Here is a 265,685-nt window from a genome sequence, read left to right as displayed (position 1 = left end):
TAATAAAGGCATGTTGAGTGTGTGTGTGTACATTTAGGTGTGATGTGTGAAATTCCCATTTAGGTTTACAGGTCGGGCAGAATCCCTAAAAGGCAACCACAGATCAAGTTTTTGTTTCATCTTCCTAAATACAGACATTCAAGTACCACCATTTATTATTTATTTGACTATACATTTTATTTATTTATTTATTTCGACAGAGAGGAAGGGAGAGATAGGAAGCATCAGTTCTTCGTTGCAGCACCTTAATTATTCATTGATTGCTTTCTCTTATGTGCCTTGACCAGGTGGCTACAGCAGACAGATTGACCCCTTGTTCAAGCCAGCAACCTTGGGCTTAAGCTGGTGAGCCTTGCTCAAACCAGATAAGCCTGCGCTCAAGCTGGCGACCTCGGGGTCTTGAACATGGGTCCTCTGTGTCCCAGGCCAACGTTCTATCCACTGCGCCACCACCTGGTCAGGCTATATTTTTCTTTTTATTATTATTATTTATTGGATATTTTAAGATTACTTAAATTTGCCTGAATTGTGGTGGTGCAGAGGATAAGTAAGGTATCAACCTGAAATGCTGAAGTCACTGGTGCAAAAGCCCCGGGCTTGCCCGGTCAAGGCACATACTAGAAATTAATACTACTACAAGTTGATGCTTCTCGCTCCTCCCCCTCCATTCTTTCTCTCTCCTCTCTATAAAAAGTCAATAAATAAAATCGTTAAAAAAGAGCCTGACCAGGCGGTGGCACAGTGGATAGAGCGTCGGACTGGGATGCAGAGGACCCGGGTTCGAGACCCCGAGGTTTCCAGCTTGAGTGCGGGCTCATCTGATTTGAGGAAAAGCCCACCAGCTTGAACCCCAGGTAGCTGGCTCCAGCAAGGGGTTACTCGGTCTTCTGAAGGCCCGTGGTCAAGGCACTTATGAGAAAGCAATCAATGAACAACTAAGGTGTTGCAACGCGCAATGAAAAACTAATGGTTGATGCTTCTCATCTCTCTCCATTCCTGTCTGTCTGTCCCTGTCTATCCCTCTCAGATTCACTCTCTGTCTCTGTAAAAAAATAAAAAATAAATAAAAAAAAGATAATAGCCTGACCAGACGGTGGTGCAGTGGATAGAGCGTCAGAGTGGGATGCGGAGGACCCAGGTTCGAGACCGGGAGGTCACCATCTGGCTTGAGCAAAAGCTCACCAGCTTGGACTCAAGGTCACTGGCTCGAGCAAGGGGTTACTCGGTCTGCTGAAGGCCCGTGGTCAAGGCACATATGAGAAAGCAATCAGTGAACAACTAAGGTGTTGCAATGAAAAACTGATAATTGATGCTTCTTATCTCTCTGTTACTGTCTATCTGTCCCTATCTCTCTCTCTGTCCCTGTAAAAAAATTAAAATAAATAAATAAATAATAATAAAGCCTGACCAGGCAGTGGCACAGTGGATAGCATGTCAGACTGGGATGCAGAGGACCCAGGTTCAAAATCAAGTCGTGGCGCAGTGGACAGAACATCGGACTGGGACACAGAGGGCCCAGGTTCAAAACCAGGCACTGGCACAGTGGATAGAGCGGAGGACCCAGGTTTGAAACCTCGAGGTGAACAGCTTGAGAGCGGTGTCACCGGCTTGAGTGTCAGATCATAGACATGACCCCGTGGTTGCTGTCTTGAGCCCAAAGGTCGCTGGCTTGAGCAAGGGATCACTCTGTTGTAGCCCCCTGGTCAAGGCACATCTGAGAAAGTATTCAATGAACAACTAAGGTGCTGCAACGAAGAATTGATGCTTCTTGCCTGACCTGTGGTGGCGCAGTGGATAAAGCGTCAACCTGGAAATGCTGAGGTCGCCGGTTCGAAACCCTGGGCTTGCCTGGTCAAGGCACATATGGGAGTTGATGCTTCCAGCTCCTCCCCCTTCTCTCTTTCCTCTCTCTCCCTCTCTGTATCTCTCTCCTCTCTAAAAATGAATAAATAAAATAAATTAAAAAAAAAGAATTGATGCTTCTCATCTCTCTCCCTTCCTGTCTGTCCCTACCTGTCCCTCACTCTGTCTCTCTCTCTCTCTGTTACCAAAAATAATAATAATAAATAAAGTAAAAGGATTACTTACATTCTTGAGCTCTGGCCAGGTAGCACAGGTGGTTAGAGTATTGTCCTGACACACCAAGGTTGCAGGTTCAATTCCCAGTCAGAGCACATACAGGAATCCACCAGTGAATGCATAAATAAGTGGAACAACAAATTGGTAACTCTTTCTTTCCCTCCCTCTCTCTGTCAAATTAATAAAATTAGTTGCATTCTTAAATTTTGTTTTAAGTTTCTTTACAGCATTTCTTTTTTTTTTTAATTTATTTTTATTTTATTTATTCATTTTTAGAGAGGAGAGAGAGACAGACAGAGAGAGAGAAAGGGGAGGAGCTGGAAGCATCAACTCCCATATGTGCCTTGACCAGGCAAGCCCAGGGTTTCAAACCGGCGACCTCAGCATTTCCAGGTCGACGCTTTATCCACTGCGCCACCACAGGTCAGGCCGCATTCTTAAATTTTTTTTCTTTCTTCTTATTGGTTACCTTTTCTTTCCTTGATTTTTCAAAGGGTAGAGAATAAGGGAAGATGGGTGATTGATTGTCTAACATGTTTGTCTAGAAAGAGATTTTTGTTGTTTTTGTGATCCTTTGTTGCTTTTTCACCTGAAAGGTGGAGAAGATTCTTCAGGAAATTCGTAGTATGCAGAAGATACTAAGAAATGGGTGATAGATGCGCACGATCACTTTAGATAAAGATTCCAATTTACCTTATGGTCCCTATTCCTCTAACTGTGGAAACACAAACATGTTTTATCTGTTTCTCTACACACACATGTGCATGTATATATAAAGAAATTTTTTTTCTTTTTACAAGTGTGATGCTTCCTCATTGTGGAAATAAGAGTAAACAGAAAGAAAATATGCCTTCATTTGACCAACCCCAAAAAGTTATTTTTAAAGGGAAACTATGTCACGGCTGTAAATGTAAAATAGTATCAGTTGTCATGAGAGAGGTTTTTTGTTTGTTTTTTAGTAAATACAATGAAAACAAGCATACCATAAGTTCTAGCTGGATCCCTTTGCTGGGCAAAGACTGAGCTTAGCCCTGGAAACAGTAGTGAATAGAGCAGAGTCGGATTTCTTGGAGGTCATATTTAAATGGGGTAATTCCAACTATGAGCTCATAAAACATGTATCAAGTGGGCTTGTGCTAAGAAAAATTAAGCAGGATAGGAAACAGAGGCCTGACCTGTGGTGGCGCAGTGGATAAAGCGTCAACCTGGAAACACTGAGGTTGCCAGTTCAAAACCCTGGCTTGCCTTGTCAAGGCACATATGGGAGTTGATGCTTCCTGCTCCTCCCCCTTTTCCCTCTCTCTCTCTCTCTCTCTCTCTCTCTCTCTCTCTCCCCCCCCTTCCTCTCTAATATGAATAAATAAATAAATAATTTTTTTTAAGTAATAAAAGGAGCCTGACCAGGTGGTGGCGCAGTGGATAGAGCGTCGGACTGGGATGAGGAAGGACCCAGGTTCGAGATCCTGAGGTCGCCAGCTTGAGCGCGGGCTCATCTGGCTTGAGCAAAGAGCTCACCAGCTTGGACCCAAGGTCGCTGGCTCCAGCAAGGGGTTACTCGGTCTGCTGAAGGCCCGCGGTCAAGGCATATGTGAGAAGGCAATCAATGAACAACTAAGAAGTCGCAACGCGCAACGAGAAACTGATGATTGATGCTTCTCATCTCTCTCCGTTCCTGTCTGTCTGTCCCTGTCTATCTCTGCCTCTGTAAAAAAAAAAAAAAAAAAAAAAAGTAATAAAAGGAAACAGAGGTGGCGGCAGCAGAGGAAAGGACCCTCTGGGACAGGGTACACAGGAAAGGTCTCCTGGAAAAGGTAACATCCCTCAGAGGGTGTCCGAAGGAAGAGCCTTCTAGGCAGATAGAAGAGTAACTGCAAAGGCCCAAGGATCATTGTACGCTCCCACACTCCACCCCACAGTGTTGGGAACACTTCACAAATAGAAGCTTTTGGAGCCATTATTCACTCTGGTAATCAATGTAACTAACTTTGGCATATTTTTAAAGTAAAAAAAAAAATTTAATGCTTTTTAAAATTTGATTTTAGAGAGAGAAAGGGAGAGAGTGAGAGAAACAGGAACACCAATCTGCTCTTGTATGTGCCCTGACCAGGGATTGAACTGGCAACCTCTCTGCTTCAGAACGATGCTCTCACCAACCAAACTATTTGGCCAGGGTTAGCACATTTTTTTAAGCACATTTTAGTGAGTATTATCACCTGACCTGTGGTGGCACAGTGGATAAAGTGTCGACCTGGAATGCTGAGGTCGATAGTTCGAAACCCTGGGTTTGCCTGGTGAAGGCACATACAGGAAGCAACAACTATGAGTTGATGCTTCCAGCTTCTCCCCCTTTTTTCTCTCTCTCCCTCTCTTTCTCTCCTCTCTCTGAAAATCAATAAATAAAAATCTAAAAAAAAAAAGGTATTATCCAGCACACTATTAAGAAATGAGTAAGGAGAGGAGGGGGTAGGGAGATATGGACAAATATATAAGGGGGATAGATGGTGATGGATGGAGACGGGGTGATGAACACACAATACAGTGTAATGATGTGTTGTGGAACTGTGCACCTGAAACCTGTATAATTTTGTTAACCAGTGTCACCCTAATAAATTCAATAAAAAGGGGGGGGGGAGTAAAAATGATCATGTATCTACTACTGACCAGTAAGGGTCTGGATTCTTGGTTTGTCTAGGGACTGTTAAAATTATGAGGCCAGTTCAACTCATTAGAGTCTGGTGTATAAACAAGGTGTTTTATTGGCCTGTAATCTGAGATGTAACTGACAAGCTGAGAAGATATCCCTATGAAAGGAAGCTGCTTGAGAAATTGAAAATCAGAAGTTGATTGCTAAGAATACACCAAAAAAATAAAATAAAATACACCAGAGCCCTGGAGTCTCATGGTGCCAAGAGAGGTTTCTGTCAAACCATGGTCATTCCGAGGTTCCCTGTTGCATCAGTGAAGCAACTGCTGAGCAGATCCGTAGTAACACTAATGGGCATTTAGCCCTTAATACTCTTTAAAAAGCTTTTCATGTATTTAATCCTCACAGCACCACTGTGAAGTATAATTATCTCCATTTTACAGATGAGGAAATCTGAGGTTCACAGAAGGTAAGTGGTTTACCAAGGTCAGACACTGGTGTTAATTGTAAGGTAATTAGACTAAGATTAAGGAGGGTTAGTTTGATGTAAATGATATTTGACATAATATACGGATTTCAGCAATCTTGGCTCCAAACAACTCTGCCTGCCCAGGAAACAGAAAATGTTGCACCTGCTCAGAGGTTAACCCTGTTGCCTGCAGGGGGTGGGGCGGGAGGGGAGACAGCACTGGCTCCTGCCCATCCACCTGGACCTCCCCGCAAAAAAGGAAAAACTGCAATAATCAGAAGTTTAATACAACTATCAAGAGTCTATGAAATCAGCTATACAAATTGTGTTAGTTTTGCAATATTGTACAAATTGCAACATCAAAATAGAAAATTTTAATTCACTGCCTGTGAATGTCCCTTGGCAACTTTTTTTTTTTTTTTTTTTTTGTATTTTTCTGAAGTTGGAAAAATGGGGAGGCAGTCAGCATGCACCTGATCGGGATCCACCTGGCATGCCCACCAGGGGGCGATGCTCTGCCTATCTGGGGCGTTGCTCTATTGCAACCAGGGCCATTCTAGCACCTGGGGCAGAGGCCATGGAGCCATCCTCAGTGCCCGGGCCAACTTTGCTCCAATGGAGCCTTGGCTGCGGGAGGGGAAGAGAGAGACAGAGAGGAAAGAGAGGGGGAGGGGAGGAGAAGTACATGGGCGCTTCTCCTGTGTGCCCTGGCCGGGAATCGAACCTGGGACTCCCGCATGCCAGGCTGATGCTCTACCACTGAGCCAACTGGCCAGGGCCTACCCTTGGCAACTTTTACCTGGAGAGAATAAAGACACAGTTATTGAGTGAGTTTTGATAAGATTAGAGCAGAAAAACACTAATCTGCATTTCTTCTCTGAGGTCCCAAAAGGCAGTGAGGAGGGAGGTAAGACCTTCAGCTTCCAATGAATTTCAGGTGTTTGCCCTCAGAGTCAGCTTCTCCTTTAGGCACAGGGCATATTCCACATTGGGGCACAGTGCCTGAGGCTCGCAATTTCTTTAGAGGCTCTTGGAAATGTTTAAATTTGAATTTATTTTAAATCCAGAAGATAAATGAATATGATAATAATATGTGATAATGGAGACACCTAGATTGTTTTTATATGAACAAGATTGTAAAATATATAAAAAGAAAAAGTGAAAAGGATTGTAATGTATACATAATCTTAAAAATTACTTATTTTTAAATGTCAAGAGGAGAGATAGTAAGACAGACTCCCACATGAGCCTGGACCAGGGTCCACCTGGCACCCCACTAAGGCCATGCTGAGTGGCAACCAAGCTATTTTTAGCACATAAGGATGCCATGCTGGGACCACCTCAGCCTTTCTCAGTGCCTGGGGCCATGCTAGAACCAATCAAGCCACTGGCTGCAGGAGGGGAAGAGGAAGAGAACAGGAGAGGGAGGGGTGGAAAGCAAATGGTCACTTCTGTGTTCCTTGACCTGGAACGGAACCCGGGACGCCCATACGCCACCTGGTGGACACTTTATCCACTGAGACAGCTGGCGAGGGCCATATATACCTATTTTTTTAATGGAAGAAAGCATAAGTGCCCAGGACCTATGAAAGTCACAATATGGCTAGGCCCTCAGTGGACATCAGACTCCCAGATGGAGGGGCAAAGTTGATGGAGGTTGATGTGGAATGTAAAGCCAGGAGGCAGGGCTGCCACTATCAAAGCAGTCGCCTAGCCCATGCAGGTTCGCATTGGATTCGGGATAGTCAGTAAAGAAACAACAGAGCCAAAAACTGATGGGCCATCTTCTTTAATTCTAGCTTGCACACGGTGGGCAAGTAAAAATACACACTGGGCTCCAAAACCCACTCACATTCAGTGCTCACAAAGCTACTGACTTATCCGAGTTTCCTAGAATCAAAGGTTTCTAGCTCACCAGACTTATTCACCTCTGTTCCCCATCTCCTTCCTTCTCCTTGCACAAACTGCACAAATTGGCTTCTCACTCAACACTCCACCATCTTGGCTGCTTCTCCTGGCCTCCTCCACGTGGCCTTTCTCTGCTCTCCTCTCTGCTCTCTAATGCTAATCTCCAGAACCAAGAGAGCAAGCTCCTGTTCTGCCCCCATTTTATAGTGTAGAAATCAAAACCTCTAATCCAATATACAAAATAGGGAAGTTTCTAATACAAAGTCACTTATCTGGGGCATGATGGGATTGTACCACCCCACATCAAAACAGGTGGGAAAGGCTTAATCCCAAAACCAAGCCCCAGGCTACAAAGATTCTGCCTGCCCACAGCCCGCCCCCAACACACATTAATATCACCTGGGTGACAGCCTCCTCGTGGGCAGCACCATCTTTAACAAAGTGAGCATAATACATTTTATCTGCCCAACATGGATGAACGCTTCATTCCACCTCCCCCCTCTGCCCAAGTCACACTGTCTCATATGTGTGGGAAGAATTGCGTAAAGTCTTTAGCATTTCTTTTTTTTAATTTTTTTATTTTTCTGAAGCTGGAAACGGGGAGAGACAGACAGACTCCCGCATGCGCCCGACCGGAATCCACCCGGCACGCCCACCAGGGGCGACCCTCTGCCCACCAGGGGGTGATGCTCTGCCCCTCCAGGGCATCGCTCTGCCACGACCAGAGCCACTCTAGCGCCTGGGGCAGAGGCCAAGGAGCCATCCCCAGCGCCCGGGCCATCTTTGCTCCAATGGAGCCTTGGCTGCTGGAGGGGAAGAGAGAGACAGAGAAGAAGGAGGGGGGTGAGGGTGGAGAAGCAAATGGGCACTTCTCCTATGTGCCCTGGCCAGGAATCGAACCTGGGTCCCCCGCATGCCAGGCCGACGCTCTACCGCTGAGCCAACCGGCCAGGGCCAAGTCTTTAGCATTTCTGTATGCCTGTGGGTCAGTCTAAGTGGGAGAAAAATGAATAAGGAGTTTGGAATGGTGACTTGGGGCATCAAGGAATGAAATCCAGCCTTTTTACATTTATTCTTATAGAAATGATTTCTATTTTGTAAAGCCAGTAGCCAAGGCCACCATCACAGCAGCCTGGCCCATGCAGGTTCGCATTGGATTCGGATAGTCGGTAAAGAAACAACAGAGCCACGAACTGGTGGGCCATAGTCTTTAATTCTAGCTTGCACCCGGCGGGCAAGTAAAAACATACACTGGGCTCCAAAACCCACTCACATTCAGTGCTCACAAAGCTACTGACTTATCCGAGTTTCCTAGAATCAAAGGTTTCTAGCTCACCACTTATTCACCTCTGTTCCCCATCTCCTTCCTTCTCCAGCGTCAAACTGCACAAACTGGCCTCTCACTCAATACTCCGCCATCTTGGCTGCTTCTCCTGGCCACATGGCCTCTTTCTGCTCTCTGCTCTGCTCCCTCTGCTCTCTCATGCTAATCATCCCAGGAACCAAGAGAGCAAGCTCTCGTTCTGCCCCCATTTTATAGTGTAGAAATCAAAACCTTTAATCCAATATACAAAACAGGGAAGTCTCTAATACAAAGTCACTTCTCTGAGGCATGATTGGATTGTACCGCCCCACAGCAAAAAGGGTGGGAAAGGCTTAATCCCAAAACCAGCCCCAGGCTACAAGGATTCTGCCTGCCTTTAGCCCACCCCCAACACACATTAATATCACCTGGGCGACGGCCTCCTCATGGGCAGCGTCATCCTTAACAAAGTGAGCATAATATACTTTATCTGCCCAATATATTTACACATTTCTTGCTATTGTGTTTATATGGCCAGTAGCCGTGCCAACCATCACAGCCTCCTGGCCTGTGCAGGTTCACATTTGATTCGGACAGACGGTAATGAAACAACGGAGCCAAGGGCTGGTGGGCCATTAGCTTTAATCCTAGCTTGCACCCAGTGGGCAAGAAATACACACAGTGGGAAAACACTTCCCTTTCCATTCAGAGCTCCCAAAGCCACTGACTCATCTGAGTATTCCTAGAATCAAAGGTGTCTACCTCACCAGACTTATTCACCTCTGTTCCCAATCTCCTTCTCTCTGCACAAACTCTGCACAAACTGGCTTCTCTTTCAGCACTCTGCCATCTTGGCTGCCTCTGCTCTGCAATGCTGATGGCAGGATCTAAGAGACAGTGAGAGCCCCCGGTCTGCTTCATTTTATAGTGTAGAAAATTAAAGCCTTTAAGCCAATATACAAATAAGGAAGTCTCTGATACAAAGCCACTTCTATGAGGCATAAATGGGATTCCTCATAAGAGTGCACCACCCTACATCATGCAACAGTCAAGGGTGTGGGGAAAAGCTTAGTTTTGGAAAGATCTTAGTATTAAAAGGGTGGGAAAGGCTTAGTCTTAAAACTAAGCCTTAGGCTATGAGGACCTTGTCAGCTTATAGCCTGTCTCCCACACCCAATGCAAACTATAAGCGAGCAAACATATACATTATATTTACAAACTTATTTGACTAACAGTGTTTTTCTGGAGCACAAAAGAGCAGGACTTCTTGGGGAGCACAACAGGTAACCCTCCGGCAGGGTCTTGGAGGATGAAGGGTTTTTCCAGGTGGATGGGATGGGGGAACAGTTTCTGTCCAAAGGAATGGAATTTCACCTAAAACTGTGGTAAGGTACGGAAGAATTGCAAAAATTAATATTAGTATTTTAGGAGAGAAAGTCAAGTTTCTTTCCCTGTGCTTTCTCTTAGAGAATGGAGAGAAAAAAATATGGGAGTTTTCCTGACTTACAAGGACAACTGAGTCATTTAACTATAATTCTCTAAAAGAATTAAGGTTATTTGAAGAACTTCCTTTCCCTTTCAATAAGAGACAAAGTTTACATACCACCCTACACTGATTTTAACTCTCTCTCCCTTCCTGGAATCCTGAAAGTAACATATATCTCTAGGCAAAGGAGGGGAGATAGACACTAAAAGATTTATGAATGTCTTTGATATGTAAAATGACATCACTATTGTGTTACCTTGAAAGTTTTAACGTTTTTTATAGATCCTCTAGACCAGGGGTTGGGAAACTTTTTGGCTGAGAGAGTCATGAACGCCACATATTTTAAAATGTAATTCCGTGAGAGCCATACAATGACCCATGTAAGTTACGCATTATCCAATAAAAATTTGGTGTTGTCCCAGAGGACAGCTGTGATTGGCTCCAGCCACCTGCAACTATGAACATGAGTGGTATGAAATGAATGGATTGTAATACATGAGAATGTTTTATATTTTTAATGTTATTATTATTTATTTATTTATTTATTTATTTATTTTACAGAGACAGAGAGAGTCAGAGAGAGGGATAGACAGACAGGAATGGAGAGATGAGAAGCATCAATCAAAACCTTGGGTCCAAGCTGGTGATCTTTTGCTCAAACCAGATGAGCCTGCGCCTCGGCATCCCAGTTTGACGCTCTATCCACTGTGCCACCGCCTCGTCAGGCTGTTATTATTATTTTTATTAAAGATTAGTCTGCGAGCCAGATGAAGCCATCAAAAGAGCCACATCTGGCTCGCGAGCCATAGATTCCTGACCTCTGCTCTAGACAAATGTTATAAGCTTGTTAATGACTGTGTCATGCTGTCATGCCCCCCCCCCCACCTGTATGTAGTCAAGGGTATATAACCAGCCTCAGAGTTATATTTGACACTGCACAATTTGGATCAACTCTACCCCATGTTATTCATATGCAGCCAGATTAATCAATAAAACTCCACAAAAATTCATTTCGACTTGGTGTCTCTATGTAAACCTGCAGAAGTAAGATATGGTACTTTACAACAAAACCATTTAGAGGAAAGAGCAGCCAATGAACAGGACTGAGACTATTCCAGAAGCACTGTGTGTGGGGCAGTTCTCTGAGCATCTCATGAGAATTAGAATTGTCTTCCAATCTGTCCCTCCCAAATGCCTTGCTGAGGAGTTGGGGCTTTATCCTGTAGGCAGCAGAGGGCCAGTATAGAAACTGAAAGAGGACAACAGAAGCATTACATAGACATTCAAGTCACCTCTAACAGCAATTCAGACAGAGAATCGCAGGGGTTAGAGGAGGTGGGGTGTGTATGAGGGATGTATGTGCAGAGACCAGAGCAGGGAGGTCAAGGAGCAGAAGGTTCTATTAGTTGCAACAAGACAGGATGGACCAATGCTGTGGAAGTGAGGACACAAAGGTGAGAACAGGGTGGGCCACATTTAACCCACACAGTGGATGAGATTGGTGATGAGTATGAGGTGTGGGAGGCATGCTTTGAGAGCAACTAAGAATAACCTTGAAGTTTCTGGCTTTCACCATGGGGGAATGGTGATGGTGATGCCATGATAAGGGTTTCAATCAAGAGAAGGAGGAAGAGCTTTGAGGGTATTGAGGGTACAGAGGGAGCATGATGTGTCACGAGCAAGCACATCTTTTTTTATTTTTTTATTATTTTTTATTTTTCTGAAGTTGGAAAAGGGGAGGCAGACAGACTCCCGCATGCACCCGACCGGGATCCACCCAGCATGCCCACCAGGGGGCGATGCTCTGCCCATCTAAGGGGCTGCTCTGTTGCAACTAGAGACATTCTAGCACCCGAGGCAGAGGCCATAGAGCCAGCCTCAGCACCCGGACCAACTTTGCTCCAATGGAGCCTTGGCTGCGGGAGGGGAAGAGAGAGACAGAGAGGAAGGAGAGGGGGAGGGGTGGAGAAGCAGATGGGCGCTTCTCCTGTGTGCCCTGGCCGGGAATCGAACTCGGGACTCCCGCACGCCAGGCCGATGCTCTACCACTGAGCCAACCGGCCAGGGCAAGCACATCTTTTTATTGGTGGGTCCCCAATAGGCTACTTGCTGCTGAGAGGCCAGCACCCTGAAGACTGAGCAGACATGTGGAGACAGCATGGTGGGGGCAATCCTACTCCAACAACCACTCCTCCTTCTGGCCCTCCATTCTCAGAAAGAACCAGAGCAGCTCGTGGCAGCCATGTTTCTGCCCAGTGATCTGCTCTGTGACCACAGATGATTGGCTCACCAGCTGAGCCAACCAGAACCTTTCCCAGGACATGGCTGAGAGGGCAGCTATGACGGCCGAGGAACCGGCAGCCGTGGAGACCCCAGGTAGGAGCATAGCAGGCAGAGGCGAAAGACAGTGCAGCAGAGGCCGGGACGGGGAAAGCCTCAGCGTGCAGGGAGCTAACAGAGGCCAAGGTCGGGCCATCGGAAAGAATGGACCAGGGCCTCATAAGACCTCCTGTGTTGAGGAAGTTTTCTTATTACAATGAGAAGCTGTTGAAGGCTTTTAAGAGAGCGAGTGACCAACGTGGATGACGTTTTCAAAGATTAGTGCAGCTGGAAAATGTGCTGTGGGGGTGGGGCAAGGGCGCAGAGCAGCTTGGAGGCTCCTGTGGTCTCCAGGCAGTTGATGGCGGACTCAACGTCAGTGGTGGTAGTGACGATGGAGGGAGCAGAGCCCAGAGAGGACTCAGCGGTGGCGGGGCGCAGGGAACGGGGGCTGGAGAGGGAAGGGTGGAATCAGGACATGGTGGGTGATGCTTTTACAGAGTTACTGACATGGGGAAACAAGGGAGATATCAAGACTTGGGAGTGGACACGTTAAGTCTGAGTGGACATGTTAAGTCTGGGGTCAATGGCACGTCCCAGGGAGAGGTTGAGAAGAAGGCAGTGGGTTACTTCAGTCTGGAGTTGGGGAGGTAGGTCAGGGCTGCAGGGCCCTGGATGCTGGAAATGTGGGTGGCAGTACCTTGTATTGGTGTTAAAGCCAGAGTCTAGATGAGACCACCTGGGAACCCAAGAGGCATGGAGGCCCCAACATTCAGAGAACTTGTAGAGGAGAAGGAGCAAGAAAGGAAGGAGAAAACTGAGTGTGCAGTCACTCAGAGGCCCAGAGCACTTAGCCCTGCTTGAGTCCCTGCTGAGACCAGAGAAGGACCCTTTAGATTTGGTAATGAGGTTACTGTGACCTTGGACAATCTGAGTGGAGTGATGGATCTGAAAGTTAAATTGAGGTGGGCCTCATTTTTGACTGGAATCCAATTAAAAAATGCTGTAAAAGACATTTTGGGAGCAAATTGGGAAATCTGAAAGTGGAGTTTATATTAGATAATATTATATTAGCATTGATTTCTTGTGTGTGATAATGGTTTGTGTGTTATGTAAGAGGGAATCCTGGTTCTGTTCTTAGGAGACACATGTAGTATTTATTATATTTATGGATAAGGGAGCAGGATGCCTAATTCTTTCTAGTGGTTCAGTAATAACAAACTTAACATATATACATATATATCTGTTTATTATCTATTAATCTATATATAACTATTATTTATATATAAACTATTTATATTTATACATAAGTATATTATATATCAGAGAAAGAAAGCAAATGTGGCAAAATGCTAATTGGTAAATCTAGGTTGATGGTATTTTAATACTTTTTCAACTTCGCTTAAACTTTTTCAACTATAAACAAATTTGTCCTTTAAAAAATGAGGGAGCCAACCAAGTGGTGGCGCAGTGGATAGAGCTTCAGATTTAGACTGGGACACAGAGGATCCAGGTTTGAAACCCCAGGGTTGCTGGCTTGAGCATGGGATCATAGACATGACCCCATGGTTGCCAGCTTGAGCCCAAGGTCACTGGCTTAAGCAAGAGGTCATTCGCTCTGCTGGAGCCCCCGGTCAAGGCACATATGAGAAAGCAATCAATGAACAACTAAGGTGTCGCAACGAAGAACTGATGCTTCTTATCTCTCTCCCTTCCAGGCCTGTCTATCCCTATCTGTCCCTCTAGCTAAAAAAAAAAAAAAAAAAAAAAGAGGGGGTGGAGGGGAGGCCCTGGATGGATGGCTCAGTGGATAGAGCATCAACCCCCGTGCTGAGGTTGCAGTTTCGATCCCTGGTCAGGGCACATATGAGAAGCAACCAATGAGTAAACAAGTAAAATCGTAACAACTAAGTGGAACAACAAATTGATACTTCTCTCTCTCTTCCTTCCTTTCTCTCTCTCTCTCAAATCAATGGAAAATATTTTTTTTAAAGGGAAGATAAATAAAAATGAACAGCAGGTGATGAGGAAGTAGAAACAGCATAGTTTTCAAGGCAAGAAATGGCATAGTAAGAGGCTGGAGCCAGACCAGGCAGTGGCACAGTGGATAGAGCATCAGACTGGGATGTGGAGGACCCAGGTTCGAAAATCCAAGGTTGTTGGCTTGAGCCCAGAGGTTACTGGCTTGAGTTCAAGGTCACTGGCTTGAGCAAGGGGTCACTCACTCTGATGTAGCCCCCTCCCCCCAGTCAAGGCACATATGAGAAAGAAGTCACTGAACAACTAAGGAGCTGCAATGAAAAACTGATGCTTCTCATCTCCTTCCTGTCTGTCTGTCCCTCTGTCTGACTCTCTCTGTCTCAGAAAAAAAAAAAGGGGGCTGAAGGGAATGTGAAGTCAAGGGAGGGTTGTTATACAAAATTTTTTTAAATGGGAGCATATATATATGTTGACAGGAATGTTCCTGTACAAAAGAAGATATTGGTGATGTAAGAAAGGGGTGAGTGCCTGACCTGTGGTGGCGCAGTGGATAAAGCCTTGACCTGGAACATTGAGGTCGCTGGTTCAAAACCTCGGGCTTGCCTGGTCAAGGCACATGTGGGAGTTGATGCTTCCTGCTTCTCACGCCTTCTCTCTCTGTCTCTCTCTCTCCCCTCTCTAAAAATGAATGACTAAATAAATAATTTTAAAAAGGAGGGTTGAGAGGTGTAGGCCAAAGTTCTTGGGCAGGCCGGTAATGGCTCTGAGCACATGTAGGACAGTCTTTTGGCCTTGAAGGGACAATGCACTGAGATGCTATGCTGGGCCATGGGCTCATTGTGGTGAGTGGTCCTGTCTGATGACTTCCATTTTTTTCACAAAGTAGGATGTGAGGCTCTTGACTGATAGTGGCCAGGAGGGTAAGTATACAGCTCACAAAAATTAGGGGATAGTTTATAGCTTCATTGAAATATCCTCTAATTTTTGTGGTTTAGGGAAGGAGCCAACAGAGATTTAAATTCTTATATGTCTGGGCCTCAGTATTTCCATTTGTAACATAAGGGGGTTGAACTGGGAGCTCTCAAAAGACCCTCCAAACTCCTATATCTCAGAGTCCCTTTATGTATGTCCCTTATGCCACCTGATGGGGAGCTTTGACTGAGTAGCATGCATTGGGTTAAGAATTAATGATAGCTAGTAAAAAGCCTAAGAGGTTTCTAACTGAGGGTAAAAACCAGTATATACAGAGAGATACTTGAAAGGCAGGTTGCTTAAAACTTCAGGGCATCCCCGGGGAATGAGGGAGTGGCCCGGAGGCCACTGGGGCTCTGAGATGCCTTGACAAGGCGCACTTCGGGTAAACTCAGTATGAGGTCCCTTTGAGAGTAAATTCTGCTTTCTCCTGGCTCTTGCTGAAGTTAGCATTGCACAGCATGAAATTAAACAGCATATTAATGTGATTAACACTGAATAAACCTCCATGTGTGAGCAAATATAGCATGAAGTGGGTTCAGGAATTTTAAAATATCTATTATTAAAGACAGCCTGCAGGGCTGCAGTGGCATCTGATGACAAGCCATAGGTCTGCTACCAGAATCTAATATTCTCGTAATCCTTTCCTCAGGCAAGGTACATTTTCAGGCTTCTGTACTAATGCTCTTTCCAGATCCTCTTGGGGACTATCACCGCTACCCCATTTTATAGATGAAGAAACTAAGAACAGTGTCAACCTCAGGTTTCTAATATTGTTGAAGGCAGAGACCATTGGTGTCATTGGCTGCCAAGTGACTGGCAGGGTGCCAGGGGAAGGGAAGAAGCCTCTGAGCCGAGAGCTGGCCCAGTGAACCAAGGGCATTCTGATGGGATGTGCCCACTGAGTGCGGGCTCTGTGTCAAATGCTTTATACGGATGGTCTCATTTAGTCCTGAAGACAACCCTTGGTGGTTGGTATTATTAACTCCAAGAGGGAACTGAGGGCAGAAAGATTAAATAACTTGCCAAAAGGTCACCCAGCAGAATCAGATTCAAGTTCAGGTATGTCTGAATAGAAGCTTGTACTCTTAACTTCCTGGATGGACACTGTCTTCCAGGAGAGTATGGTATGGACTGTGGGAGTTCTTCAGCCCACCTGTGCTGAGCACAGGTAATAGGGCAGTCGATGAATATCAGTGAGTATTGACTGAGAGACTGACAGTTTGAATGGATGAATGAGTGGAAATTTGAATTCCTGTCTTGTGGGGTCTTTCTCTTTTTTGGGGGGTCTTTCTCTTCAAATTGAGTATTTTCCTATAGCTTATGAATGTTCAATCTAATTAAGGCCAAAAGGCACCAGAGAATTGCTGGGACTTGTCTTTATTAACTGTCAAGTGCAATCTATAGGCTGTTTACGTGCCAAGGTCAGAGATCAGTCTTCAGCTGCATTCCTTCATTCATCTGGCAACACTCGAAATATAAAGTTTATTGATGCAAAACTGATTGGCAGGCAGGGGTAATGAGGCTATGGGGACAGGGAGTATCAGAAGGTGTTCTAAGCTATTCTGGGGTCAGTCCTCTCCTTTGCTGTGTTAACTTCTGTGTCCTGACTTCTCTGCACTACAGTCTAAATGAGCAGCAAATTTCTGCACCTTGGGTGGTGTTCATAGAGCTCATTAAGATGGGAAGGGCCTGACCTGTGGTAGCGCAGTGGATAAAGCATCGACCTGGAATGCTGAGGTTGCCGGTTCGAAACCCCAACCTTGCCTGGTCAAGGCACATATGGGAGTTGATGCTTCCTGCTCTTCCCTCTGTTCTATCTCTTTCCTCTCTCTCTCTCTCTCTCTCTCTCTCTCTCTCTCTCTCTCTAATAAAAATGAATAAATAAACAAACAAACAAACAAAGAATTCCCTTTAAAACTAAAAATTCCCGCCTGACCAGGCAGTGGCGCAGTGGGTGGATAGAGCGTCGGACTGGGATGCCGAGGACCCAGGTTAAAGACCCCAAGGTCGCCAGCTTGAGCACGGGCTCATCTGGTTTGAGCAAAGCTCACTAGCTTGGACTCAAGGTCGCTGGCTTGAGCAAGGGGTTACTCGGTTTGCTGAAGGCCCTCGGTCAAGGCACATATGAGAAAGCAATTAACGAACAACTAAGGTGTCACAACGAAAAACTGATGATTGGTGCTTCTCATCTCTCTCCGTTCCTGTCTGTCTGTCCCTATTTATCCCTCTCTCTGACTCTCTCTCTGTCTCTGTAAAAAAAAAAAAAAAATTCCCTTCACCCCCCAAAAAATTAAAAAAAAAAAAAAAAGATGGAAAGGGAAGCCTGACCAGGCGGTGGTGCAGTGGATAGAGCGTTGGACTGGGATGCTGAGGACCCAGCTTTGAAACCCTGAGGTCGCCAGTTTGAGCGCAGTGTCGCCAACTTGAGCATGGGATCATAGACATGACCCCATGGTTGCTGGCTTGAGCCCAAAGGCCGCTGGCTTGAAGCACAGGGTCTCTGGCTCAAATCCAAGGTCACTGGCTTGAGCAACAGGTTACTTGATCTGCTGGTGCCCCTAGTGAAGGCACATATAAGAAAGCAATCAAGAATTGCAAACATTGCCCTGGCCGGGTTGGCTCAGCGGTAGAGCATCGGCCTAGCGTGCGGAGGACCCGGGTTCGATTCCCGGCCAGGGCACACAGGAGAAGCGCCCATTTGCTTCTCCACCCCTCCGCCGCGCTTTCCTCTCTGTCTCTCTCTTCCCCTCCCGCAGCCAAGGCTCCATTGGAGCAAAGATGGCCCGGGCGCTGGGGATGGCTCTGTGGCCTCTGCCCCAGGCGCTAGAGTGGCTCTGGTCGCAACATGGCGACGCCCAGGATGGGCAGAGCATCGCCCCCTGGTGGGCAGAGCGTCGCCCCTGGTGGGCGTGCCGGGTGGATCCCGGTCGGGCGCATGCGGGAGTCTGTCTGACTGTCTCTCCCTGTTTCCAGCTTCAGAAAAATGAAAAAAGAAAAAAAAAAAAAAAAAAAAAGAATTGCAAAGAAGAATTGATGCTTCTCATCTCTCTCCCCTCCCCCACCATCGCTAAGAAAGAAAGAAAAAAAAAAAAGATGGGAGTCCCTTCTCCTGGCTTTGTCTGTTATTTTGGAATGGAGAGAGGGAGGCATGGAAGGTTAGTTAGGTAGGAGTGGTCTTGAAACTTCATAGTTCAAAGGAATTCTTGTGTAAGCTTCCATCAGACAGACCTGGCAATCAGAAAGAGGAAGGTTATTGTTATTTGCAGCCAGCCCATGACTAAGTGGTCCCTGGTCTCAGCCAGCTCCTCCCAATACCTCCTCTGTGCCCACCAGCAAAGAGAGGTGGGTGGGAAGCATGAATGTGTCCACATGTGTCATTCCTTGGAGAGCATTCTTGGGAATAAAAACCAGGAGATAAGCAGTGAGTTCCAAAAACGGAGAGTGGACCCAGGAGTTGTGGCTTATGCCGCTCAAGATAGGGAAAGGATTCAGATATTATTTTTATCAGGACCAAACTTGATTCTGTCAGAAACAGTGGTTTTCTGCATCCAGTGGCTACCGGCATTTAAATCCCCACAATCACAGATCACAAAGTAAAATAGTTCATTTAGAAGCAAAAAGTAAGAAAATTAAACCAAACCCCAAACCACCCTCATTTTATTTTCTTAGGAAACAGTCCGATTCAATGTCTAGTCTGAGTCGAAATGTTTCCTCTCCTGGTCTGTTTCTGGACAGGCAGTGGGGAAAGTCCCTTTTCCTTTTCTCTGTGGCAGGGCTGGGCCCAGATTGCACAGAGCTCCAGAGAGAAATGTCTCCTGAGCAGGGCAGACCCCTCCCTGAGTTGAGTCAGTGATGAGCAATTGCTATCTTCAGGCACTAGGATAGGTAGGTGATGGAGGATCCTGGAGACCCACACACCAACCACTAACTACAACAGAACTACTAAATACTGGATTCACAGTGGGGATGAAAAGTTTTAGGTGCACAGAGAAGAAGAGGGGTGGGAAAGGCTTCAGTGGTTCTCAGAGTGGTTTTCTCACGTGGGAGTTGTCATAAACTCTGGGGGTGGGGCCCAGCAATATGTATTTGAAGAAGCCCCCCAGGTGATTCTGGTGCATGGTAAAGTTTGAGAATCATGCCGGGGCTGGCAAAGTCTCCTTCAGCCAGCAGCCTTTTTGGACAAATAAAGTTTTAATTAGAACATAGCTGTAGTCACTCATTTACATATCATCTGTGGCTACTTTCCTGCCACAACAGCGGAGTTGGGTACTTGTAAGAGACAATATGGCTTGCAAAACCTAAAATATTTACCATCTGGTCCTTTATAGAAAACATTTCTGTTTGCCAAAAAGTGGGAGCTGGGAAGAGGCTGACGCCTCACTCCCTTGAATCTCACCTCTGTGGCTGGAGGTGCTAGGGTCCCTGGCAGCTAAACTTCAGCTCTAGACTGGGGACTTCCTGAAAACTTTAAATATAGAAAATTTTATCCATAGTAAATACATATGAGTCAACACAATTAAAAAGGTGGGTTTTTAATATTTTTAGTATTTATTTTTTTTAATGTTCATTTTATTGATTTTAGAGAGAGAAAACGAGAGAGCAGGAGCAAGGCAGGAATCTGCTCCTGTGTGTGCCCTGATGGTGATCGTACCAGCAACCTCCATGCTTTGAGACGACCCTCTAACCAACTGAGCCATCTGTCCTCGGCTTTATTTTTATTTTTAAAATTTCTTTATTGATTTTAGAGAGAGAGGAAGGGGGGAGAGAGAGAGAAACATTGATTTGCTCTATTTATTTATGCATTCATTGGTTGATTCTTATGCCCTGACTGGGGATCGAACTCACAATCTTGGCATATCAGGATGACACTCTAACCAACTGAGTTACTCAGACAGAGCAGAAGGTGAGTTTTTAAATGAGAAAGAAGAGTTTTAATTCCAGGAAGCCCCCATTACTATATGTTCTGCTAAGCACTGTGCTTGATGCTATAGGTGGCCTAATCCGCCCTCCAAGATGGGTACTGTGTTTCCATTTTACCCATGAGGGAGTTGAGGCTGGGAAGATGAAGTCACAGCCCAAGTTCCAGAGCTCAGCAGAGTAGAGCTTGGGTTGCATCCTGGATCAGCCTTGCTCCCTGGTCAGGCTCTTTGCCCTACACCCACCGCGGCTCTTTTCTTAGTTGTCAGACAAAAACTTCTCTGCTGGACAACAGGGCACCTCACAGGAATCTGTTAATTCAACATGCACACTTTTCATACTATTTCCAGTGGAGGAGACAGGTCAGCAGGGGCTGGAGAACTCAACTCAGCCCTGCATCCTAGGAGTGGTCAATTCTGTGGGGAATGCAGTGAGGACAGGGCAAGAGGTAGAGGGCCCACACGGACACAGGACCAGCTTGCACAGGCACGAACCAAACACTGAATTGGCGCTACATACCAATATGATAGGCCACAAGTTATTCTGTCCAGCTCCTAGGTTGGCATTGTGGGGGTATGAGTGCCCCCGCCCAGGGAAGAAATACTTGGTGGTTCAGTGAGTCTTGTGTCTGTGTGAGAGAAGAACCTATTAGGATATTTCCTGCTCTGATACAGGAGTGGAACAGAATCAGGGGGGCAGCAAGATGCCAAGTTTGTAATCAGATTGGGGAAACTGTTACTATGTGATAGCCTGGCAACATTGAAGCTGGGGACTGGAAGTCAGAGCAAAAGTTAAGTCTTGCCCTAGTTACCACTTAAGAAACCTGGGTGCTAGACACCACTGTCTGGGTGGCTAAAACAGTGACCAAGAAAAGCCCCCGACCCAATTTTCTGTTTTGGCTTCCAAATATTTTGTTAGGATAAGAAGACAAAAAATAAGTCTTTTCAATTTTTCCATTGATTTGAGAGAGAGAGAAGCATCAACCCATTGTTCCACTTAGTTGTGTACTCACTGATTGCTTCTCATGTGTGCCTGATGCTTTATCTACAGAGGCACCTAGTCAGGGCCCCAAAAATATTCTTAGTGAACAAACAAAAAAAGAATGTGGTATGTCAGGCTAAAACCTCTGAAGAAAGCAAGCATTTGAAGACTAATAATAAACTACTTTTTCTCATCAGAGAAATCAGTGTCCATGATCTGGTATTTTTATTATTTCAGACAAGCTTCTTGGAGTGTCTTCTACATGCCAGACACTATGCTAATGTTAGCCTAGGCTCCCACAGCCCATCCTCACAGCACTCTGAGGGCAGGTCATGTATATGAGCAGCCCCATTCTACAGCCCATCCTCACAGCACTCTGAGGGCAGGTCATGTATATGAGCAGCCCCATTCTACAGCCCATCCTCACAGCACTCTGAGGGCAGGTCATGTATATGAGCAGCCCCATTCTACCATCGTTGGGGTGGCCAGGGCTCAGACAGGGGAATGGCACTTGGCTGCACCTCACCAAGAGTGCATGGCAGAGCTCAGTTTCCAACCCAGGATTTAGGACTCTGTGTCTTCTCTTCCTTTCACAGCTTCACATTTACTCTGAAACTGAGTCTGGACTTAGGAAAGAGCACAGGGACACCAGGGAAACATAATACTCAGTCTGTGGATGGCTTCACGTTGAGAGGAAAGTATTTTTAGGGCAGTGGTTCTTGGGCCAGATAGAACTCCACTCCTATCGATAACAGATAGGCAATCCAGGCTTCAAAGCCTGGCTGTAACATCAGCCTCTCTTTCCCTCTTGCAATTATTGTTTTAGGGAGACCTTGTCTTGAAAGAATAATTTCATCTTGCATTTACATACCTTTTTTTCTTTCAAATCTCAAAAGACTTTATTGTGTTAACTGGCTAAGTCCTTAGAGCAATCTTGGGAGGAGGACAGGTATTAGTTCTGCTTGATAGATGAGGAAACTGAAGTAACGTTCCTAAAATTTTATGCTAAAGAATGTTAAAGCAGTCTAAATCTGAGGCCTCACCAAGATACCAGCGAAACCCAAGAACAAATTTGGAAGACTCCACAGTGATAGAGGTGATCAGCCACCCATAAAGAAGCTGGGTTGGCTAAAAAATGGGTGATTGAAATTTCTAAGAAATGTAAGCTTTGGTTTAATTCCATGAGAGGGACAGAGCCCTATTTTCAGGAATTGGGAACATTAGCTGAATATAGCTTGACACAGTGGAGCCATAAGATTATCCTGCTCTTTTTTCTTGCTCCCTGAGGAATCTGCTGGTTGTGGTTTGCCTTCCTGAGTATCTTTCCCATGAGGAGAGTCTGCTCAAATGTTGCAATGTGGCAGTCATACTCTTCTTTTAGAACGAACAAATCGGTGTCCTGAGTTGTGTACCATTCTCTTGGTATTTGATTACATTCTTCCTGAGTTGGATTAACTCTGTGGAAAGGAGACCTGAAGAACTGAGAACCAAGTTCTGGGTGATGGTGAATTTGATAAGAGTCTTACCTAAGTAATGAACCAACTGCCCATGTCTAAACCTTCAGAGGAAGCAAAAACTGTCAGGAAGGGAAATTGTGGAACACAATAAATATGGGGTAATGAAGCAATAAACCAAAATGAGATATAGGAAAGTTAAGAGTTAACTGAACCATGCCTGACCAGGCGGTGTCGCAGTGGATAGAGCATTGAATTGGGATGCGGAGGACCCAGGTTCGAGACCCCGAGGTCTCCAGCTTGAGCGCGGGCTCATCTGGTTTGAGCAAAGGCTCACCAGCTTGGACCCGAGGTCGCTGGCTCAAGCAAGGGGTTACTCGGTCTGCTGAAGTCCCACGGTCAAGGCACATGAGAAAGCAATCAATGAACAACTAAGGTGTCACAATGAAAAACTGATGATTGATGCTTCTCATCTCTCTCCGTTCCTGTCTGTCTGTCCCTATCTATCCCTCTCTCTGACTCTCTCTCTGTCACTATAAAAAATAAAAAATAAAAAAGAAATTTAAAAAATACGTATGTGTTTGTTTAAAAAAAAAAAAGAGTTAAGAACCAAACTAAAGGAGCAGGTGGCACCGGGAGAAACCCTAAGAACTGAAGTCTACTCATGGGCAAAAGATAAAATAGCAGAAGAGGAAGTGGGGCTTGAACCGTGGGAGTTTATTGGAAGACTATTTACTGGGTTTTCGCATTTGGAAGGCCTAGAAAAAAATCTGAAACAAGCAAATGGGTAAAAATGTAGAATTCTATCATGGTTCCGCCACTCAGGCAAACTAAGACCTACTAGCTGTTCCTTAGAAATTATGAGATGGAATGAGGTTGGAAAGGGAGGAGCAGAATTGAGTACTCCATGCACATGATATAGCCTAAATTCCAGTGGAGCAGGGACTATAGCACCGGGGCTGGAACCAGAACATCTTTAAGAGAATTCCCTTTCAGGTTCTTGTAAACTGTGACTGGAAATTTCATTCCTCCTCTCTACTTCTTCCTCCTCATCTGTAAGGTGGGCCTCCCTCAAGGTTGAAAGGATTATATGTAATAATGAACATGCTGTTATTCCAGTGCCTGACCCATAAATGCTCTATAAATGCTTTTTGTTATAATCCCTATCCTTTGGGATTAGGCATTAAACACAGGCTCGACATTGAAACTCACTACAGTATAAACTACCTTGTTATGTCAGGACCCACTGAAACTGGTCTCCTTCTGAGTTGCACTTGGTAGCAGCAGCTTTCTCACTCTATCACACGAAGCCTGGAAAGCCTAGAAAGCTGCTGCAGCTTTGCCACACAAGTTGCCCAGGGCATTTTCACTCACTGTTCTCTTTGCCCGGAAAGCTCTTTCCCCAGACAGTGACAGGGTTTGCACCTTCATTTCATTTGGACACCTGTTCAGATATTACATTATCAAGGAACAGCTAGCTGTCTCTGACCTAACTCTTTGTATAAGGTAGCATCTGCACCACCACTGGGTTATAGCACTCTATCCACGTACCCTGCTTTCGGTCTCTATGGTACTCATTACCTCTGATGTGCAATTGTGTGTTTATTGTCCATTTCTCCCATTAGCATGCACTTGAGAGCAAGGATTTCATTTTGGACTCTACTCTTTAAATTGCTCTCCTAACTTCCTTCTACTCAAAAGACTCTCTTAAAAGAGACTGGAGCCCTGGCCGGTTGGCTCAGCGGTAGAGCGTCGGCCTAGCGTGCGGAGGACCCGGGTTCGATTCCCGGCCAGGGCACACAGGAGAAGCGCCCATTTGCTTCTCCACCCCTCCGCCGCACTTTCCTCTCTGTCTCTCTCTTCCCCTCCTGCAGCCAAGGCTCCATTGGAGCAGAGATGGCCCGGGCGCTGGGGATGGCTCTGTGGCCTCTGCCTCAGGCGCTAGAGTGGCTCTGGTCGCAACATGGCGACGCCCAGGATGGGCAGAGCATCGCCCCCTGGTGGGCAGAGCGTCGCCCCTGGTGGGCGTGCCGGGTGGATCCCGGTCGGGCGCATGCGGGAGTCTGTCTGACTGTCTCTCCCGGTTTCCAGCTTCAGAAAAAAGAAAAAAAAAAGAAAAAGAGAGACTGGAGGTTTTTCTCACTCTATCTAAAAAGTCAGCTCCTCGCCAGCTCCATAGCATTGTCACATGTACACAGGAGATAGGATGTACACCATGCAATGTAATAAGATGGCCATGCTAGCTAGATGTATGCTGTAGACAGTGCAGAGTGTTTAAGATAGAGGGATAGTAAGCACAAAGGCCCTGGGGTAGGAGCAGGTGATGAGACTAGTGTGGAGAAACTGGTGGTGGGAGTGAAGAGTGGGTTATTCCAGGGTTTTTGGTCTAAATAATGAAAGAATGGAACTGACATTTGCTAAAAGGTGTCAGCTGCGGGGAGGGAGCAGGACTTGCATGTGTTAAGTTCTGAGATGCTCTCAGGTTAGAGGCACCTGCCGAGAATTTGGTAGTATGCCAAGAACCTTACATCCATTATCTTCACTGCACAGATAAGGAAATAGAGGTACCAGAAATTATTCATCCCTAGGCCTCAGAACATGTACCCAGAAGACTGGGATTTGAACCCAGGCTACTTCTCCAAGGGTTTGTCACTGAGAAGGAAGAGCTGAGAGGGAACTTGCCGAAGTTGGAAAAAATCAAGAATAATTTGAGAAGGTGAACTCAGTCTTCCTTCTCAAATTCTGGAATACCAGGACAAAGAAGGTGCTTCTGTAGTTGGACTGGTAAGTTTAGGACAAATAACAGGAAGCACCACATCACAGGAGTGTTAGAGCTGCAACCCCTTCAGTTCAAGGAGATTGCTAGCAAGTCATTTCTATGTCCATTCAGGCTGTCACATGATGCCAAAGCAACACGAGAAATTCTTTTGAGGTTATTATCATGGGTTACACTCCAACTTTTCATATTTTCTAAGCTTTGTTTACTTAGGAATCCACAAAAAAACGCTCCTGATGTAACAGTAGGCCTTTCAGAGCCTTGCTACCCAGTATAGCCTGCAGACCAGCAGCAGCAGCACCTGGGAGATGATGCAAATGCAGAATCTCAGGCCCCACCTGACTAACTGAATCAGAACCTGAGTTTTAGCAAGATTGCAAGGGATATATATGCTTGGTACAATTTGAGAAGCCCTGGCCTCGAGCAGAGGTCAACAAACTTTTTCTGTAGAGAGCCAGATAGCAAATATTTTAGGCTTTGCCAGCCTGTCAGAACTACGCAGTTCTGCCGGTAGAGCACAAAAGCAGTCACTGACAATATGTAAGAGAATCAGGGAGGTTGTGTTCTAATGAAACTTTATGGACACCAACATTAGAATTTTATATAATTTTTAAAATTAATTAATTAATTAATTTTTTACAGAGACAGAGAGTGTGTCAGAGAGAGGGATAGACAGGGACAGACAGACAGGAACGGAGAGAGATGAGAAGCATCAATCATTAGTTTTTCATTGTGCGTTGCAACACCTTAGTTGTTCATTGATTGCTTTCTCTGGCCTGTGGTGGCGCAGTGGATAAAGCATTGACCTGATTGCTTTCTCATATGTGCCTTGACCACGGGTCTTCAGCAGACTGAGTAACCCCTTGCTGGAGCCAGCGACCTTGGGTTCAAGCTGGTGGGCTTTTGCTCAAACCAGATGAGCCCGCACTCAAGCTGGCGACCTCGGGGTCTCGAACCTGGGTCCTCTGCATCCCAGTCTGACGCTCTATCCACTGCGCCACTGCCTGGTCAGGCCAGAACTTACTTATTCTCTGATTGAGAGTACGTTTATTAAAGTTGGGTACAGTGAAACAAGGAAGGGTTTAGGATAGAAAAAGCAACAGGGGAGCCCAGGTGGGGCTGCCTTGGCTCAGTGAGAAGTCAGAGAAAGGGGGTGTTGGAGACCAGGTTCAGAGGGTGAGCCTGGGAGGTGCTGCAGCTGCCCATTGCTCCCCTGGCTGCAAGTCTCCTGGGGTCCCTTAGAGTTTAGGAGATGCCCGCCTATGGGGGAAGTTGAGGGGGGAGAAAAGAGGAAAGGGAAAGGTGTGGGCTTGCTCTGGGGAGAGCACATCCCACCCAGAACTTATAATGGAAGTATTGCCTTTGCGAAATTTCTTTTTCTTTTTTTTTTTCCCCAAGTACAGTAATGTCTTGTTTTCAAATTGAAACTTAATCCTTTTTCTTCATAGCATTAGAAACCTTCAGTTCTGAGGGGTGAAGAAAGGACAGAAATAGGTCAGGGGACTTACCTCTTTTTCTACTCCCCTCAACAAATGTCTTCATCAAAGAGACATCAAGTCCTTCCTCTGTTCTGAAGAAAATAGTAGTACCAATAAAAGCCACTGGCAGTCTGGTTTCTTTTTTTTTCCCCCAGGTTATCTTGTCATTTAGTTCTGTTGCATACCCATCACCCAAAGAGAGATCGTCCTCCGTCACCCTCTATCCAGTTTTCTTTGTACCCCCCCCCCCGTAACCACCACACTCCTGTCCATGTCTCTTAGTCTCGTTTTTATGTCCCACCAATGTATGGAATCCTGCAGTTCTTGTTTTTTTCTGATTCACTTATTTCACTCCGCATAATGTTATCAAGATTCCACCATTCTGCTGTAAGTGATCCGATGTCATCATTTCTTCTAGCTGAATAGTATACCATGGTGTATATGTGCCCCATCTTCTTTATCCAGTCTTCTATTTTTTTTATAGTGATTAAAAGCCTTTAAGCAAACTCTTGGCCAATACAGCAAGAATCCATAAAAGAGTAGTGTCCTTAACATGTTCACCAAGTTCAAGTTGGCCCCATCACCATGCCAAATCCCTGAAAAATGCAACCTAACCACAGTTCAGTCTGTTAGGAGCTGTCACAGGGAGCAGGAGTCCAGGAAAAGTCCGCATGGCACTGGAGTTGTCACCATTCTATACTTTGCAGCTCATGTCCAAGTCCCAATGACCGCTGCTTCTAGCTGGTAATGATTCAGGTAGACTGGAAAAGCCATTTGCAGCATGCGTGGATATGGAGCTTCTGTTCTCCTCTGCCTGGAGAGATGAGACCAGGTTGCTTTTCCCTGGAGCTCTGCGACAGTGGCATGGTAAAGAGAACCTTGGGCTACACTAAGCTGGGTGGCAAAGGTAGATTCATAATAGAAGTTGGCAAAAGGGGGAAAGAGAGCTCTAAATTTAGGAGTAGGTCCCAGCCTGAAATATGAGTGGGGCATTGAGGTAGGAGGGATAAAGGAAACACTATATATTAAGCAAAGCAGCAGAAAATAGGACTATCAACACCCACAACAGAGATCTTTGAGGGAAGAATAAAAAACATGACTATTCAGGCCCCATAGTTAAGTGGCCCCAGTCTGGTTTCTGAAGTTCAACTTTGTGCTGCCAAATCAGTCTAATGACAAATGTATAAATCTTTGGCAGAAATGTGAAGTTTGGGGACCATTTATCCAGGAATTACTATGTCAAGAAGATAGAAACTGAGACTTAGAGAAGTTAAATATCTTTTTTTTTTTTTTAATTTTTTATTTATTCATTTTTTTAGAGAGGAGAGAGAAGGAGAGAGAGAGAGGAGAGAGAGACAGGGGGGAGGAGCTAGAAGCATCAACTTCCATATGTGCCTTGACCAGGCAAGCCCAGGGTTTCGAACCGGCGACCTCAGCATTTCCAGGTCGACGCTTTATCCACTGCGCCACCACAGGTCAGGCGAGAAGTTAAATATCTTGATTAAGGCTCCACAGTTGGTAAGAGGCAAGGCCAATATTAAAACTAAGGACCTTGACTGGGAAGTTGATCCTCTTAGCTTTCCACCCTGTAGGGTCCTTTAGTAATACAGTTAAGATTTCTGAGTGCTGTCAATCTGCTCAGTAGCAAATGCCATGATTGTTTTGTTGGAAAATGGTGGATATTATGAAATAATCAAGAATATGTTCAACAATCATTAGTGTGGTATACATGAATGATCAAAAGGGGGTTAAACTACTCAAATTTCTCCCAAAGTCTTCCTCAGAATAACTCCCATGATTACCCTGAAACCAACCAACCAACCACCTAACAAAAAAAAAACAAAGGTAGTGGTTCCAAAATCAAATAGGGAAACACTGAATACCCCAGTACCACTCCTGAAGCTTGCCATATGCACATTACACTTTTAGGCTTCACTTAACTTTAACCCAGAGTTTCCCAAGGACCAGTGTAATAGGTACTCCCTTTAAAGCTTATTAACCCAGGCCCTGGCTGGCCATTTAGAGCATTGTCCTGAAAACCAAGGTTGCAGATTTGATTCCTTGGCCAGGGCACACATGGGAAGTGACCAGTGAATGTATAACTAAATGGAACAACAAATGACTGCTTCTCTCTCCCTTCCTTTGTCCCTCTGAAAAATTCAATAAAAACTTAATACATTATTTCGAAAGCATATTAACCCTGTTGAGACCTGCAGAGCACACCTTGGGGATCACCTGAACTAGTCTGAGGTGTAGCCAACAGCTTCATGGTTCTGTGAATATGAACACACCCCCGGAGGACTTGTCAAATGTACTTCTAAAGGCAGAAAGGACCAGATAACCAATGTGCACATCTATCTAGGTGGATTCAGGTTGAGCCTTCTGCGGCTGATGGGGATTGGGCATATCACCATTTGCCAGTCTATGACAAGTTGAGTCTCACAAAGTTGCCATGTGATCAAAAACACACTTTAAAAAAGTTGATTCACAAACACAAAACTTAAACTACATTGTAAGAGGAACTGCTTGACAACAATTTATTTTGAAATTATCCATCTTTCTCTGGGAAAGGGTGAACCCTACTGTGTCTTTTTCCTTACTGTTGATATGACATTTTCATTTACATGATTCCTAAAAGTAGAAGCATCAATTTTTTTATTTTAAATTTTTTTTATTTTTTACAGGGACAGAGAGAGAGTCAGAGAGAGGGATAGATAGGGACAGACAGACAGGAACGGAGAGAGATGAGAAGCATCAATCATCAGTTTCATTGCGACACCTTCGTTGTTCATTGATTGCTTTCTCATATGTGCCTTGACCGTGGGCCTTCAGCAGACTGAGTAACCCCTTGCTCAAGCTGGCAACCTCAGGGTCTCGAACCTGGGTCTTCTGCACCCCAGTCCAACGCTCTATCCACTGCGCCACCGCCTGGTCCCGGTCAGGCAGAAGCACCAATTTTTGTGGTAAGCAAATTCATTAAATTTCTACAAATAATTCCTACTGGAATGAGTTAAGAGTGAGGCTGTGAATATGACAATGTAAGTTCTTTAACATGCAGAGAAAAATACACTTGGAAAAGAAACTAAAAATCTCATCTTTCCCCCGTGTTTCAATAATTACTTTAAATAATTAATTTTAAAAATGGAATAATTACCTTTCAGACTTGGAAAGGACTTTGGAAACATCCTAGTCTAAACTTCTCTTCCACAGGTGAAGCTGTCAAAACTTGAAAAGGTTTGGTCAAAAATATCTTTTTTTTTTTTTTTGTATTTTTTATGAAGCTGGAAACGGGGAGAGACAGTCAGACAGACTCCCGCATGCGCCCGACTGGGATCCACCCGGCACACCCACCAGGGGGCGATGCTCTGCCCCTCCGGGAATATCTTTTTCTTTTTTTTAAAGTGAAAGGAAGGGCGTTAGTCTTTCACATGCACCCCAACAGGAATCCACCTGGCAACTCATCTGGGGCCGATGCTCAAATTAATCGAGCTATCCTGAGCACCTAAGGCCTATGCTTGACCCAATCGAGCCATTGGCTGGGAAGAGGAAGAGAAGGGGGAGAGGGAAGAGGAGAGAAGCAGAAGGTTGCTTCTTTTGGGTGCCTTAACTGGGAATTGAACCCAGGACATCTATACACCAGCATGATGCTCTATCCACTGAGCAAAACGGCCAGGACCAGGCTAAAAACAAACAAATAAGCAAACAAATAAATAAAAGGTTAGGTCACAGGTCCATACAGTTTATCTGTGGAAGACCTAGGCTGAAACTCAGCTGACTGTGCTTTTTCCTAAACTGTTACCTCCTCATTTAAGACATTCTAGTATGTCATTTTAAGAACTTTTTTTTTTTTTTTTTTTTTTAACAGAGGCAGAGATAGACAGGGACAGACAGACAGGAACAGAGAGATGAGAAGCATCAATCATCAGTTTCTCGTTGCGCGTTGCGACTTCTTAGTTGTTCATTGATTGCTTTCTCACATGTGCCTTGACCGTGGGCCTTCAGCAGACCGAGTAACCCCTTGCTGGAGCCAGCGACCTTGGGTCCAAGCTGGCGAGCTCTTTGCTCAAGCCAGATGAACCCGCGCGTGACCTCGGAGTCTCGAACCTGGGTACTTCCGCATCCCAGTCCGACGCTCTATCCACTGCGCCACCGCCTGGTCAGGCAAGAAGTTAACTTTCTTGATCAGTCACTATAATGAAAGAGCTGGGCTCATTTGTTTTTCCCTGTGTTGGAGTGGAAGGCAAATCATATGTACACTTATCAGCCTCTTGGTTCTCCTGCTCTCTTGATAGTTGTTCACCTTGCCATTTACCCTTATCCTCTGTCCCCAACTTTATTCCCCCCTCCCTTTTTTGTGAAAATCTCTGGATGTGTGTGCACTTCCCAACCTGGCTTGGATCCGGAGCAAGGTGACTCTTGGTTTAATGGAGTTTTCCCACAGTGCCTGAATTTGCCGAAGGGCTTGGATGATTGGACAACAGAAAGGAAAATGCCATCCTTTGCCCTTTCAGGTCTGTGCTCTAATAAAATACGTTAGAATTAGTAAGTAACAGAAAGAAAAAAGGCAGAAACTCTACTTGAAGTACTTGCCTACCCCTTGGAAAAGTTCAGTGTCTGAATTCTTCCTTTGTGATTCGCTTGTAGTCCTTAGGTCATTACCAGACATCTATCTGATCAATGAAGCATCAGAGGAAAATAAAAAGTTGGGTGTTTGCACTGAAGTCAGTATCCTGGCTCATAGGACTTGGTGGAGAACGAGCTTTTTTTCTTTGTTGCTGGGTGATCTGATTGGGAGCCTTTTCCTACGCAGGAGGCCCTCCTTGATGCAAGGTCTACTGTGCACAAGAGCTCATACCTTCATATTTATTCCTCAGTAGACATTTTGTGACGGGCAGTCCTGTTCTTTCCACTTTAGCACTGGCCCTTATAGCCCCTCCTAAATACCCAGCAGGGTTGTTTTTAACCAGAGGTTGAAACGGAATCCCCTTTCTCCGGGGGTCTCGGTGAGTGTCTCTTTGGGGCAGTGCCCCACTTTTGGAAGGCAACACCTGGTGGGGGTGGGGGCTCAGCTTTTATCCCAGGGCACCTTTTGCCCCTGGAGATGCCCTGCCAACCAGGTATGCAGAGGGAAAGTGCTGTCCACTTTCTTGGGCGGCAAGTGAGTTTCGAGACTGGTACGATCGCTTTGGAGAGTGGCGGGGAGTGGAAGCCAGCGAACACGGGTGCGCACAGCGAACTCACTGGGCATCTCGGGGGAAGTTCTGGCGGGGTCCGCCGGCTCATGAGCTTTCTTCCTCTAACATCCATCCAGAGCAAAGCCACCCCGCTTCTCACCCAAACTTGTGGAGACGAAGGATTGAGCGGGCGCGGGTTTGGCGAGGCAGATTCGGGAAGCGCCGGCCTAGGCGGCGAGGCCCTTCTAGTGCCGATCCGTGGTCCAGAGCTCTGGGCCAACAGCCTCAGCCGGGGATGATCTCGTGGGGCGGGACCAGTTATACAAAGGCAGCCGAGGTCCGAGACTCCGGCCGGGGCCGCTCTCTGGGCAGCCCGACCTGCCCTCGCGTCCCAGCCGGCCCACTGGCGCCGCCGCCCTCGCGCCCTCAGCCGCCTGGCGAGGCGGCGGCCTTCTCCGCCGGCGCGGGGTCCCCTGGTTAACCCCTGCCCGCCAGCCCGGCCGCTGATTGGAGGAGGCGGGGCGCCGGGGCAGCGGGGACCCCCCCTCTTCCTCGTCCCCTCCCCCTCCTCCCCCACTGTCTACTCTTCCCTCACCCCCTCAGGACCCCCCCTTCGCCTCCCAGCCGTGCAAATCTCGCGAGGAAACACGCAGTTTCACTAGTGTGTTTACACCGATCACTACTAATCCGGACCGAACCGATCCGGATTAAGGGGCCGGAGGCGGGTCCTGGGCATCAGCGGTTCCGACCCCCCCGCCCTCCGCGCCGCACCCGAGTGGCCCCCAGCCGAGCGGGCCCCCACCTCCCGGACCGGCCTGGGCCCTCCTGCGCCTCCCTTGGCCTTTGTCCGGCGCCAGGAGGCCGGTCCCGCAACCCCCGCTGCCGCCCGGGCCCGGGCCCGCGTCGGGCGCCTGGCTCTGTACGCGAGCCCGGGGATCTGCGGCCTCCGCGGCCCTCCTCCCCCGCCCGCCCTCTCGTGGAGCCCGGCGCCGGAGGCGACTGCCTGGGCGGGGGGTTGCGGCGCTCAGGAGAGGCCCCGGCTCCGCCCCGGGCCTGCCCAGGGTGAGAGCACAGCGATCTGCAGCCGGGTCGGGTCGGGGCCCCTCCCTGGAGGAGCGTGGAGCGGCGGCGGCGGGAGCAGCGGCAGGTGAGAACTGAGCCTGGTGCAAGGGGAGGGCGCCGGGCCCGGGGCACTAACCGTCCAAGGAACCCCCTCGGCTGGGGTGGCTGCGGCCCGAGCCCACCTGGGGGCCGGCGCCGTGCCGCAGCTTCTCGGCACTGAGGCGGGAGGGGCTCCCGGAGCGCTGCGGGTCGCCGAGGGGCCGGGCGGAAGATGGGGGAGGCCCAGGCGGTCCCAGCCTGGCAGTGGGGCTGGCGGCTGGCGAGGAGAGGGGGCACCTCAGCAGCTGGAGGTCCCGGCAGCCTCCCGGGCGCCCTCGAGAGCTGACCCGCCTTCCCTCCGTGACAGGTGGGCCTGGAGTTGGGGAAAGTTTGGAGCCTGCGGGAGGCGAGGGGCGCCGGAACCAGGCCCCATCAGTCGTGCTTCCCGGCTCTGGGTTACAGGGAGGATCCCAGTCCAAGGCCCCGCTGGTATGAGCTAGAGTGGATATTTCCTTAACATGAGTTGACATTAAATGGAATAACCGCTGAGGTGTCATTTTCTTGGCCGGGCCTGGGTATGGAGATTTAGGAAATGGTCTGGGAGTCTCTGGGGTTTGACGGAGGCTGCAACCTCTGCCATTCCGGCCTCGATTAGGGCAGGGCGACACGCGAGGAAGGCCACTTACGGGAAACTCTCATTCTCCTTGTGCTTTTTTTCTTTTCCTTTTAAAAGATGTCTTTCTACTCCTCCGAGAATTTCCTAATTCTCTCTGGAACCTGCACTTGTATATGTGAGTGAAACTTTGTCACCCCTTCATTCCCCTTTGCTTCGGGTTCTCAATCCAGGAAGGGAAATGAAACTGGAGGACTTGTAGGGGTTGTTACTGAAAATTGTGGAGTTGCTAGATTGCAGAAGACAATGTTTAATTCATGTTTTCAGTGAACTTTTAAATCATGACAGTCATTCCAATAACTATTTAATAATGTGTTCAAAGGGGTTCTATGTAATGGTCAATGCACCTTTTCCACAGAGAGGTTTCCAGTGGGTTCCGTAGGAGTTGCTGTCTTGCAAAGGATGGACATATTTGCTGAAAGTAGCCTGTGCATTAATTGGTCATGGAAGGAGTTTAAAAATGGTGTCCTCCTGCCCCTCCCTGCTTGGAAGGAGTGCTAAAAGCAGATGTCTAGAGAAACCTACTGCTCCAGGGAGTGGTCAGAAACAGATTTTGAAAAGGGATGGTTATGGAGCTGTACTAATTTCCTGAGTATGCAGGTTGATGGTTTTACCATAGGTTCTCTATTAAATTTAAAATAATTTCTTTTTTTGTGAGCTACTGTGAGCTCTTCAGAGAAAAGAGCTATGTAATAGCGTCATTTGAACTTATTTGTAGCTTCTGATTCATGCTATATTATTATGAAATTATTATTAATGATTCATATTTTTAGTTTAAGAATTAGTTCCTGTGTGTTTTGGAAAGCAATATCTGAAAGTACTTAGCTAAATTCAGAGGTTGATAGAAGGAATTTTTTTGTTATTGCAAGCTAGTCCTTACTCAATTTTTACAGAGATCATATGCAGGGTTTGAGGGGTTTTTTTGCTGTTAAAATCAAATCAAAACGAGACAGGAGACAGCCCTTAGAAGAGGACTTCAGAGCCACTTTATAACTTTAAATGTGTTACTATTTGAAACAGCACATTGTAGTTTATAACTTGTATGCTATATTACTTGGGGTTTACCTATATGTAACAATTCAATGAACTAATTGCTGTGGGTTTTGTTATGTTTAAAAATTGGCTCCTCACATTTTAGCTTTTATGTTCTCACAATCTGATTTTTGTTTTTCAGTAGAAATGATGGAAGAATTGCATAGCCTGGATCCACGACGGCAGGAATTACTAGAGGCCAGATTTACTGGAGTTGGGGTTAGTAAGGTGAGTAAAATGATGATAATGAACAGTGTTCATAGTCTAATTTAAACACATTTAAAAATCACTTGATTTTTAATCTAGTCATTAAAAATCATGGTCATTTGGATGGACCATACTGGTAGATTGTAGGTGAGAAGATTCAGCTGGTAGTTTCGATGAACTTTTAAATCCTGCCAGTTGTTTCAGCTGTTTAGCAGGGCATTTGAACATATTCTGTATGGTAGTATGTATTGCTTTTTCTGATATGGGAGAGGTTTCCCATGGGTCGTATTGCAAGGTTAGTAACTGGGTGTGTATTTTGTGCCATATCTTGTCAAAACTCCTCAGTCACTCAGAAGAAAACTGTTAATTAAAAGGTATTCAGCCCTGACCGGGTAGTGAGTTGGTTGGAGCGTCGTCCCTATTTGCCGAGGTTGTGGGTTTGATTCCCTGTCAGGGCACATGCAAGAAGCAACCAATGAATGCATAGCTAAGCTGATCAACAAATCGATGCTTCTCTCCTTCTCTCTCTCAGATCAATCAATTAAGAAAGAAAGCTTGGTGCAGCTTGAGTTTTGAAAAATCTGTTAAGCCTGTCAGTTCTCCAAATCTGCAGTTCAGCAGATTCCTCTCATTTGTACCCTAGAGACTGCTTTCTCTCTCTCTTTTTCCTTCTTGTTCACTCTTTTTATTTTTGTTCTTGCAGCTTAAAATAAGATCATGCCCCCATTAAAAGGGCAGGTGTTAAATTAAACAATGCTATGGCTTTCTGTGCATCCTTATGTGCCTGATACTTTACCTCTTTGCTTTCGTAGGATGGTTTTAATACAATATGTAAAATATGTTTATGATACTTTATTTAAAAGCTTCACCAATCCAAGATTGTTGAACTACTTGGGCTTGAGACTTGTAAATTTTGATCTCTGACTTCATGTGATACATTTCTTTCTGTGCTTTTCAGGAAACCTTATTTCTCATGGTGATCTAGATGTTAGTCTCATGCTTTGGTTAGTAGCTTCTTAAAGAAGTTATTTGTCATGGTTTAGTTGGAAAAAACCTGCTGCTTTGATGGGTCTCATAGTTTTGGTGAAAAGCTTGATAGTTTTTGTTCATTCAACAAATATTGAGTGCCTACTACATGCTAGGCATTATGCCGGGTGTCATGGATGACACCTCAGCATGGTGCCCCCAAACCCTGATGTGATACAGAGTGAGAGACAGACAGAGAGGTGATACAGGGATAAGAGCTATATTAGAGCTGTGATCTGGTGCTATGGGAAAAAATATTTTGTAGTTTTGGGGATTTGGGGCCACTTTAATAACTGACTTTTATGGCACTTTGTAGGGCTATATTTCTGATTGTTGTTATACTTTGAAGTTATATATATAAATAGTTTAGGTAAATTAGCTTCAACTAGAAGGGAACACTTAAGTATTGAATTGATCTCTGATTCAGTTGATTACTTAATAATGACCTTCGATGTGTCTTTTAACTTTGGAATTCAGCAGAAGGCTCATATCCAAATCTGTTCAAAAGGTCACCTACTGAGTAAAAATAAGTTTGTATTCAAATTATATGTGGTTTAAACTCATTGGGCTTTGTTGTTAGGATGCTTTTCTTTCCTTCTGTTTTTTGGTTCATGATAACTATATCCAAGTATACTTTTGTTGGGGTAAAGCATAAGTGATGGCAATGAGTAACACTGAGTTTTGTTACCCAGGCCCAACTTACTGTCATGTAACTAATGTGTCAGAAAACTTATTCTGATGATCTGCTTAATAGGAAATGCTACCTTTAATATACAGAGAAAAAAATTCATTTATATCCAAGTATTTTTATGGCATTTAATTATATGTTATTTTGATGTTTCCAGTCATGGTCAGTATATTGTTTATAATAAATATGTTATTTAAAGACAAGCAACAGAGTTTTTTTTTCCCTGTCGTAATGAAACTTGAAGAAAATAAAAAACCAAGTAAATTATTTCATACTTTGCAGAGTTAGAAAGAGGAAAAGAAAATCTTCATTTTGTACAACTTCTTTTGCCTGCAAGACATTGTATCTCTCAGACCACTGATTTGAAATAGGAATAGGGAGGAGGCCATGGCACTAGGCAAAAAGGTGCTCTTGGAAAAAACTCCTCCTAGCTTTGAATTCCTTTTTATGGGTCATGATTTCCCAGTGAGGATGTCACTGTGTTGATGACAGCCTTCAGTTTTGCAAAGATCAAGAGAGCTTTCAGTCCTTGCTCCAAATGGGAGAACACAGTGACTTTCCTATGATAGTGCCATCTAGTGGGACTGCTGCAACTTCATGGGCTGTCTCGGGTTTCTCCTAACTATTCATAACATTTTCAGTACTTTTTTGATGTCCATAGAAGGAAGAAATTCAGTGCCACTGTGGACTCTTCCCTAGTGGACAGGAGTGTTTTAAGTAGCTGCAGTCTTTGAACTTCCTGGTTACTATAGATCTTCTGTCACACTGCTTCAAGTTTTTACCACAAAAACCTACGTTAAAACGAAATGGCCATGCCACCTCATTTATTACTTATATTTAAGTTGCTATTTTTTTATATTAGGTTTTTTATTTTGAAATTAAAATTTTTATTGCATATTGCAATATAGGCATTGGTTTTGTTTCTCTAAGCATATTTAGTTTATAACTGGTAAACCAAAAGCATTTGTTTTGCATTTTGGGATATACTGTGTGTTTTTTGTTTAAAAGATTGATCTAGCAAGTTCATGGTAAATGAAAGTAGCTTACTGTGCACCAAGTCTTCCTCTAGCTTAGCTGACACTTTTTAGGAGGACCTGTAACCGTCCTGTTAGCTTTTTTGAGGTGATAAGGTGATATTGGGTTATAGACCTACAACTTTTTTATTTCTTGTTGACCTGATATGTGATAAGTTATCTTACTTCTTTTTAAAGCTCTCTTCCTTTAAGTACTGTGAAACTGACTATCCTGTATTCATGTTTTCAATGAGGACCATTGCAATTTATACAGTGTGTCCGTAAAGTCATGGTGCATATTTGACCTGTCACAGGAAAGCAACAAAAGACGATAGAAATGTGAAATCTGCACCAAATAAAAGCAAAACCCTCCCAGTTTCTGTAGGATGATGTGGCAGCCTGTGTGCATGTGCAGATGATGGCGTAACACTGTGTATACAGCGGAGCAGCCCACGGCCGTGCCAGTCGAGGTGTGTACGGTACAGAGGAAAGTTCAGTGTGTTCTGTGGCTCTCTAAATTCGAATCCGTGTCCAAAGTGCAACGTGAATATCGGCAAGTTTATAACGAAGCGCCATCACATAGGAATAACATTACTCGGTGGGATAAGCAGTTGAAGGAAACCGGCAGTTTGGTGGAGAAACTCTGTTCTGGTAGGCCATCAGTCAGTGACGAGTCTGTAGAGGCTATATGGGATAGCTACCTAAGGAGCCCTAAAAATCTGTGTGTGAGCCCACATCGAACTGCACTAAATAGGTATGAAACTGGGAGAGTTTTCCTTTTATTTAGTGCAGATTTCACCTTTCTATCGTCTTTTGTTGCTTTCTGTGACCGGTCAAAAGTGCACCATGACTTTATGAACACCCTGTATATTCCTTTTTCTGCTCTCTTTTGACAGTTTTTTTTTGTTGTTGTTGTTTTGTTTTGTTTTGTTTTACAGAGACAGAGAGAGAGTCAGAAAGAGGGATAGACAGGGATGGAGAGATGAGAAGCATCAATCATTAGTTTTTCGTAGCGCATTGCAACAACCTAGTTATTCACTGATTGCTTTCTCATATGTGCCTTAACTGTGGGCCTTCAGCAGACTGAATAACCCCTTGCTTGAGCCAGCGACCTTAGGTCCAAGCTGGTGAGCTTTTGCTCAAACCAGATAAGCCAGCACTCAAGCTGGTGACCTCAGGGTCTCAAACCTGGGTCCTTCTGCATCCCAGTCCGACGCTCTATCCACTGCACCACCGCCTGGTCAGGCCCTTTTTGACAGTTTAAGAAGAGGTAGTCTCTGATTCTGGAGGCTGTGTAAAGTAGGGTGGAATTTCACCCTGCATGTACTATGATCTATACCTAGTTGAATTTTAATGCTAACATAGTAGTAAATACTTAAATAGTACTTACTATGTGCCAGGTACTGTTTGATGTACAATAGGAGCAGTAAGTAGTGAATTTAGATCTTTCAGAACAATCAATAAGCCTTCATTCTCTTTTTATGGGACATACTGACTACTGATGCCCACTGCATTGCTTCCACCAGTTGAATTATGGACTTACCAAGGATCGCTTTATAACAACTTGCACTTCTATTATAATTATATAATTTAATACAAAATTATGTAACCCCTCCCAAAAAATTATGTAAACCAATGAGATGATTATAAAATGAGAGAATTGTTGATTCTAAGAAAACTAAATTAATTACCTTGGAAAGACTAAATATAAGGTGATATATAAAAAATATATAATTTTTTTAAATTTTGGGACCATTTTTCATTTAGATCCTTGACAAGTATCTTTTAAAGAAATTGAAATGGGAAATTGTATATGATGCATTAGGGGTGTGGTTTGTGTAAGACTGTAGAACTGCAGTCTGAATCTACAACTCAGAAGGCTTGTATCAAAAGACTGGCAATAGTATACATTTACATGTGTTAAGTTAAAAAAATGTTTAAAGTGTCTTTTTATTAAATTTCCCACTGTAACATACTTTTTTTTTTTTTTTTTTTCAGAGACAGAGGGAGAGTCAGAGAGAGGGGTAGAGAGGGAAAGACAGGAATGGAGAGATGAGAAGCATCAATCAGTTTTTTGTTGCGACACCTTAGTTGTTCATTGATTGCTTTCTCATATGTGCCTTGACCGTGGGCCTTCAGCAGACCGAGTAACCCCTTGCTTGAGCCAGTGACTTTGGGTCCAAGCTGGTGAGCTTTTGCTCAAACCAGATGAGCCTGCGCTCAAGCTGGCGACCTGGAGGTCTTGAACCTAGGTCCTCCGCATCCCAGTCCGATGCTCTATCCACTGCGCCACCGCCTGGTCAGGCTCACTGTAGCCTACTTTTTTTTTTTTTTTTTTTGTATTTTTCTGAAGCTGGAAACGGGGAGAGACAGTCAGATAGACTCCCGCATGCGCCCGACCGGGATCCACCCGGCACGCCCACTAGGGGCAACGCTCTGCCCACCAGGGGACGATGCTCTGCCCCTCCGGGGCTTCCCTCTGCCTAGACCAGAGCCACTCTAACGCCTGGGGCAAGGCCAAGGAGCCATCCTCAGCGCCCAGGCCATCCTTGCTCCAATGGAGCCTTGGCTGCGGGAGGGGAAGAGAGAGACAGAGAGGAAGGAAGGGGTGGGGGTGAAGAAGCAAATGGGCGCCTCTCCTATGTGCCTTGGCCAGGAATCGAACCCCGGTCCCCCGCACGCCAGGCTGACGCTCTACCGCTGAGCCAACCGGCCAGGGCCTGTAGCCTACTTTTGACTGATGCCATTGGTTTCGTTTGTGTCGAATGAAAAGGATTATGCAGTATGTAGATAATATTGAAGAATAAAATGAGAAGCCATGAAAAGTGGAACACAATAAGAAATTTCATTTCATAAAGCAAGACCATAAACTTTTAAGTAGTACCACAGAAGATTTTTGATGTTTTCTTAAAACTGATCTCTTTTGTAAATTTGTGAGTCTGGTACGTGATCATTTTATTTTATTTATTTATTTAGGTATTTTTCTGAAGTTAGAAACGGGGAGGCAGTCAGACAGACTCCCGCATGAGCCCAACCAGGATCCACCCGGCATACCCACCAGGAAGTGATGCTCTGCCCATCTGGAGTATTGCTCTGTTGCAACCAGAGCTATTCTAGCGCCTAAGGCAGAGGCCATAGAGCCATCCTCAGCGCCCGGGCCAACTTTGTTCCAGTGGAGCCTTGGCTGCAGGAGGGAAAGAGAGAGACAGAGAGGAAGGAGAGGGGGAGGAGTGGAGAAGCAGATGGGCGCTTCTCCTGTGTGCCCTGGCCGGGAATTGAACCCGGGACTCCTGCACGCCAGGCTGACGCTCTACCACTGAGCCAACCGGCCAAGGCTACGTGATCATTTTAAATGATCAAATTTCTTATTTGACGTCTGAAAAGATGTTTAATTAACTGATACTTTTCCTGTCGTTTAGTTAATTGTATCAATTAGAAGGTGTCAATTATGGAGATCTAGTGTTAGCTATTTCACATACCAGTGTCAATGATTTAGAAAACATATATAGCATAGGTATTTTGCAGTACATAGTTAGACAATGCTTAGTAAGTGTAAATGCCAAAAAATAGTCTGTATTTCTTCTAGTGAAGTTTAGGAATGTTGATAAATTTATTGTTATGTTTGCCTTTATGGTGTCTTCCTTTTATTTACTTAATTTACTTATTTTTAATTTTTATTTATTGATTTTAGAGAGGGAGGTGGAGAGAGAGAGAGAAAGAAAGAAACAAAAAAACATCAATTTGTTGTTCCACTTATTTATAAATTCAATGGTTGATTTTTGTATGTGCCCTGACTGTGGATCAAACCTTCAACCTTGGCTCAGAATGATTTCTTAGCTGGAACGCAAGTACTGAGATTGCTGAGCCAAGGTTCAGTCACTGGTGTCAAAAAAAAAAAAAAGAGAGAGAAAAAAAATAAGGAAAGAAATGAGTATTCACAAACCTAAGTATAAACCAAAAAAAAATACAAAAGAATCTACAGACCAGTGGAATTATTGGTATCCCTAGTAAGATTATCAGATTGATATGCAAAAGCACAAAACCAATATGCAAAAACTAATTATGTTACTACTTATAAGTAACAAACAAGTAGAAAACAAAGTCTTTAAAATGTCATCAATCACTATAGCATTTTATTTATTTATTTAAATCACTATAGTATTTTAAAAGCATCAGATACATAAGGATAAATTAGCAAAAGATGAGGATGAACTCTACTGAAGACTACACAGTGTTATTGAGATAAATTAAAGAAAAAAAGGAGAAATATACAAATTCATGATTTAGCAGTCTCATTATTATAAAGATACCCATTCTCCCCCACATTAATCTAATTAATACAGTAAAAATCAAAATTCTAGTAGGATTTTTTTTTACTTTTTTTGAATTTATTGGGGTAGGCCTGACCTGTGGTAGCGCTGTGGATAAAGCGCCGACCTGGAAATGCTGAGGTCGCTGGTTCGAAACCCTGGGCTTGCCTGGTCAAGGCACATATGGGAGTTGATGCTTCTAGCTCCTCCCCCCTTCTCTCTCTCTGTCTCTCCTCTCTTTCCCTCTCTCTCTCCTCTCTAAAAATGAATAAAAATTAAAAAAAATTAAGGGAGAGAAATTAAAAAAAAAGAATTTATTGGGGTTACATTAATTAATAGGATTATATAGGTTTTAGGTATACATTTCTATATATCTATATATTGTATTGTATGTTCACTACCCCATTCCTATCCTCAGTTTTCAACTTTGTAGCCACTTGTTTACTCCCCTGCTGCTGCGCTATATTACCTCAAACCATGAATGACTGATCTCTTAACCTGTAATGTTAGCAAGCAGACTCATGCCATCTCTCCCACTTTTCCTTTTTTGTTTGTTTGTTTCTTTTTACAGAGACAGAGTCAGAGAGAGGGATAGACAGACAGGAATGGAGAGAAGATGAGAAGCATCAATCATCAGTTTTTCGTTGCAACACCTTAGTTGTTCATTGATTGCTTTCTCATATGTGCCTTGACCGCGGGCCTTCAGCAGACCGAGTGACCCCTTGCTTGAGCCAGCAACCGTGGGTCCAAGCTGGTGAGCTTTGCTCAAACCAGATGAGCCCGCGCTCAAGCTGGCGACCTTGGGGTCTCGAACCTTGGTCCTCCGCATCCCAGTCCGATGCTCTATCCACTGTGCCACCGCCTGGTCAGGCCCACTTTTGCTTTTTTTATTTGCCTGAGGAAGCTTCTGTTTACTCTTCAAAGCATAATTCAGATATCTATTTTAATATAGCTTTTCCAGATACATCCACCAATCTAGTTGCATTTATCTTAGCACTGATAACCTCCTTTTATTATAACACATCATTTGTTTCCCCTACTAGTTTCCTTGAGAATTTGGATATCTTTATCTCTGATTATTCAAGTGTTCAGTACATTGTATATATGAATACACTTTTGTTGAGTTGAAATAGAGCAGGGGTCAGGAACCTATGGCTCGCGAGCCAGATGTGGCTCTTTTGATGGCTGCATCTGGCTCGCAGACAAATCTTTAATAAAAAAATAATAATGTTAAAAATATAAAACATTCTCATGTATTACAATCCTTCATTTCCTATCGCTCATGTTCATGGTTGCGGGTGGCTGGAGCCAATCACAGCTGTCCTCTGGAACAACACCAAATTTTTATTGGATAATGCGTAATGTACATGGGTCGTTGTATGGTTGTCACGGAATTACATTTTAAAATATGTGGCATTCATGGCTCTCTCAGCCAAAAAAGTTCTGGACCCCTGGAATAGAGTATTGAGAGGGAAGATGAGAGTAGTGTTTGTTGTTGCCCATATAGGCATGAATCACTGGAGCTATTTTTTTTAATCCAGTCTCAAAACTCTTGTCTTTTAATCAGAAGATTCAGTTGATTTACATTTAATGTAATAACATATATTGGGGCTTAAATCTTCCTTTTTTAAAAAATCTTTGTTATGTTTTTGCCTGACTTGTGGTGGTGCAGTGAATCAAGTGTCAACCTGGAATGTTGAGGTTGCCGGTTCAAAACCCTGGGCTTGCCCGGTTAAGGCACATATGGGAATTGATGCTTCCTGCTTCTCCCCCTCTTCTTTCTCTCTCTCTCTCTTTTCTAAAATGAAAAAATAAAAATAATTTAAAAATAAATAAAATCTTTGTTTTTTTTTTTTACCTTTTGAAATGATTTTTATGTTCTCTACTATGAAAGATTAATAAGCATTTTCATATTTTTCTTTTGGTCAGTTATTTATTTTTAGCATTCTATTTCCCCTTTTTTTAGTTTGAATGTTATGTACTCTTTAAAACATTTTTTAGAGCTTATTTATTGATTTTAGAGAGAGAGAAAGAGAGAGAGGGACAGGAACATCAATCTGTTCCTGCATGTACCTTCACTGGGGATTGAACCAGTAGCCTCTGTGCTTTGGGATGATGCTCTAACCAACTAAGCCAGGTGTCGGGAACCTATGGCCTGCAAGCCAGATGTGGCTCTTTTGATGGCTGCATCTGGCTCGCAGACAAATCTTTAATAAAAGAAATAATAACGTTAAAAATATAAAACATTCTCATGTATTACAATCCTTCATTTTCTACCGCTCATGTTCATGGTTGCAGGTGGCTGGAGCCAATCAGAGCTGTCCTCTGGGACACCATCAAATTTTTATTGGATAATGCGTAATGTACATGGGTTGTTGTATGGCTCTCACGGAATTACATTTTAAAATATGTGGTGTTCATTGCTCTCTCAGCCAAAAAGTTTCCCCTGAACTAAGCCATCTTGCCAGGGCAAAAGTTACATACTCTTTTATTTGTTACCACAGAAATCACATGTATCCTTTTAAAATTTTTCATATTGATTGACTGATTTTAGAGAGAGGTGGGGGGAGAGAAAAAGAGAGGTACATGGGTTTTGTTGTTTCATTTATTTATGCATTTATTGATTTATTCTTGTATGTAAACATCATAACCTTGGTGTTTTGGGATAGTGCTCTAATCACCTAAGCTACCTGGCCAGGGCAACATGTATCCTTAATTTATCAATGATTAGTGTTAATACCTTGTCCTCCTTTAGTCACTACAAGGGCCTTGAATATTAACTCCATTATTCCTCTCCCAACCTCACATGCTGGTCTAAAATTGTGTGTGTGCATGTATGTTAATATTCTTTATTTTTTTATTTTTTATTTTTTTCATTTTTCTGAAGCTGGAAACGGAGAGACAGTCAGACAGACTCCCGCATGCGCCCGACCGGGATCCACCCGGCACGCACACCAGGGGCGACGCTCTGCCCACCAGGGGGCGATGCTCTGCCCATCCTGGGCGTCGCCATATTGCGACCAGAGCCACTGTAGCGCCTGGGGCAGAGGCCACAGAGCCATCCCCAGCGCCCGGGCCATCTTTGCTCCAATGGAGCCTTGGCTGTGGGAGGGGAAGAGAGAGACAGAGAGGAAAGCGCGGCGGAGGGGTGGAGAAGCAAATGGGCGCTTCTCCTGTGTGCCCTGGCCGGGAATCGAACCTGGGTCCTCCGCACGCTAGGCCGACGCTCTACCGCTGAGCCAACCGGCCAGGGCAATATTCTTTATTTTTTAGAGCAGTTTTAGGTTTACAGAAAATTGAGCAGATTGCATAGGGTCCCCAAACTTTTTACACAGGGGGCCAGTTCACTGTCCCTCAGACTGTTGGAGGGCCGTCACATACAGTGCTCCTCTCACTGACCACCAATGAAAGAGGTGCCCCTTCCAGAAGTGCGGAGGGGGGCCAGATAAATGGCCTCAGGGGGCCGCATGCGGCCTGCGGGCCGTAGTTTGGGGACGCCTGGCAGAGTTCCTAAATAGTCCCCCTCTCTGCTACCAGTTTCCCTTATTAGTAACATCTTGCCTCAGTGTGGTAGATTTGTTACAATTGATTACCAACATTGATACATAATTATTAAGTAACAAACATAGTTTAACCTTAGGGTTTACTTTTTGTATTGTGCAGTTCTATTATTTTTCTTTTAAGTATTTATTTATTTATTTAAGCAAGAGAGACAGATAGAGAGAGGGATAGCTAGGGACAGACAGGAAGGGAGAGAGATGAGAAGCATCAATTCTTCGTTGTGGCACGTTAGTTCATTGATTGCTTTCTCATATGTGCCTTGACCGTGGTGGGGTGTGTGTGGCTACAGCAGTGCAAGTGACTCCTTGCTCAAGCCAGTGACCTTGGGCTCAAGCCAGCGACCTTGGGCTTCAAGCTAGTGACCATGGGTCATGTCTATGAATCCATGCTCAAGCCAGCGAGCCTGCACTCAAGCTGGATGAGCCCGCGTTCAAGCTGATGACCTTGGAGTTTCGAACTGGATCCTCTGCATCCCAGGGCGATGCTCTATCCACTGTGCCACTACTTGATCAGATTTAATTTTTATTTATTGATTTTAGAGAGGTTGGAGGGAGAGAGAGAGGGAACGAGAAGTACTTGTATGTCCTTTGACCAGACATGCTTAGGGTTTTGAACCAGCGACCTTAGCATTCCACGTCAGCACTCCATCCACTGTGTTACTACAGGTCAGGCATTTATTGGTTTTGATAAATGCGAAAAATGTTGTGTATGCTCTACTTGTATATATATTTTTATGAGTTCACAGATTTATTATTGAATCTGTTACATTTTATTTTATTTATTTATTTTTTACTTTTTTTTTTTTTTCTTTACAGAGAGGGATAGACAGGGACAGAGAGATGAGAAGCATCAATCATTAGTTTTTCGTTGCGTGTTGCAACAACTTAGTTGTTCATTGATTGCTTTCTCACATGTGCCTTGACCGCGGGCCTTCAGCAGACTGAGTAACCTCTTGCTTGAGCCAGCGACCTTGGGCTCAAGCTGGTGAGCTTTTGCTCAGACCAGATGAGCCCGCGCTCAAGCTGGCAACCTCGGGGTCTCGAACCTGGGTCTTCAGCATCCCAGTCCAGCGCTCTATCCACTGCGCCACCGCCTGGTTAGGCTATTATTATTTTTTAAGTGAGAGAAGGGGAGAGAGACAGAGAGAGAGAGAGAGACAAAGAGACAGACAGGAAGGGAGAGAGACCTTATTTACTGTATTTTCTCTCTCTCCTTATCCTGTCTTCTATATTGCTGGTCTTTATTTCCCAGGGTTAAATACTGGGTTGTTTCTTCTGACCTACTTTTCAACTTCTTTACTTTCTCTTTAAATTTGTAATCTGCATCAACCTACTTATTGAGTTTTCAAGAGGGCTGGTTTATTTCTGGGTCACTCTTACCCTGAGAGAGTAGCCCCTATGCTCCTTATTTGAAGTATGGGATGGGTTTCCCAGACTCCACTCATTGGGCAGGTCATGGGCTTTGACTTTCTTCTCTCTCCACAGCCCCAGATCTCCTAAAGTACAGCTCAGTTTCAAAGCTTGTTTTTTAGAGTAAAATCAGCAAATGCCCTCAAATAGAAGTAATTTTCTTTCTTAGTGCTGAGCTCACCTTTCTGAATTCTTGTTTTCTCATGGACTTCGGTGCAGTAATTTATTTTACTTTTTACAGTTAATAATATAAACACTTATAAAGTATGTGTGAATTCTTGTGTCACAGTTTGTAAGAATTCATATCTAGTTTTCTCCCCTGTGATTTTTCACTTCTCGTTTTTCCTTTCTTTTTATATGAAGTTGGCATTGTCATTGTCATCACTGTTAGTCATTTATTCTTTTTACTTTTAGTTAAATAAGATTAAACTGAAATAGTGTTTTATATATTGCTCACAAAAATTAGGGAATATTGGCCTGACCTGTGGTGGCGCAGTGGATAAAGCGTCGACCTGGAAATGGTGAGGTCGCCAGTTCGAAACCCTGGGCTTGCCTGGTCAAGGCACATATGGGAGTTGATGTCCAGCTCCTCCCCACCTTCTTTCTCTCTGTCTCTCTTTCCTCTCTCTCTCCCTCTCTGTCTCTCTCTTCTCTAAAATGAATAAATAAAATAAAATAATTTAAAAAATTAGGGAATATTTCAAAATGAATATGAAACTATAAAATCTTCCCTAATTTTTGTGAGCAGTATATTTAAGAAAGCCAAGGAGAGGCCCTGATCGGGTAGTCAGTTGATGAAAGCGTCATCCCAATGTGCCAAGGTTACAGGTTTGATCGCCAGTCAGGGCACATAAAAGAAAAAATAAATCACTGTGTTTCTCTTTCTCCCTTGCCCTCTCTCTTCTTCCCTCCCTCCTTCCTCTCTCTAAAATCAATGTACAAATAAATAATTTTTAAAAGCAAGGAGAAAGAAAACAGGTAAAGTATATTATCAATGATTTCTTATTTGAAACCTGAGTCTAGGGTTGATTTGGATTGGTCAGTCTTATTCTTCCCCTATACCTTGTCTGAGTCTCAAATTGCTAGGTCCCTCTTGGTGGTAGGTTTTACCTACTTCTAGATGTAATGGGATGAGTTAGTTTAGCATCTGCTTCCTAGTATGTTAACCATGTTTATTTTTTTTCTCTCAAGTTTATGTTAGCGATGTTTAACACTTTCTTATGCTATTCTCTTTGCCTTTTTTATAGTGCAATTGCCCTGGTTTTCTAATTTAGAAGGAGACTTGGCTTTTTCTAGTCCCAAATATTCCTTCCTTAGACTTTAGGTACATTAAAAACCAAAACAAAGCAAAATAAAATAAATTCCTGTAGTACCTGATGACTTTGGCCTACGTTCCTATCTTTCTATCTGTTCTTTGTTTCATTTGGGGCTAGCCTTTGGCTTAGTGTGGGGCACAGAGCCTCTAATGTAGGATCACTTGTCCTAACACCTGCCTGCACCCTGCTCAGCATTTTTGCTATTACTGAGCGTTCCATGGGAAATCTTGTTTCATAATTTGAACTGTTTTTGCTTTCTACTCAAGGAACACTCCTTTGCAGATTAGAGCAGTTTGAATGCTCTGGAGTGTCAGTGAAAGCTCTTTTCCATTTGGTTTATTAGTTTTGCCTATTCTCTAAGGTTCTCGTAACTAAGTCCAGCTCTTAGTTTTTTTCTCACTCCTGGTAGTTTAGTTTTCTAGAATCTTATCTTTACTGTTTATCAACAGAACATAGATTACATTAGTCATCAGATATAAGAGGTGTTATTCCCCTCACAGATATACCTTGTGTTGAGGAATGTTTACAAATGCTCACAGTAAGAGAATTTCGGTTGTTTTTGATAGTTTTAGAAACTTAATTGATAATTTTCTGTGTAATGTGACATATAAAACTAAGAACATTATTTTCATTATAGTCATATCTTACTCTTTTAGTATACTTTTTTAAACTGCATATATTGCAAAGTACTGTGCAGTACTGAGATAGGGATAGTCTTGGCTTTGGTCCTAGTAGCTTCTAAGAAGTTAACTAGCTGTAGGACTTGGAATTCAGTTCAACTCTGGCACTTCCAATTAAAAACAAAATATTTTTGATGAACTATACCAAAAAAAGGGACATGCCTGACCAGGTGGTGGCGCAGTGGATAGAGCGTCGGACTGGGATGCAGAGGACTCAGGTTCGAGACCCCGAGGTTGCCAGCTTGAGCGCAGGCTCATCTGGTTTGAACAAAATGCCCACCAGCTTGAACCCAAGGTAGCTGGCTCCAGCAAGGGGTTACTCGGTCTGCTGAAGGCCCGAGGTCAAGGCACATATGAGAAAGCAATCAAATGAACAACTAAGGTCTTGCAACGCGCAATGAAAAACTAATGATTGCTGCTTCTCATCTCTCTCCGTTCCTGTCTGTCCCTGTCTATCCCTCTCTCCGACTCACTCTGTCACTGTAAAAAAAAAAAAAAAAAAAAAAAAAGACAATATTTGAGATAGGGGAGAGTAAAACTCAAATCCCATTTAGGCATTAATATCATCAAGGATTTAGTAGTAGTGTTATATAGAAAACCCTCAGGAAAAAAGACTAGAAAAAATCTTGTCTAAAATTTTTCTTAATAAGCTCTCCCTATGTATGTATAGACTTTTGGGAATTTTGGTTGTAAATACCACAGAAATATCTTATTCTGTCCATTAAGTATACTTTAAAGATAGCAGCAAGGAAAATAGAGGTGGATCATTTTTCTAAAAATATTCTCAAACAAAAGGTGATGTCTGTTTTCTAATCCTAACTAGATGAGGGAGATAAAGAGGTTGGTCATTAAACTTTATTTTTAAATTGTGGTAAATATACATAAAATTTACCATTCTAACCATTTTTGAGTATATAGTGACATTAAATATGTTCACTATATTGTACGACCATTACCACCATCCCTCTCAAGAACTTTTTCATCTTGCAAAAATGGAACTCTATACTTATCTTTATTTTGCTTATCACAATAATTCTCCCATTTACCTTTTCCCTCAGCCCCTCATAACCACCATTCTACTTTCTGCTTCTATGAATTTGACTGCCCTAGAAACCTCATATAAGCAGACTCATATAGTATTTGTCCTTTTGGACTGGGTTATTTCACTTAGTTGAAAAGCCTCTGGGTTTATCTATGTTGTAGCATTTGTGGTATGTTTTTTAAAGTCTGGATAATATTCCATTATGTGTATCACATTTTATCCATTTATCTATCAGTAGGCCTTTTGGCTGCTGTGAACATGGGTGTTTGTGTTGCTACTTTCAGTTCTTTCGGGTATAGGTGCAGAAATGGAATGGCTGGATCATATTAAAACTTTACTCTTTGCCCGACCAGGTGGTGGCACAGTGGATAGAGCGTCAGACTGGGTGGGATGCGGAAGACCCAGGTTCGAGACCCCAAGGTTGCCAGCTTGAGTGCGGGCTCATCTGGTTTGAGCAAAGCTCACCAGCTTGGACCCAAGGTCGCTGGCTTGAGCAAGGGGTTACCCGGTCTGCTGAAGACCCGTGGTCAAGGCACATATGAGAAAGCAATCAATGAACAACTAAGGTGTCACAACGAAAAACTAATGATTGATGCTTCTCATTTCCCTCCGTTCCTGTCTGTCTGACTCTCTCTGTCTTTGTAAAAAAAAAACAAAACAAAAAAACCTTTATTCTTTTGTTGAAGCTTGACTTCCCCTTAACCCTTATCATCAATAAAGGGCAGCCAGCAAATGGTGATTTTTTTTTTTTTTTTTTAACAGAGGTAGAGATAGACAGGGACAGATAGACAGGAACGGAGAGAGATGAGAAGCAGCAATCATTAGTTTTTCGTTGCGCGTTGCGACTTCTTAGTTGTTCATTGATTGCTTTCTCATATGTGCCTTGACCGTGGGCCTTCAGCAGACCGAGTAACCCCTTGCTGGAGCCAGCGACCTTGGGTCCAAGCTGCTGAGTTTTTTGCTCAAGCCAGAGGAGCCCGCGCTCAAGCTGGTGACCTTGGGGTCTCGAACCTGGGTCCTTCTGCATCCCAGTCCGATGCTCTATCCACTGCGCCACCACCTGGTCAGGCTAAATGGTGATTCTTTATCTTTTCATTCTCTTTGGGCAAAAAGCCTTAGAAATCTTAGAAATTTTGTTAACATCTGCAGAAAACTAGTAATAAATAATACTCAAATTGCAATTATTTTTGCAGATAAAATTATTGGCCCAGAAAGTTGAAGAACTAAGCTATCGTGTAACTTGGTGAGTTACATAGGATAGCCTTTCATTTTAACCAAAACATTGGTTAATTTTAGAATGATAACAGCAAGTGATTACCCAAATTTGCTGTACCAGAATTGTATTTTAACCAGTATTGCCTCAAATATTAAGTCTTATGAAGACTGTCAATGTTATCCACATATAGATAACAAGGTGATAGTATCATTGTAATGGATGTGACCCATATGACTAATAGCTTTACTTCTACAAGGAGTAAATATGTGACTCTTATCACATAAACTGCTGCCAAAGTGGGTGTTGATTTAGTTCTTGTTTTGCCTGACTCCAGAGAAATACTAATGATTAATTGTGAAATTAAAATGTAATCTGAAGAGTCAGTTTGTCTCAGGAGATGGTGCCTCTAGTTCAGAGTATCTTTTGTTATATTAATTAACTTTGGTAGTCAGATTTAATCTTCAAATTTAGTAGAAGCTAGTAGCATCCAACCAAAACTGACTTATCCAGTCATCATTTTAACAATTGACCAGCTAGAACCAAAACAAAATGTTCCATCAACTTTATTTGACCCGCTTGTATGATAATCTGGATAAGATGAAGGACAGCCATATAGGATATTGAAATTTTAGCAGTTCAGTTCAACCAGCTCATATTTAGTCTGTGCTGTGTCTAGGTGTTACAGAGAATTAAAAAATCTTCCAGATGCACTTGATACTCTCAAGGCACTGAAAGTTAGGCAAATAAGGACCCAGCTGTCTGTGACACATGGCTGAGGGTAGATACGGAGATGTAAAGGTCTTATGAGGCTAAAAGAAAGGAGTATAGTTAATTTGCCAAGGGATTGGATTGTGTGGAGAAGGCTCAGATTTATTCTGTTGCTTAGAAAGGTCACTGATATCACTGTAGATAAACAACCTAAGAAAAATTCTGATAAACTATTATGAATAAGTTATAGAATGATAGCACAGAATAATTTGGTTTTGAAGCTTAGCAAAATTTAGGGGTTAGGGCAGAGGTTCTTTTTTTTTTTCTTTTGTGGCAGAGACAGAGTCAGAGAGAGAGGGACAGATAGGGACAGACAGACAGGAAGGGAGAGAGATGAGAAACATCAATTCTTTTTCTTTTTTTTACTGTATTTTTCTGAAGTTGGAAACGGGGAGGCAGTCAGATAGACTCCCGCATGCGCCCGACCGGGATCCGCCCAGCACACCCACCAGGGGGCGATGCTCTGCCCATCCGGGGCATCGCTCTGTCGTGACCAGAGCCACTCTAGCGCCTGGGGCAGAGGCCAAGGAGCCATCCCCAGCGCCCGGGCCATCTTTTGCTCCAATGGAGCCTTGGCTGCAGGAGGGGAAGAGAGAGACAGAGAGGAAGGAGAGGGGGAGGGGTGGAGAAGCAGATGGGCGCCTCTCCTGTGTACCCTGGCTGGGAATCGAACTCAGGACTTCTGCACGCCAGGCTGACGCTCTATCATTGAGCCAACCGGCCAGGGCCGAGAAACATCAATTCTTTGTTGTGGCTCTTTATTTTAGTTCATTGATTGATTTCTCATATTTGCCTTGATTGGGGGCTCCAGCAGACCGAGTGACCCCTTGCTCGAGCCAGCGACCTTGGGCTCAAGCTGGTGAGCCCTGCTCAAACCAAATAAGCCCGTGCTCAAGCTGGTGACCTCGGGGTCTCGAACCTGGGTCCTCCACATCCCAGTCCGACGCTCTATCCACTGCGCCACCGCGTGGTCAGGCCAGAGGTTCTTTTTTAACGAATTAATTTTGACTAGGTAATATAGTTATATAGAAAAATAAATAAAAAAGATTTCAAAGATACACAATGAAATATCTCTTTAATGCTTTTCCTGTATTCATTTGGTTTTCCTCCCTGGACACAAATGTTATTAGCAGCTTCTAATTTTATATACATATACATATACATATACATATACATATACATATACATATACATATACATATATATAATATACATATATATGTGCATTGCATATGTATATTTGCATAGCACATATGCACAATTATTAGCAGTTTTTTATATTTTAATATTGTATACCATATATGATATATATGTGCTATATCATAAATATTTGTTGTGTATATGTATACAAATACATGTATATTCATTCCCTTCATTTTTTAAAATATAAAGACAATCTTAAACACTTGTTTATTTTGCTTTTTGTGCATAAATAATTTGGAAGTTGTTTTATATCAGTATATATAGAACTTTCTTGTCTTTTATCAAGGCTGCTTAATACTCCATTGTACTGCTGAACCAAAATTTAACTTGTTCCTGTTGGTGGACACTTAGATGCACAACACTATTTTGTTCACATAAGCAGTGTTATAGTGAATAGCCTTGTACATAGTGTTATTTCACACATGTTCACATATATATTCAGGATAGGTCCCACGAGTGGAATTGCTGGGTCAAAAGATATGAGCATTTGTAATTTTGGTAGCTATAGGCACATTCTTCTCCACAAAAGGGAGGAATATAACCATATTCTTCCATTAGTGTATATTTGTCTCCCTATAGTCATGTGTGGCAAGGGAGTCCAAGGGATATATCAAGGTTGTTGTACCTTGTAAAAATCTTTGTATATTGAATATTTTCCTGGCCTAGTAGCTCAATTGGCATCGTCCCCATACACCAAGGCTGTGCATTTGATTCCTGGTCAGGGCACATACAAAAATCAACCAGTGATGCATAAATAAAGGGGAACAACAAATTGATTTTTCTCTTTCTAAAATCAATAAATAAACAATTTTGTATGTATATATATATATATGGATGCGTCATTTTCTGCGGGGGAAGGGTCCACAATTTTCATTACGTTCTTTTTTTTTAAAACTTTTTAAAGATTGTATTTATTCATTTAGAAGAGAGAGAGGGAGAGAGAGAAAATGAGAGAGAGAGAGAAGGTGAGGGAGGAGCAGGAAGCATCAACTCACATATGTGCCTTGGCAAGCCCAGGGTTTCGAACCAGCGACTTCAGTGTTCTAGGTCGACACTTTACCCACTGCACCATTGTAGGTCAGGCTCATTACATTCTTAGAAAGTTCTGTGGCTCAAAACATGGTTAAAAACTGGTTTCTGGCAGTTAGTTGCTTCAAAATAGAAAGTATTTCTTTGGAACTTCTTTTTTATAAGAAATGTGCAAAAGCATGTAAGTACATAATTATTAGAGGTGTTGTATGGTGAGTTATTGTGTAGGAGAGACTGGACTAAATCTAATTCCCAACCTTTCATTATTATTCCCTTCACTCCTTGCATAAGTTATGTTTTAAAAGGCCTTTTTTTCTATTAAACTGAGTTTATTAAGCAATAAGTTATTTTCCCAGTTTTATTAGTCAGCTCTTTAGAGCAGTATCACGTAATTAAAAAAAATTTTTTTTTTTACAGAGAGAGAGAGTCAGAGAGAGGGATAGACAGGGACAGACAGGAACGGAGAGATGAGAAGCATCAATCATTAGTTTTTTGTTGCACATTGCGACACCTTAGTTGTTCATTGATTGTTTCTCATATGTGCCTTGACCGCGGGCGTTCAGCAGACTAAGTAACCCCTTGCTCGAGCCAGCGCCCTTGGGTCCAAGCTGGTGAGCTTTTGCTCAAACCAGATGAGCCCGCGCTCAAGCTGGTGACCTCGGGGTCTCGAACCTGGGTCCTCTGCATCCCAATCTGACATTCTATCCACTGAGCCACCACCTAGTCAGGCAGTATCACGTAATTTTTATTGCATGAAATTGAAATCCTTTCTTTCTTTAATGGACTTGATAAAATTTTAGCTAAAGTCAAGTTAATTAACATTTTATTTATTTATTTTAATTTATTGATTGGGGGGAGAGAGAGAGAGAGAGAGAGAGAGAGAAAGAAAGGAGGCATTTATGTGTTTTTCTACTTATTGTGTGTTCATTGGTTGCTTCCTGTATGTACCCTGACTGGGGATCGAACCTGCAACCTTGGCATTTTGGAGACAGTTGACTGAGCTAGCTGGTCAGGGCCTATTAGCTTTTTTTTTTTAATGGAACACTTGAGTTTTAATAGACTTTATTTTTTTTTAAATTTTTAAGACTATTCATTTTAGAGAGGAGACAGAGAGAGAGAGAGAGAGAGAGAGAAGGAAGAAATAGGACGCATCAATTCCCATATGTGCCTTGATCAGGCAACCCCAGGGTTTTGAACCGGAGCATTCCAGGTTGATGCTTTATCTACTGCGCCACCACAGGACAGGCCCCTATTAGCTTTTTTTGTTTTGTTTTGTTGTTTTTTTTTTTTGTATTTTTCTGAAGCTGGAAACGGGGAGAGACAGCAGACAGACTCCTGCATGCGCCCGACTGGGATCCACCCGGCACGCCCACCAGGGGGTGACGCTCTGCCCACCAGGGGGCAATGCTCTGCCCCTCCGGGGTGTCGCTCTGTTGCCACCGGAGCCACTCTAGAGCCTGGGGCAGAGGCCAAGGAGCCATCCCCAGCGCCTGGGCCATCCTTGCTCCAATGGAGCCTTGGCTGCAGGAGGGGAAGAGAGAGACAGAGAGGAAGGAGAGGGGGAGGGGTGGAGAAGCAGATGGGTGCTTCTCCTGTGTGCCCTGGCCGGGAATCGAACCTGGGACTTCTGCACGCCAGGCTGACGCTCTACCACTGAGCCAACCAGCCAGGGCCCCTATTAGCTTTTTATTTATTTTTATTTTTTAAAATTTTTTTAAATTTATTTTAATTTATTTTTTTTGTATTTTTCCAAAGCTAGAAACGGGGAGAGACAGTCAGACAAACTCCCACATGCGCCTGACCGGGATCCACCCAGCACTCCCATCAGGGGGCGACGCTCTGCCCACCAGGGGGCGATGCTCTGCCCCTCCGGGGCGTCGCTCTGCTGCGACCAGAGCCACTGTAGCACCTGGGGCAGAGGCCAAGGAGCTATCCCCAGCGCCTGGGCCATCTTTGCTCCAGTGGAGCCTCGGCTGTGGGAGGGGAAGAGAGAGACAGAGAGGAAGGATAGGGGGAAGGGTGGAGAAACAGATGGGCGCTTCTCCTGTGTACCTGGGCCGGGAATCGAACCCGGGACTTCTGCATGCCAGGCCGACACTCTACCACTGAGCCAACCAGCCAGGGCCCTATTAACTTTTTAAATAGGCTGTGTAGATGAAAAATAGTTCAGAGATCCTCACTGTTATTTTTAGGACTTATTAGTAACCTAAGGAAGGAACCTCTAGAACAGGCATGGCCAACATACAGCCCGCGGGCCAGATCCGGCCCGTGTAATGATTTTATGCGGCCTGCGATTAAATTTTTAATATCCTTGGCTACTTTAAAATCTCAACTACTTAGAAATGGAAGCGTCTTTGATTATTGGAAATCAAGATATTTAAGAAGATAAGTGATACACGGAAAAGAATTCCGCTTGTGACTAATTTAGGGTTAACTTCCAATAATTGGTTGAATGGATTTGCGATACTTCGTTTTTTTTATTTTTATTTATTCATTTTAGAGAGGAGAGGGAGAGACAGAGAGAGAGAAAGAGAGACAGGAGAGACAGAGAGAGAGAAGGGGGAGAGGAGCTGGAAGCATCAACTCCCATATGTGCCTTGACCAGGCAAGCCCAGGGTTTCGAACCGGTGACCTCAGCATTTCCAGGTCGACGCTTTATCCACTGCGCCACCACAGGTCAGGCTTGTTATTTTTTTAACATTTTATTATAAAGGTTTATAACTTTTCTACTCATCTGTACTTGATATGAACTGTTTGACGTTTAGCCGCGATGTGAAACCCACATTCTTTTAGGTGGAGTTTGCCAGTGTACACCCAAGGTCAAACAGTTCGTTATTTTTGTGGTCAAGTGTGCTGAATCAAGTGGCATTGTAGCATAGCTGCAGTTAACTGAAAACGTGTCCAGGCTGTTTGTAAAATGAAATAATTGTTTTATTTGCAATATAACCCCTTCAAAATCATTCTATTAATTAAATATTGTTTCGATTGATTGCCATAGTTTGGATATTTATACAGTATGTAATTATATTTTTATTAAAAAATATTTTTATTAAAATAATATTGTATATTGAAAAAATTTTTTACTCACATTTATTCATAAACAAATTATATAATAAAATTTTGTTTACTTGAATCATTTTTTTGTTTATTACTTTTTAAATTTTATTTATTTTGTCACAGTGACAGAGAGAGTCAGAGAGAGGGACAGACAGGAAAGGAGAGAGATAAGAAGCATCAATTTTTGGTTGCGGCACCTTAGTTGTTCATTGATTGCTTTCTCATACGTGCCTTGACTGAGGGTGGGGAAGGTGGCTACAGCAGACTGAGTGACCCCTTGCTGGAGCCAGCCACCTTGGGCTAAAGCTGGTGAGCTTTGCTCAAACCAGATGAGCCTGCACTCAAGCTGGCAACCTCGGGGTCTAGAACCTGGGTCCTCCGCATCCCAGTGCGATGTTCTATCCACTGTGCCGCCGCCTGGTCAGACTAAATCGTTTTTGTATTTAACATTTTTAAATTTTAATATTTTGTTCGGCCCGTGGAAAAAAGTTTTCTTTCTAATCTGGCCCGGGGGCAAAAACTCTTTGCCACGCCTGCTCTAGACCATATAACCTCAAGGCCTTTTTTTTTTTAATTTTAATTTTAATTTTTTTTTGTATTCCTCTGAAGCTGGAAACGGGGAGGCAATCAGACTCCCGCATGCGCCTGACCAGGATCCACCCGGCACACCCACCAGGGGACGATGCTCTGCCCATCCCAGGTGTCGCTCTGTTGTTACCAGAGCCACTCTAGCGCCTGAGGCAGAGGCCATGGAGCCATCCTCAGCGCCCGGACCATCTTTGCTCCAATGGAGCCCTGGCTGCGGGAAGGGAAGAGAGAGACAGAGAGGAAGGAGAGGGGGAGGGGTGGAGAAGCAGATGGGCGCCTCTCCTGTGTGCCCTGGCTGGGAATCGAACCCGGAACTTCTACACGCCAGGCCGACGCTCTACCACTGAGCCAACCAGCCAGGGCTACCTCAAGGCCTTTTCGAGTGCTGTGTGTGGGTGTCGATAACATGTATTAGGAGATTTAGTTGAGGACCCATATTAAGTTCTGTTACAAGTACTATTATAAGTAAACTTTCACCATAACAGTTTCCATAGGACTTTCATATTCTAGAATAATAAAATTAATTTATAATATATATTTTATTGGAAGTCACAATTCTATAGCTCCTGGAGAAAAAAACAGGAGCTCTGTAGAATGAATTAGAAAGTTAAAAGATTTAATTTATTTAGAGGTAATTAATCATATTATATATAAGATCTCTTTTTTAATATTGTATTATTATTTGATGTCTTGTTTGTTTTTTTGCTCATTTCTTTATTGATTGATTTCAGAGAAGGAAGGAGAGATTGATTTGTTTTTCCATATATTTATGCATTAATTGGTTGATTCTTGTATGTGCCCTGACCTGGAATTGAACCCACAATCGTGGTGTATTGGGATGATACTCTAACCAACTGAATTACTGGGCAGGGTTTTGGTGGCTTGTTTTGAAAGTAGATTTTATTCAGAAATGATTAGGAATATTTTATGTAGAGAAAAGTGAGGTGAAACTATATATTATGCCAGATACTAGAGGAAAAATTAAAAGATCTTACTTGTTAATAGTGCTCAATAGGAAAATATTTAAAAGTTAGATTTTCTAGAACAGTACCAGAAAAGCTATTTGCTGTTCAGAATTATTTGTCAAGATAACTTACTTTAACAAGTTAGCTGAAATGTTATTTATTTCTGAAATAGAAGCTTAGCTTAGAATAAAATTCTTAGGGGCTATTATTCTTAGAGAACTTTTTATAGTGCTATAATGGGTTCTGCTTTTACTAACAAGACTTTGATTACAATGAATTTCTAAGATCTGTTATTGATTTCAGATAATATTCAGGTTATTTGAAAGTAGGCTATAATAAGTTAAATATGCATCTCACTCAAATAATAACAAAACAAAGAGATAGTAGCTAATAATTTCTTAGCAGAGATAAAATAGAATACTTTAAAAAATAAAGGCCCTGGCCCTGGCCGGTTGGCTCAGCGGTAGAGCGTCGGCCTAGCGTGCGGAGGACCCGGGTTCGATTCCCTGCCAGGGCACACAGGAGAAGCACCCATTTGCTTCTCCACCCCTCCGCCGCGCTTTCCTCTCTGTCTCTCTCTTCCCCTCCCGCAGCCAAGGCTCCATTGGAGCAAAAGATGGCCCGGGCGCTGGGGATGGCTCTGTGGCCTCTGCCTCAGGCGCTAGAGTGGCTCTGGTCGCAACATGGCGACGCCCAGGATGGGCAGAGCATCGCCCCCTGGTGGGCAGAGCATCGCCCCTGTTGGGCGTGCCGGGTGGATCCCGGTCGGGCGCATGCGGGAGTCTGTCTGACTGTCTCTCCCTGTTTCCAGCTTCAGAAAAATGAAAAAAAAAAAAAAAAAAAGGCCCTGGTCAGGTGGATCATAGTATAAAGTGTCCTGGCGCACTGAGGTGATGGGTTCCATCACCAGGCAGGGTACATAGGAGAAGCAATCAAGTGAGTGCACAACAAAATGGAACAGTGAGTTGAGGCTTCTCTCTCTCTCCCCCCCTCCCACTTTTCTTCTCTCTCTCCTTCCCCTCTTTCCCTCTTCTCCTCTCTCTTTCTCATTCAATGGAAAAATTAAAAAAAACCCACACAAATACTTCTTAGTCCTAAAGAAGGAAGGGAAAGAGAAAAAAGAAACAAAAAGATGTAACAAATAGGAAAATAATTAGCAATGTATTGATAATTAAGTAATTTGTAAATGGTCTAGCACAGGGGTTGGGAACCTATGGCTCACGAACCAGATGTGGCTCTTTTGATGGCTGCATCTGGCTCGCAGACAAATCTTTAATAAAAAAATAATAATGTTAGGCCCTGGCCGGTTGGTTCAGTGGTAGAGCGTCGGCCTGGCGTGCAGAAGTCCCGGGTTCGATTCCCGGCCAGGGCACACAGGAGAGGCGCCCATCTACTTTTCCACCCCTTCCCTTCTCCTTCCTCTCTGTCTCTCTCTTCCCCTCCTGCAGCGAGGCTCCATTGGAGCAAAGATGGCCTGGGCGCTGAGGATGGCTCCTTGGCCTCTGCCCCAGGTGCTAGAGTGGCTCTGGTCACGACAGAGCAACGCCCCGGAGGGGTAGAGCATCGCCCCCTGGTGAGCGTGCCGGGTGGATCCTGGTTGGGCGCATGCAGGAGTCTGTCTGTCTATCCCTGTTTCCAGCTTCAGAAAAATACAAAAAAAAATAATGTTAAAAATATAAAACATTCTCATGTATTACAATCCATTCATTTCCTACCGCTCTGTTCATGGTTGCAGGTGGCTGGAGCCAATCACAGCTGTCCTCTGGGACAACACCAAATTTTTATTGGATAATGCTTAACATACACGGGTCATTGTCTCGCTTTCACGGAATTACATTTTAAAATATGTGATGTTCATGGCTCTCTCAGCTAAGAAGGTTCCCGACCCCTGGTCTAGCACTTTCAATTAAAAGAGTATGTCAGGTTAGCCCTGGCCGGTTGGCTCAGTGGTAGAGCGTTGGCCTGGCGTGCAGGAGTCCCGAGTTCGATTCCTGGCCAGGGCACACAGGAGAAGCGCCCATCTGCTTCTCCACCCCTCCCCCTCTCCTTCCTCTCTGTCTCTCTCTTCCCCTCCCACAGCCAAGGCAGAGTTAGCCCGGGCACTGAGGATCGCTCTGTGGCCTCTGCCTCAGGCGCTGGAGTGGCTCTGGTTGCAACAGAGCGACGCCCCAGATGGGCAGAGCATCTCCCCCTGGTGGGCGTGCCGGGTGGATCCCGGTTGGGCGCATGTGGGAGTCTGTCTGACTGCCTCCCCGTTTCCAACTTCAGAATAAAAAATAATAATAATAAAAAATAAAAGAGTATGTCAGGTTAGATCATTGTTACATGATCAAACTGTATGCTGTCAACAGCAAACCCATTTTATCTTTAGCTTGTATCTTTAAAAGAATGGGAGAAGATACTATATAAACAAAAAAGACTGGAGTGACTATATTTATATTAGACAAAGGAGACTTCAGAACAAGAAAAATATTACAAAGGGTTAGAAAGCACAATTCATAATGAAAAAAAGAAGTAATTTCTTGAGAAGACCCAGCAGTCCTAAATGTTTATGCATACAATATCATAGCAAAGCAAAAACTGATAGTTGAACCTGACTGGTGGTGACACGGTGAATAGAGCGTCAACCTATGATGCTGAGGACCCAGTTTTGAGACCCCGAGGTTACTGGTTTAAACATGGGCTCATCTGGTTGAGTGCAGGGTCACTGGCTTGAGTGTGAGATCATAGACATGATCCCATAGTTGCTGGCTTGAGCCCAAAGGTCTGTGGCATTTGAAGCCCAAGATCACTGGTTCGGCTGGAGGTCCCCTCCTCCCCCATCCCATTGAGGCACATGAGAAGCAATCAATGAACAACTAAAGTGATGCAGCTATGAGTTGATTCTTCTCTTCTCTCTCCCTTTCTGTCTGTCTGTCTCTGTCTCTCTCACTAAAACAAACAGAAAAACTGATGGTTGAAAGGAACAATAGACAAAAAAATTCACAATTATAGTTGAAAATTGCAACATGCTCATTAATTTATAAAATAAGTAGACAAAAAGGTCAGTAAGGATATAGAAGATTTGAACAATACTGTCAATGGACTGAACCTAATTTGACATTTATAGAACACTATGCCCACATTCTTTTCAAGTGCACATGGAATATTTATCAAATAGATTATATACTGGGCAAAAAAACATGTTTTACCAAATTGAAGGGATTGAAATCATATAGAGCAGTGGTCCCCATCCCCCGGGCCACGGACTGGTACCAGTCCGTGGGCTATTTGGTACTGGTCCACAGAGAAAGAATAACTTACATTATTTCCATTTTGTTTATATTTAAGTCTGAACGATGTTTTATTTTTTAAAAATGATCAGATTCCCTCTGTTACATCTGTCTAAGACTCACTCTTGACTCTTGTCTCGGTCATGTGATACATTTATCCGTCCCACCCTAAAGGCCGGTCCGTGAAAATATTTTCTGACATTAAAGCGGTCCGTGGCCCAAAAAAGGTTGGGATTGATCTAGAGCAGGCATCCCCAAACTACAGCCTGCGGGCCGCATGCGGCCCCCTGAGGCCATTTATCCGGCCCCCCGCCACACTTCCAGAAGGGGCACCTCTTTCACTGGTGGTCAGTGAGAGGAGCACTGTATGTGGCAGCCCTCCAATGGTCTGAGGGACAGTGAACTGGCCCCCTGTGTAATAAGTTTGGGGACCCCGATCTAAAGGATACTACTCTGACTACAATGGAATTAAATGAAAAATCAAAAAGAAAACAATATCTAGAAGATCTCCAAGTATTTGAAAGTTAAATAACATACTTTTTAATACTCTTTTTTTTTTTTTTTTTTTTTTTTGTATTTTTCCGAAGCCAGAAACGGGGAGGCAGTCAGACAGACTCCCGCATGCGCCCGACCAGGATCCACCCGGCATGCCCACCAGGGGGCGATGCTCTGCGTCGCTCTGTTGTGACCAGAGCCACTCTAGCGCCTGAGGCAGAGGCCACAGAGCCATCCTCAGTGCCCAGGGCAACTTTGTGCCAGTGGAGCCTTGGCTGCAGGAGGGGAAGAGACTGACAGAGAGGAAGGAGAGAGGGAGGGGTGGAGAAGCAGATGGGCTCTTCTCCTGTGTGCCTTGGCCGGGAGTCGAACCTGGAAGTCCTGCACGCCAGGCCGACGCTCTACCACTGAGCAAACCGGCCAGGGCCTTAATACTCTTTAGGTCAAAGAAAAAGTCACAGAGGAGGTTAGAAAATATTTTGGTCTGAGTAAAAAGGAAAACATGATGTATTGAAATTTGTGGAATGCAGCTGAATACTGCTTTAGAAGGACACTTAAAGCTTTAAAAGAAAGGTCTAAAATCAATGACCAAAGCTTCTGTCTTAAGAAGCTAGGTAAAAAGCAAATTAAGCCTGACTGGTGCTGGTTCAGTGGATAGACATTGACCTGGGATGCTGAGGACCCAGGTTTGAAACTGTGAGGTTACTGGCTTGAGCACGGGGTCACTGTCTTGGCTTGAACCCCACACCTCATGAATGCACTTAGGAGAAGCAGTCAAGAAACAATTTTTAAAAAGTGACAACTATGACTTGATGCTTCTTATCTCTCTTTCTTCCTCTCTCCCATTTTGTGTGTGTGTCTCTCTGTCTCTCTCTTTCTCTTTTGCTAAAAAACAAAGGAGAGAAATAAAGATCTGAAATAAATGAAATAGAAAGCACACCTGAATAATGCTATATTTATTAATGACACTGAATTTGTAATTAAAAGCCTTTCCACAAAGAAAGTCCTGGCCCTGGCTGGTTGGCTCAGTGGTAGAGCGTTGGCCTGACGTGCAAGATTCCCGGGTTCGATTCCTGGCCAGGGCACACAGGAGAAGCGCCCATCTGCTTCTCCACCCCTCCTCCTCTCCTTCCTCTCTGTCTCTTCTTCCCCTCCCGCAGCCAAGGCTCCATTGGAGCAAAGTTTGCCCGGGTGCTGAGGATGGCTCTATGGCTTCTGCCTCAGGCGCTAGAATGGCTCTGGTTGCAACAGAGCAACACCTCAGAGAGGCAGAGCATTGCCCCCTGGTGGGCATGCCTGGTGGATCCCGGTCGGGCGCATGCGGAAGTCTAACTGCCTCCCTGTTTCCAACTTCAGAAAAATACAAAAAATGAAAAAAGAAAGTCCTATCCACATAGCTTTTGTCAGTGAATTATATCAAACTTGTAAGGAAAAGATAATAGATTTTTCACCAATTTCAGAAAACACTTATTAGGCCAACATTACTTCAATATTGAACAGGCAAAGGCATTAGTAAAAAAGAAAACTGTATCTCAGTATCCCTCCTGAATATATATACAAAACTCATTAGTAAAATATTAGCACCTTGAATCTAGCAAAGTATGTGTATTTCATTATATCACCAATTGGGTTTAATCCCAATTGCAAGGTTGATTTAACATTAAAAGTCATGTAATTCGGCCCTGGCCGGTTGGCTCAGCGGTAGAGCGTCAGCCTGGTGTGCAGCGGACCCGGGTTCGATTCCCGGCCAGGGCACATAGGAGAGGCACCCATTTGCTTCTCCACCCCCACCCCCTCCTTCCTCTCTGTCTCTCTCTTCCCCTCCTGCAGCCAAGGCTCCATTGGAGCAAAGATGGCCCAGGTGCTGGGGATGGCTCCTTGGCCTCTGCCCCAGGCGCTGGAGTGGCTCTGGTTGCGGCAGAGTGAAGCCCCGGAGGGGCAGAGCATCGCCCCCTGGTGCACAGAGCATCGCCCCTGGTGGGTGTGCCAGGTGGATCCCGGTCGGGCGCATGCAGGAGTCTGTCTGACTGTCTCTCCCCGTTCCCAGCTTCTGAAAAATACAAAAAAAAAAAAAGTCATGTAATTCACTGTATTAGTAAAGTAAAGGAGAAAAGCTAAATGACCTTGTAATAGATACATAAAAATTTTTGGACAGAGTTCAATAATTTGTGATAAAAGCTCTGTTAACTAGGAATAGAAGGGAACTTCCTCAATCTGCTGAAAGGCATCTGTGAAAAACTTAGTGAACTTAATAGTTAATGGTGAAATATTGTATACTTTCAACCTAATGTCCAGATCAAAAACAATATTTATTCTTGCAACTTCTATTCAGTATGTTCTGAATGTTATAGCTGGTGCATTGGGACAGGTAAAAGGTATAATATACTTGTAGATTGGAAAGGAAAAGCACAACCTTTTTTTTTAGATGTCTTATAGATGATATGGTTGTGCATGTAGAAAGTTCAAAGTAAACTAAAAAAGCTACTAGGTTTTATATTTAGTTAAGGTACAAGATCAATTTTGAAAATCAGTTATATAATGTGTCCGTAAGTCATGGTGCACTTTTGACCGGTCACAGGAAAGCAACAAAAGATGATAGAAATGTGAAATCTACACCAAATAAAAGCAAAACCCTCCCAGTTTCTGAAGGATGATGTGGCAGTATGTGTGCATGTGCAGATGATGGCGTAGCACCGTGTATACAGCGGAGCAGCCCACGGCCATGCCAGTCGAGATGTGGACGGTACAGAGGAAAGTTCAGTGTGTTCTGTGGCTCGCTAAATTCGAATCCGTGACCAAAGTGCAACATGAATATCGGCGAGTTTATAACGAAGCGCCACCACATAGGAATAACATTACTCGGTGGGATAAGCAGTTGAAGGAAACTGGCAGTTTGGTGGAGAAACCCCGTTCTGGTAGGCCATCAGTCAGTGATGAGTCTGTAGAGGCTATATGGGATAGCTACCTAAGGAGCCCTAAAAAATCTGTGCATGAGCCCACATTGAACTGCACTGAATAGGTATGAAACTGGGAGAGTTTTTCTTTTATTTAGTGCAGATTTCACATTTCTATCGTCTTTTGTTGCTTTCCTGTGACCGGTCAAAAGTGCACCATGACTTTATGGACACACTGTATTTTTGTATTCAAGCAATGTACAATTGGCAATTGAAAATTAAAAAGCAGTACCATTTCGGCCCTGGCCAGTTGGCTTGGTGGTAGAGCGTCGGCCTGGCGTGCAGAGGTCCCGGGTTCGATTCCCGGTCAGGGCACACAGGAGAAGTGCCCATCTGCTTCTCCACTCCTCCCCCTCTCCTTCCTCTCTGTCTCTCTCTTCCCCTCCTGCAGCCAAGGCTCCATTGGAGCAAAGATGGCCCGGGCGCTGGGGATGGCTCCTTGGCCTCTGCCCCAGGCACTAGAGTGGCTCTAGTCGTGACAGAGCGACGCCCTGGATGGGCAGAGCATTGCCCCCTGGTGGGTGTGCCGGGAGGATCCTGGTCGGGTGCATGCGGGAGTCTGTCTGACTGCCTCCCCAGTTTCCAGCTTCAGAAAAATACAAAAAAAAAAAAAAAAAGCAGTACCATTTCCAATAGCGCCAAATAGTATAAATATAAAAATAATCCCAAGAACAGAACAGTGAGAATATTTCTTAAGATTTTTTTTGTGATAGAAGTTACGTTGGCCTGACCAGGCAGTGGTGCAGTGGATAGAGCGTCGGTCTGGGATGCGGAGGATCCAGGTTCGAGACCCTGAGGTCACCAGCTTGAGCAAGGGGTTACTCGGTCTACTGTAGCCCTATGGTCAAGGCACATATGAGAAAGCAATCAATGAACAACTAAGGCAGGGGTTAGGAAGCTATGGCTCACGAGCCAGATGTGGCTCTTTTGTTGGCTGCATCTGGCTCACAGACAAATCTTTAATAAAAGAAATAATAACGTTAAAAATATAAAACATTCTCATGTATTACAATCCATTCATTTCCTACTGCTCATGTTCATGGTTGCAGGTGGCTGGAGCCAATCACAGCTGTTCTCCGGGACAACACCAAATATAGAGGTTGTTGTATGGCTCTCATGGAATTACATTTTAAAATATGTGGCGTTCCTGGCTCTCTCAGCCAAAAAGGTTCCCGACCTAAGGTGTTGCAATGAAAAACTAATGATTGATGCTTCTCATCTCTCTCTGTTCCTGTCTGTCCTATCTATCCCTTTCTCTGACTCTCTCTTTCTGTCTCTGTAAAAATAAATAAATAAATAAAAGTTACATTGTATTCTCATTTTGTGAATGAGGACATTGAGGTACAAAGGATTAAAGAGCATTCATTTGTGAGCACATCTTTATTAAATTACCTATTATGTAATAGATAACTGTATTAGAGATACAGTAGTAAAAAAAAAATGATTCCCTTCCCTAATGAGTTTATAATCTAGTGGAGATGAAGGGAGTAGTAGTTTCAGGCTGTTGAGTTTCCTTCCAGCTTTAGTTTAGCATTTTTTATTTAAATGAATGGTTTAAAGCCTTTACCTTTTAGTTAGATGTTGAATATCGTGGCCTGTTGAATAATCAGGCCTCTGTGCTGGGCAAACTATTTTATTGTAACACATGTTTGACAGTTTATATTGTAACACATGTTTGACAGTATAGGGTTGGTTGGTTGGTTAAAATTTCATGTTGAGAATGGTTCATACAGCCTACCCAGGCAGTGGCACAGTGGATAGGTTGTTGAACTGGGGCGCAGAGGACCCAGGTTCGAAATCCCGAGGTCGCTGGCTTGAGTGTGGGATCATAAACATGACCCCATGGTCGCTGGCTTGAGCCCAAAGGTTGCTGACTTGAAATCCTAGGTCGCTGGCTTGAGCAAGGGGTCACTTTCATACGTATTCTTCCATATTCTTATATGGAAGGGGTAACTAACTTTCACTGAGCAGCAGCTATATTTCAGGCATTGTTTTATCCCCACCTCAATATATAGTATTATTTTATTTAATCCTTGCAATATCCCTAAGGTGGGTGGTTTTTCCTCTTTTATCACAGATGAGAAGACGAGAGCTCATAGAGCTTAAGTGATTGGCCCAGTTTCATACAGTGGTTCAGTGATTCAGTCCCACACCCATCTGACTTTAAACTGTTGTTAGGTACCAGATGTTCTCATTCATTTTTCTGTTGGTCACATCTCTGGGCTATCCCATTATTGTTTCATTCAGGAAATGCAAGTAAGTAAGATTAATTTTTATAGTGCTGATTTTGAATCTGTTCTTTTAAAAGTAAGTCCCTCAAGAAAAAAGTAAACTGTCGATGGTATGATTAATGATACTCCTTATAGCTGATATGTCAAGACACTACTTTTAAAATGACTAATACACTTGAATCCAAGTTGTCAATCTTTTTTTTTTTTTTGAACCTGCAATGTTTCATTATATATCACATCTACTAAATGTTTTAAGTTGAAAAAGATTGGATTTACCTATGAATCATCAAAGAAATTCTCTAGGGCAGTGGTCCCCAACCCCCCAGCCGTGGACTGGTACCAGTCTGTGGGCCATTTGGTACCGGTCCTCAGAGAAAGAATAAATAAGTTACATTATTTCCGTTTTATTTATATTTAACTCTGAATGATATTTTTTTTGTTGTTTGCTTAGGTTTTTGTATTTTTCTGAAGCTGGAAATGGGGAGGCAGTCAGACAGACTCCCGCACGAGCCCGACCGGGATCCACCCCACATGCCCACCAGGGGGCGATGCTCTGCCCCTCTGGGGCGTCGCTCTGTTGCAACCAGAGCCACTCTAGCGCCTGAGGCCATGGAGCCATCCTCAGTGCCTGGGCCAACTTTGCTCCAGTGGAGTCTTGGCTGCAGGAGGGGAAGAGAGAGACAGAGAGGAAGGAGAGGGGGAGGGGTGGAGAAGCAGATGGGCGCTTCTCCTATGTGCCTTGGCCGGAAATCGAATCTGGGACTTCTGCACGCCAGGCCGACGCTCTACCACTGAGCCAACCGAACAGGGCTGTTTGTCTTTCTTTACTCCCCTCCCCCAACTGCCCCGTCTGGTAACCACTTCACTTTTGTCTATGTCCATGAGTCTCATTTTTATATCCCACTTATGTGTGAAATCATGTAGTTCTTACTCATAATTTTTATGACCATTTCTTTTGTGTTGTCTTTACTCTGAATGTGCCCTAGGATTTTGTACAGAACCTCTCTTTTCCATCTTTAAATATTGAATTTGTAGGTTTATTTTTATTTTTATTTTAGGTGAAAGTAGGGGAGATAGTGAGGCAGATTTCCTGCATGCACCACTATCAGGGGCTGATGCTCCAACAAAGCTATCCTCAGCACCTGGGGCTATGCTTGAACCAGTCGAGCTACTGGCTGCAGGAAGGGAAGAGAGAGAGAAGCGGGGAGAAGCAGATGGTCGCTTCTCCTGTGTGCCCTGAGTGGGAATTCAACCCGAAATGTTCATACGCTGGGCCAATGCTCTGTCCACTGAGCCACCAGCCAGGGCTGAATTTGTAGTTTTTAATCTATAAAAGGGGAATTTTTTAGGGTCCCAGGTTGTAAGGAGAGAGGTTAAAGGCTAAATTGTAAGTTTTTGTTTTTTTTTGTTTTTTACAAGGACAGAGTCAGAGAGAGGGATAAACAGGGACAGAGACAGGAACAGAGAGAGATGAGAAGCATCAATCATCAGTTTTTCGTTGCAACACCTTAGTTGTTCATTGATTGCTTTCTCATATGTGCCTTGACCATGGGCCTTCAGCAGACTAAGTAACCCCTTGCTTGAGCCAGTGACCTTGGGTCCAAGCTGGTGAGCTTTTGCTCAAACCAGATGAGCCTGCGCTCAAGCTGGAGGCTTCAGGGTCTCAAACCTGGATCCTCAGCATCCCAGTCCGATGCTCTATCCACTGCGCTACCGCCCGGTCAGGCTAAATTGTAAGTTTTATAGTGAAACATATAGTAGTTCATCTGTATGACTATCGCTTCTATGTATATTGAAGTCATACTTCCTTTCCTTAGGATTAGTTATTTTTATGATTAATTTTCAGTTATATAAGGAATGCATACATATTTTTATAATACTGAGAAATGTAATAGCTCTTAGAAGTTTCGTATGTATGTAGATTTTTAAAAATCCTGTACTTATTCATTTGCATACATATTTACCCATTAGAAAACATATAGTACTGATTTTTGTGTGTGGTTTTTACAAAAGTTGAATGATACTGTCATTGTTCTGCAGCTATTTATTTTTTACTCAGCAGATGATTTTGAGATCTGCCATATACATGACTAGAAAGCCCGGTGGTCATACGAAATGACCGCTGTTCTAGATATCATAAATTGTAATTAAAATGATTTGTGCAAAGGTGTCTGCTAATCAAACTGAATTACCCAGGGCAGGCTGCGAGGACTCCCCTTTGCTTACTGCTCCACGGGGTTTCCCCCTTCTACTTGCTTAATTGCTTAGAGTGCAATGAAGGAAACCATTGGCGGTACATTTCTTAAGAGCCACCGCTAGCTCAATAAATAAAGGTGATTTAAATAATAAAATGTTAATTCACATGTCAAAGATCTCTTTGTACACAACATTTCTTGTGTAGATCTTTCCATCATTTTTAAGCTCACCTTGCAGAGGACCATCAATTATTTTTAATTTTACGTCCATTCTTTCACGAACTCTTTTTTTTTTTTTTTTTTGTATTTTTCTGAAGCTGGAAATGGGGAGAGATAGTCAGACAGACTCCCGCATGCGCCCAACCGGGATCCACCCGGCATGCCCACCAGGGGGTGATGCTCTGCCCACCAGGGGGCGATGCTCTGTTGAGACCAGAGCCACTCTAGCACCTGGGGCAGAGGCCAAGGAGCCATCCCCAGCGCCCGGGCCATCTTTGCTCCAATGGAGCCTTGGCTGCGGGAGGGGAAGAGAGAGACAGAGAGGAAGGAGAGAGGGAGGGGTGGAGAAGCAGATGGGCGCTTCTCCTCTGTGCCCTGGCCGGAAATCGAACCCGGGACTTCTGCACGCCAGGCTGATACTCTACCACTGAGCCAACTGGCCAGGGCCTCTTTCACGAACTCTTGAACAGGCAACATAAAGTTGACCTTGTCCAAATGCAGGCTCAGGTAAAAAAATGCCAACACGCTTAAGCGTTTGGCCCTGAGACTTATTGATGGTCATAGCAAAGGCAAGTTTTACAGGAAATTGTCTATGTCTCAATTGAAACGGCAACCCTGTTTGAGATGGAGCCAAATCAATTCTTGGAATGACATGTATTTCACCTTTAGAGGAGCCAAAGACTTAGCTATTGTGACATTATTTTTTAAAATTCATTCATTTATTCATTTTTTTAGCGAGGAGAGGGAGAGACAGAGAGAGAGAAGGGGGGGAGGAGCTGGAAGCATCAACTCCCGTATGTGCCTTGACCAGGCCAGCCCAGGGTTTCAAACCGGCGACCTCAGCATTTCCAGGTCGACGCTTTATCCACTGCACCACCACAGGTCAGGCCTGACATTATTTTTCAATTGGAGAACCTCTAGTCTTGTACCATTGCAAAGACCCCTTCTGGTGTTAAGATTTCTTAACAGCATAATAGTTGCTCCAATCTTTAACCTCAATTTGTGAGGTGGCATGCCAGAAGGCGACAGACTATTTAAAAATTCCGTTGGAGCCTGACCTCTGGTGGCGCAGTGGATAAAGCGTCGACCTGGGAACATTGAGGTTGCCGGTTCAAAACCCTGCACTTGTCTGGTCAAGGCATATATGGGAGTTGATGCTTCCTGCTCCTCCCCCCTTTCTTTCTCTATCTCTCTTTCTCTCTTTCTCTCTCTCTCTTCCTCTCCCTCCCTCCTCTCTAAAATAAATAAATAAAAATAAATTCTTTAAAAATTCCGTTGGAAAGTTGTTGGCACTCGCTTTATTATCAGCTGCAATGGAATCAACACTTAAATATGTCGTGTCGTTCCCCTCTATGATATTTAAGACATCATCATTTAGTTTGTCTACATCAGAATTTTTAGGACACAATATTGCCCTTTCACTAATTTCACTGATGTTTCCAGGCTGGATTTTCAATGCAAACAAATGTTCACCTTCCCCTAACACGCTCACTTTGCGTTCAGCCCTAAATTGTTTCAAAAGCAGATGATTGCCAATGCAAACAAATGTTCACCTTCCCCCTGACCCGCTCAATTTGTGTTCAGCCGTGGCAACTTCACCCCATTAGCTAGTACAGTTACACAAGCAACCAATAAGCTATCGGCGACAAACAGACACTTAAGCCGCATATAATAAAGATGCTATAGGTAGACCTAGTTTGGATCACTGTTCTATAAACAATCATCTTGTAAATACATTTGTGGAACAGTGTTTTTTCACTCAGTTTAGGAAATATTAAATAAGATAATGGATTTGAAAATTAGGGGGAGAAACCAGTAGCCTAAATTCTTTCCATTGATGATCAGGAATCACTGGAGGGCAGGATTATGTGTGATGCTCTTTTCTATTCACCATGATAGTGGTATAGTCCCAGTGTTGTTAAGTACTTTCTGTGTTCAGCAAAATTGCACTGGCTTTTTTTTTTTAACAGCTTTTTTGAGATATTCATACACTATACAGTTAATTCAATTAAAGTGTACAGTTCAGTGGCTTAGTATACTTACAGATTTGGGCAACCATTAGAATAAATTTTAAAATGTTTTCATCACCTCAAGAAGAAACCCTTATCCCATAACTATTACCCTCAAAGCCCCCATTCCTCTCAGCTGTGGGCGACCACTAATCTACTTTTTGTCTATAGATTTGCTTATTCTGATCATTTCATATAAGTAGAATTCCATGTAATATGTCCTTCCTCCTTCCTCCCTCCTCCCTCCCTTCCTTCCTTCCTTTTTTTTTTTTGTATTTTTCTGAAGTTGGAAACGGGGAGGCAGTCAGACAGACTCCCGCATGCGCCCGACCGGCCCACCAGGGGGCAATGCTCTGCCCATCCGGGGTGTCACTCTGTTGCAACCAGAGCTATTCTAGCACCTGAGGCAGAGGCCACAGAGCCATACTCAGCGCCTGGGCCAACTTTGCTGCAATGAAGCTTTGGCTGTGGGAGGGGAAGAGAGAGACAGAGAGGAAGGAGAGGGGGAGGGGTGGAGAAGCACATGGGCGCTTCTCCTGTGTGCCCTGGCCAGGAATCGAACCCGGGACTCCTGCACGCCAGGCCGACGCTCTACCACTGAGCCAACCAGCCAGGGCCCCTTTCTTCCTTATTTATGGCAGAGAGGAGAGGGATAGACAGGAAGGGAGAGAGATGAGAAGCATCAATTCTTTGTTGTAGCTCTTTGTTGCAGCCCCTTAATTGTTCAGTGATTGCTTTCTTCTATGTGCCTTGACCGGTGGAGGAGGCTACAGCAGAGCAAGTGACCCCTTGCCCAAGCCAGCAACCTTGGCTTCAAAACAGTGACTTTGAGCTTCAAGCCAGCAACCATGGGGTTATATTTATGATCCCATGCTCAAGCCAGCGACCCTGTTCTCAAGCTGGTGAGCAGGCGCTCAAGCTGATGAGTCTGGTTTCAAACCTGGCTCCTCTGCATCTCAGTCTGATGCTCTGTCCACTGCGCCACCACCTGATCAGGCATATGTGGTCCTTTATGACTGACTTCTTTCACTTAGCATTATGTTTTTAAGGTTCATTCATATTAAAGCATGTGTCTGAACTTCATTTTTTTTTATTGCCAAATAGTATTTCATTGTGTGGACATACCATATTTTGTTTATTTATTCTTCAGTTGATGGGCACTTGAGTTTCCATTTTTTTGGCATTTATGAATAATGGTGCTGTGAACATTTATGTACATGTCTTTGTGTGCACATGTTTTTATTTCTCTTGAGTATATTCCTAAGAGTGGAATTGCTAGGTCTTATGGTTAAGAGAGACTCCATTAAAGGCTAGACCTAATATAATACTAAGGATCTCTATATGTTTTTAGATATTAGTATAACCACAAGGAACTGCTAGGGTGTTTTCCAAAGCAACTGCTTCATTTTTTCATCCCCACTAGCAGTGCATGAGGCTTAAACTTTCTACCTGTCTTTGCAAACATGTTATTGTCTGTCTGTATGCACCAGATCATCCCCTTTTCTTAAATATGTACCAGATCTTGACTGAATTATATAGACTTCTTTAGGCAGGTTTCCAGGAGAAAAGGCAGTTAAAGAATTTCTTTTTCTAATTTTCCAATTGTTGGGCTTGCTTGTTGTCTGGAAATGGATGTTATTAAATCATATGGTGACGATTTGGTGTGACTGAAATATTACTAAAAATCAGTAATATATTAGTTAAGGATACTCTTGACAGCATACTATAATTTTTTGTTTGCTTACTAAAAGTAACCATTCATTTAAAATTATACCACCTTTTGGGGGGCAGGTGTTAGTGTTTTTTAACTGAGGTATAATTGACAAAGAGCATTGTTAGTTTCAAGAATATAATAAAATCTCCCCATTTTTGTTAGAATAAGTAGAAGTCAAAAATGTACTTCCTTGGCCCTGGCCAGTTGGCTCAGCGGTAGAACTTTGGCCTGGCGTGTGGAAGTCCCAGGTTTGATTCCCTGTCAGGGCACACAGGAGAAGTGCCCATCTGCTTCTCTACCCTTCCCCCTCTTCTTCCTCTCTATCTCTCTTCCCCTCCCGCAGCCAAGGCTCCATTGGGGCAAAGTTGGCCTGGGTGCTGAGGACAGCTCTATGGCCTCTGCCTCAAGCGCTAGAATGGCTCCCACCAAAACGGAGCAGCGCCCCAGATGGGTAGAGCATCGCTCCCTGGTGGGCTTGCCAGATGGATCCTGAAAAAAAAAAATGTATGAAAATGGACTTCCTTATTACATCATGCCACCCAAGTATTTTGCTACTGTTGTTATTAGAGGTAAGCTAGTTGATTCAATTAAACATTTATTCTGTTTTCTAGATTAGTTAGCTTCACTTAATATCAAGGTTGGTTATCATAGTAAAAGAGCTACCTCAGTTATCTTGGCTTATAGTTTAAAAATTGTACTGGACTAGGTTGTAAGAGTGCTGCAAATTTTTAAGTCAAATTTCTTAAAAAAATTTTTTTTAAGTGCAGTGTTGGTGAAGATGATTTATAATTTAAAGGGATACAGTGCTATCTGCCAAATTGACATTATTCAGGAAGAATTTGGGGACTCTGCCAGTCATGTATGTCTATTCTAGTTATACATTCTGAAATTGGGGAAATAACCACAGGATGGATTCAGGGACCCACTGGACCCACTGTTAGATGGACCTGAGCTAGAACTCCATTGATCACCTGACCTCCATAAGCTCCTATTCTGACTGATAGACCACAGTGATCTTTTGGGTCTTCTGGAATTGGTGTCAATTCAGAGTCAATATCTGTAATCCTTGAAAAGTCTTTATTTCATTTTCCCCAGTGCACAATGACCCTTTTAAAGGGCCATAGATAGTCCTTTTGGAGAAAGGCTGGGAGAAAGACTAACAGTGTAAATTTTTGGCATTGTGGTGGGATCTTTCCTCAACAAGACAAGTCATTCAAAGGGGTCTGGTTATGTACACTGACTCAACTCTTGGGATTGATTCAGGGCGGTGACTCTCTCTTTTTAATGATGCAAATTAGGCTTTTATTCACTTGACCTAGAACTATTTGCAGATCAAATAAGAATTTAGTAGATGTACCATCTATTTCACTGCTTGGGACACTATGATCAGCCAGCCAGTGTGGTAAGTCTTTGGAAGTCAGACTGTCAAAGTTGCTTATTTGACTCTGCTATGGTGTGAAAAAGTGATGCTACTAATAACTAAAAAATTTATAGGACCCTTAGTTTTAATTTTCCATTAGTCTAGCCTTTAATGGACTATCTTTACTACCTCAGGGAGCTTGACTGTTGTCAGCTGTGCTCCTTTATACTTAATCAAGTTCAACTTTTGTCCACTTTTCTCAATCCCTTTTAAGATACCTATTTAGTTCAAAGAGGAAATAAAAACTTTAGAAACTCAATAAATGTTGACGTTTAAACTTTTACAGGAGTGAAAGATTAACCTTTGGCCCCTACTTCTACAACTTTTTCTTAGTTTATATGAGTTTCATTCATGTTCTCAAGGCTAGTTGTCAACATTAGTATCTTAACCACAGTTTTCATGGGTTTGTAACTTACCCACAAAGTTTTCTTTAGGCTTGTAACTGAAATACTATTTGAGCCCTTTAAAAAGTGCATTTTGAGTATATTAAAAATATGTTTTACTTTGTTTTTGGAAACTATACTTTAAGAAAAAATCCAAGAAATTTAATGGTTGTCTAGTTTTTAAACTGTCCATTTGGTTTTTTACTTTAAAAAATTATTAGTAGCAGGAGACAGGGTAAACAGTTTAACTGTTGGTGTAGAAAACAGGGCTTTTTTATTTAGGAGTCTAACTTGTTATCATACTCTGTTTAAAAAATTCTTACTGGATTATTTTTGAGACTGAGATGACTCTTTTAAGGGACAGTTTCCCCTTTCCAGTGACTTAGGTGATAGTAAGCATTCTCCTAAATAGCTATTGTATATCAAATATCAAGTAACAGACTATTTTACTTAGAAAATAAGATAAATAAAAGTACCATGTAACTAAACTTAATGTAATATGGACAAAGAAGTACTTATACAAGATATGAATTTACTGTTCAATTTAAGGTTGTGGGGAAATTTTTTTTAAAGAAACAAAAAAAGAGGAAAAATAATAAAACAACAAGAAGAAATAAATATACTACAAAACAGAAGAATAGGAATTAATCAATTCAGAACTGGAAAATTAGGAAACAAAGGGGAAAGTGGAAGGAGTAATTGGGTATAAGAAAAGATATTGGGGCCTAGACCAGGCGGTGGCGCAGTGGATAGAGCGTTGGACTGGGATGTGGAGGAGGTCCCAGGTTTGAGACCCTGAGGTCACTAGCTAGAGTGCGGGCTCATCTGGTTTGAGAAAAGCTCACCAGCTTGGACCCAAGGTTGCTGGCTTGAGCAAGGGGTTACTCCGTCTGTTGAAGGCCCATATGAGAAAGCAATCAATGAACAACTAAGGTGTCGCCATGAAAAACTGAAGATTGATGCTTCTCATCTCTCTTCGTTCCTGTCTTTCTGTCCCTATCTATCCCTCTCTCTGTCTCTGTAAAAAAAAAAAAAAAAGAAAGAAAAGATATTGGGATTTTTTTTGTATTTTTCTGAAGCTGGAAACAGGAAGAGACAGACAGACTCCCGCATGCCCCCGACCGGGATCCACCCGGCACGCCCACCAGGGGGCAACACTCTGCCCACCAGGGGGCGATGCTCTGCCCCTCCGGGCATCGCTCTGTCACGACCAGAGCCACTCTAGTGCCTGGGGCAGAGGCCAAGGAGCCATCCCCAGCGCCCGGGCCATCTTTACTCCAGTGGAGCCTCGCTGTGGGAGGGGAAGAGAGAGACAGAGAGGAAGGAGAGGGGGAGGGGTGGAGAAGCAGATGGGCGCTTCTCCTGTGTGCCCTGACTGGGAATCGAACCCGGGACCTCTGCACGTCAGGCCGACGCTCTACCACTGAGCCAACCAGCCAGGGCCAATATTGGGAATTTATAAAGAGAAAAAACTGGAAATGGATGCTGTTAGTTATATGATATTAACATGAAAGTCTTAGTGAAGTAGATAATTTCACTCAAAGGTAGTAGGAATTAATATTTTCAAAAAGATAAAAAATCAGAATAGACTCATATAACCAAGGAAAAATCTAGGCTATTATAAAAACTATTATTTTCTCCTTTTTCTCTTATAGATTCAAAGGAAGTTGCAAAAAATGTGCAGGGAGGTTCCATGCACCTCCCCTCCCCCAATGTGTGCATCTTGCATAGTTATAGTACAATCTTAAAATCAGGAAATTGACATTCATAAAATGTACAGAAATTCAGATTTCATGTTATACATGCATTATTTGTGTGTATGTGTGTGTGTGTGTGTGCACGTACTTCTGTGCACTTTTTTTTTTTTTTTTTTTTTTTCTGAAGCTGGAAACGGGGAGAGACAGTCAGTCAGACTCCCGCATGCGCCCGACCGGGATCCACCTGGCACGCCCACCAGGGGCGATGCTCTGCCCACCAGGGGGTGATGCTCTGCCCCTCCGGGGTGTTGCTCTGCCGCGACCAGAGCCACTCTAGCGCCTGGGGCAGAGGCCAAGGAGCCATCCCCAGCACCTGGGCCATCTTTGCTCCAATGGAGCCTTGGCTGCGGGAGGGGAAGAGAGGGATAGAGAGGAAGGGGGGCGTGGAGAAGCAAATGGGCGCTTCTCCTATGTGCCCTGGCTGGGAATCGAACCCGGGTCCCCCACACGCCAGGCCAACGCTCTACCACTGAGCCAACCGGCCAGGGCCATTCTGTGCACTTTTATCACATCTGTAGCTTTGGGTGTGTATGTGTGTGTGTGTGTGTGTACCTTTTTGTAACCACCACCACAATCAGATGTAGAACTGCTTCATTATTACAAGGTTCTCTCTTATTCCTCCTTTGTAGCTTTCTCCCTTGAAACCCTAGCTCCTGACAAACACTAATTTGTTTTCTCTATATATAAATTCATTATTTCAAGAGTGTGTGTGATATGTGCGTGTATGTATGTGTGCCTTTGTGTGCATGTATAGAATACAGCCTTTTGAGATTGTTTTTTTTCACTTGGCATTATTTCCTTGGAGTCCATCCAAGTTGTTATTGTATATTTAGACAGCCTATTCTTTTTTATTGTTGAGTAGTATTCCACACTATGGATATACTACTGTTTGTTAAACCATTCACCCATTGAAGGACATTTAGTTTGCTTCCAGGTTTTTGCTATTATGAATAAAACTGCTATGAACATTTGTGTACAGGTTTTTGTGTGTACATTATTTATCTGAAACATGTTTAGTAGTATAATTGCTGGTTCATATGTTAAGTGTTAAGTGCATTTTTAGTTTTAAAAGAAACTGCCAAACAATTTTCCAAATGAGTTGTACCATTTTACAGTCTCATGGCAAAGTATGAACGAGTCAGTTTTTCTACATATTTGCCAGCATTTAGTTACTGTCTCTCTCTCTTTTGGGGGCAGGGGAAAGGAAGGAAGGGACAGACAAGGATAGATAGACAGGAGGGGAGAGAGATGAGAAGTATCAACTCGTAGTTGCAGCTGTTTAGTTGTTCACTCATTGCTTTCTCATACATGCCTTAACTGGGGGTTCCAGATAAGCCAGTGACCCCTTGCTGAAGCCAGCAACCTTTGAGCTCAAGCCAGCAACTATGGGGTCATGTCTGTTATCCCACGCTCAAGCTGGATGAGCCTGTGCTTAAGCTGGTGACCTCAGGGGTTTTTTTTTTTTTTTTTTGTTTTTTTTACAGAGACAGAGAGTCAGAGAGAGGGATAGACAGGGACAGACAGACAGGAACGAAGAGATGAGAAGCACCAATCATTAGTTTTTTGTTGCGCATTGCAACACCTGAGTTGTTCATTGATTGCTTTCTCATATGTGCCTTGACCGCAGGCCATCAGCAGACCGAGTAACCCCTTGCTTGAGCCAGCGACCTTGGGCTCAAGCTGGTGAGCTTTTGCTCAAACCAGATGAGCCCGCGCTCAAGCTGATGACCTTGGGGTCTCGAACCTGGGTCTTCCGCATCCCAGTCTGGGGCTCTATCCACTGCGCCACCGCCTGGTCAGGCAGACCTCAGGGTTTTGAAACTGGGTCCTCAGCGTCCCAGGCCGACGCTCTATCCATTGCACCACAGCCTGGTTAGGCATCACTTTTTTATTTAAGCATTCAGATAAGTATGTAATGAAATCTTATTGTAGTTTATATTTTTATTTTCCTCGTGGCTGGCTAATGGTGTTGAATATATTTTCTCATGTTTCTGAGCCATCTTTATATTCTCTCCAGTGAAATGTCTGTTTATGTCTTTTGCCATTTTTCTAACTTGATTAAACAACAGTTGAATTTTGAGTTCTTTGTATAGTTTTAACATCATGTCCTTTGTTAAATATGTGGTTTATAGCTATTTCTTCCAGTCTGTAATTTGCCTCTTCTATTTACAGGGTCTTTTGCTGAGTAAAAGTTTTTATTTTGATGAGGTTTTATGTATTATTTTTTTAATGGATCAAGCTTTTGGTGTCAAACATGTCTTCATCTAGTCCTGGGTTGTGAAATTTTTCTCCCTTTTTCTTTTCTCCTAAGAGTTTTATGTTTTAATTTTAAGTTCTTGATCCTGTTTGAATTAATTTTTTAAATAAGATATGAGGTTTAAGTTGAGGTAATATATTTTACTATGGATATCAAATTGCTGTAGTACCATATGTTGGAAAGACTATCAAATTGCTTTTGCACTTTTGTCAAAAATCAGTGGGGCAAATTTGTGAGTCTATTTTCATCAGTTCTGAGAATTAAATGGGCTAATATAGAATACCCAGCCCATAGAAGTGCTACTAAAGTGTTGGCCATTATTATTACAATAGCAAATAAAGAAATAAATAATAACTTTTTAAAGTATTTGCATGGGCACTGGCCTGTTGGCTCAGTAGATGGAACATCACCCTGGTGTACAGATACCCCAGGTTCAATCCCTGGTCAGGGCACACATGAGGAATGACCATCTACTTCTCTCCCCCTCCCTTGCACCCCCCCTTCCTCTGTTGCAGCCAGTGGCTCGCAGCCTCAAGCACTAAGAATAGCTCAGTGCTCAAGCATAAGCCCCAGACAGCTGTGGGATTGCCGGGTGGATCCCAGTGGGGCATATGCAAGAGTCTATTTCCCCTCCTAACACTTAAAAAATTTGCATAAACCTTTTAATTAAAAAATAATAGTTATTTTTAGCCTGACCTGTGGTGGTGCAGTGGATAATGCATCGACCTGGAAATGCTGAGGTTCGAAACCCTGGGCTTGCCTGGTCAAGGCACATAGGGGAGTTGATGCTTCCAGCTCCTCCCCCTTCTCTCTCTCTGTCTCTCTCTCTCTCCCTCTCTCTCTCCTCTCTAAAAAAAAAAAATGAATAAAGAGAAAAAAAAATAATAGTTATTTTTAAAGTTTTTTTGTGTGTTTGTGAAGGAGGGATAGAGACAGACAGGAGAGAGATGAGAAACATCAACTCGTAGTTGTGGCACTTCAGTTTTTTCATTGATTGCTTTCTCTCGAACATACCCTGACTGAGGGGCTCAAGCTGATCCAGTGACCTTGGGCTTTGAGTCAATGACCTTTAGGCTCAACCCAGTGACCATCGGATCATGTCTAGGATGCCATGCTCAAGCTGGATGAGCCCGTGCTCAAGCTGGTGACCTTGGGGTTTTGAACCTGGGTCCTCAGTGTCCCAGGTTGACGTTCTATCCACTGTGCTACTGCCTGGTCAGGCTATTTTGAAAGTTTTAATTGTGGTAAAATACACATAACATAAAACTTAACCGTTGTAACCATTTTTCAGTGTGTAGTTCAGTAGTGTTAAGTTGATTTTCATTGTTTTGCAACAAATCTTCAGAACTTTTTTCATCTTCCAAAACTGAACCTCTATACTCATTAAACAACTCCTCATTTCTCCCTTCCTTCAGGCCCTGGCAACCACCATTGTGCTTTCTGTTTCTGTGAATTTGACTATTCTAGCTACCATGTCATGTAGGAGGAATCATACAGTATTTGCCTTTTTGTCACTCTTATTTCACTTAGCACAGTGTCTTCAAGGTTTATCCATTTTTTAGCATGTGTCAGAATTACCTTTGTATACCACATTTTGTTTATCCATATATATGTCAGTAGACACTTGGGTTGCTTCCACCCTTTGGCTATTATGAATAATACTTTGAATGTGGGTTTGCAGATATCTCTTTGAGACTCTGTTTTCAATTATTTTGGATATAGTATACCCAGAAGTGGAGTTGCTGTATCATAATGGTCATTCTATTTTTAATTTTTTGAGGAACTGCCATATATTTTCCATAGTGTCTGCTCCATTTCATATTACAACCAGCAGTGACAAGGGTTCCAATTTCTCCATATCCTTGTCACAATTTATTATTTTCTGTTTCTTTTTATTGTAGCCATCCTAAGGAGTGTGAGGTGAAATGGTATCTCGTGGTGATTTTGATTTGCATTTTCCTAATGATTAGTGGTGTTATATCTTTTCATTTTCTTGTTGGCTATGAGAGTAGACATTTGGGAAAATGTCCTTTGCCCATTTTTTAAATTGGGATGTTTGTTTGTTTTTCTTGATTGTAAGAATTCTTTATATATTCTAGATATTAATCCCTTTTCCTAAGATACATAATTTGCAAATATTTTCTTTCAGTGGGTTACTTTTTTCACTTTCTTTTTTTTTTTTTGTATTTCTCTGAAGCTGGAAACGGGGAGAGACAGTCAGACAGACTCCCGCATACACCCGACCAGGATCCACCTGGCACGCCCACCAGGGGCGATGCTCTGCCCACCAGGGGGTGATGCTCTGCCCCTCCGGGGCGTTGCTCTGTTGCGACCAGAGCCACTCCAGCGCCTGGGACATAGGCCAAGGAGCCATCCCCAGCGCCCGGGCCATCTTTGCTCCAATGGAGCCTCGGCTACGGGAGGGGAAGAGAGAGACAGAGAGGAAGGAAAGGGGGAGGGGTGGAGAAGCAGATGGGCGCTTCTCCTGTGTGCCCTGGCCGGGAATCGAACCCGGGACTTCTGCACGCCAGGCCGACGCTCTACCACTGAGCCAACCGACCAGGGCCTTTTTCACTTTCTTGATCATATCCTTTGATGCCCAGAAGTTTTCATTTTGATGTAGTCCAATTTATCCAACTTTTGGTTTGTAGCTTAGGTTTTGGGAGTCATCATTTTGGGTTAATTTTGGTATATGGTGTAACATAAGTGTCCAACTTCATTCTTTTGCATGAGGATATCCATTTTTCCCAACAGCATTTCCTCACTGAATGGTTTTGGCACCCTTGTCAAAAATCATTTTATTTCAAGTCATTATGTGGTAATACCTTAAACTTATACAGAGCTATATGTCAAGATATATCTTAATAAAACTGGGGGTTGGAGGAGATTAGCAAAGAAAAAATACTTTTTTTTTAAGTGAGAAGAGGGGAGATAGTGAGACAGACTTCTGCATGCACCCTGGCAACCCCTGTCTGGGACCAATGCTTGAATCAACTGAGCTATTTTTAGTGCCTGAGGCTGGTGCTTGGACCACCTGAGCTATCCTCAGCGCCCAGGCCAACATTCAAACCAAACAACCCACTGGCTGCAGGAAGAGAGGAGCAAGAGAAGGGGGAGAGGGAGGAGGAGAGAAACAGATGATTGCTTCTTTTGTGTGCCCTGACCAGGAATCGAATCTGGGATGTCTATAATCTGGACCAATGCTCTAGCCACTGGGTCAGCCAGCCAGGGCTGAAAAAAATTTTAAAGAAAAAAATCGTTCGACTATATTTGTGAGTGTTTACAGTTCTGGGCTCTTGATTCTATTCTATTTGTCTATTTGTCTATCTTTATGCCAATGCTATACTGTTTTGATTACTGTAGCTTTGTATTGTAATACATACATTTTGAAATCAGAAAGTGAGAGACCTCCAACTTTGTTTTTTCACAAGATTGATTTGGCCACTTGAAGTCTTAATAGAATTATCTGTCTTTTTTGTTGTTTTTTTTTTTTTTAAGATTTTTATTTATTGATTTTACAGGCAGAGGAGAGAGGGCGGTGAGGGGGAGAGAGAAGTATCAACTCATAGTTGCTTCACTCTAGTTGTTCATTGATTACTTGTTGTATGTGCCTTGATCAGACAAGCCCAGGGTTTTGAACCAGCAACCTCAGTGTTTTAGGTCAACACTTTATCCACTGTGCCACCCTAGGTCAGGCATTAATAGAATTTTCAGTGGTAAAGCACTAGCAGAATTTCCTTGAAAAAGAATAAAGCAGTGTTATGATGATTATTTATATTATTTTATTCAGTGCAGTAAAATGTGAAACAAATAAGAGATACAAATTGTGGAAAGGAAAATATAAACTTATTATTTATAAGTGCTTTTTTTTTACAGGGACAGAGAGAGAGTCAGAAAGAGGGATAGATAGGGACAGACAGGAATGGAGAGAGATGAGAAGCATCAATCATCAGTTTTTCGTTGCGACACCTTAGGCTTAGTTGTTCATTGATTGCTTTCTCATATGTTCTTGACTGCGGGCCTTCAGCAGGCCGAGTAACCCCTTGCTCGAGCCAGCGATCTTGGGTCCAAGCAGGTGAGCTTTTTGCTCAAACCAGATGAGCCTGTGCCTCGGGGTCTTGAACCTGTGTCCTTCCGCATCCCAGTCCGATGCCCTATCCACTGCGCCACCGCCTGGTCAGGCTTATAAGTGCTTTGACTTTCTATCCAGACAACTAAATCAAAAGGGAGAAACTGAGAAGTGATTAGAAAGAATAACAATTCAGTAAAGTGACTGGCTAACATGAAAGCTATATAATTTCTGAATGTGAGCAGCAGTATCAGGACAATGGGGAAAATTGAATCTCAGTTAGGTAGCTTTGACTATATGAAGATGTTGCAATCACGAATGGAAGTTAAACCTGGGTGGCCCATAAGCTTTTATACCTTTAGGTTTAATTTACCCCTAGAGATAATACATAGTTGAAGCCAAAGGCCAGAACAGGAATTGTATAAAGCTGGGAAGGGGCAAGCTTGTCTATGAACTAGGAATAGTAAAACTGCCCACCAGTCCAGGACATAGGACAGAAATGAGCCACTTAACTTTGAATTGTGGCTGTCAAAAGCCACCTGAAAAAATGAAAACTTCAACCTTGTGTGGAAATTCTGGGTAGGAAAACTAATGCGTTAATGTGTTTGAAACTGATTAATGTTACTGGCAGAGGCAAGCATTAACACCCTCCTTAACACCTGAAATATGGAGCAGTCTCCCAAAGCTAAATGTGAACTCATGCAAACTTACAAAGCACCTAGTAAAAAAGATGCAACAAATGGGAGATATTATGATTGAGGAATTGATAATAATAGAACAGTGTCTTTTTTTTAATGCATAAATTTTTATTAATGTTAATGGGGTGACATCAATAAATCAGGGTACATACATTCAAAGAAAACATGTCCAGATTATCTTGTCATTCACTTATGTTGCATACCCATCACCCAAAGTCAGATTGTCCTCCGTCACCTTTTATCTAGTTTTCTTTGTGCCCCTCCCCCTCCCCCTCTCCCTCTCCTCCTTCCCTCCCGTGCCCCCCCTCCCCTCCACCCCCGGTAACCACCACACTCTTGTCCATGTCTCTTGGTCTCGTTTTTATGTCCCACCAATGTATGGAATCATATAGTTCTTGGTTTTTTCTGATTTACTAATTTCACTCCGTATAATGTTATCAAGATCCCACCATTTTGTTGTAAATGATCCGATGTCATCATTTCTTATGGCTGAGTAGTATTCCATAGTGTATATGTGCCACATCTTCTTTATCCAGTCTTCTATTGAAGGGCTTTTTGGTTGTTTCCATGTTTTGGCCACTGTGAACAATGCTGCAATGAACATGGGGCTACATGTGTCTTTACGTATCAATGTTTCTGAGTTTTTGGGGTATATACCCAGTAGAGGGATTGCTGGGTCATAAGGTAGTTCCACTAGAACAGTTTCTAAAAGGAGTTGACTATTTAGTACAATGATTTTCAACCTTTTTCATCTCATGGCACACATAAACTAATCACTCAAATTCTGCAGCACACTAAATATATTTTTTGCTGACCTACTCCCCCCTCCCAAAAGGTATAATTTTGATTCATTCATACCAGACAGTTATTGCTGTGTTGGCTGTTGTCATTTTTTTAAATTTGACAATCTAAGGGAAAAAGAGTTAAGTGCCCCTGACTAAATAATCAGGTATTGCATGTTTGAAAAATTCTTGCAGCACACCAGTTGAAAATCATCAATCCTCATATAAATTACATATTCAGTTTCTTCCTTTGTCCCCATAATATCCTTGATAGGTGTTTTGTTTTGCTTGTTTTGGTATCCAGGATCAGACAAGGATCATACATTGAATTTAGTCATGCCTTTTTATCTTCCTTTACTTTGCTGGTCTTTTTTCTGCCTTTTTTGTTTTTTTTAATTATAGTGATATTTTTGAAAAATAACATTCAGTTTGTGTAAAAATCTTTGGTTACTTTTTTTAAAATTGTTTTTTTTAATTTATTCATTTTAGAGAAGAGAGACAGAGAGAGATAGAAAAGGGGGGAGGAGCAGGAAGCATCAACTCCCATATGTGCCTTGACCAGGCAAGCCCAGGGTTTCGAACCGGCGACCTCAGCATTCCAGGTCCACGCTTGATCCACTGCGCCACCACAGGTCAGGCAGGTTAGCTTCTTTACTAGACAGGAAGCTGGTTTAGAACAGGGAGTATATGTCATTTATCCTTGATAATTAAATTTAATCTAATGATTCTATAATTGGGATGCTGTGCTTCAGAAAAAGTCAGGTCTTTTGGTTAGACACGTAGCCAAGGAACCACAAAGATCTTTGTGCCTCTTGCATTGATTGATATTTCAAACACTACAATCAATGTACATCACTGTTATGTATACTTTATAGTTTATTTAATTATTAGTAATTGCTAATAAAAATAGTTTTTTAGTTCTCTCTTACCTGTATTTATGACTTGTCATTTACTTTTGAAAGCGAGGGGTATTTGTGGGTAAAGGGGACTGGTAAAATATATCATATGGTTTTATTACTATTGAAGGGGGAAATACTTTATAATGGTTACAGTGAAGATAATTTACAAAAATTATTTAAACATTTTAAAAAAACTTTATTGGTTGATTTTAGAGAGTCATAGAAAGGACGAGAGAGACAGAGAAGCATTCAAGTTGTTTTACTTAGTTGTGCATTTATTAGTTGCTTCCCATATGTCCCCTGACCCAGGGATCTGAACTAGCAACCTTGGTGTTTCAGGATGACTCTCTAACCAACTGAGCTAACTGGCCAGGGCCTCAAATAAAGTATTTTTAAAATTTGGGCATAGAAATATTTAGTTTCAGTTATTGGAGAATTCTATGTAAAGAAAGCTCTTCTTAAAAATTTAAAACATCATGGGACTGCCTGACCTGTGGTGGTACAGTGGATAAAGTGTCCACCTGTAATGCTGAGGTTGCCAGTTCGAAACCCCGGACTTGCAGGGTTTAGACACATACGAGAAGCAACTACTATGAGTTGATGCTTCCTGCCTCCCCCCATTTTCCTGCTCTCTCTTTTTCTCTCTCTCTTTCCCCTCTCTCTAAAATCAATAAAATCTAAAAAAAATGGAATTCAGTTTTTTTTCAGAATTAAAAAAGCTTTTCACTTCATGTTTATTATCAGTGCATCAATATAGAACATTTTATGATTAGTGACATGTGGATACCAAGTTTTTTCAAACACCAAGTGTTAGTATGTTTTGGTAAATGTCAATTTTCCCAAAACAAAATAGCAAACACAATTTTAGGAGATGGTGAATACCATCAGTATAATTCACCCAAATTACAAAATGGCAATACTTAAGATAATGCACGTATAAAAAGACTCTTCAAAAACTTCAAACTTCATGATAACATTAAACTACAAAATTTACTCTGGAAATGTAGGGAGTTATTTAAGGTTTTTTTTTTTTTTTAATTTATGTTTAAAAATATGGTGAGTGGTGGTTTGAGAGAGGTGGAGAAAAAGGACCTTTTCAGTAGATGGATTCATGTCTGAAAATACTTCAAGAGCAAAGATTTATTATAAATAAAAGATTTTCAGCAAGATGAACCCACGAGCAGTTCTTGCATCAATTGCACTCACAGGAGAGACATCTTCTTGAAGAATGCTTATTTTTAGAGTTGGCTACTTTCAATGATTCATCTTTTATTAGAACAGTATTGCAAGAATCCATGTACTTTACTAAAAGCTCATCTACTCTATCATTTAGAGATAAATGTAATTTTCAGAGTGTATTCATCATTGGCTACTCCATCTGTCATTCTTAAGTCTCCTTGGAAGTCTCTCAGCAGAATTATGTTGCTATTGTCTTTTAGTTGATTGAAATACTCTGTTCTTCAAGGCATCATCATGTTTGTTAAATATATGAATTAGACCTCTTTTAAAACCTTTGAATACCTGATTATCATCCAAATCCATGAAGTTGGACAATACTTACACATTTTTGGATAATAAACAGCAGCTTGATGTATAATCTCCTCTAGTACATCCCTGATACCATCTGAAAATATGAACACAAAGATATTGTGGTGTTAAAGCTTATCAAAGAAATTCTTTAAAAACTTTTTAAAAAATGTTTTATTCATTTTAGAGAAAAGAGAGAGAGAGAAAGGGAGGAGCAGGAAGCATCAACTCCCATATTTGCCTTGACCAGGCAAGCCCAGGGTTTCAAACTAGCACCCTCAGTGTTCCAGGTCAACGCTTTGTCCACTGCACCACAGGCCTCAAAGAAATTCTTACATCCTTCCTTGAGCATAATGTTAGATTCTGCCACAATTTCTTTAAGTTTAGCTTTCGGTAAAGCCTGTTCAACAAGCAAACCATGTGATTTAGCGTACCATTCTACCATATAAGGGTACTACTTCTCTTCTACAGTAAGAATAGGATCCATTTTAATAGCATAATATTTTTCTTCCCGTTGCAGTATCTTTTTATGGCATTCATCTGAAACCAGCTTACAGTTGTCAATGACAGTATGACATGTTTTCCTTCCTAAGAAAATCTACTCAATGTCATATCAAAGTCTGTTATTATCTGAAGTTTGACAGCTCTTTTTTTTTTTTTTTTTTTGCAAGAGAGATAGAGAGGGACAGATAGGGATAGAGAGACAGGAAGGGACAGACAGACAGGAAGGGAGAGAGATGAGAAGCATCAATTCTTCGTTGCAGCACCTTAGTTCATTAATTTTTCTCATATATGCCTTGACCAGGGGGCTACAGCAGAGCATGTAACCCCTTGCTCAAGCCAGCAACTGTGGGGTCATGTCTATGATCCCACACTCAAGCTGGCAAGCCCATAGGCAAGCCAGTGAGGAAAGTGGTTATTTTAAATAATACACTATAGCAACTTTGGGTACTGATTTCTCACCCCTTCCCTGGGGCTTATTATTGTTATTTGCTTGCTTATTTGTTTAGTGAAGGACTAGGTTATTTTAGTGAGGTCTCTTCTACCACTCATCTCCCCAGCAATTAGCCTGTGGTGGTGTCTCTCAGGAGGCACAGTTTTAGGTATGTCTGTAACTAGTAGGGCTCTGGGTCTGGGACCAACCCAGTTAAACTGCACTAATTGCCCATATTACTCTAGTGCAGGGGTCCCCAAACTACAGCCCGCGGGCCACATGTGGCCCCCTGAGGCCATTTATCTGGCCCCCACCGCACTTCTGGAAGGGGCACCTCTTTCATAGGTGGTCAGTGGAGGAGCATAGTTCCCATTGAAACACTGGTCAGTGCCCTGGCCGGTTGGCTCAGCGGTAGAGCGTCAGCCTGGCGTGCGGGGGACCCGGGTTTGATTCCTGGCCAGGGCACATAGAAGCGCCCATTTGCTTCTCCACCCCCCCTTCCTCTCTGTCTCTCTCTTCCCCTCCAGCAGCCAAGGCTCCATAGGAGCAAAGATGGCCCAGGCGCTGGGGATGGCTCCTTGGCCTCTGCCCCAGGTGCTAGAGTGGCTCTGGTCGCAGCAGAGCATCGCCCCCTGGTGGGCAGAGCATTGCCCCTGGTGGGCGTGCTGGGTGGATCCTGGTCGGGTGCATGTGGGAGTCTGTCTGACTGTCTCTCCCCGTTTCCAGCTTCAGAAAAAAATACAAAAAAAAAAAAAAAAAAGAAATACTGGTCAGTTTGTTGATTTAAATTTACTTGTTTGTTATTTTAAATATTGTATTCCCGTTTTATTTTTTTACTTTAAAATAAGATATGTGCAGTGTGCATAGGGATTTGTTCATAGTTTTTTTTTTGTAGTCCGGCCCTCCAACGGTCTGAGGGACGGTGAACTGGCCCCCTGTGTAAAAAGTTTGGGGACCCCTGCTCTAGTGTTTCCAACAATGCCCTGAGGCATACATTCCGCTACAAACTAATCCAATCAAATTGGGGATCCTTGGAAGGAAGAAGTTTTTTTCCCCTTAGAATTTTATTTATTGATTTTAGAGAGAGGAGAGAGAGAAAGGGGGGTGGGTGGGTGGGTAGGAAGCATCAATTGGTAGTACATAGTTGCTTCTCAAACCTGGGGTTTTGAACCATTGACCTCAGCATTCCAGGTGACGCTTTATCTATCATAGATCAGGCAAAGAGTTTTTTCTCTCTCTTTTTTAAATGTTTATTTCATTGGTTTTAGAGAAAGGAATCGAGAGCGAGAGAACAAAAGCGAGAGATGGAAACATTGATCTGTTTTGTATGTGCCCTGACCAGGGATTGGACTAGCAATTCCTGTGCTTCAGGAGTGCTCTAATTAACTGAGCTATCAGGCCAGGCTAGGAAGAGTTTTTGAGACCAATGTTTGCTATGTGTTCTGGCCCCAAGAGAACTCCTCCCAGAAGTCTAATTCCCTGGTTTTCTCCTACAAACTAGCTGATGTGCAGTCTAGGCTTTATCTTCATTACACCCGGAGATCTCCTCCCAGTTGCCTTTTACTACAATCTCCACTGTTATTGAGAACACACTTAGACTTAAACTCCACATTTTTGAGAATGAAGTCAGGTCCTTTGGAAGAGATTGGTATTCTGGGTTCCTGCTTTCCCCCCTAGGCCAAATATCTGAGCCAGGTTCTGGAGCTGGGGGTGGGGACAGGGGTGAACTTTTCTGTGAGTGGCCCTCTGATTCTAGGAGTTGAGCCCTGGGTGCTGGTGGGGGTGGAGTGTGCACAGCAGTTTAGCTCTCCTGGTGTGGAACCGCAATCTTATCTATTGGGGCCTGGTATTCTCAGTGTATATGCTTATGGCAGAGCCTCTGTTCTACCAGTGAGGGTTGGTCAGAAGGGGATCCCCTGCCTTTGTTGCCTGGGACTTGGCCTCAGCAACAGGAGGCTGGGGATAGGATGAGAAACCTGAATAGTTCTCCACCCAGGAAGAAGGCCCTAGGACTGAGAGCTGAGGGAAGGAGTCCTGTGTTGGCCACAGCAGTCTGGAGCCTTGCTGAGATGGGAAGGGAAGGGAGGAGGAAGTGGGGAGTGGTCTTGTTTCAAATGCCACACACTTTCACCTTTCAGACTGAATTTTCATAGATTTTATTGAATAGTTGTTTCTTTATTTGCTGTTTGCCCTTAAAGACCATTTCCAGAGGCTTTGAATGGTTGTATTTTTAAAATAATTTTCACTAGTTTCACTGAGGAGTAGGGCAGCAGAGCTTCTCATGCTGTTAGGCTCTGAGAAGTCAATCTCTTGTGACTTTGTTTTTTGAGCTGGCAGTCATGTCCCCTTAAAGAATGGCTCAGAAAAGCATCTTCTTCAGTATGGTCCCTGACCACCCCCTCATAAGAGTAACCCTTAACATATTCCTTAACTTTTCATCTTTCAGATATTACTTGTATGATACAAGAGGCCATGAGAATTGATTTCTCCTGCTGTTTTTCTTAAAGAATGAATTTACTGCATGTACTCTAGAAGGGGAAGTCTACACACGAGTACAGAGTTTTGTAAAAGAAATGAAAATAATAGTAGCTAGAGAATTTTAACATGAGGGTACTGTAGTTGATTGAGTTCTTTACAAGTTGACTTGGAGACATTGCAGTTGCCTCTTGACTTCTATCTAAGTCAGTTAACATAGACATCAAATTCAACAAACTTCTTCCTTAGTTTTGCTGTTATCTTAAATTAGTTTCTTTTAATTCCTTTTTTTGTCTTTCCAGGGGCCACTCAATAGCGAGTCTTCAAACCAGAGCTTGTGCAGTGTGGGGTCCTTGAGTGATAAAGAAATAGAGGTAAGAGGCCACATCCATTAAAAGACTTTTTTTTTTAATTCAGTGAGAGGAGGGGAGGCAGAGAGACAGACTCCCTCATGCACTGCAACCAGGATCCACCAGGAAAGCCCACTAGGGGGTGATGCTCTGCCCATCTGGGACGTTGCTCCATTGCTTAGCAACTGAGCTCTTCTTAGTGCCTGAGGCCGAGGCCATGGAGCCATTCTCAGTGCCTGCGGCCAATGTGCTCCAGTCAAGTCATGGCTACAGGAGGGGAAGAGAGAGAGAGAGGGAGAGAGAGAAAGAGGAGCAAGAGGGGGAAGAGTGGAGAAACAAATGGGTACTTCTGTGTGCCCTGATTAGGAATCAAACCTGGGACAGCCATATGCCAGGCTGACGCTATACCACTGAGCCTACTGGCCAGGGCCACAAGACTTTTCATATTCGCACACTTTCAGTCTGGGATAAAAGATAGCATAACTGCAAGGGTGCGGTTAGGGTCTATGCTATTTGAGTTGTATGCTATTTGTGTCCGTAAATGTTTGCTCAGTTGCCATCAATAAAAGGTAAAAATTTCAGTTGTAGTTGAATTAACTTCAGTGCTCTTGAATTTTAATACTTGTTAGCACTTTAACAGTGTAGCAGTGTAGGCCTGGCCAACTTTAGTAATTGAACTTGAAGATTTTTTTATAGGCAAAAAACCCAGCTGCATGGATATCGGTCAAATCTGCAACCATCTGTTTTGCACTTCAATAAGTTTTAATACAGTTAGAGCCAGTTGATTGATTATGTAGATCTTTCCTTTTTGGAAAAAAGAATTGGATTTAAGCTTTTATACAGTAGCAGCTGTTAGGATATTTCTGCAAGCCTACTGTATATTAGATATTTATACTACATTTGTGCTTTATAAAATACCTTATTTAGGCTTTGCAGCAACCCTGATTTATAGACGAGTAAATAGATATTGACATTTTAAGCAATTTGCAAAAAATTGTATAGCTGGTTTGGTTCCAGACCTTGTACTCTTTCCATGACCCTGCTCTGAGAACAGGACACTGATTTAGGACTTGTCCGTACCAGTTAAATCACCTTATAAATTTGATATTTTATACATACTCTAATTTTCATATTGTGAAAAATTTGACAACATACTAATTGTGATTTATCTGGTATTTAACAGACTCCTGAGAAAAAACAGAATGACCAGCGAAACCGGAAAAGAAAAGCTGAACCATATGAAACTAGCCAAGGTAGTAATAATTTCACACCAATAAAAATACTAAACTTTTACGTATGTAGTTAGATTTTCCAACTTGCACTACAGAATTAGTTTGTATATAGAGATTCCTAACAAGGAGATATGTGTACTTTAAGAGAATATTAGGATGTTTATTATAAACTTGCCACTTGATATACACTTGACAAAACAGTATCAGTTCTTTGGGGACTCTTGTTTTTCCTGTCATAAGTTAAAGATCTTGCCACAGGTTTTCTTTGGACCAAGCATGTATTATACAGAAAAAAGGTTACACTGGTGCTTTAACTATGTCTTGAAATAGATCAGTGATTTGTCAATAATAGGGGACCAAAAACAGTTTTATTTACCTGGTTGTCCTTTCTATCCTTTTTTTTTTTTTTTTTTTTTGTATTTTTCTGAAGTTGGAAACGGAGGCAGTCAGACAGACTCCCGCGTGTGCCCGGCTGGGATTCATCCGGCACGCCCACCAGGGGGCAGTGCTCTGCCCATCTGGGGTGTCGCTCTGTTGCAACCAGAGCCATTCTAGCACCTGTGGCAGAGGCCACAGAGCCATCCTCAGCACCCGGGCCAACTTTGCTCCAATGGAGCCTTGGCTGCAGGAAGGGAAGAGGGAGACAGAGAGGAAGGAGAAGGGGAGGAGTGGAGAAGCAGATGGGTGCCTCTCCTGTGTGCCCTGGCTGGGAATCAAACCTGGGACTCCTGCAGGCCAGGCCGATGCTCTACCACTGAGCAAACCTGCCAGGGCTTCTACCTACTCTTTTTCTGTGCAATTATTTAGTTGAACATTGGTACCTAGTGAAATAATTATATTTATATACGTAATTAAAGAATAAATGGTTTGGCTCCCCACCCACTCTAGTAATGGAAGTCCCAGTTTTTCTCACATTTTTCTTTTTTTTAAATCTACGAATATTTTACTTTTGGGGTAGGAGGGAAGTCTCCCAAAGTGAAAGAAGGTCACAAAGTTTTTTCTGGAATAGAATAAACCCTTTACTTCTAATGAGTTTGTTTTGATTTCTTTGTTCTCTTACTTGGGAATATGTATTATAGATTACTTTTATTTTGATTCACAGTTGTGGCATAAAAGTGAATTTAGAAAGAAAGGTTAACAAATCTTAAAGGGAAGTAGCTATGAAATAGTCTTTCACTGCTTGTTTAGCCTTTTCTTATATGGAGGAAACTCTGTTCTTATGATATATAGGTATTTTGGCTCATTTGTGAAAAGTAAAGATAGAACATGAAATGATAACAAAGTATGAAGTTATTGAATACATAGTATAGTTTAGTGATTGATGGTTTACATGTGTGTTATTGGAAAAACTATACTTACTTTGGTTTAATTTTCAGGGAAAGGCACTCCTAGGGGACATAAAATTAGTGATTACTTTGAGGTAAGTTAAAATTTCCGGGGAAAAAATTTATAGTATTTTTTTAAAACCTAAATGTTTTGCGTTCATTTAAGGTTTTAGAAAGTAATATTTTATCTTCCTGTGCTTTCTTCCTCCTCCCATCTTTATCCGTCTACTGCCGCTCTATTTCTCTTTATAAGAGGAAACTGCTGCTGACTTTCTAAATTTAAATTGTTTATGATGTGTCTTGTCTGTGATGATATAAAAATTCACAAATGAGATAATTTTTCTCTTGGCCAGACTAGGTTTCGTGTCTTACAAAGATTGAAGTTGAATAACTTGGACTCTTCTTTTTAGTCCAGTGGAACATATAGTAAGATCACTGACCCATCGTTAGTGGTTACTAAAGAAGACACTAACATCCACTGTACCACTATATTCCTGCTTCGTGTATTATGAGACTAAGAGGGAAAACATTCTTCTGTTATGTTTCTCAAAATTATTTCTAGCCATGTTTTCTTTATATCTTGGTACTTTCTGCTGGAGCTCCTTCTTAAAATATCATGGAAAAGATAGCAAAGTTTGACTTACATAATTTTCTTTCTAGAATAAGATGTATTGACTTAAAAGGGGTCATATATAATTAAGATCTATTTGTGTATTAATCTTTTACTCTCCTTATCTGAAGCATAGTACTGTTTTGAATTATTCATATCCATTTTTCCCTGTTGGCCAGTTTGCTGGGGGAAGCGGGCCAGGAACCAGCCCTGGCAGAAGTGTTCCACCAGTTGCACGATCCTCACCGCAACATTCCTTATCCAATCCCTTACCGGTAAGCATTCACCTGGAGAAATGTGACACCTGCTGTAGGAGACAAGCAACCCAGGAACACTTAAGGAAAGTTTCTCTTCCGTTAATCACCCAAGGGGAATGAGGCATTAGGAGAAAAGTTCTTAATATTACCTCTGAATCACTCACTTAGATTTGTATCTATATATCAGTAAATTAATGTTTATAAGAGCTAACCCTAAGCCCTGGGTGGGTGGCTCAGTTGGTTAGAGTGTCATCCCAATACTCCAAGGTTGCAGGTTTGACCCCCACTCAGAGTACATACAAGAATTGACCAATGAATGCATAAATAAGTGGAACAACAACTATGTTTCTCTATCTCCCCCCTCTCTAAAATCAATAAATAAAATTTTTTTTTTATTTAAAATAAAAACCTCAGTTTGGAAAAAAAAATGAGGTAACCCCATTATCTCAGTATAATAAATTGCCTTTAAGCCTGCCGCTCAGTGTTCTGTCAGGGAAATGGTTTCCTATCCAAACAGTAGCTTTTTATCCTTACCAAACTTACATGTTCCTATAAGTAAATTATTTTTTAGTTTATTTTTTTTAATTTGGTCAGTTCCTGGCATTTGAATTATTTTCAAGGCTTAATCAGTAACATAGTAGAGAAGCTAATGCTATATAAGTTTGAGCTAGATTTTTTTTCTGCTTATTAGTGAGATCTGGAGGTCTTAAAAACATTATAAACAAGTTAGTAGTTCTCAGCCTGGCATAGTTTTGCTCCTTGGGGCATTTGGCAGTTTTGGAGTCATGTTTTAGTCACAGCAAGGGTTGGGGGGAATGGTACCATTGGCAACTAGAGGGCAGAGGCCCGGGATGCTGGTAAACATCCTACAATGCACAGGACTGGCCCTTCTAGCAAAGAGTTACTTCGTCCAAAATGTCACTGGTACTGAGGTTGAGAATCTCTGAGCTAGCTGATGTAGGATTGTTTGTTAATTTGCTTATGTGCCATTGGATAATTTATTGATACCTTGCCAGAACTCTATACTGCAGAGAGTGTTATGTCCACTGGTAACTCAGGTGTTGCTGTGAGGTCTTGGGGGACATAGGGTCTCCCTAAGATCAAGAGTTTTCATCCTAGGTCTCTCTTTGGGAAACTTGTTTTTCTCTGCCTCAGTTGAGTCAGTTAATGGCTGTGCTCTTCCTAAGCGATCTTAAGTCCTCTGTATTGTTCAAGTATTTTAAAATGCACATCTTCCCCTTCTATATTTTATAAAAACATGCATTCATTAGAATGATTGTAATTATTAAAACACAAAAATGTATTCAACTTGAAAAATTTTGCCATTTTGTCATCCTTGCCATATTTTAAAATGTTAGATATATAGATTTGTTTGGTTAGGTTGAGGTTTGTTAGCTGTTTTAGAGGTCTATTTTTCTTAAGTTTTAAAAATGTTAAATGAGATTGCAGAATTATATATTAAGACAAATATGTGTTGTAGAAATTTGTTGTCTATTATTCTTTTCTTCCTGGAATACATGTTTTTCCATTTGGTTGGGGGTTTTTTTGTATTTTTTTTGTATTTTTCTGAAGTTGGAAACGGGGAGGGAGTCAGACAGACTCCGCATGTGCCCGACCGGGATCCACCCGGCAAGCCTACCAGGGGGCGATGCTCTGTTGCAACCAGAGCCATTCTAGTGCCTGAGGCAGAGGCCACAGAGCCATCCTCAGCACCTGGGCCAACTTTGCTCCAGTGGAGCCTTGGCTGTGGGAGGGGAGAGAGAGACAGAGAGGAAGGAGAGGGGGAGGGGTGGAAAGCAGATGGGCACTTCTCCTGTGTGCCCTGGCTGGGAATCGAACCCGGGACTCCTGCACGCCAGGCCAACGCTGTACCACTGAGCCACCGGCCAGGACGCCATTTGGTTTTTAATAGTGTGACTGCCCATCATCTATTATTGGTCAGTTTAGGCTAAGTCTTACTTGAGACAAGAGATGTACTCAGTGTTCTTTAGACCTTTCTGTCAGCTGTATGAATGATGGTTGGGCCTCATGCAAATCTAAGTGTATATTAGGTGTTAGGAACCAAACCTTTTCTTTTCCATTGCACCTAGAAGCTTTTTCTCTTCCCAGTTTAGATTCCGTTTTGTATTGTTATAATCACTGATTTGTGTCTGCCCCTAATGCTCTCTCCCCCCTCTCTTTACATCATCCTTTGCTGAAAAACCCAACCCTGGTAAATCTAATCTCCTTTTCCTTGCTTGCCTCTAAGCAACTTAGCTTAGAAAACATACATGCTGATTGATCTTACTTTAAATTTATGAGTACTGACCTCATCTGTACCATGTGTACCCTCAGCTGCCTACTAATCCTACTGTATTTCCGTGGCTGGTTCCTTTTCTTAGATAAATATCTATATGGATATATATTTTTTATCATTTCCTACAAGCCTCTAGCAATACTATTTTTTCTCTACTATCTCAATTTATGACTTTGCTTTTTTATTTTCCTGAGAAAATAGAAGCAATCAGAAGAGAACTTTCACATGTTCCTACACCAAATCTACCAGGCTGTTTGCATCAGTACCTACACCTGCTTTTTGTAATGAATTTGCCAGCCTTCACATTGGTCTCCCTGATAATTTTGTATTCAGCTCTCTACTTTTCATTTCCATTTATATATCTAATGGATAGCTTAAAAATGTCCGGAAAGAAACTCTTGCTTCCCTTTCACTACCAGAACAACAACAACAACAACAAACCACACCACTCTTCCTGCAGTCTTCCCTGTTCTGGTAAATGACAGTTTTCTTCATCTAGTTTTTCAGGTCTTAACCTCATGCTCCATATCTAATCCATTAGGAATTCCTTTTATCCTTTAAGTTCTCTTTATTTTTTAACAGAATTTGACCATTCTTCTATTCTTGTCCTCTACATTAGCCTCCAAAGTGGTCTTTCTGTTTCTATTCATGTCTCACCTATTCTCAATATAATAGTCAGAATTATTTGTTTGTTTGTTTGTTTCCCCCCTTCTTTTTTCAAGTGAGAGGAGGGGAGATAGAAAGACAGACTCCCACATGTGCCCCAACTGGGATTCACCTGGTAATTCTTGTCAGAGGCCGATGCTCTGCCTATCTTGGGCCATGCTCGCAACTGAACTATTTTTAGCATCTGACTCCTGGGGCCGATGCGCTCGAACCAGTCGAGCCATGGCTGCGGGAGGAGAAGAGAGATAGAGAAAGGGGAGGGGGAGGAGTGGAGAAGCAGATGGTCACTTCACCTGTGGGCCCTGACTGGGAATCTAACCCGGGACATCCACATGCTGGGCCAACGCTCTGCTACTGAGCCAACTGGTCAGGGTCATGAAAGTCATTTCTGTTAAAAACTTAAAACAGATCCTTGTACTCCTCTGCTTAAAGCTATCCAGTGGCTAGTCCAAATTGCTCTAGATTACATGGCCTGGAAGCTCCTACGAGATCCGTGTTCCTCCACACATCTCACTCTGACATCTTCAACTGTTCTCCCTTTCTCTCATGCCAGTACCACCACGCTAGCCTCTTTGAAGTACCTTAACACTGCAAAGCATTCTTTTGCTTTAGGGTCTTTGTATTTGCTATTCCCTATTCCAGGAGCAGCAGCATGATTAGCCATCTCTTCATCAGGTTATTGCTAAAAAATACCTTATCAGAGAGGTCTCTCCTGGCCAACTTTAAAATAAGCAGTCTCTCATACTTTGTCACTGTGTTCCTAATCCTGCTTTATTTTAATTTTTTTTTTTTTTGTCAGAGAGAGAGTCAGAGAGAGGGATAGATAGGGACAGACAGGAAGGAAGAGAGATGAGAGGCATCAATTCTTTGTTGCAGCACTTTAGTTGTTCATTGATTGCTTTCTTATATGTGCCTTGACTGTGGGTCTACAGCAGACTGAGTAATCCCTTGCTCAAGCCAGCGACCTTGGGTCCAAGCTGGTGAGCTTTACTCAAACCAGATGAGCCCGTGCTCAAGCTGGTAACCCTGGGGTTTTGAACCTGGGTCCTCCACGTCCCAGTCTGATGCTCCATTCACTGCACCACTACCTGGTCAGGCTTTATTTTAATTCTTAGTTTTACCACCTGATGTATTTAAATTTTGATGTATATTTAATTTTTTTATTGATTTCTATTTGTATGTATAGAAGAGTACCCATATAAGTTTACAGATTAATGAATTTTTACAAACAATACCAGCACAAGAAATGAAATATTATCAGCCCCCCAGAAATTCCCCTTATGCTCCTTTCTAGCGATTAGCCCTCTCCCTGCCATCTAGAATAGCTGCCATCCTGACTTCTGATAGCACAGATGAGTTTTTTCTATTTTTTGTACTTTGTATATGAGGAATCATATAGTATATACCAGGGGTCGGGAACCTATGGCTTGTGAGCCAGATGTGGCTCTTTTGATGGCTGCATCTGTCTCGCAGACAAATCTTTAATAAAAAAAATAATGTTAAAAATATAAAACATTCTCATGTAAACAATCCATTCATTTTCTACTGCTCATGTTCATGGTTGTGAGTGGCTGGAGCCAATCACAGCTGTCCTCTGGGACAACACCAAATTTTTATTGGATAATGCATAATGTACATGGGTCATTGTATGGCTCTTACGGAATTACATTTTAAAATATGTGGCGTTCATGGCTCTCTTAGCCAGAAAGGTTCCTGACCCGTCATATATATACCGTATTTCCCCATGTATAAGACACTCCCATGTATAAGATACACCTTAATTTTAGGGCATGAAATTTGAAAAAAAATGTATTACAAAACGTTATTGAATCAAGTTTTATTCATCATAAAATTCATGCAACTCCTCATCACTGTCAAAACTCCCATCCATTTGCTTGTCCTCATCTGTATCTGATGACAAATCACTGTCTTCATATATTGCCTCGTCCTCAGTTCCATCTATAGCATTTGAAATGCCACAACCACTGTATAAGATGCAACCAGTTTTTAGACCCTAAAATTTTTGGAAAAGGGTGCATCTTATACATGAGAAAATATGGTAGTCTTATGTCTAGCATCTTTTTTTGGGGGGGGTGACAGAGAGAACAGATAGGGACAGACAGGAAGGATGAGAGATGAGAAGCATCAATTCTTTGTTGCTGTACCTTAGTTCATTGATTGCTTTCTCATATGTGCCTTGATTGGGGGGAGCAGGGGCTACAATGGAGCAAGTGACCCCTTGCTCAGGCCAGTGACCTTGGTTGAATTCAAGCTGGTGAGCTTTGCTCAAGCCAGCGCCCTGGGTGTTTCGGGCCTGGGTCCTCTGTGTCCCAGTCTGGTGCTCTATCCACTACGCCACCGCCTGGTCAGGCTGGCATCTTTTTTTCATCATTACTTTTGTGAGATTCATTCATATTGTGTGTAATTTAGACCATTTATTATCATTGGTATGTGGTATATTTTAATACATTTTAATTTATAAGTAATATGTTTTAATTTTTTTTTATTTTTTTTTATTTTTTATTTTTTTTTACAAAGACAGAGAGAGAGAGAGAGAGAGAGGGATAGACAGGGACAGACAGACAGGAACGGAGAGATGAGAAGCATCAATCATTAGTTTTTCATTGAACTTTGTGACACCTTAGTTGTTCATTGATTGCTTTCTCATATGTGCCTTGACCGCGGGCCCTCAGCAGACCGAGTAACCCCTTGCTGGAGCCAGCGACCTTGGGTTCAAGCTGGTGGGCTTTTTGCTCAAACCAGATGAGCCGGCGCTCAAGCTGGCGACCTCGGGGTCTCGAACCTGGGTCCTCTGCATCCCAGTCGGACGCTCCATCCACTGCGCCACCGCCTGGTCAGGCTGTTTTAATTTTTAACTACACAATTAATTTATTGCTTATCTTCTCCCACTAGCATGTTCATCCCGTAGGACCAGGGGCTTTGCTTTATTTTGTTTACTGCTGTTTTCATCTCTCAGTCCTTATTACTTTACATAAAGGTATAATTATTTTAATTATTTTTTTCACTTGACATGGAATATCTTGACAAGATAACATCTTGTTCAATTTTCAGTCTCTAACACCCCAAAACAGTGCTTGGCTCTCCACCTCCAACCCAAGTGATTCTTTTGTATTTTTTTAAATATAGAAGTACATAAAACAAACATTTTAATGTAGGAATTGGTAAATCACAGCTCACTGCTGGCAAGCTAAGGGTGAGTTTTAGATTTTTCAAGAGTTGTAGAGGTAAAGAAGAATATATGGCAGAAAGGATATGTGGCTTGAAAAGCCTAAAATATTCATCTGGCCCTCACAAAAAAAGTTTACAGGAAATCATTATAAAGTTAACTCTATGTGCCTGACCTGTGGTCGACCTGGAATGCTGAGGTCGCTGGTTCGAAACCTGCACTTGTCTAGTCAAGGCACATATGGGAGTTGATGCTTCCTGCTCCCCCCCCCCTTTCTCTCTCTCTCTCCTGTCTAAAATGAATAAATTTAAAAAAAAAGTTAACTCTATGTAATTGTTATTTAGGTCAAGAAGTAAACTATTTCCAGCTTTCTGGAACTTATGCATGCTGTTTCCTGATAACAACTCCCTCCCTCTACACTAGAAACAACTGCTGTTCTAATTATTATTATTATTATTATTATAATTATTATTATTTTTTGGTATTTTCCCGAAGTTAGAAGCGGGAAGGCAGTCAGACAGACTCCCGCATATGCCCGACTAGGATCCACCTGGCATGCCCACCTGGGGACGATGCTCTGCCCATCTGTGGTGTTGCTCCGTTGCAGCTAGAGCCATTCTAGCGCCTGAGGCAGAGCCCTTGGAGCCGTTTTTCAGTGCCCAGGCCAACTTTGCTCCCACAGAGCCTTGGCTATGGGAGGGGAAAAGAGAGATAGAGAGGAAGGAGAGGGGGAAGGGTGGAGAAGCAGATGGGCACTTCTCCTGTGTGCCCTGGTAAGGTATCAAACCCAGGACTTCCACACGCCAGGCCAATGCTCTACTGCTGAGCCAGCCGGCCAGGGTCTGCTGTTCTAATTTTTGGGGTTATCATTTGTTGTTCATTCTGAGTTGACCACTCCCTAAACAAAGTAGTTTAACTTGGTCATTAAGTCAGTTTTGTTAATCATGAACAATAAGTGGAAATTTGAGATCTGCAGATACCCTTAGGGCTAGTGTGACTTTGGTACTTTCTTTTTTTTTTTACCTATTTTTTTTTTTTTTTTTTTTTGTATTTTTTCGAAGCTGGAAATGGGGAGGCAGTCAGACAGACTCCCGCATGCGCCCAACCCGGATGCACCGGCATACCCACCCGGGGGTGATGCTCTGCCCATCTTGGGGGATTGCTCTGCTGCAATCAGAGCCATTCTAGTGCCTGAGACAGAGGCCACAGAGCCATCCTCAGAGCCCAGGCAAACTTTGCTCCAGTGGAGCCTTGGCTGCGGGAGGGGGAGAGAGAGACAGAGAGGAAGGAGAGGGGGAGGGGTGGAGAAGGGCTTTTTTTACCTGTCTTGTATTTCTTACTTCCCTTAGGTTTTGCACTGGCAGATCCCTATTTTATCACGTCTTTGATGCTTTTATTTTAGTTTTTAATTGAATTTATTAGGGTGACACTGGTTAACAAAATTATACAGGTTTCAAGTGCTCAGTTCTACAACACATCTCTGTGTGTACACCGTATTCCGTATTATGTGTTCATCTCCCCTAAGTCTTTGCTGCTTTAAATATCTTTTTTTTTTCTTCATATTTTCTCCTTTTTCTAAGGGAAGATGATTGGTTCAAACATCTTAGCCTGCTCCATTTCCAGAAATAGTTTTAAATATATCAGCTCTTGGCAAATACTTACAGCTTTGGAGGTACATTCTTCCAGGTAGTGAGAATATTGTTATAAATGGGTATCACAAGTTTCCTGGAGGCTGAATTTAAACCTTTACATTTGGTGAGGTAGGAGTGTTGGTCTTAAGGAGGTAGATTTTATCAGAGATTCTTTTTCAGGATCATTTTGGTTATTTTATTTTATTTTTATTTTTTAAACTGAAAATGTTAGTTTTTTGTGATATAAGAATATGTACATATTTTGAAAGTCTAACAATTAAGAGGTCAAAAGTCCCCTTCAAGAGCACTATTAGTAAAGAATTTAGTGTCCATATATTTATGTATACATGTATGTTCATATGGTAGATCTCCTTGCTTTGGTATAATTAACTAATTTAACTAATATCTTATAAACATTTTATGTTTTATAAGTAGTGCTGTAATGAATGTCTATATATATTTTTATGCATTTTTTTCCTTTTGATAAATTTTAAAAGTATAATTTCCAAGTCAGAGAAATATGCTCACTTTAAAATGTCATTACATAATTGCCAGCTGGTTATCAAGCAGTTTGAGAGTCTCAGTTTCTACATATCCTTCTAATACTGAGTTTTATAATTGTAATCTTTGCCAATAAGAAAAATACCTTGTTTTAACTTGCATTTTTTCATTACTGATATTAAACATTTTTTCATATATTTAATGGCCTTTGGATTTTTCTTTTTTTTTTTTTTTTTTTTTTTTTCATTTTTCTGAAGCTGGAAATAGGGAGAGACAGTCAGACAGACTCCCGCATGCGCCCGACCGGGATCCACCCGGCACGCCCATCAGGGGGCGACGCTCTGCCCACCAGGGGGCGATGCTCTGCCCATCCTGGGCGTCGCCATGTTGCGACCCTCCTGGGTGTCGCCATATTGCGACCAGAGCCACTCTAGCGCCTGAGGCAGAGGCCACAGAGCCATCCCCAGCGCCCGGGCCATCTTTTGCTCCAATGGAGCCTTGGCTGCGGGAGGGGAAGAGAGAGACAGAGAGGAAGGCGCGGCGGAGGGGTGGAGATGCAAATGGGCGCTTCTCCTATGTGCCCTGGCCGGGAATCGAACCCGGGTCCTCCGCATGCTAGGCCGACGCTCTACCGCTGAGCCAACCGGCCAGGGCCTGGATTTTTCTTTTAATGCTTGTCCAGGTCCTTTGCCTATTTACTATATTTCTTGGAGTATTTGTCTTTTTTTCTTACTGATGGATGAGAGCACATTATTTATTAAAATTGTTAACTCATCATTTACATTGTAAATATTATTTTCCTGTTTGTAATTTTGTCTTTTAACTGTTGTATGTTTATGTTGACTTTCACCATTCAGAAGTAAAAATTTTGAAGTTGTTGAATTTATTGTTGTTTTTTTCTTTATTACTTACTGTTTCTGTGTTTCTATATGGTTTGTACTTTTAATGTCATGTTTAAAAAATTTCTTACCACTAGAAAGTCATAAAAGCATCTGTTTATATTTCTTATTGTTTTTATATGATACAAGGAAGAATCTTCCTTTTTTCCAGTATCTGTGCAAATACCTTACCAGCTTTTTAATAAGGTCCCACTAATTTGAAATGTACTTTAATCACTAATTGTATATCCATATTATATGGGTCTCTTTCTGAATTTTCTGTTTTATGCCACTAATCAATCTCCTATACCAGTATTATACTGATTTAGTTAATGTTGCTTTATATTTGTTTTAATAGTCAACTTTCCCTGATATTCTTTACTGAAAATTACATGGCTATTTTTTTATTTTTTTTATTTTTCTAAGTGAACCTCAGAATTTGTTTATGAATTTCCACAAAATCAACTCCCCAAAAGAGAGCAAGAGGGAACCCAGGCGATCACTATACCACCACAACACTCTCTTGCAAATAAAGAAAAGAAAAAACCAAAAATAAAGTAAAAGCCCTAAGCTTTGGCTTTTAGAGGAATTTGACATAAAATTTGAACCCAGGAACATAATAATTGCCATTTAATTTAGGCCATCTTTTGTGTCTGTCAGTGAAGATGTAGTTTTCCTTTATATGTAATCTATATATTTTTAAGTATACTTCTGAGTATTTTACAGACTTTATTGAAATTTTGAATCTGCTTTTTCTTTCATTACATGTTCTGATTATAGCCAATTGTTGTTGGTTTATGGGGAAGCTATTGATTTTTGTGTATTTATTTTATATTTGACCATCTTACTGAACTCTTGTTTTTCAGTTAATTTGCTTGGTTTCCTTTGTGAATAGTTATATCATCCCAGAATGATACTTTTTAATCTTTACTAGTTTTCAGTGTTTCTACCTCATATTTTTTTCTTAACATATTGACCAAAATATCTACAAAAATGTTGAATGATTGTGATATTACTATGTTAACCCTGTCTAGTTCCTAATGTTAATAAAGTATCTCAACTACAGCACTATTAATTATATTTATTAATTTCTGCAAAAATACTTTTGGTTATATTAATTTGTTATAGTAAAGATGGATACTTCCAGTTTTTTCAAGAGTTGCCCAGTAATGTTCAGTTTTTTTGTTTGGGATTTTTTTTGGCATCTAAAGGAAAGAATCTTAATTTCCCACCCCCTCCTAAAATTAATGTAATGAACTAGATTGCTTATAATGAACCATTCTTACATTTCTGGGATGAATCATACATAATTGTGGTGTTACTGTTTCAGTGTAGTATAGAACTTGTTTTGCTTGCATTTATTTCAACTTTTTTTTTCAGCTTTGTTTTTGCTTCTAAGTATAGTGTGGTAAGAATAGATTTAAGAGTGAAATAAACTGTACCTATAAAGTGGGGAACAAATGTCTTAATTTTCATTTATCTACAGGATAGAAATAACATTTCCTTTGTAGAATTGAGAGTATTATGAAGTTGATTTGCTGAACTCTACGATGTAACCTGCAAATTCAGAGTTAAGTAAATATAGAACCACTAAAATGTAATTTTGTGGAATTTGAATAAGATATTAACTCAGATTTATAGATAGGTTATATTCCAGTGATAATGTTATTATGTTCTCTGTATTTGTTTTCAGAGAAGATTTTTATTTTAATCATTATTATATTTGATAACTGTTTTAATCTGTTGCATGTGTAGGCAGTATCAGATTTTCTTTCTCATGTAATTTGTGTTTTCTTTAATGTTTTCCAGCGGCGAGTAGAACAGCCCCTCTATGGTTTAGATGGCAGCGCTGCAAAGGAGGTCTCAGAGGAGCAGTCTGCTCTGCCAACCCTGATGTCAGTGATGCTAGCAAAACCTCGGCTCGACACGGAGCAGCTGCCGCAGAGGGGAGCTGGTCTGTGCTTCACTTTTGTTTCTGTGAGTACTGAGCCTGAATTTATGCAGAACCTTGTTGTCCTGGTGCTTTTTGATGAAGTTGGAATAATTAGTTTGTTAGAGAGATGTTACCTGTAAAGGTTGTAGTGGGCTTCTAACTCAGTCTTCCTTCGTTCATGGGCTGAGAGAGATAGTTTTGTTCATGTCTGAGCATATTGTGAGGAGGAAAATGTGATCTTAGGTTGACAAAGAAGTAAGAAAATACAGATAAAATTCCATTACAACCAAAGTACTTGTATAAATAAAAATAAAATCTCCAAACTACAGCCATCGCTTTTTTTTTTTTTACAGCCATCGCTTTTTAAAAGCAGTATTCAACTCAGCATGTAATCAGGCATTCCATAGCCTGCTTACCTGTCATTTCTCCTCTGGTATTTGGGTGACTTCCCTCACCTCTTCAGAGCATTTGTACGGTTACTTCTTCCATGAATATTTGGTTAACTGTTTGCTTTTTTCAACTTGCTTCTTTCTGTCTCTTGAAGAACAAGTACTTGAAAGTTTGACCTCATTTTACTTTGCCAAATTATATATAATGCATTTTGACTCAAAAGTTTTTACTTTTCTTAGTTTCTATGATTTATCAAGTACCAGTTTGTAGCCAAGGATGATATAAAGCAAGAGAAAGCCCCTTGCCCAATTCTTTATTTTTAGGGATTTCTTTCAGAGCTAAATGATTTAAATTTCTTTCCCTTTTACTGGTTCATTTTCTCCAGTGTTAATCTAACTTTCTTTATTGGCTCTGTGGATTCTTAGTTATTCATTCATGTGCAATTGTATTCAAAAAGGCTATGAAAGTGGTGGGTGTCTTAAGAAAAGGAAATAAAAATTAAATAATTAAAAAAAATTAAATAATTAGGGATACACTACATTATTTGGAATACTTTCTTATAGCTATTGCTTCTCTCAATGAAGAGATAATACAACTTTTAAAGAATTTTAAAAACTTATTAATCATCAAAGGAACAGAGAAACTTTTATTTATTGATTTGAGAGAGAGAGAAATGGGGGTGAGAGAGACATTGATTTGTTGTTCCACTTATTTATGCATTCATTGGTTGATTCTTGGATGTGCTCTTAGTATTGAACCTGTAACCTTGGCCTATAGGGATGATGTTCTAACCAGCTGAGCTACCCAGCTGGGGCTGGAGAAACTTCTTATGTGAAAACATTATAATGTTATCCCTGGGTGGCAAAAGAAACATGACATAAAATGAAAAAACTGACCAGTATTGTGGGTGTGCCTGACAGCAGTATGAAATTGTATGAGAATGCAATAGTTCTCTATAGTATTAGTTTAGAGAATGTGTCTGTGTGTGTTTTTATATATTTCATTGTGTGTTTAGTATTTGCTGACATTTGTTATATCTTCAGTTAGAGCAGGGGTCCCCAAACTACGGCCCGCGGGCCACATGCGGCCCCCTGAGGCCATTTATCCGGCCCCCGCCGCACTTCCGGAAGGGGCACCTCTTTCACTGGTGGTCAGTGAGAGGAGCACATTGACCATCTCATTAGCCAAAAGCAGGTCCATTGTTCCCATTGAAATACTGGTCAGTTTGTTGATTTAAATTTACTTGTTCTTTATTTTAAATATTGTATTTGTTCCTGGGTTTTTTGTTTTGTTTTTTTTTTTTTACTTTAAAATAAGATATGTGCAGTATGCATAGGGATTTGTTCATAGTTTTTTTTATAGTCCGGCCCTCCAACTGTCTGAGGGACAGTGAACTGGCCCCCTGTGTAAAAAGTTTGGGGACCCCTGAGTTAGAGCCTAACTTTCTCAAGAAACACCTTGGATAAATCAGGGGATTATTGTCTGTATGTCCTTTTACTGCTGTAAAATACTACCTTTGTTTTATTGAGGGGAACTCCCTTTGTTAATTCCACAAATATTCTTAAAATGCCCCCTATGTGACAGGAATATAGTTAAATACACAGGATTTCAATCAACAAGAACTCATTTCCCTAATGTAAGTGTCCCATATATGGGCTTGCAGGTGTGAAGGGTGCAGGCAGGACATATCAGTCCTATCAGCAGGTACACTCAGCCTATCGGAGGAGTTGCAGATGCTACAGCCAGATTGTTCGTACATGGAAGAGATGTGGCAGAAAGAGGTTAAGAAAATATTTGTGAAGAAGGGATGTAGAAACTGTTTAAAAATCAAAGGCCTAACTCCTTCTGTATAGTTCTTTTTCTTTTTGCTTCTCTGCAGTTCCTTTCAGGATATAAGCTTACTAATGTAAAGTAAGAGAAGAGCAAAAGAGTTAACATTAACGTACAACAAGCATGAATAAGTAAAGACAAGAAGTTTTCTTTAAAAAAATAGGCAAAGGCCTTGAGTGGGCAGTTTTACAGAAAAAAGAAATGACTAACAACATGGAAAAAATGCTTCACTTCAACTGTAAAGAAATGCAGAGTAAAACAAGATAATATTTTGATATATCATATTGGTAAGGATTAATAAGTTTGGTAATTATCAGTGTAGGTGATAGTTTAGACACACAGTAGTTCTGTACTGTCAGTCAGTCTAGACAAGTTGGGAATGTATGTCAGTGCTAAGTTCACATATCCTTTTGTCCAGAAATTCCATTCCCTACTGCACAAAGATGCTTATTACATTGTTCATAATTGCAAAAATCTGGAAGCAATTTCCCTCCACCAGCATTTCGGAGAAACTTAGAAGGAGGGTATCTGTGACTTCACATTGCTAAATCTAGTGATCAGTCCTCAGAATTTACCCAGCGTGATTCATTAGCCACAGTGATCACTGCCTTTTTCTCCAAGCCCAGGCTCTTCTCTAGGCTTCTACCCTTTTTGGTTCTTCCTCATTTCCCCAAATCTCTAAATATTGAGTACCTTAAGGCTCAGTCTTTCCTCTTTCTGCCTACCTTAATTCTCTACAGTAATCTCATTTCTTTTCTTTGCTTTAATTATCTCTCATGTGAAGAAAAGACTTCGAGATGTATATATCTAGCCCAGAGCCCTGCCCTCAGTTCTAGACCAGTGTAGTCAGTTGCCTCTAGTCACCTTTTCTTCATCTCTAATAAGCATATCAACTTTAACATGTCCAAAACTGAATTCTTCCTTTTGTCCCCCAACTCCAAACCCGTTTCTCTCACAGCTTTCCACATTTCATCAATTGTCAGCTGTCTCTTGTTTAAGAACCTTGGAATTGTTCTTATCTCCTCTCTTTATTTTATACCCCATTTCCAAATTCATCAGCATATCATAGTGATTTTACCTTTTTTTTTCTTTGACAGAGAGAGGGACAGATAGGGACAGACAGACATGAAGGGAGAGAGACGAGAAGTATCAATTCTTTGTTGTGGCACCTTAGTTAATTGTTCATTGATTGCTTTCTAATATGTGCCTTAACCAGGGGACTATAGTAAAGCAAGTGACCTCTTGCTCAAGCCAATGACCTGGGGCTCAAGTCAGCATTCTTAGGCTTCAAGCTAGCAACTTTTGGGCTCAAGCCAGCGACCATGGGGTCATGTCCATGATCCCACACTCAAGCTGGCAACCCCGCACTTAAGCTGGTGAGCCCATGCTTAAGCTGGTAACCTTGGGGTTTTGAACCTGGGTCCTTCGTATCCCAGTCCAGTGCTCTATCCACTGTGCCACCACCTGGTCAGGCAGTGATTTCACCTTTAAAATGTGTTCAGAATCCTACCACTTCTAACCCCCTTCACTACCATGCAGATCTAAACCATTGTCTCCCACTGAGGTTATGGCAGTTGCCTACCTGGACTCTGCTTCTGCCTTTGTTTCCTTTTAATCTGTTCAGAACAGATCAGAGTGATCCTATTGAAACATACGTCCAGTCATGTTCAGAAGTGCTTAAAATGGCACATAAGGCCTTGCATGGTCTGTTTCCCATCACTGACATCTTTTACTACTTACCTTCTCCCTTCCTCCCCAGATTGCATCCATACTGACTACCTTGTTTCATCAAATACTAGCTAGCATGTTGTCCCAGTAGAGCCCAAGCCCTATGTCGATCAGGTGTCTCCGATTTAACTTCCCTGCACAGTGGGACACTCCTGCTTATCAGCAGGGCTGGCAGCCTCTTTGAGACTACTCTTTTTTTTTTTTTTTTTCATTTTTCTGAAGCTGGAAACAGGGAGAGACAGTCAGACAGACTCCCGCATGCGCCCGACCGGGATCCACCCGGCACGCCCACCATGGGGCGACGCTCTGCCCACCAGGGGGCGATGCTCTGCCCCTCCGGGGCGTCGCCATGTTGGCGACCAGAGCCACTCTAGCGCCTGAGGCAGAGGCCACAGAGCCATCCCCAGCGCCCGGGCCATCTTTGCTCCAATGGAGCCTTGGCTGCGGGAGGGGAAGAGAGAGACAGAGAGGAAAGCGCGGCGGAGGGGTGGAGAAGCAAATGGGCGCTTCTCTTGTGTGCCCTGGCCGGGAATCGAACCCGGGTCCTCCACACGCTAGGCCGACGCTCTACCGCTGAGCCAACCGGCCAGGGCTGAGACTACTCTTGAGGTGGCTATGAGGATTCTATTTATCAGTGCCGAGACCAACTGCCACCGGAGAAAAGACACAACCGACACACAAATTAGTTGCAAGAATCACACAGGCAGTTATTACTCACAAATCTTTTTGGCGAGCTTGGGTACACAGCTTAAGAGGGCCCCATTGGCATGCTCCTCTCTGCTGTCTTTGGTCAGAGAGGCGTGGAAACAGTCCATGTCAATGTTGGAGTCTGGGCGACTACTGCAGCAGGTGGGCTCCTTAGCTTTAGTACCTTTTCTGGCCAACACCTTCTAACAGGTGTCAATCTACAAGATTATCACCTCAAACCACCTTTAACCGGGCCCTGCGCGAAAGGCAGAGTCTCTTTATCATATCTGTACACACTATATTAATTCCTATCCAGACAGCATAACTTTATTTAATTTCCCTTAATTGCTTTTAATATTATATCAACTATTTTTATATATCTTCCATATTTTTCTATATTTCTATATATTTAATTACTATAACCTTATATTACTGCAACACATGCCCACCTCAAGGCCTTTGTACTTGCCTTAACATTTTTTCCCCAGGTACCAGTGTGCCTTGCTCCCTCAGTTCTTACTAGTCTTTGTTTAAATTTATTCCAGCAGGGGGGCCTACCCTGACTATACTATATAAAATAGCAGCTCCTCCCTGCTCACCCCACACATTATCTAGCGCCCATGCCCTACTTTGCTTTCTTTTCTTAGTCTTATGGCCAGCTGACTTGATACATAACTTACTTTTTTATCTGACTCCCCCTTTTCTAACTTCCCGCACCCCACTATAAGGTTTATCAGGTCAAGGATTTTGCTTTGTTCACATTTGTATCTCCAATGCCAGGACAGAATTTGCTTTAATAGGTACTCTGTAATTATATGTTTCATGAGTTAATAAATGCATCCTTTATATAGAGACTAGTTAAATACAATATGATACATATATACAATGGAATGCTATGCAGTTGACAAAACAAGTGAGATAAATATATTCTAACAACAAAAGAGCTCTAGGTATGTGTTGATAAATAAAATAGCAGATGGCAGAATAGTCCGAGTTTCATCCCTTAAAGGTTATGTATATTGTTGCATAATTATATATGTTTTAACATGCAACCTTTGAATTTTTAAAATAATAAGCATTCATTTTCTAATTCTAAACATAGTACACATACATACATGACCCACAGAAAATTGAAGTTATAGAGAAGAGTAAAAATCTTTCTTTTGCTCCCCTCAGAGAGAGATCACCACTTTTAAGTTTGTGTTTTAGATTTCCTACTGTTTACCATTTTAACTTAAAAAATAAATCTTTTATTTAATCAACTTTAAACAAGATCTATTCACTCCTCATTATAAGAGATGAGTTTAATATGTTCATAACTATTACCCAGCTTCCACTCTGGCCGGTTGGATAAGTGGATAGAGTGTCGGCCCTGTGTGTGGATGCCCCAGGTTCGATCCCTGTTCAGGGCACACATGTGAAGAAACCATCTTCTTTTTCCCTCCCTCTCTCCCTCCTCTCTCTCTCTCCCTTCCCCCTCTCTTCTCCCTTTCTCTCTTTTCCCTCTCTCTCTTCCCCACTTCTCCACCCTCTCTCTTCTTGTTCCCTTTTTGCAGTTAGTGGCTTGATTGGTTCAAGCGTTGGCCCCAGGTGCTGAGGATGGCTCGGTTGATCTGAGCATCATCCCCAAATGGGGGTTGCTCGATACGAACATTGGCCCCAGGTGCGTTGCTGAGTGCGTCCTGGTTGGGGCGCATGCAGGAGTCTGTCTGTCTCCCCTCCTCTCACTTAAAAAACTATCATCCAGCTTCCTTTCTCATCTTTTAAGTTTTTAGTTATTGCTACATGTAAAGCTTGTGATACTTAGTTTGTTATTTTAACTATAATTGAGCCCTTCCTGCTTCATAAAAATTATTCTAAAATTTGAAAGCCCTTAAGTAGCATTTATATTATGGTTGGTTTCATTATTAGGCATTGCAAAACTAAATGATTTGATTGGGTTCACTGAGAAGAAAACAGCCCTAGTGATTGAGTTAGTTGTGATTGAATGAGACAGTTCCAGTTGTTAATGTCTACTGGATCTTTTTTTTTTAATGCCAGATTTATTATTTTCTTCAAAGCTGTATCTTTGAACATTATACAAGATGTTCTTAAAAGTTTGATTTTTTGCCCTGGCTGGTTGGCTCAGCGGTAGAGCATCGGCCTAGCGTGTGGAGGACCCAGGTTCGATTCCCAGCCAGGGCACACAGGAGAAGCGCACATTTACTTCTCCACCCCTCCGCTGCGCTTTCCTCTCTGTCTCTCTCTTCCCCTCCCGCAGCTAAGGCTCCATTGGAGCAAAGATGGCCCAGGCGCTGGGGATGGCTCTGTGGCCTCTGCCCCAGGCGCTAGAGTGGCTCTGGTCGCAACATGGCAACGCCCAGGATGGGCAGAGCATCGCCCCCTGGTGGGCAGAGCGTCGCCCCATGGTGGGCGTGCCAGGTGGATCCCGGTCGGGCGCATGTGGGAGTCTATCTGACTGTCTCTCCCTGTTTCCAGCTTCAGAAAAATGAAAAAAAAAAAAAAAAGTTTGATTTTTTTAAAATTGTAAGTGTAGTTTGTTTTTTTATATGCTAAAGTATTTTAAAGTGCATTTCAGAAATCTTGACCATCTATCTCTTAAGTAACTTAACAGGTGTTTTCTAAAAAATATTAACATTTTTCTTAGATGGCCAAATTAACATTATCACACTTACTTTTTATTAGTGTCTTTTTTTTTTTTTTTTTTTTTTATCAAGAGACACAGAAAGCAGAAAGAGAGACAGAGAGGGACAGAGACAGGAAGGGAAAGAGATGAGAAGCATCAATTTTTTTTTTACAGAGACAGAGAGTGAGTCAGAGAGAGGGATAGACAGGGACAGACAGACAGGAATGGAGAGAGATGAGAAGCATCAACCATTAGTTTTTCATTGCGCGTTGCAACACCTTAGTTGTTCATTGATTGCTTTCTCATATGTGCCTTGACCGCGGGCCTTCAGCAGACCGAGTAACCCCTTGCTGGAGCCAGTGACTTTGGGTTCAAATTGGTGAGCTTTTGCTCAAACCAGAGGAGCCTGCGCTCAAGCTGGCGACCTTGGGGTCTCGAACCTGGGTCGTCTGCATCCCAGTCCGACACTCTATCCACTGCGCCACTGCCTGGTCAGGCAGCATCAATTCTTCATTGCGGCATCTTAATTGTTCATTGATTGCTTTCTCATATGTGCCTTGACTGGGGCTCCAGCCTGAGTCAGCAACCCTTTGCTCAAGCCAGCAACCCTGGGCTTCAAGCCAGTGACCTTTGGATTTAAGCCAGTGATCTTGGGGTCATGTCTATGATCTCGTGCTCAAGCTTGAGTTTTGAACCTGGGTCCTCTGAGTTCCAGTTCTACTCTATCCACTGTGCTACCGCTTGGTCAGGCATTAGTGTCTATTCTTATCTAAAATAGAATTTTCTCACAATCTGGGCATGTTGGTTTACACTAATGTAGTTCTATTAGAAAGGAAATTAGCCTGACCTGTAGTGGCACTGTGGATAAAGCCTCGAACTGGAATGCTGAGGTCGCTGGTTCAAAACCCTGGGCTTACCTGGTCAAGGCACATATAGGAAGCAACTACTACGAGTTGGTGCTTCCTACTTCTCCCTCCTCTTTCTCCTCTACCTAAAAATCAATAAAAAAATAAATAAAAATAAAAATTAGAAAAGAGGCTAAATGTTTATGTTCCTTGAAATTACCAATTTTAATTTTTAAAATAAACTTAATTTTTAAAGTAAGGTGTAATAGCTCTATCAATGGTAACAAATAGCTTTCTCTTTGTTGGTAATCATTATGGCCTCATGGTATTTTACAGATTTATATCAGTAAAATATAATCATTCTTTTTGGTGCTCAGTTGATCACAGCCTTACTTATCCTTTCATCATTTGATAGACATTTGAGTTTTTCTACTTCTGGGTTATTAGTAATAACATTGCTGTGAATATTCAGGTACAAATTTTTATTTTTAATTTAATTTATTTATTTTTAGCGAGACAGGCACAGACAGGAAAGGAGAGGGATGAGAAGCATCAACTCATAGTTGTGGAACTTTAGTTGTTCATTGATTGCTTTCTTGTGTACCTTGACCAGGGGTCTTCAGCTGAGCCAGTGACCACTTGCTCAAGCCAGCAACCTTTGAGTTCAAGCCGGTGACCATGGGGTCATGTCTATGATTCCATGCTCAAGCTGGTGACCCATTGCTCAACCTGGAAAGCTTGCGCTCAAGCTGGTGACCTCAAGGTTTCGAACCTGGGTCCTCCTCAGCGTCCCAGGTTGACACTCTATCCATTGCACCACCACCTGATCAGGCCATGTACAAGTATTTTATGGCATATGTTTTCAATTCATTTGAGTAAATACTGAAGAGAATTGCTGGGTCATATGGTAACTATTTTTGAGGAATTGTCAAACTATTTTCCAAAGGAGGTGCATCATTTTATTTTAGGTGTCATCCTAATGGGTGTGAAGCGATATCTCATTGTGGTTTTTATTTGCATTTCCTGAAAATTAATGATCTGAGCATATATTAAATTTGCTTATGGCCATTTGTATATCTTTGGTTAAATGTTTATAAATTTTTTGCCCGTTTAAGAAAATATTAAAAACATTTTTTTTTCTGTTGATTTGAAAGACAGGGATAGGAAAGGAAGGGGAAAGGGAGAGAGAGAGAGAAGCATCAATTCGTTCCACGTAGTTCCATTTTTTAAATTTAAATTTAAATTTATTTATTTTAGTTGTGCACTCACTGATTGCTTCTCATCTGTGCCCTGACTGGAAATTGAACCTGCAATCTTGGTGCACCAGGATGATAATTTATCCACTGAGTCACCCGACCAGGCCAATTTTTTGCCTGTTTTTATTTATTTATCTATTTTATTTTTTTAATTTTGCCTGTTTTTAAATTGAGTTTTCTAGTCTTTTTATTGTTGAGTTATAAGATGTCTTGATATATTTTGGATATTAGACCCTTATCAAATATATGATTTACAAATATTTTCTTCTGTGGGTTGCCTTCTCTTCTTTCTTTTCTTTCCTTTTCTTTCTTTGTTTCTTTCTCATTCATTCATTCATTTTTGAAGAGTTTATTTGAGCCAAACTCAAACTGAGGACATATGCCAGGGAGAATATGTCAAATGCCATGGAGAATAAATTTCTTAGTTGTTTTTTTCTTGATTAACATTTTACATTTTAGGCCCTGGCCATTTGGCTTAGCGGTAGAGCGTCGGCCTGGCGTGCGGGGGACCCGGGTTCGATTCCCGGCCAGGGCACATAGGAGAAGCGCCCATTTGCTTCTCCACCCCCACCCCCCTCCTTCCTCTCTGTTTCTCTCTTCCCCTCCCGCAGCCAGGGCTCCACTGGAGCAAGGATGGCCCGGGTGCTGGGGATGGCTCCTTGGCCTCTGCCCCAGGCGCTGGAGTGGCTCTGGTCGCGGCAGAGCGACGCCCCGGAGGGGCAGAGCATCGCCCCCTGGTGGGCAGAGCATCGCCCCTGGTGGGCGTGCCGGGTGGATCCCGGTCGGGCGCATGCGGGAGTCTGTCTGACTGTCTCTCCCTGTTTCCGGCTTCAGAAAAATACAAAAAAAAAAATAAATAAATAAATAAAAAAAATTTTACATTTTACTTATTTTTTTTAATGTTTATTTTATTGATTTTAGAGACAGAGGAAGGGAGAGAGAGCATCGATCTGTTCCTGTAATGTGCCCTAACCAGGGATCAAACTGGCAATCTCTGTGTTTTGGGATGATTTTCTAACCACAACAGAGCTATCTGGCCAGGGCTATTTATTTTTAATTACAGTTAACATACATTATTATATATATAGTTTCAGTTTTATTTATTTATTTATTTATTTTTTATTTTTTTACAGAGACAGAGAGTCAGAGAGAGGGATAGACAGGGACAGACAGATAGGAATGGAGAGATGAGAAGCATCAATCATTAGTTTTTCGTTGCACATTGCAACACCTTGATTGTTCATTGATTGCTTTCTCATATGTGCCTTGACTGTGGGCCTTCAGCAAACGGAGTAACCCCTTGCTCAAGCCAGCGACCTTGGGCTCAAGCTGGTGAGCTTTTGCTCAAACCAGATGAGCCTTCGCTCAAGCTGGCGACCTCGGAGTCTTGAACCTGGGTCTTCTGCATCCCAGTACAACATTCTATCCACTGCACCACCGCCCATTCAGGCTAGTTTCAGTTTTACACCTCAGTGATTAAGCATTATATAACTTGACACTACATATAGTTATTTGAATATTATTGATTGTATTCCCTATATGGTGTGCTTTACATCATAATGACTCTTCTGTAACAACCAATTTGTACTTAATCCCTTCACCTTTTCACACATCCTTCAACCCCCATCCTGTCTGGCAACCATCAAAATGTTCTTGGTATCTGTGAATCTGTTTCTTCGGTCTTGCTTGTTCGTTTATTTTGTTTTTTAGATTCAGTTGTTGATAGATACGTTTTTTTGTTTGTTTGTTTTTTTTAATTTAAATCAACAACTGACCAGTATTTTTTTTTTTTTAATTTTTTTTTTTTTTTACAGAGGCACAGATAGACAGGGACAGACAGGAACAGAGAGAGATGAGAAGCATCAATCATCAGTTTCTCGTTGTGCGTTGCGACTTCTTAGTTGTTCATTGATTGCTTTCTCACATGTGCCTTGACCGCGGGCCTTCAGCAGACCAAGTAACCCCCTGCTGGAGCCAGCGACCTTGGGTCTAGGCTGGTGAGCTCTTTGCTCAAGCCAGATGAGCCCGCGCTCAAGCTGGCGACCTCGGGGTCTCGAACCAGGGTCCTTCCGCATCCCAGTCCGACGCTCTATTCACTGCGCCACCACCTGGTCAGGCAATAGATACGTTTTTATTGCCATTTTATTGTTCATATTTTTTATTATTTTCTTCTTCTTAAAGAAGACCCTTTAACATTTCCTATAATACTGGTTTGGTGGTGATGAATTCCTTTAGCCTCTTCTTGTCAAGGGGAAGCTCTTAGCTGTCTTTTGAGTCTAAATGATAACTTTGTTGGGTAGAGTAATCTTGGTTGTAGGCTCTTGCTTTTCATCACTTTGAATGTTTCTTGCCACTCTCTTCTGGCTTGCAAAGTTTCTGTTGAGAAATCAGCTTACAGTCTTATTGGAGCTCCCTTGTAGGTAACTGTGTGCTTTTCTCTTGGCTGCTTTTACGATTCTCTGGCATTTTATTTAATTATAATGTGTCGTGGTACAGGCCTCTTTGGGTTCATCTTGTTTGGGACTCTGCACTTTCTGGACTTGTGTGTCTGTTTCCTTCACTATCTGGGAAAGTTTTCTGTCATTTTTAAAAATAGGTTTTCAATTTCTTGCTCTCTTAGTTTTCCTTCTGGAATTCCCATGATGCAAATTTTTTGTTTGTTTTACAGGGACAGAGAGAGAGTCAGAGAGAGGATAGATAGGGACAGACAGATAGGAAATGGAGAGAGATGAGAAGCATCAATCATCAGTTTTTTGTTGCGACACCTTAGCTGTTCATTGATTGCTTTCTCATATTTGCCTTGACTGTAGGCTTCAGCAGACCGAGTAACCCCTTGCTCAAGCCAGTGACCTTGGGTTCAAGCTGGTGAGCTTTGCTCAAACCAGATGAGCCTGCGCTCAAGCTGGCAACCTTAGGATCTCGAACCTGGGTCCTCCGTATTCCAGTCTGATGCTCTATCCACTGCGCCACTACCCAGTCAGGCGATGCAAATGTTGATACACTTGATGTTTTGATCTTGTCCCAGAGGCCCCTTAAACTATTCTCATTTTGGATTCATTTGTTGTTTCTCTTAGTTTTGCATTCATTGGTTGCTTCCCATATGTGCCCTGACGCAGGGTTGAATCTGCACCTTGTTGTTTTGGGACAGTGCTCTAACCAACTGAGCTAACTGGCAAGGAGCTGTAGGAATTAAATTTTGATAGCAGGACATTTGACATTTCCAACTTTGTTCTTTTCTAAGATTGTCTTAACAGTGGGATCTCTTGCATTTCTATATAAATTTTAGGTTCAGCCTTTTAATTTTTGTAAACAGCAGGGATTTATAGTGGTTGTGCTGAAAACCTATAGATCATTTTGGGGAATATTGACCTCTTACAAATATTGTCTTCCAATCTGTGAACATGATATATATATTTTTTTATTTATGTTTTAATGTTTGCAGTTTTCAGTGTACAGATTTTGCCCTTTTGTTAAAATTATTTGTATCTGTTCTTTTTTTTTTTTTTCTTTTTTTTTTTCTTCTGAAGCTGGAAACAGGGAGAGACAGTCAGACAGACTCCCGCATGCGCCCGACCGGGATCCACCCGGCACGCCCACCAGGGACGATGCTCTGCCCACCAGGGGGTGATGCTCTGCCCATCCTGGGCGTCACCATGTTGCGACCAGAGCCACTCTAGCGCCTAAGGCAGAGGCCACAGAGCCATCCCCAGCGCCCAGGCCATCTTTGCTCCAGTGGAGCCTTGGCTGCGGGAGGGGAAGGGAGAGACAGAGAGGAAAGCGCGGCGGAGGGGTGGAGAAGCAAATGAGCGCTTCTCCTGTGTGCCCTGGCTGGAAATCGAACCCGGGTCCTCCGCACGCTAGGCCGACGCTCTACTGCTGAGCCAACCGGCCAGGGAGGGCCTTGTATCTGTTCTTTTTGATGCTGTTGAAGATAGAATTACTCTTTAATTTTATTTTCAAATTGCTCATTGCTAGAATATACAGTCAATTGTTCTAAAGTGATTTTGTACCATGCAATCTTGTTTAACTTATGTTTTAGTTCTAATAGTGTTTTGGCAGGACTTTATTTTTTTATTTTATTTTTTTTTTAATTTTTCTAAAGTGAGAAGCAGGGAGGCAGAGAGACAGACTTCTGCATGCACCCAACCTGGATCCACCCAGCATGCCCACAAGGCAGCAATGCTCTGCCCATCTGAGGCATTGCTTTGTTGCAACTGGAGCCATTCTAGCTCCTGAGGTGGAGGCCATGAACCATCCTCAGTGCCTGGGCCAACTTTGCTCCAATGGAGCATTGGCTATGGGAGGGGAAGAGAGAGATAGAGAGAAAGGAGAGGGGGAAGGGTGGAGAAGCAGATGAGCACTTCTCCTGTGTGTCCTGACCAGGAATCGAGACTTTATTTTATTTTTATTATTATTTTTTATTATTTTTAGAGAGAGAGTGAGAGAGAAAGAGATGGAGAGTGAGGGTAAGAAAGAAGCATGAACTCGTAGTTGCTTTCACATTAGTTGTCCATTAATTACTTCCAAGAGAGGGAGGAGAAAGAGAATGAGAAGCATCAACTCTTAGTTGCTTTCACTTTAGTACATTGAACTTCTTGTATGTGCCTTGACTGCAGCCATGCCAGTGTCCCCTTGCTCAAGCCAGCAATCTTGGGCTTTTTATACCAGTGACCATTGGGGTTCAAACTGGCAAGCATTGGAATTGTGTGGATAATCTTCAACTAAAGCTAGCTACCCCATGCTGATGAGCCCATGCTCAAAGCCAGCGACCTTGAGGTTTGAACCTGCCACCTCAGCATTCCAGGTTGACACTTGATCCATTGCTCAGGATTGGTAGGACTTTCTGTATACAATATCATGTCATCTGCAAATAGAGATAGTTTTACTTTCCAGTCTGGATACCTTTTATTTTATTTTCTTGCCTAATTGCCCTGGCTAGAACCTCTAGTGCGATGTTGAATAGAAGTGGCTCAAGTGCATCCTTGTTATGTACCTCATCTTAGGGGGAAGGCTTATGTTATTTCCATAAGTATTATGTTAGCTGTATGCTTTTTAGAGGAGACCTTTTTGGAGTTTAGGAAGTTGCCCTCTATTCTAAGTTTGTTAAGAGTTTTTATCATGAAAGGGTGCTGGATACTTTTTCTATATCTGTTGAAATGATCATGTGGTATCTTTATGTTCTTGAAGTCTAGCCACTATTTATATTTTTTCTCTGTTAATACTGATTGTTGTATGGTAGACCTTTTCACTATTAAAACTTATCTTTTTATTTTATTTTACTATTTTTTTATTATTTCTTTTCTTCTGGAAAGTTGATTAGTTTTGTAGTCTCTGGCTTTTCATGTTACTTAACTTTTCTTTCATGTTCTGTTTGACTTACATTGTATCTTCTGGGAGATTTTCTTGACACTATCTTTCAGATTACTAATTCTGTATTCAACTATGCTCATTTTGTTATTTAGCTCATTTTTGTTTTTAAATTTTTTGTAATCTTTATGGTTTCTTTTTACATTCTTTGCTGCTTTTGCATTTTTGTAGATGTAATATCTTGTTGACCTTCTCTAAACATTTTATTTTTAAAGTTGTTTTTATTGAATGATCTGTTTCCTCTTAGATTAGGTTTTGCTTTTTTATGTGGGATTCCCTTTTGTTCTGTTGGTTTTCTTGAAAATGTGTATTTAGTGTGGAAGTCCCGGGTTTAATTTCTGGTCAGAGCACACAGGAGAAGTGGCCACCTGCTTCTCCTCTCACTTCTCTTCCCCTCCTGCAGCCATGGCTCGATTGATTCAAGTGTATAGGTCCCATGTGCTGAGGATGGTCTGTGGAGCCTCCACCTCAGGAGCTAAAAATAGCTTGGTTGGGACCATCAGCCCCAGATAGGGGTCGCCAGATGGATCCCAGTTGGGGCACATACTGTCTGTCTATCTCCCTTCCTCTCACTTAAGTTAAAAAAAATGTGTATATAGCTTTAGTTGAATGAAGTATTAGGGTGATTGATATAGATTGCTAGTATTGATTTTTCTCTCTAGAGCATAATACTGTTATCAGGTAGCTTTCTCCCCAAAAAAGGCCAGAGGGCTAACTGTGATTTCTCTATAGTAAGTGTCAGGTAGATTCTTGGCAGGAAGACCCTGCTCCTCTACAAGCATCAGAATAAGGAAGGCATTGTTTTTCATAGGTAAACTATTTCACTTTTTGCAGTGCATTCCATTTCTTCCTCCATTATATCAGTTGTGGAAAGCCAGGCTACTGAACTTTCTTTGTTTTTCTGTAAGCCATGATATTCACTTAGGAGCCTTCACCTAGACCGTTTAGTTTTTATTTTTAAATATTTACATGTTGGTTTTTAATTTTATTCCTACTTAAGAGATTTGTCCTTATCCTGGGGTAAGAAGCCATAGTATCTAGACCCCTCAATATGCAAGGTGGGGATTAAGAGGGATTCTTTTGGACCATATAGGTTTTATTTTTATTTTTTATTATTTATTTATTTATTTACAGAGACAGAGAGAGAGTCAGAGAGAGGGATAGATAGGGACAGACAGGAACAGAGAGAGATGAGAAGCATCAATCATCAGTTTTTTGTTGCAACACCTTAGCTGTTCATTGATTGCTTTCCCATATATGCCCTGACCACGGGCCTTCAGCAGACTGAGTAACCCCCTGCTCGAGCCGCGACCTCGGGTCCAAGCTGGTGAGCCCTGTTCAAACCAAATAAGCCAGAGCTCAAGCTGGCGACCTCGGGGTCTTGAACCTGCATCCTCCGCATCCCAGTCCGACGCTCTATCCACTGCGCTACTGCCTGGCCAGGCTGGACCATATAGGTTTTAAAGGTCTGATGGGTCACTTTTGGTTTTTGTAAATGTAAAAAGCGTGGAGCTTTGCAGGAGCTACTTTGAAAAGACCCAGTCTTTTTTACTGCTATTTTAAGCTGTGAATTTTTCATTTAACTTTCTCTGTCAATCTAATCTCAACACATTTCGACTGTTTCTTAGAGATTTAAAGTTTAGAAAATTTTTCTCATCTTGAGTCTCTGTTGTGTGTATTAGCGCTATTATGTTTCACTTAAAAATATCTCTGCATAGCAGTAGAACTTCAGGAGATCCAGCCTGACATCACAAATAAGAAGCCAGTATTTTTATAAGAGGAACAAAGAAGGCAGAAGTCTAGGGAGGCCAGACCAGGTGGTGGCGCAGTGGATAGGGTGTAGGACTGGGATAGAGAGGACCCAGGTTCGAAACCCCAAGGTTGCCAGTTTGAGCACGGGCTCATCTGCTTGAGTGCAGGCTCACCAGCTTGAGCTCAGGGTCACAGGCTTGAGCTTGGATCATAGACATGACCCTGTGGTTGCTGGCTTGAGTCCAAAGGTTGCTGGCTTGAAGGCCAAGGTCACTGGCTTGAGCAAGGGGTCACTGGCTCTGCTGTAGCGCCCCAGTCAAGGCACATATGAGAAAGCAATCAATGAACAACAGAGGTGCCACAATGAAATATTAATGCTTCTTCTCTCTCCCTTACTGTGTCTGTCCCTACTTGTCCATTTCTCTGTCTCTGTCTCTTTCACACACACACATAAAAGAAGTCTAGGAAGAATATTTTGCAGGGTAGATAGAGTTCGGGCTCAATTTTTAAGTGTAGTGTCCCACTTTGCAAGGCCAACAACTTCTGTTCTCCTTTCCCTAGGACATGATACAGTAATCATGGATATGTTGGGAGACTATAAGCTCTCTTTGTTTTCCAGTTTTGCATATCTAGTGTTTAACACAGGACCAGGCACAGAGAGTTTTTCCTTTTGAAAGTACTATTTTTATTTTCATGAGACTTTGCTACCTCCTAACCTGTATCCCACTTGCTCAGTTAACTTGATTCATTTTACTTATCGTTAGGCTGTTTATTTATACATATATTTTTACAGAAAACTTTAAATTGGAAATATTCCCCTGAATCACATTTTAGTACCCTTAATTTTCTGGAAGAAAACTTAGAAATGAGCACATGTAGCCTGATTAGGCGGTGGCATACTGGATAGCATGTCAGCTTGGGATGCTGAGGACCCAGGTTTGAAACCCCAAGGTTGACAGCTTGAGCCCAAAGGTTGCTGGCTTGAGTCCAAGGTCACTGTCTTAAGCAAGGGGTCACTCGCTCTGCTGGAGCCTCCCTGTTAAGGCACATATGAGAAAGCAATCAATGAACAACTAAGGTGCCACAACGAAGAATTGATGCTTCTCATTTCTCTTCTTCTGTCCCTTTCTCTCTCTCACAGAAAGAAAGAAAGAAAGAAAGAGAGAGAGAGAGAGAGAGAGAGAGAGAGAAAGAAGCACATGTAAAAAAGCATTTTGGCAAAGCCCATATACCAAAATCTAGACATTTATAGAACTTTTTAGCCCTGTGATTCTTATTGGGCTCTTATTATAACTACACTTCAAACACTCGTATTTATTGAGAAACAGATTTAAAAGGAAGATTGTAAGAGCAATATAATGATAACTGAAAAAGATAAAGCTTATAGTGCAGTATAATATTTGAGATTCATAATGATGGCTCTTAATCAGTAAGGAAAGGTTAGATTTGTCACATTGCAGAAAAGATAGAGAACATTTTCAGTTATTTGGACTCTCCTAGACCTGGCTCTTATTGCAGCTCTGCCACTTACAGGCTATGCATGTTGTTTAATCTCCCTGAGACTGTTTCTTCATTCTCGACTTCTTGGATTCCCACAACAGTCTTCTCTTCCTGTAAGGTCCTTGTACACATTCTCTACCTGGACTGACCCTATTATCTCCTCTCTTTGACTGCTGATTTCTTTCAAATCTTAACTCTGATAATCACTTTTTCAAGAAATTTATCCCTGACACTCTATAATAGGTTACATATCTTATTACACACTCTTAGAGCATTTATCGTAATTATAATTTTGCATTTATGATGTGATTATTTATTTAACAATTTCTTTCAACAAGTATTTATTGAGTGTTTAATAAATCTCTTGAGTTGTAAGTTTTATTAAGAGAGAGTAATGACTGGGTCTGTGGGTTTCTTTTTTTTTTGGTCATCATGTCCATAGCAACTAACACAATGCTTAAACAGGAGGTGTACTCTGTGAGACTATTCTATGGAGACATAGGGGAGACTTGAGTAGTAGTTGAATGACTATATAAAAATGGAGATAATAATGCAGCTTACCTTACAGGGCTGTTGTGAGCCTTCAATATAATTACGTGTATGAAGTGCTTAGGTTGCTTGTGGCCTGGATATAACAGTACCTGTAATTTAGTGAGAGGCAGTTGATCCACTGTGATCAGTGAGAGCAGTTATTATGATGCATATAGCCCTTAGTTGTTCCCTCAATCCCTAGCTCTGTGATCCCACATAGTTGCATAATATCTCTGATTTGGATTTTATTTATCTATAAGTGGAAATAATAACAATAATCATCCTATAGGTTTTTGTAAGGGTTATATGTGATCATGATAGTGAAGCACTTAGCTGACAGTAATTTCTCAATAGACGGTGTTTATAGCATTGTTAATATGTTAATGTATGAGAAAAATATAGAAATATATAAAATATCAGAAAAAAAATCATATATGTGGAAAACATTACATTCCCTGATGAGATAGTAGTACTGTATCCCATTAACCCATGATCCTCAGCATATCCAATATTTCTAAATTATGTCTGTGATGGGTTGTACTGTGTTATTAGGTGCCATCTTGTTTTTATGTTTTATTTATTTATTTAATTTTAGCAAGAGAGAAGAAACGGGGTGGGATATATAAGGTTAGACAGACAGAAAGGGAGAGATGAGAAGCATCAATTCTTCGTTGCGGCACCTTAGTTGCTCATTGATTGCTTTCTCATATGTGCCTTGACTGGGGGTCTCTAGCCAAACCAGTGACCCCTTGCTCAAGCCAGCAACCTTGGGCTTCAAGGCAGCAATTTTTGGGCTCAAGCTGACCTCAGGGTTTCAAACCTGTCTTCTCTACATCCTAGCCATGTTTCCTTTGCATTCCAGGCCAACACTCTCTACACTATGCCACTGCCTGGTCAGGCGGTGCCAACTTGTTTTTAAAAGGATTTTTGAGGAGTATAATGATTGTATATTCCTGAGTATTTGAATTATATTAGATCCTAAGCCTTCTAAATTAAAAATACTTAGAATGCCCTATAAATTTTGTGTGGAAGTCACAGTCAGCAAGTAGTAGTATTAGAAGTTAACCTGGCTTTTTGGACCAGTATGTGTTAATGGGTAATGGCTGTGGACTTAAGAGACTACAATAAGACCCCTTATTGCCTGACCTATGGTGGCGCAGTGGATAAAGTGTCGACCTGGAATGCTGAGGTTGCCGGTTCGAAACCTGCACTTGTCTGGTCAAGGCACATTTGGGAGTTGATGCTTCCTGCTCCTCCCCCCTTTCTCTCTCTCTCTCTCCTCTCTAAAATGAATAAATAAATTTAAAAAAATAGGACCCCTTATTTGTTCCAGGACCCCCAGTAGATACCTGAAATTACACATAGTATCAATGCTATGTTTTTTCCTATACATAACATACCTTTTTACTTAAAGGAGGCACTTTTTGGCTTCTCTTTGTCTTATGTGAGTTGCAAGAATCACTGTTTGTGCTCTTTGAATCCAGTATTAAGTAAGATAAAGGGTAACTTGAACACAAGCATTGCATTCTGCTATAAATAAGAGGGCTACTGCCCAACCAGGCAGTGGCACAGTAGATTAAGCATTGGCCTCGGACGCAGAGGACCCAGGTTCAAAATCCCAAGGTCCCTGGCTTGAGCACAGGGTCGCCGGCTTGAGCGTGGGATCATAGGCATGTTCCCATGGTCACTGGCTTGAACAAGGGGTCACTCGCTCTGCTCCCCTCAGTCAAAGCACATACAAGAAAGCAATCAATGAACAGCTAAGGTGCCGCAACAAAGAATTGATGGTTGTCATCTCTCTCCCTTCCTCTTTGTTCCTATCTGTCTCTCATGCTGTCTCTCTTTCTGTCTCTCTTGCTTAAAAAAAAGAAAAAAAAGGATGGCTACTAAGTGACTAATGGTATACGTATAGCACACATATATGGATACCCTGGACAAAGGGATGATTTACATCCTGAGCAGGATAGCACAAGATTGCATCACATCACTCAGAACAGTGCTTGGTTGCAAACTCAACTAATTGTTTATTTCTACAATTTTCTGTTTAATTTTTTTTACTATGGTTGACCACAGGTAACTGATACGGGATAAAGGAGTCAACTGTATTCTTAGTGTGTTCACAGTTCTTTCTACCTGGAGTCACTAGCATTCCCTGTGCATTGGATGCTTTACCAGTCTTTTCCGACAAAAGCGTATTGAAATACAATTGAAAAGGGCCTATTATAACAGGAATAACTTAATTTTCTCAAATTTACATATTTTTAAAATTTCTTTTATTAGCATTTGATACTTCAAACTCTTTATAGGAACATGGTCCAAGCCACCATATCTTGCCCTTGCTTCTCATTTGAATTGTTTTACTTTCTTCTTGTCTGCATGGCCCTAACTTCTGACCTTCATCAGTGTTAATTTTATATAGAGTTAGTTATTTGCATTCATACAAATTTATGGAGAAAGATGCAAAACTTTTTTTGTGATTGGTGATATACCTTTATTACAGGCTCAGCAAAACAGCCCCTCTTCTACAGGATCTGGTAACACAGAGCATTCCTGCAGCTCCCAGAAACAGATCTCCATCCAGCACAGACAGACGCAGGTAGGTCGATGATCAGTAAACAGAGGAGGAAAAGATCTGCTTAGGAATAAATGCTAATCACATGTAAAACTTGTTAGTCCTCTCTTTGTCTTCCCCTTAATTCTCTGACCTTTCCTCATTATTTGTATTATTATATTCAGAACTTGCAGTATGAGTAATTAAAAAGTCTTTTGGAAGGTGCTTTAACTTTTTGAGGTGTTCTTTTCCTTTCTGGTATGTTGCAATGGAAGTGCTTATACTATAGCAAGCTGTTGAGGAGAGAGCACTTTGTGTGGAGACCTCTAAGCCTGAGTTCAAATTCTATCTTTTCACCTACATCTCTCTTTTTGGGCCTCAGTTTTCTTGAGTATGAATCATCTGTAAAATATGACTGATTCTAATGATCTCAAACAATGTATATAAAATTCTTATTAGGACAGTCAATGAATGTTAATTCACTGCTTTATAGAAGGAGTTAATTTATTCCTTGTAACTGCTCATTTGGCAAGACCTAGCTGAACTTCTTTAACATATGGCACACACCTACATAATTTTTTTCTTTAACCAGTCTTCAGACATTCTTTTATTTAGGGAATTCTGTGAACATTCAAAAGATATTATCTAAAAAGAATAGTGGATAGATCCTCTATTTTGTGATATTGAGGTAGCCAAATAGTATATAAAGTTTTCTTGGCACTGTGCTGCCTTTGAGAGTGAACACTTGACAATATAAGAGAATTTCTTAAGTCTCAAGAGTTGTACAACCTGCGAGAGCAGATTTTAATTTTATTTGAATTACGAGCCTTTGAGCCGTTGATTAGACTTGATAATTAAGCATTTGGATAATTCGGTCTCTCCCCATCTAATTTTTCTTTATTTCCACCAGATGGCGTGTTTGTTTTAGAGATCTGGGTCATGTCTCGTCTCAAAGCTTCATTTCTAAAGTAGTGTATTTCTGTTGTATTGTTCAATGCACAGAGGTTTGAGACTTCATATCTTTGATTCAGGTGTTAAGGTGTTTTTGAAATGCATGGGTAGTAGAATATAGAGCTTAAAGAATGAGATGAGGAAAGAAGATTTAATTTCTTGAGCGATGGGAGCTTGAGCAAATGCTTTTTATTTATTTTCAGAAAAGTAATGAGAAAAACGTGATGGCATGTAATATTTTGAGACTAATCCTAAATTTTGTTTTGTCTCCGTAGTCTGACCTCACAATAGAAAAAATATCTGCACTAGAAAACAGTAAGAATTCTGATTTAGAGAAGAAGGAGGGAAGAATAGATGATTTGTTAAGAGTAAGTATTAAAATGTGGTAAGAGATTTTATACAAGCATTGATTGGTGTTATGTGTATTTGAAACATGCTTTTAAGATTCTCTCTTTTTCTTTAATCTTTGGCATTTTAATTATGATGTGTCTTGGTGTAGGCCTCTTTGAATTCATCTTGTTTGGGACTCTGCACTTTTTGGACTTGTGTGTCTGTTTTCTTCACCAAGCTGAGGAAGTTTTCTGTCATTTTTTCTAAATAGGTTTTCAATTTCTTGCTCTCTCTCTTCTCCTTCCAGAACCCCTTGATGCAAATGTTGGTACACTTGATGTTGTCCCAGAGGCCCCTTAAATTATTCTCATTTTTTTAATTTCTTTTTGCTTTTCTGATTGTTTTCTGCTACCTTATTTTCCAAATTGCTGCTTTGATCCTTTGCTTTATCTGTTACTGTTAATGCCCTGTAATGTATTCTTCATTTATGACTGGTTCTTTTTTGTTCTGTCTTCGCTTTTATGTTTCCTATCTTTTTGTTGAAGTTCTCACTGAGTTGATCTAGTCTTCCCCTAAATTTGTTGAGCATCATTTATAACCAGTGTTTTGAACTTTGCATCTGGTACATTGCTTAACTCCATTTTGTTTTGTTCCTTTTCTGAAGTTTTGTTCTTTCATTTGGGACATGTTTCTTTGTCTCTTTTTGGCTGCCTCCCTGTGCTTGTTTCTATGTATTAGGTAGAGTTACTGTGTCTCCTGGTCTTGGTAAAGTGGCCTTATGTAATAGGTGTCTTGGGATCCAGTGGCACAGCCATTTCAGTTACCTGCACTGGGTTCTCCAGGTGTGTGTGCTCCCTTTTGTTGTAGTTGAATCTTAATTGCTCTTTGGCATGTCAGAAGAGCAATGGGGGAGGGTTTCCTGCCCCACAGAATAAAACTTGCTTCATCAGGATTCTGGTATCCCCTGAATTCACCTCTTGAGTATGTTGCTTATGGAGGTGGTTGAGTGATGCTCCCATGTGGTCTGAAGCTGTCCATTGGGTATGTAGGCTCTGGGGCCTCCTGGGAGGTGCAAGCCAAAGTCAGCTGCTGCCTGTGCTCTGCCTGGGGTCACCTGGCATGAGCTACAACTTGATCTGCAGATGGCTGCTACTTTTGCTGGGCTTACAAGTGCTCAGAAGAGGCCAAGCTGTGAACTGAGGCTAGCTGCTTCTAGTGCCGGGCTTGGGACTACCTAGCAGGATGTGCAGAACATGCTGTGGCCAGATGCTGCTTGTTTTGGGTTGGTGGATCTTTGAGAAAAATTAGGAAAGTCTGCAGCATGAGCCAAGAGAAGCCATTTGTATGAAAATGGAACAGGAAGTGGCTTGGGTGGACCCACAAGTTGGGTAGGGTGGGGTCTCAGGGAATCACCAGGGCTGGGCTGAGTTTAGCCAGGTTGATGACAACTCAGATGTGGTGTCTGCCTGCCATCTCTGTGGGAGGTGAGTTTATAAAAAAAAAAAAGGCTTCTTCCTTAAGCCAGACTGTTCATTTCCTCCCCATATGTCTCTGGTGCCTTTTGAGCTGCTGCCCCAGTGCTGGATCTCAGAGCAGGTGAGTAAGTAAGTCCATGTGGGGGACCTTTAAGGAATACCTAGGACTGCAGCAGCTCTCCATCTCATTTATTTACAATCTCCTCTGGTTTTCACAACCATAAGTTATGGGGACTTCTGTTCCTGGCAGTTGATCCCTGGACTAGGGGACCTGGCTCCTCAACAGGGACCTCCAGAGCTGAGATATCCCTCCTGATTTTTGTCTGCCGCATGTAGGTATGGGATTAGCCTGTTTCGAATCTCTGCCCCTTCTACCAGTCTCAGTGTGGCTTCCTCTTTAAATCTTTAGTTGTAGAACTTCTATTCAGATGGATTTCAGGCAGTTCTAGATGATAGATGTTATGTAGTTCAGTTGTAATTTTGATGTGGTTGTGGGAAAATGCAAATGTAGTCATCTTGACCGGAAGTCTCTAATTCACTTTCTTATCCAATCCTATAAATTCTTTTTGGGTTTTGGCTCCTGTTTCTAAAACACTATATCTTTTTGTATTTTATGGAATATGATAAGCAGTATTCTAAAATGTTCTTTTGATTTCTGTAGGGAAATCATTTTCATCATCCTCAAGCTTATGTTCCATTTTTTTAGTCAAATATTACAGGGGAGCAGTTTTTCTGTTTGTTTCTTTTTCCCCATCTTTGAATGAGGAGAGCCATGTTTAGACTCAGTAGATATCTTCTATCTTTCATTGTTAGCATATATATTTGCCTGGGGGCTACTCTTATTCCTGTTTGTGTTCACTTGGGTACTGGTTGAATTGCCACGATTTGTAATTAGATATGTTTTGGATTTAGAAAGCTCCTGGCCCGATTCCAACACTGGCAGGTTTTTGTTCAGAGTTCTGCCAGACTGAAAAAAGATCATGGACTCCTCTTGCTCTTTTATTGCCTACTCTCTTAAGATTGAGAAGAGGGCACTCTCCCTTTTGGAAGCATGCCTGTGCCTTTCCCTTCTCCCCTTCTTCCCACCTGGCATGTTACCTTTGCCTTTCTCTCTACTAAGCTCCAAGGACCCTTTTTTTGCTTCTGTAGCTTGTTTCCTAAGCCTACACAGCCCATCTGGCTCACTTCCACCTCTGTAATTTTCTAAATAAATTTTCTCATAATTTGAAAAAAAAAAAGATTGAGAAGATGGAATGTATGAAAAACTTGAATCCTAATTTAGTACCGTACCTGTTTTGGGTTTAAAAAAAAAAAAGTCTGGCCTGACCTGTGGTGGCACAGTGGATAAAGCGTAGACCTGGAGTGTTGGGGTCAGAGGTTCAAAATCCCAGGCTTGCCCCGGTCAAGGCACGTACGAGAAGCAATTGTGAGTTGATGCTTCCTGCTTCTCCCCACCCTTCTCTCTCTTTTTCTCTCTCTTCTGTCTCTAAAATCAATAAATAAAAATCTTTAAAATAAAATGTCTGGCCCTGGTGGGGTATTTCAGTTGAGGAGAGCGTCACCCTGATACATCAAGGTTGAGGGTTCAGTTTCTGATTAGAGCACATACAAGACTCAGCCAATTAATGCATACATAAGTGAGACAACAAATTGATGTTTCTCTTTCTCTCTCCCCACTCCTTTCCCTCTCCCCACTCCTTTCCCTCTCTGCCTTTCTCCTCTGCTTTTCTCCCTCTCCCCCTCCATCTCCCTCTCTTCTTCTTTCTCCAGGAAGCAGTATGCTCCCTGTATTCACTACCACTCTTCTTCAGCACCCTTGTTTTCTTCTATATTTTATTTTTAATGATTTTGTGTATTAATTTTAGAGAGAGAGGGAAGGGGGAAGGAGTGGGAAGTATATACTGGTAGTAGTTGCTTCTCATGTGTGTCTTAACTGGGCAAGCCCAGGGTTTCGTACCAGTGACCTCAGTGTTCCAGTTCAACGTTCCATCCACTATGCCACCACAGGTCAGGCCAACACCCTTGTTTTCTGAAGGTTGTTTCTTTCTTTGTATGTAGAGCAGTACCAAAGGAATGGATACATTGAAAAGGCAGCTGCCTTTATTTTTCACGTTGATTAGAACTTGTGTTTCTGATCTGAAGGAACGGGGAATTACCACTGTTCTGTACATCTCCTTTTAGACAGTCATGGGTCGTCAATTGAGTTTTGCCATTTTTGTGAGATATATGTTGGGTAACGCTGTATCAGGGGCTGCTAGCCAGGTGCTATTTTAAACCTGAACACAAAATCATTTATGTCAAAAAACACAAAAATAGAATTTCAAAAATTTAAATAAGCTGCCAGAGATTGATCAATTCCATAGATTTGATTATAGATTTCAAGGGAATCTCACTTTACAAAAGTAGATTGAATTTCATATAAACATTACACACAATTTTTGGCCTGCAGATTCTTTAGTATGAATTACGTAGTCACATTTACCCAAATGTACTTAGACTTTGCCTTTGATAATGTGGTCCATAGAACTCTGTAAGAAAAACTAATGGGAAGAAATTATATTATACTTTTGGGGAGAGCAGAAATTTGGAGATGAAAGCTATTGTACTTCGGTCACTTTAAAAATGAAGCCTGAAAAGTCTCAAAAATTGAATGTGCTGTAATATCTTCCATTTGTGCTTTTTACTATTTCAGAAACACTTATTTCATTTGATTGGGAAATACCAGATTTTTTTCATAATTCAAGCAAGTTATTATAAAGTAGCATTTATTTGCCAAAAGAGTATATATAGATCTTTTATTTAACACCAGAATAAATTCAGGAGTTGCAAGTCAAAATTGACCTTGGGTTAGTGGTTCTTTCCTTCTCTGTTATTCTCTGTTATTGTAGGAGGCTTGATTTTTCAAAGTATTTGCTCTATCCTTCTGGCCACAGCTAAATTAACTGTGTATTTACATTCTGGCATTCTTGAACCAGGACTTTGTATTCAATTAGTTAGTTATGTGGGCATGGGTGTGCCTGACTTCTCTGGTAAGAAACACTGTGTAAATTTATGTCTCTTTTTTTTTGGAAACAGCAATTGGAAAAGAAAGAACAATTGAACATAAAGAATTACATGTTTTTTTTTAACTCTAATTTTTAAAATGCTTAATCTTTTATAAGTATTTAATCTGTAAGTGCTGAAAAGTGCTTAATCAGCCATTTTATGTGTTTTAATAATCACTTATCATAGATGTTTTTGGGGGTTTTTTTGGTGACAGTTGAGACATAATGTGATGTACTAGATTAGCTGTAAACCAGCTTTTGGGAAGAGTTAAAATATCATTAGATAAACAAGCTCACTTCTAGTAATCGAAATCATCTTTAATAAATAGATAGGTTTATTAAGAGAGAATAAAATATTTACCTTTCTTTTTTTAAAAGACAGAGTTACTTCTTTGATCCTTAATTTTGCTTTTGATTTAACAACAGAAATGATTCTAAGACATCCCTAGAAAATGCTTTTGTGTTACTCTACCTTCCTTGGAGGATATTAAAATTGGTTCTTGCTTGACCAGGCTGTGGCACAGTGAATACAGTATCAGCCTGGGACGCTGAGGACCCAGTTCGAAACCCTGAGGTTTGAGTGCAGACTCTTCCATCTTGAGCATGGGCTCACCAGCTTGAGTGAGGGGTTACCAGCTTGAGTGTGAAATCATAGACATGACCTCATGGTCTCTGGCTTGAGCCCAAAGACCGCTGGCTTGAGCAAGGGATCACTGGTTTAGCTGGAGCCGCTCTCTTCCTCCCCCATCCCCCCCGAGGTACAAATGAGAAAGCAATCAATGAACAATTAAATGCTGCAACTATGAGTTGATGCTTCTCATCTCTCTCCCTTCCTATCTGTCTCCGTTTCTGTCTTTCTCTAAAAAATGTTTTTATTCTTAATTGAAGGCCAACTGTGATTTGAGACGGCAGATTGATGAACAACAAAAGATGCTAGAGAAATACAAAGAACGGTTAAATCGATGTGTGACAATGAGCAAGAAACTCCTTATAGAAAAGGTGAGTGATGAATGGTGGTCAGGACTCTGAAATCCTATCTGCTCGGTGTGTCATTGTTGTGGCTCCTTCGAACCTGAGATGAAAATATATACTTCAAACTAGGGCTTTTTAGGAAAAGACTTTGGTTTGGCAGTTAGAGGTCTTTCTTGCATGGACACTTCAAGCATCCAGAGTGATAATTTGGGACATTCTTTCTAGTTGTGCATTGCTTTGAGTGTGATTGGACTGAAACAGTTTGTTCTAGTTGAGTTTGTTTAGGGCAGTGGTTCTCAAACTTTTTGAAGTCAGGGCGCATTTAAAGTCCTACAAATATATAATTGTAGGCACACTATATACAAGTTTCTGAGAAATATGTTATAATAATTAAGTCAAATATTAAAAAAATATAAAGTCCAAGCATGCTTTTATGGTAATTAAATGAAATAAATACAACAAAATTAAATTTATTCTGACATTAAAAAACACTTTTATTTACATTTTTTGAGTTATACTTTTTAGAATTTGTAAAAAAGAGGGGTTAAGAAATTTAAAAAAAGACAAAAAAGTTATTTTTTTATATATAAAGATACATTCTTAGTAAGATTTAGTAAATTCAGCTGGTCCCAGCGCAAATGTGTTAAGTTTTTTTATTCTTGTATTTATGAGAAACATGAGCCTGATATATCCTAGTGGCTTCTTCAATGTTAGGGCATATATTTGAAAGGCAAACTCTCATTTTCTCGTCAATACATTGAAGAATTCCTCTCATTTTAGTCTTAATTGTGTTGAGTGCAGAAACCCCCCACCACACATATCATCTTAACTTTACACCAAACAAAGGATAGAAGAAACTTGCCTCCAGTCTTTCTGGGGAACATGGGGGGTAGTATAAATAATCCAGCACCACAGTTTAACAGCCTTTTGCAACCTAATCGGGCAAGTGAGGTGGGGGGTTGTGCAGACTGTCAGCTTACGGCCAATTCCCCACACCTCTGTCCCCCAAAAATCTAAACTCCAAAAACCTTGTTGGTTTTTTGGTCCCCAATAGACACATATTTCTCTGGAATACCACAGGGCACACCTGGAAATCTTCTAGGGTGCACCAGTGCGCCCTGGTGCACACTTTGAGAACCACTGATTTAGGGTGTTAGTCCCCTAAATTCTTATATATATTTATCAATTAAAATGTGAATTCTATTACCATTACAAACATTTAACAGTAGTTCATTTCCATTTCAGAGATCGTATTTGGAGTAATGTATGTATATAATGTGATAATTAAGTGCCTTATGCTATAAAATAATTAAGTTGGTATATTCTTATACATGATTACTTTAATTGGCTGATGTCTCCTTTATAGTTGATTAGTTGCAACTTGCTTTTCATAGTTATTAGTAACTTTTTTTTTTTTGTATTTTTCTGAAGTGAGAAGCGGGGAGACAGAGAGACAGACTCCTGCATGCGCCTGATCGGGATCCACCCGGCAAGCCTGCTAGAGGGCAGTGCTCTGCCCATCTTGAGCACTTATTCCATTGCAACTTGAGCCATTCTAGCACCTGAGGCAGAGGCCATGGAGCCATCCTCAGCACCCGGGCCAATCTTGCTCCAGTGGAGCCTTGGCTGCGGGAGGGGAAGAAAGAGAGAGAAAGGAGAGGGGGGAAGGGTGGAGAAGCAGATGGGCGCTTATCTTGTGTGCTCTGACTGGGAATCAAACCTGAGACATCCACTCACCAGGCTGGCGCTCTACCACTGAGCCAACCGACCAGGACCAGTAACTCTTTTTTGAAAGCTTTTTATTACATCCTCAGTACTTATTTATAGTATATTGAAAGATTTAAGATGGTAGTACTTACTAATGAAACTATTATAAGATAGAGGTATGAGACAGACTGGTGGTTATATGTGCTGAAATCTTTGGAATGCTGTTATAACGACAGGGAATGCTGATAAAAGTGAAGTGAAATGGATTATTTTATTGATGTCAAAGATACTGGCAAATTTTATCAAAAGGAAACCACTTTTTTCCATTTTTATGACAAGGTAGATGTTAATACAGAGAATTTATTTAAAGTTTTAGGGTACTTCCTAAAGTCAATGTGTATTTAGGCAGTTGTACTAAAATTTGAACAATATAGTACAAAAATAAACATAATACTATATATGAGTTCTCATAGGAAAATTATTTTCTATTTGTCCTTTTCCCTAAGTCAAAACAAGAGAAGATGGCATGTCGAGATAAGAGCATGCAGGACCGCTTGAGGTTGGGCCACTTTACCACTGTCCGACATGGGGCCTCTTTTACTGAACAGTGGACAGATGGTTATGCTTTCCAGAACCTTATCAAGTAAGTCCATTTGCAGTGATTAAATTTAGAATTGATAAGTTTGTTTGGATATTTTAAATTTTCTATAATTGTCATTAATAACCTTAGTAGCTAGTGGTAATCATCTTTTTAGTAAGTTTCAGTCAGTTTTCGTCATCCTATGTGTAAAGAAATGTAGGAAATGAGGTGACATTATGAGAAAATTAAACAAGCAATCAAAGGAATAAAAAGTGAGTTTTACATTAAAGCTTAAAAGAATTAGAATTGCCAGAAATCTGAAATCAAGGTGTTGCTAGGACCATCCTCCCTTTGAAGCCTCTAAGGAGGATTCTTCTTTGGCGTTCTGTAGCTTCTATAGACAGTCCATACCAATTCACAGTTCCTAGTACATTCAGAATATATGAAATTCTTGGAAACTTTAACCATTCTTATCTGGTATATTTGAGTGCTATCTATAGATCACTGTTAAAAAGATGTTTGGAGAAAAATACAGGGGTCTTCAGGTTACTACAATTGTTACGTACTGTATGACATTTCAAGTTTATGATGCTCACTCCCATAAAAACTTTAAAATATTGAGACGTGAGTGTTTTGGCTTACGCCATTAGCGTTGTATTTACAGGCCATGCGGGTAAACTAGTTTAGTTGTGTGTGTCGGAAGAACACACAGTACAGTGTACAGTACTGTATATGTCTTTTTCCTTTTCCTGTGGCTTAGTTGTGTTTTTATGTTCTAGATTATGATTTTACAACTGTGTTAGGATAGGTAAGTGACTTAGGCTAGGGTGTGTTTCAGCTTAGACCAAAATTTGGGTTATGTCACTGTCATAGGAATGGAACTGTGTTCTAACCTGAGGACCCCCTGTATGTACATTGTTCTTTCTTTTTCTTTTTTCTCTTTCTTTTTTTTAATTCAGTGAGAGGAGGGGAGGCAGAAACAGACTGCTGCATGGGCCCCAACCATATCCACCTAGCAAGCCCACTAGGGGGTGTTGCTCTGCCCATCTGGGGTGTTGCTCCATTGCTTAGCAAACGAGCTCTTCTTAATGCCTTGAGGCGGAGTCCATGGAGCCATCATCAGTGCCCAGGGTCAACCTGCTCCAATCTAGCTATGGCTGCAGGAAGGGAAGAGAGAGAAAAAAGCGAGAGGGGAGAGGGGTGGAGAAACAGATGGGCACTTCTCCGGGGTTCCCTGATCGGAATCAAACCTGGGACATCCACATGGCAGGCCAACGCTCTACCACTGAGCCAACTGGCCAGGGCCTGCATTATTCTTTAATACCTCCTTCTAATTATATATAATATGGTTGGAGTCTAGAATACATTTTTGTTGTTGAAGGTACCTATATTCTTTTCTTTGGGCTACTGTAACAAAATACCATGAACTGGGTGGTTCACAACAATATAAATTTATTTTCTCACAGTTCAAGAGACCAACCTTCATTTTGTAGAATGACAGAATCTATGTTTTTTTGTTGTTGTTTTTTTAACATATTTTCAAATAAAATCTCTTTTCCTTTTGTAGTCTCTAGGGAGGATCTTTCTTTGGCATTGTGGCTTGTGGCAGTGTAGCTTCGATCCCTGCCTCCGTCTTTAAATTGTGTTCCTCCAGATGTCTCCGTGTCTTCTCTTCTTACTGGATTCAGGACCCACTCTATTTTATTGTGACCTTATTTTAACTAATTATGTCTTCATGACCCTATTTACAAGGGTTATGATATGAGGTATTGTGGGTTAGGACTTTCCCATATATTTTTGGGTGACACAGTTAGATGGATTTATTATGTCATTAATACCTCTAGTCTAGAAGGTAGTAGAAATAGTTTTTCCATTGGTCATGAAGAGTGAGCACTCTAAAATTGATGGAATGCAAGAAATATAACTGTATAAAAGGCCACTGCCATGTGTGTTGGAGATAGAAGGGTTGATAAGACATGGTTCTTGTTCTGAGAATTTACAGTTTGACATAATTTAGACTTTGTATTCCCAAAATAAACTGTAGTGAAGTATCACGAATAGGATATCTTTAGACAACTTTTATTTGTAAGAATAAATAGGTAAGTAGTTTCAAGAACATCAAGAATTAATATAGGAATTCTTATTATATATAACATACATCAATTTTCATGTAGAAACAAGCTCTCTCAGTCTCACAGTGTGCAGTTTAAGATGCCCAAAGGTGTGTCGGCATCAGTGTACTCTTTTTTTATAGTTTATATTTTGGTGGTGGGCCTTCTTTCTTGGTAATCAGTAGAGTTTAAATATATGGATTGTCCCTGAAGATCATTTTTACTTTATGTTTAATAAAGGTGAGTGCTAAAGTCTCAATCTTTAAAGCATTTAGTCTTCAAAGACAAAATGTATACAGTGTAAAGTCATGGTGCACTTTTGACCGGTCACAGGAAAGCAGCAAAAGACGATAGAAATGTGAAATCTGCACCAAATAAAAGGAAAACTCTCCCAATTTCATACCTATTCAGTGCAGTTCGATGTGGGCTCATGCACAGATTTTTCAGGGCTCCTTAGGTAGCTATCCTGTATAGCCTCTAAAGCAGGGGTCCCCAAACTTTTTACACAGGGGGCCAGTTCAGTGTCCCTCAGACCGTTGGAGGGCCAGACTATAAAAAAACTATGAACAAATCCCTAAGCACACTGCACATATCTTATTTTAAAGTAAAAAAACAAAACAGGAACAAATACAATATTTAAAATAAAGAACAGGTAAATTTAAATCAACAAACTGACCAGTATTTCAATGGGAACTATGAGCCTGCTTTTGGCTAATGAGATGGTCAGTGTCTGGTTCCATATTTGTCAATGCTAGGCGTAACAAGTGATATGACGCGCTTCCAGAGCCCTGACGCCTGCGTCCCGCATCGCTGCGCTTTGTGGCGCCACCACATACAGCACACAGGATGCATCCTGTGGTCTCTCACTGACCACCAGTGAAAGAGGTGCCCCTTCCGGAAGTGCGGCGGGGGCCGGATAAATGGCCTCAGGGGGCCGCATGTGGCCCGCGGGCTGTAGTTTGGGGATCCCTGCTCTAAAGACTCATTACTGACTGATGGCCTACCAGAACGGGGTTTCTCCACCAAACTGCCAGTTTCCTTCAACTGCTTATTCCACCGAATAATGTTATTCCTATGTGGTGGCGCTTTGTTATAAACGCGCCGATATTCACGTTGCACTTTGGTCATGGATTCAAATTTAGCGAGCCACAGTACACACTGAACTTTCTTCTGTACTGTCCACATCTCGACTGGCATGGCCGTGGGCTGCTCCGCTGTATACACGGTGTTATATCATCATCTGCATGTGCACATGCTGCCATATCATCCTGCAGAAACTGGGAGGGTTTTGCTTTTATTTGGTGCAGGTTTCACATTTCTATTGTCTTTTGTTGCTTTCCTGTGACTGGTCAAAAGTGCACCATGACTTTACGGACACACTGTATGTAGCATTCCAGTAGCCCAGTATAGATTATAGTTTAAACTTTGTATTGTCTGGTTATCCCCAGAAAGTTCAGAGTGCCCTTCACTAATGGCCCCTGAAAGGGTTGAAATGAGCTAGAGATGTTTATTTTTACCCCTTTTTTTTAAAATTAGGAAACTCATGGTCAGAGAAGGTAAATTATTTTCCTTAAGGACATTGATTGATTCAGAAGAAGGATTGTGATTTACCTAAATGTTCTGTCTCAATCCAAAGTGTTTTCAAGCCATGAAATACAAGCCATGCATTATTATATATATTTTTTGGAAAGAGAGGCATATCTCTAATGATAGGTAAAGATTTTTTCAGACAAGCAAAATTTTTTATTTTTACAGGGACAGAGAGAGAGTTAGATAGAGACAGATAGGAACGGAGAGAGATGAGAAGCATCAATCATCAGTTTTTTGTTGGGACTTGTTAGTTGTTCATTGATTGCTTTCTCATATGTGCCTTGACCATGGGGCTGCAGCAGACAGAGTGTAACCCCTTACTCCAGCCAGCTACCTTGGGTCCAAGCTGGTGAGGTTTTTTTTGTTTTTTTTTTCTTAAGCCAGATGAGTTCGTGCTCTAGCTGGCAACCTCGGGGTCTCGAACCTGGGTCCTTCCACATCCCAGTCTGACACTCTATGTACTGTGCCACCACCTGGTCAGGCTGCAAATAAAATTTCCATTCTGTTGTTAAATTGACAACTAATCAGTAACCCAGCCAGTGGAATTGTATTCAGATGAATGATTAGTTATTTGCAGATTAGGTTAACCCTAATTAAAGTATTGCCCTGGTAGTTATGACAACATAAATTGCATTATGGGTATCTACCCTGGAGTATATATAGTCTTACTTTTTTTTTTTTTGGTATTTTTCTGAAGCTAGAAACGGGGAGAGACAGACAGACTCCCACATGTGCCCGACGGGAATCCACCCGGCACGCCCACCAGGGGCGATGCTCTGCCCACCAGGGGGCAATGCTCTGCCCCTCCGGGGCTTCGCTCTGCCGGGACCAGAGCCACCCTAGTGCCTGGGGCAGAGGCCAAGGAGCCATCTCCAGCGCCTGGGCCATCTTTGCTCCAATGGAGCCTCGGCTGCGGGAGGGGAAGAGAAAGACAGAGAGGAAGGAGAGGGGGAGGGGTGGAGAAGCAGATGGGCGCTTCTCCTGTGTGCCCTGGCCGGGAATCAAACCCGGGACTTATGCACGCCAGGCCGATGCTCTACCACTGAGCCAACCGGCCAGGCCCTATATAGTCTTACATTTTTGGTTGCCATTCTTCCAAGAAAATACACTGAATCTGGAAAAGGTCTAGAGACTGACAGCTACAGTGTTCAGGGAAGAGGGTAGAAAAGATTTCGTTTTAAAATAGGTTTAAAAATTAGGCTGACCAGGTGGTGGCATAGTGATAGAGTGTCAGACTGGGACACCAAGGACCAAGGTTCGAAACTCTGAGGTCTCTGGCTTGAGCACGGGCTCATCCAGCTTGAGTGCAGGCTTACCAGCTTGAGCACAGGTCACTGGCTTGAGTGTGGGATCATAGACATGACCCCATGGTCGCTGGCTTGAGCCCAAAGTTCGCTGGCTTGTTGAAGCCCAAGGTTGCTGGTTTGAGCCCAAGGTCGCTGTCTTGAGCAAGGAGTCACTCCCTCTGCTGTAGCTCCCCCCCCCCCCATCAAAGCATATATGAGAAAGCAGTCGATGAACAGGAGCCGCAAAGAAGAATTGATGCTTCTCATCTCTCTCCATTCCTGCCTGCCTGTCCCTTTCTCTGACTCTCTCTCTCTCTCTCTCTTTCTCTCTCTCTCTCTCTCTCTCACACACACACGCACACATACACACACAACTCTGTTCTGCAAAAATGAAATTGGGTCAAGAAAAGGAGATAGGGAAGTATGTTAGAGGAGAAGGGAGCTAGCATTTGACTGTCAACTATGACAAGTGATTTGAAGGTTTTAGTCTGTTAAATAAATGGCTAATTCCAAATTTTGTTATATTTTTATATACCAAGTCTATAAACCTTAATATCTGTTAGGTGGTGGGATACACAAGAGAGAGTAGTTTTCTTATATTTATTTGTATTGATTCCTAATACGTAAACTTGTTTACCATAGAAAAATTAGACATCTTATTAGAAAATAGTCAATGGTAATGATGTTTACTTAGATGTCTGCTGAAGAGTCTTTATATGTGTTTTTTATTCATTTAATATACCATTCCTTAAAGAGTTTTTACTAGTCACAAGACTTGATTGTGTTTTTCCTGAATGTACTTAATTTTAAAAACTTAATTTAGGTTCCTCCATGTTAGTAACTGGGAGTGATTGGGGATGGTAATGGCTCACTTAGACTAGAGTAAATGAAAATCTTTTTTACTTTGTTTAGAATCCTTCAAATATGTATCTTTCTAGATATAATTTGAGGACACTTTAATCCAAATATAAAAAATAAAAAGGTACTTGGAACCTGTTGTACTTTTTTTCTTATGTAAATACAGATTTTTACTGGTTTTATACCAGAAAGTTGTTTTTTTAACTGTTAAAAAGGAATCAGAAAATTCTTCCTTTTAGTCAGAAAATAAGGTCACAATAGAAATTTCAGTTTTCCTCCCTGCCCACTTTTCTACTCTGAGAATAATCATACCCAGTGTCTTAAAGCACACTCATTCTAAAAAAATCTTTCTACCATCAGTTACTTGGCTCTTTCAAATTGAAGTTAAAATCAAATCTCTACTTAATTTGAAGGGCTATTTTTTCTGAAGTTTATTAGGTAGATGACAAAGATATTTGTGTGTATTCTCTAGCCATGTTAATTTTTTTTTTACTTGCTTCTTCTGTGCCATGTCTTTTATATCTAGGCAACAGGAAAGGATAAATTCACAGAGGGAAGAAATTGAAAGACAACGGAAAATGTTAGCAAAGCGGAAACCTCCTGCCATGGGACAGGCCCCTCCAGCAACCAACGAGCAGAAACAGCGGAAAAGCAAGACGAACGGAGCTGAAAATGAAACGTATGTTCTTTATTGATGTGAACTGTGAGATACCACGCTCTCCCCAAAAGCACAAATGTTCTGTTGAATGCCACTGGGAAAAAATGATAAATTGTGGAGATTGTTAGAGCTTAAGCGTTCTTTTTAGTTATATTAATGGATTTGCTCATCATATAATATTAATTTTCTTAGTCCTGATCTTATTTAGGGGAGTTTTGAATGAGGGGGAGAAGTAATGTTACTTAACTTGACATCATCATCTTTGGCCAGTGTTACAATAAATATGATGTTATTATAGTATGTGATATTCAAATGATATAATTGCTTATGTGTGGTTGGTTCTAGGTTATGGTATATTGATATCATCTTATGGGGATTACCTGGCTATATTTTCAGGCTGAAGAATGTACAACTGAAAAATGATCTTTACTGTCTAAAGAGCACTTAGTTAATAACCACAAAGTTAGGAGTAAGCTAAGAAAAAATAGGTATTATTTTAGGAAAAGGACATTTTCCCAATAAGCCAAATCTTGACATTGTCTGTATTTTCCTATTCTGTGATACCTAAGGAAAACACCAGTGTCTTAAATTGCGGTAAAGTCCTCTTTTACACTGTCAGTCAATAATTAGTACATGTTGGGTGGGGTTGAATATCCTGAGCATAGATGCCTTTCTTTTCCACCCTCACCCTATGTCCGAGTTCCCTCTTTGATCGTGGAATTCCTTTTTTTAAGGTTAGAGGAAGGGAGATAGTGAGGTAAACTACTGCATGCACAGTGCCCAAGGCTAAGCTCGAACCAATCTAGCTACTGACTGCAGGAGGGTAAAAGGGAGAGAATGGGGATAGGAGGGGGAGAGAAGCAGATAGATGGTCGCTTCTTCTGTGTGCCCTGACTGGGAATTGAATCCAGGACATTCACACACCGGGCCGATGTTCTATCTACTGAGCCAATGGCCAGAGCCAAAATCTCTCTCTTTTTTTAAATTGGTTTAAAGAGAGCGGTTGTGTGTGGGGGGGACATTGACTTGTTATTCCCCTTATTTATGTATTCACTGGTTGATTTTTGCATGTGTCCTGACTAGGGATCAAACTTACAACCTTGGCATATGAGGACAATGCTCTAACCAACTGAGCTACTTACCCAGGGCTGATTATCAAATTCTTGACTACTAAGAGAACCGTTTTTTAGGGTTGGTTTTTTTTTTTTGTTTTTTTTTAAGATTTTATTTATTGATTTTAGAGAGAGGAGAGAGTTAGGGAGAGAGAGCAAGCCCAGGGTTTTGAACTGGCAACTTTAGCATTCCAGGTCAACCCTCCATCCACTATGCCACCACAAGATCAGGCTTCACCACTAAAAGAATCTTCCTCTGGGACAAGAGTTGGCAAACTTTTTCTATAATGGGCCAGATAGTAAATACTTTAGGTTTTGCAAGCTAGAGAGTGTCTGTTGCAGCTACTCAACAGAATAGCATGAAAGCAGCTGTTGACAATACATAATGAATGGATGTGGTTGTGTTCTAATAAAACTTTATTTACTGTAAGCTGAATGGCCCACTGGTTATATGTAGTTTGCCAGCTAGACAGGAACTACCAGTTAGAATTGGCAAGGGAAATAAGATCTGTATATTACTTACCTATTTAAATTATTTATGCTTATCTTGAAGACATTTAAGTCATCATCTTTAAGTTGCTTTCAAGTTAAAAAGGAAACAAAGGCTCTACAGGTAACAGTGTTGGCAATATCTAAAGACTTGATGGTAGCCATGAAGTTGGTTTCTGAATTAGATATTTGAAATTAAGAAAAAATTTTATATAATATTTTTATAGAAACAATCACTGGTATTGTAATCAGTATATCTATAGTGGCTACATTGGTTTGTCAGGGGGAAAATAATTTTTGTAAAGCTGTCATTGTGGGATTAAAGAATCTTGAGACGTCGGCCTAGCGTGCGGAGGACCCGGGTTCGATTCCCGGCCAGGGCACATAGGAGAAGCGCCCATTTGCTTCTCCACCCCTCCGCCGTGCTTTCCTCACTGTCTCTCTCTTCCCCTCCCGCAGCCAAGGCTCCATTGGAGCAAGGATGGCCCAGGCGCTGGGCATGGCTCTGTGGCCTCTGCCTCAGGCGCTAGAGTGGCTCTGGTTGCAATATGGCGACGCCCAGGATGGGCAGAGCATCGCCCCCTGGGGGGCAGAGCACCGCCCCTGGTGGGCGTGCCGGGTGGATCCCGGTGGGGCGCATGCGGGAGTCTGTCTGACTGTCTCTCCCTGTTTCCAGCTTCAGAAAAATGAAAAAAACAACAACAACAACAAAAAAAAAAGAATCTTGAGAAGTTTCAGATCTAAAATAGCCACAAATAGCAGATAATAATATTGTGTGATTTTTTAAAACTGGTATGTCTTTTGCCTTTTATGTTTCCAAGTCAGTTCACAAAAATATATTAACTGAGCCTTGGTGGGTTAGCTGAGTTAGTTAAAGCATTGTCCCAAAACACTAAGGTTGTGGGTTCAATTTCTGGTCAGGGCATATACTGGAAGCAGCTAGTGAATTCACAACTAAATGGAACAACAAATGAATGCTCCTGTCTCACTCTCTCTTTCTCTCTCCTCCCTTCTCTGTTTCTCTAGAGTCAAGCAATTAAAAAAAACAACATATTAACCCAAAATCCACCTCAAGTATAATAAAACTTTTATTGTACCATTGTTAAAAGTTCATGACAGCCTGACCAGGCAGTGGCGCAGTGGATAGAGCGTCGGACTGGGATGTGGAGGACCCAGGTTCGAGACCCTGAGGTCGCCAGCTTGAGTGCGGGCTCATCTGGTTTGAGCAAAGCTCACCAGCCCAGGCTGGTGGGTCGAGCAAGGGGTGACTCAGTCTACTGAAGGCCTGTGGTCAAGGCACACATATGAGAAAGCAATCAATGAACAACTAAGGTGTCACAACGAAAAACTGATGATTGATGCTTCTCATCTCTCTCCATTCCTGTCTGTCCCTGTCTATCCCTCTCTCTGACTCTCTCTCTGTCTCTGTAAAAAAAAAAAAAAAAAAAGTTCATGACATTCCAGAAATATATCTTCATCCCAGTGAGAAAGATGGTTTAACACCAGTCCTTACCCATTATGTACTTGATGGGTGGAGCCTTTTCCTTGACATTCATTTAGTAAATCTATATTAAATGCTTATTATATACACAGCTGTTTTCTGGACACTGGAGATATAGAGCTAAAGGACACAGCCTCAACCCTTGACCAAGTAGCTCACTTGGTTAGAGCATTGCCCCGACATGCTGAGGTTGTAGGTTTGATATCTGGTCAGAGTACATAGAGGAATCAACCAGTGATGGCATGAATGAGTGGAACAACTAATCAGTGTTTTTCCTTCTCTCTGTCTCTATTTTTCTTTCTCTCTCTCTAAAATAAATAAATTAATTAATTAAAAAAATTGTTTTAAAGAATATAGCCCCAGCCACAGCAGTTTATAGTTTATTTAGGGAAAATGAACAGATGAACAAGCTAATAATTACATTAAGTATAGTGATAAAAGTATGCATGTGAATATGCTTTGAAACATCTTCACTTGGCCTTGGCCAGATAGCTCAGTTGGTTGGAGCATGGTCCTGATATGCAGGTTCCACCCCCAGTCAAGACACATATAAGAATCAACTGATGAATGCATAAATGAGTGCAAAATCGATTTTGAGTTTCTCTCTCTCAAATCAGTAAATTAAAAATAAAAACCTTCACTCCTACAGTTCTAAATATTTTAAAACAAGTTTCTAAATAAAAATTACTTTCTTTAAAAAAATCTAAGTAGGTCCTGACTAGGCGGTTGCACAGTGGGTAGAGCGGAGGACCCAGGTTCAAGACCCCGAGGTTGCCAGCTTGAGCGCGGGCTCATCTGGTTTGAGCAAGACTCACCAGCTTGGACCCAAGGTCACTGGCTAGAGCAAGGGGTTACTCGGTCTGCTGTAGAGAAAGCAGTCAATGAACAACTAAGGTGTTGCAACGAAAAACTGATGATTGATGCTTCTCATCTCTCTCCATTCCTGTCTGTCTGTCCCTATCTGTCCCTCTCTCTGACTCTCTCTCTGTCTCTGTAAAAAAAAAAAAATCTAAGTAGGAGCCCAGGTTTGAAAGATTCTTCAGGCAAATGTTGTACACATTAATTTCATTATTATCTTCTTCTATGTATTTTGTGAAGGGACTCTTCCTCCAGTATTACTTGAAAACTGTTTAATTCTAGTATATAAAAACCATTAGCTTAGGAGTGTAAAGAAGGCATGGGTAAAAAAAAAAAAAAAAAAGGCAGCGTAGGTTATTTCCTTGCCATAGAACAATAATTAGAATTTAGCCTAGGCCAATAGTATGTCAATAAATAGCTGCCATCTGGAGTGTTGTGTAAAATCCAAGCTGGAAGGCATTCGGTCCAGTTTTTAATTAGAATATCAGGGACTTGGCTCATTTTTTTGGCCAGGAGCCAAAAACAGTCTTCTAGAGTCTTAAGAATGAGTCACATTATCCTTTCCTGGTATCGAACCTATTTCAGGCAGAGAAAGAATTCTTAGCTACAGTTTTTCATTTCTTTGTTTATTTAGCGTCATATGAAGTAATAAGTTATAAATACAGGTATTTCTGCAACTATGAAGAGATTGTTGTAATAGCCCTAGTATGGGTGTATTCCTTCTTGTCTTCTTGTTGTTACTCTTTATTTTAGTCAGATCTCAAAAGCTCTGTTTTATAGCCTTTCCTGGTTGATAAGATAGTTCTTTCTTCTTTCCCCTGCTATTCAGAATTCATCTGAATAGGGACATCTAAAACTTGGAAATGTATATGTATGCTTCTAGAATATGAAGAGGAAAAGTATATATACATGCTCATTCTTGAGATAGGAGCATGTAATTGGGGTAGTTAGCCTCTTTGTATATTTTTGTGGACAAAAGGAAAGAGCTCTTCATGTGGAGGTATTTCTGCAAGAATTCCCACAGGACGGGAAGATGCGGACAGGTCCATTTACCAGAAAAACAGGAGATTCCTTAACATGTCAGACGTGGGTCCTTTAAGAAAAAGGAAGAGAGTGGGGGGTGAGGGTATTATATTTAGTGGGACACTTGAATTCATGTTGACACAAATTAAAGTTAATACAAATTTTAAAAAAAAGAAACAGGAAAAGAGGGGAGTTTAGTTTGGGTCCTCCTAGCAAGTGGCACCTCTGTAGTAACCACAGAGGCTTCCGGAACAAACTGGGTTACTGGTGCCAGGAGCACCCAGCCACCCCCAGGCTAGGCCACCGGCCACTACCCTCCCTGTGGTCTGTGTCTCCTGTCCCACCCCACCGCCATTGCCCCAGTCTGAGAGATCTAAGAGAGGGAGGTCCCAGAGCCAGTCTCCTCTCATCCACAAACATCTTGCCACCTTGGCCGCCTAGCCTGAGGTGCCAGCTCAGCTTTACCCCTGGCATGCTTTTCCTGCTGACCAGAGAGGCCTGCTTCAGCACTTAGGGTCAAACCCCTACCCTCCTCTGTTCCCAAACCAGACAGGGCTCAACTGGGGAAGTTAAACATGAAACAGTGATTACCCATTAAGCTAGCCCTTTGAGAATTGTGTTTAAATAACATTTCACAAATTATACATTCTTTTTATGTTCTTATTTGTCACAACACCTTTGTTAGGTAGGTGTTACTACTTGCTGCATATTTAGGAAACAGACTGAAGAGGTTAAAGTTGCTTGCCCAAAGTTACATGACCCAAGTTGCACTTTGAACCCTAGTCCTCAAATTCTGAATCCTGGATTCTTTCCAACTCTTGTTCTTTTCTTTGTTATTATAGTATCAAGGTCTAAGAGTTAACAAAAATAATCCAATCTATTGGCTTATTTTGCCCTTTAAAAAAATTTAGACATACAGCTTGACCTGTTGGTGGTGCAGTGGATAGAGTGTGGACCTGGAACGCTGAGGTCACCAGTTTGAAACCCTGGGCTTGCCTGGTCAGGGCACATGGGAGTTGATGCTTACTACACCTCCCCCTCCTTAAATGAATAAATAAAATCTTTAAAAAAAAATTTAGTCATACAACTTTTAGCTACCTCTCCTAAAAGATTTTCATCTAAGTAATATTTGGGACAAAACTAATATAATAAATAGGCCCTGGCCGGTTGGCTCAGTGGTAGAGTGTCGGCCTGGCGTGCAGAAGTCCCGGGTTCGATTCCCAGCCAGGGCACACAGGAGAGGCACCCATCTGCTTCTCCACCCCTCCCCCTCTCCTTCCTCTCTGTCTCTCTCTTCCCCTCCTGCAGCCAAGGCTCCATTGGAGCAAAGTTTGCCCGGGCGCTGAGGATGGCTCTGTGGCCTCTGCCTCAGGCGCTAGAATGGTTCTGATTGCGACAAAGCAATGCCCCAAGATGGGCAGAGCATTGCCCTCTGGTGGGCATGCTGGGTGGGTCCTGGTTGGACACATGCGGGAGTCTGACTGCCTCCCCATTTCCAACTTCGGAAAAATACAAAAAAAAAAAAAAACCCAAAAACTAATATAAATAAAGTAAAATTGGAGCATATTTATTCTTTTATTTAAAAAAAATTTTTTTTAATTTATTCATTTTAGAGAGGAGAGAGTATAGAGTATGAGAGAGAGAGAGAGAGAGAGAGAGAGAGAGAGAGAAAGAAAGAAAGAGGGGAGGAGCAGGAAGCATCAACTCCCATATGTGCCTTGACCAGACAAGTGCAGAGTTTTGAACTGGCGACCTCAGCATTCCAGGTTGATGCTTTATCCACTGCGCCACCACAGGTCAGGCTATTTTTTCATTTTTTACAAATTAGATTTCTGCCTTTGAAGTCCTTCTTTCACATCACATGATAAATCAAAAAAGTTATGTCAAAGAACTGCAAGATAAACTATCTTTTAGTCATTTTTAACTAAGACTGAATATACTGTATTGCATGCTTTGGCATTTCTCTTTAAATAGGTGCATTATGATTTTAAATAATTTATTGAAATTTCTACCATTATTTTCCAGGTTAACATTAGCAGAATACCATGAACAAGAAGAAATCTTCAAACTCAGATTAGGTCATCTTAAAAAGGTAAATATAATGAGAAATGCAGTTTTTATTTTATATATGGTTCAGAAGCAAGTTGGTTTATTTGGGCAAATGTATTAGTTGCCTATCTGCAGAAGTAAGTCTCATGATATTTTAAATCACATACCAGCTCTTATTGTTTGCCTAAACTGGCTAAGAAGTAAAGATATTATATCAACCATGTTATAACACAAAGGCACCTACAGAGAATTTGTTACTGAGGGTGTTCACAGAAGTATCTATATGTAGATTGCTCATCTCTTTAATTTAGCCACCCATATACTTTTGGTGGATGCTGTTTATGGTGATTGTGGTCAATAAGCATTTAATAAACTGCTGTTGGCTCATGTTTGTTTGTTTTTTCCCAATGAGGTTCTCAAATCTTTTTAAATCAATGGAATTTAAGGCACCAAATATAACCCATACTTGCAGAACAGAAACAGATAAAGAACCTGATGCTTGTTTTTTAAAAATTGCATACCTTTATTTATGTGCACATAAGTTTCCTGGAAACTTAGACAAGAAACTTAACACTGATTACATTGGGGGAGTGGGCATAGAACGGAGAGAAAGGGGGGAAAGGGCTCTTTTCCTACTGTAATCATAGTTTGAATTTTATTTATTGTTATTGGCTTGGTTTTTATGACAGAAAATCTAGTTTAAAACTTTTTTTCAATGCTAAACATCCTCCTATAGTTTTTCATGAGAGAGATGTCTGCTCTTGTTTTGAAATGAGATTTTGAAAAGGTAACATTTCTTGTGTTCTGAGCCATTTCTTTCCTTTTCACTTTAGGAAGAAGCAGAGATCCAGGCGGAGCTGGAAAGGCTAGAAAGGGTTAGAAATCTACATATCAGGGAACTAAAAAGGATACATAATGAAGATAATTCACAGTAAGCAATTTTGGGGATATGTGGGGTTGGAGACTGCTGAGCACTTTTCTGACATGAATTGAATGGTCTAGAACAGCAGTTTTCAGCCAGCATGCTATACAGCAGTGGTCCCCAACCCCAAGCCATGGACCGGTACCTGTCTGTGGGCCATTTGGTACCGGTCCGCAGAGAAAGATAAATAACTTACATTATTTTCGTTTTATTTATATTTAAGTCTGAACGATGTTTTATTTTTAAAAAATGACCAGATTCCCTCTGTTACATCCATCTAAGACTCACTCTTGACACTTGTCTTGGTCACATGATACATTTATCTGTCCCACCCTAAAGGCCGGTCTGTGAAAATATTTTCTGACATTAAACTGGTCTGTGGCCCAAAAAAGGTTGGGAACCACTGCTATATGGCACCCTGGTGTGTCACAGGAATCCATGCAGTACGTGACTCTTTGGTCAGGGGCACTGGCCTCTTTTCCCTTAGATTGTCAAATTTAAAAAATACAATAGCCAGGACCCGGGTTCGATTCCCGGCCAGGGCACATAGGAGAAGCGCCCATTTGCTTCTCCACCCCTCCGCCGTGCTTTCCTCACTGTCTCTCTCTTCCCCTCCCGCAGCCAAGGCTCCATTGGAGCAAAGATGGCCCGGGCGCTGGGCATGGCTCTGTGGCCTCTGCCTCAGGCGCTAGAGTGGCTCTGGTTGCAATATGGCGACGCCCAGGATGGGCAGAGCATCGCCCCCTGGGGGGCAGAGCACCGCCCCTGGTGGGCGTGCCGGGTGGATCCCGGTGGGGCGCATGCAGGAGTCTGTCTGACTGTCTCTCCCTGTTTCCAGCTTCATAAAAATTAAAAAAAAAAAAAAAAAAATACAATAGCCAGCACAATAATAGCTGTCTGGTGTGAGTGAATTTATATATATATATATATTTTTAATTTTTTTGTCAGACCTGCAAAAATATATTTTTTGTGTGCTGCAGAATTTTAGTAATCATGTATGCCATGAGATGAGAAAGGTTGAAAATTGCTGGTCTAAGAATATTTTTGGCCTGACCTGTAGTGGCACAGTGGATAAAGCGTCGACCTGGAACGCTGAGGTCGCCGGTTTGAAACCCTGGGCTTGCCTGGTCAAGGCACATATAGGAGTTGATGCTTCCTGCTCCTCCCTCCCCCTTCTCTCCTCTCTCTCTCTCTCTCTCTCTCTCTCCCTCCCTCCTCTCTAAAAATTAATAAAAGTAAAAAAAAAATTAAAAAAAAATTAACTTTAAAAAAAAAAAGAATATTTTTGTTTAGTATAAATTTGATAAATTGATTTTATGGTGTATTTGGTTCTATTGTAGGATATAATATAGTTTTATGAACAAAATTATGATTTGTTTAGTTTAAATATATATAAATATTAGATTTATATATTAAATATGTATTGTACAATAAAACAAGAAGAGGTCACTAACACAATATATAACTTGTAGTGAAAATAGTTGGAATACACTGTGTATTCAGATTTACCTACAGAGCCTTACTAAGGGAAGGGTGAGTGACAACATGGTGTTGTAGAAATATAATTGAGATGACCCCTGGTTTCTGAAAGACCTTTAAGGGCCGTTAAGTAAGAGTCTCTTAAGTTCAGCATATTAATTTAGATAAAGGCCCACCTTTGTTTATAAGTCATTTAAGAGACTGAATCTGTGAAAAGTATATAGCAAGTGGGAAATGGCTTCTATCTGTAATCTGTTCCTTCCCACATATTTTGGATTCTGAAACATGATTTTTTGACATAGCTACAACTTGTGTATTTTTGTTCAGCCAGTGTGAGCCGTGGACTTTTCTTTCTGTAAAGTGCCAGGCAACAGCTGTTACTGAGCACTCTCTCTTTATCAGTCATTGTGCTGAGTGCCATTGTGTTTTGTCATTTGGTCTTCACAGTAATCTGATGAGAGAGGTCATCAATGCATAGATCTGGAAACAGGCTTAGAAAAATTTAGTTAACTTGACCAAGGACCCATAACTAGTGGACCAAAGAGTTAAACTTGGATCTGTCTGATTCCAAAGTTAATTATTGTACAGTAATGTCATCTCTCTCCACAGGCATGCTGCTCTCTCAAAATAATTTCAGGAATAATAATGCGGCTATTTAAGATCAGGAGCTAGGTAGAAATATTTTTGAAGTTATTTTTGCCAGAACCTCTTATTTCTTTGTCTTTTTAGAAAACACCACAGTGTGGTATCCTACATGGGGTTAACAGTTATATCATGAAGACTTCCTGTCTTTAGAGAGAAAATGAATGCACATAGAACATGTGACTCACTTTATAATCATACTCAGTTTTTTGTGGGGGTGGTTTTGTGACAGAGACAGAGAGAGGGACAGATAGGGACAGACTGGAAGGGAGAGAGATGAGAAGCATCAATTCATTGTTGTGGCACCTTAGTTGTTCATTGATTGCTTTCTCATATGTGCCTTGACTGGGGGCTACAGCAGACCAAGTGACGACACCACCACCCCTCCCACCCCACCACCCCCGCTCAAGCCAGCAACCTTGGGCTTAAGCTGGTGAGCCTTGATCAAACCAGATGAGCCCGCACTAAAGCTGGCGACCTCGGGGTTTCAAACCTGGGTCCTCCGTGTCCCAGTTTGACACTCCATCCACTGCACCACTACCTGGTCAGGCAATCATATTCGTTTTTAAGGCCATGTACAATATCTTGGAATTTTATTATATGTAGTTATGTAATGGTTTGGAGGAACCACGTAACACAATTTGAAAATCCCTGATCTAGTGTAGTCTACCCCCATCACTTTATAATAGGGCAAAAAAGGGAGGGAGGCCAGCAAAAGTCCCAGGTCTGATTGTGGCTACGTGGAGACTGGCACCTACATCTTTTGGCTGTACAGCTAGCTAAAGCTATTCATTGTAATTATGCTGTATCTTTGAATTACATAACTTAGTTTATGCTCAGAATTGGCTATATGGGTGTTGATTATAGAACTATCAGCAGCAGCTATAGTCATATGTATAACATGTTAAATACAATGGAAATTTTGCAAATTTGGAAGGTTGTGTAGTCCTTGACCTCAGGATGTTATGTATTCCCTATTTTCACAGATTTAAAGATCATCCGACGTTAAATGACAGATATTTGTTGTTACATCTTTTGGGTAGAGGAGGTTTCAGTGAAGTTTACAAGGTAAGTATAAGAAACTGGGTACAAAGACTGAGGGTTAAATTACTAATAATTACCAACTTGGAGAACATTTAGAATAGTGATAACTGTGGGTTTATATCTACTGATCAAAACTTTAGGAACCTGTGTGTTTAGGAGAACTGCTTTTAATAAACTTCAGTGACAAAGCAAGACACAATATTTTACCCTGTTTTCACGTTTGAAAATAAATAATAGATTTTTTTTAAAACAGTAAGGAAAAACACTAATTTCTGGGGTAGTGTAATTATGGTGGTTTTCTTTTTTGTTCTGCACTTTCTGCCTCATCTGCATTTGCTAGAAATGAGTGTGTGTTACTTTATTTTCATAAAAAATTTTTAACAAAATATATATGTTTTATAGTTAATTCTTATTTGAAAACTGATCTTTGATGTTCTCTCTTCTGAGTCACAGTGTTTAGTAGTGCTGGCAGTTTGAAGGAGTATCCTGGGTAGAGTGCTTCAGTTTGGTCAGCAAAGTACAGGCTCCTTGCCTCCAGTTGATTTTTATTAAATGAAAAATTCAGCCAGTATTAAATATAGCTGTAGATCCATAACATGTTCACCAGCCACAGCCTCCTTAAATTTCTCTAGATGTTTCTGGCACCCAGCTTTTTAAATACAGAATTGGTTTTTTAAGTGATCTTTACTGCATATCCCTGATAATTCCCTCTTTTCTAATGTGTAGCCTTTACTATTAGGGTTTACATTATACCCACATGAATTTATATATAGGAAACCTTTTGTGTAAAATAACTAGTTTCCATTTCAGGGAAAAAAAAAACAGTAAAAACTAATTCTACTGGTTTCCCCTTTTTTTACTGTTAAATTTTTTTGTGGTAATATGTACATAAAATTTTTCAATTCTTAAGTGTACAATTCAGTGGCATTAAGTACATTCACAATGTTGTGCAACTGTCATTACTATTCATTTCTAGAACTATAACAATATTTTTCGTGCACTGCTGTGTTTGATTTTCTAGTATTTCATTCATGTTTTTTATGTGTGTTCATAAGTGGGGCAGGCCCATATTAATCTTTTGTGTATAAGCAGCATTGTCTACTTTGATGTCATAGTTTTCCTAGAAGGAGTTGTGAAATTTCTCTTTTCCCATATCCTTGGATGTTTTGCCTTTTTTTTTTTTTTTTTTTTTTTGCATTTTTCTGAAGCTGGAAACAGAGAGAGACAGTCAGACAGACTCCCGCATACGCCCGACCGGGATCCACCCGGCACGCCCACCAGGGGCGAGGCTCTGCCCATCCTGGGCGTCGCCATGTTGCAACCAGAGCCACTCTAGCGCCTGAGGCAGAGGCCACAGAGCCATCCCCAGCGCCCGGGCCATCTTTGCTCCAATGGAGCCTTGGCTGCGGGAGGGGAAGAGAGAGACAGAGAGGAAGGCACGGCGGAGGGGTGGAGAAGCAAATGGGTGCTTCTCCTGTGTGCCCTGGCCGGGAATCGAACCCGGGTCCTCCACACGCTAGGCCGGCCGATGCTCTACCGCTGAGCCAACCAGCCAGGGCGGATGTTTTGCATTATATAGGAATTGTCAGCGCTTGAAAGTTTGTTAGAGCTGACTCATAATTACCTGGGTAGGTGTCATTTTAGAGGAAAACTATTTGATCACCTTTTCAGTTATTTCTATAAATATTGATCTATTTACCATAGATTTTCTTTTTCTTCTGAAGTCAGTTTTGATAATTTAATTTTTCTGAAAATATTTTTATCACCTATTCCTCAGTTATTTCTTTTTCTTCATGATTGATAGGTCAGATTTGTCAGTGTTTTCTTGTTCCCCCTTTAAGAATTAACTTTTTGTTTTGTTGATCATATCTACTGTATGATTTGTTTTCTATTTTATTAACTTCTGCTTTGAATCCTTCTTTCCTTCTGCTTTCTTTGTTTTTATTTTGTATTTTTCATTCTTGAATGATACGGTTAATTTACTTTTTATTCTTGGTAATTTTCTTATTGTGGTTAAAAAACACAATATTCACCATTGTGACCCTTTTTTACGGTCACAATAAGTTATGTATATTCATGTTGTTGTGAAACAGATACCCAGAACTTTTTCATCTTGGAAAACTGAAATTCTGCTCATTAATCAACAATTCTTTTCTATCCTTCCCGGCCCCTGGTAACTACAATCTTACTTTCTGTTTCCATGAAATTGGTTACTTTAGATACTTTATATAACGGGAATCGGGAATCGCAGTGTTTGTCTTTTTGTGGCTGGCTTATTTCACTTAGCATTGTGTTCTCAAAGTTCATCTGTGTTGAAGCATGTGACAGGATTTCCTCCTTGTTTAGGCTGAATAACATTTCATTGTATGTATGTGCCAAATTTTCTTTATCCATTTGTCTGACAGTGGACATTTGGGCTGCTTCCCTTCTGTCTGTTGTGAATAGCGCTGCTTTGAACATGCATGTGTAGAAATCTCTTTGAGACCCTGCTTTCGGTTCCTCTGGAGATCTATCCAGAATTGGAATTCTTCCCTTTTTTTAAATCATCAGAATTAGTTATTTTTGCTTCCCAGGTTTTTTTTTTTTGTTGTTGTTGTTGTTGTTTTCTGAAGCTGGAAACGGGGAGAGACAGTCAGACAGACTCCCGCATGTGCCTGACCGGGATCCACCCGGCACGCCCACCAGGGGTCGACGCTCTGCCCCTCCGGGGCTTCGCTGTGCCGCGACCAGAGCCACTCTAGCGCCTGGGGCAGAGGCCAAGGAGCCATCCCCACCGCCCGGGCCATCTTTGCTCCAATGGAGCCTTGGCTGCGGGAGGGGAAGAGAGAGACAGAGAGGAAGGAGGGAGGGGGGTGGAGAAGCAGATGGGCGCTTCTCCTATGTGCCCTGGCCGGGAATCGAACCCAGGTCCCCCGCATGCCAGGCCAACGCTCTACCACTGAGCCAACCGGCCAGGGCCTACTTGTTTTTTTCTATCCTATTTTTTCTTCTGTATTCTTCAAGCATTTTAACATTTGTGAAATCTAGGTGCTTCTTACAATGATGTGTACATTTAATATAGTTATTCTTTTTGCTCTTCTTCATTTTCCAAAAGCCCTTCTTCAGTCAGAGGTGGATCACAGTGTCTTGGGTTCAGAAATATGGTATGGTAGTTGGAGAAAATTATATTTGTAGTATCATTAGTGTTCTTACAAATTAAGTGGTATTTATTATGGCCTTTATTGACTTGAAAAAAATGATTCTTTCCTGTATAGTCATGATGGTATACATGCTTGCAGGTTGACTTCAAACTCTGTAAGAAAAATAGAGTTCAAGTTTCCATTTCTGTGAAGTAAGATATTCTGTTTGAATGGAGTAGTTTTTATATTTTAAAAAAATACTGGTTTATATTTAGTATAAACTAGACTTTTTTTTTTATAAGTAGTCATCTCTTGCATACAATGCTTTCCTAGAGGTAGCTTACATTTCAAAAGATCTGTGAAACTGTAATCATTGTTCATGAACAGTGTGTCTGCCTGTTGCCTTTATGTGTTCATACATTTGTGAAAACTGGTAGATATGGGGTGACAGTATTGGAACTGAAGTATTAAATTTTATTCTGAAATTTAAAAACTAATAAAAACTATTCATTCTAAAGGAGTTAGCTCCTCAATAAATTCTCTTGTATGGGGAAACATTTGGTGTATAAAATGCTACTTTATCAAATTGTGATTCACACTCAACAACCTTAAAAACCCATTTGTTACTCCCATGGTAGAACACTGTCAAGCTAATGTGGGACTTGCCAACAGTGGTGGTCTTTGGGAGATATTCCTTTGGACAGTACTAGAGAAGTGACTTGGTGTGACTAACTTCAGACATTATTGGGATCACAAACTGCTTTTTATTTACTCAGAATATATGTGTGGCACTAAAAACAGGGATGCTTTTTGTTTTTGCTTTTGTTCCTGTTTTTATTTTAATAAACACAGTATGACAAATAACAAAGTTATTTTCTTAAAAAATGTACCAAAGAAGTATATCCTGAGGGGTTATTTCTCAGAAAGACAGTCTGTGTCACTGGCATTTCAGAAGTGGCAGCAGGACTTGCTGTTGAAGCATGTCAAGTCCAAGTGTCAGCTGAGAGACAAGAGACAACCCAAGGGAGAAAGGTCCCAAATAGGATAGATGATGTCCAGAAAGAAAATTATTTGGAAGTGACTGTTAAGGCATGGGTTGTCTTTCTGTTGGTGGTGTATACTTGGTTTTATTTTCTAAACCCCTTGGTGCCAGTGTGTCTGCAGCCTTCTAAATGTCTGGAGCCTTCTAAATTATCTGATCACAGTTTCAAGAAGATGGTTGCTACTCTGAAACAAATATGTTTTTTCTGCTGCTGTTTTTATTTAATAATGCATTTTGGACTTTGAGTATGTTGATCTGTTAAATAGAAGCTTCAAGTCAGTTGCCTGTGATTCATTCTTGTTAGCATTTACCCAGAATATAATTTATTCCTTTTCTTTATAGGCATTTGACCTAACAGAACAAAGATATGTAGCTGTGAAAATTCACCAGTTAAATAAAAACTGGAGAGATGAAAAAAAGGAGAATTACCACAAGTAAGTGATACAAGAGTGTCTGATTTTTCAAAACTTTGTAATACTAGCTGAAGTTTGAGCACTGTGTGAAGAGACTTACATGCACTGTTGTGTCATTTATTCCTCAGAACTGTCCTAGGAGAATGAATAAATTTTTCATCTTACTGATGAAGAAACTGATACTTAGAGAATTTTAGTAACAGTAAAAAAATGGCTAAGCTGATATTTAAATCTAGACTTCCCTTAATCCAAAACCCATGCACTTAACCTCTCTTCCGTTTTCTTGTATAAAATTAGCTACAATAAACAAAGCCTCAGAAATTGTTGTTTCTTGTCTGTATAAACCGGAGGAGAGTGTCCTTTAGTGTAGGGGCCCTGAGAAGCATCTAGTGGGGCTTTTTTAGCTGATACAGTCAATTCATTACGGAGGAGATAGACTGGGGGGCAGAGGGGACCTGGTGTGATTTGGTGGTACTTGTTTGACTTGTTCATCTCCTCAGTGTTGTTCTCACCTCCCCTGGCACAGTTTGCCCATCTCAAAAGTTCTTGGTCTCATTTACTGTGCTTGCCTCTCTTCAGAATGCCACTAGAGGTGGCCCTCATCTGTACTTGGGGGGGGGGGGCTTCTTTAGAATGAGTAGTTATTACATGTGTGGGTGTGAATTTCTTTTGTTCCGCTAAATGTCAGGTTTTGCTTGTTTCCTCCAAGCTTCAGAACATGGGACTTTATGACTTGTTTGCTTTGGAGGCCATACAAAATCAGTTTGCTATTAGTATCCCCACTGGGCTTAATATTGTTTCCTACAAGTACTGAGTTAGATATGTCCTTACCCCTGAAAGGAGGAGATGGCTTTTTTTTATATAAAGAACTTGCCTCCTTTCTCTAAAAGCAGTGTGTGTGTGTGTGTGTGTGTGTGTGTGTGTGTGAGAGAGAGAGAGAGAGAGAGAGAGATAGTGACAGAGAGAGGGACAAACAGGGAGAGAGATGAGAAGCATCAATTCTTCGTTGCCACACCTTAATTCTTCTTTGATTACTTTTTCATATGTGCCTTGACTGGGGGAGGGGGTTACAGCAGAGCAAGTGACCCCTTACTCAAGCCAGCCACCTTTGGGCTCAAGCCAGTGACCATGGGGTCATGTATATGATCCCACACTCAAGCCAGCAACTTCACGCTCAAGCTGGTGAGCCCACACTTAAGCCAGATGAACCTGTGCTCAAGCCGGCAACCTCGGGGTTTCGAACCTGGGTCATCTGTGTCCCAGTCCGATGCTCTATTTACTGCGCCACTGCACCAGGCTGTTTTTTTCTTATAAATAGTTCTTTGGAGGAAAGAAAAGCAGTGGACTTTGAAGTAGGCTTTTAGTTGGCTTCTAAATCTCAATGGGGAAAATAAACATTTCTACATCATCAACCAGTTCTTGGCACATGGGCCAAGGCAACTCTTGCTTTATATCTGTTGTTCTTTGGGGCCCAGGAACTCTTCCTATTCCATGCAGATTGGCAGTGGCTCTTGACACTGAAGAAAAGAATGTTCCTGTGGGTAGTAAGAGAAATAGGGTAGATAGGAGAAAAGATTATAAGTGGTTTATACATGGTATCCTGCATGTATGTCTTACGTGACAGGCAGCTGCAGTCCAGATGCTTCTGAGGAACAGTTATATTATTTTAAGTACATTCCAGTCACTTGACATGCAGGACTAATGGCAGGCCACAGTGAATGCCAGGAGCACTTCATAGAAGGGAACCACATGTTGTTCTGACCAGTTATAAATAAGAAATGTCCCCATTATATTGAGACTCTCTGAGTGCCTAAGAGTGTTGGAACAGTATATGCTGTCTTTAAAAATGCCCTGTAGCTATTCTCAGAGCCTTTGCATATCTTACATATGTACTGACCACTCTAAACCAGTTGAATCTAGGAGGGATCAACCTTAGTCTACCAAGATTATCTTCTCAAGAAGATAATCTTCTCAAGAAGATAATCTTTGTGTCAGGATCTATACATATTTTGCCTGGTTTCAGTATCCAGCTTTTAGGCTGACCTTAAAGAGAACTCCTGTAGGTGTTCACACCCCAGCATGTTGAAACAGTGAGGTGTTGAAGTCAGGACTGTGTACCTCCTTGACACACCAGGCAAGTCCTGGTGGGTATGAATTGGTTATCTTTCTCACATTTCTCTACCAGACAGAGTCAAAGAGCAAGTGGAGGGAGATTGTCTCATGTTTCTAAGCTCTTTACCTCAGGCTAACAATGTGCCTTTCTACTCTTATTTCCTCACCAGAAGTGGGAATCAACATGCCTGAGCACTTCTGTGGAGCCATCTGGGCAGTGGCAGTTTCCCAGTTAACACTGGGGAAGGGTGTGCAAAGTTATTATGACCTCCATTTGTCCTTGGGGGAGAATTCGTAATCACTTCCACTGTGGAAAGATTTTGCTTGTTAAGTGATAGGAAATCATACTGATGAATTTCAGGCTCCAGATAATAATGAATTATCAAAATGTCATTAATTTCTTTTAATTTAAAGAGGCTTATCTGTAATCAAGACATTTATTTGGGTCTGACCAGGCGGTGGCACAGTGAATAAAGCGTCGAACTGGGACACGGAGGACCCAGGTTCGAAACCCGAAGTTCACCAGCTTGAGTGTGAGATCACTGGCTTGAGCATGAGAATATAGACATGACCCCCTGATCTCTGGCTTGAGCCCAAAAGGTCGCTGGCTTGAGGAAGGGGTCACTCACTCTGCTGGAGCCCACTGTCAAGGCGCATATGAGAAAGCAATCAATGAACAACTAAGGTGCTGCAATGAAGATTTGATGCTTGTCATCTCTCTCCCTTCCTGTCTGTCTGTCCGTCCCTATCTGACCCTTTCTCTGTCTCTGTCACACACACACAAAAATTTATTTGGATCGAAAAGAAGGAAAAAGTCAAAGAAAATAAAAGATTGTTTTGTTTTTGAGTTCTATTCTGCACCTCCAAAAAGTAAACTGTTTTACTTTTGCATTATTAAAGCATTAATAGGTATTACTAGATTTCTTTAACTCCCCAAAAGAATATATTAAAAACTATACAGTAGGAAAATTTCATATAAATTAGTTTACTCTTGTATGATACTCTTTTCTAATATAGGATAACATCATTTTGAAAGTCTAAATATATATACATTTGTAAGGGAATCAAAGACTAACACTTTAGTGGAGAACTTTCTCCCAGTTCTGTAGTAAAGTTTCTGTATTTATAGTTTAGTAATCCCTTGGTTGCTAAGTTGGACATATGAGGGACCTGGCAGACCCACTGCCTTGCCCGATGAAGTGTGAGATGAGCTCAGAGCCTGATGTGACCTCGAGGGAGTGCTTTCAGTGACACACAGCAAATTCTGGGCTGGCAAGGAGTTTGGGTAACATTTCCTTTGATTCTTAATTTTTGCCTCCTTTAGTATATTGTTTTCTGTACTTTGACAGAGAAATTGGTCTCTTGTCTGAAATGCACAAAATCAAAATGTTAAATAAGAGTTCACAGGCCTGGCCTGTGGTGGTGCAGTGGATAGAGTGCTGACCTGGAACGCTGAATAAGAGTGCAAGGAACTCAGATATATGGTGACAGGAAATGATTTTTGACTTTGGGTGATGGGCACACAATGCAATCAACATTTCAAATGCTATAGAGATGTTCACCTAAAACCTATGTACTCTTATTGATCAGTGTCACCCCATTAAATTTAATTTCTAAATTTAAAAAGAAAAAGTGCCTGGCCTGTGGTAAAATGGTTAAAGCATCAGCCTGGAACACTTGAGGTTGCTGGTTCGAAACCCTGGCTTGCCTGGTCAAGAAGGCACATTCAACCAGCAGCAAGCAAGCAATGAACAAGTAAAGTGAAGAAACTATGAGTTGATACTTCTTGCTTTCCCCCTCCTTTCTCTGTAACATCAATAAATATTTTTTTAAAGTGCAGGGAACTAGGGCTCTACAGCGTGCTAGAGTAAAAAGTGACTTGAACTTTATTTAGTCCATAGGTTTCTAAACTTATTTATATATATATAAACAGCATCACCTTTATTTTACCAAATGAAATATTACACAGACTCTTAATATATGAAAAAGGACAAGTGTGGAGCTGCTTTAGTAGAGTGGGTATTGGGCCAAAGCTGCCTTTGCTCAGTGTTTCTATGCAGGCTCTGGAAGCATGGACCTCGAGTGACACTCCTTAAAACTGCCAATCAGCCTGGGATGATGAGGACCCAAATTCAAAACCCTGAGGTCGCCGGCTTGAGTGGGATCATGAATATGATTTTAGGGTTGCTGGCCTGAGCCTAAGGTCGCTGGATTGAGCAAGGTGTCACTGGCTTGGCTTGAGCTCCCTGGTCAAGGCACATGTGAGAAGCAATCAATGAACAACTAAAAGTGACACAACTAAGAGTTAATGCTTCTAATCTCTCTCCCTTCCTGCCCCCCCCTCCCAAGAAAAAAAAATCCTGCCAAGCCAGTACAGTCATGGTGAAACCCAGTGAGGTAGGTCAGAAAGCCAGACTCAGCCAGGTTCCTTGGTTCCAGTGTAGCAGGTGTTCTGATACTGCTTTAAGCATGGCAAGTCTGTCTTCCTCCCCTCCCCTCCCCTCCCCTCCCCTCCCCTCCCCTCCCCTCCCCTCCCCTCCCCTCCCCTCCCCTCCCCTCCCCTCCCCTCCCCTCCCCTCCCCTCCCCTCCCCTCCCCTCCCCTCCCCTCCCCTCCCCTCCCCTCCCCTCCCCTCCCCTCCCCTCCCCTCCCCTCCTTCTTTCTTTTTCTTTCTTTTTTGAGAGACAGAGGGACAGATAGGGGCAGACAGACAGGAAGGGAGAGAGATGAGAAACATCAATTCTTAGTTGTGGCACCTTAGTTGTTCATTAATTGCTTTCTCTTGCGTGCCTTAACCAGGGGCTCCAGCCTCGCCAGTGACCCCCTTGCTCAAGCCAGTGACCATGGGGTCATGTCTATGATTCCATGCTCAAGCCAGCGATCCTGTGCTCAAACTGGTGAGCCCATCGCTCAAGCTGGCAACCTCGGAGTTCCAAACCTGGGTCCTCTGCATCCCAGGATGACGCTCTATCCACTGTGCCACCGCCTAGCCAGGCTGGCAAGTCTTTCTTTTTTTTTTTGTATTTTTCTGAAGCTAGAAAAGGGGAGAGACAGACAGACTCCCGCATGCGCCCGACTGGGATCCACCCGGCACGCCCACCAGGGGCGATGCTCTGTCCACCAGGGGGCAATGCTCTGCCCCTCCGGGGCGTCGCTCTGCGGCAACCAGAGCCACTCTAGCGCCTGAGGCAGAGGCCAAGGAGCCATCCCCAGCGCCCGGGCCATCTTTGCTCCAATGGAGCCTTGGCTGCGGGAGGGGAAGAGAGAGACAGAGAGGAAGGAGGGGAGGGGGTGGAGAAGCAAATGGGCGCTTCTCCTGTGTGCCCTGGCCGGGAATCGAACCCGGGTCCCCTGCACGCCAGGCCGACGCTCTACCGCTGAGCCAACCGGCCAGGGCCGAGTCTTTCTTTTAAAAAACATAAAGATGATGAAATGAAGCATCAAAAGAAGCAAAGATTATGAACATTGGCCACTTGAAAAATAACCCTAGTCAAACAAAGTTTCCATTAGAGAAAAATACATTTACTTTTAGATTTGTTTTCCCCATCCCCATTGGTTTCTCAGCTTTTTGTTAGTTGAGTACTTTTCTGTGTATTTTTGATATCCTGGAATACACCAATTTCAGAAAATACCACTTCTTTTACTTTTATTTTGCCATACTATGGAAAGTGGGTTTTTAAACAACTCTTGCCTTATAACAAAATGCCCCAAAGTAAATGTTTGCTCTTTGTAATAAGAACTGAATACTTTTTAAATGATTGGTAATTATATTGCAAAACATTTGTGTTCTTAATCTTATTAAATGCTTTTAATTGGAAAAGTACTAAAAAAGTGGCAACGTATGTATTTAAATTCTTAATCCAAAAAGAGTAGGGCCCTGACCAGGTAGCTCAGTTGGTTAGAGCATTGTCCCAATATGCCAAGGTTCTTGGTGCTGATCCTGGTTAGGGCACACACAAGAATCAACCAATGAATGCATAAATAAGTGGGACAACAAATCCATGTTCCTCCCTTCCTCCCTCCCTCCCTCCCTCCCTCCCTCCCTCCCTCCCTCCCTCGCCCCTTTCTCCATCTCTCCCTCCTGTCCATTCTTCCCCCTTTCACTCCTTCCCTCTCTCTCCCACCTTCCCTCTTTCTCCCCCTTTTCTCTTCACCCCTTCTCCCCCTCTCTCCCTCTCCTTCCATTCCTCCTTCCCTCCCTCCCTCTTTCTCTAAAATCAATAAATAAAATTTTTAAGTAATTTTAAAAACTAGGGTTTTTGTCGTTTCAAATTTTCTGTCAATATCATGTTTTCTTAGAAGGTAAATACAGATTTAGAAGGTAAATATAGATTTGAAGTGTCAGCTTTAGAAGAGAATACAAAACTTTATCATTTTTAAAGCTCTGATGATATTTGGGTATAAATGTAAAAGAGGCAAGATTGTCACAGAATGAACTTGAAAAAGATAGAAGTCCATTCTTTCCACAAATATTTGAGCACCCATTATTTTCTCAACAGCTTGGTAGATACTAGTAGAAAAAATAGGATGAGGAAAGACAAGGGAACCAGATAGTTCTGAATGGTATAAATAGAATGAATAGGTGGAAACGAGAAAAATAAGAGAATATGTGGAAGTATCCTCTCTGAATTCTAAAAGACGGGCCAGAACACAAACTCTTAGTTTTCTGTTTTGTTTACAGGCATGCGTGTAGGGAATACCGGATTCACAAAGAACTGGATCATCCCAGAATAGTTAAGCTGTACGATTACTTTTCACTGGACACTGACTCGTAAGTGCTGCGCCATTTCAGCCCAATAGTTAATATTATTTTCTTATAGTGCGTTGACTACTCATGGAATAGAGTTTAAATTTGGGTCCAGGAAAAGCTCTTTGAGGGAACCAAATACATTTATTTATGGGCAAATAATCATAATGTGAATTCAGAGTTGTGCCAGCAAGACATCTCTTGACCATAGGATAATGTCCAACATCCAGCTTGGTGGGGAGAGAGATGAGGCTAATTTGCCAGTTTCTGTGGTAACAAGTCCGTTTTCAAGCTGTCAGATTTATTTATTTTTATTTTTTACAAAACAGCTTTATTGAGATATACCATATAGTTCACCCTTTTAAAGCAGAGATTTTCAACCTTTTGTCACACGGCACACATAAACTAAGTACTAAAATTCTGCAGCACACCAAAAAGTGTATTTTTTGCTGATCTGACAAAAAAAAAGGTATAATTTTGACTCATTCACACCAGATGGCTATTGTTGTATTGGCTGTTTTCATTTTTTTATTCGATAGTCTAAGGGGAAAGAGGTCAATGCCCCTTACTAAATAGTTAGGTATTGCATGTTTTAAAAATTCTTGCGGCACACCAGTTGAAAATTGCTGTTTTAAAGTATACAATTGGTTCAGTGGGTTTTAGTATATTCACAGGTAAACACAACCATCTTCATAGTCAATTTTAGAACATTTTCATCACCTCAAAAAGAAACCCCATGCCTGACCTGTGGTGGCGCAGTGGATAAAGCGTCGACCTGGAAATGCTGAGGTCGCCAGTTCAAAACCCTGGGCTTGCCTGGTCAAGGCACATATGGGAGTTGATGCCTCCAGCTCCTCCCCCCTTCTCTCTCTCTCTCTCTCCCTCTCTCCCTCTCTGTCTCTCTCTCTCTCCTCTCTAAAAATGAATAAAAAAAAAAAAAAATTAAAAAGAAACCCCATACCTTTTGCTATCATCTTCCTATTTCTCCACCCTCTACCCCCACCTCTAAACTACCACTAATCTTTTTGTCTCTATTGTGGACTTTCATATGAATAGATCATGTAGATACGGACTTTTGTGACTAGCTTTTTTCACTGAAGACTCTTTCAAGATTTATCCTTGTCATTGCATGTATCAGAAATTCCTTTTTATGACCAGCTACATTCCATTGTATGGACATACTTACCACCTTTTGTTTGTCCATTCAGTCTACCAACGGCCTAATAACTAGTTCACAAAATTTCTGAAACTTTAAGTGTCAGCTTTCAGAATCTGGCACAGATTGGTGCCAACATACCACTTACATGCACCAGTCAGTGTGTCGATTCAACAAAGTCTCAGCCCCACCCTGAAAACTGATGAACACTGACAGGCCTTTTAAAGAAGTACCAGCAATGTGATTTTATCATAGAATGAGAATGACCATGGCATAAATGAAGGCATTACTCAATGTTATGTATTATAATGTAGTTCATAGGATGTTAGAATTAGAAGGGATCTCAGTCTAGTCTTCTCATTTAATAGGTGGAGATTTGAGGACCAGAAGTTAAATGACCTGAGATCTTTAATAATCTTAAGTAATACTGTATTTTATTTCCAGGTATAGGTAAGCTCTGGCAAGTTTGGCTTTATCCAGAGTTGAGAAATGTTTTGGCATTTGGAAACATTTTCTCTGTAGGAGTCAGGAGAACATACTCTGGATCTGGCTTGCAGGTGTTCCTCTTAGCCTTTCAGTGTGATTCTAGTTTTGACCTGTTTCAGGCAGCAGCTGTCTCAGAGATTGCTACACAGAGAACCAGGCCACATTTAGAAATAAGCCCCAAGGAAGACCCTAATTCCTTTTAGGAACATGAACTGTTTCCTCTTTCATCCGCTCTGGGATTTTCCCTTTCCAGAAGGGTGGCCCTTGCACCAGCCTAGCTTAGCCATGTGTGTTAGCCTGGAGTGGTGGTCAGATAAATATCTGGGTAGAGAGTAGGTCTCCTCAGAGTGGCTTTACTGTTTTTGGTTTGAGTAAATTTTTTGAACACCAGGTAGGACTTACCCCCACCCCCAAACCTAAGTTTTTATACTTATGACTTAGCTTATCTGCCGTTTTGAATTGTATACATACTTTTAACTAATCTGAGAAATTAAGTTGATTCTGTGCTATTCTTGAGTTGTTTACTTTGTTCTTCCTGTTGTGTGTATAATGAGTGTTCATCAGCAATGAGACCGTCATTTTAGTCCTCTGTGAGTTGAGTATTGAAAGTGAGATTTTATTTTCAGCTTCCATTTGGGTCAAAGACTAAAGCCACTAATCATGGGAATCCATATCTCAGATTTCAGTGTCTCAGATCAGAGAATCTATAAATTTCAGACATTTTCAACCAGGGAACTGGCATGCCTTAGTATGTTCCATAAGAAGCATAAAGCTGTTCAGTTTGGGATACCACAGGACTGTGTCTGTCCACATTTCATTGCAGTGCATATTGAAGGCCTCAGGTTGCCCGAGGCCCATAGTGCTAGTCCTGAATTTGTTCACTCTGCATCCTTCCCCTATTCTGCACCTTAGGTGAGATGGCTGTGTTTACCAGGCTCCTGTGTCAGTTGTTTATCAGGGGTCAGTCAGTGGGGAAACAAAGATGCTGGTGAATGGAGGACATACAACCCTTCACTGTGGTTCCCGTTTCCCTTGGTGACCCTGAGTTCTGATTGCACCATCTCTTCCCTCTGGCCTTCTGGCCTTAGGGTGCGAATGACTTCCTGCTCTAGATGATCTCTGGGGTGCCTCACTGGCCACTTGTCTTCTCAGATCTTTGATCATCTGTGTGTTTAGTTTCCTGAATTAAAGCCTCTCTGTTTTAAATACTCAAGTGATTTTTTTTCCTGGCTAGACCCTGGGTATCGATACACTCATATTGTCACAGCTTAGAATACCTTAAAAGTTATTTATCTCTAAGGGATATTCAAACAATTCAGCCTTACTTTAGTTTATAACTGCCTTGGAAGATAGAGACATGATCCTTAATGCCACAAGTGGTCTACAGTTTTAAATTTGGGTCTGTTTGATATATTGATAGAAGTAAAGGAAGAATAATAACATATTTGTGAGAGTCACAAATACTTTACTTTAAAAACCTCTTTTATACCCTGTGTTTAATAAAGAGACGATGTAGTGCAGTATTGTGTCAGACTGCCGGGAAACGTGGTGTACAACCAATCCGTAGGACCTGGGCAAACCCGATCTTTTCCCTCACTGCCAACACTCAGAGTTGTAGAAGGTGTTTGTAGTGAAAGCTGTGCGCTTAATCACAATATGCTTGTTTAGAAATGGGGTGTGACATGGGTATATAAAGAAGACCCTTCCAAAAAGATACCTGTCTTAAGTACATTGCAGTTGAGATATGCCCTGTGTGAACATTAGCACAACAGATACCAGTGTGGGGCGTATGGAGGCTCTTCACCAAGAGAGTAAGCTGTTTTTTTCCTGTGCTCATTCAGGTAGCAAATACTAAATAAAGAATAGAAAAAATATTTTAAGAAACAAAGAAGAAAGGAGTGAGAAGCTAATTACCTAAAATTTTCACTGGGGCTGGTTTAGTCAGTCTAATCTGCTTGCTCTCATCTCGCGGTCAAATGTTGGTTTATTTGTCTTTAGGTTTTGTACAGTATTAGAATACTGTGAGGGAAATGATCTGGACTTCTACCTGAAACAGCACAAATTAATGTCGGAGAAAGAGGCCCGGTCCATTATCATGCAGATTGTGAATGCTTTAAAGTACTTAAATGAAATAAAACCTCCCATCATACACTATGACCTCAAACCAGGTATGTCTAACTTTTAGGAGACAGTATTCGTAGCTTTTCTTTGGTCTTATAAATGACTTAATTTTAAAGTGAGAGAATTTGGCAGGAGCCAAGAAGGCCTAAAACCATCTAACTTTGAATAGGTGTGGGAATGAAAGAGCCCTGGTCATGTAGTGCTGGATTTAGGAGGGTGGGTTGTATTAAATGTTCTGGAGAATCAATGCCCGTCTTTAGCCAGGGCAGTTCATGATGTCAGTCTGATTAAGAAAGAACTGGTCGGCAAGCTCAGCTTTGTTTTTCCCATTACTCACACTGCATAGCAATTCCTCTACTCTTTGATAAGTGCTCAAAAATTAACAACTTGTTTTGCACATAAATCTTCATTTCATTAAATTTTCAGCAGAGTTTTTCATCTTTTTGTATGGTTACTCTCTAACTTGGATTTGTCATCAGCAAAAAGTAGAGGGCAGTGGACTTCTTACCTCTATTTTTTGTTGAAGTCTGCATGTGTTCTCTGTGGACATCTCTAACAAGCTTAGCTTTGGTGTCAGGAAGATAATTACTATTTTCCTCCTGGTGTGGCACAGTTAAGTTTGCTTTCCTCTTCTGGTAGCTACATATTAACTCTCACTATTTGTTATTCCTTAATATTCTAATACAGTTCACGTGACTAAAAAATCAATGACAGTGAAGTGATTTTTTAAAGAAATGGCCATTGGGTGATTGGATTTTCCATCACTGAATCCAATATATTTTCCTGCCTGAGGAGCTATAGGTGGCACTGTGGTACTATCTTTGATTCCCTTGTGTGTTTTCTTTGATTTTCCCCTGAAACTAATGGTATAAACACAGTGGTTTAGAGATCCTTACTGAAAGTTCAGATGAAACTTTCCCACCATTTTTTACCACTGTACAAGTGATATTTTACTTTGGCAAGTTATAATTTATTTCCATGCTCATAGTGATGGTTTTGGCACATTAAGCAGGTGATTTCTTGGAAAATAGAAGGTTATAGCCAGACACTGAGGACTCTTCCCCCCAGCATTCAGAGTCTAGTTCATTTTATTCTGGGGATTTAGATGTTTGGTATTGCGTTCAAAAGTTTCAGTTCAGTTGTCTCCTTCTTGTCTATTATTACCTTGGGTTTTTCTCCTAATTAGTAAGTCTCTTTTTATTCATGAAGATTTTTATCTTTTTAGGTAATATTCTTTTAGTAAATGGTACAGCGTGTGGAGAGATAAAAATCACAGATTTTGGTCTTTCCAAGATCATGGATGATGATAGCTACAATTCAGTGGATGGCATGGAGCTAACGTCACAAGGTGCTGGTACTTATTGGTAGGTATCTGGGATATCTGCCAGGCTGGCTGGTGGACATGTGGCTGTGCTATACTGAAGTCTTGGTAATTAATAGCTAATAACTATATCCTGTCTGCTAGGCAGTAATACTATAAACCAAAGCAGATTTTCCTCCCTTAATAGTTAGTCTTTTCAGCAGTTTGACTCTTATATTTATATTAATGTCTTAATTTTTCTTTCTTTTCTTGAAAACCATTGAGAGAGAGATTATGTGTGATCAGCTGTTTCAGTTGTGTGTTTTCTTTGTAGGGTTGACCCTACTAGGCAAGTAGAGAACAAGGTTGTTCATTTGTAAATAAAGAATGACCCTGAATTCTGTTTAGTACAAACACAGTCTCTCTTCCTGGGTTAATAGGGTGAGGAATTTGTTTCTAGAGTTGCCCGAGGGCTTGACCTCTAGTGGTAACAGCAGCAGATAAAGCGTCAACCTGGAAGGCTGATTTGAAACCTTGGGCTTGCCTGGTCAAGGCACATATGGGAGTTGGTGCTTCCTGGTCCTTCTCCTCTTTTCTCTCTCTCTGTTTCTCCCCCTACCCTTTCCTCTCTAAAATAAATAAATTTAACCCTTTGAGTAGTGAGGTCTTTTTTCATGCTCTCTGACCCCCGGGAGCAAGGGGTTTTTTGTTTTTGTTTTTTTCAAAAAATGAAATTAGTTCCAGTTACAGTTTTATTAACTTAAAATCATGTTTGTTTGATAACCAATTTATGGAAACAAGAAGAACATACATTTGCCTATTTTAATGTTGCCTTACACATTTTTAAAATAAAACTTTTTGTTATCTCATACAATTCTTGCGTACCTCCCATCTGTAAAGAAGTATTGTTATTAGCAGAATCTCAAATATGTACTTGCATATGATGATATTCTTAGGACAATTTATAGGTATTTTAATTTACACCTTATGTTTAAAATTTTTTCAAACTGTTATTCCTCAAAACATGGATGCAGCAAAGTGGCTTGTTACGTTCAGGGCACACCACCCTGTGTCCCTCTGTTTGCGCCCCTTCTTGTAGTGTGCTGACATACGAAGCATTTTCGTCCTGGCTTATCCTTTGAGGCTGTTTCAGGGACTGGCTTTGGGAAGTGATGCCCTAAAAGACGAAGACTGTCTCCTACTGACGATGGTCGCCTTCCTCTGGGTGATTTCCTGTCTTTCACAAACTCCTCCAAAAGCTGATCAGTGAGCTTCAGTCTGAAGTCAAATAGCCGTGGTCTTCTTCTAGTCTTCATCTGATTCACAGTGTATGAGTTCAAAGCAGCTATGTCAATTTCATGAAAAGAAGTTTTATATACCATTTCATGGTTTTTCTTACATTTCCTGTGAAACTTATTTGCATATCGGCCCTGTTGATCAAACCCATATTCTCATACCTCACCACACTTAGTGGCTTGGTAATGCTTTGCCCAGTAGTGTAATCACTTATGCCAGTTTTAATCATCAAGTCCTCATGAGTTGTAGTTAGCATGTTGACCTCTCTTTTGTCACGCCATCTTTGAGCTGACACGATTGTAGTATGTCTTGAGACGCATTCACCCCTTTTGTATTCTCCAATTCAAAGTTTAAAGGCGTACATGTACGATCGTACTCTGGATAGTCGAGGCAGGAGGACGTATATGAACGTTCATATTACTCAAAGGGTTAAAAATAATAAAATAGAAATAGAGTTGCCTGAGAATGCTGGATTCTCAAGAACTAAAGAGTTCTAAAGATCAGGATGTAAAATGATTAGGGTATACAAAGCAACCCTTGAAATCTAAACAAGAAAATGTTTGCAGTTTGCCAAGAAACTTGTCCATCTCTCAGCCATGTTCTAAAAGATTTTGAGCCACATTTCTTCCCATCTAATGTCACTCATCTCTTCCCAAACACCCTACCCCAGCAGGCACCATCTGCCTGTTCTATGACGTATCCTACTTCTGCCTAGTATACTTTTGATAGTGAGAACCATAAAAGATAACTATGGCTCAAGCATTGAACTTTGTGATCATAAATGTATGTTAACAGAGCTGCCTTTTCACATCTGCAGTGGTAACACAAAGCCACATTTTGGAATGTGTGATTCTGAACATGAAGAAAGCTCCTAATAACAAAGGAATGGGTAACCCCAGTTTTAGTTGGTCAAATCACTTATGTTTGAATTGATAGAATAGTGATTGTCAGGGAGTGAAGGTGTTGAGCCAAAGCAGAGAAGAACAGAGTTGTCTTTCACAACACATAGGGTCAGCTCTATTCTCATCAATCTGGTCATATTTAAGTTATGTTGTTAAAGGACCATCCTGCCAAAATAACAAAAGATCTAATTTTCATTGCTTCTTGCTGTTTGCAGAGATGGTACCTATAGTGAAAATCATTCACTAAATTAAAGCTTTTGAGGTTCTAGGTTTAAAATAGAAGCTACATTTACAGTGTTTATGCAGTATGGTGGTTATTGTGGGTTAGTGTCCCTGTCACTAAATGATACAAAAATATCTGCTGTTGGAAATTCTGGAAATAGGTCTATACCTCTGCTATGTAAATTCAGTGGAACTTGGATTTGAGCTTTTTTTTTTTTTTTTTTCATTTTTCTGAAGCTGGAAACAGGGAGAGATAGTCAGACAGACTCCCGCATGCGCCCAACCGGGATCCACCCGGCACGCCCACCAGGGGCGACACTCTGCCCACCAGGGGGCGATGCTCTGCCCATCCTGGGCGTCGCCATGTTGCGACCAGAGCCACTCTAGCGCCTGAGGCAGAGGCCACAGAGCCATCCCCAGCGCCCGGGCCATCTTTGCTCCAATGGAGCCTTGGCTGCGGGAGGGGAAGAGAGAGACAGAGAGGAAAGCGCGGCGGAGGGGTGGAGAAGCAAATGGGTGCTTCTCCTGTGTGCCCTGGCCGGGAATCAAACCCGGGTCCTCCGCACGCTAGGCCGACGCTCTACCGCTGAGCCAGCCGGCCAGGGCGGATTTGAGCTTTTTGTTTGATAGTTCTTTTTAAAAGGTGAAGCCTTTTTACATTTAAATAGTTATTCGCATTGCTACCTATTTGCTAAGCTATAAAAATTTAGTGGTTGGAATTTAAATAAAAATTATATGATTGAGATTTGCTTCAAAGCTGTTTGCGGGGAAATGGAGAGGGATGTGTATGAATAAGGATTCACCAAGTGTTGATGGATATTGAAGCTAAATGATGATTACTTGGGTTCATTTTACTATTCTGTTTACTGGTGGTTGTATTTGAAGCTTTTTTTGTAGTGGAAGCAGGATAGCAAGGGGCTGTTGAGAAAATTAAATTTATGGGTTTCTATGAAAGTTTAAAAAGTCTCCGTATTAGTAGAAATGTCATAATAACAATCCTCAATATGCAATCCTTTTATGATGTCCCAGAGAAATACAAATAGACAGGAGGATATAATTCTACGTGACCGTAAAGATATTTGGTTGTTCTAGAATTATTCTACATTGAATACTACTTTTAAGAAGTGACTTGTAGTCTATGCCTTGAGAATCATTTTTCTCTGAGGATTTTATCATCATAGGACATGCAACTATGTTCGTTTTTGTTTCGTTTTGTTTTGTTTGTATACTGTCATAGAACTGTTGTCTACTCTCCCTCCTAAAGTTCTTGATAGGAAATTGGAATGCTTATTTTTTTCAGTATTTGGGTGAAGAACTAGTTTATTTCTTCATATACAGATGGGGCAAACTGAGACATAGAAGGTGATTTGCCAGACTTTTATTAAGTGGCAGTGTCTTTTGTATTCTACATATTCGGCTAAATTATTATTCTGCACATGGACAAGTTCAACAACTTTTGGTTTTCCCTACTACCTCCACAAAAAAAAGTTACACATTACAATGATCATTTTAGAATCAAGATCCTATTTGTTATATATACAATATATTTTTATATATGTTAAAGAAATAAGAATCATGAATGCCTGAGCTGTGGTGGCACAGTGGGTCATTGACCTGGAATGCTGAGGTTGCTGGTTCGAAGCCCTGGGCTTGCCCAGTCAAGGCTCATATGAGAAGCAATGACTACGAGTTGAAGCTTTCCCCTCTTCCCCCATTTCTCTCTTCCTCTCCCTAAAATCAATAAATAAAATTTTAGAAGAATTATGAAAACTAAAGTTTAGGGAGGTTTTAGTAACATTTTAGAAGAGCTATTTTTTAAATAAATTCTTTTTCCTATATTGTTTCTTTGTCATTTTCCCCTCTTGTGAGTTCTATATCATATATTTTCATTTCTCAGTATTTTGGCTGAAAGTTTTCAGTATGAAATAGTAATCTAGGTCAATGGCATCAATCATCCAAAACTGTCTGTTAAAAATAAAAATAAGAAACAAGAACATGAAACTAAACTTTTTTTAAAAAAAAAAGAAGAAAGCCCTGGCCGGTTGGCTCAGCGGTAGAGCGTCGGCCTGGCGTGCGGGGGACCTGGGTTCGATTCCCGGCCAGGGCACATAGGAGAAGCGCCCATTTGCTTCTCCACCCCCAACCCCCCTCCTTCCTTTCTGTCTCTCTCTTCCCCTCCCGCAGCCAAGGCTCCATTGGAGCAAAGATGGCCCGGGCGCTGGGGATGGCTCCTTGGCCTCTGCCCCAGGCGCTAGAGTGGCTCTGGTCGCGGCAGAGCGACGCCCCGGAGGGGCAGAGCATCGCCCCCTGTGGGCGTGCCGGGTGGATCCCGGTCGGGCGCATGCGGGAGTCTGTCTGACTGTCTCTCCCCGTTTCCAGCTTCGGAAAAATACAAAAAAAAAAAAAAAAACTTATATCTGGGTCTCACCCCTCAGAGATTCTGATTAAAAAAAGAAGAAGAAGAAGAAGAAAGCACATAATCTGAACATTTTCTGCCTCTCAACTCTTGTGATCCCCTTCAAGCTTTAAGTTTAGATTTTTATACCAGAAGCACAGCAGGATCTAAAATACAGAGAATTGATTTTGCTAGTGTAATATCTGCAGAAATCGATCTGTTATCTACAGATTTCTGCCTTCCAGCTGTGTCATAGCTAAGACTCCAGGCAATGAGTGGAAGTTTATTTATTTGGGTTTCTAAATGCCAAGGGGCACTTACCTTCCACACCTACAATTTGGTGTGGTTGACTGTTCAGCTTGTGTTTTTAGAGGCCAGGGGTGGATAGGGAGGGAAGGAATTCAGATGAGGAGTGAGTTGTGCTAACAACTAGTTTGTTTAGCTTTTTCTGTACTATTAGTCTTCCAGTAAGTCCCTGGTCACCCTTAAAGGGGGAAGTGTAAAATATACTTTGGTAATATGGACTTGAATGTTACCATTGCGTATATTTTGTAGTTATTTCAGTCCAGATTACCCAAAGAAGCTAATTAATAAGACAGCTATTCCCCTCAGAGATTACTCAGCATTTTGGGGTCCTGAAATCATTAGGACTTTTTTTTTTTGTATTTTTCTGAAGTTGGAAACGGGAAGGCAGTCAGACAGACCCCTGCATGCGCCCGACCGGGATCCACCCAGCACGCCCACCAGGGGGCAATGCTCTGCCTTTCTGGGGCATCGCTCTGTTGCAACCAGAGCCATTCTAGCGCTTGAAGCAGAGGCCACAGGGCCATCCTCAGCGCCCGGGCCAACTTTGCTCCAATGGAGCCTTGGCTGCGGGAGGGGAAGAGAGAGACAGAGAGGAAGGAGAGGGGGAGGGGTGGAGAAGCAGATGGGCGCTTCTCCTGTGTGCCCTGGCCGGGAATCGAACCCGGGACTCCTGCACGCCAGGCTGACGCTCTACCACTGAGCCAACCGGCCGGGACCACATTGGGACTTTTTAAATAGTTATTTTACATCTTCTTCAGCCAAAATGAAAGGAAACCGACACCCCCTCTGGTTATATTTTAATGTTTGTTGATGCAGCTTTCATAAAAGGTAGTATACATCTTTTATGCTCCTCTTTCCCCCTTTTAAAATTTGTTTAATGATACTTATATTAGGCACAACTTTGGGAAAGGAGACTGGGGTAGGCGAAATAGGAACTAGAATATTTACCTCTCTCAGTGAATTGAGATAATGTATTTTAAGTCTTTATGGAACATGTCTGCTTCCTTACTTTAGAGTGTCTTTTCATTGACTTTCTCCAGCTAGCCCAAAGTTGCTTTTTCAGCAGTTAAAATTCAGATAGTTTCATTTCCAATAAGGTCTTTTTCTTTGCCTGTGCATGTCTTAGATTTATATAGTCATTTTTTCCTGAGAATTATTTCCTTTTTGTCCCAGGTATTTACCACCAGAGTGTTTTGTGGTTGGGAAGGAACCACCAAAGATCTCAAATAAAGTTGACGTCTGGTCAGTGGGTGTGATCTTCTACCAGTGTCTTTATGGAAGGAAGGTAAGGAAGAAGGCCGGATGTGGTGGCTCGACTTGTCTTGGGTGGTGCATGTATAAAGTGGCAAGGTATGGGTTATTCTCCTGCTGTGAATCATTGGATTATACAAAATGGAATCTTGAAAGTTGTGGTTTGAAATATAGACTTAATAATAATCACTTTTTGTATAAGCAAAAATGTTCAACCCTGGTACACCTAATCCTTTCTGCTGAGCTATGGAAAACATGCATTTTTTGCTGTTCTCAATTAGATCCAGGATATGTTTTGATTCTAATACTATGTTATAGGGAATTATGTGAGATAGTTTATTAAAGTATATAATCTTCTCTTCCCAGGAGCCATTCTTAAGGATCCCCAAACTTGAAACTTGAAATGCATTCAGGGCTCTTTATTCCCAACCACCCCATTATTTATTTAAAGTTATTATTAATAAAAGCATGTTTTATATTCCTATACTAAGAGGTGGTGTAAGAAAGTATTCTCTGTCACCTCTGATCAAAGTGATATATCATTAAAACAAGTAATAACCTAGGTAGTAAAGTACAGCTAATGAATTTTCTCATTTGGTGAGCATAATACCTTGTAAATGTGCACATTAGGATCCAGCTGTGTATTTAAACTAATATTGCAGCTCAGTGTGTAGTGCTTCAGCACTGCCCTTATGCTGTGGGTGTAAGCCCCTGGGAGTTCTGCAGCTCCTTAGACTCTTAATATTTTGATTACAATCCCCAGACCAAGCTCTTAATTCAGATTTCAGCTTCCTCTTTACAACTTCTTGTTTCCTTTGTTTCTTTATCCCACTTCTCTAATCTGGGGAAGCTGTTCAAAACTAGGAGGGGTTAATTATTATTTCCAGTCTGATAATGTGGAAGTGCTGCTGAAAGTGGGCAGAGATTATCTAGAAGTTTGTGATCTCTCCATAGAGATGGCACAAGGCCTGAACTTCATTGTTCAGAGTTCATTAGAAAATGGCAATTTGAGGCACAGATGAAGCCACTAAGTAATCCCAATTCTGCCTTTTTCTCACTTTGGCCTTACCTCTTCTATTCTTTTACTTTTCCGTCTCTTTATCTATCTCTGTCTTGTCTGCCAGTGGCACCCGTTAGTATTGCTTAAGAGGTTGCTGGTTCCTGCTCTGAATCTTCTTTTTCTCTGCTGTAAGCAAGTATAGCAGAGCTATGATATAGGAGATGCTGCTTCTGGTTTCAACTCTGCCTTAACCTTGATGTTGAACTATAAGCAAGTCACTTAAGCTCTGATTCTTTTGCACCCTTTATCTATAAAGTGAGAGAATTCAAGATTATCTCCAAAATTCCATATAGCAATTCTCATTAAGATATCTTCGCCTTTCCTCCCGGTGGTTTTGAATTGTTCTCTTTTGTTTTAACCAGAGGCCCATCTTTGTTTTATTTTTATTTTTATATGATAGCCTTTTGGCCATAACCAGTCCCAGCAAGACATTCTACAAGAAAATACTATTCTTAAAGCTACTGAAGTGCAGTTTCCGCCAAAGCCAGTAGTAACACCTGAAGCAAAGGTAAGTTCTGTCCCACTGGCCAGCAGAAACAACTGCTTTGCTTTTTGTATTATTTCTCTGGGTAATAGTGGATGGATTATTCAGTACAAAATTCAGCAGTCATTAAAACATCTTCCTCCTTATAAACGTGTATTTCTCCAACTCCTACCCACTTCTCCTCCTCTCCTTCCACAACAAATATTTATTGAGTTGCCTATTAGTCATTAGACAGTGGAGAAGAACTGTGAATGTGTAGCAATGAACTACACAGACAAGGTCCTGCCCTTAAGGAGTTTACCAGTACGTAAGAGAAACAGTAACTAAAAATGGATACAATTCAGATGGTGATAAATGATATGAAGAAACTAAAGAAGAGTGAGGGGTGGAGAGGTGGAAATCTTTTTTTGATGGCATGATCAGGGAAGACCTTGATAGTGAGGTTTTGAGGAGTCTTGAATGGTGTGAACGTTGGGGATAAGTATAGATTTGGGAGGAGAGTGTTCAGAGCAGAGAAAAGTGAGTAAAACTCAGATGTGAGAGTGAGTTTAGCAGGTCCATAGCATGGGCAGAGCGGAGGGGAGAGTGGTAGGAGAGACAGCAGGACAGACTAAACTGATGGAAAGCAATTGAAGGTTTTAATCAGGACAGCTGTGTGATCTCATTGCTGTTTCAAAAGCCTGTACTGACTGACAGCTGTATAGAGGGAAAGTTCAAGGTAAAAGTTTATCTGACTGGTATCCAACCTAAGAAAACCTATTTAACTCCAGTTCTAGATACCTCACTAAGAAAGATTTATTTTTAAAGGCCAAGATCATTATATCCATTTCATCAAGCAGCTACCTCTAGGTGTCTTTCATTTTGAAAAACCAGGATTGGTATTATACTTTTGTGTTTCATTAATTAAACATGGGGGAAAAATAAAAAATTGGTTTATTTTATGTTTTAGATTTCTAAAAATAGACTTTATTCTTTAGAATAGTTTTAGACTCAGATTTGAATGGAAAGTACAGAGTTTCCATATACTCCCTGCCCCACACACACCTTTCCCCCTGTCAACATCCTGCACCAGCATGGTACATTTGTTACAATCAGTGGATCTCAGTGGAGATGCCATTAACACCCTCCTGTAAAGTATGGGCTTTGGGTGATGATATATTACAAGACTTTTAATTAAATAGAACTGTCCAGTGAAAAATGCAGATCGTCTATTTAAGGGCCTTTATGATAAAAGTTATAGAAACATACTACATAGCTCTTCATACCTAGTACCAAGGAAACCTCCATGTTGGTAGTAAATTAGGATTCTGAATCAAACCCCACTCATAGGATGGCTTGGTGTCATTATGTCCCTTGGTGAGACAAGTCCTATATGGGTTTTCCTTTACTACTTAGGTGTGTGTCTGCTCATTTGTATCACAGTCTTTCAGAGAATGAGATACATGGGGAAATCTGACACATTGTAGTGTTGGTCACTGTTGTCTCCTCACCCAGTATGTAGTGGTAGTTTGTCATTACAATTTCCACTTCCTCAGAAAGTTCACGTAAGATCATGGTTTGTAGATGCAGGACCATGAATTTTGATTGTGCCCATGCAAACCAGCCAAGGCAAAGAGAAAGATTTTTGTGTTGGTCTCTGTGCTTTGGGGGCAGAGGTATTTAGAGGTCATGCCCATCCCCCTTAGGGATGGCTCAGCTGCCTCCATCTGGGAAGAAGTCAGTGACCACAGAGAGGCATTGCTGCCAGGGCGCCTCAGAGGGACAGTCTGCCTGGGGGTTCCAGGAAGGGCCTTGGCAGCTGCTAGGGAGCTTCCGGTTTTCCCTTTGGGGGCGCCAGGATTATCGGCTTCAGGCTTCTTCAAGAAACTTTCCTTTCAGGCTTTTATTCGACGATGCTTGGCCTACCGAAAGGAGGACCGCATCGATGTCCAGCAGCTGGCCTGTGACCCCTACTTGCTGCCTCACATCCGAAAGTCGGTCTCCACGAGTAGCCCTGCTGGAGCTGCTATTGCATCAACCTCTGGGGCATCCAATAACAGTTCTTCAAATTGAGACCCACTCTTAGGCCACAAACTGTTCAACACACACCAGTGGACAAATGGCATTCAGCAGCGGGTTTGGAACATAGCGAATCCGAATGGATCTCATGAAACCTGTACCAGGTGCTTTTATTTTCTTGCTTTTTTCCCATCCATAGAGCATGACAGCATCAATTCTCATTGAGGAGAAACCTTGGGCACCTCCGGCCAGGCCTCGTAGGAAAAGGCCCCGCCCGAGGTTCCGGCGTCAATGGCCACTGCGTGTAGCTGCTCTGAGTGAGGAAAAAATTAAAAAGAAAAACTGGTTCCATGTACTGTGAACTTGAAAACATGCAGACTCAGGGGGGTCCCTGATGCATTGCTTCAAATGAAGAATGTGGACTTGAAAATACAGACTGGGCTAGTCCAGTGTCTATATTTAAACTTGTTCTTTTCTTTTAATAAAGTTTAGGTAACATCTCCTGAAAAGCTTTTAGCACAAAGGCTCAGCTGGGGATGGTGTTTGACTTGGAGGAAAAAAAGTTGCTATTGCCCGTTAAAGGCACTAGAGTTAGTGTTTTATCCCTAAATAATTTCAATTTTTAAAAACATGCAGCTTCCCTTCCCTTTTTTATTTTTGAGGAATACATTTGGTCATAAAGTGAAACCCGTATTAGCAAGTACGTGGCAACGTTCATTCCAGTCAGATGCAGCTTTCTCCTCCGTCTGGTCTCCTGTGTGCAATCGCTTCCCTCATCTCAGTAGGGAGAGAATTGAGTGGGAGTACTGAGATGTGTGGGGTTCTGCATTGGACAAGGAATGAGGTTAGAAGACTGCAGCTTGGGTCTCCAGGTTTTCAACTATTTCTTCACAATTTGAACACTTGATGGTTCTCCCTTTTAATTTATTTGAAGTGCTATTTTTTTAAATAAAGGTTCATCTTTCCATTCAGTCCTCTTGGATTCTCTGAATGTAGTAACTATCGGAACTGTTCCAAAGGTAGGCAGAAGTGGGCCGGGGAGCCAGATGCCCCAGGGATCAGGAGTTCCTTCCCACTGTCTGTGCGTGTGCTTGCTAACTGGTGTACATTTCTTGTTAACCACGATATTAAAACTTGATCAGCACATAAGCTTTCCTCTGTTAGATCTTTTGGCAGGAAACAACCTCCAACCCTCTGAATTTTGTGGGTGTGTGCTGGTGTGTGTGTCTGTATGTGCATGTGCACACGCACTTTAACTCACTTTATAGATTCACTAAGTGGAGTTAAAACATAATCAAGGGAAATAGGTATTTCAAATGTGAACTTTTTTTGAAACTTTTTTTAATGTGACTGTTTCTGAGATGTGTGATCAACTGAAGGTGGAGCTGGAATAGGAGCTGCGTGGCCCCACCAGGCCCGTGAAACAGTGGAGCACTCGAGTGCAGAGAGGAGGCCAGAGCCTGACATGTGGTAGCCAGCTTGGAATGTTACTGACATATGTGGCAAGAGGGCTCGGCCAGAAATATTTAAAGATGCAGCATTCAGGCATGCAAGTTCCCTGGACGGGGGAGGGAGGTCAGGAAGGAGAGCTCTCTACTTACTAACTTGTGACTCTAGTGCTTCTTTTACATGTGATAAATGCCACTGGTGACACGTTTTTTTAGGACCTTTGTTTGTTTTGTGAACCAGCCCCACCCCCACCCCCACCCTCCGGTATCGGGCGATAAGGGAAAACGAGGGTTCCGAAGTGGCAAGAAGCTTGTGTGGGTAGGTATCATCTTGTGGAACTCTGAGTGGAAGGAAGTCAGCCCGAGGCCGCCAGTGTTCTACAGCTATTTTACTGCTATATATTTATACACACATGCACACACACACACACACACACATATGTGTGTATACATGACATGAGTATGTGTGGGTATAATAACTTTTTAGCTATTACAATGAAGCCGCTAAGCAAAGAGTACCCAGAGGGTCTCAGAGGTTGAGCACAAGGCCAAAAGGATCGTGTCTGCACATGAAGAGAAGATGGATGGAGTTGTGACCAGATTTAAGCTTATTCAGAATATTGAGTTCTATTCCTTTTTCTTCTCCCTCTCATTCAATCTTGTAAGATTAAAAAAAAGTTTTTTAACTTTTTTACAATCGAAGAAATGCTGCATCTTTAAGCCTTCCCTCTAATTTCCTGCCTCCTTTTCCCCCATAGGCTAAGTGAAGCTGCAGGACTATATGCAGAACTTTATTTGTTATCCTGAAGAAGGGATGCCCTCTCTCCTTGCTTTCACTGGGTCTAAGGCCTGGTTGGAGCTGCCTGTGCTCGACTGAATCTGGGCAAGGCCTCTTTGCACTGCATGGGCCAGCTTCAGAGAACGTGCAGAATGTTGACCTTTACTAGACTTTTAAATAGCCAGCAAAATCATTAAGTGGGGTTCTTCCACAATATATTTTGTTAATATGGGTTTCACTTTTTCCAAGGATAATCCCTTATTGCCATGATGTTGATTTATTTTAAACAATGATTTTTTAAATGTGTATTAATTTGTAATTAAATCCAGCCAGACTGTTTTGGCCTTTCCCAATCTGGGGGATGAGGAGGATATTAAAATAAGTTTTGAGAAGTGGATTTCCCAGCCTCTTGATTTTACTCTAGTTCAAACAGAGCCCCTACCATCTAGGGTGTAGGTAGGGGAGTCCTGACAGCTGACTGAGTCTCAGTGGACATCGCAGGCATGATGGGAATGTGAGGATTCATGCAACACCTTTTGTACCTCTGATGTGCTAACTGCTGTGCTTCTGGGTGGGAATACAGTAGTGAACAGGACAGGGGAGGTCCAGCTATCACAATCCAGGGGTGAAGGCATTGGGCCCAGGAAGGGATAGAATATGGGGATCTGAATTATGTGTGAGATAGGCAGCTTTAAATGCAGACTTATCATGGAGAGCCACATGCACCCCACTTCTGTGGCTGCCCTGAACATGTCTGCTAATGTCTTAAGTTTGTGTCCCTGTTTCCTCCTAGTCCAAGAAAAGCAGGTTGTCCTCTAGCTGAGAAAATTAGCAGTTGAGGAGCTCTTGTGTTTCTTAATTTAGACAATAGCTCTCTTTTACATAGGAAAAAAATAGCTCTCTTTAAACATAGTAAATATTATAGTTATCTCCTATAATCTCTATTTTTTTTACAGGGTCAGAGAGAGGGATCAATAGGGATAGACAGACAGGAACGGAGAGAGATGAGAAGCATCAATCATCAGTTTTTCATTGCGACACCTTAGTTGTTCATTGATTGCTTTCTCAAATGTGCCTTGACCGTGGGCCTTCAGCAGACCAAGTAACCCCTTGCTTGAGCCACTGACCTTGGGTCCAAGCTGGTGAGCTTTTGCTCAAACCAGATGAGCCCGCACTCAAGCTGACGACCTCGGGGTCTCGAACCTGGGTCCTCTGCATCCCAGTCCAATGCTCTATCCACTGCGCCACCACCTGGTCAGGCTCCTGTAATCTTAAAGCAAGCTGCGGGCCCAGCTCCTTGCTTGACCCAGCTTGGTGATTTTTTTGCTTTCTGAGAATCTTTCTTCTCCCCATTGCTCATGATTGGAAAAGCCCAAGCTCTCTTTGTAATTAAAACCTGCCAGGGGTTGTTCTGGCCGGTTGGCTCAGCGGTAGAGCGTCGGCCTGGCGTGCAGGGGACCCGGGTTCGATTCCGGCCAGGGCACATAGGAGAAGCGCCCATTTGCTTCTCCACCCCCCCTCCTTCCTCTCTGTCTCTCTCTTCCCCTCCCACAGCCAAGGCTCCATTGGAGCAAAGATGGCCCGGGCGCTGGGGATGGCTCCTTGGCCTCTGCCCCAGGCGCTAGAGTGGCTCTGGTTGCAACAGAGCGACACCCCGGAGGGGCAGAGCATCGCCTCCTGGTGGGCATGCCGGGTGGATCCCGGTCGGGCGCATGCGGGAGTCTGACTGTCTCTCCCCGTTTCCAGCTTCAGAAAAATACAAAAAAAAAAAAAAAAAAAAAACTGCCAGGGGTTGGGATGTAGGGGGGAATTGATGCACAACTTGGGGTATGGAGAGTCCCTCTTCCTAAAATTGGCTGTTCTTTTTTTTTCAAGATTTTCATTTATTCATTTTAGAAGAAAGAGAGAGAAGGGGAGGGAGGAGCAAGAGGCATCAATCCCCCATATGTGCCTTGACCAGGCAAGCCCAGGGTTTCAAACCGGTGACCTCATCATTTCAGGTCAATGATTTATCCACTGCACCACCACAGGTCAGGCTGTTATGTCTTCTTAAGAATCACCTAGTAGCCTGACCTGTGGTGGCGCAGTGGATAAAGCGTTGACCTGGAAATGCTGAGGTCGCCGGTTCGAAATCTTGGGCTTGCCTGGTTAAGGCACATATAGGAGTTGATGCTTCCTGCTCCTCCCCCCCTTCTCTCTCTCTGTCTCTCTCTCCTCTCCCGCTCTCTCTCCTTTCTAAAATGAATAAATAAATAAAAATTAAAATAAAAAAAAAAGAATCACCTAGTAGTTGGCCCTGGCCGGTTGGCTCAGTGGTAGAGCATCGGCCTGGCGTGCAGAGTCCCCGGATTCGATTCCCGGCCAGGGCACACAGGAGAAGCTTCCATCTGCTTCTCCACCCTTCCCCCTCTCCTTCCTCTCTGTCTCTCTCTTCCCCTCCTGAAGCCAAGGCTCCATTGGAGCAAAAGTTGGCTCGGGCGCTGAGGATGGCTCCATGGCCTCCGCCTTGGGCGTTAGAATGGCTCTGGTTGCGACAGAGCGGTGTCCCAGATGGGCAGAGCATCGCCCCCTGGTGGGCGTGCCGGGTAGATCCCGTTCGGGCGTATGCGGGAGTCTTGTCTGACTGCCTCCCCGTTTCCAACTTCAGAAAAATACAATTAAAAAAAAAAAAAAAAAAGAATCACCTACTAGTTAAGAGCCTGGGCTTTAGATTTAGGTCTGGTTCAAATCCCATCTCTGTAAGTAAGCTTCAGGGATAACTCCTTGCACATTTATATTAAAGAGTAGAAATAAGGTATGTAAAGTGCCTGGCACACAAGTGGGGAATCAAAAAATGTGGGTTTTTTTAAAGACTATTTTAGGGGGGGAAATAGAGAAAGAAAGAGAAGGAAAGAGAGAGAGAGAGAGAGAAAGAAGAAAAGAAGGAAATGAAAGAAAAAAAAGAAAGAAAGAAAAAGAGGAGCAGGAAGCATTAACTCCCATATATGCCTTGACCAGGCAAACCCAGGGTTTCCAACCATTGACCTCAGCATTTCAGGGCAAAGCTTTATCCACTGTGCTGCCACAGGTCAGGCAAAAAAATGTGGTTTAAAAAGATCACAACAAGATCCGGTTTGCCAGATGCCCCGGTTTGCTGGTTGGGGTTTAGTCTTTCTCCTTGTCAGGTCACCAGCAGATCCATTTGCCTTGGGTAAGTGAAGCAGACCTTTTGGGAGCTTTTCCGCTCTGGCTTGAGATTTGGTATCAACCTCTGTCCTACAAGGTTAACAGTCTCTTACTCTGAATCCAAGACTACTTCCCACTGAGTCTGGAAGGAGCATCTTATAGGCCAGTGTGGCCCCAAGGCCAGCATTGAGGCCAGAGGCCAGCATCGGCATCTTTTGGGAACCTGTGACAAATTCACATTCTCAGCCCTGCCCCCACCTGACCCCAGCACCTCTGTCTCCCAGGTAGCATGAGCACCGAAGGTCACAAGTCCTGCTGACCTTTTGTTAGCTACCACCGTCAGGTTTGGGGCAGTGGGAGAGAGTGGCTGTCAGGTCTTGTCTAAACTCATCCAGCTGTAAGACATGACTTTTATTTTCTGTGTTAGAAATTAAAATCTAAGCTCTGGGCTGCCCTAGGACCAGTGTCACACATGTGCTCTTTTATGGGGAGCCCCAAGAGGGCCCCTACAACGCATCCCTTGGTACCTGACAATATGCTCAAGAATCATTCACTCTGTTGAGCAAAATGTCTTCCTTTTGGCCTTCTCATAAAATGTAACAGCTCACCAGTACCTTGTGAATTAATTTATCACGTTTTTCTTTTACCTGAGGGTTCAGAGCTACAGGAGGAAGCTGAGTCCTGGGTCTGCTTATGAAGCCAGCCTGGCAGTCTGGATCAGGGTTGAAGAGGGCCTGGAACTGGGTTGCAGCTTTTTGGGATGGGTGGAGGAGGAGAGAGTGTAGAGAGGTTGCAGGGAGAGGAGGAGGGTTAAGGAGAGAGTGGGCAGGGATCTCAGTGGTTGCTGCTGAGCTCTGCAGGTGGGCTGGGGGGACCTGCCAGAGGCTGGAAAAACAGGCAGGCAGGGGAGCAGGTCTGAGACCTGGTGGGGGCAGGGAATACAAGAGCCCTATTGTGCTGGGGGAGCTCAGCAGGGGCCCTAGACAGGCCGGAGTCAGCCAAGGGGTATGCGTGTATATGTGTGAGGGGTTGGGCAAGAGACCCCTGGTGTGAAGGGGTCAAAGAGCAACTGGCTGGCTGACCAGGCCCCACCCACCCCTGGCCATGGGTCAGGCCTCCTGAGTGTGAGGGAAGTGCCCTGCTAGAGAACTGTGGTAACCTCCAAGCACAGCCTGTATCTATGGTGGCTTGTGCTGCCCAAGCCTTTTCACCCTGAAGGCAGCTTGGGGAGGGGTCACAGAGGGCCGGATTAGCAAAGGCAAGGGGCTCTAGCACTGCTGCTTTGCAACGAAGTTTCTCAGCCGCATCTCTTCATACAGCCTAGGCATAAGCAAGATAGGAACATTTCCACAGATTTTACAGTTGAGAAAACAGGCTCAGAGAGATTTAGTGCCCCGTAGTAGGTAGAGCAGAATTGAATGGGATGGACTGTGGGCTTGAAAGTGTGAGGTAGATTCTGAGTACAATCCTAGGGTACACACTGCTGTGGGTGAGGCTGTACCTCAGCTCCAACTGGAGGCACATCTCACCCTAATCAAGGGCTTCAGTGTCCTGGCTTCCTTCACTCTACTCTCCCTTATGGATAGCCCTCAGAAATCTACTTGGAGACCCAGCTGGCCTGCGTAGCAGCCCAGCCTCTGCAGGCCTGGTCTGGAACTGAACTTTGGGAAAATGGAGGCATGGCTTCCCAGAATATTCCTGCTCAGGTTCCCTAAGCCATCTGATCTTGTCATCTTGCTTTATAGATGAAGCTAAAATCCTGCCCATGCCAGCTCTGGACAACTCTGCTTCCTGTTCCACTGTGTCCTCATTGACAGGTGTGGGAATTGAACCCCCTCTGCCTTGACTTCCTCATGGTTTCTGTAAGACTTGAAGGAGGTGGGAGATGTTTTTAGCAACTGAAGAAGTAAAAAGCTGAGTATGTTGCCAGAGTCATCCTGTCTGTCACAGGGGCCCCTGGAGAGAAGTCTGCAGAACACAGTAGGCCCCCCAGTGCGGGCGTTGGCCTGATCCCGGAAGGAAGCCTGTCCTGGAGTCAGATCCGAGTTCTGTGCCTTAAGAGAAGGGCATGCCACTGGCAAGCATGAAAAAGGTCTTTCCTTGCAAATTAATTTCAGGAGCCACTGCTTTCTCTGTACCTATAGGTTTTCAGAACCATACCCACAACCTTAATGCTAACCCTGCTCCCAAGCCCATGTTAACTAGACAAAACTGCCCAGTTTTGGAATCTGGTAGAACAAGATGGTAGGAGAGCCCCTAGTGAGGACTATATTCAGGTCACAACTCGCAACTGTGTGGCCTTGGGCCACGTGCTCACACTGAGGGACAGTCGCATCTATATGTGGGCCTTAGATGTGAGAATGGGAGGAGGTGGGGGCAGAGTGTTCAGGGAGTGAGCAGATCAGAGCTGAGTGGGACAGCCAGGGACCGTGTGTAGTGGATTCCTGGTCTGTAAACTTCATACATCCACTCAAAACGTATCTATTAAGAGTCTTTTTATAATTTGTTGGGTTAGGCTGGGAAGTAAGAAGGAACATCAGACTTGGCCCCTGCTTTAAGGAAGATTATCACCCTGGCCAGATTGCTCAGTTGGTTAGAGCATTGTCCCAAAGAGCAGAGGTTGTCGGTTTGATCCTTGGTCAGGGCACATACAGAAACAGATCAATGTTCCTGTCACTTTCTCCTTTCCTCTTTCTATAAAATCAATAAAATAGCCTGACCAGGCAGTGGCGCAGTGGATAGAGCGTCGGACTGGGATGCGGAGGACCCGGGTTCGAGACCCCGAGGTCGCCAGCTTGAGTGTGGGCTCATCTGGTTTGAGGAAAAGCCCACCAGCTTGAACCCAAGGTTGCTGACTCCAGCAAGGGGTCGCTCGGTCTGCTGAGGGCCTGCAGTCAGGGCACATATGAGAAAGCAATCGATGAACAACTAAGGTGTTGCAATGCCCAGCGAGAAACTGATGGTTGATGCTTCTCATCTCTCCGTTCTTGTCTGCCTGTCCCTATCTATCCCTCTCTCTGACTCACTCTCTGTCTCTGTAAAAAATAAATAAAAATTAAAAAAAGAATTATTTGAAAATCAATAAAATAAACATTAAAAAAAAGTTAAATAATAAATGCAAGCAGGGAGCTGATAAATTCTATAAGAGCGCCTGACCTGTGGTGGCGCAGTGGATAAAGCGTCGACCTGGAAATGCTGAGGTTGCCGGTTTGAAACCCTGGGCTTGCCTGGTCAAGGCACATATGGGAGTTGATGCTTCCTGCTCCTCCCCCCTTCTCTCTCTCTGTCTCTCTCTCGTCTCTCTCCTCTCTAAAAATGAATAAATAAATAAAATAAAAAAATTAAAAAAAAAAAATTCTATAAGAGCAAGATGAGGCCCCTGGTGATTGGGGAAATGGTTTTGAGCTGGGCTTTGAAAGATGGACAGAATGAAATAGAATGAGACAAGGCAGTGTTTGCAGCAGAGGGTCCTTCCCAATTGCTGTGCTCCTCCCGTACAAAATGTTTGTCACACCTCCAGCCCTTGGCCAGGGCACTGCTGCACCCCTCCTCTACGCTCTCACAGCCCGCAGCGCCTCTTCCCCGTACTTTGCTGCCTTCCCATGGTGTGTCTCACTTGGCACCAAGACAGCTGGCCCCCTCGGCAAGCCCAGGGCTCGGTTGAAGGAGTGAGACGTACTTTGGCCTGCTGAAACATGGTGCCCAGAAGAAGAGGGCTGGACAGATGGTGGTGAGCAACCTTAGATGTGAGAGTGGGAGGAGGTGGAGGCAGTGTTAGATGGGGTCTGGCCAGGGAGTGAGCAGATCAGAGGTGGGCAGGGACAGCCAGGGACCCTGCAGAGCGGATTCCCAGCCTTTAATAGCAGTATTTTTCAAATTTGATGACAACCCACAGTAACAACATATTTCATAGAATAGAACTTAGCTTACATGCAGTGTACTCTGATATTTAGTGTTTTATTTCATTTTTTAAATGCTGATCACCATCCACTGGTGTCGCAGTCTATTTCTTGCTGCCTCACTGGGGGCTGTGGAAGGTCTGGGTACCCTCTTGGAACTAGGGTGGGCTGTGGGCCAGTTGGGTGTAGCCATCCGGCTTCCATACTGGTCTGGGGCTCTGTTCCACCAGGGACTCGGGTGGAAAGGGTGGGTAGGGAGATTTTGCACGTGCAGGGCCACCTCCCCGCCTGTTCGGCCTTTGGGTCACAGCAGTGGTTCTCAAACTTTTCGAAGTCAGGGCGCATTTAAAATCCTACAAATAATTGTAGGCGCACTATATACAAATTTCTGAGAAATATGTTATAATAATTAAGTCAAATATTAAAGAAAAATATATAAAGTCTAAGCGTCCTTTTATGGTAATTAAAATAAATACAACAAAATTGTTTATTTTGACATTAAAAATTTTTGTTTTTTGAGTTACGCTTTTTAGAAATCGTAAAAAAGGAGTTAAAAAATTAAAAAAGATTTAAAAAGTTATCTTTTTATATATTTAGATACATTCTTAGTAAGATTTAGTAGATTCGGCAGGTTCCGGCACGAATGTGTTAAGTTTTTTCATTCTTGTGTTTATGAGAAACATGAGCCTGATGTGTCCTAGCAATTTCTTCAATGTTTGGGCATATATTTGAAAGGCAAACTCTCATTTCCTCATCAATACATTGAAGAATTCCTCTCTTTTTACTCTTGTGTTGAGGGTAGAAAATACTAATTCACATAAATAGGATGTTGAAAATTGTAGTAAAATGTTCAAAGCTTTTTTAGATATTGCCACATATTCTTCTTCAAGAGACAATTCCTTATGTTTAATCATTAATCCAAAACCCCCACCATACATATCATCTTAACTTTACACCAAAGGATAGAAGAAACTTGCCTCCAGTCTTTCCGGGGAACATGGGGGGTCTTGTAAACAATCCAGCACCACAGCTTAACAGCCTTTTGCAACCTAATCAGGCAAGTGAGGTGGGGGGTTGTACAGACTGTCAGCTTACAGCCAATTCCCCACATCTCTGTTCCCCAAAAATCTAAACTCTAAAAACCCTTTTGGTTTTTTGGTGCCCAACAGGCACATATTTCTCTGGAATACCATAGGGTGCACCTGGAAATCTTCTAGGGCACACCAGTGCACCCTGGCGCACACTTTGAGAACCACTGGGTCACAGTGAAGAGCCTCAGAAGGTTGGACTAGTTCAGTACTGAGACTAGAGAAAACCTCATTCTGCCTGTCTTTCCCATGTTGGGGAGTGGGAGTCAGGAACCAGAAAGCAGCCTCAGATGACATGTTAGAGAAAGGGAGGTACAGATGCCACCAGCCCAGCCAGATCTGGGGACCGGAGTAGGCCTTAACTCCTGGCTCAGCCTCATCCTCAGTGCAAGGACAGGCTCAGTGGAACTATAGTTACAGGTTGCAGAGGCCCTGGAGAGCAGGCAGGGTGATGTGACACCCCTCTCCTGAGCTCCAGCACCAGTTGGGTGGGGCAGTAGAACTATATCCCACCCAACTGCAACTGCGCCTCAGGCCAACCTCCCCATCTCTGAACCCCTGGTGGCCAGCTTGTCCCCAGCCTGCCAAAGCCTACAAGAGGAAGCTGGAACCAGTAAGGATCCTAGAGGCATTCCATTTGTGACCCCTGCTTCAGTGGCTGGCCCAGCTTACTCTGTCTAGTCTAGGGCTGTCCCTGCTGATAGCTGCAGAAATTACTTGGTGACTCCTCTGAGAGTCCTTGTCCAAACTTCTAGACCCATGGGGAACAAGCCAGCACTTGCTGCTTCCCAGAAGAGGGAAAGAAAAGGCTGGGACTTGGGAGTCCTTTTAAAGGAAATCTAATGTAGGCCTTGGACTAAAAGTGAATGGATCCAAACTCAGCAGCTCTCCTGGGGGTGGAGGGAGTGGGAGTGCTTCTAGGTGTTCTCCAACTGAAGGGTGACGGGGAAGAACCTAGGGAAAGTGGGCAGAATTTTTCTCAGGTTATATCTGTGGCCATCATGGTGCAAACCAGTCTGGAGAAGGCCAGCCATAAAATTCCCTAGTAGTATGGATGCCAGAAAAATAGTTCCTTTAGGTCAATGATTTTCAACCTTTTTTTTTCATGGCACAAACACACACTAATTACTAAGGTCAGTGCCCCTGATTAAATACAACCATTTTCATCTCATGGCACAAATAAATTAGTTACTAAGGAAGAAGAGGGTCAGGGCCCCTTTTTCTTTAGTAATTATGAGTGCGTGAGAAACAAAGGTTGAAAAATCACTGCTTTAGGTTAACGGACTTTCCCAATGTCATACAACCTGGAAGAGGTGGAGCCAAATTAAATTTGGGTCTTTCTGAAACCCAAGCCTGCCTTCCCTCCTTAGCCCAGTCCCTTGGGGATCCTCCGTGCTGCAGACAAGGGGGTGGCCACATGGAATCAAAGGGTGGATTGCCTCAGTGGAGAGGCAAGGGTTTGAGCTTCAGGGACGCCAGAGAGATAGTAGAGAGAGTGGCATCCGCCCAGGCCAGTCCTGAGCTTGGCCAGGCTTCTCCCCTGGCTTAGCAAGGATAACAGTGGGGGGAATATTAGCTACCCTTTGGGTTCACACCCCCTTCTCCAGTTGCCTCAGTAAGGACTGACCACATTTCTCTTACATTTTCCTACCGTTGTTGTCCAACTGCATTCTTTGTCTTGTGTTTTCCTTTCACAAGCTTTTGTCATAGGTGTGACCTGCCAGCAGAATCTAGGGACATTGTTCTGCTCCCCAGGGCACCCTCTGGTTGGAGAGGCCACCAAGCCCAGGAAAGAGGAGATTAATGTGAGAGGAACACTAAGCACTGGGAATAATGACACCAAAGCATGTATGGCAAAGGGTACCTAAGACTCAGGAAAGAAGTGACTTGCTTGGGGACATGTGGCTAGTGAATGGCAGACTGGAATTCCAACTCAACTCCAGCCCCCAGGCCTAGACTCACCACCCTGCCCCATGCTGGCACAAACACACACTAATTTACAGACAGGCATTCATTTACCAGCCAAAGCCAGCATGAGGTGCTTCTACCAGGATTCAGTTACACTTCAGAGTACTGCTTTTGTCCATACAGTGAAACTGAAGGTGTTCAGGCAGGGAGGGAGACTGTACTGTCCTCTTGGGCGAAGGAAAACACTTTGTGGCAATACCAATAAAACTGACCTGAGCAGCAATCAATCATGGATGGTGGGGACAGGGGTGGGCTGGAGAGGCAAGCAGGAACAGGAGTAAGGAGCAAAGGAGAAACCTGATATCCAAATGGCCAAGGAAGATGGGAAGCAGGGAGGGGACCAGCATTCCTGAACATCTTTGTCCAGGGGCCGTGCCATCACCCCTTTATATAGAACATTTCTTAATTTTCAGGACAAGGTAGGAATTGCTGCTCCATCTACAAATAGGAATTGTGAGCGCAGAGACAGCTTCAGGAACTCACCAAAGCTAGTAAGTGGGAGAGCTAGGATTCTAATTGGGGTCCCTCAGGCTCTAAAGTCTGCTTCTTCCACTAAACTGGTTTGATGGAGTCAGCAGACCCACTGTGCCCATATTGGTCTAAAAGTCAGTGTTTGACTGTTATCGATTCCACTATAGCAAATATGATCTTGGCAAAAATTCCCTGACCCAGGTCCTATGTAGAGTTCACTAAGTCCCCAGCCTCTACCCTGATGCCTGGCACATGCTAATAAATGGTTGGTCCACTGAGTTTTAGCAGGAATGGTGAGGAGGGTGTGAGCATAGAGCATACTGACCCTTCTTTGGATGTAGATGAGGGTCTGGGTGCTGGTGATGGATCCCTCTGAAAGACCCACCCTCACATGCAGACTGTGATCATGTTTCATTGACAACTGATCCTGCACAGGATCTTTAAGCAGTGGGGGACTGGGCTGGATTTGCCACAGGGAGAATTGCCCAGACGTGGCCCAGCTCTTTGCCCTGTGAGCTCAAGATCTAAGACAGATGGTGGCCACGGACGTGGGCCCAGACAGACAATCAGCAGAATACAGTGTGTACCCTGGCTGTCTAAGCAGGAAGTCTCATCCTAGACAGAACAGTGCATCAGAGGAGCAGACATCGGTCCCTGCGAGGGAAACACAGTTTCGTGCTCCTCAGCCCTTGAGTGCTTTCTCTGCTTGGACTGTGGCAAAAAAATGTGTCTGTTTTCCTCACTAAACAAAACTCTTCCAGGGATGCTACCTGGTTTGCTAATGTTTGCTTCCTTAACCACAAGGCTAGCAGTTGGTTGTTGAATTTTACCTGAGTAAACAAAGAAATGAGTATCTGTGTGCTGGGCACCCTGGACTGGTGCTGGCAAGTGGTGGACTTTCTGGACCCACGTCATTCATTGCTGATGTCTGGCATTTGACTTCTGCCTTGCTGTTGGAAGGAATGCCAAAACCTGCTTGGGCTAATGGGGCAGGGCCATCCAACCCTGTTCCAGAACTTGGGAGCCCTGCCTGCGTTCCCCTTCAGAGGAAAGGGGAAATATGGTGAGGACTGTGGCCAGCACAACCAGAGATAAGCGAGCTGATGGAAGCCTGGAAGTTGACTTTGAGAAGACACATCCTGTGTTTTGGCTGCTCAAGGCAGGGAAAAAAGACAACTTAGCTAAAGCTGGCAAATCTTCAAACCCCTTGTAGATAACAGGAGAAATGTGAGAAAGGGGGCCGAGGGGATGACCTTTGAGGCGGCCCCAGCATGGCCAGTAGCCTGCAGAACCCTGGGGTCCTAGGACAGGCCACACCCAGAAGGAGTGCCCCAAAGGGCTTCAGTGAAGCAGCAGTCCCCAGAAGGAAGGGACATGGCTCAGTCAGACCTGCCTAAGCTAGCTATGGAGTGCCATGGGTTTCTTTGGTCAAGCTGCTAACCATTTGTTAGGGCGAAATGCAGATAGTGGGACTCTTTTCCAGGGGACTCTAGGGTATTTCAATGGGTATCCACTCTGGGGCCCTGCATGCTTTGTACCCATACTTGCCAAGAATTTCAGCCCAGCAGAGAAGGGAAGAGCATTTCTGGCCCTACACTCTCACTACAGAGATGGGGAAAGACCCAAGGCAAAGTAGTAAAAAAAAAAGATGGAAAAAAAATGTTATTTCCAAAAATAGCACCAAGGTGGACAGTGCAGGAAACAATAAAATTTATATTAGTTTCATGGTGTTTTTATTTGATTACTCATGGTGGGAGGACATGAATCTTCTTTGCATTTAGGGTCTCTAAATGTCTCAGTATGGCTCTGAGCCCAGAGATCCTAAGCAACTTTTCCACTGTCACTCGGAATCAGAGGTAGAAGTGGGGCTCAACTCCAACATCCTGATTCCCACTCCAGTGCTCTGCGCTGCGGTGACCTGTTGCATAATACAAAATAACTGTGGATTGTCTTCCCTTTTATGAAATTTCCATTTGGTCCTTTGCAACCAGCCAGCTATCCAGTTGCTGGTGATGTCTGTCTTACGGGACATCCAGTGGACATATTTTCCCTAGCTTTCTGGATGCAGCCCCAACTAGCAAAACCACTACATCCCTCTGCGCCAGGGACGCTGACACAGAGGTCACGCAAATACTGAAACAAGACGTGCAAAGGTTTGCGCTCCACCCGTGGCACAGGAGCCCTGCCTCCCCCCCGCACCTCCCCATCTTCGTTCGGGTGGCGGAGCTCTGGGCCCCGCCCCTTCCCCACTAGACCGGAGGAGGGGGTCCTCCAGGAGAGAAGGTAACGGATGCTCGGCGGCTAGAGACGTCGGCAGAAAGAGGCGGGATAGAGGGCGCGCCAGCAGCCCGGGTGCGGCCGCCTGGGTCAGCCGCGAGCCCGAGCCCCCGCCCCCGCCCAGCAGGGCCTCGCAGTCCACATCCCGCCACTCCGCGAAGTTTGCGTAAAGTTTTGCAGTTGCTTCCCCGCCCGCGCCAGCCGGGGAGTTGTGACGCAGCGTCTGGGGCTCCGCGCCCGACCGTGAAGAGAGGGAAGCCGAAGCGGGGAGAGAGAGAGGGACACGGGAAGGAGAGAGCGCGAGGAGTCTTCCTCGACCCCGCGGATCCTCCTCTACCTCCCCTCTCTCCCCCCCATCTCAGCGCTCTCTCTACGGCCCCGACCCCCCTCCCGCCCGAGCCTCCCCCCACCCATACCCCTCCCACGCTGCCCGCTTTCCTTCCCCTCTGCCCCTCACACCCTCCTCCCGGGTTCTGCGCTCCTCCCTCCGCCCTCCCTCCGCCCGGCCTGCCTCCTTCCCTCCTCCTCTCCTCCTCTCCCCAGGAGGCATCACTTCGTTCCGACCCGGAGGAAGACGCGAGCCCCTCGCGGGCGGTCATCACAACCTAGCGCCCCGGTTGCCACAGCGCACAGCACCCGTGCGCCTTCGGTCCCCGCGTCCCGCGAGCGGCGCGCCACGGGCATGGGGCCCCGCCGACCGGCCCCCGCGCCCTGGCTTGGTCACCTGCTGCTCTGGGTCCTGTTTCTAGGGGGTCTGCACTTGGGCCGCCCCAACGCCCCCGGGGACGCCGCTGCCGCCGCTCTCCCGGGTAAGGTGCTGGCAACTTGGCCAACTTCGGGGGCCGGGCGCGGGGAACGCCGGGCAGCGGGCCTCTCTTCTCGACTTTTCCCTCCCTTTTTTTTTTTTCTCCCAGAAGCGTGTGTGCGTGCGTGTGCGTGTGCGTGTGCGTGTGCGTGTGTGTGTGTGTGTGTGTGTGTGTGTGTGTGAGTGACTGGGTTTTAAAAACCCGTCTCCGCTTTTCTGAAAGCTGGGAGGAGAGGGGGAGGAGCGCGCCTGGAGGTGGGGGAGGATCTGAGTGGAACCAGATGTGGCGGGCGACGGGGGGAGGGGAGCCCGGGGGTCTAGAGCAGCCTCGGAGGAAGAGGGCGGGCTCCGGGAGGACCCCCGAGCCGGCCTTCCCGGACCACCCGGCATCGGCCCTGCCCTCGGCCTCGGGACCTGCGGGGCGTGCCCGCAGGAACTGGAGGCTCCATCCAGTGACGCCAGGCAGGTCTTTTTGCTTCTCCCAGGACTGATGCATTGCGATTGTTTTGAATGATTCGTAAGGGCTTGTGTGCCTTCCTGCAGTCTCAGGGTGTTTACAATTTTCTTTTCTGCACTTGGTGTTAAAGGGCAGTTTGTGGCATGCGGCATCCTCGTTGCTTGAACGGAGTTCTGTGGGCCAGTTTTGTGCCACCAGGATGCAGCAACGGTCTGGACAGCGAGAGAGGGGCGCGCGCGCGGGGAGGGGGGGGGGGTTGTGTGTGTGTGTGTGTTGTGTGGGCGGATCTGACCAAACTGGCACCCCTCCAGAGTAGACAGATCTTGGGCGGCCAAAGAGCTGCTAAAGATGCAAAAACCCAAGCAACAAAAAACAAAAACCTTAAGCAGTAACTTCTCTTTCTGCTGCTCTTTCTAAATGGTGGCAATGAAGTATGGGGACAAACAGAACCCTCTCCAAGAGAATAAGAGCTAAAGGGGCAGATCCATTTCCTGGGGGGCTTGCATGAGTCACAGCTGGGATTGCCAGGGAGTGCAGTCATTACAGCCCCAGTGCTGGGCCCAGCTCCGTCTTGCCTTTTTTTTTTTTTTTAAATTTGGGGATGGGGTGAGTGAGAGGGGACAGTCAGTGCAGTGTTTGCAATTTTGTGCAAAGTCCAGACAGCCCCATGGCCATTGCTTGCCGAATTGGTCTGCTGGCCAGGTGTGACTTTTGCTTCCAAAACACGTATGTATCTGCTTGCTTTGTGCCAATGGGAGAAGTGGAGGCCAGGTTGACCCTATTCACACCAAACCGAGCCCCCCTGCTGAATTTCAGACCCACCTGGAATTGAATGTGCACCAACACAAACCAGGCAGGAACTCCCCCTCCCACTGCAGTTCACCCTGCCCCCTGTACTCCTGCTTGTATCTTGCTGCTCTGTGAAGGAACCCAGAAGACAGGCAGGGTAGGAGGGATGGAGGAGGACGGCCATTCCAGAGACCCAGAACACAGTTTAAAGCCAGGCCCCTGGGAGAGTCATGGCCAGAGTGCTGACTGCCCCCCCACCCCCATTGGAGCTTTAGACAAAAGGAGCTGTAAGTGCCTAGTGAGAGGCCCTGTCAGGGAGGTCTCCTGGAGAGCCGCTTTTGCCTCCCAGTCTCCTCCTGGTCCCTGCTCTCCCTTGGGCTGTGTCCCTGCACTTGTAGTGCTGCTTAGCATTGGCACTGTATCAATCACCTCCCCCAGGTTCACAGCCCCCACCAAGGAAGCTTAGGCCTGAGGTGGGGTGGCCTGGTCTCCATGGCGGCAGTTGAGGAAGAGGAGGGTGAAGTTGTGAGTCCTCTCCTGCACATAACTGTTCCCTCTGTCCAGAATGCTCCTCCTTGAGGCCAAATTCCTTCCTCATCCAAATGGCTCTAGGAAATGCTTGTGGGAGCCAGGATTTGGCTTGGCAGGCCACTACTGCTGGGGTGAAACTCGCCCTAGGGACACGGGTGCCAGTGGGTGGCTTCCTATGGGATGAGAGTTTGGAGCACCGCAGCGCCCCTTGGGGCAGCAGGGTGGCGGAGCCTTCGTGGTGTGGGCTGGCAGAACCCATCTTTTCCCTACCTTCATGGGATGTCCCCCAAAGCGTGTGGCCCGAGACCTCTTTGTTAATTTGTTAAATGACTGCATTTTTGAGTAGCGTTCACTGTGCAGTGCTGAGCCAAATACTTGAGGAGGAGGGAAGAGGTACCGAAGAGGGTGAGATGATTCCTTGGTGAAAAGGAAGTGTTGGAGAACAAAACGTGACACATTTAACAGGGTGGGGAGGTTGGATTCCATTGGTGAGGCATCTGCTCAAGGCCAGGAGCCATGCTAAGAGCTTTACATGCTATTTTTTTTGTTTTTCATTCTGATAATAACCCAAGGAAGTAGGAATTGTTAGGCCCATTTTGCAGATAAGAAATGGAGGTGAAAAGGGGTTTAATTATTTACTTTGGATCACAGGACTAGTAAGTAAAAATCTAGGGCTACGGGCCGTGGCCGGTTGGCTCAGCAGTAGAGCGTCGGCCTGGCGTGCGGGGGACCCGGGTTCGATTTCTGGCCAGGGCACATAGGAGAAGCGCCCATTTGCTTCTCCGCCGCGCTTTCCTCTCTGTCTCTCTCTTCCCCTCCCACAGCCGAGGCTCCATTGGAGCAGAGATGGCCTGGGTGCTGGGGATGGCTCCTTGGCCTCTGCCCCAGGCGCTAGAGTGGCTTTGGTTGAGGCAGAGCGACGCCCTGGAAGGGCAGAGCATCGCCCCTGGTGGGCAGAGCATCGCTCCCTGGTGGGCAGAGCGTCGCCCCCTGGTGGGCGTGCCAGGTGGATCCCGGTCGGGCGCATGCGGGAGTCTGTCTGACTGTCTCTCCCCGTTTCCAACTTCAGAAAAATACAAAGTGGGGCTACGGATACTTAATGTCTAGAGGCTGGAGAAACTGGGGCAAAGGGTTAGCAAGGCTCTCTGGAGGGAGGCTGGGTGGGACCAGGCTTTGCAGAAGCAGGGAGGGAAGCAGGGAGAGAGGCTGGGTGGGACCAGGCTTTGCAGAAGCTGGGAGGGAAGCAGGGAGAGAGGCTGGGTGGGACCAGGCTTTGCAGAAGCAGGGAGAGAAGCAGAGAGGGAGGCACCAGGAAGGTCATCGGAGCTGTTCTGGGAGTTATGTGGTCACCTGCTGGGTTGGGGTCCAGAGTTTGAGTAGGGCAGGGATGTAAAACTCCAGTGAAAGAAACCAAAACTGGGGGGCGACTTGCCAGCAGGTGGCTGGGGACCCTGGAGAACCCCTGCAGGTTTCTGAGCAGAGGAATGACCGTTCAGATTGGAAAGAGTTGCTGGGAGCCTCAGAGATGCAGCCTGAGAAGTGAGGAGACCTGAGAAATCTTCCTGTGGGGACAGACTCCTGCTGTCTAAAGGACAGGGAGGGAGGCATTCCATTTGAAAGGCATCAGGTACTTGCTGCTCCTGTCAGAGTCAGCCAGATGAATCACCCGTAGTCTTCCATGTTCCATTCTCACCTTCTCTGAGCTGCCACGGTGAGGTGAGGGTGGTGCTACCTGAGCTGTGGTTGGTGCTGGGATCCTCCCCCTGGGTTCACCTAGGCAAGGTGAGGGTGCAGGCAGGGGAGCAGGAGGCCTGGGTCTTGGCCCCTATTTGTTCACGCTAGAGAACCTCGGCTTTCTGATGCTTACATGGTACAGTGACTTGGGCTGATAAGATCATTTCAGAAGTACCTTGAAATTCTCAGAAGGGTATTCATTTGGATTCACCACAAATATAAGCATTAAACAGGAGCCCTGCTGCCCCTGTGGTGGAGTGCCATGAAGCAGAGCAGTGGCTGATGCCCGGGATGCCCGGCGCCTGTGCAGGAGCTGTGCTCAGTGCTTACCTGCACAGTTCTTCCAGCCTCACCGCCCCGGGGGTGTCGTCACCCACTGCACACACTGCAGTAGGTTACAGATGTGAAGTCATTTGCTCAAGACCAGCACCACCACCACACACTTAAAAGTGGTAAAAGCAGGATTCTAACCCAGGTGTGGCTGCTGAGCCTGAACATTTCAGTGCCAGACCATGCTATCTCCATTAAATTAGGCACTGCAAGGGTTTATGCTAGGAGAGACTGGATAATTCTCCTTTATGGGTTTCCCCTCCATAGTCCTAAGCCCTCTCGTGTGTCCTCCTGAGGGGAGCTCCAGGCAGAGGGTGGAGTGGGCAACCCTCTGTTACACTCCAGCTGTCTGGGCACATCTTTCTCCCAGTCCAGTGGACCCAAGAGTCAGGGAGCGAGCCTTGCCAAGTGTCCTCAAGGTAGCCAAGGTGCCACCCTGAGGAAGAACAGATAAGAGAGTGACTGATGGGGCCTGATGGAGGAAGGGCCAGCCCCAGCCCCGCACGCCAGCTTCCCTGAGGGCAGGGACGCAGGTTCTTCTCTCAGTCCGTGGATGCTTACCAAGCCTGTGCAGGGCTGAGATCAGGGATGACCGGCCTGTTCTTTGGAGTCCACCTCGCCCTGCACCTCCAGTGGAGGTCCCTGCACTTGGAGGGCCTGGGCATTGCTGACAGGAAGCGTCTCTTTCGGTTTAGTCCTTCATGAGATGGCGAGGGGCCACTTTCTCGTGTTTGGATCCTATAAATCTGGGTGGGGTAGGCCATTGGTGTGGTGACACAGCTCTTGGAACTCACCCTGGGCACTGCACATCGCTGTTACTCCTCAGGGCTTGTGTCAGTCAATTGGGCAACTGGATGAAGCCATCTGTGGCCCTGGGGACCATCCAGCCCCTTAGGGAACAGGTTGGGTTCCCCTAAACTTGACCTTGGACTCATGTGGAACTCCAGTGGATAGATAGTTCCTTTTCTGCCCTTCTTTCTCTTCTTTTGACCTCTCTGTTCCCTCTCCCTAGCCCTTTGACTATGTAGACCCCTTCCACCCTGCTTGCGTGGGCCAACGGTCTCTGCCTCAGACCTGCCTCTCCCCTTTTTCAGTTCCTCTCACTGCATTCTGCCCCACGGCTGTGGTTGCGCTGCTAGAAGAGGACTATGAAATGTCAGCTTCTTCCCAAGTCCCCCGCCCCGCCCCGCCTCGCCACGCCTTCCCCGTTATCCTTAGCACGCACTGTTCCATCCTCCCTGAACCTTCGCTGCCACCCACCTCCAGGCCTCGGCACGCGCGCCCGTACCTCTGCCTGGGATGCCCTTCCTCTCTTACTGCCTTGCTGCACATGTCCCTTCCTTCCAGACTCAAGAGAAGGACATGCAGGGGTCCTGGTCACTGCCTCTTGAGCTCAACTGAGCCGAGGAGTGACAGGCACCCAGATGTCACACACAAGGATAAACCCCAGAACGGAGGTGGGGGGTCTCTTTTATCTCTCTCCAGGATCCCCTGTAAGAGGACATAGTGAGGGACTCTGGTGGGCTTGAGTTCCTCTAGGGAACAATGGAAAGCCAGTTTCCCAGCCTTCCCGCCATCCTCAGTGAGTGTTGGGAAGGGGAAGTGGGTGCCAGGCTTCCCATTGTAGACTGAGGTAGGAGCGTTCACGCTGACTCTCAGTGCTCTGGAAATGTAAATTGGGACAGGATCAGGGGGAATATAATTAATGCCATAATTAATCCAGCATGACCTTGGGCAGAGGCTCCAGTTTCTTCACTTGTAAAATGGGAAAAAAATAAATTACTAAACAAATAACCCCTCGTGTGGCATTGTCAGACATCCACAAAAATGAGATAATATATGAATGAGATGCATAGTCTGGTACTCAGCTTCTTGGAAAATAAGATTAAATTATTGCTCTTAGGAAGAGAAGACATGAGTATCAAGGGACCTAAATATGAAAAGTACGGTTTTCAACATCCAAATACTAATTACAGCCACATTTTTTCTTAAAGTAGGTTTAAACTCTCTATACTTCTTGGTGACACTTTGCTAATGACTCTTAAGTGCTTAAAAAGTAGCCATCCTTTTTCTAAAGTAAATTAAATCTTGATGGAAAAAAAAACCCTCCTCAATTGTTCTTATTCCTCAAGTCTCTCAATTTTGCCGCCGTTCCTGTTTGCTCATTTTCATCGTGAAGATTCTTGGCTCGCCTGCACTTAGGAAAACTGAGGGCTTTCCTGGGCTCTGGACTTTCAGTGTGAAAACCCAGACCGTCCCAGGCAAACCAGGACGGTGGTCACCCTACACCCGTACTTCCTGACCACCAGTCACTCCCGCCTATTTTCTAAGGCTTCCCAATCCTCGTTGTGATTAGGCTCCTCCCTAGTTACTAAATTCAGTGACCCTCCTCAGGCCTCACCTTGCAGCATAGGTGCTGTTGATAGCCTCAGTTTTAATAACGCATGCTCAGCAGAAAACAGACCATTTAGAAGTAAATTGTAAAAAAATTGAAATCCCCCCTCTCCCTTCAACCCACACCTAGCAGTAACCCCTATGAATATAGTTCATGGATTAATCTTCCATTTTTTATGCATATACACACATGTAAATACCCCTTTAACACACAGAGAACCATATTTTATACTGTATAATACAAATGATGTTTAAATATTTATATTTATTGAATTTAGCAACAGAGGAAGGGGGACAGACAGACAGACAGGAACATTGATCTGTTCCTGTATGTGCCATGACCAGGGATTGAACCAGCAACCTCTGAACATCCAGGCGATGCTTTTCTAACCAACCAAGCTATCCTACCAGGGCATGATTTTCATTTTATAATCTCGGAGATTTTTCCATGACAGGCTGTAGAGCTGCCACATATTTGGTGCTCAGTGTTCTGTGCTAAGGAGAGTATACTTACTGTCTTTAACAACAAAAAATCTGCTTCCCTATGGCTGGACACTTTGTGAAGATTCTCTCTTCCTCTAGCCTTTCTGATGATGCAGGTTGCATCCGTGGTCTCTGCCTCTGTCTTCCCTCTGTCCTCAGTCCCAAGGCCACACAGCTGCCACATTTGTGGTTCTTACAGGCAGCTTTAATCATCAACAGAACCAAGTCTGGAATTTCTGAGTTGAGAATTTGAAGCCTTTCATAGCCAGGTGTCTGCCCTTTCTCTCCTAGCCCTTGTGCAAGTTGACCTGAACTGCTGGCGCCCCCAGATCCCAGAGTTCCAGCCAGCAGAGCTTCTGCCCCTGCTCTTCTCTCCCCCAGGAGCGCCAGTCACCCGGCCTGTCTCTGAGTCCCAGCTGTCACCTGAGGCATTCGGGTTGCCCTCATCTGGAAGAAGCCTTTCTTTCCAGAGCTCCTCTTGCATTTCATCTGTCACCCCCACCCAACCCCGCTGGAGCGGCTTTCTCTCTTCTACACGGGTCCTAACACAGTGCCTTGGACATACTGTAGTATATATGATATTTACTTAGTGGCATTTAGTAAATACTTATTTTTTTAAATTTTTATTTATTGATTTTAGAGAGGAAAGGAGAGAGAGAAACCAATTTGTTGTTCCACTTATTTATGCATTTATTGGTTGATTCTTGTATGTGCTCTGACTGGGAATCGAACCTACAACCTTGGCGAATTGAGACAGTACTCTAACCAACTGAGCTACTTGACCAGGGCCAGTAAATATTTATTGAAACAAACAAACAAAAAAGAACAGATAAATGTTCCAAAGAGCTCACTCCTGGTCTTACTGAGATATAATTAACATATAATATTAGTCTCAGGTATATAATAATAATTAGATACATAGTATGAAATGATTGCTACAAGTTAACAGCCATCACCTCACATAATTAGCAAATATTATTTTCTTGTGATGAGAATTTTTATTTGTAGTAGAAAGGCAAAGAGCAGAATTACCCTTTCAGAGTTTTAGATGATGTCACAATCATAAAAAACATGGCACTGAATAAACAGAAAAAAGTCCAATGGACTGAAATAGGTTCCAATGGACTTCAGCTGTTAGAAGATGTTAATGTGAGACACACCAGAAAAAACAGCTAATGGGGAAAGAAGTCTTTACTTTTATATGTTATTGGACAACTGGATTATAATTTAAATTTTTAATTTCAGTTTACAGCTGATCACATTTGAGGAAACTCAGATGGTAAGTTTTCACATAGAAAGTACAAAGATCACTAGATGTTAAAGAAATAACTTTTTTAAGCACATAATTAAACTATTAAAAACAAAACCTAATTTTGGCAGAGCCATGAGGACACCAATATGTGTGACTGGGGCACTGTAAATTGGTTCAGTCTTTCAGACTATGTCAGAAACCAGATATGTAAGACTTCATGGCCTTTGACTTCATAATTCCACTTTTGGGAATTCATAAGGCATTAGTCCCAAAGAGAAAAAAAGTTCATAGAAGTACTGTTTGTGGTTGCAAAACAAATTGGAAACCGTCCTTTTTTATTTTTTTAATTTATTCATTTTAGAGAGTTGAGAGAGAGAGAAGGGGACGGGGGAGCAGGAAGCATCAACTCCCATATGTGCCTTGATAGACAAGCTCAGCGTTTCACACCAGTGACCTGTGTTCCCGGTCAGCACTTTATCCACTGCGCCACCACAGGTCAGCTGGAAACCATCTAAATGTCTGACACTGAATATAGCTAAACAAACTAAGATACCTGAAAATGACAATGTGTGCAGCTAATGTAAATGACAAATACAATCTTATAAAATAATATGCACACACCAGTATCAAGTGAAGATGCATGCCTGATCACTGATACTCATTTATTCATTCATTCAGATAAATTTAACAAATTATGTATGCCATATGCCACTATATATATTATGTCATATATTATTTAATGTGATAATACCTTTTTTTCCCTTTAAACATGTATCTGTAATTTAGAGTGTAAGGGGAAGCATTCTCTCTGTCCATCCACATGATTTGAGCAACCCTTCCCAACTACCTCATAGCTGGGCCAAGCCTGCCATTCATGGTTCCACAGAACCACCCAGAGCCTCTAGGGAGGGCAGGCCTTTCCCAGGCTTCAGCTTGGTTTCTGACTGCTTGAGTAAACTTGAGTGCAGAGTTGACAACTCCAGGGTCTCGCCAGAGACCCTGATTGCAGTTTTCTGGGCAGCTTCCTGCCTGCCCCTCTCGTGGTCTTTTTAATTTTTACTTTATTTTTATTTTGACAGACAGAGAAAGTCAGAGAGAGGGACAGATAGGGACAGACAGGAAAGGAGAGAGATGAAAAGCATCTATTCTTTGTTGCAGCATCTTAGTTGTTCGTTGATTGCTTCTTTTTTTTTTTTTTTTTACAGGGACAGAGAGAGAGTCAGAGAGAGGGATATAGACAGGGACAGACAGACAGGAATGGAGAGAGATGAGAAGCATCAATCATCAGTTTCTTGTTGCGACACCTTCGTTGTTCATTGATTGCTTTCTCATATGTGCCTTGACTGCGGGCCTTCAGCAGACCGAGTGACCCCTTGCTCAAGCCAGCAACCTTGGGTCCAAGCTGATGAGCTTTTTTTGCTCAAGCCAGATGAGCTCGCGCTCAAGCTGGTGACCTTGGGGTCTCGAACCTGGGTCTTCTGCATCCCAGTCCAATGCTCTATCCACTGTGCCACTGCCTGGTCAGGCGATTGCTTCTTTATTGAGTGCTTTCTCATATGTGCCTTGACCCAGGGGTACAGCAGAGCAAGTGACCCCTTGCTCAAGCCACCGACCTTGGGCTCAAGTCAGCAACCATAGGAGGTCATGTCTATGATCCCAAGCTCTAGCCAGAGACCCTGTGCTCAAGCTGGTGAGCCTGCACTCAAGCTGGCGACCTCGGGGTTTCGAACCTGGGTCCTCTGCATCCTAGTCCGACGCTCTATCCGCTGTGCCACCGCCTGGTCAGGTTTCTTGCACGCCTTTGTTACAAGGGTCAGTCTTAGAGCAGGGGCTCACTAGTTCGGGACTCTTTCCATTAACAGCCTCCCAAATGGAAGCCTCTTTATTTTGCACTGATTAGCTGAGTGGTTACAGGAGAAGCAACACAGAGAGGATGGAAACATAATACAAGTTTGCATGTAGAGAACAACAGGATAGAAAATTCTATGAGCACTGACTGAATGGCAGTCCATAAGGATGAGATTAGAGTGCAAATCAGAGAAACACCAGGGCCCTGCCCAGTTGGCTCAGTGGCAGAGCATCAACCTGGTGTGTGGATGTCCTGGGTTCAATTCCCGGTCAGGGCACACAGGAGAAGCAACTGTCTGCTTCTCCACCCTTCTCCCCTTCTCTCTCTCCTTGTCTCTTCCTCTCCTGCAGCCAAGGCTCGATTGGTTTGAGCACATCGGCCTCAGGCACTAAAATTAGCTTGGTTGCCAGTATAGCCCGAGGTGGGCTAGATAGGGGTTGCTTGGTTGGGGCACTTGTGAGAGTTTATCTCTTTATTTCTCCTCCTCTCAACTTGGAAAAGGGGGGGAGGAGGTTAGACCCATCCTGAGACAGGTTAGTTTTACCCTACCGATGATGTGTTGCCATGGTAATATTGCTCAGTACAAGAGGAACCTCAGGTTCAGACATTTGGTGTATGTGCTTGGCTAAGGAGCCAGTGGGGGAAGCTACCATCTGTGGGATTATGACTGAATGCCTCTAAGTCAGAATCCCACCTGGATGGAACAATAAGGCAGCGCCATGAAGCTTTGGTGAGGTCAGTCCCCTGCCAGCCGCCGTGTGCCCCCCCCCATCCTGCCGCGCTTTGGGACTGGGTTCTGGTGCGGAGAGCCCCTTGCCCCAGGAAATGAGGTGCAGCCAGAAAGGGGGCTGCCCCCTCGCCTGTCACACACCACACGTTCATGGGGAACCTGGTTCTAAACCATCTGTAGAAGACCTGCTTCCAGGTTGGGTTTCCTACATAGCACGCTGCAGTCTATTGAAAGTCATCCCTGGACACAAGGTTTTGTTAAAAAAAAAAAAAAGAAAGAAAGAAAAAGAAAATAAAAAGCACTAGTGGTGGAGGATAGGCTTTCTTGGAAGACCTCCTGTGTATTAAGAACTTTGTCCATGTAACATTATACAGCACATGAGAACTGGAGCTCACGTGACTGTGTACTGAGCACATTACATCGGCCAGGGTCAGTATTAGGCAATTCTACGTAGGCTGTAATTTTAATGCTCACATTCCTCCATTTCACAGATAAAGAAATTGAGCCAAAGAGGCTGAGATCCAGGATCACATATCTAGTGAGTGGCATTTTTCCAACTGCATTTGCTCACTCCATGTGTCCCATTTTGGTAATTTTCACAATACTTCAAACTGTTATTGTTAATCTGTTGGGGTGACCTGTCTTCAGTGATCTTTAATGTTACTATTGTAATTGTTTCGGGCCACGACAAACCTCACCCATATAGGAAGGAGAACTTAACCAGTAAAGGTTGTGTTCTGACTGGTCCACCCACCAGCTGTTTCTCTTTCTCCTTGAGTCTCCCTTTCCCTAAGACACAAGGATATTGGTATCAGGCCAGTTAATACCCCTATAATGACCTAAGTGTTCAAGTGAAAGGAAGAGTCACAGGTCAGGCCATTGTCCTCTTATTTTAAGACATTGCAGGCTCCAGCCAGGTAGTGCAGTTGGTTAGAGCATTATGCTGATACACCAAAGTTTTTGGTTTGATCCCTGGTCAGGGAACATAAAAGAATCAACCAATGAATACGTAAGGAAGTGGAACAACAAATTGATGTTCCCCCCTCTTCCAAAAACTCAATAAATAAAAGAATTTTTTAAAAAAGAAATTGCCGCCTGACCTGCAGTGGTGCAGTGGATAAAGCATCAACCTGGAATGCTGAGGTCCCCGGTTCGAAACCCTGGGCTTCCTTGGTCAAGGCATATACAGGAGTTGATGCTTCCTACTCCTCCCCTTCTCTCTCTCTCGTTCTCTCTATTCTCTCTCTAAAAATGAATAAATTAAAAAAATAAATAAATTGCCACAGCCACCCTAACCTTCAGCAAACACCATCCCAATCAGTCAGCAACAATTAACAAAAACAAAAAGGATTATGACTCACAGAAGACTCAGGTGATGGCTAGCTATTTTTTAGCAATAAAGTATTTTTTAATTAAGGTATGTACAAGTACATTGTTTTTTAGACTCAATGCTGTTGCATACTTAATAGACTATAGCAGTGGTTCTCAACCTTTCTAATGCTGTGACCCCCGCAATACAGTTCCTCATGTTGCGGTGAACCCAAACCAAAAAATAATTTTGGTGGCTACTTCATAATTTTGCTACAGTTATGATTCGGGATGTAAATACCTGATAGGCATTATGTATTTTCTGATGGCTTTAGGCGCGACCCCGCTGGGGTCGCAACCCACAGGCTGAGAACCGCTCGATAGTGTAAACATAATTTATATGCATTGGGAAATCAGAAATGCCTGACTCACTTTATTGCAGAGGTCTGGAACTGAAGTCACAGTATCTCTGAGGAATGCCTGTACTATCTACTTATGTGCTTCTCCTCTGTCTCCCTCTCTGTGCCCCCCACCCCCCTCCACCTAATCTCTATTTTGTGTTTATCCATCCCTTGCTTTTAAAAATTTTGATTTTCACCTGACGGGTACGGGCTTCAGCACAGGATCATGAATATGATCCCAAGGTCGTTGGCTTGAGCAAGGGGTCACTGTCTCGGCTGCCTGCCCTGCCCCATCAAGGCATGAACGGGAAGCAATCATTGAACAACTAAAATGCCACAACTATGAGTTGATGCTTCTCATCTCTCTCCCTCACCCCCCCCCAGTAAAATAATTTTTTTTTTGGTATTTTTCTGAAATGAGAAGCAAGTAGAGACAGACTCCCACATGTGCCCCACTGGGATCCACCCAGCATGCCCAGTAGGGGGTGATGCTCTGCCCCTCTGGGGCATTGCTCCATTGCAACCAGAGCCATTCTAGTGCCTGAGGCAGAGGCCATGGAGCCATCCTCAGCACCCAGGCCAACCCTGCTGCAATGGAGCCTTGGCTGGGGGAGGAGAAGAGATAGAGAGAAAGGAGAGGGGGAAGAGTGAAGCAGACAGGTGCTTCTCCTATGTGCCCTGGCCGGGAATTGAACCCGAGACTTCCACACACTGGGCCAATGCTGTACTGCTGAGCTAACCAGCCAGGGCCAGAAATTTTTAATTTTTGGAGTATAATATAAATACAGGAAAGTGAACATGTCCATCTAACCAACACTCAGATTCAGCAAATAAGAACATTACTAGTATTCTAAATGCTCTTGAATGTTTTCTATAGTCTTACTAGACATGGATATTCCTTCCTTGTGAACCATCTCTTTATATCTTTGACACTCTCTCTTCAGGTCTTAGTACCTTAAAGTAATCAGGGTCTCTATATTTTTCTTATTGGCTTATATGAGTTCCTTCCATATTTGTTACAAATATCTTTACCTTATTTGTTGTTCATTTAAAATTTTTATTTGGGAAGTATATTTTTTATCCCTTATTTACAAAGCCCTTTGGGGTCAGACTGGTCTCTCTCCTCCTGGAAGGCTAGTGTTTATCCCCGACACACCGTCAACTTCTCTGTCTGACTAGCCCTCCTTTCTTCCCTAGGCCCTCAGCAGCATATCTGAACTGGTGGGAGCTTCAGTTAGTGAACTTGAATGAGGCTGCAAAAAGACACTGTTACATGTGTATTTTTTTCAGGATGCATCAAGATCAAGTCGGATTTATTCTTGGGAGGCAAGGCTGGTACAATATTTACAAATCAATCAGTGTGATTCATCACATAAACAAAAGGAAGGACAAAAACCACACGATAATTTCAATAGATGCAGAAAAAGCATTTGATACAATCCAGCACCCATTCATGATCAAAACTCTCAGCAAAGTGGGAATACAGAGAGCATACCTCAACATCATACTCAATGGGCAAAAATTAAAAGCAATCCCCTTAAGATCAGGAACAGGGCAGGGGTGCCCCCTTTCACCACTCTTATTCAACATAGTTATGGAAGTCCTAGCCACAGCAATCAGATAAGAAAAAGAAATAAAAGGCATCCAAATTGGAAAAGAAGAAGCAAAACTATCATTATTTGCAGATGATATGATATTGTATATAGAAAACCCCAAAGTCTCAGTCAAAAAACTACTGGACCTGATAAATTAATTCAGCAAGGTGGCAGGATATAAAATTAGTACTCAGAAATCAGAGGCATTTTTATACACTAACAATGAACTGTCAGAAAGAGAAATTAAGGAAGCAATCCCCTTCACCATTGCAACCAAAAAAATAAAGTACCTAGGAATAAATTTAACCGGGGAGATTAAAGACTTGTACTCAGAAAATTATAAAACATTGATGAAAGAAATCAGGGAAGACACAAACAAGTGGAAGCATATACTGTGCTCATGGTTAGGAAGAATAAACATCATTAAAATGTCTATATTACCCAAAGCAATTTATAAATTCAATGCATAACCGATTAAAATGCCAATGACTTACTTCAAAGTTATAGAACACATTCCAAAAATTTATATAGAACGAAAAGAGAACATAAATAGCCTCAGCAATCTTGAAAAGGAAGGATAAAGTGGGAGGTATCACACTTCCGGATATCAAGTTATACTACAAGGCCATTGTATTCAAAACAGCCTGGTACTGGCATAAGAACAGGCATATAGATCAATGGAACAGAACAGAGAACCCAGAAATAAACCCACACCTTTACGGACAACTGATATTTGACAAAGGAGGTAAGAGCATACAATGGAGTAAAGACAGCCTCTTCAACAAATGGTGTTGGGAAAATTGGACAGCTACCTGCAAAAAAATGAAACTAGACCACCAGCTTACACCATTCACAAAAATAAACTCAAAATGGATGAAAGACTTAAATGTAAGCCGTAAAACCATAAACATCTTAGAAGAAAACAGCTCTCTGACATCTCTCGCAGCAATATATTTGCCGATTTATCTCCACGGGCAAGTGAAATAAAAGACAGGATAAACAAATGGGACTATATCAAACTAAAAAGCTTTTAAAGCTTTTGATACAAATTCTCCTCCAAAAGGGCTTCCCATTAAGGCCCCTTCTCCCATGAGTTCACACTGTGTGGGCAGCTCCTGGTACACACTGGTGCTTAGTGATTGTTACGTGCAGTAAACGTGAATATTTTCTCTACTCAGCAGGTAAGGACACTGAGGCCTGAAGAAGTCAAATGACTGGTTTGAGAGCAGGAATATTCAAATGGAGCCTGTATCTAGAGCCTGAGCTCTCTTAACCAGGCTGTTGATTTTTAATTAATGTCAGAGAGGGAGAAGCAGTGGTGATTGTGGAAGCAGTTCTTCTTTTATGTGGTCCTGAAATGTATGGAACAAATTAGAAAAAGAGAGTGAAAGGGTGGAGAAAGAGAAGGAATTTGAGGAGAGCCACGCAGACATGCCTTTGTAGGTCACATCTATTGTGATGTTATAATGGTGTGGTGGTAGTGGGGTGTTGTATGTATGACCCTTTGTGGCTGTTCAGGACAGAGCAAGTTAAATTCAGCAAACACTGAGCCTTGAGTTAGGTTCTGTGGGAAATGCAGAGAGCTTTTGTTGTTTCAAAGATCATAAGATGCCCCATGTCTCCCTTCCCTTGGTTTTATTTACTCTAGAAACATTATAATAATATAATAGAAAGTTACATATAATTCCAACCTCCTGGCACAAGAAATGATTTCATGTTTCCCTTCTTTTCATTGTCCATCTGTTTTTAGAAGAGGGTATAATTTAGAGCAGTGGTCCCCAACCTTTTTTGGGCCATGGGCCAGTTTAATGTCAGAAAATATTTTCACAGACCAGCCTTTAGGGTGGGACGGATAAATGTATCATGTGACAGAGACAAGCGTCAAGAGTGAGTCTTAGACGGATGTAACAGAGGGAATCTGGTCATTTTTAAAAAATAAAACATCATTCAGACTTAAATGTAAATAAAACGGAAATAATGTAAGTTTTTTTATTCTTTTTCTGTGAACTGGTACCAAATGGCCCACGGACCGGTACCGGTCTGTAGCCTGGGGGTTGGGGACCACTGATTTAGAGGATGTTGAACCCTTGCCCATAGGACACAGGGCAGCTCACCTTTCCACCTCGCCTGGTCCAGCTCAGTTCAGCACACGTGAATTGAGCACCTGCTGTATGCCCTGCACTAGGGAGAGGAGTGGGAAAGACACAGCTCCTGCTCTCAAGGAAGCATTTAATGGGGGGCGAGGGGTGAGACCCTAAAAGGATCATGTCACAATATTCCTGTAGATCTCTCCCTGTCAATCTCACCAGGAGCATGTGAAGAGGCAGAGAGATTATTTTATTATTCAGTTTAGAAGTAAGAAAATATTTTGAGCCTGACCTGTGGTGGCGCAGTGGATAAAGCGTCGACCTGGAAATGCTGAGGTTGCCGGTTCGAAACCCTGGGCTTGCCTGGTCAAGGCACATATGGGAGTTGATGCTTCCAGCTCCTCCCCCCTTCTCTCTCTCTGTCTCTCCCTCTCCTCTCTAAAATGAATAATAAAAAAAAAATTAAAAAAGAAAATATTTTGAGTCCTCTAACTCAGGTTAGGATGGCAGAATCAGACCTGAATTCCTAGGCTAGATCTCGATTCTCAGCCCACACTCCCCACCCCTTTCCTCCCTCCCTTTCTTGGGGCCCCACTGCCCTGTGATGCTTGAGTCCCGTTGAGGGCCCCATGCAGCCTCCATCCTCCTCTTCCTGTCCCATTATCTGCCATGCCAAGTGGTGTGGGTATTATTACCCCACCTCTTTTTCACACTTTCCCTTCCATCTGAGTATTTTGTGACCTCATTTTCCCCTTGTGACTGCCCTTGGAATTTCTTTCTCTCTTTTTTTTTTTTTTTTTTGAGAGTCAGAGAGAGGGACAGACAGGAAGGGAGAGAGATGAGAAGTTTCAGTTCTTTGTTACAGCTCCTTAGTTGTTCAGTGATTGCTTTCTCATATGTGCCTTGACTGTGGGGCTACATCAGAGTGAGTGACCTCTTGCTCAAGCCAGCGACCTTGGGCTCAAGCCAGTGACCGTGGGCTTCAAGCCAGCAACCTTTAGGCTCGAGCCAGTGACCATGGGGTCATGTCTATGATGCTGCGCTCAAGCTGGTGAGCCTGTGTTCAAGCCAGCAACCTCGGGGTTTCGAACCTGGGTCCTCTGAGTCCCAGTTTGATGCTCTATCCACTGCACCACTGCCTAGTCAGGCTGGAATTTATTTCTATAGAACTAGAATGTGGTGAGAGAGCGGCATAGCCCAGGGTCCCCTGCCCTCCCAGAAATGCCCCATTTCCCTGCCACACTGTCCATGTCCTTTTTTCCTTGCATCTCCGTTCCAGGCTCACCTGAGAATGGTTCAGATGTTCAGAGGCCAGAAACAAATAATGCTTGCCCAGGACCAGGCACCCATGGGAATGGGAGGAGGACTCTGCATCTGGACTGTGGGTTTATTTTTCTTTGAATTCTTCTGAAGAGCAGCTTAAACACTTGAGTCCTTGGCCTTATTTCCTCTTGTAATTTTCTCTTCTCCAAATTGCAGTGTCTGCTAAGCCCAGTTTCCAGGCTCTCTGTTGTGAAACAGATTTTTAAGCTCAGAGTCCCAGTCACGACAGAGGGCCTTGCTTAAATATCAAAAATTAATGACTTTCTGTTATAGAGTGCTTTCCAGGTACAGAGCATCTTCAAGTGTTTTCTTGCTTAGTTTTCCAGAAACCCATGAGACAATTTTTTTTTTTTTGGACAGAGACAGAGAAGGACAGATAGGGACAGACAGACAGGAAGGTTGAGATGAGAAGCATCAATTCTTCATTGTGGCACCTTAGTTGTTCATTTACTGCTTTCTCATATGTGCCTTGATGGGGAGGGAGAGGCTACAGAAGAGCGAGTGACCCCTTGCCCAAGCCAGCAATCTTGGGCTCAACTCAGCGACTGGGGTCATATCTATATCCCATGTTCAAGCCAGTGACCCCGCGTTCAAGCCGGCAACCCCGCGCTCAAGCTGGTGAGCCCGCGTTCAAGCTTGCAACCTTGGGGTTTCAAACCCGAGTCTTCCACGTCCCAGTTCAATGCTCTATCCCAGGAGTCGGGAACCTATGGCTTGTGAGCCAGATGTGGCTCTTTTGATGGCTGCATCTGGCTCGCAGACAAATCTTTAATAATAATAATAAAATAACATTAAAAATATAAAACATTCTCGCCTGACCTGTGGTGGCGCAATGGATAACGCGTCGACCTGGAAATGCTGAGGTCGCCGGTTTGAAACCCTGGGCTTGCCTGGTCAAGGCACATATGGGAGTTGATGCTTCCAGCTTCTCCCCCTTTCTCTCTCTCTGTCTCTCTCTCTTTCCCTCGCTCTCTCCTCTCTAAAAATGAATAAAGAAAAAAAAAGATTTAAAAAAATATATAAAACATTCTCATGTATTACAATCCATTCATTTCCTACCACTCCTGTGGCGGGTGGCTGGAGCCAATCACAGCTGTCCTCTGGGACAACACCAAATTTTTATTGGATAATGCGTAATGTACAGGGGTCGTTGTATGGCTCTCACGGAATTACATTTTAAAATATGTGGTGTTCATGGCTCTCTCAGCCAAAAAGTTTCCCGACCCCTGCTCTATCCACTGCGCCACCATACGGTGAAGCAAGACAGGTCTTAATTAGTGTCTTCCCCGAAGTGAGGCTTGCAGAAGTGAGGCAGCCAGCCCAGGACCCCAAAAGGGGTCTGAACTTGAGTGGACCCAAATTCCGGAGCTATCCTCCACCATAGTGCCTCTGGAGGTGTGGCTATCTCCTCTTGGCCTGTCATAGAAGTCAGCAGGTTTTAATCATTAGCATGTAGTTTTAGGGAGCTCCTGAAAGTTCCCTAGCAAAAAAGATTCTGTTCAGTTAACCTTAAAGAGGGCCATGCTTTGCTTTTAGAACCAAACAAGTCATCTGTGAATGTCACCAAGTCAGAAAGAAGGTTGGGGAAGTGCTAGTGAGTAGAGTAAAAGCTAACTACAAAATATGTCATGCTTTCTCAGAATCATGTTGTGCTGTGTTTTAGACACAGCAGCATGTCACAGGACACTGGTAGCAGGGCAGTGGAGCCTGATTTAGAGAAACTGCCCCCCTTCAGTTTGAAATAGAGGGGAACAGATGGTGATGGAAGGAGACTTGACTTTGGGTGATGAACATATAAATGCAACATACAGATGATGTATTATAGAATTGTGCCCCTGAAACCTGTAATTTTATTAACCAGTGTCACCCCAATAAATTCAATAAACAATCTAATAGAAATAACGAAGCCCTGGCTGGTGGTACAGTGGATAGAGCGTTGTTCTGGAGTGCTGAGGTCACCAGTTTGAGCCCCAGTCGGAGCACATATGAGAAACAATCAGTGATACAACTAAGAGGAACAATGGGTTGTTGATGCTTTTCTCTCCCTCTCTTTTTCTCAAAAAAAGAAAGAAAGAAAGAAAAGGAAAAAGAAAAAATAATAATGATAAAAAAAGAAATATGCGTCGGCCTAGCGTGCAGAGGACCCGGGTTCGATTCCCAGCCAGGGCACACAGGAGAAGCGCCCATTTGCTTCTCCACCCCTCTGCCGCGCCTTCCTCTCTGTCTCTCTCTTCCCCTCCCGCAGCCAAGGCTCCATTGGAGCAAAGATGGCCCGGGCACTGGGGATGGCTCTGTGGCCTCTGCCTCAGGCGCTGGAGTGGCTCTGGTCGCAACATGGCAACGCCCAGGATGGGCAGAGCATCGCCCCATGGTGGGCGTGCCGGGTGGATCCCGGTCGGGCGCATGCGGGAGTCTGTCTGACTGTCTCTCCCTGTTTCCAGCTTCAGAAAAAAAAAAATGCAAAAAAAAAAGAAAGAAAGAAATATACACAGCCCTCTAGTCATTGTTAATAAAGACCAGGATACTGAAGAATGTTTCTCTATTCTGATAGAACAGTGTGCATGTATGATAATATATGGCCACTCTCATTTTACCTCAGAGTTGGGGTATGGGACACAAAAGGGATGGGTGGAGACTGTGGCAAGCTGGTGAACCCCCTCCTGGCTGGGCACCTCTACTCAGAAACTGTGACTGGCTCAGTGCTGTCAGGCCTCAATATTTCTGAGAGAATGAATGCCTGGCCTGTGGTGGCGCAGTGAATGGAGCACTGACCTGGAATACTGAAGTCCCTCATTTGAAACCCTGGGGTTGTCCAGTCAAGGCACATACGACAAGCAAGCAATGAACAACTAAATGAAGCAACTATGAGTTGATACGTCTCATTCTCTGTCCTCTCCTTTCTTTGTAAAATCAATAAATAGAATTTAAAAATATATATTTATAAGAGAAGCTGGAAATCCAGATTCTTATGTGAAATCTCTCCCGTTTTAAATATTGGCTCACTTTCTTTCACAAATTGTGAAGGCCAAATACAACTTGTCTGTGGGTTACAGGTTCAAGTACCTGGAACAATTGTTTGGAGCTCAGCTCTGGAACCGGTCTTCCTGGCCTCCCATCCAAGCTTTGCTCCTTATTAACAGTGTTATCAGGCTGTGTGAGCTCTCAGTTTTTAATATCTATTTCCTTATCTGCCAAATGGAATTTTACCTACTTCTGAGGGTCGCTGTGAGGATCAACTAGAGAATTAAAGAGAAAGCCTTGAAACCCAATGCCTGGAATCCTAGCAAGCACATGGTCAACTTTAGCCTGTGTCATGACAAACTAACCTGCCTCTTTCTGTAAGTGCAGGGTGACCATATATCTTTGTTTGCCTGGGAGAGTCCTGGTTCAGGCTTGTTGTACTGGTGTAATTATCACTGACTCCCATTTCATTCTAAATAGAAGACAATGAATTATATGGTTAATTATATAAGCAAATATTGGCATTATGCTCTTTAGGACATTAACAAGTTTTAGTCCTAAGGAACAGGTCATGTTTCCAATTGTCTGAGTATCCTTGGACCAGTACTTAACCCATGTTTCAGTGTCCACGTTGTAAAGGATTGACCACATAAATTCTAAGATCTCTCAGTTCATGTTCATTCTTTCATTCGACAAACATTTGCTGGATTCCAGACGATATGGAGGAGCTGAGGACTGAAACTGGGCCCACAAGGGGTGCTTGGCCATTGAGGACTTCCTGTGTAGGGAGATGGGGATCCCTACCATTTTTTTAAGGTTCTTTATATCCAATTTATTTTATTTTATTTTTTTTTTTTATTTTTTTTACAGGAACAGAGAGAGAGGGATAGATAGGGACAGACAGGGACGGAGAGAGATGAGAAGCATCAATCATTAGTTTCTCGTTGCGACACCTTAGTTCATTGATTGCTTTCTCATATGTGCCTTGACCACGGGCCTTCAGCAGACAGAGTGACCCCTTGCTCAAGCCAGTGACCTTGGGTCCAAGCTGGTGAGCTTTTTGCTCAAGCCAGATGAGCCTATGCTCAAGCTGGCAACCTCTGGGTCTCAAACCTGGGTCTTCCGCATCCCAGTCCTACGCTCTATCCACAGGCTCCAATTTATTTTTTTAATCCCTACCCTTCTTTTCTATTATTTGAAAAACGGTTACCTACACATTGTTCATGTTTCTAGTGAATCGAATGTTTATATTTGAAACTTCAATTTCTCATAATTTATTCCATTTTAGTAAAATTCTCTACACATTTCTTTTTTGTAAGTGGGTAGCTACGTTTTTAAAAAAAATGATTTTACTATGGAAAATTAGAAAATACAGAAAGGCCTCAAAGCTGGGTTTTTTTGTTTAGTTTTTGTTTTCATTTCTGTTGACTCTGCAGTGAGCAGAGGAGATTATATTTTCGCTTTAAGTTACCTGCCCCCCCCATCTTTGCAGCCACGTTGTCAAAACAAACTTTTAAAAAGTTGCTCTCTCTAAGTTTGCTGGGTGTTTCCAATATTCTCTCATTAGTTCATCCTCAGTCAACCAGGTGTGGCCCACCTAACCTGGTGCTGCGGTTGGAGCCCAGAGCTCTCTCCTGCCAGTGATTTTATGAATCGATCTGCTCCAGACTCCCTCCCCCAGATGTTGTCAATATATAGAACCAGTGTGGCTCAGCAGCGGCCTGGGGGCCCACTTGAAGGAGTAGGTGGACCTCGGTGTGGGTGACGTGGTCACTGCCAGCTGCAGGTGATCTCTGCGCCTGGGCTTGGGCACGCCCCACCCACGCGCGCTGCCTGCCAAAGGCAACTGCAGAGTCCGGCCGTCCGGCCCGGATTCCGGAGCCTTTCCCTTCGCGGCCGGGTCAGTGAGGTTGGATTGTGCTGGCTCAGAAAGCCACTTCCTGCCGCGACCGGAGCCGGCCGTCGCTGTGAAAGTAGCCCCCTGGGGAAGGAAGTGGCTTTGGGTTGTTTATTTTGGCTGCGGGCTAGCAGACGGCGCCGGCGGCCGTGCGTACCCGGCGTTCGTTGAGCGGGGCTGGGGAGCCGGCCGACCTCGGGGCCTTGGGGCGGCTGAGCGCCGAAACGCTCCGGACCGGCGGAGAGGGTGCCGGGGCTGCGCAGGGGGGCGCGGTAACGGCCCAGAAGACCCAGGGGGACGGGGTGGTCCCAGCTGTACATCCGAGGAGCAGGGTGCAGGAGGAAGGGGATTAAAGTGTGCCCGCCTCTGGGATGCTCCGGTGAAGAAAGGGCAGGGGAGCCAGCCGGGACTGCCTCGGAGCTGATGGTGCCGGTTTGGCCAGAGGTTAGAGCAAGATCCATACTGTCGGGGGGGGCATCGGCTCTCTGCCTTCATCTTGCAAAATGGGTCCTAGGAAAGGACAGGCGGAAAAGATTGTGATGTTTTCAGTCAAAGACTAGAAAAGTGAGGGGGGCTGGTGTGTGTGTGTGTGTGTGTGTGATCAAACCCCATTAAATCCAAGTGAAGGCCAAGGCAGGTGAGGATTTGTATTCCAGAGAGCTCCAGGGGCCAGCAGAACTGAGCCAGCACCACCGGGGAGACCCCCGGACCGGACAGAGCCTGAGGAGGATGAAAGTTGCCTTTCTGAGTCTGAATTTTCACTCCCTAGCATTCCCATCACATTGCCCTTCTCTTGCATTTACTAAGTAGAGGTGACAAGCCCACCCTCAACCTACTTCTGCTGGAGTTTGCTTTAACGTCTTCCTAGAACACAGCATATCACATTTGCAAAACATTCATTTTAAGCGGGGTGAAGAGCATCTCTAGAAATAAAGGGTAAAGGGAGCTCACCACAACTGGAGAGGGAGACACTGCATACACACAAGGGTGTGACAGTAGCAGAGGCCAGATATGGCCATTCGTTCGGGTTAGTCACAGGCACTTTAAGCAATGAAGGGCTGTTTGTCCTGGCTGAAATGGAGGGGCTTTGGGGGAGGGGGGCAGGTAGAGAGAAGCCCACAACAGCCTAGGATTTTGGTGGGGATATTGCAGAGTTGGGCAGGAGTATTGGGCCTCAATGCCATGTGACTCGCCTGCCTTTGATAGAAAGGATGCCACCCCTCCCCCCATATACAGGTCCCCTATGTGTGCATAGACATGAACACAGCCTTTAACAGAGCTGATGCAGGGTGGGGTAACGAGTCCCCAGGTCTGGCCCCTCAGCAAGGCGGGGCTGGCAGCTTCTGCTGACTCAGGGACATTTCCAGGCCTGGCCTCAGGGCCAGGCTGCTCATTGAAAACAGCTGCTCCTCTTGGCTGGCAGCCCTGTGGGCGGCCCTTGACTCTCCCTGGGATGACCCCTTGCCTCTGCATGGCCTTGGGAGGGGTGGCTGACTTCGGGAGAGGCTCAGCGGCTGGAGGCCACTCTACCATACCCTGGGTGGGAGCAAATTAGTCAATCCCCACGGCTCCCCAGCTGGGTCCCCAGCCTTTGCTCCTGCTGTTCCCCCCCAGCTTGGAACACCCAGCTAGTCCTGGTCTTTGTGCCTTTCAGGGTTTTGTTTGACATGCCTCTCATTCAGCAGATACTTGCTGAGAGTGTGCTGCATGCCAGGAACTGTGCTAGAATGAACTTCTCTGCGTTGCTTTCAGCATGATGTCTTCAACTTGTAATGGAGAGCAGCCGTTTTATCCGAGGTCAGACCTCTGGCTGCCTCTGCTGTTGGTCTGAGTCCGGGAAAGCTGCAGGGACAGCTGAGAGCTTTGCTCCTGAGAGACAGCCAGACAGCCTCTGCGTTCAGCCTAGGGACCGCGCCAAAGCATTGCATGTTCCTTACAGCAGATGGGAAAGGAAAGGAGGCAACAGTGACCATCAACGGGCAAGGAGGAGACATGTCCCTCAGTGTAGAGCAAATAGCTTTAAAACCCAGTTCCCTCTGAACACAGGAACAAATTTCCAGGATGGTGACCTGGATGTCTGAGAAGCAGGAAGTGTGGTCTACACATCAGAAAGTTCCTGTCACACTTCAGTTATCTCAAAAACCCGTTTCTAGCCATCCCCCCACCCCCAGTTGTGCAGTATAAATTAGACCTGTTTTGCATACTTAATGTGTTGCTTATAACTTTTTCATGATGGCTGTCTGAGTTCTACCCTTCAATTTCATTGTAAATGTCATAAAGGTATATGGTCTGGTTTTCCTGTAGTACTACAGTGCTTGTCATCTGCACTAGTGAGAGAGCCTCTGGAAGAGCAGCTGGAAGGGTGATTAGGAGGATGGAGTGGGGTCCAGCCTCAGAGCACCTCATCCAGCATGGCCCAGAGGCTGCAGCAGGCCCAGGAAGCTCATTACTGATTTGAAGGTCAGAGAGCATCCTGGAACAGTGGCCTCCAGGGGAGTAAGGAAAAGGAGCCAGTGTTCCAGTTTGGGAGAGAGGCTCTGGCTCCAAGACATGGGGTTGTGTGTTTATCAGTATTCTTTCGGTTAAAAGGACAGAACCCAATGTAAACAAGCTCAGGAAAAATGAAAGAAAGAAAGAAAAGGGAATGTGGCTGCAAATGATCAGAATGAAGGAAGAGCCATGGGGACTGGATGGTCAGTACCACTAGGACTCACTTTCTCGCCTTCCATCTCGGTGTCTCTTTCTGTATTACCCCCATTCTTGCCTGTAGCAGAAAGGTCTTATGGTAGGAAACATGGCCATTGGCAGCCCCAGTTTAGCATTCTAAACAGAGAGAGAAAACTTCATGTATTTCAGGGGAATACCTAGATCAGCCCTGTTTGAGTTTGTGTCCAATCACTGTAGTAGGGGGGGATGGACACGCTTTTTTTGTGTGTGTGTGTATCAGAGACAGAGATTTACAGAATGAGGGACAGATAGGGACAGAAAGATAGGAAGGGAGAGAGATGAGAAGCATCAATTCTTTGTTGTGGCACCTTAGTTGTTCATTGATTGCTTTCTCATATGTGCCTTGACCAGGGGGCTACAGCAGACTGAGTGACCCCTTGCTCAAGCCAGCTCAAGCTGGTGAGCCTTGCTCAAACCAGATGAGCCCATGCTCAAGCCAGCAACCTCGGAATTTCTAACCTGGGCCCTCCACGTCCCAGTCCGATGCACTACCCACTGCTCCACCACCTGGTCAGGTGACACACTTTTCTTTTTAAGAGATTTTCCCCCCATTGATTTGAGAGATAGTGAGAGACAGAGAGAAGCACTGACTCATTGTTCCACCTAGTTGTGCACTCACTCATTGGTTGCTTCTTGTATATCCCTTGACTGGGCATTGAACAATCTATCTGGGAAGGTTCGGACACCACTCTATCCAAAGAATCATCTGGCCAGGGAAGGATGAACACTCTTAAATGGCCAAGAGTGAGCTTTTTTTTTTAAAATTTTTTTAAATTTTATTTTATTTATTCATTTTTAGAGAGGAGAGAGAGAGAGAGAGACAGAGAGAGGAGAGAGAGAGAGACAGAGAGAAAGAAGGGGGGAGGAGCTGGAAGCATCAACTCCCATATGTGCCTTGACCAGGCAAGCCCAGGGTTTTGAACCGGCAACCTCAGCATTTCCAGGTCGATGCTTTATCCACTGCGCCACCACAGGTCAGGCCCAAGAGTGAGCTTTGTTACTCACTCACATAGCCAGAGATATAGGAAAACTCTTTTTTTTTTTTAGGGTTTTATTTATTGGTTTTAGAAAAGAGAGGAGGCCCTGGCCGGTTGGCTCAGCGGTAGAGCGTCGGCCTGGCGTGCGGGGGACCCGGGTTCGATTCCCGGCCAGGGCACATGGGAGAAGCGCCCATTTGCTTCTCCACCCCCACCCCCCCTTCCTCTCTGTCTCTCTCTTCCCCTCCCGCAGCCAAGGCTCCATTGGAGCAAAGATGGCCCAGGCGCTGGGGATGGCTCCTTGGCCTCTGCCCCAGGCGCTAGAGTGGCTCTGGTCGCAGCAGAGCGACGCCCGGAGGGGCAAAGCATCGCCCCCTGGTGGGCAGAGCATCGCCCCTGGTGGGCGTGCCGGGTGGATCCCGGTCAGGCGCATGCGGGAGTCTGTCTGACTGTCTCTCCCCGTTTCCAGCTTCAGAAAAATACAAAAAAAAAAAAAAAGAGAGAGGAAAAGAGAAGGGGCTGGGGGTAAGAGTAGGAAGCATAGTAATCACCACCACCACCACCCCGTGTCTGCTTTGACCAGGCAAGCTCGGGGTTTTGAACTGGCGACCTCAGCATTCCAGGTCGACTCTTTATCCACAGCACCACCACAGGTCAGGCTGTACAGGAGAATTCTTTGTGAACAAGAAGGGCATGAGAAGTTTTCTGGGCAGACAAAACAGTCAATGAGGCAGTCATAGAGTGTATTTTCTTTTTCTTTTTTTCTTTTTTCTTTTTTCTTCTACAGAGTGTATTTTCATATTTTCCATGCAGAACCTAGCAGCTACCAGACCATATGGTGATAGGAGCAGGACTATGTCTGTACTGCTCACCAGGATACCTGGCACCATACCTGCCTGACACCTATGAAATTCTCAGTAAAGATTTGTTGAATGAATGGATGACATCAAGTTGGTGTTCAATGCAGTTTCCTGCCTGGTTTCTCTCATTTATTCACTCACTGACTGGTGTGGTTGTCAACAAAATTCAAGAAGTTATCTTTGTCCTTGGTGAGGACCACACCAAGATCCTAGTGAGTGGCATTGCCACCTGGTGCTCTCAGGCATGCGGGTAAAGCCGGGAGGACCGTCTCAGGATGGGGGCCCACTTTGCGCCCACTCTGCTGCTCCGCGTGGGCTTGCTGAAAGCACAGATGCAAAGCACAGTCCTGGAAATGCCTCCATTCCTTTCGCTTTCCCCTTAGTGAATTGAGCTCAGCCAAAGCTCTTCTTCCTCCATTGGGCCCTGGAGAAACAGCTTCCTCTAGACTTTGGGCGGAAAATGCTCTTCCAGAGCCCACCAGCATCCAGCTTGGCAGAGTCCCTGGGGACCATGTTCGTGAATTCCCCCAGCCTCTTTGATCTGTACCTTCCCTGCAGACCTTGCCTCTGCTCCCAGATTCCTCGTCCTTTTCTCATTTGCTGCCAAAACAGTTCTGTGACCTGCATTCTTCACCTCCTGCCTCCTCCAGATCCTCTGTGTCTTCGGGGGTCTCCCTGCCCTTGGAAGGCACAGCTCCCTCCAGCGCTTCCCAGACACCTGGATTTTAAAGGGCTTCTTTGCCCTGTGTCCTGCTGTGTCCAAACGCACTGTCCTCTAAACAGACGATGTTGTGTGTTTTCTTGAGGCCCCAGTGTTGCCGGGGACATGCTGTGCACGTAGCAGGCACTCCAGGAAGATATGTGTATTTGAACCCAGAACGTCTGAGGAGGGAGGGGACTTGCAACTGTCATGCTGCAGAGGAGGAAACTGAGGTGCTACGATTGGGCACCCTAATCTCCCTTTCTGGGCCTCAGATTCCTCGTTTGTCAAGTGAGAGGACAGTGGCCTGATTCTGGGATTGCCTCTTCTGACTGACATGGGTCCCTTTCAGACCCTTTATTTATTGATTTTTTAAAATTTAATATTTTTTTTAGAAAGAAGAGAGAAGCCTGACCTGTGGTGGCGCAGTGGATAAAGCGTTGGCCTGGAACACTAAGGTCGCTGGTTAGAAACCCTGGGCTTGCTTGGTCAAGGCACATATGGGAGTTGATGCTTCCTGCTCCTCCCCCCTTCTCTCTCTCTGTCCCCTCTCAAAAAAATGAATAAATAAATAAATAAATAAACATTAGGAAGAGGAGAGAGAGAGAAAGAGAAAGAGAGAGAGAGACAGGAAGGGGGAAAAGAGGAGCAGGGAGCATCAACTTTTAGTAGTTGTTTCTTGAATGTGCCTTGATGGGGCAAGCCCAGGGATTCTAACTGATGACCTCAGCATTCCAGGTCGATGCTCTATCCACTGAGCCACCGCAGGTCAGGCCCCTTTCAGACCCTTTATTTGCCATTTGTTACGATTGCACAGCCCCGCTGGAATCACTGAACCAATGTGTGGGTTTTCTGGTCGAGGAGGATGGGATGACACTGTCACCCAGGGCTGCTGTGGGCTCCTGTGATGTTTGGGCTGTATTGTCCAGTTCTATCTCTGAGAAGCATTTATAAAAGCAAGCACTATTTGCTCCCTTTTCCGGTCCCAGGCCCTTTCCCTACCCCCTGCTGAGGGCCACTTTCTGTTCCAATTTACTGTCTTCGCTGGAGTGGAGTTTCTGAAAACCAAATACCCAGACCCTGGGGAAAGAACAAACAATTATATTTATTGACTTTACAGAAAAGAGCGGCGGTGGGTGGGGGGAGAGAATTATCAACTCATAGTTGCTTCACTTTAGTTGTTCATTGGTTGCTTGTCATATGTGCCTTGACTAGGCAAGCCCAGAATTTCAAACTGACAACCTCAGCATTCCAGGTTGATGCTTTATCCACTGTGCCACCACAGGTCAGGCTCTTTTTTTCATTTTAAATTTACTCACTGAGTTTGGATTGAGGAAAAGAGAAAGACAAACAGACGGAGACGTTTATCTGTTCCTGTATATGCCCTGACTGGGGATTGAACGCACAACCTTTGTATTTTGGGACGATGCTCTAACCCAGTGGTCCCCAACCTTTTTTGGGCCACGGACTGGTTTAATGTTAGAAAATATTTTCATGGACCGGCCTTTAGGGTGGGATGGATAAATGTATCACGTGACTGAGTCAAGCGTCAAGAGTGAGTCTTAGCCTGACCAGGCGGTGGCGCAGTGGATAAAGCATTGGACTGGGATGCAGAGGACCCAGGTTCGAGGTCGCCAGATTGAGGACGGGCTCATCTGGTTTGAGCAAAAGCCCACCAGCTTGAACCCAAGGTTGCTGGCTCGAGCAAGGGGTTACTCGGTCTGCTGAAGGCCTGCGGTCAAGGCACATATGAGAAAGCAATCAATGAACAACTAAGGTGTTGCAACACACAGTGAAAAACTAATGATTGATGCTTCTCATCTCTCTCCGTTCCTGTCTGTCTGTCCCTGTCTATCCCTCTCTCTCTCTGGAAAAAAAAAAAAAAAAAGAGTGAGTCTTAGATGGATGTAACAGAGGGAATCTGGTCATTTTTTAAAAAATAAAATATCGTTCAGACTTAAATATAAATAATACAGAAATAATGTAAGTTATTTATTCTTTCTCTGCGGCCTGGTCCGTGGCCCGGAGGTTGGGGACCACTGCTCTAACCAACCAAGCTATCAGGTCAGGGCTGGACATAAAAATTCTTAACTAGCCTGACCTGCGGTGGCGCAGTGATAAAGCATCAACCTGGAACGCTGAGGTTGCCAGTTTGAAACCCTGGGCTTGCTTGGTCAAGGCACATATGGGAGTTGATGCTTCCTGCTTCTCCCCTGTTCTTTCTCTCTCTCTCTTCCCTCTCTAAAATAAATAAATAAAATCTTTAAAAAAATTTCTTAACTAGCCCTGACCAGGCATTGGCGCAGTGGATAGAGCATCAGACTGGGATGCAGAGGACTCAGGTTTGAAACCCCGAGGTCGCTGGCTTGAGCAAGGTGTCACTTACTCTGCTGTAGCCCCCTGGTCAAAGCACATAGGAGAAAGCAGTCAATGAACAACTAAGGTGCCACAACAAAGACTTGATGCTTCTCATCCCTCTCCATTCCTGCCTCTCCCTATCTCTGTCACTAAATAAATAAATAAATAAATAAATAAATAAACAAACAAAATAACTGACTAACTTAACTAAAAACCAGTCATGGCAGGCAGTCTCATTTAGGCCTTGACAAAGGTCAATCTTTACCTTACGTAAACCTGTCTGTTGTCTTTTTTGCATCTAAGATAACACCTTTTTTTGGGGGGGGGGTTAAAGATTTTATTTATTCATTATAGAGGGGGGGGAGAGAGAGAGAGAGAGAGAGAGAGAAGGGAGGAGGAGCAAGGAGCATCAACTCCCATATGTGCCTTGACCAGGCAAGCCCAGGGTTTTGAACCGGCAACCTCAGCATTTCCAGGTTGACTCTTTATCCACTGCGCCACCACAGGTCAGGCTAAGATAACACCTTTGAAATGTCAGAATAATCTTTTTTTCAGACCCCTCAGAATACTGTGCAAGACCACTGTTATTTTTTCTTGCCCCCATACTATCACTCTCTGCTGTAAATGCTAATTGTTGACTATCCTATACTCTCTAATGTAAAAGAAATGTGTGTCTCTCATGTTTACTGTAGAGCCAGAAGCCACGGCCAGGGCCACTATCACAGCAGCCTGGCCAGTGCAGGTTCGCATTGGATTCGGACAGTTGGTAAAGAAACAGCAGAGCCAAAAACTGATGGGCCATAGTCTTTAATTCTAGCTTGCACCCGGCGGGCAAGTAAAAATACACACTCTGGGCTCCAAAACCCAATCACATTCAGTGCTCACAAAGCCACTGACTTATCCGAGTTTCCTAGAATCAAAGGTTTCTAGCTCACCAGACTTATTCACCTCTGTTCCCTATCTCCTTCCTTATCCCAGATACAAACTCTACACAAACTGGCATCTCACTCAGCACTCCACCATCTTGGCTGCTTCTCCTGGCCTCCTCCACGTGGCCTTTCTCTGCTCTCTCTTCTAATGATAATCTCAGGAACCAAGAGTGCAAGCTCCCGCTCCGTCCCCATTTTATAGTGTAGAAATCCAAACTCTTAATCCAATATACAAAATAGGGAAGTCTCTAATACAAAGTCACTTCTCTGAGGCATGATTGGATTGTACTGCCCCACATCAAAAGGGTGGGAAAGGTTTAATCCCAAAACCAAGCCCCAGGCTACAACGATCCTGCCTGCCCCCAGCACACATTAATATCACATGGGCAATGGCCTCCACGTGAGCAACATTATCTTTTACAAAGTGAGCATAATACATTTTATCTGCCCAACATTTACTCTTTATCTAGCCTCAGAGGCCCCCCCTCCTTTGCCCCCCCCCCCCCGCCTTAATCTAACATCAATGGATTTTATGTAACCCTCATTTGATTCTAACATATAAAATAAGCTGCAAAATTTCCATCCTCTGGAGCATTTTCTAAGTCCAATGAGATTTGGATTCCTGGCAATTGTGGTCAGTTTGGCTCGAATAAACTCAAAGATTTTCTACAGGTTTGAAATTTCTTATGTTGACACAGTCTAACTCTCTGGCCAAGAGTGCTGGTAGACTAAGGATAAAATATAAAACACAATAGTTTGAGAGTAATCAAAAACAGACAGATGGTGGGGAAGAAACAGTCTTTGAAAGAAAAGAAGCAGGTGAAGTGAGTGGCCCATTGAAGCATCTCTTTTCCCCTAAGAGTGCTGCCTCTTATGAGGTGTCAACGTAAGAATGTCCAAACCTGTAGAGAATTTTTATTTTTATTTTTGTATATTTCCGAAGTTAGAAGCAGAGAGCAGACAGACTCCCACAGCACCCAACCGGGATCCACTCAGTGTGCTCTCCAGGGGCGATGCTCTGCCCATCTGGGAGTTGCTCTGTTGCAGCTAGAGCCATTCTAGTACCTGAGGTGGAGGCCATGGAGCCATCCTCATTGCCCGGGCCAACTTTGCTCCATGGAGCCTTGGCTGCAGGAGGGGAAGAGAGAGATAGAGAGAAAGGAGAGGGTGAGGGGTGGAGAAGCAGATGGGTGCTTCTCCTGTGTGCCCTGGCCGGGAATTGAACCCAGGACTTCTGTGCACCAGTCCGACACTCTGTGGCTGAGCCAAACGGTCGAGGCTGTAGAGAATTTTTATAAAAATTTATTTGTGGCGCAGTGGATAGAGCATCGACCTGGAATGCTGAGGTCACTGGTTTGAAACCCTAGACTTGTCTAATTAAGACACATATGAGAAGCAACTACTATGAGTTGATGCTTCCTCACCCCTCTTCTCTCTCCTCTCTCAAAAAAAATCAATAAATAAAATCTTTAAAAAAATTATTATTTTTTTACAGGGACAGAGAGTCAGAGAGAGGGATAGATAGGGACAGACAGACAGAACTGGAGAGAGATGAGAAACATCAATCTTCAGTTTTTCGTTGCAACACCTTAGTTGTTCATTGATTGCTTTCTCATATGTGCCTTGACCGCGGGCCTTCAGCAGACCGAGTAACCCCTTGCTTGAGCCAGCGGCCTTGGGATCAAGCTGGTGAGCTTTTTGCTCAAGCCAGATGAGTCCGCGCTCAAGCTGGCAACCTAAGGATCTCGAACCTGGGTCCTCTGCATCCCGTTCGACGCTCTATCCACTGCGCCACCTCCTGGTCAGGCAAAAAAAAAAATTTTTATTTGCCCCTGCCTGATAGCTCGGCTGGTTAGAGCAGTGGTTTTCAATCTTTTTACACTTGGGGACCGATGAAAAGAAAATTATTTCAGGGACTGCTAAAACAGAAATCAACCTGAGCATAATTGAATTCGACTAAGATCATTGGGTCTATAATCTTCATACAACATCAGGGTGGTTAACTCTTTCGTGGACCAGCATTTGAAAAACATCAAGTTAGAGCATTGTCCAGATAGGTAAAGGTTGCAGACACATAGAGTAACAGACCAGTGTTTCTAACTTTTTCTCTTTCCCTTTCTCTCTCTTTCTAAAATCAATAAATTTTTAAAATTTCATTTGTGCTAAACAGAGGATACACTTGGAAGCAAGATCTCAAGACCGAGAAAAATGCTTCCAAGAAATGACAGATTGCTTGCTGCCTTTATGCATTTGGAATTAAGGAGGGAATGTAAGGAAGGTTACAGGAAGGTGGAAGAAAGCAAAGCAGGGATTGGATTATGGGATAGCTAATAAGATTATGCTTTCTCAAGGGTAGTGTGGAAAGAGCCATTTCAAAGTTGTGTTGAGCTATCAGTGGTAGTCAACCTGGTCCTTACTGCCCATTAGTGGGCGTTCTAGCTTTCATGGTAGGTGGTAGTGGAGCAACCAAAGTATAAATAAAAAGATAGAATTAACTATAGTAAGTTGTTTTATAAAGATTTTTTCTGCCAAACAGCGAAAATCCAACATAAAGTACTTGGTAAGTAATTATTATTATATGCTTTAACTTGCTGTAACTCTGCTTTATAAATTTTATAAAGTAAAGTTACTTTCCTACTTCATAAATCACCATTACTGTGGAACCGGTGGGCGGTTAGAAAATTTACTACTAACAGAGATATAAAAGTGGGTGCTAGGTATCAAAAGGTTGACTACCCCTGATCTAGATGCACAGAAACAATGGACAGGGCTTGTTTAAGGCAAAGATAAGCCTTTTACTAAAGCATTTATTTGCCTGGGGTGTGACTACCCAGCTAGCAATTTATGATCAGATCACCACCCTGTGAGGTTACACTGGAAGCCCTTTTTCATCCACAGAGGAGCTCTATTAAACAAAGTGGTAATTTTGGCCCAGGCCGGGTCGCTCTGTTGGTTAGAGTGTCATCCCAATATGCCAAGGTTGTGAGTTCAATTCCTAGTCAGGGCACATACAAGAAGCAACAGATGAATGCATAGATAAGTGGAATGACAAATCAATGTTTCTCTCTAAAATCAATCAAGAAATAAAAAAGAAAGTGGCAGTTTTATTGGTCAGAGATTGAGGCTCCCAGAAAAGCTAAAAATCAAGAGGGAAGATTCTGGAGAGGAAGGAGCCCTACAGATGTCCCCTACAAATTTTCCTCCAGTTCTTGGTAACTGCTAAACTGCACATGGGCATTTTAAACTGTGAAGCTTTAAGGAACCCAGGAAGAAACGGGAACTGGCAGGCAGAGGTTTTCCTTGCTGCCTGATGCTGAGGCAACAGTTTGGAATTAAATCCCACCAAGTTAGAGGGGTTTATTCATAGCCCCAAGGTTTTCCTTTGAAACTGCAGAAGGGACTCACCTTATTATTAAACCCAAGGCAAAGGGCCACACCCTAGGACTAAAGGCAAAACCAACACAACTGCACCTTAGCAAAGCGTAAAACCAAGCCTCTGCAGGATCAAGGTGATTCAGCAGTAATTTAACTGCCTGCCAGAACAAAACTCAACATTCATTTTAGGAAGATAAACTCATTCTCCCTGAAATACATCATCCACAAGGTCCCATATAGAATTTAAAAATCCAGATTCCTTACATTATTTACAATGTCCAGTTTATAATAAAAATTATTAGACATGCAGGTAGCAGGAAAAGGTGACCCATAGTAAAAAAAAATAGTAGAGGCAAACAACTCAGATGTTGAACAAAATATGGGATAGAGATAAATGTCAACAGAATTACAATCAGGTGATACACTAGAGTATGCTGCTTTCAAATAAGAGGTGATGGAGGGCTTCTCTACAGATGTTGACTTTTTTTTGAAATGTGAAATGCCAGGCACTGGAAATAGCCAGAGGTGGCTTTAACTAAAGTGACTGTGAGTCAAATAAGTTTGCAAATAGATATGTTTGCTCACTTATAATTTGCATGGGGTGTGGGAGACAGGCTGTAAGCAGGCCAGGGTCCTTATAGCCTAAGGCTTAGTTTTAAGACTAAGCTTGTCTCCACACCCTTGACTGTTGCATGGTAGGGGATGGTGCACTCTCATGAGGAATCCCATTATGCCTCAGATAAACAGAGACTTCCTTGTTTGTATATTGGATTAAAGGTTTTGATTTCTACACTATAAAATGAGGCAGAGGAGCCCATGCTAGAGAGCAGAGAAAGGCCACGTGGAGGAGAAGAGAAGCAGCCAAGATGGTGAAGTGCTAAAGGAGAAGCCAATTTATGCAGAGTTTGTGCAGAGAGAAGGAGATGGGGAACAGAGGTGAATAAGGCTGGTGAGGTAGAAATCTTTGATTAGAGGAAACTTGGGTAAGTCAGTGGCTTTGGGAGCCCTGAATGGAAAGGGAAGTGTTTTCCCATTGTGTGTATTTCTTGCTTGCCGGGTGCAAGCTAGGATAAAGATGATGGCCCACCAGTTCTTGGCTCTGTTGTTTCATTACGTCTGTCCAAATCAAATGTGAACCTATATGGGCCAGGTGGCTATGATGGTGGCCGTGGCTACTGGCTTTATAGCGACCAATTTTTTTACAATGAAAAAGAGGACAAAAATAAATTGAAGAAAACAATATGGTAAATAAAAGAAACATTTTATTCATTGCAACAGTAATACACTATAATATGATAAATGCATAATAAAAACATTTGTAATATTTTATATTGTAATTATGCTTACATGCCTATTAAATTTTAATAATTGTAAGAGAAAAGTACTCATTTAGATACAGATACATCACATCACACGCAATGGATCGCCTCTATTGATCGAATACAGACATTTACAGATTAGTCTTCCAATATCAAAAAGGAGGGTATGTAGGAGAATACTTTTCAAGGGAGGATGAAACTTAACAAAAGAAGGACTGTCCTCCCTAAAGGAGGACGATTGGTCACCTTACTTTAATGGTGGGCCCACTGGGCGCGTACCCTGGGCCCCGACTTTTGAAGGGCCTCACAAAACTCCAACTTTACACTTTTTTCTAATGACACCAAGTTTGGCTACATATGTGCAATTTTAACATTAATAATACATAACATTTTTTTATGTATTTAAAAATATGGTTAACATGTATTTTTATTTTTTGTCTTTTTCTTTTAAGGGGCCCAGTATTTTCTTCTGTGCCCAGGGCCTCAATCGACCTTAATCCACCTCTGGAAATAGCGCAAAGGCTCTGAGGCAGGAAAGTCAGGCCTGTTCAAGGAAGGGCAAGGAGGTCAGTGTGAGTTGAGCCAGGGGGAGAGTATGATCTGGTAGACCGGCATGCAGGACCAGACCATGTAGGATCTGGAGGCTCAGAGTAAAGAGTTAGAATTTTATTTGAAGAATGCTGAACTGCCTTTGAAGGACTTTAAACAAGAGAGAAACAATACCCGACTTAGGGTGTTTTGTTTGTTTGTTTTTTTACTATGTGTGAGGCTTTCATTTCAAATAGTTTAAAGCCAATTGCTTTTTTTAAAGCTATGTATACATTTTTTACTCTTTTCCTACTGTATTATTATTTTTCTCATAATTTGTCAATTCTTTTATAGATGCTCTTTTTATATTAGGGACTTAACTATTTGCCTCTAATTTATATATATATATATATATATATATATATATATATATATATATATGTATTTTCTTCTCATCTGAATTTTGACTTTTTTATGGCATTTTTCTTTCCATGATAAAAAAAACTTTCAATGAGTTGACAGAATAATTAATTGAATTAAGAATATCCAAACTGGCCTTGGCCGGTTGGCTCAGTGGTTGAGTGTTGACCCAGCGTGTGGAAGTCCTGGGTTTGATTCCAGGTCAGGGCACACAGAGAGGTGACATCTGCTTCTCCCCCCACCTCCTTCTCTTTCTCTCCACCCCCCTCCCCCTTCTCCTGCAACCGTGGCTTGATTCGAGGTCATTGGTTCCAGGCACTGAGTATGGTTCCATCAAGTCTCTGCCTCAGGCGCTAAAAATGAGCTCCGTTGCAAGCATGGTCCCAGATGGGCAGAGCATCAGCCCCAGAAGGGGGTTGCCAGGTGGATCCTGGTCAGGGTGCATGCAGGAGTTTGTCTCTGTATCTCCCTTCCCCTCATTTAAAAAAAAAAAAAAAATCTAAACCTGTAAAGAATTTTTGTATGAATTTATCTGAGCCAAATTAAGAAATTGAGGACAATGCCAGGAAGCAAGATCTCAGGTACCCAGGAGAATGACGGTTGTGCAGTTTGTTTGTTTTTAATGCACTTGGGATTAGGAAGGAATGTAAGCAAAATTACATGAGGATGGGAAAAAGCAAAATGGGGTCTGAAAAAGAGATACTTCAAAGGTGCGTTTATCTAGATGCACAGAAACAAGAGGCAGGGTTTGCTTAAGGCAAGGATAAACCTTTTACTAAAAAAGTTAAATGCCTGAGGCATGATCTGCTCAGTTAGGAATTTATGATCAGATCACCTGTGAAGTTACTTTGGGTTTATTACAGTGCTTCTTTTTGGTCCATACAGTTCATCACTGTTTTCTTTTTGACCTTCAACACTCCAATATATTTCTTTCATTTAAAAAAAAATTTTTTATTGGCCTGACCTGTGGTGGCGCAGTGGATAAAGCGTCGACCTGGAAATGCTGAGGTCGCCGGTTCGAAACCCTGGGCTTGCCTGGTCAAGGCACATATGGGAGTTGATGCTTCCAGCTCCTCCCCCCCTTCTCTCTCTCTGTCTCTCCCTCTCCTCTCTAAAATGAATAAATAAATAAATAAAAAATTAAAAAAAAAAAAAAAATTTTTATTACAGCCTGACCTGTGGTGGCGCAGTGGATAAAGCATTGACCTGGAATGCTGAGGTCGCCGGTTCAAAACTCTGGGCTTGCCTGGTCAAGGCACATATGGGAGTTGATGCTTCCTGCTCCTCCCCCACTTCTCTATCTCTCTCTCTCTGCCTCTCTTCTCTAAAATGAATAAATTAAAAAAAAATTTTTATTGATTGATTATACAGAGAGAGGAGGGGAGGCATAGAATGAGAAGTATCAACTCATAGTTGTTTCACTTTAGTTGTTCATTGATTGCTGGTATGTGTCTTGACCCGGCAAGCCCAGGGCTTCAAACGAGTGACCTCAGTTTTTCAGGCCAACACTTTATCTACTGTACCACCACAGGCCATGCTCCAATGTTATTTTTGAGAGAATTTTAGGACTTATTTACATCTTTAAAAGATCATCTGGATAGCCATGGTGAATGGACTATAGATGCATGACAAGGCCAGCATGGAAGAACAGAAAAAATTTGGGGTTTAGACTCAGAAGACTGGGTGGGACCAAGTTACAGCTCCACCTCTGACTGCCTCTGACTTTTGTCAAATATTTTTGTCATCTGTTGGTCAAATAAGTTTGTAAATATGATGTATATGTTTGCTCGCTTATAGTTTGCATTGAGTGTGGGAGACAAGCTGTAAGCAGGCAAAGTTCCTATAGCCTAAGGCAGGGGTCAGGAGCCAGATGTGGCTCTTTTGATGGCTGCATCTGGCTTGCAGACACATCTTTAATAAAAAAATAATAATAACGTTAAAAATATAAAACATTCTCATGTATTACAATCCATTCATTTCCTACCACTCATGTTCATGGTTGCAGGTAGCTGGAGCCAATCACAGCTGTCCTCCGGGACAACGCCAAATTTTTTTTTTTTTTTTTAAACCAAATTTTTATTGGATAATACCTAATGTACATGGGTCATAGTGAGGTCAGGAAGTAAACTTCCCTCCTTTTAATCAAGTATTCAGCTAGCTAATTGCAGAAACCCTTTTGACGAAGAAGGTGGCTAAAAGAAAAAAAGATGAGGAGTATCATACTTTTCAGCAGGAATGGACAGAGGAATTCGCCTTTGTGGAGAGAGCAGGTTCTGCAGTGTGTCTAATATGCAATGATAAAATTGCATCGATGAAACGGTCAAATATAAAGTGGCACTTCCACACACACCATACTACCTTTGCATCAAAATACCCCAGCGGGGAACAGCAGGAAGAAAGCATGTCAAGAGCTACTGTGCAGAGTGCAAGCTAGTCAGCAGCAACTCTGTGTTTGGACCCAACAAGATGACTGGAATTCAGCTAGCTTTGCTGGTGTTTTAGCAATTGTGAGAAACAGGAAAGCCATTCACAGATGGGGAGTATGCCAAAACATTCATGCTTGATGTTGCCAATGAACTTTTTGACGACTTTTTGGATAAAGATAAGATAATCAAACAAATAAAAGACATGCCTCTGTTGGCAAGAACTGTTCACGATCGGACCATCATGATGGCAAATCAAATTGAGGCAACACAAGTGAAGGACATAAATGCAGCACCATTCTTTTCTCTCACTTTGGATGAGACAAAGATGTAAGCCATTTATCCCAGTTCAGTGTGATTGCAAGGTATGCTGTCGGTGACACACTACGTTAGGAAAGTCTTGCTGTTTTGCCTATGAAAGAGACAACAAGAGGGGAGGATTTATTCAAGTCTTTCACTGAGTTCGCTAAAGAAAAAAATCTACCGGTGGATAAACTTATTTTGGTGTGTACTGATGGTGCTCCGTGCATGGTGGGGAAAACAGAGGATTCGTAGCGCTTCTTCGTGAGCATGAAAAGAGACCCATCCTAAGTTTTCACTGCATCCTACATCAGGTGGCGCTTTGTGCTCAGATGTGTGGCAAGCAGCTTGGTGAGGTGATGTCGCTGGTCATTCGGGTGGTCAACTTTATTGTTGCCTGAGCTTTAAATGATCACTAGTTTAAAACACTGCTGGATGAAGTTGGAAATAATTATTCTGGTCTGCTTCTGCACAGCAATGTGTGTTGGTTGTCAAGAGGGAAGGTGCTCAGCCGTTTCGCGGCTTGTCTGAGCGAAATCCGGACTTTTCTTGAAATGAAAAACGTTGAGCATCCTGAGTTAGCTAACACTGAGTGACTCCTGAAGTTCTATTAATATTATCTCATGGATATGACTGAACATCTGAACCAGCTCAATGTGAAAATGCAAGGTGTTAGAAATAGTTTTATCCTTTCAACAAGCAGTGTTTGCATTTGAAAACAAGCTGGAACTCTTCATAGCTGACATTGAAACAGGTCGTTTACTACACTTTGAAAAACTGGGTGAGTTTAAAGATGCATGCACAGCAAGTGGCCCTGCTCAACATCTTGGTCTCCAGCAGCCAGCGGGCTTCACATCTAATCTCCTGCAGTCATTCAAAGTGCGCTTTGGAGAATTTCGTGAGTGCACTTGTCTTTTTAAGTTCATCACCCATCTACATGAGTGTGCAGTGGACAACGCTGACCTGAGTTACATCCCCGGTGTCTCCATCAGAGATTTTGAGCAACAAGCTGCTGACCTAAAGGCTTCAGACATGTGGGTGAATAAGTTCAAGTCATTGAATGAAGATTTGGAAAGACTTGCACGACAGCAAGCAGAGTTGGCAAGCAAACACAAGTGGGGAGAAATGAAAAAACTTCAACCCACGGACCAGCTGATTGTCAAAACTTGGAATGCGCTTCCTGTCACATACCACATACTGCAGCGTGTGAGTATTGCTGTACTGACAATGTTTGGCTCTACGTATGCATGTGAGCAGTCTTTCTCACATCTAAAGAACGTTAAGACCAACCTATGGTCACGTTTAACGGATGAAAGTCTCAATGCCTGCATGAAGCTAAATCTCACCACGTATCAACCAGACTACAAAGTCATCAGCAAAACCATGCAGCACCAGAAGTTGCATTAATGGTAAGAAGTACTTTATTCATCATTGGTTAGCCACAGCATAACAACGTTATTAAAAAGAATTCAGAGACTTATTGTACTTTTTTTTTTTTTTTAATTTAATTTTATTTTTTTTCATTTTTCTGAAGCTGGAAACAGGGAGAGACAGTCAGACAGACTCCCGCATGCGCCCGACCGGGATCCACCCGGCACGCCCACCATGGGGCGAAGCTCTGCCCACCAGAGGGCGATGCTCTGCCCATCCTGGGCGTCGCCATGTTGCGACCAGAGCCACTCTAGCGCCTGAGGCAGAGGCCACAGAGCCATCCCCAGCGCCCGGGCCATCTTTGCTCCAATGGAGCCTTGGCTGTGGGAGGGGAAGAGAGAGACAGAGAGGAAAGCGCGGCGGAGGGGTGGAGAAGCAAATGTGCGCTTCTCCTGTGTGCCCTGGCCGGGAATCGAACCCGGGTCCTCCGCACGCTAGGCCGATGCTCTACCGCTGAGCCAACCGGCCAGGGCCACTTATTGTACTTTAAAAATGTTGGTCTTACATAAAATGCACACATTTACTTGTATTTAGTGTTAAACATATTGTATGGCTCTCACGGAATTACATTTTAAAATATGTGGCATTCATGGCTCTCTCAGCCAAAAAGGTTCCCGATCCCTGGCCTAAGGCTTAGTTTTAAGACTAAGCCTTTCTCATCTTTTTAATACTAATATCTTTTCAACTTCCTTCTAATATGAAGATCTTCTCAAAACTAAGCTTTTCCCCACAACCTTGACTGTTGCGTGATAGGGGTGGTGCACTCTTATGAGAAATCTCATTTATGCCTCAGATAAGTGGCTTTGTATCAGAGACTTCCTTATTTGTATATTGGCTTAAAGGCTTTAATATTCTACACTTTTAAAATAAAGCAGACCGGGGGCTTTCTTGCTTGGTTCCTGCCATCAGCATTGCAGAGGAGAAGCAGCCAAGATGGTGGAGTGCTGAAGGAGAAGCCAGTATGTGCAGAGTTTGTGCAGGGAGAAGGAGATGGGGAACATAGGTGAATAAGGCTGGAGGGGCCTTTGATTCTAGGAAAACTCAGATAAATCAGTGGCTTTGGGAGCCCAGAATGGAAAGGGAAGTGTTTTCCTGCTGTGTGTATTTCTTGCCTGCTGGGTGCAAGCTAGGATTAAAGGTAATGGCCCATCAGTTCTTGGCTCCGTTGTTTTATTACCGTCTGTCCAAATTAAATACCAACCTCCACGGGTCAGGTGGCTCTGATGGTGGCCGCGACTACTGGCTTTACACCACCCTTTAGGCAATTGACTAATAATAAACTAACAATAGCAATAATAATAATCATCATATACAGTGCTCTTACTGTGTACCAGACCCTGTTCCAAACACTTGGCATGTATTATCTCATTTAACCTTTACAACAGTCTTAAGGTGTGGAAACTGAATCAGAGAGAAGTTAAGCAACTTGCCCACGCGATGCATTAAGTGGCAGATCTGGGATTTGAACCCTAGCATTTAGGCAGGGGTCCCCAAACTTTTTACACAGGGGGCCAGTTCACTGTCCCTCAGACCGTTGGAGGGCCCCACATACAGTGCTCCTCTCACTGACCACCAATGAAAGAGGTGCCCCTTCCGGAAGTGCGGAAGTACGGTAGGGGCGGATAAATGGCCTCGGGGGGCCACATGCAGCCTGCAGGCCGTTGTTTGGGGACGCCTGAGATAGAGTCATGCTTTCAAGGTATGAAAATTATCTGGAGGAGCTAATGGAGACTGGGGTGTGCTGGATGTGTGTGCTAAGTTGGGGAACAAGAGGAATGTGCTGAAGTGTGGATGTCAGAGAGACAGGATTTGCTTACTGGCTGTGAGCCACTGCGACTGGGTCACTTCGTGTCCCTAAACTCTTCTAAACTTTCTTCCTCTCTCCCTTTAAAAATATAATAACAGCTTTAACATACAACAACTTTTGAGTTACAGTTCACATACAATAAAACTCAGCCACTTAAATTGTGCAACTAATTGGGTTTTAGTATATTTGGAGTTGTGCGACAATCATGACAATCTAATTTGAGAACGTCACCCCAAAAGAAACCCTGTATCTTTTAGCAGTCACCCCCCACCCCCATCACCTCAGGCCAGCCTCAGACAACCACTAGGCTGCTTTCTCCCAATTTGAGTCTTGATTTCTTAATCTGTAGAGTGGGTGTGCTGGGGGGCAGGTTGGGATTTCACCGTCTCCCACAGAGTGTCTCTGCAGTGAGGCGAGGGGTGAGAAGACGCAGGATTGGGGAAGCCAGGGAGCTAAATGCTGTCTAAAAAATAGGAGTGAAATGGTTAGGAGGGCATCAGTGGTTGGGTATGCGAGGCACTGAGTGGTTTGGGGAGATTCTAGATGGGAGGAAAGAATGGAGCCAGTGAAGCTGAGGGGACGGGAAAGAGCAAGACAGAGTGACTACTCGTGGGAAACTTTGGCAGAAAACCACATGCTATTACAGAGATTGGGATGAAGGTTGCAGTGTGGTGTGATGTGAATGCCTCCACCTTTTCCCATAAGATCTTCAGAAGAGTATAAAGTACCCGCTCGTCATGTGGAGTTGGTTTTGCTTTTGGGGGTGCAATGGAGGCCTGAGACCCAGCACCAGGCTCATGGTCAATTTCTGTAGGTGGCACTGGCTATCAAGGGCCAGCCAGGAGAGCCCCTGTGATGGCTTCATGTCCTGCCTTTCTTTCTAGAACCCAGCGTCTTCCTCATCTTCAGCTACGGACTGGAGGGCTGCCTAGAGGCCCAGGGTGGGCAAGTCAGGGTCTCCTCACACTGTAGCACCAGTCTTTCTGCCCAGCGCTGGAAGTGGGTCTCCCGGAACCGGCTTTTCAATCTGGGTACCATGCAGTGCCTGGGCACAGGCTGGCCCGGCACCAACACCACAGCATCCCTGGGCATGTACGAATGTGACCGGGAGGCCATGAACCTGCGCTGGCACTGTCGCACGCTGGGCGACCAGCTGAACCTGTTCCTGGGCGGCCGCGCCAGCAACATGTCGAAGGCTGGCGCTCCCGAGCGTGGCGACCAGACGCGCAGCGGCCAGTGGCGCATCTACGGCAGTGAAGAGGACCTGTGCGCTCGCCCCTACCATGGTGAGAGGCTGCCTGCAGGGCCGAGTCTGGGGGGATGGGAACCGCAGAGACAGACTGGAGTGACCAGTCCTTTGTCCTCTGTGAACCTCTGGCAGTCACATCTTTAATTGTAATGTGAAGTGTTTTTTTTTAATTTTTATTTATTCAATTTTTTAGAGAGGAGAGGGAGAGAGAGAGAGAGGAGAGAGGGAGAGGAGAGACAGAGAGAGAGAGAAGGGGGAAGACTGGAAGCATCAACTCCCATATGTGCCTTGACCAGGCAAGCCCAGGGTTTCAAACCGGCGACCTCAGCATTTCCAGGTTGACGCTTTATCCACTGGGCCACCACAGGTCAGGCATGTGAAGTGTTTTTTAATAAGAAAATTAACTTCAAAGCATTTAATTTACTTTTTAAAAAATTACAAAACTAATACACACTGATAAAGACCTCAAACAGTACAAAAGCGTAGAAAGTGAAATTTCCTTCCCTACACCTACTCTCCAGGGAGACCCCAGGGTAACCCCCGGAAGGCAGGCCTATCCTGGTGGTCCTTTTCCTGGAAGCCACTCTGAATTCCAAGAACCTGGGGAGGAGGGTTGCACAGTAGAGCCCCCCAGTCTGGGGAGCTGAGTAGGGATTCCTTTAGGCACAGACCTCTGTGGGTGAGTTGGAGGCCCCTTTGCCATGGAGTTTGGACAGCCTCTGGGGGCATTGGAAGACCCCTTCCCAGCCCTGGGGGGTGAGCAGCAGGCTCATCCTGCTCTCCCAGGCTTCTGGGATGATCTGATGGCAGAGGGAGCTTTAAAGCCACTATCTGATGCCACTGCCCCTCCCCCACTCGACCTTGGCCCATCTCCAGCTCCCTGGGCTATAGAGCATGGGCACCTCAGGGGTCCTGATGCCAAGGCTGGCTCCCTTCCTTGCAGAGGTCTACACCATCCAGGGGAACTCCCACGGGAAACCCTGCACCATCCCCTTCAAATATGACAACCAGTGGTTCCACAGCTGCACCAGCACGGGCCGCGAGGACGGGCACCTGTGGTGTGCCACCACCCAGGACTACGGCAAGGACGAACGCTGGGGCTTCTGCCCCATCAAGAGTGAGAGCAGAGCTGCTCCTGGCGGGAGGCTGGCCATGAGGGTGCGGGTGGCAGAACTTTTGGGAGACTGGGGTGAAAAGTGGCCCCTCCTTGCAGCGTGGAACAGCCTGTATGTGGTCCCTTCACTCTGGAGGGACCCCTCTGTAGGCCCTGAAGCAGAGGACTGGGGAAGGACCCATGTCCTGCTGTCATGGTGGCAGGTAACGACTGTGAGACCTTCTGGGACAAAGACCAGCTGACCGACAGCTGCTACCAGTTTAACTTCCAGTCCACACTGTCGTGGAGGGAGGCCTGGGCCAGCTGTGAGCAGCAAGGGGCAGATCTGCTGAGCATCACCGAGATCCACGAGCAGACCTACATCAATGGTGAGGCAGCAGGCAGCCCAGGCCAGGCTGCTGGCTGGGGTCTGACCCACCTGGGAACAGGGAGGGTGCCAGGACTCTGAGACCTGCTCCCCCCTTGGAGGGCCCTGAGGCCTTTCGGCTTGTGGGCGTAAGGATGGTGTTGGTGGGGGCAAAGAATAGGAGGGCCAAGGGTGGGTGCTGTGCTTCTCACTGTACCCGTCCTGCTGTCAGGGCTCCTCACTGGCTATAGTTCCACACTGTGGATTGGACTTAACGACCTGGACACCAGTGGAGGCTGGCAGTGGTCGGACAGCTCGCCCCTCAAATACCTCAACTGGGAGAGTGGTGAGGCGCCGGGTGCGGGGGCAGGGCGGCCTGGGCACCCACGGGCACTGCCTCCACTTTGTTCCTCAGGGCGGGGGTGGGAGGCGAGCAGACTTCCCCCACTCCAGGAATGGCCCCACTAGCCCATGCAGTGCCTTTGTGTGAATTAGAGACTAATGTTTAGGGCACAGGGCCTGGGCAGTGGACTGGATTTCAGCCATGTGTACACACTGCAGCCTGGCCAGGGAGGCCAGGTAGAGCTAGTACCAGTTGCTGAGTAGAGTTCAAGACACATGGGCCCAGGTGAGAAAGCACTGAGGCCCTGCAGTGCCCAGTGAGGGAGGGCTGAGCAGAGTGCTGGGCATCTCCAGCCGGTTCATGCTTCCGAGGGAAGCAGGAGGTTCGAGGCAGGGCCAAGGTGTGAGTCTCTCTCCTGGGGTGCTGGCGCCCTGCCCTCCCACAGATCAGCCCGACAACCCAAGTGAGGAGAACTGTGGGGTGATCCGTACGGAGTCCTCTGGCGGCTGGCAGAACCGCGACTGCAGCATCGCGCTGCCCTACGTGTGCAAGAAGAAGCTGAACGTCCCACCAGCCGAGCCGGCGTCTCCCAGTGAGCGGCGTGGGTGGAGGTGGGGCGGATGGGGGTGGGACTCATCACAGCCACAGCCTGCCCAGCCTCCAAGCACAGGTGACTCTGTTCCCTCCCTATTCTTTTTTTTTTTTAATTTTTAAATTATTTATTCATTTTAGAGAGGAGAGAGAGGGAGACAGAGAGAGAGAGAGAGAGGAGAGAGAGACGGGGGGGAGGAGCTGGAAGCATCAACTCCCATATGTGCCTTGTCCAGGCAAGCCCAGGGTTTCGAACCGGCGACCTCAGCATTTCCAGGTCAACGCTTTATCCACTGCGCCACCACAGGTCAGGCCCCTCCCTATTCTTATTTGACGTTTCAGTGGAAGTGTGAACAAATCAGAAAGTGTCATTAATTCATTCGGGGATTTGTTGAGAACTGTGCTAAATGCTGGTATTACCTTATCCTCGTGGAGGTCACATGCTGGAGGTGACAGACATTTCAGTGCACAATTGGAATATCCCTAGTTTTGTAGTGTTATAAAAAGATATGCAGTAATGTTAGAGGAGGAGAAATGCCCAGAGAAGGACTTGATTAAGCTTCCGAGAGTTGAGGGTTTTGTGGAAGTGACATTTGGTTTGGGCCTTTCATGTTGAGTGTTAAGTTTGAAAAGGCAGAAAGAAGTGTGAGGGAAGGGCATTCTTGGTCGAGGGAACTGCATGCCAAAAGTGTGGAGGCATGGAAGTACACAGCAGTTTTACAGTTGATGCGTGGTCTGGTTGGAGTACAGACTCATACCTACTTTTAAGTATGGTCCTGAGACCAGCAGCACAGCGCCACCTGGGAGCTTGTTAAAAATGCAGAGTCTCAGACCTGGCCCCAGATGAACTGAATCAGGACCTACATTTCCCTGGACCCTGCGCCTGTGATTCGCGGGCAGGTGCGGTTTGAGAAGCCCTGGCTTAAGAGTGTGGTGAAGAGAACTTTCAGAAAGGCAGGTTGCAGCCAGTTCCTGAAGGGTCTCGGCTGCTGGGCGAAGTTTGGGTGGAGCTGGGTGGGGGAGCCTTTGTGGGTATTTAAGCCGGGAGTGTCTTGCTGACATACATGATTCACAGAGATTGCCCCAGGGGCCTCAAGGAGGTGTTGGGTGGTGGCAGACAGTGGGCGGGGCACTGCTTTGGGCTAGTGCCCCTCACTGGTGTGTGGCCTCATTTAAGCAGCTGTCTCTGAGGTGTAAATCGAGAATAAATTCACACCCCTTGAAGAGAGGTTCTGAGGCTGGAGACCAGTCCTGACCAAAGGAGCATCTCCACGGGTGCCAGAAGGAAGGTGTCAGTGTCGGTTGAAGGGGCTTCTGCTGGAATCCCGGCAACTAGGAATGAAGGGGGAATTTTTTTCCAAGTAAAATACAGCACAACCAGAAAGAAAAAATTTACAAATCCACCGAAAGTAAAGAGATTACAGCCAACAGGCCAGTTGGCTCAGTGGTAGAGCGTCGGCCTGGCGTGTGGAAGTCCCGGGTTCGATTCCCAGCCAGGACACACAGGAGAGGCGCCCATCTGCTTCTCCACCCCTCCCCCTCTCCTTCCTCTCTGTCTCTCTCTTCCCCTCCCGCAGCCGAGGCTCCATTAGAGCAAAGATGGCCCGAGTGGCTCTGGTCGTGGCAGAGCGACGCCCCGGAGGGGCAGAGCATCTCTCCCTGGTGGGCAGAGCTTCGCCCCAGGTGGGCGTGGCCTTCAGCAAACCGAGTAACCCCTTGCTGGAGCCAGCGATCTTGGTTTTAAGCTGGTGAGCTTTTGCTCAAACCAGATGAGCCCGCGCTCAAGCTGGCGACCTCGGGGTCTCGAACCTGGGTCCTCTGCATCCCAGTCCGATGCTCTATCCACTGCGCCGCCGCCTGGTCAGGCTAGTTGCTTCTTGAATGTGCCTTGAACACAGAACCAGCGATCTGTTCCTACACGTGCCCTGACTGGAGATCAAACTCGCAACCTTTGCGTATTGGGGCAACGCTCTAACCACTGAGGTACCCAGCTAGGGCCAGAAGCTGCATTTTGAAGGAAGGAGGGCCCAGTGTGGGCAGCCAAACCCCTCTGTGGTCCCACTAGAGACTGGCCCCTCACTAAGTCCTCTATGCCCTGGGGCTCCCCAGTGTGGCTTCAGGGGAGAGTCATCTCATGACTCTGCAGATGTCAGGGTTTTGGACTTCCTCTTTCAGTTCAGCCCCTGTCTCTGCATGCGGCGTTTTTCTAGGCAGTTTCTTCTGCCTTCTAGGTCTCATCACTCAAAGCATGTCACTTCAAAGGCAGGCACTGTCTTGTCCCCAGTGCATCCACATTTCCTGAGCTTCCTTCCTCCCACAGCCCAAAGCAGACCCCAGGGGCCTGAACACCCACTAAACTCCGGTTCTGTCAGTGGGGCAGCAGCCTTGGGCCTTCGATCCATGGCCAGCAGAGAAGATAGACAGGTCCAGAGCCCAGGAGTGATCTTCTTTGGTTCTCAGCCCTGCCCACTTTGCCAGGTTTCCAGGAAATGGGATGGCTGGACCCTGGAGCGGTTCCCAGAATAGAACGGATCCCTAAATCCCAGTCTCGGGCGATGCGTCAAGTGGGCACATGCTTTCCCACCCCACCAGGCAGAATCCTGTCCAAAGCTGACGTTGCGGGTGGTTTGGTAAAACCTTAATTTCTCTTGCCAAGGCCCAAGTGAGGGCTTGTTTGTCCCAGCTGCCCTTGGGCCCCGATCCCCAGAGGGCTAACCTGAAATGCACAGAAGTATGGGTGTGGAAGGATCTGGAATCCTTCATTTTGTCAGCCCTGGGGAGAAGGGAGAGGAGCTGGGGGTGGAGGAAGTAACGGGAGGAGAAATCCCAGCCAGGGATGCTGGCCGGTCAGCAGTGACTTCACCTGCTGTCCACCCAATGGCGCCCCATTTCCTTAGTCCCTTCCTCCTGGACCACTAGGGCCAGCACCGAGCCCACACTCAGTAGATACTATTTGAGGTAATGACATTTGTTTCACTTATTAAGCAATATGGGTGTGAACTAAGTTTGAATCTTATAGTGCGAAACTACATTTACACAAGAGGAAGCTGAGGCTCCCAGGGCCGGTCTGCCCTGAATCCCTGCCCATCTCTGAGAGCCCCAGCTAGAGAGGCCTTCCTGTCTTGGGTGGAGTCTGCCACCGTCTCCCAAGGCTCTGCCTCTGGGCCTCCAGCGGCCCTGGGTCGTTGGTCATTTCATCAGCGTTCAGCAGTCACACCTGTCTTGGCAGGAAGGGCTGATGCGGGTCAGGTTTGGGGAGGAAGTGACTTTGGGGCCCTGCCTGTGTTAATGTCCAGTGGGTCAGTGCCCAGGCTGGGTGGCTTCATTCCTGAGCAGCAGCCACATGGGTTTGTGCAGATGTGTGGGCCAACGTGAAGGTGGAGTGCGAGCCCAGCTGGCAGCCCTTCCAGGGCCACTGCTACCGCCTGCAAGCTGAGAAGCGCAGCTGGCAGGAGTCCAAGAAGGCGTGTCTGCGGGGTGGCAGCGACCTGCTCAGCATCCACAGCATGGCCGAGCTGGAGTTCATCACCAAGCAGATCAAGCAAGGTGAGGGCTGCTTGGCCACCGCCGGCCTGGGGTAAAGGATGGCCTTCCGATGCCCATCCGGTCCTGCCCAGGAGGCTCAAGGACTCTTTTCTCCTCCTGCTGGTGGCTGAGCCTGACCTCTCCGTGTCCTCCCTCTCCTGTCTCCTGCTGCACCCAGAGGTGGAGGAGCTGTGGATTGGCCTCAACGACTTGAAACTGCAGATGAATTTTGAGTGGTCTGATGGGAGCGTTGTGAGCTTCACCCATTGGCACCCCTTTGAGCCGAACAACTTCCGGGACAGCCTGGAGGACTGTGTCACCATTTGGGGGCCGGTGAGGACCCCCACCCACTATCCCAGGGTCCCGTATATACCCCAGCCTTCTGGTGCTCCCCCAGTCCTATGGGTACCTGCCTGGAACCCCAACCCATGGCCTCTCAGAAGCCCCATCTTCCCCATCAGCCCCTCCACCTCCACATGGAAGACTGCCAGTGTTTGATCCCCCCCATCTCCTCCAATTAGCAGGGTCACCTTGGGCAAGTTGCTTAACCTCTCTGTGCCTTGGATTTCTCATCTGTCAATGGAACACTAATGGTGCCAACCTCAGAGGGTCATTGGGAGGATTAAAGGAGTTAATTCTCATGAAGCCTTAGGATGTTGCCTGGGGCCATCGTGGTCTCCTGCCAGCTGTTCCCCACTGGCAGGTGGCATCAGAACCCATGTTACATGGATGTGCTTCACGGGCCAGGCTGCTCTGTGCGGGATCTTGTCTCCTTGTGAACTTAGGGGGTGATGTCTCTGTTATGGCTTTGACTCAGAAGTGGTGTCGGTAGATGGAGGAATTGGTGCAAGGCTTCAAGCAGAGATATGAGATCCTTTAAAAAGGGACAGAACCATAGGGATAGACTACCCACTCCAGCAATGGATAGGACACTCTCCCTTGAGATACCACAAACAGTATATAGCCAGGGACTATAAAGACAGAGCCATCAAGAGCATCAAGGGGATGCTGTTTTAAAATTTATAAACAATGGTTTGTTGAGTGTCCACTATGTGTCAGGCATTCTCCAGGGTCTGGGACACACAAGCACCTCTGCCCTCGGGATGGAGCAAAGTCAGACAGACCACTGTCTGGGAGGCTGAAGACAGGGAGGGCAAAGGCATTAGGAGGGACTGAATTCCCATTCAGTTCCATCTGAGAGCCAGGTCTGGGCGCATAGTCTCTGCCCAGCCTGGCTCTGCGGGTACTGGCTAGACACCTTGCAGAACTGAGAATCTCATCTGTCTGTCCTGCCATTGGTGATGCTAACAGTCTCAGCCAGTGTTGATGAAATGAGCTATGAAGAATCTAAAGGAGTGTCCCTTCCCACAATGCCTGTCAATGTTTTAAGGCATCTGCACAGCAACTCGGCTCTCATCAGGCCTATAGAACTAATTTTACTCTCCCCATTTTATAGCCTGGAACACAGAGAGGTGAAGCCTCTTGCTCAGGATCACACAGCAAGCAGAGGCAGAGACAGGTCTAGAAAACTGGTTTGCTAAGGGTTCGGGTTCAGGAGATTGTGGGGAGGGGTGCTGAGACTCCCTCTCACCCTGTTTCCCTAGGAAGGTCGCTGGAATGACAGCCCCTGTAACCAATCCTTGCCATCTATCTGCAAGAAAGCAGGCCAGCTGAGCCAGGGGGCTACTGAGGAGGACCACGGCTGCCGGAAAGTGAGGGTGCTTCTGGATCTGGGAACTGGGGAAAAGAGGGATGGGAATCCTGCTGCCCCACTGCGTCCTCCCTTCCTTGGCACGCCCTTCTTCCTGCTCTCCCAACCGCTCCTTTACAGAAAGAGTGGGGTGGGGTGGGGGGTTGTTGGGAGGAAGCAGAGCTCCCACCCATATTCCTGAGTCCCCTCTACGTGGAGAAATCACTTCTCAGAGTCAGCAGGGAACAGGAGGTGGAGGTGGGCACCTGGAGTCTGGTCAGTGTTCACCTGAGTGGAGGCTGCCAGGGTGAGCCCGTGTCCTCTGTGCACCCTCTGTCTCTGCTGGGACAGTTCACAGCATCTGGTACAGCGGGTGCTTTCAGTCTCCTCTGGAGGAGTTGGGCCATTCTGGTGTCTCCCTCCTTGTGTGCCAAGCCCCAGGAGCTACCAGATGTTCAAGGAAGGGGGGTGGGATTAGGACTTGATGGGGTAATGGGTGGGGGAGTTGAGTGCGTATGAATGAGGGCGAGAGTGGGTGATCAACCCATCTCCCTCCTCCAGCCCACCCAGGCCCTCTCCCCTTTGGTGTTTTGGTGGTCTGCCAAGGTCACGCTCCTCCTGCCAGCCCCTTGCCACTCTGGCTCGTTGTTTTCCTTTAGATTAAGCCCCCTTACCATTCCCCACCCCCCTGCACCCAAACTCTCCCCCAAGGGAGGAGCAGGAAACGCCAGCAGGCATGACCTCCAGTGGGAGGAGGGAGAGAGCAGATGGGGGCCCAGCTAAAGAATCTGGGGGACCAGCATGGTCAGGGAATGGCCCAGGGGCTCTTTCCTGGCTTGGGCGAGGTCGGGGTGAGGCATGGAGAGGAATTACTACTAATGCCCTGGCACCAGGGCTGACCTGGAATGTGTTGATGGTACTAAGCAGCCAAGGTTACACCCTGGGACAGCCAGGGGTTTAGCACAGCCCTGCTGGGCGTGCAGCACCCCCTTCCCCCATACACACACACACCAGCTTCTCTTCTGCTCTGGGCTCCCGCCCAGAGGGCCGCATCTCTCTTCCCCCAACCTCTAGCCCACCCCAAGGCTTCCTACTTCAAGGCCTGCTGGAGGCACAGGTCCCAGCAGACCTCTGGAGTCACCTTTGGAGGAGCAGGACTGTGAGGAGGATAGGCGTAGCCTCTATGGTGTGGGTTCAAGTCAGGGCTCTACCTTGTACTGTCTGTGTACAAAATCAAGTCACTTCATTTCTCTGAGCCTCAGTTCCTCATCTGAAAGGCAAGAGCAGAGAGCCCCTCAGGGTGGCGCAAGGGGGGAGAGGTCTGTGGGCGTGGGGCCGGGGCTGGAGAGCAGCTGCTGGGGGGGTTCTCTTCCATAGCTCTGCTGCCCCTTGCTGAGGGTCTGTCTCCCCTCCCCAGCCCCGGGCCGGGCACATCTTCCATTACCCCAGCTTTTCCAGGCCCCTGAGGACCACAGCCTCCTCCATCCACATTCTGGCAGTTTTCCCAGCTTTTTGACTCTGGTTTCTCAGCCAACTGGCAAATTTCCCACCGCTTCTCTTGGTTAAACACTCAAGAGGAGTTTGATGGGACACTTATCTTTCTGCGCCAGGCCACAGGCCAGGTCACTGGCTGTCCTCGATCAGCCCTGCTTGGGCCATGCTTCCTTCCGCCCCTGGGCTGGCAGTTGTGAGTCATGGTGGGAGGGAGAGTGTGGAGTGACAGGTGCAGAATGTAGCCCAGGAAGGGCCATCTCTAGTGTCAAGCAAGTCCCCTCTGTCCTGTGTCCAGGCCTACAGCACATTCAGTGATGCCAGTGATGGCATGCCCCTGCCCCAGGACTTATGGGTGTGAGAGGGGCGTGCTCCCCACAGACACCCTCTTTTGCCCACTTTCTCGAGCCAGGGTTGGAAGTGGCACAGCCCATCCTGCTACTGGCTGGGAGAGGACCAAGTGACCTACAGTGAGGCCCGGCGCCTGTGCACTGAGCACGGCTCTCAGCTCGTCACCATCACTAACAGGTGCAGGAGGGGGTGGGTGCCCAGCCCAGCCTACACCCATGTCCTGGCCTAGTGTGACCCCTCCATCAAACGAAGTAGCATCTTGTCATCAAGCACAGAAGGACCTGAGTCCTTTGAGCCTCAACTGGCTCCAGGGCCTTTTCCTAATATTGTCACAAGAATGACTCTTGATTATGAAGCAACTCCAGTGTGGGACAGGCCTGGGCCTTGGCAGGGGCACTGACAAGTACAGGTGTGGGCAAGATGCCCAAGAGAGACCTTGCGTGTATCTGATTTTCTTTTTTCTTCTCGGCCAGGCACGAAGGGCTGACAGTACAGGGGGAGGTGGGTTGCTATATGTCAGCTGTGGGGTCCCCAAGGGTCTCTACTTCCAGCAAGTTACTGGTCAGACATAGCACCTGAGCTCCAGGGGCCTGCGGCCAGGGATTGGTGGGAGGCGCTGTCTGCCTTGACCGGCTTCTTCCCGCAGGTTCGAGCAGGCCTTTGTCAGCAGCCTCATTTACAGTTGGGATGGAGAGTACTTCTGGACTGCCCTGCAGGACCTCAACGGCACCGGCTCCTTCCGCTGGCTCAGTGGGGATGAGGTCATGTACACTCACTGGAACCGGGACCAGCCCGGTGAGCCCCTCCTCAGACTTCCTTGGGGGACCCGTCCTGCCGGGACCAAGACCTAGGGCTTCTGAGGGAATCGATCCTTCGTACAGTGTGGTAAAGCGGTTAGGAGAACAGGGTCTGAAGCCCAACCATTCTCTCAGACCCTGACTCTGCTGTTTATTAGCTGCATGTCTTTGAGCTTCAGTTTCCTCACCTGTCAAACAGGGATATCGGTCCTTTTATCATAGGGTTGATGTGAGGCTTAAATGATTAAACTATTTAAAGCTGTTTGAGTAGTGAGCACAATGTAAGTGATTGCTATTGTCATTACCATTTCACATTCATTATCTTCTTTAACCCTTTTAATAACCTGATGTGGTAGATGATGAAACAAGCTTAGAGACGTTAAGCAGCTTGCCTAAGAGCTCACAGCAGTAAACACAGAGTTAGGATTCGGGATGTCCATTCCCTTCCTCTCACCTGGTCCCGACCTCAGAGCGTGTCCCTGCAGAGATGGCCAAGCTGGTTCCAAGTGCAAGGGTGGCGGCGGTGGTGCCTCGCGGGGATGTAAGGGAGGACCAAGCCCTGAGCCCTCAGTATAAGGGCGTTCCTTCTCCCTCCTTCAGGGTACAGTCGTGGGGGCTGCGTGGCCCTGGCCACGGGCAGCGCCATGGGGCTGTGGGAGGTGAAGAACTGCACCATGTTCTGGGCTCGTTACATCTGCCGGCAGAGCCTGGGCACACCAGTGACGCCTGAACTGCCTGGGCCAGACCCCACACCCAGCCTTACCGGCTCCTGTCCCCAGGGCTGGGCCTCAGACCCAAAACTCCGGCACTGCTATAAGGTAGGCAGCCTGTTGGCAGGGGGGAAGGGAGAGAGAGAAGAGCAAAGAGGCAGGTGGCGGGGGAATCCCAGTGGGTCCCAGCCGTGATCCAGACAGTGGTCCCCAGAACACTTTTCCCCATAGCAGACTGCAGACAGCATTTCTGGTGAAACTCTTCAGTGGTGGGTATCCGAGACCTGGAATTGACAGAAACAGATCATTGGTTTCAGAGGTTTCCACTGGTTGGGGCCAGGCTGGCTGCTTTTTTGGGGAGCTTGATAAAAATAAAATCTTCAGGCTGCCACTGTGGAGATGGGGATTCAGTAGGCTGGGTGGGGCCTTGTAATCTATTTTTAAACCCTGCTGGGTTTGGGAGCCACTGATATAGTTTATGGTCTTTCATTATATGAAAAACAAAACAAAATGAAACTGAAGTCCAGGTTGGGGAAGGGACTTCTTTAGCCCCTTTAATAACCACAGCAAACTGTGGCTGTGCTGAGGTGAGAGCCCTAATCCCCTCTGGTCAGGAGGAGTGGGCAGTGGTGTTTTCCAGGAACTGCCTGTGTCTGCTCCCTTCCCTGGGGCTCATTCTCTAATGAGCAGATTAGTCTTAACTAGCCTAGACCCCTGTCCAGTGAGGCCCCAGCTTCCCTCCTCACTGCTGTCATAAGCAGGCAGCTGTCCCTGGGAAGGTGGGCCAGTGGGGACAGCTTGGACAGCTGGACTCTGCTCCTGCAGGTGTTCAGCTCAGAACGACTGCAGGACAAGAAGAGCTGGGCCCAGGCCCACGGGGCCTGCCAGGAGTTGGGGGCCCAGCTGCTGAGCCTGGCCAGCTATGAGGAGGAGCACTTTGTGGCCAACATGCTCAACAAGATCTTCGGGTACTGAGCCTGGTGTGGTGGAATTGCATGCATGACTCTTGGTTTTGCAAGGCAGGGTGAAGACTACTCCAGTGAGGCCTGTGTGAGGGCTTGGAGTGACCTGTGTGTGTATCTACTACTAGTTCAGGGACCATCCTGTCCCCCTGAAGTAGCCATGGTCTCCCTGGAATTGGAGACCTGATGTTACCCACTGGCATCACAGAGCCAGCAATGCCCACCTCCCCCGGCTCACAAACTTTCACACAAGTAACTGCCCTCCCCACCCTCCTTCTCCATTGCAAAACCTTGTACAAATTGAGGATGTTTTCCTCTCACCCTACACCATCCCATAATAACCCACACTCCTCAACAAAAAGCTTTTCCTGAAAGACAAGAGGAGAAATGCTAGCCTGACCAGGTGGTGGCAGAGTGGATGGAGCGTCGGACTGGGATGTGGAAGGACCCAGGTTCGAGACCCCGAGGTCGCCAGCTTGAGCATGGGCTCATCTGGTTTGAGCAAAAGCTCACCAGCTTGGACACAAGGTTGCTGGCTCGAGCAAAGGGTCACTCAGTCTGCTGAAGGCCCACGGTCAAGGCACATATGAGAAAGCAATCAATGAACAACTAAGGTGTCGCAATGAAAAACTGATGATTGATGCTTCTCATCTCTCTCCATTCCTGTCTGTCCCTGTCTGTCCCTCTCTCTGACTCTCTCTGTCTCTGTAAAAAAAAAAAAGGAAAAAGGCTACAAAAGTGAGCATCTGCCCATGGGGGTCCTGCCAAGACCTCATCTCTGTCCTGTGGGCTCTGGCATCCTATGACGCACACACAGCATCTATAATCCCTTTAGCACTGGGAAGAATCCAGATGGATCCGGGCTTCCTGAGATCTTAATTCCAGGGATATCTCCTCCCAGCAAACATCACAATTAATTACATTATTTGACTTGTAATTATAATAGCTCATATTGATCGCTTCTCACCATGCACCAGGTGCTATGCTGAACGTTGAATCCTAATTTAATCCTCTCAGCAACCCCAGGAAGTAGGTATTATTATCGTTGACCCTGTGGGCTGATAGGCTGGGTTATTTCCCCAAGGTCACAGAGCTGGTCCATGAGTGACCTGCTCTGGAATCCAGGTTTATCTGATTGCAGAGCCCCAGGTCTATTCATCCTTATTTGCTTCCTAAACTCCCTTAAATGAAAGCTTTCAGTCTTGCTGGCAGAGCAAACCCCACCTGAACGGAAGCCAGGGAAGGGAGCCAGACCACCCAGCACCCCACGAGCTGGCCCCCGGGCCAGTGTTTCCTGCCCTTTTCCCCACGAGCGTGAAGCTCAGATAGAGAGGCCCCAGGCCCAGACCAGAGAGCTGCAAGGGGCAGGGGGCATGTTTGACACTTACTCCTCTCACCCCAATCTCCTCTGTATCACCCCTGCTTTGTGCTGAAGTGAATCTGAGCCTGAAATCCATGAGCAGCACTGGTTCTGGATTGGCCTGAACCGGCGAGACCCCAGAGGGGGCCAGAGTTGGCGCTGGAGTGACGGCTTGGGGGTAAGGGGCCGGAGGAGGTGGGTGGGGCCTGGGTGGGCGGGGCCTGTTGGGGGCAGGACAGGGCCTGGAGATGGATGAGATGATCAGAGAGAGGTATGGCCTCTGCGCTGGGCTGGCACGGAAAGGAAAGGAGGTCGGTAGGAGCAGCCTGTGCCTCGTGCTTCAGGACCCCCTCTCCCACTCTGACCTCTGTCTTCAGTTCTCTTACCACAATTTTGACCGGAGCCGGCACGACGATGACAACATCCGGGGCTGTGCAGTGCTCGACCTGGCCTCCCTGCAGTGGGTGGCCTTGCAATGCGAGACGCAGCTGGACTGGATCTGCAAGATCCCTCGAGGTTGAGTGGCGTGGCTCTGGGGGACTGGGAATGGGGTGAAGGGTGGCCAGTGGGGGATCCAAGGGTGGGTCTCCTCCTGCAGCGTCTCTGTCCACATTGTCCCTGTAGGCACGGATGTGCGGGAGCCTGACGTCAACCCACAAGGTGAGGCCCCTCTTCCCTCACCCCCGCCCCCAGCAGTCCAGAGAGGGGAAGGGGCGTCAACTCCTGGGTAGGGCCTGGCCAGGACGGATTATAGAGGGTTAGGGGTTTCAGCGAGAGAAGAGACAAGTCCTGGGTGGGGTAGGCTCACAGTTCAGTCTGTCATGGCTCTGGTCTGGACCAGCATCGTCCTCGGAGGCTGGGCAGGCAGATCCAGCCTGGCAGCCACTCCCATTCCATTGTCGCCCCTGCAGGCCGGTGGGAATGGCTGCGTTTCCAGGAAGCTGAGTACAGGTTCTTCGAGCACCACTCAACATGGGTTCAAGCACAGCGTGTCTGTACGTGGTTCCAGGCTGAGCTGGCCTCCGTGCATAGCCAGGCTGAGCTGGACTTCCTGGGACACAACCTACAGAAGGTGGGCACACTAGCAGGCAGGGATGGCAGCAGAAGAGGCCCTGCCAACCCTAACCTGCCCACCTGGCTTTCCTAGTTCTCCCGGGGCCAGGAGCAGCACTGGTGGATTGGCCTGCACACCACAGAAAATGACGGCCGCTTCAGGTAGGGGCGGGGCTGGAGGGCGAGGGCAGGGCAGCAGGTGTGAGAGGGCACTTGCATGGAAGGCTAGCCTCGATCCCAGGTTAGAGGTAGGGAGGCTGTACAACAGACACAGGCCTGGATCTGAATCTAGATCTGCCCCTTGCTGGCTGTGTGATCTTGAACAAATGACTTAACCTTTCTGATTTTCTCATCTGAATATGAGATTAGTGAGGCCAGTCTGGTAGAATTGTTATGAGGATTAAAAATAAGGTATGTGAGGTCCTTAGCACAGCATCCAACCCATTATTGGGGCTAAATCATGGCAGTTCGTATTATGCTGGACTCACTCATGAATAAGGTCCCCTTAGGACATGGGGAAGGACCAGGAGCACACATGTATCAGCACACCATTGCCCTTGGAGCCCTGCTCTGGGAGTTTTAGACTTCTCTAGTTAGAAAAACAGTGTCCAGGGAGGGCTTGCCCTTAACTGGAGGCACCAGGTCCTTGGGTCCCCAGTTGCTGAGCACAGTAGTCCTACTTCTAGCCTACAGATGAGCTCCTGAACTTGGGCCCTTCCCCGCCCCCTTTCCCATGGCCTTCATTGCTGCATACGGGGGAGGTGAAGCCTAGGGCCAGTGCTGGAGTCACCCCTGCTTGGTGCCATTACAGGTGGACAGATGGTTCCGTTATAAACTTCATCTCTTGGGCACCTGGCAAACCCCGGCCCATCAGCAAGGATAAGAAGTGCGTGTACATGACTGCCAGCCGAGGTGAGGGCCAGGTGGGGGCAGAGAGGGTACAGAAGCCCAGGAGAGGGTCAGTGTTGGGGGCAGTACGGCAACCTGACAGGGGCCATCAGTCTCTTCTCCTCTTTGTTCCCACAACTCAAGAAGGGCTAGACCAGAGAGGGGAGTGTCTGTCCCCACAGTCCCAGAGCCACAGAGCACTTGAGTTCAGAGTTAGGCACAGGGACCTGAACCCCAGCCCATCTTCCTCTCAGAGCACGAGACGAGGGTGCTGCCAGCCCTAGTCTGAACTAGGGGTGACTGCCCTCTCCTCCCCTTTCTGCAGAGGACTGGGGGGACCAGAGGTGCCTGACAGCCTTGCCCTATGTCTGCAAGCGCAGCAACAGCACCAGAGAGATGCCCCCTGACCTGCCACCCAGGGTCCTGGGGGGCTGCCCATCTGGCTGGAACCAGTTCCTCAATAAGGTAGGAGGTGGGGGAGCACACAAGGGAACCAGGGGGGAGAAGATTTGAATATGAGAAAGTCAAGCCTCAGAAGCCCTGGTCATTTGGCGACATCATTATGGCCTCTTGCCTGTGCCCACCAACCTCTCCTACTGAGACCCAATGCCAGCACTTAGACTCCTTGGAAAATGACTCAATATAGTAGTACCTTCTGATCACCAGTAAGTAAGGTTGTCCAGAAAATGATTTGACTTTGGGTGATGGGTATACAACATAACCGTTCAAATGCTATACAAACGTTTAACTGAGACCTATGTGCTCTTATTGATCAATGTCACTCTGTTAAATTTAATTTTTTAAATAGAATTTAAAAAAATAAAGTAAATAAGATTATCCAAATAAAATAGTTTGGTGAGTTTTCTAGATCAGCAGCCGTTAAACATTTTGATAATGAACTCCTGTTAGTAAGACAAAATATTGAACATACAAGTTTGTATGTATGTTATATATATCTATATGTCTACATAAAACACATTTATCACGCCTAGCGTCGGCCTGGGAGAACCCAGGTTTGAAACCCTGAGATCGCCAGCTTGAGTGTGGGATTGTAGACATGACCCCATGGTCGCTGGCTTGAGCCCAAAGGTCACTGGCTGAGCAAGAGGTCATTGGCTCAGCTGCAGCCTCCCCCCCAGTCAAGGTACATATAAGAAAACACTCAATGAACAACTAAGGTGCTGCAGCTACAAGTTGATGCTTCTCATCTCTCCCTTCTTATCTGTCTGTCCCTGTCTGTCCCTCCATCTCTCTCTCAAAACAAAAACCATATTTATTTCCATACTAATGTGACTAATGTTATGTATATTAAAATATGTGCAATAACAAAACAATATAAAGCATGAACTAAAAGTTTAAATATAGGCCCTAGTCAAGTAGTTCATTTAGTTAGAGCATCATCCCAATGTGCCAAGGTTGAGGGTTTGATCCCCAGTCAGGGCACATACAAGAATCAGCCTATGAATGCATAAATAAGTGGAATAAATTGATGTTATCCTCTCTCTCTAAAATAAATAAATAAGGGTTTAAATACAGTATTTTAAAGTTTTTAACTTTTTCTATATTAGTATAAAAAATTGTGCTCACTCAAAATTATCAATCATGATCACTATTTTGAAAATCTTTATTTTTAATTTATTGCGTTGACATCTTTCAAGTGTTCCACTCAATATAACACCCTCTACACCCTGCATTAGGCCCCTTCATGATCACAATGAATTTTTTTTTTTTTAATTCAGCGAGAGGAGGGGAGGCAAAGACAGACTCCTGCATGTGCCAGGACTGGGATCCACTAGGGGGCGATGCTCTGCCCATCTGGGGCATTGCTCCATTGCTCAGCAACTGAGCTCTTCTTAGCACCTGAGGCAGAGGCCATAGAGCCATTCTCAGTGCCAGGGGCCAATTTGTTCCAATTGAGGCATGGCTGCAGGAGGGAGAGAGAGAGAAGTGAGAGGAGGCAGGGTGGATAAGCAGATGGGCGCTTCTCCTGTGTGCTCTGACCAGGAATAGAACTCGGGACATTCACACACTGGGCTGACACTCTACCACTGAGCCAACTGGCTAGGGCCAATATTTAAGTAATTATAAAGAGTGGTTGTATATTCCTCGTTTTAAAAATTCTTGGTCTGAAAGTGTCAGACCAAGCACAAAGTTGTGATTCATGACTCACAAATCTTGTTTGAAGTTCAGATTATTTTCAAACATGATTTTAATGGTTGTTGCAGATTAAAAAGTTGCCTCACAAAAGACAAATAGATTGAAGGGAAAAAGTTTATCCAGCGCTGGCTGAGCTTTCTAAGGCATCCTTTCCATTTTCAGCCCAATTAAACAAAGTTTGTTGTTGTTTTATTTAATTGGTTAGTAAATTTCTGCATTTTAAACTAAATGGCCTCATAACCTAGTCAGAAGACCCGATTAAATCGGTTATTATTATTATTTTTAATAACATTTAGAAAATTTTCTTCCCAAGTGTTTTGAGAGTGCAGATAGGAAAGTTTGGGACAGTAAAATTAATCAGAATGGGTATGTTTCTAATCATATTTTCAAAATGCTCCCTGTAGAGTGTGAATTTTTTTCTGGAAGAGGTTCTGTCTGCACCTTGGGCTGAATGATCAGAACTTATTAGACCTTCATTGTTTCACCATTTCCTTGTCCTTTGTGCTGGTGTCATTAGCATGAACGTCAGTTCCCCTCCCCCCTACTTCTTTGCAGGATATTGTAAGACCACTTGGCCTGACTGTGAGGATTAGATTAGGTAACCTTAGATAATGCGATCCATAAATCTTTGTCACACACTGGAGTGCTGCGAGCCTCTTAGTATCATGCAGTCTTTCTCTCAGAATATTTAAGTGAATATTTTATCTTCCTATTAAAGAAAAGGCGCCTGACCTGTGGTTGCACAGTGGGTAAAAGCGTCAACCTGAAACGCTGAGGTCGCCAGTTCGAAACCCCAGGCTTGCCTGGTCAAGGCACATATGGGAGTTGATGCTTCCTGCTCCTCCCTCTGTTCTTTCTATCTCTTTCCTTTCTCTGTCTCTTTCTCTCTCTGTGTCTCCTCTCTCTAAAAAAAAATGAATAAATAAAATGTAAAAAAAAAAAGGCATGTGTATCATTAAAACTTTGGAAAACAGAAAATAAAATTCAATCACACTGTCCAGAGATGACTACACTCAGTATCTGTTACCCCCACACCACCTTTCCCACATAATCAAGATTGTACTAAATAACGCAGTTTCATATCCAGCTTTTCCTCCTCAGTGTGGTATTTTGAGCATTTTGTCATGTTATTAAATTTTTCCAAAAAACTTAAGCTCATGGCTTTTGCCATGTAACATAAAACAATATATATATTTTACATATAGTCTTTCTCCCCCATCACACTGCCTCTGAGCAGAAAATAATTGTAAGTCATTTATTTTTGAAGAAGGACTCTTCACTTGGTAAAGATTTCCCACATGGGGTTCCTTTAACCTTATGGAAGTAGTGAAAGTGGGAAAAGAAAAACGGGAAATTACAGGAGTTAGAAACAGAAAGCAAGACAAATGTCCGTCCTAGAGCTTGGCCCAGGGCCTGTTGTCATAGGCAGTAGAGCCTCTAGTGGCCCAAAGAAACCCTCCCACTAGAGTCCCCAGAGCGTGGGCAGGTGTGTGTGATTGCTGTGCCAGGTGGAGAAGGTGCTGGCGGCTTGCTCAGGGAGACCCCGATGTCCTGGTTCCGAGAACCCCCAAGGCCTCCAGGACCTGCTGCTGAGGGATGCCTAGTGGAGTTTCTGGTTTGTGGGACAGGGCGGTGCAGCCAAGCATCACGCCTGTCCTTCCTCCCCCAGTGCTTCCGAATCCAGGGCCAGGACCCCCAGGACCGGGTGAAGTGGTCAGAGGCACAGTTCTCCTGTGAACAGCAAGAGGCCCAACTGGTCACCATTGCTAACCCCTTAGAGCAAGGTAGGGCTTGCCTCCGCCCCTCTGGAGCCTGAGTGGCCTCTGACACAGTTTCCGGAAATGGCTAATGCAGAGTGAGCAGGGGGCTGCCCTGTCACTCATGACGCTCTCTCCTGGGGGACTAGCATTCATCACAGCCAGCCTGCCCAATGTGACTTTTGACCTTTGGATTGGCCTCCATGCCTCGCAGAGGGATTTCCAGTGGGTGGAGCAAGAGCCCCTGCTGTACACCAACTGGGCGCCGGGGGAGCCCTCTGGCCCCAGCCCCGCTCCCAGTGGCAACATACCGGTGAGAAGCCCCTCCTCACCAGCCCCTGCCACCCACCCCCAGTCCTGCTGCCCTAGCTTGCGGTGCTTGCCTTTACTCCCTGGGTCCCCCCTCTTCCAGCCTCTTTGCTGATAGTGCCTTTTGGGGGCAGTGGCACAAGGTGGAGGCAGCTGCTGGGGCTCCCCTGAGCAGCTCCTTTCCCCCAGACCAGCTGTACGGTGGTCCTGCACAGCCCCTCAGCGCACTTCACTGGCCGCTGGGATGATCGGAGCTGCACAGAGGAGACGCATGGATTCATCTGCCAGAAGGGCACAGGTACGTGTCACCAGTGAACTTGCAAACCCCAGCACTGGGCTGGATATTGTGGGCCATGCCACATGCCAGGAGGAATAAAACATGGTTCCTGACCTCACCCCTAGGGTCTTGGCTCTGCTTGAGAAACAGATGGGCAGATAGGCCAGGAACCAAGCAGAAGGAAAGGCAGTGAACACTGAGGGGTCTCTGGCAACCTGAGGTTCTGTCTGAGGCACCTGCACTCCATGCATGGGTTCCTCCGCCCTGAGTTCCCGGGGTAGGAATAGGCGAAGGCTCAAGCTTGCGTCTCAGTCTTTTAGCAGGAATATATCATTTATCATAACAGTGGCTAACACTAACACTGAGTGTTAGTCTGTGCCAGCCTGGGCTCTGCCTGATGCCTGGTGTTCCGTCAGCCTCGTGCCTGGGAATGGGGTGAGGGCGGGGAGCCCGGCCTGAGCCGCGTCTCCTCCCTGCAGACCCCTTGCTGAGCCCCTCCCCAGCAGCACTGCCCCCCGCCCCGGGTGCTGAGCTCGCCTACCTCAACGGCACCTTCCGGCTGCTGCAGAAGCCGCTGAGCTGGCATGATGCCCTCCTGCTGTGTGAGAGCCGCAACGCCAGCCTAGCACACGTGCCTGACCCCTACACCCAGGCCTTCCTCACACAGGCTGCCCAAGGACTGCACACACCACTCTGGATCGGGCTGGCCAGTGAAGAGGTGGGCTCCACGACTCTCGCAGTTTCCCTCCGTGCCTTCCTAACCCCTTGCCTTCCTTGTCCCCTGTCCTCCCCCTCCCTGGCTGGTCCCCTTTCTCCCACCCTGACGGCCTCCTCCTGCCCAGGGTTCCCGGCGGTACTCCTGGGTCTCGGAGGAGCCGCTGAGCTACGTGAGCTGGCAGGACAAGGAGCCCCAGCATCTAGGGGGCTGTGCCTACGTGGATCTGGATGGGGCTTGGCGCACGACCAGTTGTGAAACCAAGTTGCAGGGGGCTGTGTGTGGAGTTAACAGTGGTGAGTGCCCCCCTGCTGGAGTGGAGGGGTGGGCAACACATAGGTCATTCTGGGGAGGACTGGGCCACTTCCTCAATTCTGTACCCTGACAGGGCCCCCCCCTCCTCGAAGAATAAGCTACCATGGCAGCTGTCCCCAAGAACTGGCGGACTCTGCGTGGATTCCCTTCCGGGAGCACTGTTACTCCTTCCACATGGAGCTGAAGCTGGGCCACAAGGAAGCGCTGCAGCGCTGCCAGCGAGGTGGGCAGGGCAGGCTAGAGCCCCCACGGGCATTGCAGGTGGTGACCCTCTCGTGGGCATCAGACCCCGTGAACGCAGTCCCTACACTCCACTCTTCCCATAGGCACTCACCCCTAAGGGCCTGTACCATCACTCAGACAAATCATATGTGCCATTACATGTATATACCCTCCTGCACATGTGAATGCAGGTACTTCACACCATCCTCTTCTCAGGCTGCCATAGAGGGGGGCTGGGCCTGTGGGGGGCTCTGCTACCCCAGGAAGACCCGGCTGCTCTGACGTGGACCTCCCTTGTGTCCAGTGGGTGGGGCGGTCCTGTCCATTTTGGATGAGATGGAGAATGTGTTTGTCTGGGAGCACCTGCAGAACTCTGAGGGCCAGAGTCGGGGCGCCTGGCTAGGCATGAACTTCAACCCTAAAGGTGGGTACTGTGTGTGTGGAGTGGGGAGGTAAGGCCTCAGGCTGTAGGGCAGAAACCCCTCACCAGGGCTTGGTGGGGGTGAGGACTTGTGGGAGGGGGAGTGGGTTCTAGAACAAGCTTGCTGTCTCCCACCTGCTCCTGCTCTACCTTGTCTGTCCTTCCCCGCCCCCCCTCAGTGCCTTGTTTCCCATAGGAGGCACCCTGGTCTGGCAGGACAACACAGCTGTGAACTACTCCAACTGGGGGCCTCCTGGCCTGGGCCCCAGCATGCTGAGCCACAATAGCTGCTACTGGATCCAGAGCAGCAGCGGGCTGTGGCGGCCGGGTGCCTGCACCAACATCACCATGGGCGTGGTCTGCAAGCTTCCTCGAGGTGAGTGACCTGCCAGGCACCCCCACAAAGCTGGCACTGGGGTGGGGCTAGGGGTAGATTCTCATTCTGCAGGAGACACAATGCAGGGGAGGGCATGAACAGACAGGCCTAGCACTGCCAGAACCCTGCCCTGAGATAAATTGGTCTATGTAGGAAGGACTCTTCCTAAAAATTTCCAAGCTAGGCAGCAAACCTGTCATTTAGTAGTGGTTAAGGGCATAGATGGGGTTCAAACCTTGGGCAAACCACGTACCAACTCTATGACCTTGGCCAAGTTACTTAACTCTGTAGTCTCAGTTTTCTCATATGTAATATGGGGATAATAACAGTCCCTACAAGATTAAATGGGCTAATAGAGTCTGGCACTCAAGGGGGTTCTGTATGTGTTTGCTTCTCACGACTACGACTAGTCCTACTATTACACTAACTGGCCCCTCCCTCTTCCCTGCAGCTGAGGAGAGCCGCTTCTCCCCATCAGGTGAGTGCTGAGACTCCTTTTCCCCTCGCTCCAGGTGGCAGGGGGTGGGCTGCCCAGCAGCGGCAGTGGTGGGACTTCTTGACCCTTGACCGGTCGGTGTCTGTCTTGCCACAGCAGCGCTCCCAGAGAACCCGGTGGCCCTGGTGGTGGTGCTAATGGCTGTGCTGCTGCTTCTTGCACTGGTGTCCGCTGCCCTGATCCTCTACCGGAGGCGACAGAGTGTCGAGCGTGGGGCCTTTGAAGGCGCCCGCTATAGCCGCAGCTCCTCCAGCCCCGGCGAGGCCACTGAGAAGAACATTCTCGTGTCTGACATGGAAATGAACGAGCAGCAGGAGTAGAGCCAAGGGCGTGAGCAGGGCCCGGGCAGGAGGAGCTGGGTCAGCTGGGCCCCCCACCAGCTACCAGTGCAGATGGCCTATGGAGGGGTGTCCTTGGGAGCCGCTTTTGGGGGCTAGGACTGGGCAGGGCCTGGGCTAGTGGGTCCCTCTCTCCCAGGAGGGCTGGGTTGAGACCTGGCTTGAGTGCAGCGTGGTGTGTCCTTTTTTGTGGCCCTAAGGTCTAAGATCTTGTCACCTGGGCCTATGCTCCCATGGTAACCAGAGGCAGGCTCGAAGCCTCTTTCTGCCTTTCTTCCCAGACCCCCCACCCCTACTGCCCGGGCCTGCTGACCAAGCCCCAGGACCCCCTTCTCGTTGCAGAGCCCGAGGAGTCTCTGCTGAGCCCTCAGCCAGCCTGTCGCTTTTCTCCTTCCCACCCGGCAGCCTCAGCTCTGAGTCCCTCACCCTGACCCCTCTCCCCGCTTCTCACCCAGCCCTTCCTTCTGAGCCAGGGCCCTGGGGTTTGGGCAGTCCTCTTGATCTTGGTGGGGGTCAGCTTGAAGGGTCCAAGTATCCATCACTCCTGTGCCTACTGGGGTGGTCTTGGCACATGGACATGGCAGGAGTGGCCTGGGTCGACTTCAGAACTGGGGCACCACTGTGTTGTCTGCTGGGCTGGAAACAGCACCGGAGAGAGACACTCAACCCTGCTAGGCTAGGGTGTCATCTCCTGCCGGTCAGGGGAGGGCTCTAAAAATTCCATAAAGAGTCCCCTGTGGGGACCAAAGTAAGTTTCCTAATGTTTCCAGCTCCTGGCTCTGGTTTGGAGAGAGGAGAGGGTTGCCAGAGTCCTGGGGGCCTTAGAGAAGCCAGAGCCTGGGGTGGCTCCAGGTGTGCGCCCTCTAGAGGGGCCCAGAGGAACAGCACCCGTGCTCCTGGAGTGGCCGTGTGCAGGGAGCTCAGTCAGTGCTTTTCCAGGAGGCCGGAATCCCAGCCCCAGTGGAATGTACGGCTGGTCCTGGTGCCACAGCGCGGGACAATGTGAACATGGACTCAAAGATATGGTCCTTTTTTGTAGTTCTTTTTTAAATGTGTCATTATTGTCAAAAAGAAAAAAAGCACACAAATAAAACACCTTCAAGAGGCTTGATACTGCCTTATCCTGTGTGGGCCTTGTTCCTTATATCACTTAAGAGATAATATCGTTTTTTAGCTGACATCATTCATTATTTCTGCAGTGCACCATTCTGCTTCTATCTTTGGGCCCCACGGGGACACCTCTCCAGTTTCTTCTTCCAGGACCTCTGGGACCTTACCTTTCTGGGCCTGCTTGCCCTTCTCTCTATTCCTGGGGAATCGTGTGTGGGTGTGAGCTCTGGCAGTTTAGCTCAACTTTCAACAGGTGTAAAATGGGAGAACAGGACTCACCCCTAGAGTTACTTTAAGGATATTGGAGGATTAAGAGATCACCAGTGTGAGGCAGTTAGATAGCGCCTTGGGCTCATGCAATAAGTGCCCCATAAACGTCAGCTGTTACTGTTAATTCTGGGCTGTCGCTGCCAGGGGAGCACTCGAGGTCCAGGCTGGCCCTGGTTGGGGCTCCACACCGCCCACCTTTCTGGGCAGTGTTTGAGCTTCGGGAAAGCACACACTTGTTCTTGGGAACGTGAGCTCTAAAACCACCCAGAGGCAGGGGATTGGATCTCAGGACCTCCCCCGACACTGCCTTCACTCATTCAGGGGACACCTGAGCTGGAGATGGAGCAAAGAGCCCTCCCAAAAAAGGTCGGCCAACTCAGCCAGGTCAGCCAGGTGCTGTGCAGAGGGCTAAAGCAGGCCAAGGGGAGGGTGTGCTCGTTTGGACATGCGTTGGGGAGGGTGTCACCAGAGGTAGGTGAGGGAGTGAACAGTGCAAACATGTAGACCAGGTCCCAGGCACAAGGGACAGCAAGTGCCTGTGGCCCTGTTGTAGGGGTTCTTGGTGCTTTGGGGCAGTGGTCCCTAACCTTTTTTAGGCCACGGACCGGTTTAATGGCAGAAAATATTTTGCACGGACCGGCCTTTAGGGTAGGACGGATAAATGTATCACGTGACCGAGACAAGCATCAAGAGTCTTAGACGGATGTAACAGGGAATCTGGTCATTTTTTTAAAATAAAACATTGTTCAGACTTAAATATAAATAAAACGGAAATAATATAAGTTATTTATTCTTTCTCTGTGGACCAGTACCAAATGGCCCACGGACCGGTACCGGTCCGCGGCCCGGGGGTTGGGGACCACTGCTTTGGGGGACCAGCAGGGAGGTCAGGCTAGCTGGAGCCTAAGGAAGGAAAGTGTAGAGAGGCAGGGAGGTTGGCAAAGGCACAGTTGCCCAGCGGTAGAGTGTGGGTGTTGGGTTAAGTAGAGTGGAAAGTCAGTGGGAATGATTAATCTGATTGACCTTTTAAGAAGGTGGTTTGGCTCATGACTGTGGTGGTGGTCAGATTCTGTGCACATGTGTGTCTTTCCTTGTTCATAATTTTTATTGATTTGAGAGAGAGAGAGAGGAACATTGATTTGTTCTACTTATGTATTCATTGTTGCTTCTTGTATGTGCCCTGACTGGGGATTGAACCTACAACTATGGCGTATTGGGACGACATTCTAACCAAATGAGCTACCTCACCAGGGCCTGTTAAAGTGTTTTTTTAAACAAGTGTCTCCGTTCTGAATTGGTAATAGTGTTACATGGTTCAAAGCCTAAATGATAAAAAAATAAAAATAAATAAAAAAAGATACATATTGAAAAATCTCACCCTGTCTTTAATCATTTTACTGACCCCAGCCGGGGTTGTGAGCAGCTTTTCTAAGCCCAAGGCTGAGGTCACATCCAGGGCCCTCCTCCAGCTCTCTCTGAGCAGCCTGAGGGGCAGCAACAGGACTCGAGGGGCAGCAACAGGACTTGAGGGGCAGCAACAGGACTTCAAAGGGGTCTGGTCACTTTAGGGAGGAATCCCCAAGCCTAGGGGTGGGGCTTTATTATAATGAATCTACTTCCCCTGACCAGACAGTGGTGTAGTGGATAGAGCACCAGACTGGGATCCAGAGGACCCAGGTTCAAAACTCGAGGTCGCCGGCTTGAGCCCAGGCTCATCCGCTTGAGCGCAGGTTTGCTGGCTTCAGTGTGGGATCATAGACATGACCCCATGGTCACTGGCTTGAGCTCAAAGGTCACTGGCTAGAAGCCCAAGGTCATTGGCTTGAGCAAGGGGTCATTCACTCTGCTGTAGCACCCCCCACCCCTGGTCAAGGCACATAAGAGAAAGTAATCAATGAACAACTAAAGAGACTAAGGAGCCGCAATGAAGAATTAAAGCTTCTCATCTCTCTCCCTGTCTATTTCTATCTGTCCCTCTCTGTGTTACAAAAAAAAAAGAATCCACTTCACCCTGAAGGGACTCACTCTCCAAACTCAGGAACAGCTTTCTTTGTGGGCTAAGTGCCCTGTCATGGTGCACAGCTCTGGTGCAGGGAGTCACCTGCTGTAGAAGCCCTTGCCCTGGGAGAGAAGAGAAGCTGA

General features: G+C 44.2%; 2 protein-coding genes and 1 pseudogene across 3 annotated transcripts; 2 read left to right on the top strand and 1 right to left on the bottom strand.

The window, feature by feature from the left end:
- The first annotated feature begins 33,261 nt into the window (after positions 1–33,261).
- On the top strand, positions 33,262–181,107 carry TLK2 (tousled like kinase 2). The gene is given in 23 exon segments (XM_066262676.1): positions 33,262–33,334; positions 33,337–33,411; positions 34,892–34,977; positions 91,420–91,491; positions 92,651–92,720; positions 94,076–94,119; positions 94,814–94,909; positions 105,860–106,027; positions 126,996–127,091; positions 128,273–128,365; positions 133,735–133,845; positions 136,032–136,168; positions 142,477–142,629; positions 149,617–149,683; positions 150,474–150,571; positions 153,670–153,751; positions 158,231–158,322; positions 165,094–165,183; positions 168,800–168,969; positions 170,148–170,286; positions 176,517–176,628; positions 178,055–178,162; positions 180,017–181,107. Coding segments are annotated over 23 exon segments (2,391 nt in total). The 5' UTR covers positions 33,262–33,276; the 3' UTR covers positions 180,191–181,107.
- Positions 87,374–88,356, bottom strand: LOC136324661 (cytosolic 5'-nucleotidase 3A pseudogene; annotated as a pseudogene).
- Positions 181,108–195,673: 14,566 nt separating the features above from the next.
- Positions 195,674–263,284, top strand: MRC2 (mannose receptor C-type 2). 2 transcript variants are annotated; one of them, XM_066262675.1, is made up of 30 exons: positions 195,674–196,039; positions 239,195–239,596; positions 240,503–240,676; positions 240,877–241,041; positions 241,252–241,365; positions 241,808–241,954; positions 245,311–245,499; positions 245,657–245,811; positions 247,083–247,190; positions 249,072–249,187; positions 249,657–249,805; positions 250,408–250,625; positions 251,343–251,485; positions 252,915–253,017; positions 253,217–253,355; positions 253,464–253,499; positions 253,751–253,911; positions 253,987–254,054; positions 254,704–254,804; positions 255,106–255,245; positions 258,607–258,721; positions 258,844–259,007; positions 259,193–259,301; positions 259,760–259,998; positions 260,123–260,291; positions 260,384–260,533; positions 260,837–260,956; positions 261,150–261,329; positions 261,781–261,807; positions 261,925–263,284. In XM_066262675.1, exons 1-30 carry the CDS (start codon positions 195,913–195,915, stop codon positions 262,143–262,145), a joined length of 4,449 nt encoding a protein of 1,482 aa, XP_066118772.1. In that variant the 5' UTR covers positions 195,674–195,912; the 3' UTR covers positions 262,146–263,284. The 2 variants fall into 2 exon arrangements, with proteins under 2 accessions (XP_066118772.1, XP_066118771.1); XM_066262674.1 differs by having other exon boundaries at positions 261,922–263,284.
- Positions 263,285–265,685: the final 2,401 nt, after the last annotated feature.

Source organism: Saccopteryx bilineata, chromosome 2 (genome assembly GCF_036850765.1).
Source record: "Saccopteryx bilineata isolate mSacBil1 chromosome 2, mSacBil1_pri_phased_curated, whole genome shotgun sequence".
In the NCBI taxonomy this organism is placed as follows: domain Eukaryota; kingdom Metazoa; phylum Chordata; class Mammalia; order Chiroptera; family Emballonuridae; genus Saccopteryx; species Saccopteryx bilineata.
This window is presented reverse-complemented; position numbering and strand designations above follow the sequence as displayed.

Excerpts from the sequence above, each read along its gene's own strand:
- MRC2 (XM_066262674.1), top strand. The coding sequence starts at position 195,913 with ATGGGGCCCCGCCGACCGGCCCCCGCGCCCTGGCTTGGTCACCTGCTG. Across the intron at positions 259,302-259,759 it reads CATCTGCCAGAAGGGCACAG|ACCCCTTGCTGAGCCCCTCC; the intron begins GTACGTGTCACC and ends TCCTCCCTGCAG. Across the intron at positions 259,999-260,122 it reads TCGGGCTGGCCAGTGAAGAG|GGTTCCCGGCGGTACTCCTG; the intron begins GTGGGCTCCACG and ends CCTCCTGCCCAG.